General features: G+C 46.9%; 1 protein-coding gene across 1 annotated transcript; it reads left to right on the top strand.

The window, feature by feature from the left end:
- The first annotated feature begins 56,023 nt into the window (after nt 1-56,023).
- LOC138465591 (extracellular calcium-sensing receptor-like) lies at nt 56,024-178,767 on the top strand. Its single transcript, XM_069607224.1, has 6 exons — nt 56,024-56,268; nt 104,310-104,601; nt 136,620-137,444; nt 162,397-162,624; nt 177,634-177,757; nt 177,851-178,767. Exons 1-6 carry the CDS (start codon nt 56,024-56,026, stop codon nt 178,765-178,767), a joined length of 2,631 nt encoding a protein of 876 aa, XP_069463325.1.
- Nucleotides 178,768-288,358: the final 109,591 nt, after the last annotated feature.

Here is a 288,358-nt window from a genome sequence, read left to right as displayed (position 1 = left end):
TCTAAAGGCTGTAGTATCCGTTTAATTGGATTTTATTTTCAATGCTGGGTAGATAAGCTCAGGGAGCAGGGTCAGGATAGAAAGAATGCTGAACAGAGTCTAATTGTTGCAAATGTGTATGTTCTCATGGCCATAAAGTTGCTCACCAGACAGCAGGTGCCTTCCCAGACGATGAACTAATTAATACACAGTGATCGTGAAGGACACAGTAGGATGCACAAGGGGGCTCAGATCAAGCCAATGCCAAAATATAGCATTAGGAGGAGAGCAACAGCACACCCATTCACCACAGGGCCTTTGGATCAGGAATAAAAGTGTGTGATCGAACTAATAGAAGAAATTCAATTATAGCAGCTGTTCATCGTGAGAAGATAATTGGAAGGTTGGGCACAGAGTTGGCACATGCATCAACACAAGAAGTACAGAGCAAGAAAGTGCAGGGGTGAGAAACGAGGGGATCCAATCAGGAGAAGGGGTTTTTGTGTTCCAAGTACTCAAACATAGTTTTGTCCTGGCTTATTTCCACACCTATTATCATCGGTCGGTGAGAGGCAACTGCCTGGATTGTCTCCAACATAGTGGTCCAATTAGCATCAAGCATGTTATCACCTTGCGCAATGAAGGATGCCAAGTTTTGTGGTGTCCAGCAGAGTACAACAAGGTCCAGTATTTTCTAACGTTGCGAAAAGTGAAACCTCCTATTAGATTGTTGAATGCATAGGGTTTTTAAGGGGGGGGGCAATGACGAGCAGCCAATCAACATGTTAGAATAATATCAATTAATGCAATTCTAGAAATTGTTGATTTGCAATTTTCCACCTTAAAAGGTAAAATCCGGAAGGGGCAATTTGAGAAATGGCTTCCAGTTGAGTTCCACAGAGCTGTCTGTTTCTTCTTCCTGTTGTTTTACTTTAATACAACTTGTATTTTTTCTGGCAACTTGTACACTTAATTTTTGACTACTTTTGTATTATTTCTTGGATTATTTGTGGGACCGCATCTTTACATTTGGAGGCACCAGCGAGATTTCCAGTTCCCCTGGCGAGGTTGGGGGCTCCCTGATGCACACCTTGGGGTTGTGACTCTAGCCTCCATACACCAGATCAAATTGACTAAATTAGGAGGTTTTTCAGAGGCCAGATTTCATGAAAGTCTGCCTGACTTCGTGGGCTGACCATGATCTGGGTGGTGGAGGCATTTGAGAGGGAATATTCAGCATCGAGGGGACTCAGGGACTCAGGGGCCCTAAAGCATGTGAGTGTACCAGATAACATAGTGCATGTTTTTGTGTATTATTATATTTGTTAGTAATGTGGATTGAAAGGGATTTCCTCTGTCTGGGGAGAGACAATGCTTTGCAGTATTGTATGAGTTTTGATGAGATATTTAAGGGAGTTCCTCCGTTGGGAGGAATGATGACATCATAAGTAGGATAGAATTGTGTAGTGGTATTGGGAACTCCTCTTAGAAGACAAAACGCAGCACTGTGTAGAGGTAGAATATCAATTTGTTGTTGTTGGCCCAATGTGGGGGGGAGGATATTATTGTTGTAAATAGGAGTGAGTTTTGTTTTGTGTAGGTGGCGTGATTTATGGTTGTAAGAGTATAGTGGATTTGTTGAAGTGCTGTAGGATTGTATTAGACTTGTTAAGGTGGTGTGGGAATAAGTGTGTTGGCGTAAGTGAATAGAGTTTGAGCGGTGTGGGAAGTGGGAATGGTATGTTGGCCTGGAGTGTGAGGTGTGAGTGATTTGGAAACTCTGTTCAAGCATGTATGCAGTAAATTGGCAAAGTATAGAGATAACATAATAAAGTATCAAATAGAGTGGATGCAGGACACGGCAGGAACATTTTTCAAATCGTGACCTGTGAGGGTACCTTTGAACAGGAGACTGTAGAGAACAAGTATTCATATGCATTGCCTCACACAAAGGGAAATAATTGAAGAGTAGACAAAGCATATTCGATGAACATTTTTGAGGAAGAGGAGGAAGCCCCAGCCAAAATGGCAGCTAACAGTAATGACACAGTTATTGTCCTGTCCGCCCCGCCTTTATGTTTTATTCCGGCTACACAACCCACTGCAGGATACACCAACCCGTGTCATGTATCTCCGGCTGAGGATCAAAGGGGGTGACCAAAAAGAAACAGAGGGCTAGTATGACTGCCTCAGTGGGTACCTCTAGTAACATAGTCTATACCTCTACAGCAGTAGACACTGTTAGGAGCACACTACCTTTGGATATCGGGAAGAGCATGTAAAGACAGAAAGAGGACGTATTGAAAGAAGAAGAGGGGGACCTGGTGAGGGCCACGCAGTGATAACACCAGAAAGTTAGACGATTGGAAATATTATGTTTAAATTGGATAGTAAATCCAATTTAGAAGCGGACCTCCCCACTTTAGAGCCAGTGCAGAGTGACTCCGCAGATGACGATTGTAAAGTAGAGGAGGAGGAAGAGGAGGAGGCAGCAGCAAGGGATGGGGTATTTGGAGCGGACAATGGCGATAGGTAAAGGGCGATATATATATATATATATTTTTTTTTTTTTCAATGAAACAACTTTGTGGGGACGTTATGGTTACAAGTAAACCCACCACCACCACCAGCTGGAGGTCCTACACAACGGAAGAAGCACAATCATGCAGAAAACAATCAAGAGGACTTGGAACATGAAGTAGAGGAAATGGCTATCTCTAGCACCCACAAACAATCAGGAGCGGAGGTACTGGTCTCAACTAGGTATAGTGCCTTAAACCTATAAAGTTATTGAGGCACCAGGCCACCAGTCCTAGTGGCAGTGGGATAAGTTAGCAGAGAAACGAAAAAAGTAAAGAGGATCACAGAAGCAGAGTTTTTATACGTTTCCAGAACTTAAGAAAGTCCAGCTCAAAGTCTAAAACGGGCAGGAACACTGTTCCAAAGAAGGGCACCAGCTAAACAGAGAGATCTACCTCCCCTCTCTGTCTGGAGAAGTGTTTCCCAAATAGACAATTGGACTTAAAGAAGCAGAGAGTATTTAGGGAGATAAAGTTGGAAATAGCATGGTCCCAGACCCCAGAAAGTATTGTGAATAATGTAGAGGGTCTTCAATTTTATCCTTACAGCCACCAGAAGCCAGTGTAGAAATTGTAGGGCTGCTGAGATACAATCCTTACCCTTCAGACCAATCATAACTCTTGCAGCCATATTCTAGATTAGCTAATGGGTCGGTACAGTAGAAAGGGGGAGGTTGACGAAGAAGTTGTTACAGTAGTGCAGCCTACAGAAGACCAAGGCTCTCAAAACATTCACCATGTAAGGGAATGTAAAGAAATGCAGAATTCCTGCAAAGAGGTGAAGGTCAAAAGCTCAAAATGGACCTTCTTCAAAGGGTCCAACATGTGAGGAGTGAAGGAAAGAGTGCAGTTAAAGATAACCTTTTAGTTTTTTGGCCTCACAGAATTGTGAGGATATAGATCCCAAGAACAGCGGCCAGAAAATAGGAGGGAAACAGGGCACAAATGTCCCAAAACTGGCATTCAGACAGAGATTGTTAGCAGCACACCATGCCTGGATAGCGGTAGACAATCAGGGATCAGATAAGAAGTAGAGGAACATTTCAAGAAAGTTTGTGTTTTATCACCATAAAACTGCAAATTAGGAAAGAAGGAGCAGAGAAGGCAGGCCATAGGGATGACATACACATGAAAAGAGCCACACCGACAGAATAGAACCCTGGGAGACGCTTCAGGTAGAAAGTGAGGTGGTGCTAGACAACCAGCCCAGTTGCAGCTGGAAAGGGCAGTTAGTCAGGAAAGTGGTCAGTCAGTCCAGTGCCTCATCTGTGATCCCAAAGGTATCATGGAGGCATTCAATAAAGATAGAGTTTTTCACTGTGTCGATGGTGGAAGACAGATCAATAAGCACTATCCTCAATTGTACTACCATCAAAAATACCTTATACACTTCAATTACATAATTACACCATATTACAAATACAGTATACTCCCCTTATACTACATATAATAAATATTCAGTGAAAAAAGTTTGTTAAAGGGACGTTATGGTTAAGTTGCGCTACTAAAAACCTATGAAATTCAGTGAAAGTAGGTTCTTACAGTAATTCCCTTAGAGTCCAGTCACATCATATGAAACATATACATAGGGGAAGACACAAGCTTGAAAGACAGCAATCCTTTTTGTGCATAAAGATAATCAATAAACTTATCAGCACTTTCTGATAGTTCTGTTGTTTTTTTATGGCTGTACTTTCCCTGTATATGGTCATATTTGTATACATTGTACTCACACTACTTTCCTTAGGGTCCAATCACATCAAGTGATACAAATACATAGGGTAAATAGCAGCTTTGAAACAGAAATCATTTATTTGCATGAAAATAGTCAGTTAGGTTATGAATTGTTTCTGCTACTACTTGTGCTTTTTTGCTAACTTCACTTTCCCTGTATATACCCATATTGGTATGTGTTCTTGTCTCTTTGTGTTTTGTCTATAGTAATGCAATTATGTAATACATGGATTTTATTAACTACTTATTACATATTTCACAGTACACAAAAATCTATTAAGAAAACAATTATCATTTCATTATTCAACATATTAACATTACGAATATTATACCTTCATCTTGTACGCTGCACACAATGCTATGTTTCTGCATGAGTAGTTTAGTATACTAGATAGAACCCCATAATAGAATGCTATTTATATCAATGCATTGTTCAATGCACTAATTAGGGTATGATATTTATTGCAATGATCCTTAACACTTATTTCGCAACATTATAATAAGAATCCCTTGTACACATATTTCATGAAAAGTACATACACATGTGATGTCATCAGTGATGTCATCAATGACATTTGTGATGTCATCTTTGATGTTGTGGGTGTTAGTCTTAGCAGTGCATGGTGGTGGCACGAGTTATGGATGCTTAGCTTACCATAACTGGCGAATTTCAAGGGTTTTTCGGTTTTACTTGGAACCATAACGTCCCTTTAACAAAGTTTTTTCACTGAATTTCATAGGTTTTTAGTAGCGCAACCTAACCATAACGTCCCTTTAACAAAGTTTTTTCACTGAATTTCATAGGTTTTTAGTAGTGCAACTTAACAATAATGACTTTGGCCCTCATTACGACCCTGGCGGAAAGTGACTGACCGGACCGCCACAGCGTAAATAGCGTTTCCGCCATTGCACGATGGAGCAAAGTGCGGCCCATTCCGACCCATCGGGCACGAGCACCACGGCATGGCGGAAGTGCAAAGTCCGCGATGGCGGAAATGACCCCAAAACGGCCCACACCGCCGCCGTACGGCGCCCTAGGTGCAATACCGCCACCCATCTTAGCGGACACCGCAGTGAGCGCCAACCGGAAAGTACGGTGACCGTAAATATACGGAAACGGAAGTAAAAACATGGGCCCGGAACGGGAAACAACACGCCGTACACCTATAAAACCACAAAATCCACACAACCACTAAAAACACTACCCTGAGACACATCCCAACCCGTCATCCACCCTAGTGAAACCAAGAAAAATGGGAAAAGTAGCGAAGAAAGCGTGCGACCGCAAGCGGCAGGTCCACTTCTCCCGTGAGTAACTCACCGTGCTTACAGAGACCCTCCAGGAGAATGCCGCCGCCGTCTTCTCCACGCAAATGACCAGGACGGCACTTGCGAACAAGAAGGCCATATGGGCCCTGGTGGCACAGCGGGTAAGTGCAGTGGGGACCGCACTCCGCAACCCACAGCAATGCAGAAAGCGATGGGACGACCTGCGGATACGCGTCTGTAGCATACTTTCTGCCAACCGCAACATTGCCACAGCCACCGGGGGAGGATCGGAATCACCCATCAAGTTGACCCCCTGGGAAGAAATCTGTGCCTCCACCATAGGAATGGAGAGCATAGAGGGAGTCGGAGGGATGGAGAAAGGAGTGCAGACATCCGGAGAATCCGGTAGGTGGCCCAAATAAAACCATGCCAAATCCACAATGTCCAATCATGTGAATCACATGTGTCCACATAGCGCAACAGCAACACATGGCCAGGAGAACGTCCACACACATTGGCCTGATAGCGCACTTTAAAACTCACAATAAATACATAAATAATTAAAAACCCCAAAAACACCCACTACACGTGCAGCAGGCACACCCTAACTGCAGGCTGCCAAACAACTGCACCCTCACTCCACACACAAATGAAAGCACCTCCAAGGCCCCGACCCAAATCACCCTCAGGTACCACCCCAATGCATGTGATACATTGCCATTCCAATTCCCACAGACCCATTAATAACGCTCGCCCTCCTTTACTCCACCACAGGGTCCGATCCAAACGACGAGCTTCAGGACACCCCTACCAGCACACCTGCAAAGAGGGCCAAGACCAACGGCCAAAGACCCTCCACCTCAGCTGCACGCATCAAGACACGGCAGCAGCACAAATCAAGTGGCAGCACAGAGGAGGGAACATCAACAGGCACCCCAGCAGCCAGCATGCCCACAACAGCAGCACCACAGGTCCCCCCAATGGATGCCACAGAAGGCACTGCCTCTGGTGGCAGCAGCACCATAGGTGACACCCCATTAATGGCAGCATGCTCCGACACAGAAGACGGGGATGTCGAAGTCAGATCCATCCATGACCTGTCCCAATCCCCCTGTCTGTTCCATCCCGTACACCATGAGGATACCACGCAGGGGCACCCACAAGACGACGACTGGCCATCCCCTACAAGCCCTGTGGCAGGCCAACATGAGGCGAACAGCCACTCTGTGACACCACCGCAAATGGCCATGGCCCAGCAGAGGCAACAGTCCCTCGATCAGTTAATCGTGCAACAGCAGCAACTGGCCACGCTCCTCAAGGACCATGCCGATGAATGTGGGGGCACTAAGGCAGACATAGAAACATCAACTGAGACACTTAGGGCAGAAATGGAGAGAAGTACAGAGACACTAAGGGCACAAATGGAGAGTAGCACCGAGTGCCTGAGAGTACAAATGGAGAGTAGCACCGAGAGCCTGAGAGTCCAAATGGAGAGAAGCACCGAGAGCCTGAGGGGGGAACTGCATGCGACGTCCAAAGACGTATGTGCCGAACTTGCCGCAGTGCGCCGTGTGCTCACTGAGCTCTCACAAACCCTTAGGGACATGCATGGACGTGAGCAGGCAGAGACATCATCCGTTGCAAGTTCCGTCCAGGGCAGCCCCCAACGTAGATCTGGGAGGAACCTGCGCTCCACAGGCAGGGGTGCCCCTGATACCCGCAGAGGGGGCTTGCAATAGCGACTGCCCACTGACAATGAGCATCTTTGGACACTGGTGTTCGGGGGGGAGGTAGGAGGGTGGAGGGGGTGTGTTGGGCTCACTTGGGTGGCGGGTCGATAGGGTGTTCAACATGATATCACATATGCCATAAACAATGCACGATCAACCAATGAGATGTGTGGACAATGATCTTTGTGTACTAGGCCATCATAGGCGTACAGTCCATATTGTGCATGTACCAGACACACACAGTGCCACAAGTCCCGTGTCCATGTATCAGCCACCAGGCGTGAGTGCTAGAAGCATGCATCAATGAGATGCTGACGAATGTCACGGCCCTCCTGTGCCTCGCAGACTCCTTGAGGTGCTGCTACATCCCCACCCTCATCATGACCATCTTCAGGTGCTTGCAGTTCTGCGTCAGGGGGCATGGGCACATTTCTACGTACGCACATGTTGTGTAGCATGACACATGCCATCACCATCTTTGCAACCTTCTCATGGCGGTACAGGAGTGTCCCGCCAGACCTGCTGAGGCACCGGAAACGAGTCTTCAGTAGGCCGAATGCCTGTTCTATGACTACACGGGTACGTGAGTGGGCATGGTTGTAGTCCTCCTCATGCTGGTCCCGTGGGTTCCGGACTGGTGTGAGGAGCCATCTCTTCAGTGGATATCCGGCATCACCTGTATGTGGACGATAAACGAATTATGTGGAATGCCATTGCTACGTACGCACCCCCCCCCCTTCCTGCCAGGTCATTGCCGCATCACATACCCCACATCATCATGCATGAAATGAGACTCACCGAGTAGCCAGGATCTGTACCCTGCGTGTCGCTCCATGTAGCGTGGTATTGTTGAGTTCCTCAAGACCATAGAATCATGGGTTGATCCAGGGAATCGGGCACAACAATGTGTAATGATCCTGTTGGAGTCACACACCATTTGTACATTCAGAGAATGAAATTGTTTTCGGTTGCGGTACTGGGCCTCCATGGCATGTGGGACGACCAATTCCACATGGGTGCAGTCGATGGCACCAAGGCAACCCGGTATGCCGCCAAGTGCATGGAATCCCACTTTTGTGTTGGTAATTTCCTGCTCCGAGCGTGGTAGAGAGATGTAGTCGTCTGCGTGCTGCAGGAGGGCATCGAGCACTTGCAATAGTGTCCGTGAGAACAGTGGCTGAGAAATGCCATGCAACTGTCCGACTGTGTGCTGGTAGGTGCCTGTGGCCAGGAAGTGGAGTACAGACACCACCTTCAGTAGGGGTGGGATGGCGGTTGGGCTATCTATCATGCTGACAAGGTCAGCCTGTGTCATGTCCACAATGGCGGCTATGGTGTCCCGGTCCAAACGGTAGAGGGTGTGGATCTGCTCATCAGTGAGGTTGAACGGATGTGCTCGGAGGCGTGGGATTGCGGGCTGCCTGCGTGGTGGTAGTGGCTGTGCTGGCGGCCCTTGCTGGCCCTGCCTTGCCCTCCTCCTCCTCCTGCGTCTCCTCCGTGCGGCCGGTTGTAGTTGGTGTTCGTCTTCTTCTTGGAGTTGGAGTACTTGCAGTGCTATCAGGTCCCCCAGGGCCAACATCGCGAGTCCTGCCGGTAGCATTTCAGAGTGGGTGTGGTTGTGGGAGGAGACTGGGTGTGCAATTTATGTGTTTTCAGGCTGTATGGCCTCCACCTGTGGTGATTCATTCCACCTGTGCAAGCTGCTCTCCCCTTTGGCCGAGCACGTCCCGCACACAACGCTGCAATTCGAGGAATGGCATCTTGCTATTACAATCATGTATTTGTACCCGATGGCCGTGTAACATTGGTTGATATGTTCATTCGGCTATGGTCCCATTGTTTCACATACAATCTTTGCAGTCGCGAACAGACTTGTGAAGGGTCAGTGGAACGTAGTACTCGAGTAACGGTGGACCCTCATGCATCACTGTACCGAGTTGCAACGACGGGCGGGGCGTCCCATTTGTGAGTGAAGGCAGTTGCCATTTTCACACACAGCCGCACTAGATGGATTAATTTGTGATTTCAAGCGGCCACAGATGCCTTTTCGACGTGATGTTGCAAATGAGGAATTCGAAGGGCGGCGCTTTCGGTTATCAGCTAGCGGCGAGGAGATGCCCACAGGTCTGACTGCAAATATAACGTTCTATTGTTCAATGTCCTTGGGACAGGGGCCATGGCGAGGATGCAATGATTGATATGAATAGTTTGGGATGCGCAATAGCGAAGTGGACGATGAGGCCGGACGTTCCCAAATACATGTTACTTCACAACACTGGAATTACGGGCTGGGGCACAGTGGATTTTGCAGGCTGCATAACGCACAGACTCAATGGAATTCTCACATGTTATGTGAGTATGGAAACAGGCGTTATCATTACGGGATGAGGGAATGATGAATGGATGCATGGACAGATGATTTGATACGGTGTTTGCCATGTACAGGGCTTCTTGGAATCTGTCCGCCTCCCCTGCGCTATGTGATGCAGGGCTGCCATAGTGGGACCATCGTCTATCTGGCCTTGTTGAGCCCTCCCTGTCTCGACGCGCCTTCAGACACTTGTGTCCATGCACGTTACCAATCCCATCTGATGGATTCTGTTTTCACAGACGCATGCACAGGTACACTCGTTTGTGATGGTGTTTTCACCTCGATATAGATAGTTATGAGTCGCAAGTGGTTTTGGGGTGGTGATGATCCTTTGGAGTGGGCTAGCATGCATATGGCTGTGGATTTAGTGTGATCATTGAAGTGAGTTGTTCGAATGTAGTTCTGATGGCCATTCCATTCTTTTTCTTTTCTTTTGGTTGACAGGTATCTCCTCCCCTTTTGCCACTGCCATCTGTATGCCACTCCTGCAGATGGCTTTTACTCCCGACACCTGCTGCTTCGTGTTAATCAGTGGAGCAGCATTACGATCTTATGGGACGATCGCCAATGGGCCACATGCCCTTACGCAGTACTAGTGGCTCGGAGCAACATTTCGGCCTTTCAGCTGGACTAGTGCCTCCCCATTGGGACGGCCCTGCGGTTCTGTGCGCTTCCATGTTGCCTTTTCGTACGAGAATGTGGCCCTGTGTACCATGAAGGAACAGGGCGTCACACAAGAAGTAGCTGGTCATTTCTTGCGGATGCAGCCCACAATGGTGAAATGTGTTTTGGAGTTCATGGCCTAATGGCTGTATGGGCTTGGTGAATTTGTTGTGCATTAAATTTCTATTCTGATATGGGCCGTGTAGCGTTCTTCTTTGCAAGTGATGTGGCATATTCCTATTTGGGGAGCGATGTATTGTGAGGAGATCTGCATTGGGTTCCAGCTTCGGAGTATAGTTGCGTGGTACTGTGCTGGGCGCGTTTGCCTACGAAGCCCAGTGAGGTCAGGGATGAGGGCTGCCAATATGACTGTTTGAATGATGTCATGCTCAGGGGCGGGGGATTAGGTTTTGTGTAACAGATGCCGGTCAGCCAGGTGGACTGGTGGAATGATGTGATTTTCGGAATATTGCTGGTCACAGGTGCCTGTGTTTGCGTGCGTTTCTTGGTGGGGGACTGAGGTCATGTCCATTGGAATGGCTTCTGTATTCGTGCCATCTGTGCCCTGCAGCTCCCATTGGCCCCTCTTGAGATTCTTTTGTTCGTTGGCATGCATGGGTGACTTGTACATTTCACTGGTTGCATTGTGACTTCATTGCACCTACGGGGAGTTGTACTATGTGGCCAGGGAGCGGTGTACAGGCACTCAGTGGGGCCGTTTACGGTTGATTCGCAATGCCGTACTTCTCACCATGGCGGAATGGTACTTTCCGCCGTGCTTGATGGCGTTAGGTACATGTCCGCTAGGGTCGGAATTCGCGTACCCTTGCGCCATGGTGGTATTTACGGTTTGGCATGGCGCGCGCGCGCGTACTTGGTGCAGTTAGCGTTGGCGTTCACTACGGTGTCGCTAATGGAATCGTACTTTGCGGTGACGGGTCATAGTCGCACCGAGCGCTCTTCGATGGCGGTATTGCATTTCCGCCATCGTTTTTCGATTTCCGCCAGGGTCGTAATGAGGGCCTTTGACTTTATATACATATCATATGGAACTGACTGAATCTCTTCTACTGTACTTGATGTCCGCGAACTCATTTAATGTTCGCGGACATGTTCGAAGAACAGTACCACTACCTAAAAACTCTGGGGGGGTATGTTTGATTGTTATATCATAACATAGGAACTTTTAACAAATTCAAAAAGAAGCATACAAACACATTATATGTACTAATACATAATAAATATAACCCATATATACAACATACTAACCATTAATTTAAATGCACTATGTTCTAAAATGGAATATACCACAAGAAAATAAATTGGCTTCCAACATAATTACCTCACAAACACGACAGAACTGAGAACAAGAGAAGACCCACTGAGTACATAGGACATATCTTACCTGAAATAGTAAGTGTACTTAAATCGACTCATATATTTATAAACTTTCTGTATTAGATAAACAAATATATTATCTTTTTTTTTTTCTCTCACAGAAATTTCTAGTACTCTGGAATGGCTAGAGGAGCATTTCCCACATTAAGAAATGTCACAAGATAGTGAAACTAATCTATAACTATAATATAAACCATTTAATTATTATTATTTTGTATACATTTAACATATATATATTTTTATTTGTACAGAGCATACCAAAATAGAAAATACTTCAGAAAAACCTGTTATGGATAACACTTTTTACAGTATAGAAGAAAAAATGGATTTATTGTTGACTAATTTTAATAATTTGAAAACTTTTGTGGAAGATCATTTTAAACCAAAAACCTCGTACCATTGCCCCACATGTACTTGTCCCTCCTCACCATATCCCAGTCAATTATCCCCAAACCCTCTCCATAACCCAAAACGTTTTGATGAGACTTCCATCCCTTCTTCACCTAATAACAATCATGTTGAAACCCCTAATTCTCCTGTTTTTGTTGCTGTTTCTGCCTCACCTTCTCTGTCATAAATTATTAATATATGTTAAATAAAGTTTAATTTTTATATTGTGTTGTAAATAGTTTCATTTTTGTTTTTTTAAAAACAATGTAGGTGTCCGCAGACAGTGCAGTTGTTCTGAAATGTTCGTAAATAAACAAAAATGGAGGTGTCCTGAAGAACACTATACCTGTCCGTAGTGTTCGCTATCAAGTTTAAACTCTTCTAAGAACACAATTGGTGTCCTGAAATGTTCGTACGTAAACGAAAATGGAGGTGTCCTGAAGAACACTATAACTGTTCGTAGTGTTCGCTAGCAAGTTCAAACTGTTCTAAGAACACACGCGGTGTCCTGAATTGTTCGTAATTAAACGAAAATGGAGGTGTCTTAAAGAACACTATACTTGTCCGTACTGTTCGCTAGCAAGTTGAAAATAATCTAAGAACACAATTGGTGTCCTGAAATGCTCATACATAAACGAAATTGAACGTGTCCTGAAGAACACTATATCTGTCCTTACTGTTTGCTAGCAAGTTTAAACTGTTCTAAGAACACACGCAGTGTCCTGAAATGTTTGTTTTAGGTGCAATGCAATTTTAATTAGTTCAGGTCCCGAACAGTGTCCATAGAACATCAACGCGCATGCGCTAGCCAATCTCTGTGCATTTGGTGTCCTGCAGACATGCGCTTCCTTCGCGGACTTGTTCGCGAACGGATCATATGCCCGCGCCCACGCTGATCGCGTGTTCTGAATGCGGACACTGTTCGGGTCCCCGAACAATTTAAAAGTACATTTTCAATTAATCCATAATATTTTTCAATAAAATCTCACCATGGCACAAGTCCCACATAGTAATCCTGAGTTTCTACATACCTTTTGAAACGTTTTGAACTTTTTTTTATGTTCGATCTGTCCACGGAGAGCGCGCATGCCGCGGACTACGCACAACAACCCCTATAAAAGACCACGCCCTAGAGCTCATTCTTATTGTGTTTCTGGCTTTTCTACAGAGCACAGTGAATTTTGCTGCCAACTGCAGATTTCCAGCACATCTTTGATGGCATCCCTGGCTGCTGAACTGCCACCTGGTGCTGTACCTGCTTCAGCACCACCCTCACCCCCTCCACCACCACCACCTCCCCAAGCGCCTGAAGAGGGGAACAGGAGTGAGGATGCGGAGGAGGAAGAAGAGGATGATGAGATTAAGGTAGAGGAAAACCCTACTACCCGCACTAGGCGTGAGTCTTGGGTGTGGCGGTTATTTACCATTCATGGGAATGTTCCTAAGGCTCGTGCAAACCTTATTACCGGCAATGAGTGCAAAATGATACTCAGTCGCGGGAAGCACGGTAAGTACAGCTTTGGGACCACTACTATGAAGCGACACCTGAGGTCATTTCACTCTGGGGCTATTCGCAGGGTTGTACCTTGCGAAGAAAGTAGCAGGTTGATTTCCTCTACTTCATCCTCTGTTTCTGATCCTGTCACCACAAGGACCACCTCTGTGGGACAGTGTCTTCCTCAAGCTGCCTCACAGGCCATACAGAATGCTGATGACCCTTACCTTTCGAGGGTCACAGTTGTATGTATGTACTGTGACACAGTACTCTGCAGGGGGGAGCGACTTCATAGTGCTTTTGAGGCTATCGTCTCAGAGCACGAGAAGATCTGCTCACTACCCAAATAAAACCCACTCTACATCTTCCTCTCTCAGCTCGCCCTTTCTTATCCCTGTGGTTGGTGCCCCCCCTTTACCTTCCTTTCCCCTCCTCTCCTAGTGTGTCGTGTATAAAAAACCAAAAAAAATACAAAATATCAAAAATCAAAAAAAAAATAAGGCTCTTTTCAGAGCCGCCTTTCACAGTTAAAAAATAGAAGTGAAAATAAATGAAGCAGGGCCCTTGTATTTTTTAGAAGTCCACGGACAGTTCGCGAACATTTAAAAAATTGGGTTGCTACCCCATCACAAACATTGCAATTTTCTCTGGGAGGAAGTGGTGGCTCTGAAAAGAGCCTTTGGGAGGTGTTTGTAAGTCAAAAATTATAAATGCTTAACACCTACTTCAAAATGGATGTTGTAATTCCAAAAAAGGTCGCAATGCATTTTGTACATTTCTCAGAAAAATCTGATTGCCACCATAAGTAAGATGGACTCCATCTTTACGAAAAATGTTTGTACTACGAAACAGAATATTTTCATTGTGAAAAGAAGACATGCCAAAATCTTTTAGAAAGGCACAAACAGCTTTATTTAACATTTATTTAACATTGCGCCTTGCTTTTTCCATTTGTGGACCAAATGAAGAAGAACGAAGCCACATTTGTCTCTGCGCAATCCGTGAAAATATCACTTGAGAATTAGGAAACATGTCCATAACCTTCCCAAGTCCTTCTTTCATAGCAAATTGCAATAAAATTCCAGTCACATGTCCTAAACTGTTCCCTCCACAATGAATTACAATTATGTCTGGATGTTGCTCTGTCTCCAAAGTAGCACAGAGAGGTAGCAAGTCCAATCACTTGATTCCACGTACTCCATGCCAGTGTACTTCCACATGTGGGAATCCAAGATCTACAGCTACTCCACAGCTTTCTGCATGCACCTTCAACTAATATATCCATGAATCTCCAAAATCCATACAATCTTTTTCCTAAAATACACAGACATAGCTATCTGTTGTTCTCTCAGCAAAAACGGTATATGAGAAACTCTCTTCTGGCACAACACACCCACTAAACTTTCCTGACCAATCCCTTTTAGTACTCATTCTCATTTGCATGACTTCTGAACCCAAAAATTCCCGGATGTAACTCCCGATGTCCGCGAACTACCGCCATGTCCGCGGACATATCGTAACATGAACAGCCCTTCTACCATTTCAACTTCACTCTCTCTGCCATTCCCTCATTGGATGTAGCTAAGAAATCACATGACCATGCACCAATCACATTCAAGACCTCTAGATCTAACTGCATCATCATAGATCATCACTGCAAATGTACTGTGAATCTCTCTGAGTACAAGTGTCATATCATTGGCAAGCACCATCTACCAGAAATATTGTACAAGTCTCCAAGATTTCTACTTGCAGCTCCATGCATATCCATATGCATGAACACAAAGTTCAGGTATGCATATTTTCTGTACAGTAGATGAACACATTTTGAAACAGACATTTAGCTTGTGTAATCTGTAAAATGAATTCACTGTATTTTTTTCAATTTCCTAAAATCAACTATCACTTATAAAACTTTATACTATTTACTTTCTTTATACACGCACACTCAAATCATGTTAAACTAAAAATTTTTAAATGAAATATATAGACTACATATATTCAAACAAAATTGCATGCAAGCACAATCTATGTTTAAATCTTTAAAAAAAAATACTTATACAATTTCATATTTTTATGTTTTTATTTATTTATTTACTTAATTACTTTAATTTAGACATGACAATGAGGCGCAATTACCTAGAACAGCTTAGTTACAGAAATAGTGGTATTCACTGGTATATTATAAATTTCACAAGACATAGTAAAGATATTTTTTTTGCTACAGTTAGTCATCCAATACAATTTGTTCATTAAGAACATATCATATGTACTGAACTGATGCAATGTATCTTATGTAAATAAATTAGTTTAATGGTTTTAAAGAAGGCACTGAGGATTTCAATTAAAAAAATCAATATCTAAATTAAAAACAGCGCTATATACAAACAAAGTTACTAATTTGAAGCTTTTACAATTGCAGTGAAGACCAGTCTCCTGAAAAGAAGCAGCCGAATTCGAAGAACAAAGAAGAACTAAGAAGTTACCTGTTAAAAAAGTAAGTAGAATATCACCATAATATTTGTATTATTACTCAAACATACTATAACGTTAATACAAGCTATTTCTGTGCCTAAAAATAGAGATTGTGTACCATTTTGTCAAAAAATCTCCATGTCTTAAACAGCGATTTACAGTCAGAATGGCCCACAAATTCCTATTTTTGGACACACAAATTACCCAACTGAACCGCTACAATGTTCATATTATAGAACAAACAACTGTTTTAATTGTATACATTAGATTTACTATTTGTACTTTTCCACACCACTAGCTTACTTTTTTTTGTCATCTGAACCCCAGTTTAGTAACACATAAATTCAAGAATACCTATTCCTACTAGTTGTAGTTCCCAATGCACAATCACACACCATTACATACATCTTTATCATCTTACTCAAACACTCATGCACACAGCACACATACATTCCAGAACACCCCAACCCATATCTTCTTTATTTTTTTCAACAGATCCTAAAGAATGCCTACCAAAAATCAAGTCCGTAGAAAGCAACGCAAAAGTAGAACAAATGAAAATAAAAGTGTCCAACATAAGCATCCATCTCTAGCAGAATTTGTAAAAAAAAGTTTAAACAAAACAGCTAACACAGTCATTCAGTGAAAAACAAGAAGTGTCAAGTACAAAAACTTTGCCTCCTCTATCAAAATGTAAAACAAACCAAAAACAATTAACAGAAAATCAGCTATCACTACAGATAAAACTACTTCTTCAAATTTTAATATAGTGCAAAGTAAGCATACCAAGAAAAGTATTTTAGCCAAAATGTACCGTCACAAAGTCCTTCAAAATCTTATAAAAACAGGAGAGAAATCAGGTTCAATGCTTAAAACCTATCGTAGGAAATTAATCTTAGAAGTGTTGATGGACAGTGCAATTCTTCTCAAAAGAAAGTTATTTATTTTACTGTTAAACAAAATGAAACCACTAACAAAACTAATAACTAAATAACAAAAAAGACTTCTCAATAAGCGAAATGTCAACAGAAAGAACTTCTTAAGTATCTGCGGAGGTGAATGGAATCACACTACGAGCATAGAACCATATTTTAATGAAGAAGCGTACAAACAAAAGCAAAAAAATACAATTGCCATACATATCAGTGGTCGAGGTTATGAAAAAGTGAATAATACCATAATGGAACAAGAAGTACTCCTTACAAAAATATGCCCTGAAAACTTAGAATTACCCCTCCATTCAACTGAATCAGAACGTCTAGTGTACAAATGGCCATGCACGTCAATGTGTAACATTCCCAAACAATGTTTCAAATCTTTACGCCAATTCCTCAATAAATATGTAAAAAGCAAAGTCAAAATCAAAATTAAATTACTGCAAAATATGGATACCTGTCCAGTGCGCAAGTACACAGGACTACAAGGACATTCATTGGCCTGCGTTACAGGACCTACTTGTAAAACCACTTTCCATGATATCAAAAGGATATCAACACATCATTCAACTATAAGAAATCTAGTCTATAAACTGTACTATGCTAAAAGTCCTGCTTTAGCACTAGCAAAGTTAAATAACATCCTTCTACATGGTACAGCAAAATACCTGCTTGAAGAAATTCACTATATCCAGAAAAAATATTTTGAAATTACAGAATGAAATAGCTTTAAACCAATTAAGCAACAATTCTACACATGGCAACCTTTTGCTAAACACATACAAAAAAGAAATACTAAAATTTAAAAGTACATCAGCTGAAGTACCAAACCATGTATGTGTATGTTGCCGTAGAACTTTTTATAAAAGTAACACAAAAACTGTAGACCTATCATACAAATTAGAAGACAATGAAGATTCTAAATGATTTGAATTAGCTCTCTACCTTGTAGTAGAAAACAAATACGAAATAACTGAGCCCTTAATATTTTGCAGTTACTTCACTACAACACTTGACTATCACAAATAATTTGGAATTATACCCAGTAACAAAACCCCTACAACAACTTTATTTATTTATATGAGAGCATCATAATTCAAACAGTACACCCATTTCAAGCAATAATACGCCTTCAACCAAAAACAGCAAAATTACCTCCCTCTGAATTGGTAAAAGGCATTCGTGGAAAAGTAGTTTATTTACCATTAGATCTAAAAGAAAATGTGCATACTCTAGGAGTGCAACGTCCAATGCAGCAATCTTTCATTATCTTAGTAAATGGAGTACCTACAAAAGACAAAAAAATATGGCAACATCTGGTAGATTTATATAAAGTTAGACAAGCCTTCCAATATCTTAAAGAGAATAATGAATATTACAAAGAAATTAATATTGAAGAAAACTTGAAAGATACAACTGAAATAATTCAAGAAATACAAGAAGCTGGTCAATTTGAGCTACTAGATCCTGCTACAATATCAAATACTTTAGACCATTATACAATTCATCCTTTGCACTGTAATGACACCGTAGAAGATGTACTAGAAACTTACCAAATGCGTCAAACAAAAAGATCGCCAATCAGCATATGGGAAAAAAGTATAGAAGCACGTGCTTTTCCTCTACTCTTTCCTACTGGCAAAGGAGGAAGGTATGATGATAGACCTATTCAAATATCAGCTTCAGAATACCGCTCATTACGGATGTATTCTGAAGATCCCAGATTTAGACAAAATATGTAATACATATTCCACCTACTCTTTGAAAGTGAACTAGCAACTTTATGTTACAGAGTTGCACACATATTAAAATCAGGATCACACTTTCAAAATATGTCAGCTACACAATTATTAGAAAAAGTGCAACAAAAGGATGAGGTTTTACAATCAAATATTACAAATCTATTAGCAAATATGCGTGGTACTAAAGAGTACTGGTTTCGACGTCATGGAGATGTACTTTGTATGATCAGAAACCTTGGCCCACCCACTTGGTTTGTTACATTAAGTTGTGCAAAATATGCATGGGAAGATTTACATGATTTCCTACGCATATCAAATAAAAACAAAACAAACATAGATATACTAACACCTGGAGAACTTTGTTCTTTGGATCCTGTTAATGTTTCAAGATATTATCACCATCGCTTCATTGCTATGCAACATTTTATTTGTAATAAAACTGTTCCTCCCCTTGGAGGAGTGCAACACTTCTTTTGGAGAAAAGAATACCAAGCCAGAGGAGCACCACATATCCACATGTTTTTATGGATTAAAGATGCTCCTAAATTTGGTCAAGACAGTGATGCCACTGTTTTACAGTTTATTGAAAAATATGTCACTTGTGAAATTCCATCAGAAGCCACAAATAGTGATCTTCATGCACAAATTTTACAATTTCAAAGACACAAATGTGGAAAATATTGTCGTCGCAAATACAAAAACGAAGGGAAATACTACACCAAATGCCGATTTGGTTTCCCTAGACCAGTTATAAATACAGGTCAAGTGAACAACCTCATGTCTTCACGTAGACATAGTGTTAAAGGTAAATCACCTAAAAATACATATTACATAAAAAGAAAAGAAGAAGAAAAATATATCAATGATTATAATGCAATCATTGCCCACTTATGGAGTGCAAACATAGATGTGCAGTACATTGAAGACAATTCTACTGCACTTGCACGATATGTCACAGCATACTTAACTAAAGCAGAAAAGACAGAGCTCTAAGACCTCTGGAATGACCTGTCATCAGATAAAACAGTATCTCAGAAATTATACAGCTTGGGCATAAAAATGCCCACCCATAGAGAATGTGGATCATATGAAGCAGCTGATCGTTTAACTGGTACTGCATTCTATGGTAAATCTGAAAATATAGTATGGCTAAGTCTTGGTCCAGCTAAATCTAGAAAAAGAGTTCTAAAATCATATGAAGATATAGAAACAATAGCCAAACATGATCCCAACAGCCAAGACATTTTAAAAAACAATTTATTGGACACATACTACCCAAACAGAAGTAATACTTTGGAAAACATGTGTCTATACCACATATCCCAAAACTACACATACAAAAATAATATGAAAACTGATGAAAAAAAAGGTAAATATAGAGTGACAAACTGTGAAGGCAGCTTAGTTAAACTCACTAAACCAAATTTAATTAATCATATCAAATTGTCATTAAAGACTCCTCAACATAAAGAAGTATATTACATGTCCCTGCTACAACTCTTCAAACCATGGAGAAAAGAAGAACAATTACTAGATAACTATGACTCATATGAGGATGCTTTCAAAGCAAATGAAAGCACCATAACTGATGTAAACTTTACACAGTACAAAACAATGCTACACAATGAACAGCAACACGAAGAAGAACTCCAAGCCCAACTAGATAAGGACACTCCTGACAGTAGTCAACCTTCTGTAACAGGAAGCCAAGAACCACTGGGAGAACCACTAATAATAAATGAGGCAGAATTAGCTATGATAGAAATAGAAAACACCATGTGTCAGTATGAAGATAAAGAAGACTTAACTATACTACAATCAAATCTAAACAATGATAAAAGTAGCATTTTTCAAGAAGTAACAAAACAAATTGCACATGGTGTAAAACATGAAAATAAAGAATGTTCCTGCCATAATTATAAACCTATACTACTGCACGTCAGTGGTGAAGCTGGTTCTGGCAAAACATTCCTAATCAAAATCGTTAGTAAGTTCCTTCAACAATTGACAAACAACAAACTGTCAGCTGATGTCACTGCCCCCACAGGTTTAGCTGCCTACAACATAGGTGGTGTTACATTACAGTGATTACTACTATTACCAGTAGAACACCAGAACAAATTAGACTTTTACAAACTTTCTGCAGAAGCTGCAATGGAATTACGCAGAGTATTGAAACAAATGAAAATGCTACTAATAGATGAAGTGGGCATGGTCTCCAACCTGATGTTAGCTTTGATTCACCTCAGATTACAAGAAGTACTCAAAACAGACTATGAAGAGCTCTTTGCAGGAAAACACATTATTGTTTTTGGAGATCTGCTTCAAATAACACCAGTAAAAGGTGAGCCTATTTTTAAAACATTAGGACACAAACTCTGCCGTAAAACTGTTGGCAGCATTGGAAATGTCAACCTTTGGCAACATTTCCAATACAGAGAATTAACAGAAAACATGCAGCAATCTGCAGATCTCACTTATGCCAACATTTTAAAAAGTATCAGAGTTGGTATACTTTCTAAAGAAGCAGAAGCAATATTGAAAACCCGGCACATTAATGCACTTTATGGCGATAATTCATGTTCTACAGATGTTATGGAACAATTAGCCCACAAAAATGTCAATTGTATGGCCTTAATGCCAACTCTTGCAAGCTGTTTCAAATTCAATGAAATCGTGCTAAGTAAAGAAAGGCAACCAATCATGGAAATTAGCGCCACAGACAAACTAGATGTACATGGTATGACACTACCCATGTGTGACCAAGCCACAACAAGGCTAAATAGTTCAGAAAAATCAATCTCAAACACAGCAGGCTTAGAAAAGATATTAAAATTATCCTTAAATTGCAGAGTAATGCTTAAACGTAACCTTGACGTGGACCAAGGACTAGTCAATGGAGCACTGGGTACAGTTGTTGGCTTTCAAACATACCCAGGCGACAACAAAATTCAGTTTGTCAATATACACTTTGACAAACTTTCAGAAGTAAAAAGGATAGGACGCACAACAGCTAGATTCCTTCTCTTCAAAGATATGTATGTACGCAGAGAACAATTTTCTCTAACACTTGCATACGCAGTCACGATTCATAAATCACAAGGTCTTACCCTAGACAAAGCAATGATAGATATTGGTAACACGGTCTTTAAAGAAGGCATGAGCTATGTAGCACTATCACGCTTACGTACACTTGACGGTATATTTCTAATCAACTTTGATGCAAGTAAAATAAACTCTGATATTCCTTGCATTTTAGAATACAATAGACTTCGATCACTATACACCCCGCACCTAAACACATATTCTGTTCCACAAAAAGTAAAACGTTATAAAAGAAAAATAAATCAAACAGAAATGCAACAGGATGTCACTGCAAATCCTCCAAAGAGAGTAAAAGAAAATAATACTTAATCAAGTACCACAAGCAAAAAAGAATCAATTAGGGAAAGTAAACCAGGTACTTCTTTAAAGAAGGAAGACAAATTCCCAAAAAAGCAGTTAGATACAGAACTACCTGGACCATTTAAATTCTCAAATATAGTTGGTGTAAGTTTCTACGCAAATGTAGCAATGCATATTCTATTTCAATTACCACCAATTGTTGACAACATTTACTTACACAGTACAGACCCATTGTGTTTGCAAATGTTAGTACTTCACAGAAATGCAGCAAATAATCCTGACAACACGTATAGTGTTTATGGAATAAGACAACAATTGGACTACTGTGCTGGAATGGTGAAATTCACTATAAACTCACAGGAAGATCCACAAGAATTTCTAATGTACTTTCTACAAGTACTGGAAAACAAAAACATACCTATGAATGAAATCTTTCAGATTTCATACATGTGGAAACATACATGCACGCTCTGCAACAATGTGACACAAGAAGAAATCCCCAATGAACGCTTCATATGTATATCAATACCAAATTGTGAATCCATTCCATTTCAGCAACTTGTACAAAATGCAAACCATGGTAGATTATGCTCTACCTGCAATTCAGATAATCGCTCCACGTTAGTAATACAAACACATAGTAAATACATAATACTAATGCTTCTACGTTACAATGCAGATGGTACCAAAAACAACTGCAAGCTGACTGGATTCACACATGGTCAAATATCACTTGGTAAGAAAACCTTCACAACAATAGGTATAATCTACCACGCAGGAGCCACAACCAATTCAGGGCACTACACTGCATATATAAAAAAGAAATGTGGATGGTTTGAATGTAATGATAGTACCATTACTCTACAGCAGAGATTACCAGGAAATCTTACAAACGCTTATTTGATGTTCATAAAACCAAAATTTGATAACTAAACTGTATTTAAACCCTAAGTAAACTTGTGTTAAAAAATATAAACTGTTAGAATAGTCCAAAAGCTATCTAACTGCTCAAAGATTCTACAACAACTAATCAGATACATGAATACCACTAAATTAGACCAAAAAATACATAGTTAGAATACGCCAATTGGTATCTAACTGTCCCAAAATGTAACAATATCCAAATAGATAAATCAATACCACTAAAATATATAAAAAAATTAGACAGTTAGAATACGCCAATTGGTATTTAACTGCTCCAAAATTTTATAATATCAAAACAAATAAATAATATGTTACTGCTCCAAAAAAATACAACAAGCCAAAGTATAAAGCATTAGCCAGAAACAACAAGTGAACACTGAAAACAAACAAATAAACTGAAGCATAACAGAAAAAGTTTTTTTTTAATCCAACATAGATTCTTTTTTCTCCCACAGACCCAATTATTTTAGCAACAAATACAGAAACTGAGTAAATTGCACAGTACTCTGATTTGTAATCTACTAAATATGAGGGTCCAAAAAAAAAAAGTATATTGATTATACAATGTAATAAGGCATTACAAAATACTAATACTAACAAAAGTTATAAGCAAATATGAATGTGATATGCTGCGGTGGTTGTTGCCAGGGCATAGAGTCTTGGGTGCATGGCCAAATGGCCATGCACCCAAGACTCTATGCCCTGGCAACAACCACCGCAGCATATCACATCCATAGAGTCAAACATTTCAACTATGGTCTATGGAAACCTTTAATGTCTGCGGACATTATGAGTGTTCTTAAAACACTTTCAACTTGCCAGCGAACAATACGGACAGCGTTTTCAGGACACCCACTACGAACATTTCAGAACAACGCGATAGTTCTTAGAGCACTTTCAACTTGACAACGAACAATACGGACAGTGTCCTCAGAACACCCCCATTTCGTTTATTTTCAAACATTTCAGGACACCATGAGTGTTCTAAGAACACATTCAAATTGACAGAGAACAATACGAACAGCATCTTCAGGACACCCCCTTCGAACATTTCAGAACAACGCGAGAGTTCTTAGAACACATTCAACTTCACAGAGAACAATACGGACAGCGTCCTCAGGACACCCCCATTTTGTTTATTTGCGAACATTTGAGGACACTGCGAGTGTTCTTAGAACACATTCAACGTGCCAGCGAACAATACAGACTACGCCTTCAGGACACCCCCTACGAACATTCCAGGACACCGCGAGTGTTCTTAGAAACGTCTTCAGAACACCACCATCTTGTTTATTTGTGAACATTTTAGGACACTGCGAGTGTTCTTAGAACACATTCAACTTGTCAGCCACAACCCCCATTCATGTTTTAGAACATTTCAGGACACAGCGAGTGTTCGACAACGTCTTCAGAACACCCCCATTTTGTGTATTTGCGAACATTTCAGGACACCGCAAGTGTTCTTAGAACATATTCAACTTGACAACGAACAATACGGACAGCGTCCTCAGGATGCCACCATTTTGTTTATTTGCGAACATTTCAGGACACTGCGAGTGTTCTTAGAACAGTTTCAGTTTGCTTGCGAACAAAACGGACACATATTGAGTCCTCAGAACAACCCCCATTCAGTTTATTTAGAACATTTCAAAACACCCGTGATGTCCGCAGACAAATCGAACACAAAAAGAACGTCTAACAAAAACACAACTTTCATCCTATCTCATACACTCCCACCCTCCCCAAACACTCCTACACACCAACACACTCTCCTAAATACAAATTTTGAACAAAGTTTCACTGCGCTGTCCGCGGACCACCGCGAATCCAAGATGGCGGGCGCTACCGAAAATCTGACGTGCTTCACACTCCATGCCATCCAATCAGGGAACACATTGCACGTCTGCAAACATCACGCAAGCCGATTGGCCAATCAGGACACTGTCCGCGGAGCGAACAGGGAAGTGTGTCCGCGGACCGAACACAGATATCACTAATTTTGTTTTACCTACTTTTGGTCATTTTAAAAAAAACTACTTGACGGATTTTCATCAAATTTGCAAAAGCACGCTTTCAGGACCAAGCCGCTGCTCCTGGTACAAATTTGGTGAAAATCCATCCAGCGGCTTGGGCTGTAGACGCGAGCAAAACATTTTTCCCATTCAGTCTATGGGAAAAAACAAGTTTTGGGACCCCCCTATAACTTTGCCCCCCCCCCTGGACGAATCCTCACCAAACTTTGCAAAAAAATTCAGTGACCCAAATACTTTTTTTGCAAAGTTTGGTGAGGATTCGTCCAGGGAGAGCGAAGTTATAAGCCACCCAAAAAGTGTTCTTCCTATGGAAACACCAACTTAACTGTGGCCATGTAATACACCTATTACTAGAGTGCATGTGGCCAGTTCTTGGAGGCACGGCCTATGGCCATGCCCCCTAGTATCTGGTGACTGGCCACAAACACCACAATACAATTAAACCATATAACAAGTCAGGGACGTCATTTAGGGGTCGCCAGAGGTCTCCCTTGCGACCACTGTGGTCTCCCTTGCGACCTCTAAAAAAATGTGTTTTCTTTTTTTTAATGCAAACTCCTGGCCTGTGGCCAGCACCATGTGGCTCAGTACTTCTGGAGTGGCCTACTTTCTTGTTCAGGCCCCTTAAAAAAAGAAGAAAAAAAAGAACAGGAGTGCCACAAGTCTAACACTTTCAGCACTGACCCTAAATAAGAAAGAATAGGAATACCAAATAATGTGTCTTTCTTGAATTCTATACAATAAATGCTAGACTCATTAAAGGTTTATTTAAGGCCCACTTCAGGGGGTGAGTCACTGATTCCGTCTGTTCTTAAATGCCTCATCTCAGCCTTTCATCCTTGTGAGGTCGATGAAAATGAATACCAACACAGGTTGGGTGTATATTTTTCTATATAAAGCGCTTAAGCGTAAGTTCTATATAATAACACATCATTATCATTTGGTCATGGACGTCTGCTTGCATTCACAGTAATTTGGTAATATGGGCCTAAACACACTGATCTTAACGATACATATGGCGATCCATTCTTGTATGAAATGTACATCACATTATAGTGATATCGTAACCATATTTTTTGTAGTGTACATTTCAATGTGATGTCACTTCCTGTTTTGTCAACGGGTGAAAGGTTGTGTTCCATCGCTTTCCGTGATATCACTTTGGGGTGGGGTCAAATGACATCACTTCCTGTGATGTCATCAGAGGGTCAAGGGTCGTGTGATGTCACTTCCTCTATCACTGGAATTTTAGTTAAATGACATCCCTGTAACAAGTATGTACAATACACCTTTGAATAACAAAACGCACCCAAACCCACCACCTGCCCCCGATCCCAATAACCTCGATGGACACAAAAATTCACAGCACACACACCATCACCTGCACTGCTTTGTTCACCTCTAAAAAGAGCTCTACATCAACTTTTTTCCACTCCCCACCCTTTCCAAGCCCTGTTTCATCCACAATATATTTTCCAGACTTTTTTTCCTCATGCCCCAATAAGTAAATTAGAAAAGGCATTTCTCCTTGCCGAGAGCCAAGCCACTGTCCATACACTAAAGTTATATCACTAATTTTTATACTTACATTTAGACACTTTGGAAAAATAAAACACAAGACAAATGTGCAAAAGCATGTTTTCAGGTCCTTGCTGATACCCCTCGCGCAACTCCACTCCACCATTTCAAGCTGTAGCCACAAGCAGAATATGCTTTCCCATTCAAATCTAGCCCTTCGGCCATGCCGCATGCCCCAGTTAGCAAATCAGAGTACACATTTGTCCTTGCTCAGGGCCAGGACCATTGCACAGTCTCCAAATGTATATCACCATTTTATGTACTTACATTTTAACACTTTAGAAAAAATAAAATACAGGACAAACCATGCTTTGAGGTCCTTGATGATGCTCCTCGCAAATATTTTCTGCAATCTTATCCAGTACTTCGGGCTGTATCCACAAGCAGAATTTTATTTCATATTTCAACCTATACCGATTTCAAAGAACTTTAGCACACAGCTGGTCCATGGTGCCCATGCCCACTTTAACCCCGGTGCCTGTCCCTCATGGTCAAGGCCAGAAGCCAGATTTTCCAGGTCATTGCCTTTGGCCATAACCTGGACAATCTGGCCACTGCCATATCCACAAGCTATACCTCAGTCACTAAAGGTATATAGCTATTTTTTGTACCTACATTATGACACTTTTCAAAAAATAAAACACAGACACATTGGCACGTGTTTGCTACAAATCCGCCCATGTTTATTTTTTCAAGAGTTTCAAAATGTATATGCATAAAATAGTCACAAGTTGGCCTCCACTTAACAAAATCCATTTAGACTTTCCACAAACATTCAAGGTTGGGTCTGTAATGTTTCTGAAAAGATTTGTGCAGATTTGTCAAACGGCTAAGCCATCTAATAATGTTCAAACCCCTGTCTAATTTTTTCCGCTCTTGACAAAACCCCACCAAACTTTGCAAAAACATTAAAATCTGGGTCTAAAATCTTTTTGCAAAGGTTTGTGCAGATTCGTCAAGCACCACCAAATTCTAAGAAATGTGCTCCCTCTTAGCGAAACAGCACCAACCCTTACATAACTATTAGGGGTCAGATCCAGAAGGATGTTGCACATTTTCATGCAGTTTCATTGAGTTGAACCAAAGTTACAAGCCATCCAAAAACTGCTGTTCACCAACTCTGCAATGCTGAAATAGGTATAGGTGCCCCCGAACATCTGAGATTTCCGCCGACATCATAGGGCTGCCCCAGAGAACCGAACTGTTTGTGGACTTTGGAGAGAGCAAAACACCCATTTGTTGGGCTTTTTATAGCCATATCCATCCCATTCTCATCACCCCTCATCTCCCCAAAGATTGTTTCATTAGTTTAACAAGTTCAATGGTGTGTTTGTTCATGTTTTCACCACACTATCTGCGGCCACTGACAACAGCGGATGTCTGCGAAGCCAACATGGCAGCCATTTCAGAAAATATAATGCACCTCATGTTTTTTATTGACCAATCAGCGGGCGAGTCTAATGTGCGCGGACATACGATGGCCCCTGGACCAATCCGAAGCCTTTCCGCGGACTGAACAGGGAACCTAATTTTTGGCCATTTTAAAAATCTACTGGACGTATGTACAGCAAATCTACAAAAGCACATTTTTGAGACCAAGCCACCGATCCTTGTGCAAATTTGGCAAAAATCCATCCAGCGGTTTGGTGGCCTGCAGAAGGGACGCGCACATCTACGGTGACCAGTCCCAAAACACGTATGCTGAGTGGCCTTGCATGTGGCATCTTTGCAAAAATCCTGCCTGCTTTTTGGAGCCAATTACGACCTCAGGGGGAGCCCCAGACCTGTTGTGGATTTCCTGTGAACATAGGCTTTCGGAAGAACATGGATACGTGGGTATACCCTGCAAGCAATAAAAATGTAGGGTTGGGTGTATAGAGCAGTGTGAAGAGGGTGAACACGCAGTGAATGAAAGTGAGGTTTTTTTTGGGTTTGGAGATTGTGCTGATTTTTATGGGAATTTTTCATTAACTTTTTTAAGGATGTTAGGGATAAGGAAAAAGGACCATGGGAGCCCCACTAGTACAGGGGGATGGTGGCAACACAGGCACTGTCTCGACCAGTGCGGGAAATAAATACAAAAGAGAAATATAGGAACTCTGTAAAATTAGAGAGCTTGGGAAGAAGAGTAGTGGTTGTTATTTTAGCTTGTTATTTTAGTTTATTTTGTTGCTGTATTTTAAAGTGTAGGGAGGAGGCCCTGGAGAGGTGGGTGTGACATGTGTGAGCGTATCAGGGGAGCATGCAGGGAATGAATGAAGAAGCTCTAGTGGGGAACATAGGAGGGGGAAAAAGTGAATTGATGTTTTTTTGTGTTATGAAATTCTTGACTGTATTGACTGGTATTAGAGATACAATTAAGGTGTATATGTTTAAGAGATATTGGGTGTATTTCTGTTTAACCTGTGAGACAGCAGTACAAGCATAGCCTTGACACAAGACACTATCCATACACGACCATGAGAATAGACCATATATATAAAGCCTTGCCCCTATACTGTGAGAAAATTAAAAAGTATCACAACCAATGGGTGACTGAGACTAAAGGGGAGAGAATGCCTTATTCATGGCTGGAACAGGGGTCGTTTGACAGACGTGCTCTGGACCATATGTTCACATTCTTGACCGCAAAGTATAAGGGAAAACCATTGGAGAATAGAAGGGAAATATTCAATCTCTGCAGAATGTTTGAAGAAACAGGGGTCCCAACTGGAGAGGGGACAGCATTTGGCAGTGACAAGAAGACAAGTACAGAGGAGACTTGGAAAAAAGGGGAGATGAAAACGGGGATATACCCGTTAGCCATTCGCTGATCAGAAGTGTACACCAACTCGACATATGTGTCAGTGGGCATTATGGTGGCCATCCCACCCCCACTGTATGTCTCACCGCCTGAGGGGACAAGGAATATTTGAGCGACTTCGACGACACAAAAGGAGATGCAGAGGGAGGGGCCGAGCAAGAGCCCCTGACTATACAGAGAGTAGACAGACTACAGGAAAGAAGATTAAGTGGAATATTTGGCAGGATAGCATTGGCACAGAGAAAGGGAAGTGCAATTAAGGGCGGGAAAGGAAAGGTGAAACTGCAAATGCCCCTAATACACAAGGGCGCGGGACGACCACACTACATCACCTGGGCACAAATGGCCAAGAATAATCTCTTTAGGGCACTCCCTCCACTGACAGTGGGGGTGGGAAATGGATTTACGCATTTGAAAAAAAACACAGCAGGGGTACTTTTAGCAATAGGGGACATTAAGAGTTTGTTGGTAGCCCCAGTGGGAGATCAAGCAGAAATGGTGTGGATTAAAGCTGGGTACCCGGGAGTGACACTAAGCAATGATGCCATAATGGCGCATAATTTAAAAAGATCAGAGCACGTGTATGGGATGCGCTGCGACACACGTTTCTAGACACCCCAGATTTACGGTCCACAATGCAATGCACAATGGGAGATGAGGAAGATGCTGCGCAATACATTCTTAGAGTTCAAGAGATGTGGAGAGCAGAAACGGCCAGTGCTTGGGACCAATCAACGTCCCTATTTCATTTTATTGTAAAAAGAGGGCCAAAGAAGTGCATAAGGCTCTACATAAGATAGCGGGGTGGAAGCAAAGGGGGTCCAAAGATTCAAAGCATTATAGTACACCATAGTAGGAGGATCAAAAATCAGGAGAAAGAAACTGTTCGGAGGCGGCAGGCAGTGGAGGCGAAACTGGTTCATAATAAACTCGTGAAAGTAGCGTAAGTATCAACAGGGCCGCCCCCAGAGCAGATCGGAGAGAAGGGGTGCGCCGTCATTGTGACCCAGTTAACGATAGCAGCGGTTTGGGATGATGGCGGAAAAGGACCGTGGGGAGGACCAGCACTTTTCTGGGCCCCAGTTGCAAGGAGGGCAGCAGCGAGGATGAGGTGGGTTCCGAGGACCTAAGGGAGGGGGATTTGGAGGGCCAGGACCAAGGAGTGATGGGCTGGGACAGTGCTAGTCCTGTTTTTGAAGGAATGTCACAGCAGGCAGGGAGGGAATTACAACTACAACCAACAATAGTATGAGTATCCCCACCAAGTTAGCCCCCAAAGGCCCGCTCGTGGAATGTCATCAGTACCATACGACATTCACCAGGCCTACACTCGGTCACCTCCCCAAATCCCTGGCTCGTACCATTCACCACACCAACACCAAACAATGCAGCCACACCAGCCCTGCCCCAACGAGCAGCCTACGGAGAATAGACAGCCTTTTACGACTGCACCCAACGGAGCAGTGGCTCCATATTAAGGAGCAAGGTAGGGGCAAACCCTTTCTTGTTCCCCTAGACAGACACATCCCCTGACTAGGACATCCCACAGAGAGCACTTGTGTGCCCAGCCCTGTCAATGACCATACATCCAGAAGAGGAACCACTGGTGGGGGCAGAGATAGGGAACAAACAATTCATCTTCATGGTGGACTCAGGAGCAGAGACGTCATGCATTAGTGAAGGAAACTTCCCGCTATCAGGAAAAACTCTCAACACAAAGGGATTCTCTCGGGCTGTTTTAACGGTTCCTTACACAAAAAATCTAGACGCCAAAGTGGGAGGGAATGTTGTACGGGCCCCCCTCCTCTATTCGGAGTGTTCTCCTGTCAACTTGCTCAGTAGGGATCTGCTGAGTAAATTGAACATGATAATTTCTTTTAGAGACAGGCGGATTATCTGTGCCACACCTGGCATGTGTTCTCTAAAAGCAATGTTGGTAATACATGCAGTGGCCATTGATGTGGCAGTGAAAGGTATCCCTGTCAACCCTGATATGTTTGTTTATGGCATCAATGTACTCACCTGAGCGATCCCCCAGATTACCAGAAAAGAATACAGGGTACTCGCTGACTTTATTTTTTGACCTGTAGTGCTCCCAGAGGTGGTTGCAGAGACAATCTTTTCTTTAGACCTGGATGGCCTGGTGGTATCTGCAAGACGGATTGTAGTGCTGGGTACTGACCCTCACAGGTGCCAATGGCACACTTTGTTATCCATTCACCCTAATGTGCCCCTACAACAATTATCTGACAAAGAGCTTACCGAGGGTGGTAATAATAATGGAGAAATCATCCTCGAAATTTGAAATAATGGTACAATACAGGAAAGTGCAGAGCCCCTCATGGCTGTTGTTAGTGGGCCATGCCCATTCAATGAGTCAGATTTGCAATACATCCCGATACATGGCCCACAAACCCACATGATGTAGGGATGCTGAATGAAGTGATGCCTGTAAAAATAACTCTAAAACCAGGAGCAGTACTCCCACAGGTAAAACAGTAACCACTGTCCAGAGCGGCAGATAAGGGGATTCAGGAAACACTGCAGGCCCTAGTGCACCAAGAGATAATAGTGTCCGCAACCTCACCATGCAATACGGCAATATACCCCACTAAAAAGGCAAACGCAGGGCAGTTGGAGAATGATTCAGGATTTGCGACCGCTCAATGACATTGTACAGAAAGAGTTTCCACTAGTTCCCAACCCAGCATCCATTTTGTACAGCATCCCCAAGGAGGCTACCCATTTTACTGTGGTCGTTTTGAAGAATGCATTCTTCTCAGTACCTCTCCATCCAGACTCACAGTACCTTACAGCCTTCACCCTTGGTGGGAAATGCTGTGAGCACTGCCATTTGCCCCAGGGGTACTGTGAAAGCCCCAGTATTTTTAACAGAATAATACATGAAGACCTAGTGAACATCCTAGTACCCAGCCTTATAATTAAATACGTAGATAACCTACTGGTCTGCAGCGACAGCGAACAAAGCTGTCCAAGGGACTACATTGCATTACTACAATTGCTAGCAAGAAAAGGGTACAAAGTGGATAAGGCAAAACGTCAATATTGTCAGCTGGAAGTGCTTTTCCTAGGGCAGCTCATTTCCAAAGACAGAAAAAGAATAATTCCTGATAGGGCGGCAACAGTATGTGCCACACCCAAACCTCTCACAGTAATGTTCCTATGCTTGTGCAACTATTGCAGGGCTTGGTTCCTAGACTACGCAGCATACACAGGGCCACTCTTACAAGGCCTTAAGGAGGCCCAAAAGGAGAGCCACAAAATTGAATGGACCCCAGCGATGATAAGCAGTTTCAATGATTTACAAGAAGTAATTTCAAAAGCACCCATCCTTGCAACCCCAGATTACACACAGGAATTTTACATTTTCTCCCACATAAATGGCACCCTCATGACAGCAATACGCACACAGAAGAGCACAATGGGGCATACACCACTAGCATATTACAGTGGCACACTCGATTCTGTCATGCAGGGACAGTTTGCTGCGAACAAGCTCTTTCTGCCACAGCCTTTGCTATTGAAAAGAGCTCCACAATTGTCATGGGTTGCTCAATAACACTGTATGTGGAGCGCTCGCTTTTTGCAATCCTAGACCGCTCCACGTCCACACTCACAACACAAAGAGCCTCGGCATATGAAATCATACTGTCTAGCCCCCACATCCTGCTATGTTACTCACTCAGCCATGCACGGCTGAAGACTTACAGCAGCATGATTGAACATCGTATGAAGGGGAAGACGATGATGTCACCAAAGACAAAGATAGCCCCCTAGAAGAGGAAGAAGTGTTCTTCGTTGACGGGTTAGCATCAATTGATCAGGAAACAGTTCAAAGACATATTGGGGCAGCAGTGGTACACCTAGAAGAGGGAGAATATTAAAAATTGGTAATGAAAAGACTACCCACACCCTATTCAGCAGAGGCAGCTGAACTGGTAGCGCTCATAGAAGCCCTACAGGCCTCTAAAGGGTACTATGTAACCATATATTCAGACTCTGCCTATATCACCACCACAGTGCATGCAGGTCTGTCACGCTGGCGAAGGAAGGGGTTCCGAAGCGCAGGTGGCTAACCAGTGCAGCAAGCTGCCCTGCTCAACACATTGATTTCTGCCCTCACAGAGCCTTCTGTGGTGGCAGTCATCAAATGCGCAGCACATACCCACAACACAGATGAAATCTCACTGGGAAACGCTGCCGCCAATGCAGCAGCAAAGTCTACAGCATACCTTTCTGTACCAACATCAGCAGAATATGTCCTGACCACAGCAAACACCAGGCCAGGCACAGATGCATACACAGCTCTCCCTATCGCACAAATCATTGAACTGCAGCGTAGGGCACCCCCAGAAGTACAGGATTTATGGCTGAAACATGAGTGCATACAATCACCCACAGATCTCTTATGGAGGCAGGAGAGCACAGAGAAGGTTAATGTTAATGTTAATGTTAATGTTATAGGATATCCTACAGGAGCACCTCACAATGATGGTGATACAATGTACAACGTGTCAAGTATTCAGCATATGCATGACACTGCTATTAGTTAACAGTTTGCATTGCCATGGGCCATAATGTGCTTGCAGATCAGACATGTTTCAGGATTTGTTGCTGCATACACATTTGATGGGTATGTTAGTCATATATGATGTTTTTGGTGCCAAAGGGGTGATTTTGTTTAATGGTTGGCATGGTGGTCGTGGTGTCCACCCTCTTCAATGTGTTTCTTTGGGAAACACAAAATGAAATGTCTTTTTAGTTCTAAGGGATGCACACAATTTTGCACTTCCTAGGCTTGTTCTCAGGGTGCTTTTTTGGGCACAGTGGATTGGGTCATTGTCATCATTGAATGGCACCTGGAATTTGGCAGGATTGTGTGCACTCCACAGGAGAAGGATTTTAGGTGAAAAAAGATTGCACACGCTGGATACAGCCTCTCCACATGCCCTTTGCCCAGCCATACGCAAGTGGTGTGCCTGTGGGTGTGGATGGTGTGCCCCCACCATGTCCACCGGGACATCATGCTGTTTAGCAACATTGTGCAGGACACATGATGCCACAATGATCCTTCAGACTACTGGTGGTTCATGTATCAGCACACCACCAGAGTGGTCAACCAAGCGGAAACATTACTTGAAAGTCCGAAGGTGCACTCCACTATGCCCCCAGTTGCAATATGGGCTGTGTTGTACCTTACCTCGGCAGGTGTGTTGAGGTTGCATATGGGCATCATCATGTATGTGCTCAGACGGTAAAGGTGAGAATGGTTGTCATTGTCATTTGTTGGCAGAGTCTATTGGTCTGTGTGCAACAAGCATGCATGTGCATAGCCATTCATACTCACCAATGAGCCATGTGTTGCCATGCTTCCCAGCTTCCAGGGTTCGGTGTAGCTCGGACATCCTGAAGATGTAACAATCATGTGTGCTACCAGGATAGTTGGCATACACTTCAGTAATGATGCCCTTGGCATCACACACACCTGAACATTGATGGAGTGCCAATACGGTTGCGGCAGATGTGTTCTATTGTTCGAAGTGGACATAGAGAAATATGGGTGCAATCAATGGCACATAGCACTTTTGGGACGTGTGCCATCCCATGAAATTCCTGGACCACTGCTTGCCTTTCTGCTGGTGTTCTGGGCATATAAATATGCCGCCATACAGAAGGATGTGTAGTTGCCAATGCCTGGTGTAAGCAGCGAGACTGCGTGGCCTGGGAGATGCCACCTACTATGGCACTGGTCAGCTGGAATGAGCCAGTGGCCAAAAAACACAGCACAGTGAGCACCTTTTGCAAGGGGCTCAGTGCTTGGGAGCACATGGTGGGTGATGCGAGGTAATCTTTCCACTCCGTGACCGGGTCTAGGATGATATGGAGAGGGACCTATACTTGCCATAGACCTGGTCATCAGGCATCCCAAAAAGCTGGTCCTTGGGTGGAAGATCTGGGCCCTGGCCATAGTCCTCCTCCTGCGATGTCACTGGATAATTGCTGCAACAAATGGTGCATTCATCTGGTTGTATCCGTGCGTTTGTTGATCGTGGATGCTTTTTATGCATGTATTAGTGTGCGCGTTGACAATTAGGACTACTATCCTGTGGCATAGGTGTGTCTGGATTTGTGCGTGCTTTTTCACGCGCTGGTGTTCCCTGTTTAATTCCATGAATATGTTTGTTTTGCACGTGTATGGGTGGTCCATTTGTTTGACGATGGTACGTCCTTCGTAATGCACACATTTTCACTTCTTCTTCCTCATTGCACGTGTTCCACCCCCTTTTTAGGTGGCTGTGCAGGCCCGGCCGGCCCTTCTCTTGGTGTCTCGTGCGAGCCGTTCGTCGGGTCGCAGTGATGTGGTGGGCCGACACAGATTCCACGCAAGTCACAGGTTAGCCCTGCGCATTGTGTTTCATGAATCGACTAACGTGGACTTGCGTGCAATTTCGCGTGCAAGTACCCAATTTTCAGCGCAGATTATTCCATGAATCGGACCCTCAATGTTTAAACATACATTGTTAAAACACAGTCTCCTATATTCAACGTGTATACCACTGTGCAGGAAAGATTTTCTTTTGCCCTCTCTGTGGAGTAGTCTTTTTACCGACCAGAGGCTTCTAACAAGTTCTTCCAATGCAGATTTGCAGAAATTTTCTTCCAAGGCGGAACGGACCATCATGAATGGTGCTGAGCAAAAATTCACCAGAATTTGAAATAATGTAGATGTGTGTGTGCTGCCCTTTCGCACTGACTGCCGACCAATGTGTGCCAATGTTGGTAACTAGACGCTATAAGGCAACCAATTATTGATCTCATAAACTCCATCTGGTGTGGCCACTCTGTGCAATTATGAAGGTGGGCATCAGTCAGAGGCATCAGTGGGAAATAAACTAAACTAAGGCTTTAGCCTTTTTTAAACTGACAACAGGCCAAATATGACCACTAGATGGTTTATCAGATTTGAGTGGTGGAAAGAGAGACAAGCGGCTCTGTAATCTTGTGCGGGAATCTAATATTAGCTCAGGGCAATGTGTTCCAGCGTCACTTCAGAGTACCTGATTAAAACTGTATGCAATACAACCAGGGGTGTTGCTAGGTCTGGAAAAGATCCGGGGCTACGCTTATGTCAGAACTGTCGGGACTGGGGGCTAGCTAGCCTTTTGGTTGTAACTCCTGAGATTCTATCCGGGGCTACAACCAAAAGACCATGGGCTATAGCCCTCTTTGTCCCCCCCCCCAGCAACGCCTCTGAATACAACAGTGTTGAGCCAGGTGTTGTGTTGTTGCACTTAAAGGTTCAACTGTGTACATTGGTGCAGAGTCGCATTGATCCCAGGTAGTGTTTCAGAATAAAGCCGGGACCGTGTGTGTGCTCTGTGTGGTTAGAGGTGGTGTCAAGTGATGCAGGTTGAATGGATCAGCAGGAGACGTTCGACAATTGAGCCTGGTTTGAGAAGAACAGTGCTACTGGTTTGGGTCGATGAGTGATGCGATGATGCAGCAAATCGAGTGGAACTGTGAAGCAAGGTCCTGGTGGTTTGATGCTTGGTAATCTGCAGTGGTCTGAAATAATTTGCATGGGAACTGGTGTAATGGAGTAGCATTGGGCTATATATGTGAACAATTCAGTGGCCATGTTTTAATAGGACCAACATAAACATGAAGAAGGGATATACTTCAAAACCACAGTATAACCAATGGCGCAGAAGAATATTACATCACTACTACTATCTGTCATTCTGTCCTTATCCCCGACTGTTGCCACAGGGGTGAGAGACAATAAAAGCTAAAAGCGGACAGATTCACTACCAAAAATGTTGTAACCATACATATGCAGGTATAATAGTGGGTACTCCCAAATTTTTTGTTATCGGGGGGTCAGGTCTGTAAACAGGGAGAGTAAAGGGGAATAGAAACGTAAAAGGCAGACTGACTACCCCTCTCTCAAGGTCTGGCAACACAACAGGTACAGGTGCTGAGAAGCTGGCATATAAATCTACAGCTATTGTCTTACGCGACTCACTTACAAGTCAGCAGACGCCGCTCGAGCAACCTCGCTGCTTCGTTCTTACTAATTTCAAGACACTACGTGTTCAAGTGTCGAAGGAAGCAAGTCCCTCTTGAAATTTGCCCATGAAATGAGATGGAGATAAAGAGATTTGAAGCTCCACCCACTTGCGAAAAGGGTTATAGACTAGGGTAATACAGAAAATACCCTCCATTTCCTTATTTCTTCTCCGTGGTCCACAACTACGTTCTCGGCCACAGATTTGGCTTTTCATATGGAAACAGGGTGAAGACGTTAAGCTCTTACTAAATCATGATTGTCCTGAAGATGGCCCAACACTGACTATTTAGACCACCGTAGACAACGATGGGACTATGGAAAAGGGGCCGAAACATATGTCGACCTATAGAAAATCCAATTGTGTGTTTTCCAATTGTCATACATATTAATAATAACTAATATGTGCTAAGAAAATGTCAATTGCCGAACCCGGATGTCACAGAATGAGTGAATTGGTATGAATGGAATGAGTGAGATATGATAAAGCCTATTAAGTGTATATTTTTCTATGAAATTTTATTTTTAACTATTAAAGAGATTTATTGATATTTGTATTACGGCTTCTGTATACCAACTGTCTCTCTTAAAAGACAATAGCTGTAGATTTATATGCCAGCTTCTCAGCACCTGTACCTGTTGTGTTGCCAGACCTTGAGAGAGGGGTAGTCAGTCTGCCTTTTACGTTTCTATTCCACCATACATATGCATCCACTAGACCTGAAGCACATATGCACACAACATGAAGAAAACACAATAGGTCAAATATGCATTCATACATGAAAAATATCAACATTGGAACCATAAAGACATGAAGAATATTAATATAAGCAACATATAAGCTGAATTCAAAACAAACGATACATGAGGAGAACTCACTGACATAGCAACGCAATAGTGATGGGGAGCCATCTTTTTTAAAATGGACGCCATAGTATGGCTCGGAATTAGCAAGGGCTTCCAATCCTCAGAAAACTCAAAAAGGCTCAATTCACAAAAACACATGCAAACTAGAAGTTCTTGTTGAGCACAAAGGATAGTTCAATGGCAAAACCTCCAAGGTTCAAATGCGAGGAAAGGATTCTCCCGTGGGAGGAGTTTGTTGTCCAGAAAACCAGGTGCGTAGGCTCAGGTATGGCTTATGTTTAAAAATTAAACTGCCCCCATAATGGTAGTTCACCATAATCATGGGTGTGGAAGTGAGGTGTAGAATTAAATGGTGCACCTGTGCTGAAATAACTTTGCTGTCACCCCACCTGTGACATTCTAACCTGTTCTGTGCGACTGGAGAGCTGGTGGTACAGATCATGATACTGAGGTAACATGGCACAGGTGTGAACTATAATTCCGGCATGGACTTTGATGAAAGGTGGGTCTAGGTAGCAGACTTCCCTTTCTGAGAGGGAATTACCAGCATCATTTCATTTTTATCACAATCAAAGAAGCTAGGAGTTCTACATCCTTGGCAAATGGCAACCTTTCACAGTTGCACTTTCTTTTTTGGGTTAAAATGACTTCAGGTGGTTGTGTTCTGTGTAGGTGAGCAGTGATCTTTTCTATTCTACACAACAGTGTGTGTATGTCTCATAGAAATACATATTATGAACTATGTCATGCCACCTGCTTTGCCTGCTTATGGTTGCACCTTGTTTAGTGTGGTAACATGCTGCTGATAACTGTGTGGTGTCTGAAGGTTTGCAATGATAGTTTCCACTCTGCACAACAGTATATCACAACATCTAGCGTGCCACCAGCTAGTGATTGCGCCTTGATTACTGTGGTGGCCTTGATTACGGTGGTGACATGATGCAGGTAACTGTGGTGTGTGAAGGTGAGCAATGATAGTTTCCACTCTGCATTACAGTCCTTGTATTTCCAACAGGAATGCATATCACAACATCTAGCGTGCCACCAGCTAGTGATTGCGCCTTGATTACTGTGGTGGCCTTGATTACTGTGGTGACATGATGCAGGTAACTGTGGTGTGTGAAGGTGAGCAATGATAGTTTCCACTCTGCATTACAGTGCGTGTATTTCCAACAGGAATGCATATCACAACATCTAGCGTGCCACCAGCTAGTGATTGCGCCTTGATTACTGTGGTGGCCTTGATTACGGTGGTGACATGATGCAGGTAATGTTGTGGTGTGTAACACTGAGCAATAATAGTTTCCAATCTGCATTACATTGGGTGTATTTCCAAAAGGCATGTATATCACAACATCTAGCGTGCCACCAGCTAGTGATTGTGCCTTGATTACTGTGGTGGCCTTGATTACGGTGGTGACATGATGCACGTAACTGTGGTGTGTGAAGGTGACCAATGATAGTTTCCACTCTGCATTACAGTGCGTGTATTTCCAACAGGAATGCATATCACAACATCTAGCGTGCCACCAGCTAGTGATTGTGCCTTGATTACTGTGGTGGCCTTGATTACGGTGGTGACATGATGCAGGTAACTGTGGTGTGTGAAGGTGACCAATGATAGTTTCCACTCTGCATTACAGTGCGTGTATTTCCAACAGGAATGCATATCACAACATCTAGCGTGCCACCAGCTAGTGATTGCGCCTTGATTACTGTGGTGGCCTTGATTACTGTGGTGACATGATGCAGGTAACTGTGGTGTGTGAAGGTGACCAATGATAGTTTCCACTCTGCATTACAGTGCGTGTATTTCCAACAGGAATGCATATCACAACATCTAGCGTGCCACCAGCTAGTGATTGTGCCTTGATTACTGTGGTGGCCTTGATTACTGTGCTGACATGCTGCAGGTAGCTGTGTGGTGTGTGAAAGTGAGCAGTGACCTTTCTTTTCATGCACATCACAGCGGGTTTATTTCTCAGAGAAATCATGGCGTGTTGCATGCCACCAGCATAAAAGAATCTCTTTTTTAGGGATGTGCAGTGGTTGTCAGAACCCCTGACCTTGATCTTGGGCATGTGTGAATGCAGATGGGACGCTAGAATGAGTGTATGAATGAGCATTCTCAGTTGCTTTTGACTTTGGAAAAAACAAGGCAATTACAGGAAATGAGCATTAGTATTTTGTTCCACTATAAGTCCCTGGGCCATAAACCTCTTTCCTTGTATTATCTCATACAATTACTTCAACCTCCTGCTCCCTCCACTCCCTAAGCTCCCACTACCTCCAATCCCAAGCCGGCTTGGGAGTGTATAAAGACTCGGCCATATGCACTCACTGCCATCCTCACATAAAGCGGCGTGGACATTGCACACAGAGGCAGCTAGAATTCAACACATACTCCTAGACCAGGAAAGGCAGAACAAGAACACTGCACATGCAAAAAAGACCCCGAGAAGGAGCAGGCTGAGTAGTCACAGGGGCACTCCCATCCAGAAGACATTAGAAGATCTAACACCGAGACAGGGATCAGGGGACAGGGATATCCAAAGGCTATGGTGTTGAGGAGATATTAGAGACCTGCATCCGACTGGGGAACAGGCATGTATTTAATTATTTGTTTAGTTATTTGTGTATTTAGACATGAAGCCCTCGCAGAGCCATTGCCATAGTTAGCTGGAGCAGCGCCTAGAGGATCCTGGATGCATTGGGACTTGCCGTCTATAAAGACAGTAGTGGGTCCTGGATGCAGGGGAGCATTGGCAAGAGGGCAGCAGTTGATCATCAGGATCTGGGTAGACAGTCAAAAGGGATGCCGTGACGTCACGGCCTTTTGGATCCTACCGTAGGATGCTCACTGCGCTCCCAAACAATCCATATCACTCTGTGAATGCCCACTAGCACACAGAGTGCACACTTGGCGGGAGGGAGCGGCTCTGGAGAGGGGGCTCTGGAGAGGGGGCAGTGAGGAGGAACACGGCTGGATTTCGCTACTGGGCGCCTCAGTCTGCTTAGAGCTGCTGGGTTCTGATCTCCCCGCTCCTTCAAACAGTTCCTTCCCTGCAGGATTCAGCACTGGATCATGTTGCAGAAAAAGTTTCACCTCTGCTGTAGGTCAACTGAGCAGGTAAGAGACCACTTGTGAAATCTGGGTGGCCCTGAAGGGCGCAGATTGACGTCACAGCACAGTCAGTTCCGCCTGTGACCCGTCGAAGGTACTGTAGGGAAGTGTGCTTTGATAATTCTGCAGCTGTGTAGAGTGCCAGAAGATGGACAAGCTGCAGGAAGCAAGTCCTAATTAATGGCAGCCTGCTCCAGGTCCCCGATGAACCCCTTCTTATTTGGACCTTCATCGTTATAATCGTTCGGTGAAAGATGGTGTTTCCACCTGCAAGCTGTGATGTTTTTGATCAGCTTCCTCAAGATGCAGCTGTGTGGCCGCATCATGATAATGGATGGAGATCCAGGAATAACATCTGTCACTGTGCGTTCCAAACATACTGCAACTCAGAAGCAAACAATAGAGACGCACCCTGCCCCTGCACCCCAATAATTCCTGTTGCAATTCTAACTTGTTCCCACTTTGTTTAACATATTGGCATGTTCTTCCTTCTTATATCGGGCGTCTCGCTACATGTGTATCTTCTTAGAGCGCTGTGCCTTTTTTGACATTTCTTCTCCCTGATCATGTTTCTTAGTATGTTTGCAGTTTCTATCTCCATCCCCTGTTTCTCCACGCTCAATGTTCTTTTTTTCTACCCCATTTCTTCTGAGTGCAGCACACAAGAGATTGGGAACTGACGAATGTTTTGACGTCTCAGGCGGGTCATGATTCAGCGTGATTTCACCCTATTCCCCAGCCAACAAGACTTCGGGCCGGATCACAAGTGTGTCAGTGGTGTTACAAATCGGGTATTGTGGACCTTCAGCCGTTTTACCACTCCCCAAAGCAATACTATCATGCTAGAATATAGTTGAGGCAATTTGTATCAATCAGCCCGGGGCGGTATTAACCACTGATTCCAGTGGCACAAAAAGCATTGGACAAATGGGGCTTTAGCCCCCCTCCCCAAAAAATGGCGGCTTAATTGACTTTACCTGGCTCACCTATGTGGCTGTCCTCAGGACAGGACACAAAAGGCCCCGCAATTACCAATGTAAATCATTTTACTGCTTGCAACCTCGTTGCTATCCATACATTTTTAGGCAATTGAAATGCTCTTGGTATGTTAGCACTTCCATGTCATGGGAGCGAGTGGAAGGATGGGGGTAGGGGACAGCATCTTGTTCTCACTGCAGTCTTTAGTGCCCAGCCTCCTCCCACAGTCTCTGAAGTTAGCCTGGCCTCAACATTTGAAGGGTTAATCCCACGCCCCCACACTACCACTTCCCTGTCGAACATTTTAGTCTGGCTGCCACGTGACCGAAGTAATGCCCTCTTAGGTCTCCACGTCACCATTCCAATTTGCTACCGCTGCTAACAGAGTACTACTTTGGAGGGCAGCTGTGTGGTACAAATCGGAGGCACAGTGATGTGAGTGTGGTCTCCCTTTTTCCATGCATGTATTATAGAAAAAGATAGGTGACTATATCATCAATGTGTATTGATGCACAACAACGCGAATTGACTCGGAACCTATTTGGGTTGTCAGTCATCTAAAGCAGGGCTGCACACCACCCTTATCCTAGATGTCCATCCCAAACGAGCTCTGAACCAGAGCTTTACAGCACCGGCATCCGAGCTGTGCGTCGTGGTGGCGCACCGAACACAGGGGAGTCACAGCCACGTTAAAACGAATTCCTCGGTGGCAGGCGGGTGTCCCACTGCCAGGGGTGAATGATTTCTGCAGTGGGGACCCGCCTGCTTTAAAGGGGGTAACTCCTCCCCTTTCCATTGTCCCACTTTCGTGGGCTTTCTCCCCCTTTTGCCGCGCTCTTCTCTTCGCGGGCTTCTCCCTTCGCGGGTTTTTCCCGACTTTGCCGCGCTCTGCCTCCCCTCCTCTGAGGAGGGCGCTTTCGGAGCAGGACACCGCCTGGGTTATCGGGGTGCCTCCTCCATTTTGGGTTTCTTCGTCGACACCTGGCAAAAAGATAGGTGACTATATCATCAATGTGTATTGATGCACAACAACGCGAAATGACTCGGAACCTATTTGGGTTGTCAGTCATCTAAAGCAGGGCTGCACACCACCCTTATCCTAGATGTCCATCCCAAACGAGCTCTGAACCAGAGCTTTACAGCACCGGCATCCGAGCTGTGCGTCGTGGTGGCGCACCGAACACAGGGGAGTCACAGCCACGTTCTTGGGATGGCTTAAGGCCTCACCAACGGAGTAAGTTAAAGGCGGAAAGCAGCACTTTACCGTCAAAGGGAGGGGCACTACAGGAAGAGCGTGTGTGAGCAGAGTGTTTAAGTTTAAACCTAATCATTAAGAGGCATCAGCATATTTTAGCACTGGTGGAATTACATAAACAAACTCCAGTGCTAGAATATGTGGGGAAAGTGTTGGATAGTGGCTGAAACAAATATAAAATTGCCCCAGCGCTGTTTGTTTTCCAGGCTCATAAAACAGCGTAACGGCAGAGGATCAGGAGACAGGAGTCTGCCCTGACCATATCAATGTGACCCCCATGACAAAGCTGAAGACTTAACTGCTCATCTCAGGTTTCAGATGGGTCCCATCTCCCAAGGCTTTCTATGCACATCTACACATCCTCTAATTGGGGTGAAAGACAGATCTAATGACCTGAAGGAACGCATAACAGATCTTCCGCCTCACGTTCTCAGAGGATGTTAGGGGTCGACAGCCCAACGGGTTAATGCACCCACTGCAGCTATCTATGTGTAACCTGCAGGCAACACATCCAGTTCCGGGTGAGATACTGGTGCAGATGTACTCGCTCTGCTGGCACCTGCAGTCATCTCACATCACCTCGGGGGAAGGGGCCCTGTTTTATGGCCAGCACATAGGTTATCAACACTGCTCCCTAGTCTTCACTGGACGTGAGCAAAAAGACTGCTCAAGTATGAGGGTTACTGCTGCCACAGTGCACAATACCGAGGCACAGCTGATAGTGGGCCTGCAGGCACTTGGAGCAGCATTGGGCTAGGATGGGTCATTTTAGTGAACGGAGGGGCATTGGCCGAATGGAAGGAACTGAAGGTAAAGGGAGGGTGTTGATAGCATTAAAATTCCCGGGTGACATTCAACATGTAGGGAAGATACATTTGGTCCAAAGCAGGTGACACCCTCCAAATGAGGGTGAATGGACACATATGTCCTTTTCATAATATTTGAAGCGACAAATTGGGTCATACTTATTTTTCTCTTTTAGATGTCTGCACTAAGAGGGCCGTTGTCCTAACAGTTGCACTAAAGCACAAAAAATATATGTATATATATCTATCTATAACTTAGTAAATCAATGGAGCTAATTCCTGACTCAGGTACATTTGGAAGGAAGAAGGGAGGTTTTGATTCTTTTCAAAGGTGATCAGATGTTTGTGTGAGCTCAGATGTTTGTGTGAGTTCAGATGTTTGTGTGAGTTGGGGAGTACCTGGGAGGTAGGTCTAATCTTGTGTAACACCTTGTAAGAGCGACAGGCAGAACGCATGTTGCAGTCAATGGGATTTGCATGTTGCTTGCCTGTTCATACATGATCTTCTGTTCCCATGGTGCCTGATTCGGTCTGCTAATTTCTCGACAAGATGTTGTTTGGGATTTGTAGTGTTTTCATAGTCGGTGCACATTTGTACAAGGAGCGCAACTGTGACCATTACCAAAATCAGCTCTTGCTGGTTAGTTGCTTCCTTAACTAAAGTATTCTAACCTGAGGTTACCTTATTGGCAACATATAGGTAAAGTCGCATAGGTATGGCATAATTTGACGCACATGCGTGTTTCCACCTTTCATTTCCAAAGCAGATGTTTATTTTTTTTTCTCCTTCCTTTAGACAAATATCATGATAATCATGTGGAAATACCTCCCAGGAACTGCATATTTTCTCACAGTAACACTGTCCCCTTCAACCTAAAATTTCATTGAGTTTACATACCGTTTAATCAGTTGGTTACTACACAAAGTGTCTCTTTAAAAAAACATTTTTAATTAGAAAAAATTGCAAGGGTGAATGTTACTTTTTATTTTATTGTATTAAAACATTTAGAAATCAGGACCACAAACGATTAATGGGCACTTAAAAATCAGGACTTAAACCGTTCATATGTGATCGGTTCAGATAACACACTCCATCACCACGGCCTAAGGTGTATATCCAAGACCTATTTGAAAACTCACAAAGCCCAGCTGACAAAGTCTTTCTGAAATAGATTTTTGTAATGTTTTTGAATTTCCTCCAATCCTATCATTTTTCCTGGATGCATATGGTCCTTTCATATTGACATCCTCACCTGCCAGGTAGCCTGAAACCAGTACGTCCTATTTGGAGTATAACACACTTACTGATTGAAATCTATACATCGCGCTTTTATATTGGGATCAGCATAGCAGACCACAAGATAGCCTTTAACTACTTGTTTTTTGGGGGGTATTTTCAGCCCCAAGATACAAGTGAACTGCATATGGCTCAGTTATTTTATTTTATTATTTGTTTATTGCTCACTTGTCAGGTGCTTATACAATTAGCAACAACTGTTTCAAAGCACCCTCAGAGCAACAGGGCGGGGGCAGGGGAAGGTAGACAATGAAATTACAAGAAACATCAATGAATTAATAGTGCAAAACATGCAATGAGAGTAACAGGATGGGGAGACAAACCTACTATGCCTTGTGAGTGTTCAGAACATGCAAGTGCAGGAGGGAGGGGGTAAGGGATAGGTGCTGTGGTGCTCATGGTGAAGTGCTCGGAGTGAAGTGCCAATAGGAGAAGAACGTAAGTGCAACCTCCTGTGGGGAGGGTGAGCCTAAACAAGTGCAGTGATGAGAGATGTGGGGGTTCAGGGCTCCGAGGATACATAAGGGCCCTGCACGTCAGTCAGGCTACTGTATAATTAGCAGTTAGGCCCAAAGGTGCAGTAAAATGAAAAGCAAACTATTGGCTGTAAGGCAAAAGGCCAGAATGTAACTGTCAACTTCCAAACATTCAAAAATTGTCTTCAGGAAAAGAAAAAAGAAATATGTGCCCTGCGTTCGAGTGAGAAGGCCAAATGCCTACATGCCATATTCAACCCCTATGAGACTAATACCCTGAAATACAGCTTTGCACACAACACAGAACTGCTCTCACGAACTCTGTGAATCCTGTAACTTTGATTGACAAGTACGATATCAAAAAGAAAACTCCAGTGCCTGAAGTCATTCCATGAAGGTTACGACTCTGTTAACCTGTTGAAAAATATTGACAACAGCAGCATGAGGACACATGAAGCGAAATGTATTGTATTTAATGTGAGATGTATCTAAATCGAATGTGAAAAGTGCAGCATTCGAAAGCACAATATTATGTTTCTGTTCATAAAAAATGACTAAAGGGTGTGCTTGGACAGACGTAAACCTTCCCCTTTCAGACACTCCTTCACCTCTCCATTTGGTCATGCCTCTTTGTAGATAAGCAGAGCCAGGAAGGGAGCAGAGCTTGGGCCTGAGACAGAGGTGTATTGCAGTGGAATGACCACCACTATGTAAACAAAAATGCAGCCCATGGACCCTGAACTTTCTTGAAATACTCAACATTTAATTCAGTTTGTGGTGGGATCCTGGGCCAGCTGACAATTTAACATGCACCAGGAGACAACATGATCCAAAGGGTTGAAGATGGTTTTATTACAAACTATGGGGGTCATTACAAGGTTGGAGGTAGCCATGGTGCTCTCAGCGCCATGGCTACCCCCTTACCGCATACCGGGCCCGGGTTCCCTGAATGGGGAATTACCGGGCCATTCCAACCTTGGAGGACCTGTTATTTCCCCATTCAGGGAACCCATCCCCATTCCCATTCAAGCCCCCATAGGGCTCAATGGGAATGGGGACCATGCTAACAACGGGCCCGTAAATAACAGGCCTGTTGTTAGCATGCTGGTCCTTTAGCGGCTCCCACTAAGGGCGCCTGGTAAAACCAGCCGCTCTTAGCGGGACCCGCTAAAGGACCTCATAATGTGGCGGTAAGTGTTTAACGGCACCGGCAACCTTACCGGCGCCGTTAATCCCTTACCGCCAACCTCGGAATGAGGCCCAATGTCAATAAAAGACTGGTAACCAGGCCTCTATCCAGGTTCTGGGAAAAGAAATGGTTTATTAATTGAGTGAAAAATATGCATGTAATTAAAAGTATACAATAGGCTTATATGGAGTATCATATTTGCTCCTAAACTGGGGAAGCTTTTGAAAAGCATAGATAGAACCCAATCTGCCGACAGGACTGCCCTCATAATTCAACCATGGGAACCAAAGTTATAAACTAAAATGTGATTACAGCTTCCCAGAGCAAGTTACAGGTCAGAGAGTCAGGAATACTTATTATATATACTTATAGATTATTGAGTCAAATACGTGTCTGTAAAATATCATGATCATTACATTAGTCCCTTCTGTGGAAATCCTGAAAATCTGTCATTCAAGCAGGCAACCACCTGCTGACACCAGACACATGTGATCGGCATGATTAGACCAATTTAGAAACATATGGGTTGTGATCCTTATTGGAAAATTGGAGAAAAGTGTCATGTTGTAGATTTTAAATTCATATGTGAGTCATTCAGAAATTCCATTTCAGATAGGTGGAGCAAGAACCTGGAGACCGGATGACCAACCAGTGGGAAGGGGCTAAGCCTTTTGTAGGGTGGAGCGCATTCGAAGTCCTATTCATTTCATTAGCCCATGAGCTGGCACATCATAATTTAAATATCGTGGGGTGTGACAGGAGGATTTAAAACTAGATGCGCAATGGAGAGCAAGGGAGAACTGAAATTCCCAGGAAGAAAGGTGGCACTGAAATCGGCAGAGAAAAACACGAGCAGGGCTATGGGTGCCATCCAGGACATAACCAGGAGAGTCAGACATCAGGGCGGAGCCTGAGGCCATCCATGACAGATACCAGGAGAGGCAGACACAAGAGTGTGGTGTGTCATTCATCACCAGGTCCCATCGCTTGTCATGTGATGACCCAGGATTTCTGATGACTTCTCCTGCGCACAAACTCACAGAGATTAAAAGTGAGTGCATTACTCCAACGGAACAAAGCACTGGTGGGATATATTGGAATCAACATTTTCTTCCTATATAGACATTAATGGCATGGCTTTACAGAAGACGATCCTAGCATTTCCTTATTACTTATTAAGCCAAATGATGCAGGGGCGATCTCGGGAAAATAAAAATCTCTGATATCTCTGCAATGCTGATATTGATATAGTTGTTAAAGTAATTGTGACTCACCTATTAACTTTTTGCAAACCCCAGAAATCCCCTAATGGGAGTGGTGCAAATTGTTCAACACTACCCGAACCCTGCATTAAAGCAGAAGGCGTTCCCAATCGTACAATGCATCTCTGGGTCTGCGCTGTGCAGATAAGTGCCTTCATGGATAAGCAAAGTGAAAATAACTGATTGAAAACCAGAATCACCAGAATCCACATTGGATGGGAACATTCTCACTGTAAAGCGGCAAAGGAAAGGTTTTCATTATATGCTGAGAGAAGATTTCATTCAAATTTTGTTGTGCTAGAATATTGCTAGAAATTGAAAGTGTGCAGGGATGCCAGAGATAAAGGGCCTGATTCACAATGCATTTTTCAATGGGACTGCACCATTGTAAACCGCTTCTGTGAATCAGGCCCAAAGAGCACTGTGTGTGTCAATTGCTTTTGTTCAACAAAATGGTGCTGTATTTTATTTAAGTTAGGCCATATATCAATTACGTTGTAAAGTACAATTGTCATGTCAGGTTCTAGGGTGCTTTATTAACAGGATGGACAGCCCGGGGGCGGGCAGGACAAAATGGGCTGAGAAGATACTCTGTAAGGGGGGTGAGTCCTGTCCTCAATATAGTTTTGTTGCAATACATTCTTGCAATGCTAATTAAGTACCTTAACTCAAAGCCTAGTCTGACATTTAACAAATTTGTCTCACTGGGCAAAGAACCATCGAACTACTGAGGGTAAACCACACCTGCCGTTTATTATGTAGCTAAAAATGTGTAATGCAAGTACTTAAGGTAAAACAAAAACAGTCATTTTGGAAATGTGCTCAAACATTCAGTGCGAGACCATTATGAGAGGTGCATACAATTAACAACAGCAACAACATAATAGTCTCCGGGTACACTGTTTGATTTGGTATCCGCACAAATGGATGCTGACAGATATTACTTCATACTAGTCAGAACAACATGATTGCAAAGAAAATTGTGTGTTACTAACAAAGCATAACAATTCCACCTAAAGTTTTAAAGGCAACCTATTTTGCAAAGTCAACAAGACATTCTGCGCCAAAATATATGCGCAGAAGACACATGAAATTCAAGCATTTTTCAATGGGACTGCACCATTGTAAACCGCTTCTGTGAATCAGGCCCAAATAGCGCTGTGTGTGTCAATTTCTTTTGTTCAACAAAAGGGTGCTGTATTTTATTTAAGTTAGACCATATATCAATTACATTGTAAAGCACAATTGTCATGTCAGGTTCTAGGGTGCTGCTTTAATTATCTTTGCATTAGGGGTATTCCGTTAGCAACCCCATTATATGAAGTATTCGTTAAACCTGTGTTCCTTTTTCACATGCGACATGGGGGGAATTGAGATGAGGAATGAAAACTGTACATGCTCTTGTGTTTCATATGTTGTGTGATTTGTGGCTCACTTGTTTGCAGTAGATGCACCTCTGCAAGCTAAGCCCCTGGGGCAAGTCCCCAAGCTGGGGAGAAGTCCTCGTCGTCTCTGCAGATTCACATTACAAGGTGCCTCAATAGCACCATCAAGTCCATCTGTCCTCATGGTGCTAAGGAGGCCTTAGGTATTGCTAGGATAATTTCTCCTGATTTTGCTCGTGAGGCCACTTAGGGAGTGCAGTACATTTAAAAGAAAAAGGGTATCTGCTTACAACCTCCACAACTGTCAGGAAGGACACGTGTTGTGCCAGGCAACGTGCGTCTTGATAATAATCATGTATGAATATGAATATTGGGCCTCATTACGACAATTGCGGAATGGGTTAACAGGCGCCGCTAATGGAGGCTGCGCCGTTAACACCATTCTTCAATATTACGAGGTCCCCTTGCGGGACCCGATGTGGACATCTGGTTTTACCAGACGTCCAGAGCGGGACCCGCGAGGGGACCAGGGAGCTAACAGCGGGCCGGTGTTAAGCGGAATCACTTCAACACTACAGCTAAGTCAATGCCTAGTCTGGGATGCTGAGGGAAACCCTTATTGATATATTTTTAGGTCCAGTTCATGTACTCTGGATGACAACCCTTATATTACACTCCTCTCTTAGAATCCCCCTGACCCCACTGAGCCAAGAAGTAAGTCTGAAGTAAGTCTGTTTTGCAAATTTAAAAGGTTTATTTGAGAAATATAACAATATATATCTATCACACTTTTATAATAAATTAATATTGGATATCACACTTAAAGTATGACAATGATCAACAATGGATAATGTTCTACTGGTAAACTGATTTGGTCACTTAGAAGTAGTATAGAGGATGAGGTAGCTGCTTTATGGTTTCAAGGAAATGCAAGGTGGAATAAATGCAGTACAGAAAATAAACTGATATGGTTTCACAAGAGATAATATGTTCACTTTCCCCCTGGTGGCAATTCACCCCCCTATATGCAATGCAAGGAGATGGAAGTAACACACACAGTCTTCAGGAATATAATACGGAATTCAGCCCCCCCCCCAGGTAAGCTTAGAGGAAACAGGTAGAAGTTTGAAACACAGGCCCAAAATGCTTTTAAATGTGATGGCAATGGATGGGAAAATGTGCTAACTGATTTTAATTCCCTCTAGAGATTCAGAGTGAGTGAGATATGCTTGTTGGTATTAGTTCAGGGTCACTTTAGCAATGCTCTATGAGTTATTACCAGGTTGCAAACGGATTTTAACAAAGGAAGGAATGGAGCTGCTATTTTGACAAGTGGAGAAATTGAGCCAAATCGCAAATTACGGTAAAAGTATAAGGAAAGTCGTTTCTAGGCTTGTTGGAAAACTTAGATTCTAAGCTTTCAGAGGAAAGTTAAATCTCGTTCCTAGGAAAAACGGTTCCAGAGATACGGACGATTTAATAAAGGTAGATTTTCGGATTTAAAGTAAAACTCAAATGACAGGTGACAGCTTGCAGCTTTAGAATGACAGATGACAGTTCGCAGCTTTAAAATGACAGATGACACGATTTCTAGGAGGCAGTTCTACTTAGGTTAAAATAGCTTGAATTAGATTATTTTAACTAAGAGATTGGTTCTGCACAGTTCTGCTACATACTCACAATATAAATTTGAACTAGGCCTCGTTACGGATCTGGTCAACACGTCCGGCGGCGGTTCCCTCTGCTTGGCGGGTCGATCAGGCACCGGTTCTGCTCACAGCGATCCGGATCTCTGGTTCTGCTCACAGCGGTCTGGGTCTGGTCTGCGGTTCCGGCAAAAGTTCTTGGCAAAGAATTCAAACAGCTCGCCCTGTTGTTGAATAGTTTGCAAAAGATTTTGAGGCCTGCTGACAAATACTTTTGCTTGCAGTGGGCCTTCTTGGTTCAAAGTTCTGTAGTCTCTGTTTAGCTTGGAAGTCTAAGTGTTGGATCTCTGGATGTGAAGTCGTCGGTCAGCGTGCTCCGCAGCAAATGGAATTGAATGTCCCTACTTGTCCCAGTAACTTTCCATGTCTCTAGCTTAAATACAGTGTCTACAATATTCATAATTAGCAGGGGTTTGCCCCAGAACATGGTACAAATTGGAGTTTGGACTCAAATCGTGAGGGCATTTTCCATACTAAGACTTTCAAGGTTGTACATTCCTGTCATTTGGTTACAATAAGTTATCACTGATTCTATAAAATATATATTTGTTGCAATTCAACTCCCCAAAGTGTTTGGGTCCGCCTCCAGAAGTCTGGGTGGGTCAGTGATCACATGTCTCTCCTTGCTGGCAGAGGGCTGTTGACAGGGAACACTCAAAATTAACATACCCCATTCAACTGAAAGGGGCTAGTGTCTCTCTCCTCCAAGCTGAAGGGGAAACCCCCCTTCCTCTCACTCAGAAGGGCCATGTGATATCCTACCTCTTGTTGTGAGTCTCTGGGGTGTTAAGAGTTCTCAGCCTCTTTGCCTCTGGGAACAGCAGGTGGCTAATATTTTCAATTAACCAACAAGCTTTGAAGTCCCTGCCCCTCTTGCATCTCCTAAATACAGTTTCCCTGTCAGAGTTTAGACCGCTAGCGCCGCCTTGGGGAATTTGTCGGTACTGCATCCATTTTTGAGTTGTCTTGAATTACTGCATTTCAATAGAGTGGTCTTTTGCTTGATAGTCTAGGACCCTTGCTTAACATTGTTTTGATGGCATCCTTACAGTAGAGTGGTGATGTGGAACCCCCCACAAGAAGGTTGTATCTTTGGAGTGGTCTTGTGCCAACTGCACAGTTCTCCTGGATTCTGGCGTGAATGTGGGAGGTCGACAGCTCATCCCCACATCCACACAGTCTATTGATTTAGTTTGTTCTGGGATAGAATAATGGGCGGCGACAGCTCATCCCCACATCTACCCAGTCTAAGGATTCAACATGGGTCAAAACCCTTGACACCGGTCATAATCGGCCCGTTGTTAGCTCCCGCACCGATTCCCATTGAGCCCTATGGGTGCTCAATTGGGAATGGGGAAGGTCCGGGCCCCGGTTCCCTTTAGGAGGAATTTCCAGGCCCTCCAAACTTGGAATGGCCCGGTAATTCCCCATTCAGGGAACCCAGACCCGAATTTGGAGGCAACTAGCAGCCTCCAAAGTTGTAATGCGGCCCATTATCTAATAATTAAAGGAAAATAAATGTATATTCTTTATGCACGCCAGCCTGATTCTTTGCTTCCATATTGTAGAAGGGGTGAGGGATTACTGTGGCATTATATGTTTCAAAGGCAGAGTTTTTCAAGAACCTTGTTTAATTATCAATTCGTGTGGTGCTTCATAGGACACAGGGGGGAGGGGGCAGAAGTTCCAGATTTAGTGATGGTGCATACATATATTCATTATAGTGAAATAAGCACTAACAGACATTTGAGTGACTAAACTGCTTGCAGATTAACATTATCAGTGTAAACCACAGGACAAATGATTGTGCTATTGGTTGCTTTCAGCTTTCTCAATGTTACGTTATGTTTTATTGATTTATGCCATGCACTGCTGCCATTCGCATGGTCTATAGGCGCTCACGTGGCACTGTTAGAAAGTGGGTAGTGTTGGTTAGTGAGGGTGAGAAGGATAGGGTAGAGGTTGTGCTTATTTGATGTTGTGTGCAGAACCAGAAGAAACTGGCACCTGTGCATGTGAGCTTTCTCGGTATGCTTTGTAATTTGCACTGGGCTTGTTTTGTCTGTAGTGGTGGCATCCAGTATCTGAGTTATTTGTTGTCTACAGATATTGGGGTTGTGGCATGATTAGAGTGGGTTGTGTGGTTGACATGTTTTGGTGAGCTGTTTCACTAGCCCTATGGGTGTGTGTATTAGGTGAGAGATTGTGAGGAGTGGCAAAGAGAAGGGGTTTGTTTAGTTGGCCTTTGGTGATCTCTGGCTGTTGAGTCATTTTATTGATGGTTTTGCATTCTGTATTAATGTATGTTTGCTTTGGTCCAGGAGTATGGTTTGTAGCAGCACACATTTATGTTTATCTCCGTGAGTTTAATCTCAATGAAGGTGTAGATTTGTTTAATAGTGTTTGAGGCTTTGTTCCTAATATGTGTTGCAATTTGTGTACCCCAACCCTTTCCCTGGTTGTTACATAAGGAGGATTTACGTATCACAGCTAATGGCACATTTTGCTGAGTTCTTATGCATTGTAGTGTTATGTACATTATTACATGTCTTACTGAAAACATATAAACAAAAAAAGGCAGACAGAATTAAAAGGGTATTTAGAGAGGTATCTGCCACGCTACCACTGAATATAGAGAGGTATCCTCTTTCATAGTGTGTGCTGCCACTGAATATAGACAGGTGTCCTCTTTCATAGTGCGTGATGCCCCTGAATATAGAGAGGTGTGCTCTTTCATAGTATGTGCTGCCACTGAATATAGAGAGGTATCCTCTTTTATAGTATGTGCTGCCACTGAATATAGAGAGGTATCCTCTTTTATAGTGTGTGCTGCCACTGAATATAGAGAGGTATCCTCTTTCATAAGGCCTCATTAGGACCCAGGCGGTAAGGGGTTTACGGCGGCGTAAACAGCGCCGACCCTTACCGCCTGATTCCGAGGTCCCTTAGCGTCATGGAGGTTTTAACACCTGCTTTTAGCAGGTGTTAAAATCCATGGCGCTAAGGGACCTTGTTGTTAATTACGCCACCGTAATTTACGGTGGCGTAATTAACGCCTTCCCCACTCCCATTATGCCCTATGGGGCAAAAATGGGAATGGGGAAGTGTAAAATGGGAAATGGGGATTTACCGCCCCACTCACCTCGGAATGGGGCGGTAAGTCCGCCAACCACCATGGCGTAAACGTAGTTTACGCCATGGTGGTAAAGGTACGACCCAGGCGGTGACTTACCGCCTGGGTCGTAATGAGGCCCATATGTGTGCTGCCACTGAATATAGAGAGGTATCCCCTCTTTCATAGTGTGTGCTGCCACTGAATATAGAGAGGTATCCTTTTTCATAGTGTGTGCTCCACTGAATATAGAGAGGTATCCTCTTTCATGATATGATATGATATGATATGATATGATATGATAGTTTATTTATAAAGCTCCTATGCACAATGTGTTTCAAAGCGTTTAATGTGTGCTGCCACTGCATATAAAGTGGTATTCTCTTTCATAGTGTGTGCTGCCACTGAATATCGAGAGGTATCCTCTGGCATAGTGTGTGCTGCCACTGACTATAGAGAGGTATCCTCTGCCATAGTTTGTACTGTCACTGAGTGCAGGGCTGGAGAAGTCTAAGACTATCAGAGATGAGCATGCCCTCTTTGCCTTTGATTTTCTTTAAGACTTTTTCAAACACAGAAGACTTGGAAATGGTCTGTACCACTGAGGTATAAAAAAAGAAATTGGGTAGTTTTGAAATCAGCAATAATAGACAAGGTTAGTCCTATGCTTAGATCTGCCCGTGTTCATAGAAGAGAGACCAGTGGGACAGAGAGATCATGGGACTTGTCCTTAATCTCATTATTTCTTTTATAATGTCGCACAGGACTAAAAGGCAGGCAGACGAGTTACACATTCGGCCAATGGCCCACATCTCACAGTAAAATAAGGCTTGTATCTGGCTTCCAGAGTCACCTGATATGGTAGTAATAGACTGTTTTCTTCCCCTTCATAGTCCCTGCAAAGGAAGCTCAGGCCTTGCAAATGATGGGTCAACTGTGAAAAGCGCATGATGATTTTCCAAGCCGTCTGGACGATGTCTGCAAGAAAGTTGACCACTCCTTTGGTCTGCCAGGGTGCCATGGTGTATCTGATGTTCTTTCTGATGCCTCGTTCTGCCAACCTGAGCACCGTGCCCGGCTGCCAGCTTCGGAGAGCAGAAGTGAGGGGGCTCACCAGAGATGGTGACATCCTGATTGGTGGGATCTTTCCCATACATGATCCAAGCGTCTACCCACCAAGTACGTTCCGGGAGGAACCTGCCCCAATCACATGTCAGAGGTAAGTAGAGCCAATCCCTTTAGAGTTTGGATTAGATGAAATGGTTGAATTATTGTATGCCGATATTTAAACAAGTGAGTACGACACTATACAAAAGTACACACCTTTGGAGTTGAAATATGTATGTATTCTATTTCTATGACAAAAGATCCGGATATAAAGACATTCCTGTGCCCATATTACTGCAAATATATATTGTTACAATTTTATTTTTTAATTGGTGAAATACCATGCAAAGCAGCACGGGCCCAGATAACTGAATTTGACTGGATGACTCTGTTTTATATATTGTTTAATGTGGAGTGCTGTTACATTGGACTGTGAAACACTGGCAAAGGTGGGTATGGGTAGTAGCATTGCTTGCAAACAGCGCTTCTAGCAAGGATTGCGGTTTTCTGAGTGATAAGTTGTCACTGAATTAGACAAGTGAGTGCTGCTACGGTGGATGACTGAACTGCATGAATACGTGTGAGTAAGAGTGGTCACAGTGGGGGTCGTGCCCCGCCCTTTCACCCAGTATCTCTTCTTAATACTCACCTGTCACTGTGTGAGGCTAATGTCATAGAAAATCAGGGGTATGAGGCTAAGGGCAAAGCTCACCGCGGGGGTGTGGTTCCTGTCGCATCTCTCAGTTTTGCAATGTGTAGGCAGGCTTTGCTGTAATAATCAAAAATATGCAAACACCTTGCACTCAATCTTACAATATCTTTATGGCAGTTTAAGTCTCTTTTAACAAGTGTTAATTAAATGAGTTTCAGGTGCAGAGGAGATGAGAATCAATCCTGCCATATGGGTTGTAAATAGAACAAAACCAGAAAAAAGTTCCCAGTTAGGGACTAACACCCCCACCCGTCCCCCCCCCCCAGCACACTTTTAATTGCTCAATAAGTGAGCCCAACAGTTTAGAGTGGATCTTGGTTCTTTGTACCCAAGTGTTCTAAGAATGTACAAGTTTTGTATGCACTGCTTAAAAATTGTTGCCACTTGTATAGTATCCCAAAAACCTGACGGCAAAGTTTCTTTTTCCCATACCCAAAAATGGGTCTAGGGCTGATATTAATAACTATAGGGCAATATTTTTTTTTTTCGAAATACCTTTTGAAATATATTTGCGCTCTACATTTTGCAACAACATCAATCATGGATCAAACATTATAACACATTGATTATTTTTCAAACTTCATTTAGAAAACTGGTCGGGAACACAGTTGGGTGGAATAATTTTAAAATGCTTAATAGAAGAATTTGATAGGTTAAATAGGTCCCCACTGTATGTCGCCTTCCTGGACTTTAAATCTGTCTTTGACATGGTGGACAGGGGAGGAGTGTTATGGAACAAGCTTCAGACGCTCAATATTCTAGAAGGACTCCTCTAAGGGTAACCTGTGATTTTAACGAAAAATGTTTCAACAAGGTTAGTTTTACTGAAACCAAAATACCGAAAAATACCGAAAATAATTGTAACTATAAAATTATAGGGAGGGGGTAGGAATGGGGAAAAAATGGTATTTTTTCTATATTTTGTTTATGATAAAACTTACCTCGTTAAAAGATTTTTTGTTAAAATAACATAAACCCCCAACTAAGCCTACTAAGGAAGCCTCAATAAAAAATAGGTTTCAGATCTGATTGAACAATGCTAGCCGGGAATATTCCTGTGATTGGAGGAGTTAAAAAGGGTGCATATTGGCGCCAGTCTTGTTTAACCAATATCATTCGGACTTCTCTGCTAGATCAAACCTTACATTTTCCACCTAGGATAGGTCATCTAAGGGTCTAGGTGGTTGGCCTATGCCGATGACTTCATCATGTTGGGTGAAACACCAACTAGGCTAGCGTGAAGTCTGGAAGCAACTTCTATATATGCACAGAAAAATGCTCCCATCTTGAATCAGGAAAAAACTTAAACTTTGATCATACACATTAAGAGATGTAAACCCAAAAGGGGTAAGTGGGTACTCTATGGAGAGGCTGTCAAGGTGACGGAATATTTCATGTGTCTGGGCTTTTACATCAGTACGAATCCGGGTGAACCGTCAAAATTGTATAAAAGCCTAAAATAAAATATAGTTCCGTTGATCTTGAAGGTCAAAAAGTTTGAACGTTGGAAGGGTAAATATTCATGGTTACCCTTGTTATTATTATATCGGATGAAAATAGTCCCCTCACCGATTTATGACTTCGAGGTCAATATTAGGGTGTACTGGAATGTAATCACTAGACTGGAAGATTTCATACTGACATACCTGTGGGCTCTTCCTCAATGTACCTGTTTAAGCAATTGGCGGTACATTCTCTAAGGGTTCATATTATGAAAGGGGTGCTTATGCTTTTTTCCAGGAAGTTTTATGCTGGATTCGATTCTTCCACCCTCTCAGGGGCCCTGAAATACATCATGATTCGCAGCGAGTGATAGATGCTCCAGAATGTTTATCTTGAATGTAGAAATTTTATAAAAACAGTGGATGTTTCTCCCGATTCTCTTGAAGGTTCATGCATTTTTAGGAACGTTATTTTCCAAAAAATAGAACTGTGGGACAGAGATTGTCTTGAAAAGCAAACGTTCACTCTGCGACTTCCTCAAATTGTGGCCAGCACATAAAGAATTGCAGGTTTATTGCAGAAAATGCCCCCGTAAGGAGGTTGCTAGACACTGCATGTGCTTTAGGTTCAACGTATTACCTACTATGGATAGATTGGGTGCAAGAGAACAAGTTACCAGGCAACAAATAAAATTAAGAATCTGTAAAAGGGCTGTATTGAGAGCTCGCGTCAATTGAATGTTGATTCTGAGAAACTGGGTTTTTAGATCATTTCGTTAAAGTTTTTGGCCAACTACCAGGAAAATATTGTGTCAAGGGGCCTCATTAGGACCCTGGCGGAGAGGGTTTTACGCCAGCGTAGTGCATGGCGTACCTCTCCGCCATACTACGAGTTCCCGTAGCGCCATGGCGGCCTTTTCCGGCTGGTTTTACCAGGCGGAGAAAACCATGGCGCTACGGGACCTCGTTGTTAATTACGCCACCGTATTTTACGGTGGCGTAATTAACTCCTTCCCCACTCCCATTATACCCTATGGGGCAAAAATGGGAATGGGGAAGGGTAAAATGGGGAATGGGGATTCACCGCTCCGCCAAGGTCGGAATGGGGCGGTGAATCCGCCAACCCCCATGGCGCTATCGGCGGCTTTCCGCCATGCTTCGCGGTGCATTTAGCACCGCGAAATCCGCCTGGGTCGTAATGAGGCCCAATGACTTTTGTATTTCCTACATATTTTTATAATCATTACTATTTATAATTTCTGGAAGTCCCTAGAAGTGAAATACATCTAATGATGTGGTTAGATTTTTGTTCACACTGATAGTCCTGCATAGGTTTTAGTATTGTCATGATGAATGAGGATGAATGAGGATGATTGAGGCTGATTGAGGATGAATGAGGATGATTGAGGATGAATGAGGATGATTGAGGGTGATTGAGGATGAATGAGGATGATTGAGGATGATTGAGGATGACTGAGGACGATTGAGGATGTTATGGAGTTGGATTTGGGAAATTATGAGGTTTGGAGACTGTATAATCTTTTATTAGGAGGGGAAGATCTGTTTGATGTATAACATGATGTGTTATATGTTTTGTGACATTTGTAAATACAGCAGAAGGTCTGCTTGAAACAAAATTGATAAATAAATAAATTCATACATTATTAAAGGTGTATGTGAATGGCAGTAACCTGGTGTCAGCAGTTGCCCAATAGATGCCCAGATGCCTCTGGGTTAGGTGCTCTTTACAAATGTCAAAATAAATAAATAAAAAATAAATAAATAGTGTTGTGAGTCAGATTCTAAGTCTATTGGCAGTCAGATATGCGCTTGGGCTCAGTTCTGGAATGGCTGCAGTGCTGCAGGTACGTTTTAAGGTGCATTAGCAAAGCTTTGTGGTGCCAGTTCTGGAATATCAACGGTTTTGCAATTACAATTTAAGATGCATCGGCAGAGCAGTGTGTGGGTTTCATGTCTGCAAATTCAGAGGTGTTGCATATTAGTATGTAGGTACGTTGGCAGAGTCCCATGTGAGCCAAACACCATATCTTCATGGCAGATACATGAGGTCTATTGGGTAATACTTCTGGTATACTTGTGGGTGCTGAATGTAATTATTAAGGCACATTGGCAGAGATGCATGTGGGCACCCACTCTAGAATTCCATCAGCATTGCAGGACACATTTAATGTTCATTGGGACAACTATATGAAAGTCTCAATTCTTGATTAGCTTAAAGCTCTAGGTCTGTGCACAGCGGTTTTGGTGCCAGATCTTTGATTGCAGGGGTGTTTTTGGTCAGAGTTTAAATGCATAGGCAAAGCAGGGTTGCAGTTTATGCATTCCAACAGGACGGTGGTATTTAAATCAAGATTCCAAGAGATTATCAAAGCTGTATATGGCACTGCGTGAACACCAGCTTCCTGATTTACAGGGGGGGGGGGGGGTCTATCAAAACCCTGGGAGAGAGCCAATCCTGGAATAGTCTGAACAGCTGCAGGTCACGATTGGGGTGCATTGGCTCTCTGTGGGGTGCTGTAGCGGAAATGCTGATGGTCAGTGCTGCTGTGTACTGGCTAAGGTTTATGGACATCTTCAGTATTCGTGTAGCATGCATATAACTGCAGGGATGGAACTCCAGCAGAGGTGGGTGGGTTAAAGACTGATGTTGCACCCGTTCAGGTCAGTGGATGTTGATGTTCGCATTGAGGGATACAACTCAGTGCCCAAGCATGTTGTTGCTACTCTGTGGGAGAGAGTGTGTTCGTGTTTGGGTGTGATTTGAAAGCAAGTCCCGTAAATGCGCCTAGTCTGCCACATTGCAAATGTTAGATTTGGATAGAGTCGTGAATTAAGCGAGGTCGTGCTTCATCCCTGATTAGCCGCACGGTGCAGAGCATGTATGAGGTACTTTGCAGGGATCTGAAAGGCTGCCTGCTTTGCCAGTTTACCAGCAGGATATGCCTGTCATGCAAAGGTGCTTCTACTTGATTTCTCTCTGCTTGCATCCAGATCTTTGAGGGTCCTGGTGCCCTGGCTAGGAGCAAGGGCTTCAACCTGTAGTACGCCTATTTGCAGGTGACCTGAAGAATAGTTATGAGTTCATAGCCTTGAGCTGATTAGGGGCATTGCGAATTACTTAACAAGCTTACATTTGCATAGATCTTTTTCGGGGAAATTCAACTCTGGGATCAATACTTATTGCAGAAGATTACTTCGTACTGTGGGATGTTTTTATCCATGCATCCAAGCCCTACCTCAAAACTGTGCAGTACTGACATGGAAAACATCATGATGGCCAGAGCTTCCCAGAAAATGCCCAGGGAAATGCATGAAGAATAGGCTGCCACCCATTTTGCCGATGTTATGGGCACAGAAGGGCACTGCCTAAAACCACCATTGGACTACCCACACAGTAGTCTGAAACCATTGGGAATGGCAATGCTGATTGCCAAAAGCAACCTAGAATTGTGGGGAATTCATTTCTTAAATCCCAAAAATGGGTGCAGTACCAGTACTCACCACTATCAGAAAGCCGGCATTTTAAAACCACCAGACTTTGTGTAAAACTGAATAAATGAACCCAGAGCATGCCAAAGAAAGACTTACTGAGAGGTGGATCCAATGTAAAGTTATATTCTGAAGTGACTTGAAGGTTTATAACAAGACTGGCTGAGCTGTGGATTTCATCAGTTTAAGTAAATTTGGACTGAAAGACACTAAAAAACTAAATGTTTAAAAGAAATGAGTGACTACTTTTGAGTGTCACATAGGTTGCAATTGTTTATGGGGCCGATTCATGGAACAAACGTGCGCCGAAAATCTTCGCGCAAGCATGCGCAAGCATGCGCAAGCGGAAAAAAACAGGAAGTCCCTGCGCGTGTTCACCGCGGGATGTGCGCCAAACCCATGCATGGCGCACAAGTCACTGCAACATCGAGAAAGGCGTGCGCGACGCGCACAGTGAAAGCGCACAACCTCAGCGCACACACCAGAAAGTGGGCGGGACATGGGGCGTAACGCGCGGAATGGGGAACAACACGGGAAAATAAGGGCGTAACTGGAGATGTACTGCAGGGAAGCAGACGGAACGCCCACACGCACTCGAACCACACGTATTCATGGAATCGAATAGGGCAAAGCCACGCACAGGCAAAGACACGCACAAGCTGAAACACGGCCGCCACACGAAGGCAGGCGGTAGAGTCCCAGCGCATCAAAAAAGTGGCACGCGGGAAGTCAAATACGCGATTGAGCGGGGTACGTGGATTTCAGGGGTGCGCGAGAAATTCTACACGCGATTGGCCTGGGTACGTGTATTACAGGGGTGCGCGAGAAAATCTACACGCGATTGGTCTGGGTACGTGGATTTCAGGGGTGCGCGAGAAATGCTACACGCGATTGGCCTGGGTACGTCTATTACAGGGGTGCGCGAGAAAATGTACACGCGATTGGGCTGGGTACGTGGATTTCAGGGGTGCGCGAGGAATGCTACACGCGATTGGGCTGGGTACGTGTATTACAGGGGTGCGCAAGAAAATCTACACGCGAATGGGCTGGGTACGTGGATTTCAGGGGTGCGCGAGAAATGCTACACGCGATTGGCCTGGGTACGTGTATTACAGGGGTGCGCGAGAAATCCTACACGCGATTGGGCCTGTGCGAGTGGGGCAGTGTATTACGTGGGTGTGCGGGAAGTTGAAGAGGTGAATTGCCAGTGTGGGTCCTCCCAGGTCTCCCCTCTACCCCCTCCACGACCTCTGCAGGCAGCCCACACCACAGGGGACTAGCCTGCACCCCTGGTCATGTCCCGCAGGCAGCCCATCCACCATGGGCATGCCCCCCAGCCAAGCCACATGTCCCCCTGCACCCCCACCCCCCAGCACTGTGGGGCACCTGCCAGCAGGCCCCCAACCATGTCCCACTCATGTCCCCCTGCACCCCCACCCCCCAGCACTGTGGGGCACCTGCCAGCAGGCCCCCAACCATGTCCCACTCATGTCCCCCTGCACCCCCACCCCCCAGCACTGTGGGGCACCTGCCAGCAGGCCCCCAACCATGTCCCACTCATGTCCCCCTGCACCCCCACCCCCCAGCAGGCCCCCACTCATGTCCCCTTGCACCCCCACCCCCCAGCACTGTGGGGCACCTGCCAGCAGGCCCCCAACCATATCCCCCTGCACCCCCACCCCCCAGCAGGCCCCCACTCATGTCCCCCTGCACCCCCACCCCCCAGCAGGCCCCCACTCATGTCCCCTTGCACCCCCACCCCCCAGCACTGTGGGGCACCTGCCAGCAGGCCCCCAACCATGTCCCACTCATGTCCCCCTGCACCCCCACCCCCCAGCACTGTGGGGCACCTGCCAGCAGGCCCCCAACCATGTCCCACTCATGTCCCCCTGCACCCCCACCCCCCAGCAGGCCCCCACTCATGTCCCCTTGCACCCCCACCCCCCAGCACTGTGGGGCACCTGCCAGCAGGCCCCCAACCATGTCCCACTCATGTCCCCCTGCACCCCCACCCCCCAGCAGGCCTCCACTCATGTCCCCTTGCACCCCCACCCCCCAGCACTGTGGGGCACCTGCCAGCAGGCCCCCAACCATGTCCCACTCATGTCCCCCTGCACCCCCACCCCCCAGCAGGCCCCCACTCATGTCCCCTTGCACCCCCACCCCCCAGCACTGTGGGGCACCTGCCAGCAGGCCCCCAACCATGTCCCACTCATGTCCCCCTGCACCCCCACCCCCCAGCAGGCCCCCACTCATGTCCCCCTGCACCCCCACCCCCCAGCAGGCCCCCACTCATGTCCCCTTGCACCCCCACCCCCCAGCACTGTGGGGCACCTGCCAGCAGGCCCCCAACCATGTCCCACTCATGTCCCCCTGCACCCCCACCCCCCAGCAGGCCCCCACTCATGTCCCCTTGCACCCCCACCCCCCAGCACTGTGGGGCACCTGCCAGCAGGCCCCCAACCATGTCCCACTCATGTCCCCCTGCACCCCCACCCCCCAGCAGGCCCCCACTCATGTCCCCTTGCACCCCCACCCCCCAGCACTGTGGGCCACCTGCCAGCAGGCCCCCAACCATATCCCCCTGCACCCCCACCCCCCAGCAGGCACCCAACCATGTCCCCTTGCACCCCCACCCCCCAGCAGGCCCCCACTCATGTCCCCTTGCACCCCCACCCCCCAGCAGGCCCCCACTCATGTCCCCCTGCACCCCCACCCCCCAGCAGGCCCCCACTCATGTTCCTTTGCACCCCCACCCCCCAGCACTGTGGGGCACCTGCCAGCAGGCCCCCAACCATGTCCCACTCATGTCCCCCTGCACCCCCACCCCCCAGCAGGCCCCCACTCATGTCCCCTTGCACCCCCACCCCCCAGCACTGTGGGGCACCTGCCAGCAGGCCCCCAACCATGTCCCACTCATGTCCCCCTGCACCCCCACCCCCCAGCAGGCCCCCACTCATGTCCCCTTGCACCCCCACCCCCCAGCACTGTGGGGCACCTGCCAGCAGGCCCCCAACCATGTCCCACTCATGTCCCCCTGCACCCCCACCCCCCAGCAGGCCCCACTCATGTCTCCTTGCACCCCCACCCCCCAGCACTGTGGGGCACCTGCCAGCAGGCCCCCAACCATGTCCCACTCATGTCCCCCTGCACCCCCACCCCCCAGCAGGCCCCCACTCATGTCCCCTTGCACCCCCACCCCCCAGCAGGCCCCCACTCATGTCCCCCTGCACCCCCACCCCCCAGCAGGCCCCCACTCATGTCCCCTTGCACCCCCACCCCCCAGCAGGCCCCCACTCATGTCCCCCTGCACCCCCACCCCCCAGCAGGCCCCCACTCATGTCCCCTTGCACCCCCACCCCCCAGCACTGTGGGGCACCTGCCAGCAGGCCCCCAACCATGTCCCCTTGCACCCCCACCCCCCAGCAGGCCCCCACTCATGTCCCCCTGCCCCTAGGTCCGGACGAAACGCAATCATGGCAGTAATGGGCAGCATACCCAGCACAAACACCCAGCCAAGGATTGCATCCACCCACATAGTAGATGCAATTACATGATACAACCCCAATGGCAAGTATGTAAATGAACACATGTCCGTCACACACACATACACAATGGGTGCAAGTGAATGTCAAAACCCATATCATGACATGCATGAAACCAATGAGAAAATACCACAAATGTAAGTAATAAATATATGTATTAAAGATGAAAATGAAGTAAAGAAAAAAAACACACAACAATGGGGATGACAAAACTAGTGGTCCATGTCCGAGAACTAATAGAAAAAATCAAAAAACAAAGGAATCCAAAAACTAATGTAGTCCAAAGCAAAATAATGGGGGGAAAAAATAAGGAAAAACCATTGCCTCATGGTGAACGGAAATATAAATCCAACAAATGTTTTCCAAACATCAAACTATGTACAAGAAGATCCCAGGGTCCATGAGCCCAACACCATAAATAAAACCTACTACTACTAACTAATGAAAAAAATATATACAGAAAAGTGGCCATTGTCCGAGCGGTCCAAAAAAAAATTAAAAAATAAAGGAAACCTAACACTAACTAACTAAAGAACTATATACAATGGCAGCGGGCAAGTCCTGCGGCTCACTCTGTGATGTTGCTGGCCAGGGCATCATCGAACTCCATGTCGATGTCCCGGAGGCGGGACTCTGTCCTGGCCCCGAGGTCTCGCAGGGACAACCCCGTGTCCACCTCAAACTCCCTGCGAGCTTCCTCGAGGCACTCAGTCCGCCTCAACGCCCGACGCATGGAGAACTCCGCCCTGACCATGGTGAGCCGCTCCTCTTCCGCCCGCTGCCGCTCCGCACCTATCCGCTGGACCAACTGCTCCCACACGGAAGACACTGCCATCCCAGGGTTCACCTGCCCTCCGGCCGATGCCTGCCCCTCTGATCTTGATGGCCCCGAGCCATGATGCCTCCCACGTCGAGCCTGCTGCTGCCTCCGACGCCACTGCCTCTGCCAGCACAACGGCATCCAGGCTGATGGAATCCACCGATGCCGTCGTGCACGTGCCCTGCCAGATGATGCCGGCACATCCTCCATCTGCAGGGGGACAGTTGCTGGTGTGTCCACCCCTGCTGGACCTTCGACTCCCGACTGTGGCAGGGATGGGGTCCCCACCGAGCTGGCTGCGTTGGTCGGGGCAGGTCCACAGGGGGCCCTGGTGGCATCTGGGCCGGAAGACGGCATGGAGCACGACTGGCGCATAGCCCCCACAGAGGAGGAGAGGGTCGCCAGAAGGCCACACACATGTAGGAAACCCCCGACCATGGCGGATCCCAAATGGTTCACGTACGCACGGTGCTCTTCGTGATGATGTGCATGCTCCTCCCGGGAAGCATGCACCTCATCACGAATGCCAGCCGTGCGCAACGCGACACCAATCAGGACCCTCTCCACACGGCCAGGGGTCCCCTCGTCCGCAGGTAGAGGAGTGTCAGATGACATGGACATCTCCCCTACCTGCGGACGGGCCTGGGATGGGGCATCCCTGCTGGTGCATGGTGGTGCAGTCACAGTGTCAGGGACAGTGACATGCACAGGCACCTCCACGGCGACCTGTGCTGCCTCCTGCCCCTGGCCCTGGACTGCACCACTTGCACCAGCGGGGATGCCCCCACCAGGCCCCATGTGTGGCTCAGTAGCGGCCTCCTCCCCCTCTGTGGAAACCACCAACCTGGATGTCTCCATGCCGTCTTCCGCCGGTGCAAGCCCCTGTGGGGGCTCACCCACCCCTTCCGCTGCAGCCGTGGCGGCATCCCCGCCGCTCTGCTCCACAGCGCCTTCTCCGCCCTCTTCTTCACTTGCCACTGTGTAGATCGAGACATAGAACACAAGCATCAGGGTACTGTACAATGGTCCCCTAGACAGGAAGCAACAGCAGATGAGTGGCACTGTCATACATCACTCCCATCATGTCCCTCCACAACACATGGGTCAGTGCAGGCAAAACACATACAGTAACAGGCATGGGGCAGGCCATGGACATTGGCATACATGACCAAGGGACTCATGATTCATACAATGTTGGTTTCAAACTCACATGCATCATGGGTCTTTCCATCACATGCACACACCTCACCGTAGTTCCATCCATCTGGCCTCGTGCACCACAGACGCAGTGGATACAAGGATGACTAGGCTGCATCAGTGAATCTGAACATTGTCACAGACATGTGTCATGCATCCATGGCGGTGACAAGTCACAGACACGCAGGTCAGACACACACACATGGACACCATACGTGTACATGGGACCAGCACCCATCCCTCACCCCCACCCATGTCCAGGAACAGAGACTGCCATGCTTCCATGTGTCCATTCCGCACAGAGCCCCCCATGTTGCAATAGAACACATCACTGTACTCACATGCCTGACCATGATGTCCCTGCACACACACATACGTACATGGCCTATGTCACACATACAGGCAGGCATCAGACAACCAGCACACTGCAACATGCCCTGTCTCACACAGCAATGCTTGGCCACTTACCGGCCAACTCCAGATGGGTCTGCCTCCGAAGGATCTGGGCATGGAGCGCTGGGTCTACGCATTCCAGGACCCTCATCTGGATGTCACTCAGGCGTGCCCGGCCCCCCTCCGCGAGGCGCCGGGCCTTATTGAGGGTCCTGGACCTCAAGTCCTCCCAGCGCTTCTTGATGTGCTTGATGTCGCGGGTTGCCACCCCCTCCGCGTTGATGGCAACCACTACATCGTCCCAGATCCTCTCCCGTCCTTCCTTGTTGGCGCGTGGTCTTCCGAAGAGGGCATCATAATGCCCCAGGACATGCTCCACCAGGACACCAACTTCCTTCTCACTGAAGCTGGTGGCCCTCTGCCTCTCTGGCTGGGGGTCGCCACTGGTCTCAGATGGTGCTTGCCCCGACATGGCGACCCCCGAGGCAGGCGTGGGTGGGCAACTGGGTCCTGGGGCTGGGCTGTGGAGCGATGGTATCCCAGTCGGGAGTCTACTGTTCCAGCAGGGGTGGACACAGCAACTGGACCCCTGCAGATGGCTGATGTGCAGGCACCAAATGGCAGGGCACGGTGGCAGCAGGCAGGCAGGCAGCAGCAGATGGCACGTGGGAGGCTGCTCGGGGCACTGGGGGGGCAGTGATTCGGCCTTCTGGGCAGGAGCGTGGTCTTCCGTGTGTATTCGCGTGGCCAGCTTGATACGGAGTGATTTGGCACGTGAAAAATCTGCACGTCAGCGTGTAATTCGAGGAAAGGCCCTTAGCGCGTAAGCGCGTCTGCACGCATACGCATTTTCATTGGACCAAAGGCCCTCAGCGCGTGAGCGCGTCTGTGACGTGACGTGCGAGGGTGTATCCCTCATTGCACGTGATGACAGAACACACGTGGATTTCAACCAATCGCGTGTGAAAGTTCACGGCATCCCGGAACACACGTACCCAGGCCAATCGCGTGTAGAATTACTCGCGCACCCCTGTAATACACGTACCCAGCCCAATCGCGTGTAGAATTTCTCGCGCACCCCTGTAATACACGTACCCAGCACAATCGCGTGTAGAACTTCACGCGCACCCCTGAAATACACGTACCCAGCCCAATCGCGTGTGGAACTACCCGCGCACCCGGAAACACACGTACCCAGGCTAATCGCGTGTGGAAAACTGCACGTCCGCGTGTAATGCGCGTAATCGCGTGAAAAACTGCACGTCCGCATGTGACGTGACGCGCGCGGCGTGCGTTTCCCTCAGCACGGGTTAAAGGTGAGCGGGCCCAGCAGTTCGCTGTACGTGCCTTCCGTGGAGACCGACGTGTGTTGCTGCTTCCAGTTGTTTCGCGCGCCATCTACTTCACAGCTCTCAAGGACGTATCTCTTCTTTTGCCGGGGGTATTGGCTACGCGTGTTTTTCTGCATCGCGCTAGTCAGATGGTGAGTCGCAAACGCTCCTTTTCCCACTGCGGGTGCCCCTGTGTATTGCACCCATTTTCGATGTCATCGTAGCCTGCGTGTCCCACGCGTACGCGTTATTCGTGTTACTGGGTGCCACCGCGTACTGCGGGAGGTTAAATCCACGCACGTAGGCTGCAGGGTTGCGTGCACGGTTTTACTGCAGTTTTGGGGTGCCTGAGCATTGCGTGACCCGTCACCAAATCACCGGGGTCACATACAGCCTTGCAGGTGCAGGGGGGCTGTTAACATCTTGCTTCCCACCCCCTTCACCCCAATTGCCCAGGTCAATTGTGCTGTACACCTCCCATTGGCACCACTCCATCTGTGCCTGCACTATTACATCTGTGCCATGGTTGGGAGGCCACCAAAGGTGAGGGGCGCCTCAGCTGGGCGTACTCCTCGTGGCGGGCGTGGTCGGGGACGTGGCTGTGGTGACCAGGGAGTAGGGGGACTCCAGGGTGTCTAGGGCAGCCACAGAGGGGGAAGAGGCAGGGGTGCGCCACTTGAGCAAAATGTTGTGCCATGTGTTGGTGCAGCCATGCCACCACCCCCTGTGGTTCCGGGGGATGCAGCTCCTGCATCTGGCACTGGCACCCGTATGACCCGGCAGTCCGTTCCATCGACTGCCACGGGCCCAAGGGCAGCGGTAGCTGCAGGTGCAGCTGTGGACACCGCCACCCAGGCTCAGGGTCTGCCAGCGCAGGCTGCGTTGGCACTTGAAGAGCCCTTGGTAGATCTCCAACAGGCCAGGGGGGAAACCATAGGGGCACGCCGGGCTGCTCAGACCAAGACACGTGTCCCTGGGGCAGTCATGTCATCTGCTGCCTCGAACAGCCGGGTGTTGGCAAGTGCAGGGGCAGATGCACCCAACAGCACCCCGGTTGTGAGTCTGCCAACCAGGACCGTTGCGGTCAATGACCCTGCCACAGCTGATGTTGCTGCGCAGGGTCCATTAGTGGGCACCCAGCTGCCACTGACACAAGTCAGGCCTTTGGTCATCCCTCCACCTGCCACTCCCTCGGCTCAATCCACCGAACCCACTGGCCATACTGGTCAGGGCGGCATTAGCCAGCCAGGGTCTGCGCCACTGTTCAAGAGGAGGAAGGTTGCACCTGCAGCACAGGCTGGGACCCCACACACAGCCACGACCTCCTGCACGTCGAGGAAGAAGCCTTTCTGTAAGCAGGAACTGGACTTCCTCGTGGACTACGTGCGGGGACACAGCCGTGACATGCTAGTGGGTGCCAATAGTCAGACTACGGCTGCCCAACGTGACACCCACTGGAAGCATGTTGCGGAACATGTCAGTTCATTCGGCTATGAGGTGCGCACGGCGCAGGAGTGCAAAAAGCGCTGGAATGACATCAAGCGCAGCACTAAGGCTAAGCGTGCCTCAAATTACAACTTGACTCTGGTGACTGGCGGTGGGCCTGCACCAGAGGAGGAAGAACTCACTCCGCATGAGGCTCTCGTTGCGGAGTTCATACCACCAGAATTGGTCGAAGGTGTGGGAGAGATGCTGGACTTTGATGCCCAGTCCAGTGAGTGTTGATGCGTAGTTGTTGAGGACGTGTGTGTTTCACTTGTGGGATGTGTTGTGCATGATTGCTGCTACATGTGACGTGTACATGGTTCTGATGTGTAAGTAATGCAATGCTACCGTCATGCATGTCTCCTCTGCCTGCATGCGGGACTCCATGTGGGCATGCTCCCTTGCCCCTCCTCCGCCACTCTGCACCCCAGTTCCACCTTTGCACTGGTCTGCTACATTCTTGCCAATGTGTAGTTTCTTGTTCATGTGTCCTGTGTAGATGCTAACTTGCAGCTCAGAAACTGCCAGACATATGCCGTGTGGTACAGCCTTAGTACTCGCTGCAGGGTATCCCACTTGTACTGTGCATGGGTCAGATGTCCCGCAGGGACATGAGTGCCCATTCATGCTCCATGTGCATTGCACGCATGCCCCTATGTATCCTTGACTGGATGATCACTGTAATATGAGTCCTTGGTTACATACATTGCCTGCCATATTATCGGCCTCCCCATGTCAACTGTGGCTCAGTCCTGCGTTGCACACATGTTTAGGCTCTGACAATCTGTGTGGCTCACAGGCCTCAGCCTGTTCAATGGCCAATGACTCAGTCCAACTCTTGTCGTGTCTTCTTCACACGTGGCCGGCCTCCGGATCTTCCATCATGTGTCCTGCCCACTGTCCCAGCATCATTTGCAGTGTTGTAATTTGAATCACATTAAGCTGTTGATGCCAGTCAACACTGCTTGTCAATACACAGGTGTATGGGCAGCCTTTTGATACCATGCTAGGCATCCCTGCTTTGGTACTGGGGTGGAGGGGTGCTTGGCTGCTAGACATGGTAAACATTGAATACACAATGCACGTGATGTCTGAATTTGACATTGCACTGCCTTCACATTTCCTGGCACACACCATGGAGTGCTTGTACATGTAGGTAGTGAGTGGCGTACACATTTTCAGCATTGCATAGACCCACTTCGATGCAAACTGCCACCTTTCAACAGGTCTGATCATAGTAGCTAATCAAAGTAGACCCAGCATGCATGCCAGGTCATATGTTGTGTGTCACATGTCTGCCGGATGCCTTTGCTGTCGGTGTGTGTGTGTGTGTTGTGTGCTTCTGACATGTGTAGTGACCTTTTCCTCTCTATTTTTCAGGTGATGACGCAATGGATGCAGAGGATGGTGTTGTCATGCCAGACACAGGGTTGGTAAGACCACATCAACCCGGCACTAGTGGGGGTCGTGGGGTGGTAGGCCACGAAAACCCCCAAGTGCTGCAGTCCATCCTGTCTCTGGCTGCCTATGAGTCCAGCCTTGATGACGACTCTGACGTCCATGTTGAGTTGGATGAGCATCAAGTCCATGTGTCAGGGGTGAGTGATTCTGATGTGGACACTCCTCTGTCTGCGACACCTGCACTGAGGGATCAGACAGTCTTGGTTCCTCCGCCCGTGGTGGATCGGGACGCAGGGTCACCCTCCACACCAGTCACTGATGTGCCTGGGACATCACGTCGACGGGGGCATGTAGTCGTGCAGCCGCAGGCGGTGCCAACACAGCGAGGACCCCCGGTCCTTGGGTCCCGCAGGGGTCAAGCCCGGCAACGCGGTCGCCGCGCGCAACCGCTGTATACTGAGTGGGAGCAAGACATGACTGCCAATTCCGAACGGCAGGGGCCAGCAATGGAGAACATCGCTGACAGCATGGAGCGTGTGGCCCGATCTGTGCTCCCCCCTGCTAGGCAGGTGCTTCTCCAGCAGCAGACGGCACGGTCCACGGCCCGCTCGCTCAGGCTGGGCATGGCGGCCTCAGACAGGGCACGCCAGGCTGAAATGTCGTCTCTGCGTCAAGCAATTGCTGCTCACGCAGAGGCGCACATGGATGCCCTGAGGGAGGAGTATGCCTCCCTCAGATCCACTCTGGGTGTCCTTATGATGTCCCAGAGGCAGCAGGCAGAGGAGAGGTTTGCACAGCTTGAGCGCACCATCTCGGCTGAGCTACAGGCTTGCCAGGAGGTGCAGCGGTTGTCCAGCCAGGCCTTGCAGGAGGAACTCCGTGTTACACGTGCTACCTTGCAAGAGGAAGCACGTGTATCACGTGAGGTTCTGCATGCAGACCTATGTAACATCGCCACACAGAACCAGGCTCACCTGTCCGGCAGACTTGCTGCCGACGAGGGGCAAGCTGCGGCTAGGCGTGGCCAGGCTACTGTGCCACGTCCTCCTTTCCAGGATGAGCCAGACTCGGACGACCAACTATCTCCCACATAGGTCGTGCTGTGCAGGCGTTGAGCCCATGGAGGTATTTTTTTTTGGCTCAGCATCATCGCATGTGGATGTTGAGCAGCACCCTGTACCTCCCCCCTCCTGGGTTCCTCCCCTCCCCCCGGGTCGTATGTGGCCATTTTTGATTTTTATTTTAGTTTAGTTAGTTAAGTTTCTGTTTGATAGTTAGTTTAAATAGGTAATGTAGGTTTTCCATAGTCAGTGTAATTAGTTAATAGTTGAGTTAGTTTAAAATTTGTAGTCTATTGTGCTTTCATGTGACAGTGCGGTGCCTTGTGGTTTTTGAAGGCATCCACTGTCTGTTCCAGCTGGGCCCTTCATGGTTGTCTTGTGTATGTGTTTGCTGCTTGGGTTCCTTGACTCACATATGCCACTCCTGCCTCCCTTATCCATGGGCTCGCAAGGATGGTTCGGTGTTACAGAATTTTACACAAGGGCTTTGGACTGTCATATCTGTGGCATGTCTGGTGCTTTGTGACTTGTGTTGACACCCCTAGTGGGGATGATTTGGGTGTAATTGTCCACTGTTCAGCTTTTGCTAGATGGGGTGTGTCATGATTAATGTGGACATTGATTGCTATGCATTGTGTATTATGTCTCATATCTTTCCTGTACACGTGCCTGTTGCAATTCATGCTGTAGATAGTGTTCCACACTTTGGAAGTCAAAGACGGGCTGATGGTGTGATTTGTGATGTGACTCTCTGACATGGTCAAGTAATGAGATGCCTGATGAGACACACACAGATCACTTTGATGCATTAATCATTTGTTTCATGCACTTTCTGCAGGGGGATGAGGCACCAGAGCACCTTTGGCAGCAGACATGGCCCACTGGACGACGGAATTCCTGACCCGTTTCTTGGTGCCCACATGCACATGTGTGCACGAGCAGAGCCACAGTGACTGCAGACCCACATCCTAGAACTGCTGACATGTTCCAAGGAACTCCTGGCAAGGTGAGCAGCACATGGGGGCCACGACACAGCAAAGCTTGCACCAGGCGACTTGCACATGGGGGCTTAGTCACAGCACTGAGGGTGAGCTTAGACGAATATTGGTGTTGAAGCACACAATGCAGCTCAGATGTGTTTGTGGACTGATGGCTGTTGATAGTAGGGTTGTCTGGGACACATGCAGGGGCAGTGGCACATGCCCTGCGGTACAACAAGGTTCATTGAGGCACTTGTATCAACCATGTAGCCTTCCGAGACATGGAAAGGGGCAGCTCACAGGGACATACAGCAAGGGACATACTTGGGTGCAGTGCATGTCTATTCCACGTACTTCATGATAAATGCACTGCCAACTTTGTTTTGGTCATGGTGGTACGCAACTTGCTCTGTAGTCATGGCTTGCCATATGGGTCTGTCTGCTTACCCAGGGAACATTGCATCTTGTGTGAATTGTGACACATTGGTGTTCCATTTGCCACGCACCCACCAGCGCCTGACTTACTGCATTGACTGTGCATGACCCGTCACAGGGGTGATGTTATATATGGTTACGAAGCATCGAGCACTGATTGTCTGTTTGTAGAGTAGTTTGTTGCTATGGGGCATGTTTTGTGTTGTGTTTTAGTGTAATTGGCACATACAGGTTGTTGACTGTGTCTCTCTTTGCAGCATTGCAGTGCTCCTGTAACCGGCCCTGAGAGTGCGCAGGCAGGAGGCCAGCACTCAAAACCAGAGCTAAGTGTCTTGTTGTTTTCCTTACAAACTGCCCTGCATAGGCTTGCTGTGGAGTGTACTGATGCATGGATGTATGTGTGGTCCGATTTGGTATGTTTTTTTCCCTAATCACCCGTGATCCTATGCAATTATGAAACCTGTGCCCTCTACCCGGTGTTCCTGCTTCCCGTGCCTATCCAAGCAACGTTCCCTGACCCTCTTTCCCCACTGGGGTTGCGGATGCCTGTGTAAGCCCCGAACTTGCAGGCGCCAAAACCCTAGAGGGGGTGGTTGGTTCGTACCACTCCTGAGCCTGGACTACAGAAGGCCATGACAATGATGTCCAAGTTTGTTTGGATTGTGTATGTGTTCATGCAGGTTGTACATATTCGTGCATTCCCTAGTTTCATGTGTCATTCCTCCTCCCCTCACCTGCCACTCATTCCAGTCATCCAGTGTGTCTACACCTGTCCCGACTGCATATCCCTGAACCTCATTCCCCACCATGATCTCAGGGGCCTGTGTGAGTTTGACCTTGCATGGTGTGGGTGGTTGTTTCATGAGACTCCCGCGCCTGTACAGGGGACCTGTAACAGTACACATCCATTCATGGTGCATCATCCTATGTCATGTACCACACATGTCTCACATCCTGTCGTGACATTGTTCTGCTGTGCTACCTTGGTTGTTGCATCATTGTGGTAGTACTTGGCGTTTGTGAGGTACTGCTTCGTCAAGTCATCTACTGGAGGGTGTTTGGGTTCGTTTTCATGCCTTGGATTTTGTGATTTTGGAAATGGTTGTGGATTCTGAGGGTTCAGGCATCTTTTTACACACAAGGTGGGAGATGGACACGAAGGGTAAAGGTGATCCTGTGGCCGGGTGGAAATGAGGGTTGGAGGCTCCATGACCCAGGTGCAGTTGTTCAGTGGGCCATGGTCATTTGCGCGGGAGGGGGGGGTTGTTGTTGATAGTTGCATTGCCCTGCAGTGTGATGGGAACTCTGACATTGTAATGTTGTTGTCCTATGTACATGTTGTGTTCTGCTGATCAATGCCTGTTCATGTGTTGTGTTTTCCTTTCAGGTGCGAGGGGATAGTTGTGGTTTGACATGCTGGGGTGTACACATGGTGGATGTTCACATGTGATGTGTAGGGAACACTGATGGTCACTTGAGTGCACATGCATATGTGGAGTGTATGTCCCTGCAGAACCACACACTTGCACTCGGATGCACTCCATGTACTCCCACCCTTGCATATCCACGTGTACACTGTTTGCCTTCTGGTGCCCACTGTGTCCCGGCAGCACATGTTCTGTGACCGATTATGGTTCCAGTACATGCCTAATTTGATGTTTGATGTAGTCTGTCACTTAGATGTCATGCTCAGGGTGTGCATCACACGCAATGGCTGTTCACTGTGCTGTGCGCTGAGCAGTGTGATGCAGGAGTGGGACACTGCACACATGAGCTGCAGTGTTGATTTTGCAATGCATAATGTGCATATAGACAGGCATTCATTGTGATGTTACGTCTACGACTGTTGCAATGCATTTGGAAACAACTTATTTTGGGTGGGACATTTTGTTGGTCTGTCATTTCATCTGATTCCTGGTCAGGCATCATTGTCCGATGCCACTGTACATTTAGGACATGGCAATGTGTACCTTATCGTTACTGCGTCGGTGTATGGGTATTGCTTGCCATGTCATGTTGATGTTTGGGAGGGTTTGACTGACATGACAGTGATGGCCATGGCCTGTTTTGCAGGTGTGTGTGATGCACACCTTGCATGTCCAGGTCATCCGCTTCTCAGAGCAACTAGCTGGGGGTAGGTTTCTCTCCGCAGCAGGGCCCTCCCCCTGGAACAGACTTCCTGCCTGACTTGAACTTGAGGGGAACCATCTCCAGTTCTGGAAGCACCTCAAGACCTTCCTCTTTGCTTCTGCTTACTCTCTGCCTCTCCCTTGCAGAATTCTTCACTGGAACTGCACAGGAGCTGCTACTGGGACACTCTCACCAACCTCGGTCCCTGGCCCAGCCACTGTCCACTTGCACTGCCACCCTGGCAACCCCTGCACTGCAGTACTGTCTCTCCATCCCTACAGCCTTCCCTTCCCAGCACTTGTCTGCACTTACCTTTGCAGTTGCCACCAGGCGACCTATGTATTATTTTTTTGGCCTACTTCCCCTGTACTGGACTTCCCCCCACCCTTCCCCTTGCACTTTTCCCTTCCCCCTACCCCTGCACTTGCACAATCTCAATGACACCTGGCCTAGTAGTACCGTTCTCTGTGTTCCCTTGTTCCCCCCCCCCCTGCCTCATTGCGCCTTGGAATACTTGTGTATGGCCCATGTCATCTCACATGTTATATGTGTGCATTTTGGTTGCACAGGATAGCTTGTGTTTAAGTAGCTAGGGATGCAGACGATGTGGCACTTCCATGGCAACTATCTCAGGGTGGTAGGGTTGTGACAGTTGACTGTCACTTTGTCATCATCGATTGTCACCTGGTATGTGCCAGGCCTGTGTGCACTCCGCAGGGGTGGGAGTTTAGGTGAAAAATGTGGCCACAAGCTGGGTCCGGGCTTCCTCGCCACGTGCCCTGTCCCCTCCCATGGGCAGCGCCTGTGCCTGTGGTTGGGGATGTGGGGGCACCACCATGTCCACCGGGACGCCCTGCCGTGTTGCAACATTGTGCAGGACACATGCTGCCACAATGATCCTGCACACTACTGGTGGTGCATAGAGTAGTTGCCCACCAGAGCGGTCAAGGGAGCGGAAACGTGACTTGAGCACTCCGAATGTGCGCTCCACTATGCCCCTGGTTGCAATATGGGCAGTGTTGTATCTTACCTGGGGTGGTGTGGTGGGGTTCCGGATTGGCGTCATCATGTGTTTGCTCAGAGGGTAGGCACTGTCCCCTGGGGAGGTGATAATAATTGAGATTATTAGGGTTTGGATATTTGTCTGTGTGTGACTTGCATGCATGTGCAAGGGCATTTGTACTCACCTAAGAGCCATGTGTCGCCATGCTGCCCAGCTTCCAGGGCCCGGCTCAGGGCGGACATTCTGTATATGAAACTGTCATGGGTGGAGCCAGGGTAGTTTGCATAGACAGAGGTGATGATTCCCTTTGCATCGCATACCACCTGTACATTGATGGAATGCCAGTGCTTGCGGTTTCGGTAGATGTGCTCAGTGGCCCTAGGTGGACGTAGGGCCACATGGGTGCAATCTATGGCACCGAGCACTTTGGGGAAGTGTGCCACCCTGTAAACATCCAGGACAACGGCCTGCCTTTCTGCGGGTGTTCTGGGCATGTATATGTGCCTGCGGACTGAGGGGTGCGCTGTCATGATTGCCAGTACCTGGTGTAGGCAGCGTGACTGTGTGGCCTGTGAGACCCCCCCCACTATGGCAGTGGTCCGCTGAAACGACCCAGTGGCCAAAAAATGCAAGACATTAAGCACCTTCTCCAAGGGGCTCAATGCTTGGGAGCAAAGGGTGGGGGATGTGAGGTCATCTTCCCACTCCCTGACCAGGTCTAGGATGATATGGGGTGGAAACCTATACCTGCCGTAGACCTGGTCGTCAGGCATCCCAAAAAGGCTTGTCCGTGGTGCAAAAATGCGTGCCCTGGCTATTCTCCTCCTCCTGCGGTGTCCCACGATCAGTGCAGCAACAAATGGGGCATTCATCGTCGCTGTATATACGCGTTTGTTGTTTGCGCGCACTTTTATGCTGTCCGCGGGAGGCCTCCGTGTGGGCGGACTCGTTGACGCCTGTGCACGTCTTTTGCCGTGCACGTGTTTCCCGTATTCGAGTGTCATCGCGTGTGATTGGAGGGGAGCGAGCGTACACGCGATTGGCCTGGGTACGTGTATTACAGGGGTGCGCGAGAAAATCTACACGCGAATGGGCTGGGTACGTGTATTCCGGGGGTGCGCGTGAAGTTCCACACGCGAATAGCCTGGGCGCGTGTATTTCAGGGGTGCGCGTGAAGTTCCACACGCGATTTCAGCAGGGTACGTGTATTTCAGGGGTGCGCGAGAAATTCTACACGCGATTGGCCCGGGTACGTGTGTTCCGGGGTGCCGTGAACTTTCACACGCGATTGGTTGAAATCCACGTGTGTTCTGTCATCACGTGCAATGAGGGATACACCCTCGCACGTCACGTCACAGACGCGCTCACGCGCTGAGGGCCTTTGGTCCAATGAAAATGCGTATGCGTGCAGACGCGCTTACGCGCTAAGGGCCTTTCCTCGAATTACACGCTGACGTGCAGATTTTTCACGTGCCAAATCACTCCGTATCAAGCTGGCCACGCGAATACACACGGAAGACCACGCTCCTGCCCAGAAGGCCGAATCACTGCCCCCCCAGTGCCCCGAGCAGCCTCCCACGTGCCATCTGCTGCTGCCTGCCTGCCTGCCTGCCTGCTGCCACCGTGCCCTGCCATTTGGTGCCTGCACATCAGCCATCTGCAGGGGTCCAGTTGCTGTGTCCACCCCTGCTGGAACAGTAGACTCCCGACTGGGATACCATCGCTCCACAGCCCAGCCCCAGGACCCAGTTGCCCACCCACGCCTGCCTCGGGGGTCGCCATGTCGGGGCAAGCACCATCTGAGACCAGTGGCGACCCCCAGCCAGAGAGGCAGGGGGCCACCAGCTTCAGTGAGAAGGAAGTTGGTGTCCTGGTGGAGCATGTCCTGGGGCATTATGATGCCCTCTTCGGAAGACCACGCGCCAACAAGGAAGGACGGGAGAGGATCTGGGACGATGTAGTGGTTGCCATCAACGCGGAGGGGGTGGCAACCCGCGACATCAAGCACATCAAGAAGCGCTGGGAGGACTTGAGGTCCAGGACCCTCAATAAGGCCCGGCGCCTCGCGGAGGGGGGCCGGGCACGCCTGAGTGACATCCAGATGAGGGTCCTGGAATGCGTAGACCCAGCGCTCCACGCCCAGATCCTTCGGAGGCAGACCCATCTGGAGTTGGCCGGTAAGTGGCCAAGCATTGCTGTGTGAGACAGGGAATGTTGCAGTGTGCTGGTTGTCTGATACCTGCCTGTATGTGTGACATAGGCCATGTACGTATGTGTGTGTGCAGGGACATCATGGTCAGGCATGTGAGTACAGTGATGTGTTCTATTGCAACATGGGGGGCTCTGTGCGGAATGGACACATGGAAGCATGGCAGTCTCTGTTCCTGGACATGGGTGGGGGTGAGGGATGGGTGCTGGTCCCATGTACACGTATGGTGTCCATGTGTGTGTGTCTGACCTGCGTGTCTGTGACTTGTCACCGCCATGGATGCATGACACATGTCTGTGACAATGTTCAGATTCACTGATGCAGCCTAGTCATCCTTGTATCCACTGCGTCTGTGGTGCACGAGGCCAGATCGATGGAACTACGGTGAGGTGTGTGCATGTGATGGAAAGACCCATGATGCATGTGAGTTTGAAACCAACATTGTATGAATCATGAATCCCTTGGCCATGTATGCCAATGTCCATGGCCTGCCCCATGCCTGTTACTGTATGTGTTTTGCCTGCACTGACCCATGTGTTGTGGAGGGACATGATGGGAGTGATGTATGACAGTGCCACTCATCTGCTGTTGCTTCCTGTCTAGGGGACCATTGTACAGTACCCTGATGCTTGTGTTCTATGTCTCCCTCTACACAGTGGCAAGTGAAGAAGAGGGCGGAGAAGGCGCTGTGGAGCAGAGCGGCGGGGATGCCGCCACGGCTGCAGCGGAAGGGGTGGGTGAGCCCCCACAGGGGCTTGCACCGGCGGAAGACGGCGTGGAGACATCCAGGTTGGTGGTTTCCACAGAGGGGGAGGAGGCCGCTACTGAGCCACACATGGGGCCTGGTGGGGGCATCCCCGCTGGTGCAAGCGGTGCAGTCCAGGGCCAGGGGCAGGAGGCAGCACAGGTCGCCGTGGAGGTGCCTGTGCATGTCACTGTCCCTGACACTGTGACTGCACCACCATGCACCAGCAGGGATGCCCCATCCCAGGCCCGTCCGCAGGTAGGGGAGATGTCCATGTCATCTGACACTCCTCTACCTGCGGACGAGGGGACCCCTGGCCGTGTGGAGAGGGTCCTGATTGGTGTCGCGTTGCGCACGGCTGGCATTCGTGATGAGGTGCATGCTTCCCGGGAGGAGCATGCACATCATCACGAAGAGCACCGTGCGTACGTGAATCATTTGGGAGCCGCCATGGTCGGGGGTTTCCTACATGTGTGTGGCCTTCTGGCGACCCTCTCCTCCTCTGTGGGGGCTATGCGCCAGTCGTGCTCCATGCCGTCTTCCGGCCCAGATGCCACCAGGGCCCCCTGTGGACCTGCCCCGACCAACGCAGCCAGCTCGGTGGGGACCCCATCCCTGCCACAGTCGGGAGTCGAAGGTCCAGCAGGGGTGGACACACCAGCAACTGTCCCCCTGCAGATGGAGGATGTGCCGGCATCATCTGGCAGGGCACGTGCACGACGGCATCGGTGGATTCCATCAGCCTGGATGCCGTCGTGCTGGCAGAGGCAGTGGCGTCGGAGGCAGCAGCAGGCTCGACGTGGGAGGCATCATGGCTCGGGGCCATCAAGATCAGAGGGGCAGGCATCGGCCGGAGGGCAGGTGAACCCTGGGATGGCAGTGTCTTCCGTGTGGGAGCAGTTGGTCCAGCGGATAGGTGCGGAGCGGCAGCGGGCGGAAGAGGAGCGGCTCACCATGGTCAGGGCGGAGTTCTCCATGCGTCGGGCGTTGAGGCGGGCTGAGTGCCTCGAGGAAGCTCGCAGGGAGTTTGAGGTGGACACGGGGTTGTCCCTGCGAGACCTCGGGGCCAGGACAGAGTCCCGCCTCCGGGACATCGACATGGAGTTCGATGATGCCCTGGCCGGCAACATCACAGAGTGAGCCGCAGGACTTGCCCGCTGCCATTGTATATAGTTCTTTAGTTAGTTAGTGTTAGGTTTCCTTTATTTTTTACGTTTTTTTGGACCGCTCGGACAATGGCCACTTTTCTGTATATATTTTTTTCATTAGTTAGTAGTAGTAGGTTTCATTTATGGTGTTGGGCTCATGGACCCTGGGATATTCTTGTACATAGTTTGATGTTTGGAAAACATTTGTTGGATTTATATTTCAGTTCACCATGAGGCAATGGTTTTTCCTTATTTTTTCCCCCCATTATTTTTCTTTGGACTACATTAGTTTTTGGATTCCTTTGTTTTTTGGTTTTTTCTATTAGTTCTCGGACATGGACCATTAGTTTTGTCATCCCCATTGTTGTGTGTTTTATTTCTTTACTTCATTTTCATCTTTAATACATATATTTATAACTTACATTTGTGGTATTTTCTCATTGGTTTCATGCATGTCATGATATGGGTTTTGATATTCACTTGCACCCATTGTGTATGTGTGTGTGACGGACATGTGTTCATTTACATACTTGCCATTGGGGTTGTATCATGTAATTGCATCTACTATGTGGGTGGATGCAATCCTTGGCTGGGTGTTTGTGCTGGGTATGCTGGCCATTACTGCCATGATTGCGTTTCGTCAGGACCTGGGGGCAGGGGGACATGAGTGGGGGCCTGCTGGGGGGTGGGGGTGCAAGGGGACATGAGTGGGACATGGTTGGGGGCCTGCTGGCAGGTGCCCCACAGTGCTGGGGGGTGGGGGTGCAGGGGGACATGAGTGGGACATGGTTGGGGGCCTGCTGGCAGGTGCCCCACAGTGCTGGGGGGTGGGGGTGCAGGGGGACATGAGTGGGGGCCTGCTGGGGGGTGGGGGTGCAGGGGGACATGAGTGGGACATGGTTGGGGGCCTGCTGGCAGGTGCCCCACAGTGCTGGGGGTGGGGGTGCAAGGGGACATGAGTGGGGGCCTGCTGGGGGGTGGGGGTGCAGGGGGACATGAGTGGGACATGGTTGGGGGCCTGCTGGCAGGTGCCCCACAGTGCTGGGGGGTGGGGGTGCAGGGGGACATGAGTGGGACATGGTTGGGGGCCTGCTGGCAGGTGCCCCACAGTGCTGGGGGGTGGGGGTGCAGGGGGACATGAGTGGGGGCCTGCTGGGGGGTGGGGGTGCAAGGGGACATGAGTGGGACATGGTTGGGGGCCTGCTGGCAGGTGCCCCACAGTGCTGGGGGGTGGGGGTGCAAGGGGACATGAGTGGGGGCCAGCTGGGGGGTGGGGGTGCAAGGGGACATGGTTGGGGGCCTGCTGGCAGGTGCCCCACAGTGCTGGGGGGTGGGGGTGCAAGGGGATATGGTTGGGGGCCTGCTGGCAGGTGCCCCACACTGCTGGGGGGTGGGGGTGCAAGGGGACATGAGTGGGGGCCTGCTGGGGGGTGGGGGTGCAAGGGGACATGGTTGGGGGCCTGCTGGCAGGTGCCCCACAGTGCTGGGGGGTGGGGGTGCAGGGGGACATGAGTGGGGGCCTGCTGGGGGGTGGGGGTGCAAGGGGACATGAGTGGGACATGGTTGGGGGCCTGCTGGCAGGTGCCCCACAGTGCTGGGGGGTGGGGGTGCAAGGGGACATGAGTGGGGGCCTGCTGGGGGGTGGGGGTGCAAGGGGACATGGTTGGGGGCCTGCTGGCAGGTGCCCCACAGTGCTGGGGGGTGGGGGTGCAAGGGGATATGGTTGGGGGCCTGCTGGCAGGTGCCCCACAGTGCTGGGGGGTGGGGGTGCAAGGGGACATGAATGGGGGCCTGCTGGGGGGTGGGGGTGCAAGGGGACATGGTTGGGGGCCTGCCGGCAGGTGCCCCACAGTGCTGGGGGGTGGGGGTGCAGGGGGACATGAGTGGGGGCCTGCTGGGGGGTGGGGGTGCTAGGGGACATGAGTGGGGGCCTGCTGGGGGGTGGGGGTGCAAGGGGACATATGGCTTGGCTGGGGGGCATGCCCATGGTGGATGTGCTGCCTGCGGGACATGACCAGGGGTGCAGGGTAGTCCCCTGTGGTGTGGGCTGCCTGCAGAGGCCGTGGAGGGGGTAGAGGGGAGACCTGGGAGGACCCACACTGGCAATTCACCTCTTCAACTTCCCGCACACCCACGTAATACACTGCCCCACTCGCACAGGCCCAATCGCGTGTAGAATTTCTCGCGCACCCCTGAAATCCACGTACCCAGGCCAATCGCGTGTAGAATTTCTCGCGCACCCCTGAAATACACGTACCCTGCTGAAATCGCGTGTAGAATTTCTCGCGCACCCCTGAAATACACGCGCCCAGGCTATTCGCGTGTAGAATTTCTCGCGCACCCCTGAAATACACGCGCCCAGGCTATTCGCGTGTAGAATTTCTCGCGCACCCCTGAAATCCACGTACCCAGGCCAATCGCGTGTAGAATTTCTCGCGCACCCCTGAAATACACGTACCCTGCTGAAATCGCGTGTAGAATTTCTCGCGCACCCCTGAAATACACGCGCCCAGGCTATTCGCGTGTAGAATTTCTCGCGCACCCCTGAAATACACGTACCCTGCTGAAATCGCGTGTGGAACTTCACGCGCACCCCTGAAATACACGCGCCCAGGCTATTCGCGTGTGGAACTTCACGCGAACCCCTGAAATACACGTAGCACGCTCCCCCAGGCCTATCGCGTGAAGAAGTTCACGCGAACCCCTGAAATACATGTAGCACGCTCCCCCAGGCCCGATCGTGTGAATCAGTTCACGCGAACCCCTGAAATACACGTAGCCCGCTCCCCCAGGCCCGATCGCGTGAATAAGTTCACGCGAACCCCTGAAATACACGTAGCCCGCTCCCCCAGGCCCGATCGCGTGAAAAAGTTCACGCGAACCCCTGAAATACATGTAGCACGCTCCCCCAGGCCCGATCGCGTGAAAAAGTTCACGCGAACCCCTGAAATACACGTAGCCCGCTCCCCCAGGCCCGATCGCGTGAATAAGTTCACGCGAACCCCTGAAATACACGTAGCCCGCTCCCCCAGGCCCGATCGCGTAAAAAAGTTCACGCGAACCCCTGAAATACACGTAGCACGCTCCCCCAGGCCCGATCGCGTGAAAAAGTTCACGCGAACCCCTGAAATACACGTAGCCCGCTCCCCCAGGCCCGATCGCGTGAGTGACTTCACGTGAACCCCTGGAATACACGTAGCCCGCTTGCCGTGCTGGTACAGGGTTAGCGCAGCCCTTTGCGCTGGATTGGGGATTTTGATGGCTTTTCCCTGCGCGGAAGGCGTTCTTGGGGGCGCAACTGGCGCTGCTGCAAGGTCGCTTCGCCACTATGCGCCACGGCTGGTTTTGGTGGCTGGAATCCATGAATACGCTGTGCGCGGAAATGGGTTTTGGCGGACGCGGCTGGCGCAGGGATTCGCACGCGCACACTGTGCGCCAGCCGCGTGCGCCACTTGTGCGCTGAATTCTATGAATTACCCCCTAAATGTCATAGTTTAAACTTAGAATCAGCATTCTAGCTGCATATGTAAAAATGGGTAGTTTTTCTTGAATGCAGAAAACTGGGTGACTAAAAGTGACATTAGCTGGGGCCTGGCTTAAGGAACTGGATTCTGTTTGACAACTTCCCCCCAATTGGAGTGAAACTGGATCCACAGCAGTTCTCAGGCCTGGCTGCATTCCAAGGGATATGACACTTCTCTGATTGAATTACCTGGGCTCTGCAGGAAATTGAACAAAGCCCTGTCCTGACTCAGGCAAAGGTTTTATTATGGGGGCCGTAAAAATGGCTTCCTCTTGAACAATGGGCCTTCCAGGGCCCAGGCAGATGGTTTATTGCAGGGACCGTAAAACAGCTTCCTCTTGGCAGAAGCTGGGAGGGGCAGGGCCTCTGAGCCTGGCAGAAACTGGACAAACTGGTTTCTACACCATGTGACTTGGGAAACCACACCCCTTTGGGGCCAGAACATAACTCTAAAAAGATGGATCATTCATAGAGCGGACTTGTGAAAATTGTATAAATGATACCATAATTCTTGTGATTTTTCTGCCCACATTTTAAGAGGTTTTTAGAACCGGTGGTATGATCTGGGGGCAAGCTAGCAGTTAAGAGGGTATTACTTAAAATGTATGCATGTTAAAAATCTGACACTTCATCAAGTAATGTCCATACTCCTTGCGCACATGTGTATAAATTTGGGGTAATGTCCGATATTACGAAACCAGTTAAAAAGTGCAAATGTTGCCATTTCTGAATGCAAGCTCCCAGGAAGAGCAGATTTGGACAGGGTATACCTCCTGTGATATGTGAGGGGTGCATGTAATGTTAAAGAAATGTGTACCTGTGCAAATATGTCTTTTTGAGCAAATATAGATTGTGTGTAAAGTTGACAGGGGTGGGTTCTCTGTACCATAAACAGACCTCATCATGATGACACTTCATTTCATTCCCCCAATCAAGGGGAAGAGGATGAAGTGGCCAATGATAAGTGGAGAGGGGTAGAGCCTAGTGATGCTGCACACACACCCATTTTCAAAACACATAAAAGCAGACAGTGAGGACAGATAGGGACCTTCAAATCCATTTGCTGCGGGACGCTCTGCCGGGAAAATCCATACTTTACCTCCATCAACCTTCAGAGAGCCAACATAGAGACTTCAATCTATCCACCTTCAGAAACCCAGACCAGACCAGCAGAGTAGAGCTGACCCAGACCGCTGTTAGCAGAACCAGAGAGCTGAACCGGAGTCCAGTCCAAAACCTGACCAGATCCGTGGCGAGGCCCCTTCTATTTCTAAATATATTGTGAGTACCCAGCAGAACTGTGTAGAACCAATCTCTTAGTTAAAATAATATAATTCAATCTATTTTAATCTTAGTAGAACTGCCTCCTAACTGTCACCTGTCATTTTCTAGTTGCTAGCTGTCATTTGTCTTTTTGAACTTTAAAATTTCAAATCTGAAAAACGACCTTTACCATATCGCTCATATCTCCGTGACCGTTTGTCCTAGAGACTTGCAGTAACTTTCATCTGGAAGCTGAGATCCTAGGCTGTCCTAGGACCCCAAAACAATAGTGCTCATCCTTGTAGTTCCTCTGTAATCGTTGCAAGAGTGAGCTGGACTAATATTAACTAGATACCACTCACCCTGAACCTCTAGAGGGAATTAAAAGCATTTTAGCATATTTTTCACTTCATTGCCAGCACATGTAAAAGCATTTTGGGCCTGTGTTTCAAACTTCTGTAGTCTAAGCTTGCTGGGGTGAACAGAATTACATTTGATTGCATTTCTGAGAACTGTGTGCTTACCTTCCATTTCCTTGCATTGCATAAAGGGGGGAGGGGATTGCCAGAGAAAAGTGATTACATTGTTTTGTTGAAATCATATTGAGTATTTTCTGTATTGCATTTTCATTCAACCATACATCCATCTGAACTTATATAAAGCATTCTCTACCACATTATTCTTCTGTCCCTATTTACCAGTGTGCTACCTTACCCATTTCATGTCACCTCCTTAGTGATTATAAAGAAGTGTGCTAGTGCCAGACTATCCATTATTGATTACTGCTCAGATTAAGTGTGATATTCAATTATTAATTATTATAAAGTGTGATATATATCTATTGTTTAAATTATCAAATAAACCTTTTAAACTTGCAAAACAGAACTACTTCTTGGCTCAGTGGGGTCAGGGGGATTCCAAGAGAGGGGTGTTATATAGGGGTAGTCATCCAGAACACATGAACTGGACATAAAGATATATCAATAAGGGTTTCCATTCAGTATTCTAGACTAGGCGTTGACTTAGCTGTAGTGTTGAATTGAATCCTCTTACAAATTGGGGGCTCGTGCCGGACGTTTGGGTTAGATCTACCATTTGTGCAGATTAATACAGCGTGCCAGCTGACCAGATACACATATCCGGTCGGATCACCACGCTGTGTTACGCTGTAAAGCACTCCTCAAAGGAACGCTCTAAGGAAAAGGTCTGTTTTGCAAAAATAAAATACAAACTTCTGTAAGTCAGGACAGAGACCAATCTCTAGAATGACGACCTTAGTAGACATGAAAATAGCCAGAGAGCACTTCTTACATAAGTTATTTGTGAGAGGTGAGTGGACTCATCAGGACCAGACGGTCTGGTTGCAAGCAATCGCACCCCAGATCACGGAAACAGGGTCAGATAAATGGAGAGACCAGGGTCCCTTACATGTGGCCCTGAGTGAACTATATATGTCCTCTAAGGCCAAGGATGAGCACAACAAGATTGCCAGGGTAGCGGCATATTTATATTTACATATGGGAGCCATGCAGGACAAATGTGCTGAAGGCCAAGATCTGGCGAGTAGGCAACTGCTGGCATTACAGAAGGCCCAATCTGATCTGGACTCTTCTGAGCAGAGGCTGCAGAGGAGCCAGGAGTCAGAAAATGATAGAAGGCAGTATATTATTAAAATAAAGGAGGACATGGATATACTGCAACAGGAAAAGGCTGACCAGGATACTAGATTTCTGGCCCTGCAGAAGGAGCACCAAGACAGTTTGGACTCCTTACTGCAGAGCCAGAAAAAGCTGGAGCAACAATTAGACTTTAACAGGGCATGCACGGAGCAGGTAGCCACCCTGCAAAGTCATCTAGATAGAGTGAAGGCAGAGAACAACAAGCTGATTTTGAAAGACCTGGATACCCAGGCAGAGTTTGATGAAGAACGCCAGAAAGCTGCTGCCTTTCAAAGGCAGAGGGACGACCTGGCGGCACAAATGCAGGCTCTTAGCCAGGAAAGAGACGCCTTAGGCCAGGAAGTCTGCCATTTAAAAAGAAAAACAGAAGAAAATCACTTGGCCCTCCAGGGGCTGGGTGACCTCCAAAAAGAACGCCAGAACTTGTTAGAACACACCAGGAGGGTGGAGGATGCTCTGGCAAGAAAGGAGCAGGCCAATAGGGACACAGCTCAGGAGGTAACCCTCCTGCAGCAAAGACTGGCCCAGTGCTCCAGGACCAATCAGGAGGCACAGAGAGAGAATGAGGCTCTCTGCCAGCACAATGATAGACTCCAACAACAGGTAGCGATGCAGGAGCGACTGATAGAGTCTAGTAAGGCCTTAACTGAGGAACTGAAGGCGCAGGCTCTTGCATTGCAACAGGGAGCAGGGGCGGATAGAGATGAGGTTTGCTGGGAGAGGGAGACTCATGAGCATAACCTCAGGAGCCCTAGTACCAGAGGCCTGTATCTCTCTCAGTCCCTGGACTCTGCCACCCCCATGTCCCCTGGCGCACATGAGCACCGGGCCACAGGGATGGCAGATTACTATCCAGCCAGAAGCATGGGGCTCATAGGCCAGTACCTCCCAGGAATGGATGGGCGGGCATCCGGGTATGGGCACCCAAGCACAGTGCAATTTGATGTGGAACCGCAGGAGAGTAGGCCCATTAAGGGCATCCTGAAAACCTCTGCCCAGTTAGGTCAGTGGGGGGGGTACCCATCAAATCCTGGCAGCAAGGAGGGATCTGAAGACTCCTCTGAGCGGTACAGGACACAGGAGACCAGGTCCCCACATTCTGCCAGCCATTCCCAGGCTCGCAGAATCCGGGAAAACCTGGAAGAACAGACGGGAACCTCTGGGAGCAGTGCCTCTGAGTCAGAAGATGAATGGACCAGGGTTACCCGGACCAAAAGGGCCAATAAGACAAAAAGGGCCTTGCTTAAGGACCCCTTAAAGCAGATTAAGGCAATCAGGAGCGTCATCACGCCTTATCATAAGAACGCCAAGTATTCTGTTTGGGAGCACTTAGAGTTGTTTGAGCAAATGATGGAGACTTTCCATTTGAAGGACAGCCAAAGCTGTATTCAATATGTAAAGTGGACCTTCTCCCCGGAATACTCCAGTTTCTTTGCGGGGCTGGAGGACCAAAATCATTTAAGATGGTCCACCTATAAGGCGGCCATCTTGAAACATTTTTCTACTCATAGAAATCCTCAAGAGGCTCGCAAGGCAGCCTACAATTTACAATGTGGGGAGGATCAGGCCCCACAAGAATTTGTGCAGGAGTTAAAGCGTGCTTTTGCACAGACCACAAGAAGGGTGCGCACGGATAGCAGAGAATTTGTTAATACTTTCTTCCATGCCTTGCCCAAATACATAATGACCCAGCTCGTGAGAGATTTTCATGAGAAAAGATCGTTAGAATGGGTCATTGAACAAGCCACCCGCATCTACGAGGTGCAGAAACCGGTGGAAAACAAAAACCAGCCCAAAAACCCCAAAACCAACAACACCCCTGCTGCTGCCAAGGTGGCAGAGGTAAAGGTCACCCCCGTTTTAGATTTGGAGATGGGGGGGCCTAAAAACCTACCTGCACCTAATAATGCTAGGCCCAGAAGGTCCTCGGGCCAGTCACAGACAGGGAGCCAGGGAGGCAGCCCCACAAATGGGGTCCCTCGCTCTCCTGATTATGTAAGCCCCCGGTACAAGGGAAACAGACCCATCCTGGGTTATGTGTGGACTCCTCCAGCCCAAGGGGGGGGATTCAGCCAAGCACCTAACCCAGAGAACTTCCCTCCCAACTTCTCACAGGGGGGCAGAAACTCACCAAACCCTGGGCAGAACTTCTTCCCCAGGTATCCACCCAACTTCCAGCCCCAAAATCCTCCACCCTTCTTTCCCCAATTCCCTGAGCCCAGACAACCGAATCCGGGAGAGGGGAGGCCAAGGGTGGAGGGGTATCCAAATCTTCCCAACCAGGGGTACTACCAAAGAAGGGATAGCTACCCTTCCCGGGATCAGCCCAGGGGAGAAAACAGGGCCCCGTATCAGCCTGAGCGGGTTTCCCAGTTAGAGCGCCAGGTTCAAAACATGGCACGGGATCTGGGTCACATACTGAGGGCTCAGCAGAACCCTCAGATTGGCATGCCGGCGCAGAACGCACCCAATTCTGGACCTGGTGCTCCAGAACAATGACGGGGGCAGCACCCCGATAACTCACCGGTTCCCAGGGAGGAGGCACAAGGGGAAGGGGGGTGTAAAGCCTTGGAGGAAGCTTCCTTCCTCACTTGTAAACAGCCCCTGGAAACCCAGGAACCGGAAACAAAATCTCTTGCCCCTGAAAGCCTGCCTCCCAAGGAGCAGAGGGGGGGTAGGAGAAACAAAGGACCCAAACAGACCCACTTTGAGGAGGAGGTACAGATCTTCCAATTTGAGGGAGAGGGATCCTCAGAGGATCCTGGGAAAAGGATCTTCTCCTTCAGAGAGGGGGGAACTCCTCCCAAAGAAAAATGGGTCCCAAGGGATGCCAATCCAGACTGGGGAGAGATGGAGACTGAGCTACCGCCGCCCATCATCTCATCCCAGAACCCACAATACCAAAATCCCCTGGTTCAAACCCATCCTGATGACTGCCTCCAAAAAGGGGGGGGCGGCCCAGGACTGGAGCCAGGGGAACCCACAATGGCTCTGATCTCCAGTTGCCAACTTTTTCTTTCAGATTCCCAAGGCTCTCCACAGAATTCTGCCCAAATCTCTTCGCTAGCGATGTCCAAAACCAGAAAGTTAGCCCACCAGTTGTCCAAAAATGTGCATTATCTGTGCTCCCTTGAGGAGAAGGAGGGAAGATACTATGCCCCGATACAAGTACAGGGGCAGGGTACAATTTTGGCACTGGTGGACACTGGATCTCAAGCTACCCTTCTGTCCAGAAGGGTCTTTGACGAACTGAATGCAGGAAGGGGAGAGAATTACCAAATTCCTCTCACCTCTCTTCCTGGACAACTGCAGAACTTTGACGGGAAGGAAATTCCCGTTGAGGGGACTGCAGACTTGGACATTAAGATCGGGCGACACAAGTTCAAACACCCGGTCATAGTTGTGACTCCAGAGGGCACCCCTTGTTTACTAGGGAATGACCTCCTGAGGAGGTTGTCACCCCTAATAGATTGCGTAAAAAAGGTCCTCTGGACCCAGACTAGCCGAACAGAGTGTCAACCATGTTAGTTTAAACGGCACATGCCACATGGTTGAACAAAAATCTGACCAAGTAGAATTTCACTTCCAGAACAACCAAATTCCAGACGTGACAGTAATAGCAGTAGGACAACAGACTGGTGATGGGGGGTCCTCTCTATTTCTGAAAATCAACCTTCCTTCCAGTCTAAAGTGGTACTCCACGCTGGAAGGAAACACTCTGAGATTCTTTACCAATCCACAATCAGAAACTCTCACTCCTATAGTCCAGAAAGATGTGAAATCAGCTCAGAGCCTGGCTGATATTCAGCAAATTGGAGAGCAGTTGTTCATCCCTGTTCAGTTAAATGATGGGAAGGACTCTGTTCTCGCTCGAGTGTGTGTGAACAACGGTAAGAGCTTCATCAGCGAAGCCATGTTCCGCCAACTCCCAAAAGATCCAGCCATTCCCACCTTCAAACTGATAGACAAATGGGAAATGGACCTGGAAGCACCTAATTCCAAACATCTCCTGCCAAGCAGGTGTATGCTCAAAATCTCCATTGGCAACAAGAGCATAGTCCATAATTGTTGGGTCGTGCGAGGCGTCACTGCCGCCTTTTACTTAGGCAGTGACATTCTCAATCGCTTTGCCATTAGTTTGGACCTAATAAACTTCAAAGCTTGGTCCCAATTAGCGGATAATCCCATGGGCTTTGATGATCCAGAAAAAGCATTTAGGTCAGCTCAATTGCTACCTTATGCAGTTGAAATTCAGATTAAAGAGGAAGTCACCATCCCAGAAAGGACCCAACAATTCTCCCTGGAAGTGAAAGCTAAAAGAGGACAACATTTGAAAAACCCTGATGCTTACATACATCTAAATGCTTCTCTCCAACTGCAAGGGTTAGGGTAAACCCAACTCCATTAGTCAACATAGAACATGACACCATTCCAATAGAGGTGGATAACAGCGACTTAAAGAGTATTACTCTAGCCGCAGGCACCATTATTGGAATGGCGGTTGATGACCGACATTTTTCCATAGATTTAGGTAATGAACTGTTAGGGCCAATCCCCAAGGACTGCTTTGACAGTGACAGTGATGACAATACAACACCAGACAGGATTTTTACCCGGCATGGGGGGAATTTCCTGGTGTACACTTCTTGCCCTTATGGTAAGGAAGATGTGACTTTTGACTTCAGGAGGGATGAGGTGATTTTCCAGGTCCATGAGGGCTGCCTTTCCCACCTGAAGCCTCCAGTCCAAATCAGCACTCTGACCATGGACTTCTTCACCCAGCTGGAGGAGGCCGCTGAAATAGCCAAACCAGAAGTCTTTCCAGGCTTCAGGCAGATGGTGGAAGAGAGAGTCAACCTAGCTGATGCCTGTGTGACTCTGGAACAAAAGCAAAAGTTGAAACAAGTTTTCTTGGATTTCCAAGATCTCTTTGCGGTAGACTCATATGACTGTAGTCGCACTGACATCCACACAACAACAATCCCCACGGACCCTGGCATGACTCCTGTGTTTGTGAAGCAATATCGCTTGCCTCTCGCATCAATGGAGTCCCTTACTGAAATAATTAAGAACCTTGAGTCCCGGGGAATAATCCGTCCAGTCCACAGCACCTTCAATAATCCGGTGCTGGGAATATTAAAGCCAAACGGCCAGTGGAGACTCTGCACTGACCTTAGGGAGCTCAACAAACGGGTCCATACTTCCCGATGGCCTCTGCCCTACATTGACCAAGGGCTGGCCCAGATTCAGGGGTCACAGGTATTCACTACAATAGATCTGACCAATGGATACTGGACCGTGCCGGTCAGTAGGGAGGACCAATACAAACTGGCTTTTACCTTTGGGGGCCAGCAGTACACATGGACCCGGACTCCCTTCGGATACCTTAACTCCGGTAATGAGTTCAATATTTTCCTACATAAGGCCATGCCCGACCTGGGTGCGAGGGGTAACCTGGCTTATGTAGATGATGTCCTCATCAAAAGTTCATCTGTGGAGGAACACATAGCGGAGATCCGTTATGTTCTGACCCAGTTGAGGGCCGCCGGAGCAAAACTTTCCTTTCAGAAAGCACAGTGGTGTCGAACCCGTGTTAATTTCTTGGGGCATGAGATTACTCCTCAGGGTCTCTGTCCCCAAGAAAAGAAAGTGGAAGCACTTCAAAAATTGAAAGACCCCACAACTCTGCGGGAACTAAGGAGCCTCCTTGGACTGACTAATTACAGCAGAAAGTTCATTGAGGGCTACGCAGAGATCACCAGACCCCTGATTCATCTCCTGAAGGGGGGGGTCAAGTGGGAATGGGGTCCAGAACAATCTGAGGCAGTAAAACAACTCAAAAGAAGCCTCTCACAAGCGCCCTGCCTAGCTTACCCTGTCAGAAACAAGGAGTTCTTCCTGGAGACGGGGTTCTCTAATACGTGCTTGACGGCAGTATTATACCAAAAGCATGACAAGGTCAATAAAGTAATCTCCTATGCGAGCAAAACTTTATCCTCTGTGGAGGAAAAATTCAACGATTGTGAGAAGGCACTCCTGGCAACGGTGTGGGAATTGAAGAATTACAGCCCGTTTATCCAGGGGAACACATCATAGTGGAGACTCCACACCAGCCTCTGCAATATCTCCAAAGTGACAGAATCCGGGCGGGAAATGTGAGTAATTCCCGAATTACTTCCTGGATTCTATCAATGCAAGGCTTTCCTGTGGAGGTCAGATATGGCCAAAACAAGAAGAGTCCCCTCGCGCAAGGTCTGGCTGACTTGCATGATTGTGCCAGAGAAAACTGTCTCGAGGACGAAAGTCTAAAAATAAAGGACAACACGGAGGCATACCTTAATTCCCCACACAAAGTCTTTGAAGAGGACAAGTGTGAGGGAATGCCCACTGTCTATGTGGATGGATGCTCTTACCATGTTGACAACAACGGGGAAAAAGAACTGGTGGCCGGCGTAGGGAATGCATGGGTGAATGAGTCCCCAGAACCCTCCGCTGGATACAAAATTGGTCCCCGAAGTAGTCAGGTGACAGAGTTGATGGCTGTGCATCAAGCCATCCTCACCGCTACCCAGCATCAACTCCACGAACTGGTCATAATCACAGATTCGGATTATGTACGGAACGGGTTCGTGGAGCAACTGGTTAATTGGAAAACCAGAGGCATGTTATGTGCTAACAACAAACCCTTGAAACATGGGAAGTTGATCCAAAACATTGATGATCTGGTCACATCGAATGGGATGACCATCTACTGGAAAAAGATCAAGGGTCATTCCAAAGTAGAGGGACCAGACAAAACTGGAAATGACTTAGCTGATCAGCTGGCCAAAACCGGGGCCATCCAAGGGGATCTAATTGAGATTGAGTCCCTGTTGGGGGAAATCCAGGTCACTGCTATCACTAGGTCCCAGACAAATGCTCACAACGACCTTTCAATTGCACAATGGAGTAAGGAGACCCCTGATGCTGATTTGATTACCGCTCAGAAGGGGGATCCAATAATTGGTAAATTTTACCAGCACCTTGAGGACCCTGAGAACTTTCCCCTGACGGATACCGATTACATTGGGAAAGAGGATCTAAGAGTGTTGATGAAATGTCCAAAAATGTTCCGGATCCAAGACGGTTTGTTGGTAAGGAAATCCAAAGCTGGCCACGATCAGTGGGTGGTTCCTACCTCATTCCGAAGCCTGATGTTAAGTCACGCCCATGATGCGGCCACCGCCGGTCATAGGGGGTTTCACACAACATTGGAAATCTTAAGAGAGGTTGCATACTGGCCACACATGGGGCAGGACCTCAACCAATACTTGAAGGGGTGTCTTGTGTGTGCACAATTTCAGCCATCATCCCTCACGCACCGTGCGCCTCTCCAAAAAAGGGGGATGACACTGCCATGGTCAGATTTACAAATCGACTTTGTAGGCCCCGTGATTTGCTCTGCTAGGGGGAATAAGTACATGTTGACTGTGACATGCTTGTTTACCAAGTGGGTGGAATGTCTCCCAGCCCCAAATTGCAAGGCAGAAACTGCGGCTGCCCTGATGATTAACCACATCTTTTCCCGTTTCGGTCTACCTCAAAGGATTGAGTCAGACAGGGGTAGTCACTTCACCAGTGAAGTAATGACAAAGATGTGGGAGATACTGGGGGTCAAAAGGAAGTTGCATATTGCTTACCGGCCAGCTTCTTCTGGGGCAGTAGAGAGATATAACCGAACCATTGTGAGCATATTAAAGAAGTTTGTGGCAGATTCTGGGCCAAGTTGGGATATCCGATTACCTCTGGTCCTAATGGCCATCAGATCTACCCCTTCATCTGCAACCAAAATGTCACCATTCGAGTTGATGACTGGACGCAAGATGGTGCTTCCTCAGCATTTGCTCTACAGGACCCAAGAGCAGACACTGATAAATGCCTCCACAACTCATGAGTATGTGGAGAATTTAAGGAAACACCTTCAACATGCTTTTGCTTATGCTCAGCGGAATCTAGAAAGATCAGCTGATAGCATGAAGACCCACTATGACCTGAAGACTTCCAGGAAGGAATATCAGGTGGGGGACCGGGTCTATCTATACAATTTCCAAAGGAACCAGGCCAAACAGCGAAAATGTTTGCCTACATGGAAGGGACCCTTTGAGATTATAGACAAAATCTCCCCTGTGGCCTACAAGATCCGCATCCCCAAAGGCGGTTTGGCAGAGGGGGAAGACAAGTGGGTCCACATTAACCAGTTGAAGTGTTGCCATCCCAGGCACACTCTGCAACAACTGGAGGAATCCTCTGGAATCCTAGAGGGTGCTGTCTCAGATTAATTCAGTTCTAACTTAAAATATCCTACATATCGCCTATCAAATTTTGAGTTTCTCAATGTGGGTGTTTTCGTTTTTGAATGCAAAAAGAAATGTGCATGTTTATATGTTTTGACGATAAATTTATATGCCACCCCACTATATCAATGGTGGGGAGAAATGTCCATAAATAGGTATTGCCGCTCTTCCTTTGTCGTCCTAGGAGAAAGAAAACCTGGAGACGGACCAAGGAGGATGATCCGGAGACTGGGAGGATGACTCAAGGGGGCCCAGTGTACCGCCCAATACTCCCATCAGGACCGGCGAGGAGAACCGATCGATCCGACCGGATGGAGGAAAAGATGCTGAACTGTGCCATCTATTGGAAGAAGATGAGGAAACATCCCAGGTCTTGCGAGTCCCATCAGTGAAACAGAATGGCCATCGCAAGAGGGGGGCTTGTGGGATATTTTTATCCATGCATCCAAGCCCTACCTCAAAACTGTGCAGTACTGACATGGAAAACATCATGATGGCCAGAGCTTCCCAGAAAAGGTACAGGGAAATGCATGAAGAATAGGCTGCCGCTCATTTTTGCCGATGTTATGGGCACAGAAGGGCACTGCCTAAAACCACCATTGGACTACCCACACAGTAGTCTGAAACCATTGGGAATGGCAATGTTGATTGCCAAAAGCAACCTAGAATTGTGGGGAATTCATTTCTTAAATCCCAAAAATGGGTGCAGTACCAGTACTCACCACTATCAGAAAGCCGGCATTTTAAAACCACCAGACTTTGTGTAAAACTGAATAAATGAACCCAGAGCATGCCAAAGAAAGACTTACTGAGAGGTGGATCCAATGTAAAGTTATATTCTGAAGTGACTTGAAGGTTTATAATAAGACTGGCTGAGCTGTGGATTTCAGCAGTTTAAGTAAATTTGGACTGAAAGACACTAAAAATCTAAATGTTTAAAAGAAATGAGTGACCTACTTTTGAGTGTCACATAGGTTGCAATTGTTTAAATGTCATAGTTTAAACTTAGAATCAGCATTCTAGCTGCATATGTAAAAATGGGTAGTTTTACTTGAATGCAGAAAACTGGGTAACTAAAAGTGACATTAGCTGGGGCCTGGCTTAAGGAACTGGATTCTGTTTGACAACTTCCCCCCAATTGGAGTGAAACTGGATCCACAGCAGTTCTCAGGCCTGGCTGCATTCCAAGGGATATGACACTTCTCTGATTGAATTACCTGGGCTCTGAAGGAAATTGAACAAAGCCCTGTCCTGACTCAGGCAAAGGTTTTATTATGGGGGCCGTAAAAATGGCTTCCTCTTGAACAATGGGCCTTCCAGGGCCCAGGCAGATGGTTTATTGCAGGGACCGTAAAACAGCTTCCTCTTGGCAGAAGCTGGGAGGGGCAGGGCCTCTGAGCCTGGCAGAAACTGGACAAACTGGTTTCTACACCATGTGACTTGGGAAACCACACCCCTTTGGGGCCAGAACATAACTCTAAAAAGATGGATCATTCATAGAGCGGACTTGTGAAAATTTTATAAATGATACCATAATTCTTGTGATTTTTCTGCCCACATTTTAAGAGGTTTTTTGAACCGTTGGTATGATCTGTGGGCAAGCTAGCAGTTAAGAGGGTATTACTTAAAATGTATGCATGTTAAAAATCTGACACTTCATCAAGTAATGTCCATTCTCCTTGCGCAAATGTGTATAAATTTGGGGTAATGTCCGATATTACGAAACCAGTTAAAAAGTGCAAATGTTGCCATTTCTGAATACAAGCTCCCAGGAAGAGCAGATTTGGACAGGGTATACCTCCTGTGATATTTGAGGGGTGCATGTAATTTTAAACAAATGTGTACCTGTGCAAATATGTCTTTTTGAGCAAATATAGATTGTGTGTAAAGTTGACAGGGGTGATTTCTCTGTACCATAAACAGACCTCATCATGATGACACTTCATTTCATTCCCCCAATCAAGGGGAAGAGGATGAAGTGGCCAATGGTAAGTGGAGAGGGGTAGAGCCTAGTGATGCTGCACACACACCCATTTTCAAAACACATAAAAGCAGACAGTGAGGACAGATAGGGACCTTCAAATCCATTTGCTGCGGGACGCTCTGCCGGGAAAATCCATACTTTACCTCCATCAACCTTCAGAGAGCCAACATAGAGACTTCAATCTATCCACCTTCAGAGACCCAGACCAGACCAGCAGAGTAGAGCTGACCCAGACCGCTGTTAGCAGAACCAGAGAGCTGAACCAGAGTCCAGTCCAAAACCTGACCAGATCCGTGGCGAGGCCCATTCTATTTCTAAATATATTGTGAGTACCCAGCAGAACTGTGTAGAACCAATCTCTTAGTTAAAATAATATAATTAAATCTATTTTAATCTAAGTAGAACTGCCTCCTAACTGTCACCTGTCATTTTCTAGTTGCTAGCTGTCATTTGTCTTTTTGAACTTTAAAATTTCAAATCTGAAAAACGACCTTTACCATATCGCTCATATCTCCGTGACCTGAGATCCAAAGCTGTCCTAGGACCCCAAAACGATCGTGCTAGTCCTTGTAGTTCCTCTGTAATCGCGAATTTTACCGCGATTTGCAAATTTCTCCACGTGTGAAAACAGCAGTTTCCCTGCTAAAAATTCGTTTGCCTCGTAAGAACCATCCCTGAATCATTGCAAGAGTGAGCCTGGACTAATATTAACTAGATACCACTCACCCTGAACCTCTAGAGGGAATTAAAAGCATTTTAGCATATTTTTCACTTCATTGCCAGCACATGTAAAAGCATTTTGGGCCTGTGTTTCAAACTTCTGTAGTCTAAGCTTGCTGGGGTGAACTGAATTACATTTGATTGCATTTCTGAGAACTGTGTGCTTTCCTTCCATTTCCTTGCATTGCATATAGGGGGGAGGGGATTGCCAGAGAAAAGTGATTACATTGTTTTGTTGAAATCATATTGAGTATTTTCTGTATTGCATTTTCATTCAACCATACATCCATCTGAACTTATATAAAGCATTCTCTACCACATTATTCTTCTGTCCCTATTTACCAGTGTGCTACCTTATCCATTTCATGTCAACTCCTTAGTGATTATAAAGAAGTGTGCTAGTGCCAGACTATCCATTATTGATTACTGCTCAGATTAAGTGTGATATTCAATTATTAATTATTATAAAGTGTGATATATATCTATTGTTTAAATTATCAAATAAACCTTTTAAACTTGCAAAACAGAACTACTTCTTGGCTCAGTGGGGTCAGGGGGGTTCCAAGAGAGGGGTGTTATATAGGGGTAGTCATCCAGAACGCATGAACTGAACATAAAGATATATCAATAAGGGTTTCCATTCAGTATTCTAGACTAGGCGTTGACTTAGCTGTAGTGTTGAATTGAATCCTCTTACAGTACCCAGAGGTTTCTGTTGAGAAGATCCAATGCATGTAGAAGATAGACTGAAATAGAACCCCAGAACCTTGGGAAACCAATGGAAAATCACTAATTTCCTATAGCGGGCAGACTCAATTACAGGTTTCTCAGTAGGTATACATCTTCCTTTATCAGAATTCCTTTTTTAATTCAAGAAACTTGATCATGCATCGAGTAATGGAACAGTGCAAATACCTTTAAAGTGGACACAATCCTAATAGTCGAAAGGATACTTTTCATGTAATGTGGATTTATCATACCGTTAAAGATATTTTCTCAAAGTCTTTTCTGATCAAAGCAGCCTCTGGTCTTTATTGGCTGTATATGGGAAATATTAATGCGTGAGGTAACTCCCTCAAGATGGAGTTTGGGATCCTGAAATTAATCGTAATGGTTACTGGAATCCAATGGGTGATTTTCTTTGATCATGAAACGAGATCCTATTCCTGAGCACCACAGAACACCGACCGCTGTATTGCATACCTTAAGTTTAGATTAAGACTCACTTCCACTTCTACCAATCACACATAGAGAGTTTGCCCATTCACTCAAGTGTTTCCTAGGTGCAGCTTCCTTTTATCTGTCTGAATAAAGGGGAGGCAGAAGGTGGACCTCTGTTCCTTGATCTGTCTGTTGCAGGAGGTTACTGAAAGTTACTTTGAGAGGTCATAAAAAGTATATATCTGAAAATAAAAATGATCCCAATCTAGGGCTGCTTGAACTGTCAGAGGTGTACCCAGACAATACCAGAGATTTATGGGTAAGTTGTATTTGTTTTGCATGCCTTTACTCTGAACAACATTAGGGCAGTTTTAGGTTTACTAGCTTGTTAAAGAGAATTTTCATTTCTGTGCTAATTCCCTTCAACCTTAGAGACCCCCAGCTCTTTTGCTAGGACTTCGGGCTTCTGGTTGTTTCCTCCTGAGTGAGTGGGACCTTTTTAGCACTCTCTCATGTATTTTTCCTGACTAGGATTTTTGTGTTTTCACTGTTTTATGGAGTCTGACAAACTTCATAGGCATCTATTTTTTGCCGGTGACACACATCACCTTAGGTGCAGTGCCACTAAGAAGTCCCTTGGAGTTCTCTGAATGTTTAATTACATTTTCTTGGGCAAACTACCGTTCCCAAGAATAGTAAGATGATCCATGTCTTACCGTTCTCTTTGTGGGACCAGCACACACCACCCTATGTGGAGTGCTGGGTGGTTACTTAGTTATTCCCTAGCCCACTTCTCATGTGACATTATTTGTTACACTAACATACTTTAAGTGGCTGGTGGCAGTGGTTTACTTTTTACTACCAGCGTGCATTTTTACCGCAGGCTGAATCCTCAGCTGCAGTACAGCACCTATGTGGGACCATTTCCCCAAAATGACCCCTATCTTCTTTTTTCGCCATTTTCTGTTTGGTACTTTCTTCTTCACTTTTACTCTATTAGTTGAAACAGGTTTGAGTCCTTTGTATGTTTTGCCTTTGGAGGGTTTTATTCCTGAAACCCACCAACACTTCAGTGTGTCTGGAAAGGCAGGAAGTGATGGAGGGTCCTGAAACTTCCATGTCCTTTGTCTCTAGGTGTGCCTGAGTGAAACCAGTCCTGATTGGATGGATGGCTGTCCTGCTGTGTGATTGACCCTATAGGCTGTGAATGAATGGGATATCACATAAAAAGACATGATGAGACGCCACCAGCACCCTCCTGGAGCGCAAAAAAGTGGCAGTTGAAGCCCTGCCGCTGTGCTGACCTCATTTTCATATCGTTTGGGAAGACCCGTATGGGGTGTATTCCTCCCTTAGGCTGGTGGGCCAACTAACCTCAAGACAAGCTTCCATTTGACGCAACCCCCGACTTGCTGTGGGATCAAATCATGTTCTCCTTCTGATGCCAGTCCCGTGGCTATTATGAAAAAGATCTCCCCTGACCTTGTAGATGAAATTACAGCTGCTAACAATAACTCATGTCATTCCGGGGCAATTCCGCCTGAGCTAAAAGCTGCGAGAGTGATTCCACTTTTAAAGAAGCCATCACTTGACCCTACTGTTCTTGCTAATTTCTGGCCCATTTCTCTTCTCCCCCTTCTCACTAAACTATTGGAGTCCCTGGTGTCCCCTTTACTTTCTTTGTTCTTGGAATCTTCTCACCTCCTTGACTGCGTAGTCCGGCTTTAGACCTGACAGAGGCACAGAGAGTGTTCTGGTCTCCGTCCAGGACAATATGGCCAGGCTGGTGGACTCAGGTGGTGTGGGTGCCCTGATTTTATTAGATCTATGAGCGGCTTTCGACACTGTCGACCACCCTATCCTGTTGTCCAGTCTTGCCCAGATGGGTATATCTGGTCAGGTACTAGCCTGATTCACCTTGTTCCTGGCGGATCGCACTCAGACTCTCTCTATGCCACATTTTCTATCTGCCCGTGCCATATTAGCTGTGGAGTTCTGCCGGGTTCCTCCTTGTCTCTGATTCTATTCAACATCTACATCTGGGCACTTGTGTGTCTCATCCGCTCCTTCGGCATCAGGTGTTATTCCTATGCTGACGACACTCAGATCCAGATACATTTAGATCTTGATCAGGCTGAGATGTCGTAATGCTTGCGAAGATGCCTGACTGCTGTTGGTAAGTGGGTGAATCCCAATTAGCTCAAGTTGAACAGAGACAAGATGGAGGTCTTGGTGGTGGGGTGTCCTCCTGATCCCTCACTTTGGATTTCTTCTTTCTGGCCTGCCTCTCTTGGTTCCCTCCCCGTTGCTACGGGGAAGGTGAAAAACCTGGGTGTATCCCTATCAGCTTCTTTATCTATGGACAGCCAAGGTGCAGCCGTTTGTCAAGCAGGACACTTTCAGTTGAAGGTTTTGAAAAAAAGTGCTTCCTCTGATTCCCAAGCCTCTTCATCCTCCCGTGGTAGCAGCTTTGATACTATCCGGTTGGACTATTGCAACTCTTTATACTTGGGCCAGCCGAAGGGCCTTATTCAGAGATTACAGTGTCTGCAAAACCTGGCAGCTATAGTGGTAACTGGCTCCCCTTACGGAAGCCATATCTCTCCTGTATTACGATCTCTTCATTGGCTGCCCGTAACTCAACGCATCAGGTTCAAGGCTTTATGTATTGTACACCAGGCTTTACATAATCAGGGTGCTGAGTTCCTCCGGGTTAAGTTTGCGCGTTACTATCCTAGCCGCTAGCTGCATTCTGCAATGGCTGACCTGCTTATCGTGCCCCCCTATTGACGCAAACGGATAGAGGTCGGGCTGTTCCATAGGAGCTGCCTTACTATGGAATGAGCTGCCGCTGCCTATAAAGAAACATTCTAATCATCTTGCTTTTAGAAAAGCGATCAAGACACTCCTCTTTTAGATTGGTTTGGCTCTGACTATCTCCCTCGTTGTGGATGTTTGCCATACTCTCCAGTGCCAAGATGCCTTAGGGTGGTTGTGTGCTTAAGAAACATTCATAACATAACATAACATAACATAACATAACATAACAGTTCCCTCATAGGTTATAATTGTTGACAGTATTATTGGTAGGATAAAAGTCCACTTGACCCCCTTTGGGAGATTGTAATTGTTTTACAAACTATTGAAAGTATGTTCTAAATCTTGTTCTGACCTTTCCTTCCTTAAGCAACTCCATAACTGAATTGGTAACCAAATTAAGTGCAATATTGACCTTTTCTGAAGTCACTCCGTGTGCTGGTGTATGTGTTAGCTTAAGAAAAGTAATTACCAATGTTTATTTTCTTTTAAAAAACTGAATCCAACTTTGATGAAATGTTAGTAGTAGATCATGCTTTTTAAAGAATGCTTATTTAAACCTTGTGTATATTATAAATAAATATTTATATATAACTTCAAGTGGGTAAGTGTTACTTGGATACTTGTACTTACTGATTTCAATCGTACAGCTCTACAGCTCACATTACCCCTCTTAAGATAAGACTGGCTGGTCAGTCGCACTACCAACTTGTGTAGTACAGGCCTATATAAAAAGGTGGGTTACCTAATACCAAGCAAATACATCTTGTGTAGTCCCACACCAGGTGGGTGGGCTGCACTAATTGCTAACTAACAGGTTGGATCCAGTGTTCAGAAGTGTAGCTGTTTCCTTTACTGCTATTTGACCTCTTGGACTATCACTCAATAGAGCTTGACGTTGCCCTTTTAAAAATTGGAATCCAAAGATTGATTGGAATTGTGAGTTTCCAAGCATATTGGAAAATACATCTCTGCCGATTTAAAGGGCTGATGTTTTATGAGGATGTTGGGCCAGTCGCTCAGGATGATTTGAGGTTCTTTATCAAGGTTAGAATCGTGTGGGATTGAGGTATAAGTTAAATGTTATGCCGACGCTTGCTTGAGATCTCTCTTGTGTATGTTGCAGGTTTGTGTACGATTATTATCTGTGGCTCCAGGCGATGGTGTTCGCAGTTGAGGATATCAACAGAAAGTCTGATCTTCTACCCAACGTCACTCTGGGCTTCCATATTTACAACTCCTGCAGGACGATGCGGCCAGTGCTGGAAGGAACCTTATGGATACTCACAGGACAAGGACAGCCCATACTCAACTACCAGTGTTGGGGCAATCGCCCACCTGCCGCCATCATAGGAGATTCACTATCGTCACGCTCAATCATTATGGCGAGGATACTTGGCCTGTACAGATACCCCCAGGTAAGGAGAGATCACGGAAAACTCTTAATGCGAATGGGGGCTCCCCAGAAAGTGGTCAAGTTGCTGGGAAAGGTAGTATATGTTTTGCGGCCAAGAATTACCGGCTCATCAATTGCAGGCCACTAAGACACGTATGTGCATAGTAGCTGTCCCAGGGTACATAACATGCTTCTGAGTCCTTAGAGGAATGTATAAATATATGACAACACTAATTTGAGGGCTGTAGGGTGTGATGAATGAAGATAGACTTGTCTTTAAGAACAATCAGACAGGAAGGTTGAATGATAGTGTCTCCAAATGTTTAATGGGTAATGGTCAGCATTAATTTATATATTTTTAACAAATAGTGGAAAAGTTATTTCATATTGGATGTCAGGAAAAACCTTTTTAAAATCAGTGTATGTTTTGAACGTCACTGTTCTCCTATGTATGGTTCAGACCTAGAAGTGGATTAATAGACTAAGCAAAAGATCCATCAGCTTGACTGTCTGCCCTTGCTAATGAAAGTAATTAAAGTAATTCAGTTTAAGCCCATTTGAAATGTGTGCAGTTCCAGAAAAAAGGACAAATCACGAAAATTAGTGATTTCCATAATTTGCAAATATGATTTGCAGATGTGGAGCGTCACAAATACTTTTAAAATCTTCTGATAGTCTTTTCATTTTCCCTGCGCATGTAAAGAAGTCTCTACCTCGACTCTGTGTAGCAGTTTTGCACTACCACTATTATATTTCTTTTCTGACTTGAAAACACGAAGGCAGACAAACTCCACCTGTCCTTCTTCCTAACTATTCACCTCATTCTTATGTTAATGGAATTAATTTACTCTAAACACCTCGTGGGTAAAAGTAGATTGACTTTCCAAAAATGTAAATAGCTTCCAGATTTGAAGGCTTACAATTTAAGACTACCCTTCTGAGAACATTAACAGAAGCACTGGGCACAGATATGGACCTATCTTGCTTGATTCGCCCTGTTCACACCACCCTCCTCTGCTAGAGACATGTGACGTGCAATTAGGAGTCGGGTGCAGGTCCAACGCCTCTTGTACCTATCTCAGGCAACAAAAATCAAAAGAGGCTTCACTTATACAGACTCTGGTACGGCAACACCACTGCCCCCCTCTAGTACAGTAAGGTGCAGTGATTCAATGGAATGGACCATGGTCCAACTCCGCGATTGCAGAATGGGGTTTTAGCACGTTGGACTATGGGGGTTGAATTTGCAAAGTGATTTTGAGTCTCTTGCAACTATTCATCGTTCAGTCAGCAGCATCGTAGACTGTATGGCTAATTCGATAGGTTTGTTTAGCCAATCATAGCACTCTCTGGCTGATTAGTCAAGGTCGTTCAGACAATCTTCCAAAGATACTTTAGCCCTCTTATGTACCTTTCCTATGTGGGATTGTTTGGGCTGTGAGAAAAGGCGAACCCCGATTAGACTCACACGTGGGGGTGTTTGAAATGGTTAGGTGTGCTCTGAGCAGAGTCTTGAGTATTTTTGATGTCAATTTGTGTGCTCCTTTGTCGTCATATTTGTTAAGTCTGTTGTTAGTTTCCGCCATATAACATGCTTTTGCCCCTTTTCACTTTTTTTTTTAATGCAATTCTATTGCCATCCAAAGATGTTTGTGTACTAGCTACATGCAAGGCCAGCAAGTGTTGCCATGTACTGAAACCACACTGACAGTCACAAACACAGCTTCACCATGTACGTATGGGCTGTCATTTCTTATTCAGTGTTAGGCTATCGTTCACCCGATATTCAGAACTGTGTAGCGCTGCAAGTAGATAGTCCACATAAATATAAGCCCACAGGGATGGAGCATGTGCGCTAAACAAATGTCATATAACAGTAATACATTAAAACAACGTGATAAGACAACTACATTTTCTAACACACACATTAGCAGTTGCTGAAGCCATGACACCTGTATTAGTGTAGGGCATTTTAATTGGGCAGCGTCTAATTCAGGGGAACTTTCAACCCACCCCAAAGTCGCTCACAATTTTCCTTTGATAAAGTTATTTTTTGTGTGTTTTGGGAGCCCCATTTTTAACAGTATTGATTCCCTCAAGCCTCTCTCCCCTTTTGGAACAAGAAACACAGAGAAATAATTGAAACAATTTAAATATCAACCAAGTACGCATCTATGAACTTCCAGTGTCAAATGGTACTACAATGTAAAATGATCAATATACTGGTCCCATCACTTTTCTATGCTACACTTACTTGGACTTTTGTAAACACACACATTACCATATGTATATTTTGTTCACCCTGGGCACCCATGCACTATTGTTTGAAAAATGCATGAGGGTTCAGGTTAAGCTTTTCAAATCAAAACATCCCTGACTCCCTAATTCTCTCTACTACCCCTTTATTAAAAAAAGATGCCACACCCTTATTCAATGAGCATGCCACAATTTCAAACAAGGTTCTAGAAAATTCAATTTGAATAAGTTATTAGATTTCCATGTGTGAATCCCTTGCAAAGGGAAAGCATATGTTTACTAAATTTGTTTACAATTCAGTGGTCTCTCTTTTGTATTATGTATACAAGTGTACCTTTATCCCCTTCAATGGTCAGCTTAAAAGCAATAACATGGGTAGCCAATAATCCCCTTTTCCTTTTGTCTTTAGCAACTCATCATTAATAGCAGTAATATGCATGATGGTGCAAAAATTACTTAAATTATATGATCTTTTATAGGTAAACACACAGTGAGGGAATCTCGCTGTAGACACAACATGGGGCCTAGTATATCATATGTATAATCCCAGAACGACATAAGCTTCTGAAATGGTCCCGAACTTCTCAGGATGAACAGTCAATGTATTAATGTCCACTCCTTAGTAACTAAAAATAAGGGTGGCCAGAGTTTGGTCTATTTCCCTCGATGAGATTGCTCCCCTCAGGATTATTTCTCCTTTATATCATACTTACTGTTAAGGATTTTAAAGATGCGGCACACTCCAGACCAGGACTCGTTCTACTGGCCAGCGATGCAGCAGACAATGAAACGCATCTAAGCTTATTCTATTCAGATTCAATTTTTGAGAAGGCAGCCAACCCGTCTCACACCCCCCTTAAGGTACACCCTGTGTCGCAATGGACCATGAACTAGGCCAGTGCGTAATAATGCAATATTTATTTAATTTTTAATTATGAATACACATCAAACACATTCAATATAGGGCAGCAATCACCAGTGTGGTGATAATTACACAATAAAATGATAGGATACACTTAGTTTAACCTTCTAAAATAAGAGACATAATACACAAATGAATGAAAGCAAGATTACTTTTTGGGTAGTATTTTCAGATTGCACCACAGTTAGGCATTCCCCTGTGACACTCCTTCAAACCCCTTTTAACCAAATGTTGTGTGGGTAGAAAGGAGTAGAAAGGAGTCAGGTAAACTAGACAAACATCGTAATGCAAATCCGACCTACCATCCCTGAATGAAAATCAGTTTAAGCTCCTTTGAAAAATGAGCAAAATGGCACTCAGAATTACTGAATAGTTATTTTACATGTGCGGTTGAACGGATAATGCAAGAATGTGTGTGGCTGTACTAACGAGGCAAGAAAACTTTTAAGCTACAAGTCAATGTACTAGACCAACAGGCATACAGTTTATAAAAATCGACTTTGGAAGGAAAAACATAGTGAAGCAAGAATCACACGTGGCAAAATTGCAATTGCTTCGTTTCAAGGGTTTAAAACAGCAAAACAGCTTGGAAAATGAGCTAAACAGACATAATTGGAAATCTGTTTTAATGCAAGGTACAAAGGCACATTCCAGGTATGATATGAAAGGGAAGGGTGACTCTTGATGGTGACAGTATGGGATTTTTAATGGAGGGGAAAACTCAGAGTTTATAATAAAAGCAGTTACGTAGGCATAATCGGAAAATACCAGGTTCTACCAAGACTATTCTTTTAGTGGCTAGATTATAAAAGAGAGACACTGCCCATGAAAGGTTCATTTTCAATGTTAACCCATTCATGCAGTGTGCCTCTTTATATGAGAATTAATTAATGTATTCCAAATAGGACTAAGGACGTATATAGCAGACTGAAATGATTTGGAAAGAATAGCGCTAACACAATGGGATTAACAAGGATATTCATATAGATGGAATACACAGGGGATTCTGACAATTTTAAGAAATTACTAGGATACTTATAGGATTTCTTATAGGGTTTCTTATTGGGTTGGACAAATTGCAAGGTAACAAAGCAATGGATGCAGCTTGTTGGTTACTGGGGAAGAGGGATGCTCGCATAAGCACTTGAATGGAATAGTTTGGACAGCCAGCAGGGTCTTTGGACAGCGGGACAGAGGTCTGGTCACTGCGCAGGGGTCTGGACCCTGGTTGCCTCACTGAGTCCTCTAGGGACTCAGTGAGGCAACCAGGGTCTGGTCTCAGTAGACAGCGGGGCTCATCAGCTGGGCAAAGCAGGTCTGGTCAATTGGATAATCCCAATTCAAACTGTCAAAATTTTACATTACTGCTTCTTTAGATTACTGAAATAAATGTCTTTATATGAAAAGTCTTTTCAATCATATGGGCCGGCTTTGTGCTAAAAATTGTCCAACCCAATAAGAATAGGGTTTCTTATTGGGTTGGACAAATTGCAAGGTAACAAAGCAATGGATGCAGCTTGTTGGTTACTGGGGAAGAGGGATGCTCGCATAAGCACTTGAATGGAATAGTTTGGACAGCCAGCAGGGTCTTTGGACAGCGGGACAGAGGTCTGGTCACTGCGCAGGGGTCTGGACCCTGGTTGCTTCACTGAGTCCTCTAGGGACTCAGTGAGGCAACCAGGGTCTGGTCTCAGTAGACAGCGGGGCTCATCAGCTGGGCAAAGCAGGTCTGGTCAATTGGATAATCCCAATTCAAACTGTCAAAATTTTACATTACTGCTTCTTTAGATTACTGAAATAAATGTCTTTATATGAAAAGTCTTTTCAATCATATGGGCCGGCTTTGTGCTAAAAATTGGGCAGTCCTTTCAACCCGCAGCCAAATTTCATGCTCTGGTCAGCTTTGCACAGAGGTTGCCTTGACTCACCTTTAATATTAGGCCGTTGAAGCTGAGGAGAGGTGTCAGAGGAATTCACACTTCAGTGACAGGGCTGTCCATTGTCCCAGGCTGCAGCAATGCTGCTCCGTCTGACAAAGTCACCACTTCCCACACCTCTGGGCCTTTCATGTGGCAAAGAAACATTAGAAGTGTTGCCTTTGCAAAGACTAGTTTGACAGAAATTTCGGGGCCTAGCCATGATGTTGAAGTTCTTTTTGTGGGAAAAAATAAACTACACAGAGTACAATTTACTTATATTTTGATAGCTTTTCTTCCAAACATATATAGTTTTGTTTCAGGGAATGTTACAGTATTAGTTCCATTGAGCATGTACAAATGAAACTCACTGCTTTGCAGAGCAGTTCAACATGGGTTCATTTTACTTTGCCTGGTCATTTACAAATGCGATTTTCCTCGCATCTTTATTCTGAACATTTCCATAGCTCTGGTCAATTTCTAATACACAGGAATCTGTTCAGACAAGGGTACTTTAAAACTCACATAAGCAAAGGGAGAGAGAGAGCTTCTTGTGAAGAGTTTTGCCTATGTTACTTTGTTACAAGTGTAAACAATCCCCGTACGGCCTAAAAAACATTTCTCTGCTCTTTCACAGTTTTTACTTGACACTTTCCAGGAGGAATGACCCTCCTTTGATGGTGTTCCTCCTGAAGATAGCTAGGCATGAATGTATTTTACTGGAACAAAACTGTGTAATGTTGAAATGATGGAAATACACCAGCGAGCATTGATTTTAAACACAGAACATGAGCCAGGCTGCTTCTGAATTCTACTTTTTAGTGCACATGAACGAAATACTGCAGCCATTCTCAGGGTGTTCTATGTTTCATATGCGCCCAGCAGAGCCAGCCCAGCCATTACTTTTGGTAACTGCTAAAAATGCAGTTTTGATGCTTGGGATATGTGCTCAGCAGAGCCAGCACAGCCATTACTTTTGGTAACTGCTAAAAACGCAGTTTTAATGCAGGAGATATGTGCTCAGCAGACCCAGTACAGCCATTATTCTTTTAATGCTGAAAATGCAGTTTGGTGGTGCAGGGGAGTTCTGCTGGGCTGGTAAATATACCCCAAAGTACATGTGAATTTCTTTTGGCTGTCTCACAGGCAGGTGGGCACCCTCTTAGTGACTGGTTCCACTCTCCCCCTCTAGGGACTGGTGGGCATCAGTCAGCAAGATGGGGTCAGCCTCCCCCCACAGCCTGTCTGATATGCCTTCCATTGAATAAGGCCTGATTAATTAACTGCTCGTAGGCCTCACGTACAGTTTCCTGTTAATAACCCATTAGTGGCTTCAAAGGAAGATCTATCTCTTATATCTCCTTCCTGATGTTTTCATTTCTCCTTTCACTCCTTCTTCTACACCATCAGTCAGTAATTTAGCCATTGGGCCTCATTACGACCCAGCCGGTAAGGGGTTAACGGCACCGTAAAAGGTGGCAGCACCGTTAAGCCCTTACCACCTAATTACGAGATCCCTTTGCAGGTCCACACCTTACCGGCTGGTTTTACCAGCCGTTAAGGAAGGAACCCGCAAAGGGACCTTCAAGGTAATTACGGTACCGCAATTTGCAGTACCGTAATTATCGCCTTCCCCATTCCCATTGAGCCCTATTGGGGCAAAAATGGGAATGGGGAAGGGCCAATGGTGAATGGGGAATTACCGCCCCCCCAACCTTGGAATGGGGCGGTAATTCCGCCATCCACCATGGCGCAATCGGTAAAATACCAGCATCAACCGTGGCGCTAATAGCGCCATGGTTAACGCCTGGGTTGTAATGAGGCCCATTGAGTCCACATAATCTAGAGGTTTGGAGTTTATAGAGCAGAAATCACACCTAATTTGAGGTGTGTATAATTTCTCTAATCGAATTGGTAAATGTAGGTGTTTGCACAGTGTCCCATTACCTTAAACCAACCCTGTGGTGGTCTTTTGGTATATTCACTAAGTGGGCAGTAACTGCCAAACTAAGTTTCCATCCCATTTAAGGTGATGTCATCTTGGAAAGTTCTGGATTAAAGAATAGCAACTTTCTGAAACAGCATATTCCACACATGTAATCATGTTACCAATAAGGTCATCAGATTTCTCTCCCTGGCACAAATTAAATGATACCATTACACATTTTGGCTTTTAACTCTGCCATACTTTTATGCACAGATGATGTTTCCATCTCAAAACCAATGGTTGCAAAAGCATGGATGCTAGGATATGTGAACTACTCCTGTCCGTCGTTTCTACATGATGAAATTCACATTTTCCTAATTTACATGAAGAAGATAACATCACAAAAATATTGCATGGGTCCATCTAATAGGATATGTCAAGCTGAAAATCTAAAAATAAAAGCTCTCTAGGAGGTGTTCTTTAAAGTTTATAAACAGAAATATGAATCCATGTAATTTCAATAATGCAGTTTTTCTTCCTCTCATCCACTTAGCACAATACATGACAGTCATTGGTTTTTCTGCCAGGTAACAAAACATCAGGCCTCCATGGTGTTAGTTCAGAGCTGGAGTTCTTATGATCCAGAGCCCTGACACCATGGTTAAGTCCTTTGTAATTTAAAGTCTCACAGTCTACATGGCCTGAGAGGAGACATTTAATCTTCCCAGGTGTTTGAAAAATGTTTCAGGAAAGTCCTGATGTTAATAGAGATAGATATGCGTTGTAAATGGGACACATGTTGTTTTATTGTAGGGTTTTGCTTCCTAAGAATCATCCTCAGGCAATCATCAACATTTAAGGTCTGCTCCAAATGACTTTCATTAACTTGAGACAGCAATGCATCCTCCTTCCCAATTTGTTTCTAGGGGCTTGTGGGAAGGAAGGAATACCATATGTCATTCATATTGGTTTCAGTCACACAATGCAGAATTTTGCAGCCATTTTCCTTTTTCCTTTCTTTTGCATTTCCTCAACACACAGCAGTTTTGTACATTGCATTGGCTTATTAAACTCCTATCAATTGTCCACATTTTCAGCATCTGTAGATTTTATAATACTGAGCCTTAATCCTATAATAGGAAAATAAACACAATGGAAGGCAACTGTGTTTTTCTGTCTGTTTCAATGCTGCCCTTCTCATCTTAGAGTGAGTAGTTCTCTGTTTAAAAAAGAACCTGCTCTATTCTTCCATGTAATACAGCAATTCTGTAGTGCCTTATCAAATAATGTCGGACATATATTTATATTTAAAATGGGCGGAATATATTGCACGTTTTACTTGCACTTGTGTTTTTCAGATGCTGTATGCAGGCTGCAGCTCACAATTTTGTTCTTAAACTGCCCTGTTTCTCTCCATTTTTTCTTCAAGGTAAATGTCCCTATAATCCCCTAGCCCCTTGCTATTACACCGTGTCATAGCAAAAGGGGAAAGATAAGAGAGTTGATCTGGACTCCATTCCTTCTGGTTGACTTTGAATGAGTTTTTCTTCAGCCATAGCCTTCCATTTGGGGAATGGTGAGCTTTAATAACTGGATCTTCACCATGCTTCATTTTTTATTGGAAGAACCCTTCACCATTCGTTTAGCAATGGAACAAATTCTCCGGTCAGTGCACTATTGGGAAGGGTAGAAAAGCTGGTTAAATAATACATAGAGAATACAGATTTTTATGAATACAGTGCAGCCTATCATGGAATTTCTAAACTGCATTACATACATTACATTAACTGCACAGTCTCTTGCACTTTAATTTGATTACTTGCCTATTCATTTCCCTGGTTATTCATTTTCCTTTTCTGTTCTACAGATTTTATTCTTCAAAAGTCTCTTCAACCCTAACTTCGGATAGGCTCCTCAATCATTCTAAATGCTGGTCGAGGATGTCTGTGATGAATTGACATCTGGCAAGGGTGTGAAAGCCCTGGCTATTCTGATTAAATTAAGTGATAATGAAATGTGGGTAATTCCATCTTTGAAAGGTAAATCTGCTAATCAGATTCCCTGTCATAAGCGCCATGCCAAAAACATAGTGAGTATTACTTGTTCCCTGCTGCATCAGTATCCTGATTTGCAGATCCTGCTCTACCAGTGGCACAGAGCAGGTTCAGAGTCACAGGTACCCTCTTGAGAGTTGCAGTGACCCCCAACTCTCTGTCGCACAGGGGCTGCCTTTAAAATATGCACTCCTGTTCCAGATTGGAACATTAAACTGTAGATATATGCCATACATGAGTCAGGGTATGGTGGCCAGCATCTTTCAGAATTATCCCAGCCACATTAAATTGATTTTGCACATGTGTCAGCCCTGTGGGTCCAGTTCAGTTGTGGAATGATTATACGTTTTCCTCCCAGACAAGGGCCTCCCCTGTCCACTGACAGCAATGTAGCATTTAGAGATTGCTTCTCATTGTTCCTTTGTATGGGCAGGTAACACCCATACCTCAGGAAAGCCACTCCATAGGACATTATCCTGAGAATAAAAAACAAAAGGCACACCCATTCACAGAGAGCCAGGCCTCACATTGGGTAGTGTATTTCTAAATGCCCTTTTTCTTACAGAGAAGGGATAAGTGCAGAATTAGAGTAGTCAGGGGGACTCTATTCAAAAGTTGGAGACTTCCACCATTTCAAATCCTGTCCCCTTCTTTTCCCCTGGAGCAAAGCTGTTTGGGTGTCACATCAGGGGCCAGATTATCAAAGGTTAGCGTCTTGTTTTCTGTCTGTGCATCCACCTGCAGCACCACTTTCAGAAACCTGCACAAAAGAGCCATGACAGTTCAGGAGGGAAAATGTTGGTGATTTGAATGTTCCAGTGTATCGACGCCTGGAGCTTTTTTGGCACAAACAAGGAGTGCATGTTTTTTTGAAATGCTGAAGGAGAAATTCTCCCATGCAGCCATTATCTTACCCAGTCAGAATGTGCTACATTACACCATAGCAGAGACGGCGCACTGTCTCATGGCATTGTTTTATTTTTCAAACTGCTGTTCATTGTTCGACCCCATTCGCCAGATGAAGCGTGTTGTTTTTTCGGCTCGATATATGAAGTAACACTTCTTTACCTTGCTCAAGTTGATGTCCAAAATGCTAGCTTCTTTGTCACCACTCCTGTGAGTCAATCGACCCAACTCTGGTGTACCCCAAACCTCGACCTTCGAGCTGCTGCATCACACGATTCACCTGCGCATCATCGACCAACTTCGATCCTCCACTGCCGAACCCGACCTCATAACTGCCTGATTCACACAGCTCAAATAGATGCCTCAAGAACGATGCTCCCCCTTCTGTTAAACCCTGACTCTACTCCAATTTTCTGCTGTACCATAGTGACTGCTGTATCTGCAACCTGAGCCGACAACCCGGTTGATGCCGAGAAGCCTGGTTTGATGTTGTCTAACCTCCAAGACGTTTGCAGAGCTATTATTGACCGATAAATGGCCCTTGGTCCGTGTTTGGCCCTAGACTTGGCTCTGTCATTGTAATCCCTTTTGCAACCTCCTTTTTGAACTTTGAACCTCATTACACGTCCGGCGGTAACCGTGCGGGTGCTTCCAGCAGATTGCCGCCGGTTTCGTAACATTTTACCAGCACCTAGCTGACCGGTGCCACCAGGACATTACAAATCCCAGCGGATCGGGAAGAGGGGTGGCAGAAAATGTTAGTCGCCATTCCCATGGAGTCCTATAGGATTCCATGGGAATGGGTTCTCAGAAGCATTGGCACCGTTACTAACAGTGCCGATGCTTCCGTGATGAGTCTGCCTACCAGGGTCACTGCGCCCAGCTTTGGTCAGATATGTCGGGCGCTTTGGTCCTGACAGGCAAACTCATAGTGGGGTGTTCCAGAAACAAGGGTGCTGGTGAGTTTACCGGCACCCTTGTTTCTGGACCGCCACACTCATAATGAGGCCCATTGTCTTTATCTCTGCTGACTCATCACCCAGAGTACTGCATCTATTCTATCTGTGCATATTCAGTGTTTCTTCTACAGCGGTGAGTTTCTGCAGTGTTTTCTGGTTAGTTTTCTAGTTAGTTAGTATTGTACATAGTGTGTCTGATTAATGTATATCTTTTTTTCGAACCTTGATTGGACATTCAAGATCAAAGGGTCCTGCTGGATTGCTCGGCATTGAGGTGCGCTTGAATCACTGCTCGGGACAGGTCAACATTGACAACAGGGATCTTGGATGTTCTGGCTTCAAGGTTCTGTGAGTCTCACTCAATGGGCTTAAGGGACAATGTCAGTCTATTTCCTGGCTCCCAAACATGGAGGAGGCACACACATTCAGGGAACCTGCAGCAGCATGAGATTCTAGGGAAAAGACTGCCTGGCAGAGAGGCAGGTTTATGGCCCAGCAGCATTGTTTACCCCAATGGTCACTTTGGATGGTTAGGGGTCAAAGCTTGCCTCTGCCTTTGGGACACCGGCCTTCACCTTACCACTGGAGGACTTTAGAAAGGACTGCTCTCTCAGCAGGGTCCAACAAAGACTTGATTGATGGGGATGAAGAATTGACTACAGTCCATTATTACAGGAAAGACCATATTAAGATCCACGCATGACATTTTCATTGGATATTCGGACAGTACATCCCACCTTCCTGGAGCTTCCTGTTGAGTCAGGGAATTCAAAGTTTGCGACTCCTTTGAAGCATTGCTGGTTTATTTTCCCCCCAGATAGCCATCCAATACGCATAGTATTAAGACCACTGTGGACAATATGAAGATGAATTAAATGCAAGGGAACCCCCCTAAGAACAACCAAGGTACCCAACTATGATGGAATTTTCTCCCCCAATGTACATCTGCAATGAGAAGGAAGGAACCTCAAGGACGGCTGAGACCATACACTTAGTAAATTTCGATGGGGGATTAAATACTTTGTAAAAACCACAGACTGTAACATCTGGAGGGGGGCAGGCAATGTTTTAAATCAAACAGAGGTATGCCTATATATCTCCCTTGGAGGGTTGGCTCATAGACGTGGTTCGGATGACCCAGCGGACCCCCTGGAAGGCTGCAGAAGGATGAACTTAATTTGCACCTTTAAAGGGCTATCACACAGAAATAATAATTCCAATTAGAGGGCTCTTTTAAATGTTGTATATAATATTGGGGGGTGAGGGGGTCAGTGAAATCTCCGTTAAGAAATGTTCTTTGGTTCAAATTTTATCTGATTGTCTATACTGAGGGGGATGCAATGTCCAGATCGGTTTTAAAAACCGTCATTTGAGGGCATGCATTATTGAATGCAGGGCAGCAATGGCATCAATGGGTATTGAAAACTATCTGGATGCAAAAGTCAAGATCTGCTACCTGCATGATTCAGGGCATGAATCCCTAATACGGAAAAACATGTTTAGGGACTACTGGCACTCCTATGAAGGGTACAAGATTAAGGCAACCTTCAATAAAGCCCCGATATCAAGGACCAAACCAGTTGTAGAACTATGTACGAAACACAAACTGTAGGGCAGGCACCAAAACATACATCACATGATCAGGAAACAGTTTATGGCTGCGTAGCTTTTAGCCCCCTTGTATCTTTAGCCCCGAGTGCTGAAGATCCAGACCCTTCATTACAATTATTATCCTGGAATGTGGCAAGTACTAAGGGGAAGATAGATGATGGGGAATGGTTAACCGTCCTAGGAGCATATGACATGATGTGCCTCCAGGAGACCTGGTGACAGTTCGAGATTATTGTAACAGGATATAATAGCTTTTCCGTCTATGCCGACAAGGGGGTGTGTCAAGGGTTTTACCCATGTTGAATAATTAGACGGGGTAGATGTGGGGATGAGCTGTCGCCGCCCATCATTCTATCCCAGAACAAAACTAAATCAATAGACTGGGTGGATGTGGGGATGAGCTGTTGCCGCCCATCATTCCATCCCAGAACCAGGAAAAACGCGCGGTTGTGCGCACACCAAAATGGTTGTCTAACCTGCCACCCACCAGTGCCAGCATGATGGACCGGAAGCGCCAGGGGTGAAAGGTGGTGTCAAAGGAAAAAATAACAGTGTTGTTAGACCAAAAGTGCCTTAAAATCACCTTTGTTTTCCTGAATGCGAGCTCAAAGTGCCTATTTCGAACATTGCAGGATATTCAAAAATCTTACTGAACACCAGCAGACATCTGGCAGAATGAAGTGTTGTGTGCATACAAAATCTGGGAAGATGAAGAGCCCAAAACAATGTTTATAACAAAACTGGCTGAGCTGTGGATGTCAGCATCTTAATTGAAATTGGATTTAAAACCACTAAAATCGAAATGTTTAAATTAAATGAGTGACCTACTTTTGAGTGTCACATAGTTTGCAACTGTTAAATGTCATGGTTTTTAACTTAGAATCAGCATTCTAGCTGCATGTGTAAACATTGTAAGTTTGATTTAAACTGGGAACAAACAGGACCTTTAGCTGAAGCTTGACTTAAAGAAATTGAATTCTGCCTGACAACTACCCCCGACGGGAGTTGAACTGGCTCAACAACTCTTCCCAGGCCTGGCTGCATCCTGCTGCCCCTGCCAAAAGGAGATGACACCTCTCTGATTGGTTTAGGGGAGGAGCTCCTGGGGAATGCAGGAAGTTGAACAAAGCCCTGTCCTGGACTCAGGCAAATGTTATATTGGGGGGGTCGTAAAATGGCTTCCTCTTGGGAGAAACTGGGAGGGGCAGTGCCTGTGAGAGCCAGCTGAGCTTGGGGGAAGTGGATAAACCAGATATTCCACCATGTGATGTGGGAAGCCACACCCCTTTTTGACCAGGGCATAATTTTAAAAAGATAGATAACTCATAGTGCGGACTGGTCAAAATTATATAAAAAATATCATTATTCTTGGGATTTTTCCGTGCACATTTTAAAAGGCGTTAGGACTCTGTACCATATTCTGAGGCAGAACCCTGCTATTTATTGATATTGCAGACACTGTGTTTAAGCTAGACAAATGAAAATTTACTGGAATGTGTGTAGAAGGGGGGTGTACAGTTGTGTCAAATCTGGAAAGGTTTAAAGGTCGTTATCTGGATGAAAAGGGGCAGAATTCTGTCAAAAGTGAACATGACATCGTACAAAGACAGGGATCGGATGGTTTGGTACTACAGAAAATATGTTAACTGGACCTATAATATTAGAAAAATGATACATAGATAAATGTGTGTTTGGATCAAATATAGATTTGTGGGCAAATTGACCGGGGGGGATCCTCTGACCCATAAACAGACCTCATCATGATGACAATCCATTTCCTTCCCCCAATCATGGGAGAGGGGAGAATTGGGCCAATGACAAGTAGAGAGGGGCAGGCTCAGTTATGCCACGCACACACCCACTTTCTAAAGACATAAAAAGGACCACTGAAAGACAGGCAGGACATTCACTTTCCACTTTCTTTCGGGACGCTTTGCCGGGAGTCTTCAGGCTTCACATCCAGAGATCCAGACTTCAAATCCATCAATCTCCAGAGAGCAGAAATTAACTCCAGAATTTGTAGCATAGAGGCCTGAATCCACAAGCTGAATCCTCTTCAGCAGGCCTCAAAACCAACCCAACTATTCAACAGCCGGGCGAGCTGTTTGAATTTTTTGCCAAGGACTTTTGTGAGAACCTGTAGCAGTATCCAGAAAGCAGTGCTGTATCCGGAACCAGAGAGAACCACACACCAGACCGTTGTGAGCAGAACCAGTGCTTGACAGACCCAGAGAGCAGAGCTGACCCAGATAGCCGGGACTTTAGAACCACCCGCCGGAAGTCCCGTCCAACCTGACCAGACCTTGACGGCTTATTTCAAAAATATAGTGTGAGTACTCACTGTGACAACACCAATCTCTTAGTTTAAAATAATCTAATCCAAACTATTTTAGCCTATTAGAACTGCCTCCTAGAATCGTGTCATTCTGTCATCTTTAAAACTGAAAACTGTCATCTGTCATTCTGAGCTTTAAAATTTAAAATCCGAAAAACTACCTTGACTAAATCGGCCGTATCTCCGGAACCGTTTGTGCTAGGAGCGAAATGTATCTTAAAGCAAAGATTCTAGACTTTCCAACAAACCTAGAACCGACTTGCTACTCCTTATAGGGCCTCCGTAATTACACTTGACGCACGCGATTAAATTTGCCGCGATTTGACATTTTGCACAATTTCAGCCACGTGTAAAAATCAGCAGCTTCTTGCTTTCCTTTGCTAAACTTCGTTTTAACCTGCTTGTTACTCATAGAGCATTGTCAAAGTGAGCCTGAACTAAAATAAACTAGATATCACCCACCATGAACCTCTAGAGGGAATTAAAAGCATTGTTAGCACATTTCTCACTTTGTTGCCATCACATTCAAAGCATTTTGGGCCTGTGTTTCAAAACTCATACCTGTTTTCCTCTAAGCTTGCTAGGGGGGAACTGAATTATATTTGATTGCATTCCTGAGAACTGTGTGTCTTCTTTCCATCTCCTTATATTGCATAAAGGGGGGGAGTGAATTGTCAAGGAAAAGAGTTTACATTGTCTTTTGTTGAAGCCATATCAAGTTATTTTCTGTACTGCATCTCATTCATCATTGCGTTTCCTTGAACCATATAAAGCATTCTTTCCCACCTCATTCTTCTGTTCCTATTCATAAGTAACCAAGAACTGTGCTACTGTAGGATTACCTCTTGCTGATTACTGCTCATATTCACAAGTGTACTATGCATTATCAATTTATTTATAGAAGTGTGATTATATATATATTGTTTAGTTTTTCAAATAAACCTTTTAAATTTGCAAAACAAGCCTACTTCTTGGCTCAGTGGAGTCAAGGGGGATTCTAAGAGAGGGGTGTTATACAAGGGTTCATCATCCAGATTATAACTTGCCATAAAAATACATAAATACGGGCTTCCCTTGGGCATCCCAGACAAGGCACTGACTTAGTGGGATTGCTTGATTGGAATCACTTACAAAGGGGGGGCTCGTGCTGGGAAATTCTGGGTTAGATTTACCACTTGTGCAGCTTAATACAGTGTGGTGCGCTGTAAAGCACTCCTCAAAGGGACGCTCTAAGGAGAAGGTCTGTTTTGCAAAATAAAATACAAACTTCGGTAAGTCAGAAAAGAACTCATATTCCAGAATGACGACCTTGGCAGATATGAAGATAGCTAGGGAGCACCTCTTACATAAACTGTTTGTGAGAGGTGAATGGTCTGAACAGGACCAAAATGTATGGTTACAGGCGATCACACAACAGGTCACTACAACTGGGTCAGATACGTGGAGAGATCAGGGTCCCTTACATGTGGACCTGAGTGAACTATATATGGCCCCTAAGGCCAAGGATGAGCACAACAAGATTGCCAGGGTAGCGGCATATTTATATTTACATATCTGAGCCATGCAGGACAAATGTGCTGAAGGCCAAGAACTGGCAAATAGGCAACAGATGGCGTTAGAAAAGGCCCAATCTGACCTGGACTCTTCTGAGCAGAGGCTGCTCAGGAGCCAGGAGTCAGAAAATGACAGCAGACAGTACATCACTAAAATAAAGGAGGATATGGATACGCTGCAACAGGAAAAGGCTGATCAGGATACCAGATTTCTGGCCTTGCAGAAGGAGTACCAAGAAGGTTTGGACTCCCTACTGCAGAGCCAGAAAAAGCTGGAGCAACAACTGGACTTCAACAGGGCATGCACAGAGTAGGTAGCCACCCTGCAAATTCGATTAAACAGAGAGAAAGAGGAAAGCAATAAATTGATTCTGAAAGACCTGGATACCCAGGCAGAGTTTGATCAGGAGCGCCAGAAAGCTGGTGCCTTCCAAAGGCAAAGGGACGACCTGGCGGCACAGATGCAGACTCTTAGTCAGGAAAGGGACACCTTAGGCCAGGAAGTCTGCCATTTAAAAAGAAAAACTGCAGAAAATCATGTGGCCCTCCAGGGGCTGGGTGACCTCCAAAAAGAGCATCAGAACTTGTTAGAGCACACAGGAGGGTGGAAGAGGCTCTGGCAAGAAAGGAGCAGGCCAGTAGGGATGGGACTCAGGAGGTAACCCTCCTGCAGCAAAGACTTTCCCAGTACTCCAGGACCAATCAGGAGGCACAGAGAGAGAATGAGGCTCTCTGCCAGCACAATGATAGGCTCCAGCAACAGGTAGCGATGCAGGAGAGACTGATAGAGTCTAGTAAGGCCTTAACTGAGGAACTGAAGGCGCAGGCTCTTGCATTGCAACAGGGAGCAGGGGCTGACAGAGATGAAGTTCGCTGGGAAAGGGAAATGCCTGAGCATAACCTCAGGAGCCCTAGTACCGGAGGACTTCATGGACTCTGCCACCACCATGTCCCCTGGCGCACATGAGCACAGGGCCACAGGGATGGCAGATTACTATCCAGCCAAAAGTATGGGGCTCATAGGCCAGTACCACCCAGGAATGGAGGGGCGGGCATCCGGGTATGGGCACCCAAACACAGTGCAATTTAGTGGGGAACCCCAGGAGAGTAGGCCCATTAAGGGCATCCTGAAAACCTCTGCCCAGTTAGGTCAGTGGGGGGGGGTACCCATCAAATCCTGGCAGCAAGGAGGGATCTGAAGAATCCTCTGAGCGTTACAGGACACAGGAGACCAGGTCCCCACATTCTGCCAGCCATTCCCAGGCTCGCAGAATCCAGGAAAACCTGGAAGATCAGCCGGGCACCTCTGGGAGCAGTGCTTCGGAGTCAGAGGATGAATGGACCAGGGTTACCCGAACCAAAAAGGCCAATAAGGCAAAAAAGGGCCTTGCTTAAGGACCCATTGAAACAAATAAAGGCAATAAGGAGTGTCATCACGCCTTATCATAAGAACGCCAAGTATTCTGTTTGGGAACACTTGGAGCTCTATGAGCAAATGATGGAGACATTCCATTTGAAGGACAGCAGTAGCTGCATCCAGTACATCAAATGGACATTCTCCCCAGAATACTCCAGTTTCTTTGCAGGGCTGGAGGACCAAAACCATTCAAGATGGTCAGCATATAGGGCAGCCATCTTGAAACATTTTTCTGTCCATAGAAATCCTTAAGAGGCTCACAAGGCAGCCTACAATTTGCAATGTGGGGAGGATCAGGCCCCACAAGAATGTGTGCAAGAATTGAAGCGTGCCTTTGCGCAGACCACCAGAAGGGTGCGCACGGACAGCAGAGAATTTGTCAATACTATTTTCCATGCCCTGCCCAAATACATCATGACACAGCTAGTGAGAGATTTTCACGAGAAGAGGTCACTAGACTGGGTCATTGAACAGGCTACCCGGATCTATGAGGTGCAGAAGCCCATAGAAAATAAAAGTAATGCGCAGAAAAACCCCAAAACCAACAGCACCCCTGCTGCTGCCAAGGTGGCGGAGGTAAAGGTTGCCCCAGTTTTAGATTTGGAGATGGGGGGCCTAAAAACCTGCCTGCACCAAATAATTCACAGCCCAGAAGGCCCTCGGGCCAGTCACAGACAGGGAGTCGAGGAGGTAGTCCCACAAATGGGGTCCCCCGCTCCCCTGATTATGTAAGGGAAACCGCCGATCCTGGGTTATGTGTGGACTCCTCCAGCCCAAGGGGGGGGTCCAGCCAAGCACCTAACCCAGGGAACTTCCCTCATAACTTCCCCCAGGAGGGCAGAAATTCACCAAATTTCCAGCCCCAAAATCATCCATCCTTCCTTCCCCAATTCCCTGAGCCCAGACAACCTAATCTGGGAGAAGGGAGGCCAAGGGTGGATGGGAACCCAAATCTTCCCAATCCGGGGTATTACCAGAGAAGGGATAGCTAGCCTTCCCGGGATCAGCCGAGGGGAGAAAATAGAGCCCCGTATCAGCCTGAGCGGGTTTCACAACTTGAGCTCCAGGTCCAAAATATGGCACGGGATCTGGGTCACATACTGAGGGCTCAACAGAACCCTCAGATGAGCATGCCACCGCAGAATGCCCCAAACTCTGGGCCTGGTGCTCCAGAACAATGACGGGGGCAGCACCCCGATAACCCACCGGTTCCCCGGGAGGAGGCACAAGGGGAAGGGGGTGTAAAGCCTGGGAGGAAGCATCCTTCCCAACTTGTAAACAGCCCCTGGAAAACCAGGAACCGGAAACAAAATCTCCTACCCCTGGAAGTCTGCCACCCAAAGAGCAAAGAGGAGGTAGGAGAAACAAAGGACCCAAACAGACCCATTTTGTGAAGGAGGTACAGGTCTTCCAATTTGAGGGAGAGGGATCCTCAGAGGACACTGGGAAAAGGATCTTCTCCTTCAGAGATGGGGGAACTCCTCCCAAGGAAAAATGGGTCCCAAGAGATTCCAATCCAGACTGGGTAGATGTGGGGATTGAGCTGTCGCCGCCCATCATTCTATCCAAGAACCAACAAAACCAAAAACCCCTGGTTCAAACCCATCCTGATGATTGCCTCCAAAAAGGCAGGGGCAGCCCAGAACCGGAACCAGGGGAACCTAAAACCGAATCAATAGACCGGGTAGATGTGGGGATTGAGCTGTCGCCGCCCATCATTCTATCCCAGAACCAACAATACCAAAATCCCATGGGTCAAACCCATCCTGATGACTGCCTCCAAAAAGGGGGGGGCAGCCCAGTACCCGAAACCATTTCCAGTTGCCAACTTTTTCTTTCAGATTCCCCAGGCTCTCCACAGAATTCTGCCCAAATCTCTTCTCTCACCATGTCCAAAACCAGAAAGTTAGCCCACTAGTTGTCCAAAAATGTGCACTATCTGTGCCCCCTTGAGGAGAAGGAGGGAAGATATTATGCCCCGGTACAAGTACAGGGGCAGGGTACAATTGTGGCACTGGTGGACACTGGATCCCAAGTTACCCTTCTGTCCAAAAGGACCTTTGATGAACTAAATGCAGGAAGGGGGGAGAATTACCGTATTCCTCTCACCTCTCTTCCTGGACAACTGCAGAACTTTGACAGGAAGGAAATTCCTGTCGAGGGGACTGCAGATTTAGACATCAAAATTGGGCGACACAAGGTGAAACACCCGGTCATAGTAGTGACTCCAGTGAGCACCCCTTGTTTACTAGGGAATGACCTCCTGAGAAGGTTGTCACCCCTAATAGATTGTGTAAACAAGGTCCTCTGGACCCAGACTACCCGACCAATAAAATTAAAACAGAGTGTCAACCATGTTAGTTTAAATGGCACCTGCCACATGGTTGAACAAAAATCTGACCAAGTAGAATTTCACTTCCAGAACAACCAAATTCCAGACGTGACAGTAATAGCAGTAGGACAACAGACAGGTGATGGGGGGTCCTCTCTATTTCTGAAAATCAACCTTCCTTCCTGTTTAAGGTGGTATTCCACACTGGAAGGAAACACTCTGAAATTCTTTACTAATCCACAATCAGAAACTCCCACTCCTATAGTCCAGAAAGATGTGAAATCAGCTCAGAGCCTGGCTGATATTCAGCAATTTGGAGATCAGTTGTTCATCACTGTTCAGTTAAATGTTGGGAAGGACTCTGTTCTCGCTCGAGTGTGTGTGAACAACGGTAAGAGCTTCATCAGCGAAGCCATGTTCCGCCAACTCCCAAAAGATCCAGCCATTCCCACATTCAAACTGATAGACAAATGGGAAATGGACCTGGAAGCACCCAATTCCAAACATCTCCTGCCAAGCAGGTGTATGCTCAAAATCTCCATTGGCAACAAGAGCATAGTCCATAATTGTTGGGTTGTGCGAGACGTCACTGCCGCCTTTTACTTAGGCAGTGACATTCGCAATCACTTTGCCATTAGTTTGGACCTAATAAACTTCAAAGCTTGGTCTCGATTAGCGGATAATCCCATGGGCTTTGATGATCCAGAAAAAGCATTTAGGTCAGCTCAATTGCTACCTTATGCAGTTGAAATTCAGCTTAAAGAGGAAGTCACCATCCCAGAAAGGACCCGAAAATTCTCCCTGGTAGTGAAAGTTAAAAGAGAACAAAAATTGAAAAACCCTGATGCTTATATTCATCTAAATGCTTCTCTCCAACATAAAGGGTTGGGGGTAAACCCAACACCATTAGTCAACATAGACCATGACACCATTCCAATAGAGGTGGATAACAGCGACTTACAGAATATTACTCTAGCCGCAGGCACCATTATTGGACTGGCGGTTGATGACCGACATTTCTCCATTGATTTAGGAACTTAACTGTTAGGACCAATCCACAAGGACTGTTTTGACAGTGACAGTGATGACAATACAACACCAGACAGGATTTTCACCCGGAATGGGGGGAACTTCCTGGTGTACACTTCTTGCCCTTTTGGTAAGGAAAATGTGACTTGTGACTTCAGAGGGGATGAGGTGATTTTCCAGGTCCATGAGGGCCGCCTTTCCCACCTGAAGCCTCCGGTCCAAATCAGCACTCTGACCAGGGACTTCTCCACCCAGCTGGAGGAGGACGCTGAGATAGCAAAACCAGAAGTCTTTCCAGGCTTCAGGCAGATGGTGGAAGAGAGAGTCAACCTAGCTGATGCCTGTGTGACTCTGGAACAGAAGCAAAAGTTGAAACAAGTCTTCTTGGATTTCCAAGATCTCTTTGCGGTAGACTCATATGACTGTGGTCGCACCGACATCCACACAACAACAATTCTCACGGACCCTGGAATGTCTCCAGTGTTTGTGAAGCAATATCGTTTGCCTCTCGCATCCATGGAGTCCCTTACTGAAATAATTAAGTACCTTGAGTCCCAGGGAATAATCCGTCCAGTACACAGCACCTTCAATAATCCAGTGCTGGGAATATTGAAGCCAAACGGCCAGAGGAGACTCTGCGCTGACCTTAGGGAGCTCAACAAATGGGTCCATACTTCCCGATGGCCTCTGCCCTACATTGACCAAGGGCTGGCCCAGATTCAGGGGTCACAGGTATTCACAGCAATAGACCTGACCAATGGATACTGGACCGTGCCTGTCAGTAGGGAGGACCAATACAATCTGGCTTTTACCTTTGGGGGCCAGCAGTACTCATGGACCCGGACTTCCGTCGGATACCTCAACTCCGGCAATGAATTCAACATTTTCCTACATAAGGCCATGCCCGACCTGGGTGCGAGGGGTAACCTGGCTTATGTAGATGATGTCCTCATCAAAAGTTCATCTATGGAAGAACACTTAGTGGCGATCCGTTATGTTCTGACACAGTTGAGGGCCGCCGTAGCAAAACTTTCCTTTCAGAAAGCACAGTGGTGTAGAACCCGTGTTAATTTCTTGGGGCATGAGATTACTCCTCAGGGTCTCTGTCCCCAAGAAAAGAAAGTGGAAGCACTCCAGAAACTGAAGGATCCCACAACTCTGCGGGAACTAAGGAGCCTCCTTAGACTGACTAATTACAGCAGAAAGTTCATTGAAGGCTACGCAGAGATCACTAGACCCCTGATTCATCTCTTGAAGGGGGCGGGTCAAGTGGGAATGTGATCCAGAACAATCCGAGGCAGTAAGACAACTCAAGAGAAGCCTCTCACAAGCGCCTTGCCTAGCTTACCCTGTCAGAAACAAGGAGTTCTTCCTGGAGACAGGGTTCTCTAATACGTGCTTGACGGCAGTATTATACCAAAAGCATGACAAGGTCAATAAAGTAATCTCCTATGCGAGCAAAACTTTATTCTCTGTGGAGGAAAAATTCAACGATTGTGAGAAGGCATTCCTGGCAACGGTGTGGGCATTGAAGAATTACCGCCCGTTTATCCAGGGGGAACACATCATAGTGGAGACTCCACACCAGCCTCTGCAATTTCTCCAAAGTGACAGAATCCGGGCCGGAAATGTGAGTAATTCCCGAATTACTTCCTGGATTCTGTCAATGCAAGGCTTTCCTGTGGAGGTCAGATATGGCCAAAACAAGAAGAGTCCCATCGCGCAAGGTCTGGCTGACTTGCATGATTGTGCCAGAGAAAACTGTCTCGAGGACGAAAGTCTAAAAATCAAGGACAACATGGAGGCATACCTTAATTCCCCACACTAAAGTCTTTGAAGAAGACAAGTGTGAGGGAATTCCCACTGTCTATGTGGATGGATGCTCTTACCATGTTGATAACAACGGGGAGAAAGAACTGGTGGCCGGCGTAGGGAATGCATGGGTGAATGAGTCCCCAGAACCCTCCGCTGGATACAAAATTGGTCCCCGAAGTAGTCAGGTGGCAGAATTGATGGCTGTGCATCAAGCCATCCTCACTGCTGTCCAACATCAACTCCACGAACTGGTCATAATCACAGATTCAGATTTTGTACGGAACGGGTTCGTGGAGCACCTGGTTAACTGGAAAACCAGAGGCATGCTATGTGCTACTAACAAAACCTTGAAACATGGGAAGTTAATTTAAAACATTGATGATCTGGTCACATCGAATGGGATGACCATCTACTGGAAAAAGATCAAGGGTCATTCCAAAGTAGAGGGACCAGACAAAACTGGAAATGACTTAGCTGATCAGCTGGCCAAAACCGGGGCCATCCAAGGGGATCTAATAGAAATAGAGTCCCTGTTGGGGGAAATCCAGGTGACTGCTATCACTAGATCCCAGACAAATGCTCACAATGATCTTTCAACTGCTCAATGGAGTAAGGAGACCCCTGATGCTGATTTGATTACAGCTCAGAAGGGGGATCCAATAATTGGTAAGTTTTACCAACACATTGAGGACCCTGAGAACTTTCCCCTGACGGATACCGATTACATTGGGAAAGAGGACCTAAGAGTGTTGATGAAATGTCCAAAAAGGTTCCGAATCCAAGACGGTTTGTTGGTAAGGAAATCCCAAGCTGGCCATGATCAGTGGGTGGTCCCTACCTCATTCCGAAGCCTGATGTTAAGTCACGCCCATGATGCTGCCACCGTCAGTCATAGGGGGTTTCACACAACACTGGAAATCTTAAGAGAGATTGCATACTGGCCACACATGGGGCAGGACCTCGACCAATACTTGAAGGGGTGTCTTGTGTGTGCACAGTTTCAGCCATCATCCCTCACACACCGTGCGCCTCTCCAAAAGAGGGGGATGACACTGCCATGGTCAGATTTGCAAATCGACTTTGTAGGCCCTGTAATTCGCTCTTCTAGAGGAAACAAGTACATGTTGACCGTCACATGCTTGTTTACCAAGTGGGTGGAATGTCTCCCGGCCCCAAACTGCAAGGCAGAAACAGCAGCTGCCCTGATGATTAACCACATCTTTTCCCGTTTTGGTCTACCTCAAAGGATTGAGTCAGACAGGGGTAGCCACTTCACCAGTGAAGTAATGACAAAGATGTGGGAGATACTGGGGGTTAAAAGGAAGCTACACATTGCTTACAGCCCAACTTCTTCTGGAGCAGTGGAGAGATACAACCGGACAATTGTGAGCATATTAAAAATGTTTGTGGCAGATTCTGGGCCAAGTTGGGATATCCGATTACCTCTGGTCCTAATGGCCATCAGATCTACCCCTTCATCTGCAACTAAAATGTCACCATTTCAGTTGATGACTGGACGCAAGATGGTGCTTCCTCAGCATTTGCTCTACAGGACCCAAGAGCAGACACTGATAAATGCCTCCACAACTCATGAGTATGTGGAGAATTTAAGGAAACACCTCCAACATGCTTTTGCCTATGCTCAGCGGAATCTAGAAAGATCAGCTGAGAGTATGTAAACGCACTATGATTTGAAAACCACCAGGAAGGAATATGATGTGGGAGACCGGGTCTATCTATACAATTTCCAAAGGAACCAGGCCAAACAGCGAAAGTTTTTGCCTACATGGAAGGGACCTTTTGAAATTATAGACAAGATCTCCCCTGTTGCCTACAAAATCTGCATCCCCATAGGTAATTTGGCAGAAGGGGAAGATAAGTGGGTCCATATTAATCAGCTAAAGTGTTGCCATCCCAGGCACACTCTGCAGCAACTGGAGGAGTCCTCTGCAATACCAGAGGGAACCGCTCCAGATTAATTCAGTTGCCATCCTAAAATATCCCATAAAATATTATGATTGGAAAAAAAATGTTTCATGATGATATCTTGTTGTTCAAAATAAGAAATGCTATGATCTATTCTCGTGATTTATAAAATGTATATGTCGCCCCACTATATCAATAGTGGTCAAAAAATGTCTATGAATAGGTATTGCCGCTTTTGCTTTGTCGTCCTAGGAGAAAGAAAATCTGGAGACTGGCCAAGGAGGACGACCGGGGACCGGGAGCAATGATCCGAGGGGCCAGGGGTACCGCCCAATATTCCCATCAGGACCGGCGAGGAGAACCGATCGATCAAACTGGGTGGAGGAAAAGATGCTGAACTGTGCCATCTACAGAATTGGGAGAAGATGATGCAGACATACCAGCTTGTGGATCAAAACATTCTTTGCACCCGACTCCCCCTCAACTCAAATTCAAAGTGCAGTCGGGCAGGGGGGTTTGTCAAGGGTTTTGACCCATGTTGAATTATTAGACGGGGTAGATGTGGCAATGAGCTGTCGCCTCCCATCATTCTATCCGAGAACAAAACTAAATCAATAGACTGGGTGGATGTGGGGATGAGCTGTCGCAGCCCATCATTCCATCCCAGAACCAGGAAAACCGCGCGGTTTTGCTCACACTAAAATGGTTGTCTACCCTGCCACCCACCAGTGCCAGCATGATGGACTGGAAGCGCCAGGGGTGAAAGGTGGTGTCAAAGGAAAAATAACAGTGTTGTTATACCAAAAGCGCCTTAAAATCATCTTTGTTTTCCAGAATGTGAGCTCAAAGTGCCTATTTCGAACATTGCAGGATATTCAAAAATCTTACTGAACACCAGCAGACATCTGGCAGAATGAAGTGTTGTGTGCATACAAAATCTGGGAAGATGAAGAGCCCAAAACAATGTTTATAACAAAACTGGCTGAGCTGTGGATGTCAGCAGCTTAATTAAAATTGGATTTAAAACCACTAAAATCGAAATGTTTAAATTAAATGAGTGACCTACTTTTGAGTGTCACATAGTTTGCAACTGTTAAATGTCATGGTTTTGAACTTAGAATCAGCATTCTAGCTGCATGTGTAAAAATTATAAGTTTGATTTAAACTGGGAACAAACAGGACATTTAGCTGAAGCTTGACTTAAAGAAATTGAATTCTGCCTGACAACTACCCCCGACGGGAGTTGAACTGGCTCAACAACTCTTCCCAGGCCTGGCTGCATCCTGCTTCCCCTGCCAAAAGGAGATGACACCTCTCTGACTGGGTTAGGGGAGGAGCACCTGGGGACTGCAGGAAGTTGAACAAAGCCCTGTCCTGGACTCAGGCAAATGTTATATTGGGGGGGTCGTAAAATGGCTTCCTCTTGGGAGAAACTGGGAGGGGCAGTGCCTGAGAGAGCCAGCTGAGCTTGGGGGAAGTGGATAAACCAGTTATTCCACCATGTGATGTGGGAAGCCACACCCCTTTTTGACCAGGGCATAATTTTAAAAAGATAGATAACTCATAGTGCGGACTGGTTAAAATTATATAAATAATATCATTATTCTTGGGATTTTTCCGTGCACATTTTAAAAGGCGTTAGGACTCTGTACCATATTCTGAGGCAGAACCCTGCTATTTATTGATATTGCAGACACTGTGTTTAAGCTAGACAAATGAAAATTTACTGGAATGTGTGTAGAAGGGGGGTGTACAGTTGTGTCAAATCTGGAAAGGTTTAAAGGTCGTTATCTGGATGAAAAGGGGCAGAATTCTGTCAAAAGTGAACATGACATCGTACAAAGACAGGGATCGGATGGTTTGGTACTACAGAAAATATGTTAACTGGACCTATAATATTAGAAAAATGGTACATAGATAAATGTGTGTTTGGATCAAATATAGATTTGTGGGCAAATTGACCAGGGGAGGATCCTCTGACCCATAAACAGACCTCATCATGATGACAATCCCTTTCCTTCCCCCAATCATGCGAGAGGGGCAGGCTCAGTTATGCCATGCACGCCCCCACTTTCTAAAGACATAAAAAGGACCACTGAAAGACAGGCAGGACATTCACTTTCCACTTTCCACTTTCCACTTTCTTTCGGGACTCTTTGCCGGGAGACTTCAGAATTCACATCCAGAGATCCAGACTTCAAATCCATCAATCTCCAGAGAGCAGAAATTAACTCCAGAATTTGTAGCAGAGAGGCCTGAATCCACAAGCTGAATCCTCTTCAGCAGGCCTCAAAACCAACACAACTATTCAACAGCCGGGCGAGCTGTTTGAATTTTTTGCCAAGAACTTTTGCGAGAACCTGTAGCAGTATCCAGAAAGCAGTGCTGTATCCGGAACCAGAGAGAACCAAAAACCAGACCGTTGTGAGCAGAACCGGTGCTTGACAGACCCAGAGAGAAGAGCTGACCCAGATAGCCGGGACTTCTGAACCACCTCCTGGAAGTCCCGTCCAACCTGACCAGACCTTGACGGCTTATTTCAAAAATATAGTGTGAGTACTCACTGTGCCAAAACCAATCTCTTAGTTTAAAATAATCTAATCCAAACTATTTTAGCCTATTAGAACTGCCTCCTAGAATCGTGTCATTCTGTCATCTTTAAAACTGAAAACTGTCATCTGTCATTCTGAGCTTTAAAATTTCAAATCCGAAAAACTACCTTGACTAAATCGGCCGTATCTCCGGAACCGTTTGTGCTAGGAGCAAAATGTATCTTAAAGCTAAGATTCTAGGCTTTCCTACGAACCTAGAACTGACTTGCTACTCCTTATAGGGCCTCCGTAATTACGCTCGACGCACGCGATTAAATTTGCTGCGATTTGACATTTTGCACAATTTCAGCCACGTGTAAAAATCAGCAGCTTCTGGCTTTCCTTTGCTAAAATTTGTTTTAACCTGCTGGTTACTCATAGAGCATTGCTAAAGTGAGCCTGAACTAATATAAACTTGATATCACCCACCCTGAACCTGTAGAGGGAATTAAAAGCATTTTTAGCACGTTTCTCACTTCGTTGCCATCACATTGAAAGCATTTTGGGCCTGTGTTTCAAAACTCATACCTGTTTTCCTCTAAGCTTGCTAGGGGGGAATTGAACTATATTTGATTGCATTCCTGAGAACTGTGTGTCTTCTTTCCATCTCCTTATATTGCATAAAGGGGGGGAGTGAATTGTCAAGGAAAAGAGTTTACATTGTCTTTTGTTGAAGCCATATCAAGTTATTTTCTGTACTGCATCTCATTCATCATTGTGTTTCCTTGAACCATATAAAGCATTCTTTCCCACCTCATTCTTCTGTTCCTATTCATAAGTAACCAAGAACTGTGCTACTGTAGGATTACCTCTTGCTGATTACTGCTCATATTCACAAGTGTACTATGCATTATCAATTTATTTATAGAAGTGTGATATTTATATATATATATATATTGTTTAATTTTTCAAATAAACCTTTTAAATTTGCAAAACAAGCCTACTTCTTTGCTCAGTGGGGTCAAGGGGGATTCTAAGAGAGGGGTGTTATACAAGGGTTCATCATCCAGATTATAAATTGCCATAAAAATACATAAATAAGGGCTTCCCTTGGGCATCCCAGACAAGGCACTGACTTAGTGGGACTGCTTGATTGGAGTCACTTACAGGTGAGAGGGAGGCCTTCCGGAGGTATTTTGACATTAATAAGAAGTCTACACCACCTTACACCAGAAAGATTAAGCTTGGACACCAAAGATGCCCTGGGGGTTGTTTTGAAAGGTGAGGATGGTCAGGTGGTGGTGCAACTAGTAAATGTTTATCTCCATGCAAAAAAGAGTAAATCTACTGATGATGCCCTAAAGAAACTGGCAGTGGTTATTAGTAACTGTAGGAGTTGCCCCTTCGTAATATGTGTGGGGTATCTTAATGCTAAATTGGGCCCCCAGAGCAAGAGGACCAAGGGAGAGACAGCTATTAGAGGGTATATGCAGCATTCCCCCCAGGATTCTCAATAACCAAGGACCAGATAGTTGGGAGGGGTTGCCCATGACTCCTTTATGTATGATGTCTGTGTCTGATGGAGCTTAATGGCAGATGCAAGGGTGAGATTCTCCCTAGTTGTACTTACAAGCCGGGAGCCAGCTCTTCTATCATAGACTACTGTTTAGTAGATTGTCATCTTTTTCAGAGGATAAGGGATTTTGTGGTAATTAAACGCCCGGATAGTGATCATTTCCCCCTCTCCTTCATGACAAAAATGAATGTAAAGTTAGAATTAAACCCCCACTTTTTACCACCGAAGCCATGCTGTACCACAAGGACACAAGGAAAGCAGAGAAAGCTTTTTCAAGAATATTATTAATCTCTCAGTAATTAGGTCGAATATAGTGTGTTGACTGTTATGGTTACTGTCCATGCGTGGGCTATTTGTATGTGCCAAACTCCTGACAGTTTGACCTGAAGCCCTTACATTACTCCATGGATCCATAATAATATTTGAGGCTGTAAAAAAACCCACAGAGGTGCTGGCTGGCGCATCCAAAGTGAGTCAGGTGCTAAGTCAGCAGCTGGGTTGAATCCTGCCTCATTCATGACTTGTAGGGGGCCCAATCACCATGTCCCCTCCAACATGCTCTCTCACTCCCCCAACAGATGTCCATACAATGTCTGGTCACTGTGAAGAGTAGCCTGCAACTCGAAATTGGAAGCTACTACCCCCTGTACTCCTACACCTACCCTGGACTCGAGGGTGCCATGAGGGGTAGATGCTTCAATAATATGGTTTTACCTGCCTCAGAACTTTGCAAGTCCAAAATATCCCCTGGTTGGGGGCTCATCAGGGGGCACTTCTGACTACGCAGGGCCCACCTAGTCGATTGCTGGCAGGGATCCCTGGTATACATCACTCAAGAAAAAGGATGTTTCATTTGCCCGCACCCTGTCCGACCCAGTTGTTTATTTTTGTGCTTTAGCTTCGCCTTACGTTTTGGCATCCAGCCCGATCTGGGAACACTCGGAACCGGGACAATCCAGAAAAAGCTGTTCCCCAGAAACATGAGCACCCTTAACTGTGTAGTGCAGAAATGGGGGAGTGAGTACTTCAAAATAAACAACCTCTGAGTGTCAAGATAGTACCGAGCTGCAACACGCTGTAAAGAGATGGTATGAGCTAGGATGAGCTTGTCTCTCAAAGCCAACAGCAGGGTGCAGCTTGTACTCACTGAGGTTGCTTGGGAGGGGGCTCCACACTCTTGCCACTCTTGTGTTATCAGCATAACACACCAGACACTGGTTAAATAGGCACTGTGAATCCCTTATTCCATTCAGGGGTTTCCCGCTAGATGTTTAATAGCCAGTAAGCCCGTGGAGCAAAAGCCCCCTTGTAATATATCAGGATACTTCTGTCCTGACCGACAGCCCGACAATGCAGCTTCAACAGTCAGCGACCTCTCCCACAGCGTGTTTGCCCTGGAATTTCACTATCTCCCCTGCGGCCGCTGTAACTCGCTGTCATTTGGCACACAATCAGGTCCAATGATTCTCAGCTACTCCCACACTGCATAGCACAGGCAGAGAGAAAGGTTAAAATGGAGGCGAAGCACAATTGAATAACTCCGCACTCCAAAACACTAAGCACCTCCGCTTAAAGAAAAGGACCCACAGATGTGGTCGCCAAGCCGTCAAAGCTGCACTGATTACAGCTGCTTTGGACAACTCAAAGGCTAGACCTGCCAGTTCACATGAGCCACTTTAGCCTCTTCCACAGACTAACCAAACTAAGTAGTATCTTTTGAATGCTAAGATTTTGGGGAACTTTTCCAGGCCATAGCACCAGTCACAACAGATGTAATTCCACATTTTCACTTTATACTTATGTATCCAGAAGAGGCATCCGGTGTATGATTTTAAAAGCCTTCTTGAGGAAAGGTAGTTCACTGCCCTTAAGTGCAACAGATGCCTCTCACCACTTAGTTTAGTTCTCTTAGTGGAGAGTTTTACTAGTGAATGATTGTGTTAAATGGAAAACAAAAAACTTGCAAAGAAAACATCTGTATTTGAAAACCCATCAAGCATACAAGCCTCTTCACAGGTAAACGTCATAAAATTATGATCCAAACCCTGCATCCCCAAAATTGCAAGCCAAACACTTGCTTGGGTGTGTGTGTTTATCTCAAGCCACCCTAATATTTGGTCAATTTCACAATGCGGAAAGATGTAATCCTTCCGTTAAATTCTTCTCGGGCATTGAGGCCGGGATACCTGACAATGGAATATATTACTTGGGGCTTTAACTTTTGCCAGAGTTTAATCCTCTAATGTTGATGTTAATCATCTGAGAGTTGCTCAAGTGAACTATTTGGCAATGCACCTAAATTATATGTATGGATTTTCAGGTCTGTGGAGATGGGCAGAATTCAGGTTGTATTAGGGATCCCCATTGCAAACGATGTTACTGATTTCCAAGCATTCATAGTTTTATTTAAAAGGGAATTATAGTTGAGAAGTCCTGTTTTATAACATGCTTAGGGCATTTGATAGAGATTAGAGTACGTGCTATGTAGGCTTTCTTTCAGAAAATCACTGGTAAAGAAATAGTCTGGGCGCCAATTAGAGGGTATAAGGATTCCTCAGCTTGTATATTAAAGCAAGAGTTAGGGACCTTTACCTTGCTTTGGGCATCCTTTTATCATGTGCCTTAGCAAAAGATATTGCTACTGATGAGGGAATATTAGAAAACATTCTCATTACACATTATGAAGCAGACTACTTTACAGCTTTAAGGTTACTCGCTAGCAGACCAAGGACAGGACAAGGGTCATGCAGCAAAATGCAATCATATTCCACTAGCATGCAAATCGGCATATTATCATGTTTCATGTGGTTGCATAGCATTGCTTGTAAAGGAGAATTGGGTAGAATTTACCTTGTTTTTAGGCCAGGTGAGCTTCAGAAATGAAGGTACAGCTAGACGTGTATTAGTGATCACTGCATGTCCTAAACCATTGATTCATTCGTAACCATCTGGCTTTTTATTCTCTTCTTTTAAAGGTCAGTTACTCTGCATCAAGTCCTCTCCTGAGTGATCGAATTCAATTCCCTTCCTTCTTCCGAACAGTTCCTAGTGATGACTACCAATCCAATGGGCTGGCTCAACTGGTCATGCACTTTGGATGGCTCTGGGTGGGCCTCCTAGCTGAGGACAGTGACTATGGTCAGCAGGGAATACGTTTAATAAAAGAGGAGCTCATTACGGCCGGAGCATGCATTGCTTTCTCAGAGACAATCATATCAAACAAAGAGGACAAAAATGCTGTACGTATCGCCCAAGTCATCAAGAATTCAACAGCAAATGCCATTGTTGTATTTTCTTTTGACCCTGATTTCGGTGTGGTTCTGGATGAACTTCTGAGACAGAAAGTTTCTGGGAAGATCTGGGTAGCTAGTGAGGCTTGGTCAACATCAATGCTTCTTTCCTCAGAGAAATACTCAGAAATCCTTTCAGGCACCATTGGGTTTGCCACATTCAGGGGTGAGATGCCAGACTTTAAAAGGTATCTCACCAGTGTCCAACCATCAACCTCATTGGGTTTTATCAAAGAGTTCTGGGAAGACGCATTTGGCTGCAAGTTGCTGGACCAAAGAACTACAATGGATGCTCTGCATAATACAAGCAGACTGTGCACTGGGACCGAGAAGTTAGAAAGTCTTCAAATATACCAAAACGATGTCACCAGTTTCACCGTCCCCTACAACATCTACAGAGCAGTTTATGCCATTGCATTGGCGCTACAGGATCTCATTTCCTGCAGGCCGGGCAGTGGTCCCTTCCATCTCGACAACTGTGCAGATATAGAAGATTATCAACCATGGCAGGTAAAATGTGGATTTTGTTTTCTATATAGATGTGTTACTTTTTGTAAGATGAAAAATGGAAAGTATACAACTGCACTACCGTCTCCCCCACTCCTACAATGCCACCCCCAACACGGCATGCAATGACCAATAGAACTGAAGGCCTGGGCGTGGCACCAGAAATGCCTTATTGGGCTTTTGGGATGATATTCTCAGGGCCGCTGACGAGGGAGATTTGAGCATGCTAGTCATGCTCGGCCAATCAACAGCATTTGACACTCTTATCTTGGAAGTGATTTCAATCCAGCACTCCAACTAAGTCAATGCCTAGTATGGGATGTCTAATGGAAACCCTTATTTATATATTTTTATGTCAAAAGTTAGTTTAATTCTGAATGATGTACCCTTATATAACGCCCCTCTCTTTGAATTCCCCCGGTCTCACTGAACCAAGAAATAGATTTGTTTTGCAAATTAAAAGATTTATTTGAAGAATTGAACAATATATAGATTATACTTTTATGAATGTGAATAATATCTGAATATCACACTTATGAATATGAACAATGATCAGCAATGGGTAATATTACAATATCAACAATCTCTTTAATCAGTTAGGAGTAGGAATAGGAAGACTAATCTAGCAGAGAATACTTTGTATGGGTTCAAGGAAATGCAATGAGATGAAAAGAATGCAACACAGAAATAAAACTTGATATGACTTCAATCAAAGGCAATGTGATCACTTGTTCCCCTGTTGTTACTCACTCCGTCCAACATGCAATATGAAGATATGGAATGAGGGCACACAGGTATCAGGAATAACAATCAACAATTAAGTTCAATCCCAATTCCCCCAGCAAGCTCAGAGAGAACAGGTATGATTTTAAACAGGTCAATCGCGTTTAAATGTGGTTTGAATTGAATGGGGAAAATGCTAAAAATGCTTTTAATTCGCTAAATGAGATTCAGAACTAGTGAGAGTTACTTTGGATTGGGTCAGATCAACACTAGCAATGATTATAGAATGATCAGCAGATGGAAAACGAAATTCAGAAGTTGAAAGCAAGAAATAGCTGTTTTTTTACATGGGGTGAAATTAAGCCAAATGCAAAATTGTGGCAACTTTTCAGCATGCAGGAAATGTGATTATGGAAAAGCTATAGGTTTGTTTGAAAGCTGAGGATGTTAGCTTCAAAATGACATTTACATTGTGTTTCTAGGACATACGGTTCAAAAGCTGCAGAGATTTTTGTGAAGGTAGATTTTTCAGAAACAGAGTCAAGATTCAAATTGAAAGATGCGCTTTAAAGATTAGGAACCAAGATGGACTTATACTAAGGAGCTATGAAAGTGCAAGATACCCAATGGGACAACCACCTGAACAGGGCACCTTCCACTCTGATTGCTGTGCGCCAGGACACTTGACTTTCTTCAGAAAATAACAGCGCACAGATGATTATCGCTACAATTATCACAGACTATATAATGAGAAGAATTCAGGATCGACACAAGATTCTATAATGCAGTTCTGGATAGGTTGAAATGGATTGAATATGTTTACTTTAAACTAAGAGATGACTATGGACAGTTCTATACTAAATACTCACTCCTATGGCTTTGGAATGGAATGGGCCCGTCAAAGATCTGGTCAAGGGTTTGGCTGGGATTATCTCACCACCGGAATGGTCTCAGGTACTGGGTTCTGCTCTCAGCAAGGCCCTCTGGTCTGCGCGGCCTCTTGGACTGGATCTGACGGGTTGGTTCTGGGTACAGCCCTGCTCTATGGGTCTGGATCTTGGGTTCTAGCACGGTTCTTGGCCAGTAGCAGCAACTGCTCAGCCAGCCTGTTGGATCAGTTAGGTTAGGCCCCGTGGAAGTTAGGGGTTTGAAGTGGGAGAATGGAAGACCAGGCTCCCGTCCTTCACCTCTCGAGCTTGGCCTAAAGGCTCACGGCCCAAGCACCCGCCACGAGAAGAGTTTGCCCATCTACCAGACGACCAGATACCCTGGTACAGGAACATACGGATGTGTCCATCTGCCTGCACAGCAGCCCGCCCGCCCATGCCGATGCCTGCGGCATGGATCAACTGGACTAAAACTATACGTCGTTAGAGATGCCATGACGACATAGCCAACGGATAGCACACCTGTGCCAACATACACACTGGACACTCCCGCACCAATCTACATGAAGAATATACTCAGTGCTATGACGTAGGCGACAGACATACTCACGGACGTGCATCTTTATTGTTTTTACATAGGCTTTCAGAAATGCAGAAACGCAAGACGCATCATGAACTCATCTAAAGAGCTTGCTTACGCTTCTCCTACACTTAGGTGCCGTAATAAGAATTATAACAAAGACACGATACTGGCCATAAGACAATATGAGACTATAACCTAAAGCACCTACGCACCAAACGAACCACTTATGCACCAGGCCCAAGTAGGCCTCAAACAAGAGCTCCCGTGGACATTAACAAAGCAAGAGTCAAGTTGCTGATCCTGCAGAAAGAGCCGGGTGGAACAACCAGCCAAGGTCGCAATGTTGCAAACCCACATTCCAAGAGCAAAGCATCAAAGGCACGATGTTGCAACCTCGCACTCCGCGCACCAACGTTAAGGTCACACCTGCAACTTAAACCAGACACACAGTGGAAAAGCAATATTAATTGTGCAGAATTCTGCCTCAAACACGGTCCCTCCCCACGTGACCAAGCCGAACCTGACGAGGTGCCAAACCAAGGAGAAAAGAGGCGTCTGGATCCCTCGTTAACGAGACACAGGCAGATACACTTGAAAGGCAATGGACATCTGCAACAGTGGGAGCGGTCAGCCGTCCAGCCATGAATAAATCCTCACATTGTCTGCACGTACCCATAATGAAACATTGTTGCAAATTGCAGGTACACCGAGAGCTGGGAACGGCGGTGGTCCCAGGCTGGGAGGCTCACGGGCGCACCAATCAGAACATGGGGCTCTTATCACTGACGACAGTAATATTAACCAATCCTCAGGAGTCTTCATGTAACAATTCTCATGTATCTAATTGTAGGGACAACCCAGATATATCACCTGACTACCCTTTGTCCACTAACATTGTTCTCTATATGTGTGCTATACTAACCCTACCACTCGAGCAACCAATTAAGAGTGGCAATAGGTTTTTTGTTAACTTTCTGAAGTGACGCAAGTAGCGCGTCATAATACAGTAAAAAGGGCCTGCGAGCCCCACGATTGTGTGTGTCAGGACGGACGCGTACGCTCCTTGACCCATCCCTGCCGTTTTGTCTAATAAACAGCAGAGTCACCTTGCTCCTTGTGTGTGTCTCATACTCTATCTCATCTGGGATATACACGGGAGGAGTTGGGGCCTCCCTGCCTGGAGGTCTGCGGACGGCCCGGCCGACCCCGGCAGAAATTCCCCCCCGACAAGTTGGAGGCACTGCTGAGATCTGTTTAAGATAGACTTTTTATTTTTACTTTTTCCAGGCACTCCCGTTGCGAGGAGGCCCGGCGGCGCAGCCCCCTCTGCCGTTGCCCCCTTCTGAGGACTACAGGACCATCGCGGAGCTGCGAGAAGACCGGACAGCGCAATCCGGATATTGGCCCTCGGGAGCCGGTTGAGAAGTATCCCGCCCGCGGTTGGCGAGTGTCCAGACGTGGTCCAGACGAGGGGAGGTGGCGAGCTGCTTGGAGGGGTGCACGCAGTCGAGCGGCCCTGCATCGAGAGAACTTGGTGAGCATGACACGCACAACAAGCAATGTGAAATTGTGAGGGAGGGGGAGGAAGTAAATAAGGGAGGAGGGAGGTGTTGTACAGATGCACGGCGAAGGTCTAACAACTTAGTGTTGCCAATGGAATGAATGGTAGCGAGACGAGTGCGAGAGCAGTCGGCTACGTTACGCGGAAGAGGGGGGCGGAGCACGAAAACATCACGTGCGGCCGCTCGTAAGACACAGATTGGCCTAAATCGCGACTACGTGTAAGGGTGGGTGTGTGTGGTTTCCTACGATTTGGCATTTATTGATCAATGAGTAGACGAGGATCCCTATTGTTTGAGCAAGAAACTCGATAGGTAGATGACGTTTCCCTGTAGGCGGTGGCTAGTTGCTTAGTTGCCCAATACGGAAGATAATTGGCTGGTTAAGCCCTCCTGTTGAGGGGCGTATCACACGCGAGGCGACGCAGCGTGCGCAGTCCGATTATATTATTGATGTGATTACCTTGTTCCAGGAGTGGCAGGAAGACAGCTGTAGGGTTAGTGGGGGTAGGTCGCAAGTGTATTTTTGAACTTAAAGAACATATGAAGAAGGTACCGGTAGCTCGAAGAAATCGGTGACGTCACCAGTAGGGCTTTAATAGGATATCGCGAGCACGAGGAACTCTGGTTTTGGGAGTAGTGGGGAAGAGAAATATGATAAGGGAGCGGGCACGGAGACAAACGATAAACGAGTGGATCGGGAAAAGGAGAAGGGGAGAGAGGCGTGGCTGCGCACGGAGAACGCCGGCCACGGCAAGTGTAAAAGGGGGAGGAGACGGGGAAACAGGACGACTGTATAAGAGCGTCGTAAAGGGTACGCAGCCGAAGGGGGCTGCGTGCGCTTCGGCCGCAGGGGGCCGTAAGGGAAGGAATATACAAAATAAAATCATACACATATATACATATTTTTTTTTTTTTTTAAATTTGTATTGCATAATCTGTCAAAGGATTGTCGTAAGTCCCCACACTTGAGGGGCCAGGTAAACAATATAAGGAGCGCCACTATGTCACACGGGACAGGGTTGGGAGGGTGGGGGAACACCCTCACTACCCCACTACAACACATATGCACCACACTGCCACCCCATAGGGAGAAATTAATTAAGTACAGCATAGAGTGGACCCAGGGGACGGATAACAAAATGTTAACACCATGGCCGCCTAATGGTAGTTTCGATCCATATGCCCAACATTCACTGCTAAACCATCTGCACAATACATACAAGGGGAAGAAGTTGGCAAACCATGTGGAGGTGTTTAACTTATGGAGGATGTTCCAGGGGTCCCGACCAGGACCAAATGGAATGTTCACTATGGGAGAAACACCGGAAGAAAAGGAGATTAAGAAAGAAGGAGAGGATGGGAAAGAGGGGAGTGAAGGCACAAAGAATACAGGGAACGGAGAAGAGGGAGGAGAAAAGATTAATAAATCAGAAGACATAAAGAAGGAACCAAGCAACAAGATACCCATAACACCGGGAGTGAAAACAGAGGGAGGAGGGTTGTACCCTTTAAGAGAATTAGGAGAAATAGAAGGACAGTTAAGGGCGGCTGAAGGATACTCGAACCCGGCATACAGCCCTCCACCATATGTGACTCATAGGAAGATGCCAGTGGGGGAGGGGAGGATTGGAGAAGAACAGACTGTAGAGATAGGAAATGATGAGTGGGTAGCTGCACAAATATTATTAAAATTACGAGGTTCACTAACTGGAGAAGAGAGGGAGGTAGTAAAGAGAACAGACGAGGATAGTGCAAAAGAGAGTGAAATGAGGGGGGAGGAGCTATTACGGCAAGGGGAAGAGATTTTGGAGGAAAGATTAGCAAAGCTAAGGGATGAGCAGAATGAATTGATCAAACAGCTTGAGAGGGAGGAAAGAGAGAGAGTGAGGAAAAGGAAAGAAGGTAAGAACGAATTGGAAAAATTAAGGGAACGAAATGCGGAGCAAAGAAGAGAAGCTGAAAGGGTAAAAGCAGCAGCAGACAGGGTATCAAGAGTAGTGCTGAGACAGAAGAAGAAGGAAGAAGAAGAAAAGGAAAAGGAAATGGAAATATGGAAGAGGAGGGTACTATCAGAGACATCTAAGAAATACGAAGAGGGGAAAGTAATAGAAAGTATAGTAGAAAGAGAAAGGGTGAAATGGGAAAGGAAGAAGGAGGATGAAAGGATACTGGAACAGATGAGCAACGAAGTAATGGAGGAATTGAAAAGGAAAAGGGAGGAAAATAGTAGGGAGATGGAGGAGAGAAGCGAAGGGGAAAGAGAAGGGAGGAGTAGGGAGAGTGAAAATTGGGGGGATGTATATAGAAGTAAAGAAGTAGCAACAACATCAGCACTAGGGGGGGCAGTCGGTAACAAAGGAAAAGGAGAAAAAGACCTAATAGATTTAGAAACCGTAACAATAAAAGGGAAAAAGGCAGAGTGGGGGGTACCATTTATGAATGATTTTTGTAGTGAGGAGGAAGAGGGAGTAGAGAGGGAAGGAAGGAAGAGTGAAAGGGAAAGCTTAGATAAGCTATACCTCACTCGAACAAACATAGACTCGCCATGGATCAGTAGGAGAAGGGAGGAACTTGAGAGAAGTGAGGAAGGAGTGAAAGGACTAGTGGAAAGACAAACCCATGAAACCACACCATCACCATCTCCATCACGCCCTCCCCCATCACACCCTACATGCTCAACCACTGCACGCTCGCTGCGCAGAATAAAGCTTGCGCCATTCGTGGACGAACTGACACCTTATGCATGTCGGCTTAGAGACCTCCCTAGTCGCAGGCAAGACAGACAAATAAACACGCCCGCATTAAACACAGGAAATGACGATAATAGGGGAAAGGATGGAGAAGGAGGTAGGAGCAGGGGTAATAAGGACGAGATTGCAGAGGTAAAGGAACAGGAAGAAGAGGAGGGGTGTGAGGACTCGATATTATGGAACATAAAGGGTGACACAAGACACAACTTAATGCCATTGTTGGAGAGAGGAGGGGTTAGACCACAGTACGTCCCTTGGAAGCATACGGATAAAGAAAATATAAAATGTAGGCTCCCATCACTAAGTGGGGGTGCGGGTAAGTGGATATATGAAATGGAAAAACACACCGCAGGACAGAAACTAGCAGTAGGAGACGTGAAGGGCCTGTTAATATCAATATTAGGGGATAGAGCGGATGACATTTGGAAGAGAGCGGGATTCCATGGGGTAACAATAACAAACACATCGCATGATGGGGCACCATTTGCAAACTGCAGACATGCGCTATGGCAGGCACTGAGAGTACAGTACCCAGACACATCAGACATAGGAGCAATTACTTCCCGCAAGATGCGTGAGAATGAGGATCCTGTTGATTATATCCAGGATATCCAAGAGAAGTGGCGCATGGAAACTAGAGAACAATGGGACAAAACACCAGCCATATTTTATCATATACTAGTATAAGGGCTCCCAGAAGGGGTTCAGAAACAACTAAAGAAAGTAGTGGGAATGGAAGCAAAATCATGGCCAGAAATACAACTGACTATAGTACATCATTGCAGGACATGGCAAGGAAAAATGAAACAAAAGGAAGAAGACAGGAAGACAGAAGAGGCTAAACTAGTACAGAAAAAACTTACTAAATATACAATGGAAGGGGCACTAATAACTGCGCCCACACCAATGGCCCAAAGCCCCATACAAGTAGTGGCTGCACAAGATCCCGCTCAAATAGCACCTCCACAGACTATAACACAACAAGTCCCGCCACTGCAATTACACGCACCGAACATGGGAGGAGGGTACCCAATCCAAGGAGCTGGGTATTATAGTTATAACAGAGGGAGAGGAGGATTAATGAGAGGGAGAGGATACGGATATAATACCCAACAGCAAGTGGGAGGACTTAGAAATCCCTACCCCACAGGGCAACCAGTATACCAGGATAACACAGGGAGCTTCCCATGGCAAAGCAGGGAACCACCCGTGTGTTGGAGTTGCGGATTATTAGGACACATGTCACGTACGTGTAGGGTCAGGCCAGGTACACCAGCATGGAATGAACAGGCACAACCTAGGACCTCACAAGAACAGCAGGGCATACAACAACAGCAGACGTTACAACAAGGAAGTGACCAACAACAACACTTAACACAACAACAGCCACAACAACAAGTAGCGCTAACACAACAACCCCAAACTCAACAAACGCAATTGGGTAGGGTGACGGTGTTGGGACACAACCCTTACACAGGGAATGGCCAATCATTGTACCCCCAATAGGACAGCCCACAGACGGCCTTGGTGTGTCCCATCCTGTCAGTAACACCTAATAGTGCGGAGGAGCCACGCATAGAGGTAACGATAGGTGACAAAAAATTATCATTCCTTGTTGACACCGGGGCAACCCGGTCTTGCATAAGGGAAGGTAAATTTAAAATGTCAGGCGAAGCCATGAACACCCAAGGATTTTCTGGGGCTAAAGGGTTGGTTCCCTTTACTGATAACGTTCCCTTATCTATTGGAGATTATGATCTGTCGGTTCCACTTCTATATTATAGTGCCTCACCAGTGAATATACTGGGGAGGGACATAATGAACAGGTTGAATAGGACGATCTCCTTTACAGAGGATGGCATAATTTGCTCTACTCCAGGGATTAACATGCTCACAGCACGACAAATTATGCAAGCATACTGTGGACAGACAGCGATTAGGGCGGAGCCAGTAGATGGCGAGCTATTCCAGTATGGAACAGACATGGCATTTGCATGGATGCCGGGGATAGAAGGGAAAATATGGAGAAGGCCAGCAGCATATCTGTTCCGACCAGAAACACCTGTTAATGAACCAGAAGGAAAGGTGTTTGTAATGGACATTGAGAGCATTATTGCAACAGCTGATTATATTGCTGTGCACGCCCAAGATAAAGAAGGGAGAGCATGGAGGGCAGTGATTGCACTAGCAGAAGGATGTAGGCTGACCCAGGTGTCAGATGAGGAGCTGTTTTCAGAAGAAAAGGAGGAAGGTGAAATGGTGTTCATGATGAGTGTAGAAATATGGTTAAGGGTGGCTCACAAACAAGTAGCACAGAAAGTTGCAATGGCACTTGAGGCACCAGCATGCACCCCAGTCCCATTCTTTAAGGAAGATATGTCAAAGGTGCCCAAATCATTATGGACTATTGGCCCTTATGACGTGGGATGCATAAAAAGCATAGGGGGTGTAAGGATAAAATTAAAAAAAGGTGCCATACTACCAAGAGTGAAACAGTACCCACTGTCAAAAGAGGCAGATGAGGGCATATATGAAACCATAACGGCCCTTATAAACAATGGCATATTGGTCCCCTCAGAGTCACCATGTAACACGGCTGTGTACCCAGTGCGCAAGGCTAAAGGGGGGTCTTGGCGCTTCATACAGGACCTCAGGCCCTTGAACAACATAGTGGAAGCAGAGTATCCAGTAACAGCAAACCCGGCCACGATATTATGTGGCATTCCAGCAGAAGCATCACGATTTACAGTGATTGACCTTAAAAATGCTTTTTTCTCAATACCATTACACCCAGACTCACAAGATTTGACAAGCTTCACTTACCGAAATACAAAGTGGAAACATACCAGACTACCACAGGGGTATTGTGAATCACCCTCAATTTTCAATAGAGTAATACAGATGGATTTGGGTAACGTTGAAGTGGAAAGCACAGTGTTACAGTATGTGGATGACATAATAATTTGCAGTACTAACGAAAGTAAATGCAGAGAGGACTCGTTAAAAATGTTGACGATATTGGCTGAAAAAGGGTACAAGGTAGACATGGAAAAGATACAATACTGTCAGGAACAGGTACTTTACATTGGCCAACTGATATCCCAACATGGTAGAAGGATTGCACCACAAAGAGCACAGGCCATTTCCAACACTCCGATGCCACAGACTGTGAGAGAACTGCAGCAATTTCTGGGGCTGTGCAACTACTGTAGAGCATGGGTGTTTGATTACAGTTCATACATAGGACCCCTGCTTGAGGGTTTGAAGGAAGCAAATAAAGGGGAGAAAAAGTTGGGGTGGACTATGGAAATGAGGGAGGCCTTTGACGAATTGAAAGACGCGATATCAACTGCTCCAGTACTGGCATCCCCAGACTATGAGCGACGATTTTTCATATTTTCACATTGCGACTCAGCAGTGATGAAAGCAGTATTGGCCCAAAAAACTAGCATGGGCTATAAACCAGTAGCATTTTACAGCGGCCACTTAGACCCTGTGATGTTGGGTCACTTCCCTTGCGAACAAGGCCTCGCAGCAGCTGCTTTTGCAGTGAAAAAAGCATCAGCAATAACCATGGGGTGTCCAACTACACTGTTTGTAGAGCATGCACTATTTGCAATACTGAATAAACCCAAGTCCACACTAACAACACAGAGGGCATCAGGTTATGAGATCATTTTGTCTAGAGCTGAACTAGCAATTGTTAGATGTAGCACGGTTAACCCTGCAAGGTTCCTAGCAGAAGTAATTGAGGAGGGAGATTACGCCCATGACTGCACCCAAATAACTGAAATTTACTCATGTACTAGAAAAGTTGAAGAAAACGCACTAGAGGGAGGTGAGCTTTTGTTTATTGATGGGTCATCAACTATTGATCAAGGCGATGGGATAAGGAGGACTGGGGCAGCAGTGGTAAAAATGATGGAGGCGCCGGTGTGTGTGGCTATGAAATGTGTACAATTACCACAGCATTACTCTGCTCAAGCCGCGGAACTGGTTGCACTAATATTGGCATTAAAGGAAGGTTTTGACAAACGAGTAACCATATATTCCGACAGTGCATATGTTACATCCACTGTCCACTCAGGGCTATCAAAATGGAGAAGAAGAGGGTTTAGGAGAGCTGATGGCACTCCAGTACAACATGCCCTCTTATTGGCTGAACTAATTGAAGTAATAAACGACCCCCAAGAACTAGCCCTAGTCAAATGTACCGCACACACCAATGGTGAAGACCACGTCTCAAAAGGGAACGCAGCAGCAGACGCACATGCGAAATATGCTGCATACTTTGGTGAGATATGGAACCCCACAAACTCACAGAGAGGGAGAGGGAGAGGAATGGCTAGGGAAATGTTGATAAGAGAAGGGTATACCCATCTCCCAGCCACACAGATTATGGAGCTACAAGCGGCTGCACCAATGGCCGAAAAAGAAATATGGGTAAAAAGAGGATGTACAATGTCACCAACCGACGCACCATGGCGCAAGGGTGGCACTGGAAAAGTTGTAATACCATTGGCACTTTTAAACACCGCCCTGAGCCAATTACATCACCCAGCCCATACAGGCAAGGAAATAATTGCAGCGCGAATTAGAGAAGACTGGTTCTGTCCCGAGTTAAATTCTCATGTGTCGAATTTTATCAGCAATTGTCTCACATGTCAACAGTTTACGGCCGGTCATACCCTAAAGGTGATAAGAGGTACCATACCCCGGCCAGAGGGACCTTTTCGGCATCTCCATATTGACTATGTTGATATGATCAACATATGTCAAGGTAATAGGTATATGATTGTAGTAGTATGCCCATTTTCTAGGTGGATTGAAGCAGGGCCCTGTTCACACCCAGATGCATTTAGAGCAGCCAAATTCCTAGTAAGGGAGGTCTTCCCCAGGTGGGGAGTGTGCGAGGTTTTAAGATCAGACAATGGCCCGCATTTCGCAAACGAAATGTTCCAGCATATCACATCCCTATTGAGCATAAAACACAAATTTGCATGTGCATACCACCCACAGGCTAATAGTGTATGTGAACGCCTGAATGGCCTATTGAAGGAGGCAATTGCAAAAATACAACAAACAACAAAGAAAAGCTGGTTGTATTGCCTTCCATTAGCCCTATTTGAACTAAGGAATAGGCCAGGGTCCGACCACCACCTCACCCCTCACGAGGTGGTTACTGGACGTCAAATGCGCCTTCCCCTAACGCCAACGTCAAGGGCATTCACTGACCACGAAAGTTCAGCAAGTGTGTTAGGTGATGAAATGTATCAATATGTGTCTTCTTTGATTACTAGTGTTGTGTTTGTGTCTCAACAGCTCGAGCGCACAAGGGGCGGGTCTACCAGCAACCAAGAAGAAGGCGCCAGTACAGAATTGGAAAAGGAGAACTTGTGCAAACTTGCCAAATGTGACCACGTGCTACTCCGCAATTTCAATAGGAAATGGAACGATAGGAGGTTCACTGGCCCCCATCTGGTAGAGGACGTATCAACAAGAGCAGTAAAACTGAAGGACAAGCGTGCCTGGAATCACCTACATGATGTAAAGATCTACAAACTGCAGACCCGCCCCAGCGCCAACGACAGGTCCATTGGAAGAACAGCAACAACATCCCTGACAGCGGAAGGAAGTTCTACCACAGACAACGACCCAATTGTTCCCTTACCATGTCACTATCCAGCTTCCCCGGAGACAATAACTAACGAAGAAAGGGGTGATCCCCATACTGCCCACCCCATGGTCACACGCTCAAAGAGTAAAAATACTTCCGCCATCTGAGCCCAAAACCCCGGCCCATTGACCCCCAAGTATAGTTATAACTGAACTGGAAGACATTGCCTGCACAAATACACATGTAAACACGTGAATGTTCTCTTTTTTCTCTCGCACATACAGGAACTGCGTATTATTGTATTGTTAAGAAAATATCTGAATAACAAGTTCACTGCCCAGGCGTAGATGGTACTCCCAGACGATGACTACCCAGAAGACTACCCAGAAGAATTGTCACACCAATTTGTATACGAAATAAAAAGGCCAACATACCTAAAAAAGAGAAGGGTACGTGTCTACTACACAGAATTCCTCTTGGCCATAGAATATTCCATGCCCCACCTCCGCCAATACTTGCCGGTCCTAAGAGACAGATCGCTTAGAGTAGCGTGGGAACAGCTCTTCGCCTGGGCACTGAATGACTATTTGATAGGGAGAGCATAAAGGAAACAAAAAACTAACATTAAATAACAAGCATTTTTGAGAATTTTTAGGCGGGCAACTTTAACGTCGCAAGAATACGCTGCCAGGACTGCAGCAAGGTAAGAGCAAAATGCCGGTGAGATTAGCATATGTAACAAAAGTAATAGGGATTTTGATGATCACCGGGTTCTTGGCTGCCTCTGTATGGCAATACAGCTATGCTATTGATTTTATTGCTGCACCCAAACCTAATATACCCCCGTCCCCTGCTGCAACAGGTGTTACGTCAGGTGATAGTAGTAACATTGCACCCAAGCAAGATAGAGTTAAACGCAACACATACTCAGACAATAAAGGTATTGATAATTATATACAAGATTCAGCACACGTCACAAACAACATATGGTACCAACACATGACCCGCATTGGTAAGCAGACAACTGAGGACAGCTGCTACGTTTGCTCATTAATACCATACGCCATGAGTGCTTCACGAACATTTGTTGCCACAGAAATAGATGAAAAGACAGCACAGTGCATAATATACTTGGCACTGTTCCAAACGAAAGGAAGATTTCAAGGGACAGTAGTGCACATGACATGGAAAACACGAGACTCATACCCATATGAAAACAACTTCCTCAAGACCTATTTGAGTTACCACAAGAGCAGTTTACATGCTGAGGCATTCAGATACATAACAAGTGGCCCCGCAAAAGGAGAAACAAAGAAAGTAACACTGCAGTATCTACCATGTGATTGGTACGCCAATGAAGTTCCGGGTAAACAAGGATGCTGGGAGAGGCCGCTGGTGACGATAACAGGAAAGGTGTATCTGGACAACAGCTGGGAGATAGGAGTGATTGGCAGCAACATGGTAACAAAGGAAACTATCTCAACTATCGAGGCACACAATCACCGATGTTGGACGACGTGGATCAAGTATGTACCAATGCTCACGTGGGTAGAAACAGATGAAGACCCAATAACAATACTACCGTTGACTGCGCCCAAGGTATGCTACCAGCATAAAGGTGAGGTGGACGTAGGATATAACACCAACTGTGCAAGTGTGATGGAGTTACCTGAGGGGGGAGCAGGAACAGCAGTAATAATGGACCATTATTGGGCTTGTGGAGAAAAGGCATACCATACCCTGCCTCCCCTGTGGAATGGTGTATGCACGATGGTGCACGTCAATGTACCATCACTAGTGGTACCTAAGAAGCATGTCAATGTGGCGAACTTTCCCAAAATGGATGAAGGGGACAAAAGAAAAAAGAGGTCTGCACCACTTCAGGAGGAGCAAGGGAACAGGACCAACAGCAATGATACTGTCCTAAATAGAAGAAAAAGACAAGGAGAGCCACTAACAGGAAATTACCTGTGGGGAAGGTCGGAAACGGCACTAACCTCAATACCGCCAGAACACAGACTATTCAGCAGAGCAGCAATGTTCTTTTCCTCAATAATACATCCGGGACTGCAGGCTTACGCAAACGCAAAATGGCTCCAAATAACTAGATGGGAACTAATGATGACCATCAATTCTACAGTAAATGGGTTCAAGGCAATAAAAGAGGAGCTGCGAGCTATAAGGATGGTAGCACTACAGAACAGATATGTATTGGACCTTCTCACAGCAATGGAAGGAGGAGTTTGTGCAAAGATAGGACAATCATGCTGCACGTTCATACCTGCCAACGATGCTGACAATGGTACATTGACTGAAGCAGTTTCACAATTGGCCCAGATGCACTCCAAAATGATGGATGAAAGTAACGGTGTAAACAAGGATAAGAGCTGGTTCTCACTATTATGGTCATGGATGCCATCCTGGCTGTCAGATGGACTAAAAATAATAGTGGGGTGTACTATTTTGGCTGGAGCTACGCTGATCATAATTAGATTTTGGAAGGCCCGGAAGGCACGTACCACTGACGAGTTGCTCGAAATGGTGGGAATGCACCCCTTGATGCCAGCAGATGACGGCCAACATACAGGTGTGATAATACAGGAGAGGGAGAAGCTGCGCACCCAAATCATCACCAACCATCTAGACCCACCATCAGTGAAGATCGAGAACCCAAGAAACCCCAGGAGCTACATAGGGAAATGGGTATACTGTACTCCTGGAGGAACCTGTGAATATATGTATTGGTCGTTCGAAGATCATGTGAACCATTATGGACATCTAGGAGGAATAACTAAGATATGGCGAGTAAGAGGAGATAACGAGAAGGATATGTTTGTGGTCGACAAGTCGACCAGAGGGGGGACTGAAGTGGGAGAATGGAAGACCAGGCTCCCGTCCTTCACCTCTCGAGCTTGGCCTAAAGGCTCACGGCCCAAGCACCCGCCACGAGAAGAGTTTGCCCATCTACCAGACGACCAGATACCCTGGTACAGGAACATACGGATGTGTCCATCTGCCTGCACAGCAGCCCGCCCCGCCTGCGGCATGGATCAACTGGACTAAAACTATACGTCGTTAGAGATGCCATGACGACATAGCCAACGGATAGCACACCTGTGCCAACATACACACTGGACACTCCCGCACCAGGTGTGATAATACAGGAGAGGGAGAAGCTGCGCACCCAAATCATCACCAACCATCTAGACCCACCATCAGTGAAGATCGAGAACCCAAGAAACCCCAGGAGCTACATAGGGAAATGGGTATACTGTACTCCTGGAGGAACCTGTGAATATATGTATTGGTCGTTCGAAGATCATGTGAACCATTATGGACATCTAGGAGGAATAACTAAGATATGGCGAGTAAGAGGAGATCACGAGAAGGATATGTTTGTGGTCGACAAGTCGACCAGAGGGGGGACTGAAGTGGGAGAATGGAAGACCAGGCTCCCGTCCTTCACCTCTCGAGCTTGGCCTAAAGGCTCACGGCCCAAGCACCCGCCACGAGAAGAGTTTGCCCATCTACCAGACGACCAGATACCCTGGTACAGGAACATACGGATGTGTCCATCTGCCTGCACAGCAGCCCGCCCCGCCCATGCCGATGCCTGCGGCGTGGATCAACTGGACTAAAACTATACGTCGTTAGAGATGCCATGACGACATAGCCAACGGATAGCACACCTGTGCCAACATACACACTGGACACTCCCGCACCAATCTACATGAAGAATATACTCAGTGCTATGACGTAGGCGACAGACATACTCACGGACGTGCATCTTTATTGTTTTTACATAGGCTTTCAGAAATGCAGAAACGCAAGACGCATCATGAACTCATCTAAAGAGCTTGCTTACGCTTCTCCTACACTTAGGTGCCGTAATAAGAATTATAACAAAGACACGATACTGGCCATAAGACAATATGAGACTATAACCTAAAGCACCTACGCACCAAACGAACCACTTATGCACCAGGCCCAAGTAGGCCTCAAACAAGAGCTCCCGTGGACATTAACAAAGCAAGAGTCAAGTTGCTGATCCTGCAGAAAGAGCCGGGTGGAACAACCAGCCAAGGTCGCAATGTTGCAAACCCACATTCCAAGAGCAAAGCATCAAAGGCACGATGTTGCAACCTCGCACTCCGCGCACCAACGTTAAGGTCACACCTGCAACTTAAACCAGACACACAGTGGAAAAGCAATATTAATTGTGCAGAATTCTGCCTCAAACACGGTCCCTCCCCACGTGACCAAGCCGAACCTGACGAGGTGCCAAACCAAGGAGAAAAGAGGCGTCTGGATCCCTCGTTAACGAGACACAGGCAGATACACTTGAAAGGCAATGGACATCTGCAACAGTGGGAGCGGTCAGCCGTCCAGCCATGAATAAATCCTCACATTGTCTGCACGTACCCATAATGAAACATTGTTGCAAATTGCAGGTACACCGAGAGCTGGGAACGGCGGTGGTCCCAGGCTGGGAGGCTCACGGGCGCACCAATCAGAACATGGGGCTCTTATCACTGACGACAGTAATATTAACCAATCCTCAGGAGTCTTCATGTAACAATTCTCATGTATCTAATTGTAGGGACAATCCAGATATATCACCTGACTACCCTTTGTCCACTAACATTGTTCTCTATATGTGTGCTATACTAACCCTACCACTCGAGCAACCAATTAAGAGTGGCGATAGGTTTTTTGTTAACTTTCTGAAGTGACGCAAGTAGCGCGTCATAATACAGTAAAAAGGGCCTGCGAGCCCCACGATTGTGTGTGTCAGGACGGACGCGTACGCTCCTTGACCCATCCCTGCCGTTTTGTCTAATAAACAGCAGAGTCACCTTGCTCCTTGTGTGTGTCTCATACTCTATCTCATCTGGGATATACACGGGAGGAGTTGGGGCCTCCCTGCCTGGAGGTCTGCGGACGGCCCGGCCGACCCCGGCAGAAATTCCCCCCCGACAGGTTAATCAGGTTTGCAAGATTTGTAAAGGCCTGCTGAAAAGGGTTCAGCTTTTTGGATTAGGCCTCTACTTCAAAGTTCTAGAGTCTGGTTCCAGAGTCTGGATCTGGAGTCTGGTTCTTCCGGCAGGGTGCTTCGCCAGGGGATCAGTTGATGAGTGAGAAAGTTTGTGTCTGTGGGTCCTCAACAGTCCCTATTTATGCATTTTCAAAAGTGGGTGGGGAGGCTGATTGTCTATGCCCAACCCTCTAAGGATCTGATAGGTCAGAGAATTCCCTATCCAATGATTTGAGAAGGGAACAGTGTGTCATCATGTGTCAGAGTGATGCTGCCATTTACAATGTAGAGAAGAACCTCCCCTTTGCTTTTACTTAAAAAATCTATTTTTCCCCAAAAATATATGTCCCACATGCACAACTTGTTCATAAGACATATTTACATGATAGATTAATTAATTAAATTAGATCTCCTTCCATCACACAACACTCTATTTACGATCCACTGATCAAAATTATCTAAACGTTCCTCTTTCCTGCTTCGTGCATCATGATCTTCAATCATCGGCTCACAGATATGGAATTCATTGTACGTAGATCTTCGGAAGATAGATTCCCGGTCCCTATTCCGGAAGAAGCTAAAAACCCATTTGTTTCAATGATCTCTACCGTATATATTACTTCTACCCTCTCATGTCCTATTTTAACATCTGTGCCTTAATGCAGTTTCTGCCTGGTTTATTATGGATATGTGCACACATTCATAAAAATCAAAAATCAGATCAATAAAGAGCCAATAGAATTATAGATGCTAGCTATCAACTACAAATATATATTCCAATATAGGTTTAAGAGTCACATCTGATAGCCGAGTCATAAGCTTCTGTTTTCTTTCATGTCACTCAGATCTCTAACTTGGAATACACACCATAGCTGAATGATACCCATTTCTTTTTTGTATATGACCCCAGTGCATACCATTTTCTAGCCTGCACTGCCCCTTTCGACCAGCATTGCAGGTGACTTCCATCTATGGAATATATGTAAATGTCTAGGGTTTCATTTGTTTTGTAGAGCAACGTCCCTGATTTAATACCACCCACATAGACAATCCCATGCTAAAATATGGGACAAGAATCAGCTGTTTTCTTTTTAATCTGAATATTCTGTTTTATTTAAATGAAAGCAAATGACAAATGAAAGCTGTTCCCCTAACTTTAAATGCTGTGGAAGACGTACAGAATATTCCATATTAATACAGGCAGTGTATCTACAGACATGAAGTACACCCTTGCTACTATTATATCACCAATGATTATATTCACAATGCACACAAACCTCCATGCATATGAAAGGAAATCTAAATAACTATTCTAGAGAAAGAGAATACATCTTCCCAGATAAAATAGAAATTGTCATTGAATATAGAAGTAAGAAAACAAAAAAAGTTCTTAAAATGAACTTTGTAACAAGATAATTGACCCTGAAACCTTCGACAATTGTCGGAAATTATTAAAGTGTGGAAGGGAGGTATAAAGCAACTACATAAAACAAACAGAATTCCAGATCGCCTCGCTTATCATCTCTGCAACTCATTATTGAATAAAGAGCTGACAGAGAAAATTGACATATCCCTGTTGTGATGTCATGGCAGTGGATTATAAATCCCATAAGCCTCTGCTATGATGTCACATAAGAGGAGATAGCATTCAGAAAGACATATATTGGCTACTAGCTTCATATGGAAGGCAACACAACAAAATAAGCATTAGACAGAATAGCTAGAAGTGTTCTTAATCCATTCAATCATGTAAAAGGAATTAGAGTTTTATAATATTAGTCCCTACAAGGATCATGAATATCCATCAGTGAGGACAACCTTTGAGGTTGAGAACACAGGAATTCTGCTGAAGGACAATGGGCCTCAATACACGTTAGGCGGTAAGGGTTTACCTGTACCGGTAAGGGCACTGGTACCGGTAAACCCTTACCGCCTTACTACGAGTTCCCTTTGCAGGACCCGACCTTAGCGGCTGGTTTTACAAAGCAAAGTTACCTCGGTGCTAATTACGGTACCGCAATTTGCAGTACCGTAATTAGCTACTTCCCCATTCCCATTATGCCCTATGGGAATGGGAAAGTGCCTTGGTGAATGGGGAATTACCGCTCCCGCTCACCTTGGAGTAGGGCGGTATTTCCGCCATCCACCAAGGCGGACACGGTAAAATACCGGCGGCAACCATGGTGCTAATAGCGCCATGGTTACCGCCTACCGTGTAATGAGGCCCAATGTTTGCAATCACATGAGAAAAACATAGGAATTTCATTGCAGACATGTACTTTGACAATTAAGACCATAAAAACAGTATTTGAAACTGAGAGTAGGTTTAGGAAATGATGATCATTACAGAGTAAAAAACAGGGACATGAAATACTGAAACAAAGAAATAGTTAACTGCAATTGAACATATTTAGCACCTGATTTATACAAACATTACTCAATTGGAAAACTCCATTGTAAAATGCTTCATAAGTCAGCCCTTAGGGGGTCATTACACGTTGCCGGTATTCTGGCCGTAATTGTGCAAGAATACCGGCAAACGCAATTACTGTTACTGGCACATGTCAGCCAGTAATCCCTGCAGATTACAAGTGCCGGTATTCATGGTAAATCCCCATTACATGGATTCACATAGGGCTTCGTGGGAGGATTTTGCCACAATTACCAGTAGTACAAGGGTAGGGGTCAGATTTACCTGCAGCTTTTAGCTGCAGGTAAATCATGTATCTATACCGACCAACTTTTCACTGGCCGGTCCGGTAAAAGTGCTGGTAAACATGATTACCAGCACTTTTACCATGTACTGGGAAACTTATAATGAGCACCTTTGTCTCTTAATGGTAATCCATACAGCAATAATTAGTGCCTGTGATACAGGTAAAAGCAGGAATGCAGCGATACTTCGAAGTTCAGATATGTATATATTTAATGTATTTCTGCAATGGTGGAATTTATGCCCAGGCGAAAATAGCAGTGCGCGGGTCCAACGATTCTTTGATATTGGCCTTGATGTATTCTTCAATACCAGAACAATAAAATAAAAAAATAAAAAATCCTCTCTCCACTAGGCATGATCTCACGGGCCAGAGTAAGGACAGGTGATTGTTGTTAGAAATTCAACCAATAACCATAGAAAGGAACATAATTTTCTTGTCCTAAGATCAGAACTGATTCATTAACCCCAATATTAGGATCCCTGCATTTTTATAAAGAGACCCAGTACCAAACTCTCTAGAGACGCATGGTGAGAGTGACATCAATTCTAAAAACAGGCAGCATTGAACATACCTTCTGTTTTAACCATGATCGATTTAGCTCATGCAGTATCTTTTGTGGATACTGTACCATTAGAGCTTGAAATAATTCATAACACCAGATGCATTTCCACATATTTTGACCTCAACTGAAAAAGGTGAGGTTAACATATTTCGATCCAATTCCTCTACTTCATGAAACATGGCAGCTGTAAACTAGCAAATCTCCTTCAACTGTGGGCGAGGAGCATGCGGGAGGCTGGCAGGAAGGTGACAGGAATGTGGGCATCCTCGGTTTGTGCATGGGATCACTCACCCTGCCCTGCATTTTCTCTCCATGTGATATGTTGGGTGTCTTGGCCCACGTTCAAGTTATTATGCTGCAACACTTGGTGCTGTGGGCTTAGGAAATCCAAGAGGGCGGAAAAGCCCACATTTGCGCCAGAATCCTGGAGAACCGCGCAGTTTTGCGCACAACAAAGTGGTCCCCTGACCTGCCACCCACCAGTGCAAGCATGATGGGCCAGGGGTGCCATGAGTGGAATGTGTGCCAAAGGAAAAACAGCAGTGCCTCTTAGCTTAAAAGCGCTTTAAAATCACAGTTGTTTCCCTGAATGCAAGCTAAAAATGCCTATTTTAAACATCACAAGATATTCAAAAATCTCAATGAACACCAGCAGACATTTGGCAGAATGTATTCTTGTGTGCATACAAAATCTGGAAAGATGAAAAGCCCAAAACAATGTTTATAACAAAACTGGCTGAGCTGTGGATATCAGCAGCTTAAGTTAAATGGACAGAAAGCCACTAAAATCGAAATGTTTAAAATAAATGAGTGACCTACTTTTGAGTGTAACATAGGTTGCAACTGTTAAATGTCATAGTTTTGAACTTAGAATCAGCATTCTAGCTGCATGTGCAAAAATTGTGAGTTTGATTTGAATGAAGAACAAAAGTGACATTTAGCTGAAGCCTGGCTTAATGAAACTGGATTCTGCCTGACAATTGCCCCCGACAGGAGAGGGAATTCAGCAGCTGTGTTCCCAGGCCTGGCTGCATCCTGCTGCCCCTGCCAAAAGGAGGTGACACCTCTCTGATTGAATTAGGGGAGTGGCACTTGGGGACTACAGGAAACTAAACAAAGCACTGTCCCTGGCTCAGGCAAATGTTATATTGGGGGGGTCGTAAAATGGCCTGTGAGAGCAAGCTGAGCTTGGGGGAAGTGGATAAACCAGAAATTCCACCATGTGCTTTGGAAAACCACACCCCTTTGGGGCCAGAGCACGATTTTAAAAAGATGGATAATTCATAGTGCGGACTTGTAAAAATTATATAAATAACATCATCATTCTTGTGATTTTTCTGTGCACATTTTAAGAGGTGTTAGGACCCTGTGGTATGTTCTTGGGGATAGTAGCAGAAAAAAAGGTTGTTACTCCAAATGTATGCATGTTAAAAATCTGACACTTTATCGTCTGAAACCCATATACCTGGTGCACATTTGTGTAAAATCTGGAAAGGTTTAGAGGTCATTATCTAGATGAAAAGGGGAGAATTCTGTCATAAGTAGACACAACATCGTACAAAGACAGGGATCGGATGGTTTGGTGCTACAGAAAATATGTTAAGTGGACCTATAATATTAGAAAAATGGTACATCGATAAATATGTATTTGGGACAGAAATAGATTTGTGTGCAATTTGACAAGGGGAGGTTCCTCTGACCATAAAACCTACAGCATCACTCTGACACTCCATTTCCTTCCCCCAATCAAGGGAGAGAGGAAAGCTTGGCCAATGATAAGTGAGAGGGGCAGGCTCACCTAGGCCCAGGCACACACCCATTTTCAAAACACATAAAAGGAACATTGAAACCCAGGTAGAGACATTCACTTTCCACTTTCTTGCGGGACGCTTTGCCGGGAGACTCCAGACTTCAAATCCAGAACTCCAGGGATCCAGAACTTTACTTCAGAACTTGTAGCAGAGAGGCTAACCCACAAGCTGAGTTCTCTTCAGCAGGCCTCAAAAATCATTTGCAAACTATTTAACCGCCGGGCTGTGTGGTTTGCTGCTTGCTAAGAATCCACTTGATCCAGACCCACAGAACCAGAGACCGCTGTATCCGGAACCGCTAGCAGAACCGATAACAGAACCGGAGACCCAGAGACCAGATCGCTGTGAAGAACCGCTAGCAGAAGTCCAGCCAATCCTGACCCGATCGGTGACGAAGTCGCATTCCTGTCCAAAATCTAGTGTGAGTACCCAGCTAGCACTGTGCCAAAACCAATCTCTTAGTTTAAAATAATCTAATCCAAACTATTTTAGCCTATTAGAACTGCCTCCTAGAATCGTGTCATTCTGTCATCTTTAAAACTGAAAACTGTTATCTGTCATTCTGAGCTTTAAAATGTAAAATCCGAAAAAATACCTTTACTAAATCGGCTGTATCTCCGGAACCATTTGTGTGAGGGAGTTTTAACTGTCATCTTAAAGCTAAGATTCTAAGTTTTCCAACGAGCCTAGAACCGACTTCCTACTCCTCATACTCCCTCTGTAATTGCGCTCGACGCGCGCGACTAAATTTGTCGTGATTTGACATTTTGCTTAATTTCAGCCACGTGTAAAAAGATTTGTCCTTGCTTGCCTTTGCTGAAATTCCTTTGCAACCTGACAATCATTCATAGAGCATTGCTAAAGTGATCCTGAACTAATACAAAGTAGCTGTCACCCACCCGGAACCTCTAGAGGGAATTAAAATCATTTTAGCATATTTCTCACTTCTTTGCATACCACATCAAAGTATATTGCCTGTGTTTAAAACTCCTACATGTTTTCCTCTAAGCTTGCTAGGGGGGAACTGAATTATATTTGATTGCATTCCTGAGAACTGTGTGCTTTCCTTCCACTCTTTACCTTGCATAAAGGGGGGGGGGGTGAATTGTCAAAGAAAAGTGATTACATTGTCTTTTGTTGAAGTCATATCAAGTTTATTTCCTTTAGTGCATTTTCATTTATCATTGCATTGTACTTGAAGCCATAAAAGCATTCCCAGCTACTTTATCCTCTCTGTATCACTTCTGTAACATTATCCATTGTTGATCACTATCATCCTCACAAATGTGCTATCAAATATTAATTTACTTTAAAAGTGTGATAGATATATATTGTTTAATTTTCAAATAAACCTTTTAATTTGCAAAACAAACCTACTTCTTGGCTCAATGGGGTCAGGGGGATTCTAAGAGAGGGGTGTTATATAAGGGTTGTCATCCAGAGTAAACAAGCTGGACATACAAATATATCAATAAGGGTTTCCTTCAGCATCCCAGACTAGGCATTGACTTAGCTGTAGTGTTGAATTGAAGTCGCTTACAGATATGGGAGTAATAACCTTCTTAAGGTTGTGTCAGGAACCCCAAACATCTGTTACTTCAGAAATAGTGTATGTAGTGGTTCTGAAATACTGCAAGACCCACCAGGACACCACATGCAGTAACGGTAATTAAATCATACAATCTCATCTAAAGGATTACCACAAAAGCAAAAATGACCCTCTAAATTCAAAATAAGTCATTCAAACCCCTAACTCTTAAATGTCTGTCATATCATACTGATATCATCAAATAATGAAAGGTGTACACATGACCAACTGGCCAGATCTCAGTAGTGGGATGTAGGCAGTTAGAGGAAACATCAAAATATCTTGTTATGGTAATGCAATGAAGTCAGTAGCTGTTTACAGGCTGTAGGATACTTGAAGAATTAAAACCTTGTTCTCCATTATACCAATAAACCAGTGTCCTTGGGAGCACATGCTGATTCCGGGAGCATACAGAATAAAGTATGCTGCACGGGCAGATACTCAGAAGCAGAGTGTTACTGTATGTCAATGTTTCACACAGTTAGATACTAACACTAATTGCAGGCAGATTGAAATTGCTTGTAAAATGGCAACTGTTCTCAGACAGTATGGAGGCCCTCAAACATGAAACAATCCCGTAAAACGCCCACAAGAGCCTCGGAATTGAATGCAGTGAATGATGGAAGTGTAGGCAGGAACCCAAAACAGCAAACTAATGATAGAAATGGCATTTCCCATTTACATCTAGGAGTGGAAGAGCATAGGGCCAAAGAAGTAAATAATCACCACACACTTGTGTTAATGCCTAGCAATAAGGCCCCGAGCATGCTTGTTGTGTACATGAAGTGGTTGTATGATTTAATATATATAATGTAATATCTTCTTTTGCCAACAAGGACATAGCAGAGCTTTTTCTCTCCTGATATTGCTATGGTGGCCAATACATGGCTTATCAATATTGCATGTAGAGGAGAATCGACTGGATCATTGTGGATCTTTAACTATGTCCAACCAAGCAAGCATGCTCTGGGCTAGCATGAAGCTGTGGTCATTAAAGCCATGATTTCTTTTTGCCTGACGCTGGCATGTCTGAACAATTATAGCTTTGAAGGCCATAACCGCTTCTACAACGAATACATGGGAGTCTCCTAAAATCTCTGAAAATGTTCTCTTCTTGCAGCTTCTTCATTACGTCAAAAATATTCGCCTTCAGAAAAGAATTGGCACGCAGACCTTCTTTGATAAGCGTGGGAATCCCCCGGCCAAGTATGATGTTGTGAACTGGCAGCACAGTTCCCAGGGAACCTTCAGGCACGTGAAAGTGGGCGAGTATGACTCCAGCGCTCCACTGGGGGCTCCCCTTACTATCAACACAAGCGCCATCTTGTGGACTGCAGGGGAAAAAAGGGTAGGTTTGTGCTACAAGGTGAGATGACATAAATGTTGCTGGTATGTATTACTCAGTGGAAGGATTTCAGATTTGTCATGAAGACAGTGAGACGTGAAATGTGCTGCCTTGGTCTTGAAAACCTAGTTTAATACCCTCCATCAAAAATATGTGGACTATCCTTACATCTGTAACATGGCCTGTAACACACCTCCTTCCTAACTGACTGTTCGTCCGAAATCATTGAGGACACCTTATCCTCACAAACTTCCTTCTCCACCTGTGTAGTCCCAGAGGGCTCAAGCCTCTCCCCCTGGCTCTTCACCAATTATCTTGCACATTTGGCACTCCTAACTTCCACCTTTTCTCCCAACTTTCAATGTTATGCAGATGACACACAACTCTTCTTCAAACCTCCCTCTCATCCTCTTCTTACTTCCTCCATCATTCCTGACTGCCTATCTGCCATCCAGTCCGAGTGTGCCTCCAATGATCTCTGCCTCAATGCCAGCAAGACTGAGATCCTTACCTTTGGGACCCCTTCTTCCTCTTTTTTCCTCTCACTCTGGTGTTCCTTTTTCTGAAGCAAAAAACCTTGGAGTCATCTTCGACTCCTCTCTCTCCTTCCTCCCTCACACTCAGGACATTGCCAATAAGTCCCACTTTCAAATCTTCTGAAATGAATTCTCACTTGTCTCACTTTCCCCCAGGAGCCCAATGTTACACGAGCCCTGGTTCTCTCTAGACTTGACTACTGAAATATCCTTCTCCTGAATTTACCTTCTTCCATTTTACGACCCCTCCAGCTAAACCAGAACAGAGCAGCAAAACTTACCCTTGGCAGCACTGATTAAATTCAAATCCCTCTGCATCATCCACAAGGTTGTCTGAGGCGTGGGGCCACGTTATTGCAACTTTCTCTTACCAAATACTCTCCCTCCAGACCTGTGTGGTCCTCTGGCACCAACTCTCTGTGTGTAAAGCATTTTGCTAAACAGCGGGCCGGAGGCCAATCACTTTCTTCAGCTGGCTTCGTCTTATGGAACCCCCTTCCAATTCGTCTTGATCAGGACTTCCTCAAATTCTGGAAGCTGCTCAAGACTTTCCTCTTCACCTCCTCTTTCCCTAATTGTCTCCTCTGCTAATCTCACAGTCACTGTGATTGGTGGCCAGGACCCTTATGTATCCTTCAGGGGACCTGTCCTCCCATTCCCAATCGCCTCAGCCTCTCTCTAGCTTGCAGCATTTGCCGTTGCACCCACCGGCCTCAATCCTGTAGGCTTGCACTTTCTACACAATGTTACCCCAGGTCTCATAGCACTTATCATATTATGCACTTCATCTGCTGCTCTCCCACACGCACAGACTTTCCAGCACTTACCCCCCACTTCCCATGTTCTCGCTGCGCTTATACGTTCTGAATACTCACAAGACATGGCAGGCTTGTCTTCATATTTCACTGTACTCTTTATTTTCAATCCCATGTTCCCTCCCTGTTGCCCTGTGGGCACTTTGAAACAGAATTGACTTACTGTATAAGCACCTAACAAATGCATAATACATCAAATCAAATCAGCTCTGGCATGCAAACTCATGGCTAAAGAACGTCCCATCCAGAGCAGACCAGCAACTTTACGTCACAGATAAATATAATTTCTCTGCAGAGCTGACCAATAAGCAACATCCTACCTCCATTATGGATTCATGGAGGTGGTACAGCAGAAGTAGGCATGCATACAGGAATGGGAGTTATACAGCACCAACCTAGCTAGAAATCAATAGACTAATGTACAAAAGATGCGGGCTCGGAGAGAGGAGGGCAAGGAAAGCTGAGAAAGGGTAAAGGGGCAGGATATGCATGGTATGCTACCACTGGGCAGTGAGGCAAGACAGGGGCCCTCATTACCACCCTGGCGTTGGACCATGGTGCTAATAGCACCATAGTCCATGCTGGTAACTTACCGACTCTGCCATGGCGGAATGGGGAATTACTGCCCCATTCCGAGGTTGGCGGGGCAGTAATTCCCCATGCCGCCATGGCCCTTACCCATTCCCATTTTTGCCCCATAGGGCTCAATGGGAATGGGGAAGGCGCTAAGTACGGTGCCGCAAATTGCGGCACCGTACTTAGCACCAAGGTCCCTTTGCGGGTTGGTTTTTAACGCCTGCAAAAAGCAGGCGTTAAAGTCTCCAACCCGCAAAGGTACCTCGTAATCAGGCGTTAGCGTTAAGGGTTTAATGGCGCCGCCACCTTTTACGGCGCCGTTAACCCCTTAATGCCTGAGTTGTAATGAGGGCCAGGGTCTTTGAAGAGCAGTGTCTTCAATTATGTTTGAAGTGAAGCGTAGATGGGAAAAGTCTGGTAGCATAGAAGAAGGCTTGTCTGTCTATGCCTACTTTGTATACCGTCCTTTTGCCAATGGTTGTTTTTTCAATGGGTGTTTTGCTAAAACAAATCCATTGAAAAAACGAATCGAAATGTATATGGGGTGGGTAAGGGTATACAATGGTTAGGGGGTTGGGGATGTGGTAACAAATTAGGGAAAGGGGCGATTTTGGAGGAGGCCCCCAAATTTAAAAAAAATACATTTCGATGTATTTTTGTTGAAAAATCCACATAAAAAACGAACGTCAGTAAAATGACATAGAACCTCCTATTTGCCCTGCAAAACCCTCCAAAGGGGTAGGCTTTCTGACAGGTTGGATGGAAGATAATCTTTAATTTTCTTGTATGCCAAGCCTGCCCTTTTGAGGTTGATGCGCCTTGTATCAAGTTAATCAGGTTGTCAGAGCTGGGTCGGGAGCTTTGGGGTGCGTCTCCTACAGGGCTCATTTTAGATCCCATTGCACCCACCCAATTATCAGAACTTACTATTAAAAGAGTGCACTTCATGCATGTGAGTGTGTGTTCCATGAAATTGCAAGTGGTCCAGCAATGGCTTGCAAAAAAGTGAAATATTAAAGTAAGGTTCATTTTAGGTAAAACAATTTTTTAAAAGTCAGCTGTAAATAATTGTTCACACAGGATGCACACATGCTTAGATTGGTTTACATTAGTTCAGGGGTCTGCTGCATGTGGCGCGCCTGATGTAGACTACCACTCACATGGTCCATTACCTTTGACTATGCTGGCACAGGCTGATGTGAGTTGTAGTCCAAAATATCTGGAGAACCAAAGATTTTAGACTACCACTCCCATGATCCGTCACCTTTGACTATGGCCTCCTGCGCTGCTTTGAGTTGTAGCCCAAAATATCTGGAGTACCAAAGGTTGCAGAATCCTGCATTAGTTCATCAAATGTAGCATTATTACATTTAACCTTCTTCTTAAGTAAACAAAAAAAGAAAGCTAAAGTCAGTGAAAATATTAACTACGCCTTTGCTCGATTTAATGATCTCAAAAACAGGAACATTGTAAAAGTATTTCACACTGAAAAAAAGTGCAAAGAAATGTGCACTGGATTGTATAAAACAGGCACTGCAACTGTTGTCATGCAACATTAGCTCCGCTGCCCATTTTTCAAGTGATGCCATAACCTGGGTACAATCCTTCCTAGCAAACCGGACAATGAGAGTCTTCTCCCCCTTAGCAGCTGCTGATCCCACACAAGTTTCCTGCGGTGTCCTTTTAGCATCATGTGTATCCCCTACGATGTACAACATCTTTAGTAAACCTCTGTTCGAGATGCAACCACGCAGATGACACTCAGATCCTCATACCCCTTTCGGGCAACTTCTTGGAAGACACGGCTTTAGTAAACAAGATATATCTCCTCATTCAGGCATGGATGGCATCTCACGCCCTCTGCCTGAATGACGACAAAACGGAGTTACTGATCCTTGGCTCAGAGATGCCGATCAAAAAACTTGACCCGAACTATGCCTCATTTAAGATTGACAACAATGTCATCAAAGTGATGCCTGCAGTCAAAACCCTTGGGGTCTATCTCGACTCAGCGCTCACCTTTAAGAAACAAACAAATTCCTTAGCATCTTCCACTGCATATACTTGCAAACTGATCTGAGCATGTAGACCATTCCTAACTGAGACTAGATGCATCACACTAGCCAACGCACTCATCATATCCAGGCTGGATTACTGTAATGCTCTATTTGCAGGATCTAACAAGTACATTCTTGATAAACTCCAAACACTCCAAAATAACGCTATTAGAGTAGCTCTAAATATTCCTAATAGAGCTCATATCTCCACCTCCAGAAAAAATATCCATTGGCTAAAAATTAAAGACAGGATTGCCCTCAAAACCCTCTCTCTCACCTCCAAATGTCTCAACAACATAACTCCCCCCTACCTGGTAAACAGAGTCAACAAGAGAATCTCAAAAAGTCCCACAAGAATGACTAATGCTTACACCTTAGTAGTGCCCAGTTACAAAAAGAGCACAGCTGGCGGTTCCAGCTTTCCGGTCATAGCTACACAAATTTGGAACAGACTCCCTCTAGATCTCAGAAGGGACCAACCTTACCCTAGCTACAGGCGGAAGGTCCTTACCTGGATATGATCCAATGACATTTAGCTCGACCTCCTCCCCTTACTAGGACCCATTGCTTTGCCACCTGCACCAGAGACCACTGATGTTTGTAACTATGTCAACTAGTTTCTGTTCAACTAGCTGTAACTCTATCTTGGTACTCAGTTCCGTACATGTACTTTGCTTCTAATTGAACTGCATAACTGTAATTTCCTGTAACCAAGTTCTCAAGTATCCTTGTAATGTCGGCGCCCAGCTACACTTTGGGTTTGGTTTTGCGCTATACCAAATAAACAAACAAACAAACAAAGAAACAGTAAGCATGTGACTGGTAGGGTTGCAGTTTCACTGGGCCAAATGCAATGAGGGGGGCCACTTCACAAGACAGGGGCCAAGCCTAAAACCTAGTTATAACATTAAGGGGAAATCTGAAACATTTAACCTCAAAACCCCTTCTTCTTTTTTTGTTTTACTAATGCCTCCAATAGGACAGGTCTGCAAACTTTGGCTCTACAGATGTTTTGGACTACCACTCCCATCATCGCTCGCCAACGAAGCCAATGCCGATGGAATATGGGAGTCAATGTCCCAAACATCTTGAAATCCTCATGTTGCAGACCACTACCCTAGGAGAAGGGAACACATGGGTGGACCCCCCTTTGCGCCCAACACACAATGATTGATTGGTCCTGTCCTGGGATGATGCTCGGTAGGCTCATCTATTAATATAGGTCATTATTGTTTTACTAATCCTGTCTTTCATTTATAAATAAAGTCAGTAGATCTGTCTTGGTGATCCATTCAGGTGGCCTTCTTTAAAGCACAGGCATGCAGACATCACAAATGAATGAGGGAGGTGCCTACAAGGCACTGCTAAGAGTGCTGCAGTTGGGTCCATCCCCCACACTTAAACCCTCCACATGCACAACTGGATGATGTAACTCTTGGCATGGTTTTGCCTCATCGCCTGATGCCTATCACTGGTGAGCTCTGCAGTTTGTTCAGGATCGGCCATGGAGGACACATCAATTCTTTAATGCCTTGCCTTCCATGCCATAGTTTCCAGATGATGGATCCTGGCTTGCCAAAGCCTTGTGAGATGACTTCACGACACCAATGGAATAGGTCTGCATCAGATGAACAGAAAGAGGTTGTCATTGTAAGGGAAAAAAGCAGTAAACAGATGTCATCAGTGTCTACATATATTGGATACAGAGAACTCTGCTCCAAACTTTCCACGCATTAGCTAACAATGGAGATAGCAAGGGAGTGAGAGTTAGCCATCTCTCCAGATTATGTCCCCTCATTCTTGTTTCTAGTTAGAAAAGATTAGGATTGAGAGAAAAAAACATATTATTTATGTGTTATTATTGTTAATAATATTATTGTATTTATTGAGCGTGGGCCTAGCTTCGAGAAGTAAAGCAGCACTTTACAGTACAGATGCATATCGGAGCACTTTTCAGAGGTAACAACAGAACAGATATATAGCAGGGGTGGGTTATATAGGAGCACAGAGGAGGGGTACAGCTCTACCGGGTGGCAGTGAGAAGAAGGGCAGAAGGTGTCTAGTGAGCCAGGTGCTGCAAGGGGCGATGTGATGGCCTATCTATTGAGGGGGAGATTTTTCTTGAAGAGGCAGGTCTTGAGTTCTTTTCTGAATTGTAGAAGCTTAGTGGCGAGTCTGATGGTGACGGAGAGGAGGATCCATAGTTGTAGGCAGAGAAGGCATGTTGTCTGGTCCTTTCCTTTTTGTAGTGGCAAATTTGAAGTCTGCACATGTCCTGGCTTCTGGTGGTGTTAGCAAAACAGAAAGGTGATGGCTGGAAGGTTTTGAATTAATCATAACCACGGGCAAACCTCTGGGCAACCCTCCAGACCACCGTTTTTCAGTCTGCCAAACCTTTACAGAAGGGGAAAAACCATATGCAAATCAGGCTTGGTCCTACCCCAAAAGGGGCAGTCCAGCCCGAACTGCTAGGTCACATCCCTTCTGCACGAGACCACATGCATCCCCAGACATGTTTCAGCCTTGTTGGGCGTCATCAGTGAGGAGTAGCTTGGGTCTCTAGGCCCGGCAGACTCGGGACCCACGTCTGGGCATACCCGTCCCATTCGGGGTGACTTTAGCAAAACAGAAAGGCGATGGCTTCTGGTGGTGTGCTGTCCACCGGTGATGGTGAGTTTTCCTGCAAGGTAGCTGGGTGACTTGAGGGCGACTGCCCTATAGATGATGCAACAAGACATGAAGGTGATTCGTCTGTACAGTGGGAGTCAGTGAAGGTTGATGAGGGCCGGGGTGATGTGGTTGTATCTGTGTAGACCCTTGATGAGTTGTGAGGCCACGTGTAGGGAACTTTAACAGGGGCACAACGGAGGACGACAGGCGGCCTTTGAGGAGTGCATTACCCACATCCAGGTGGGATAGGACCAGTGCTTGAACTGTCTGGAGGGAGAAAGGGTTTAGCTATGTGCGTCTTGAAGGAGAGGTGTTTGTTGATGTGGAACCCAAGGGCCTTGGCAGAGGAGGTGAGCTCAGATGTAAAGCCCTCAGAGTTCTTAGTTGATAGCTAGGTCTGTATGTCTGGGTGTTCAGTGTTGTTGGTGAGGAGTAGGAAATCAATCTTGGAGGGTTGTGCTTCAAGTATGAACTGGATATCCAAGATTAGATTAGCATGAAGTAGGTTTTGAGCCTATGGATGTCCTTGACGGAGCGACTCCATGTAGACTACTCAATCCGGAAGATGCCTACTTTCACATCTCTGCACACCATAGATTCCTGTAGTTTGCCATGCAGGAGTGCCAAAACCAGTTTCTCTGAGTTAAAGTCTGTTCCATAAGCGTTCTCATAGGTATACTTTTTGATCCTCTAGTGGGCCATCTTCACTTGGAAGGCTATATACTCCAACGATACATGGATGACAGGCAAATATACACTGCTACTCCCTTGTCCAGTCATGGGTGGGCACGTCATGCGTCTCCCACATTCTCCCAAGATGCAAGCATTTACTGAATCTGAGAAAGTCCCCCCTTGGAACCAGTAACAGCTGGAGTGCATTGGGGCCCAGTTTTGTACAATGATGGGGAAAGTGTTCCTGCCTAGTAGATTGCCTAGCTATAGAATCAACTTAGATTTAAGATTATCCTTGGATGTATGCTTGAGCGGTGTATGCAGATGTATATTTGTGCAGTGTATTCTCGTTTCTCCGGTTCAGCATATAGTCAGGTGTCAGGCTTATTTTCTGTCTCATTCCTCTTTCACCTACGAGAGACGACACCTCATATGGTGATGAACCTGACATGTCAATCTATTTGAACATCCTACTATCTCTAAAAACCTGTTCATCTTAGTGGCATGGTTATGATTCTAAGATGTACAGGTTTTTAGGGTAAGTAGACTGTTCAAGGGGATTGATGACTCTGGATGTGCCATTAAGAGTCCCTTTGTCTATTGACCTGATTTACCACAGATCTGGCAAGTACAACAGATATAGCTTTAGTTCCATGTAGGCTTGACTAGGCAGCCTCTACAATATCTTATATCTCACATGTGGCCCAGTGGCACTATGGCCGGTGGGCACCTGCCTCAGGGTCACTATAGACATTCAATCCTTCTCATTAAAGTCCACAGATTCTTCTTTAAAATCGCAAAGGGACGTCTGCACAATCCCTAGGTAGGGCAACTCTATTTTCCTTTTTGCAATTCTTTTACTAGAACTCCATCTAAATAAAAAAAAGCTATCTTGCATCTCAGGTCCATCCCAAGGGTTGTACATGTAAGTCTCATATGTGGCCTCAGGCTCCACTCTCACAAGTGTAGAACTGTTCACATTTCCTGGTCATTACTGCTAGGTGGGAAGATCACCCTGTGCTCTGACATGGTCTTTTGTCAGCTGATTACAATCCTCAGAAAGGAACATAGAGTCTGATTGGATGGGAGCTAGAACCTAGTAATACATCTTTGGTTTGAAGAACCTCTGAGTTCGAAATAGTAGATTGTGGGTTAGAAGCCACCCCCATCACCCACTCTACAAATTGGCGAGTATCGTGGAGCATCTTTATTAAGAACTATGGACCTCAGGATAGAAAGCTAGAGTGGCAATCTGAATTCATAAACTCTTACGATTGATTCATGAATTCTTCCAACACGTTCACAGCTGTCCCATCACCCTTCTCTACTGCAGCTGCCATTGCTTTTACCATGGCCAAGAATGTTGTCCCTTTATCGCCTTTAGGACACATGTCACTGAGATGAACTCTTTGATGTGGGGCTCTTTTGGTGAATAATGATGACACTTCCTAGTTATTGGTGGTCCTTATTTTATTGTTATAGTATTTTATTGAGCATTTGTAAGGTGCTTTATACAACAGAATTGTGTTTCAAAGCACCACAAGGCTAAACGGGAAGATAACAGGGGAAATAAGAACAATGGCAAAAATAGTAAATATACAGTCGTGGTCCTACTAGGCCTTGTGGTATTCGGACATGCAAGTGTACTGAGGAGAAGTACAGGGGATGGGGAAGGAAAGAGGAGGGAAGTGAAGTGCTAAGGGGAGCCAAGGAGGAGGATCTCAGGCTAAGTGCTAGTGCTTTTCAAGAAATCTCTGTCATACGTGGTTATTCCAGGGACCAACCGACTGATCTGTAACTGCAGCAAGCAGATAGGGATCAGTAACTTGAGTGTTGGAAAAATGTTGGCTCAAAAACCTAAGACAAACATCCAAAATGAACACCAAGAAAGGATGTTAAAAACAATACATTTTATGAGGTCCACCTTATTGCCATTGTGACTTGTCATTTTTCCAGTAACAGATTTGTCACTAAATCGCCCATGCTTTCTCTTATATCCTTTAAGTTCTTGGTCATTGTATTTTTATATTTTCTAAAATGTGCCTCTCTCATCTTTGTGTACTCATTTTGATTACTTTCATGCATGGCCAACATTTGATTCACTACTTTTCAATGACAGAAGCCTCAGTGAGCAAACTGCATTCTCTTCCTTACTCTTCTATCTTACTCCATAGCATAGGAATTGAAAAATCTATGGGTGATTGGGCAGAAGGTTGGATGTGTTCCATTATCTGCTGGTGGTGGTCTGCTTGTGGTGCCTACTTTAAAAAATAAAAAACTGTCCTTATTTTACTGAAAAGCCTTTTGTTCACCTTCTCCACATGGTCAGCTGCCAGCTTCCAAAACTTTATCTGGAGTTTGTCTCGCTCAAGAAAATCAAAGGTAGACTACTCCACCAGATCGGTTGTATCCAGTTTAGGTCTAAATGCGGGATTGGAGGTTGCCTTCAATATCTCATAGTGTCTCAATTGTGTCATTCCTTCTTAAGGAACCTGAGCATACTTCTGTCAGTACTACTTCTAGAATAAGCTCTCATTCTTGATCAGCTTGCCCATACTGATATTCTTCATCTAGCATACATGGTAGTGCCTTGATTATGTGACTTGCTTTGCCTCCTGCCTGCCGTGCTCCCTTCCATCCACTGTTTTCACATCTCCAATCTGATATTTAGTGGGCTCATGCAGCCAGCCTTCAGCAGTCCCGGGAAAGACTTGGTCATGTGGCCAGCTCAGCTCCCTGTCTGCCTCACCACTTCCATTAACTGTTAAACCCAACAAATTAGCAAACCACCCTGACCTAGAGAAACTAACAATTGGAGCTGTCAGCTAAGGGCAAGTCAAAGGACATCACCCACCTAAGCAAGATTACCACTTCTTCTCCTGTCCTGGTAAAACATCACAATATGTCTACAACAGTCAGACGTACTTCCAACACTCACAAAGGCAAGGGAACACAGCACCTCAAATCCACTTAACCTCTAAACCATTTCATAGATAACACCTAGATCCCACTGATCTCCAAACAACCTCCACTGAACCACATTTCTTTCCACCTAATGCTCGTTAACGCTCAGTAATAAAGCCTTCTAATCACCGGCATCACAAACATCATCAACACATAAGAGTTCAACAGTTCAACACTATCTTTATTATTAACACATGGTTCTCGTCTACCTCCTTCCATGTGCTAAACATCTTCATCCCATTTAGGTATACATTTCAATAAGCCAACCACGAGGGGAAACGTAGGAGAAGGCCTTGCAGTCATCGGCCTATATGACTGGTCTAGTACTTTCTGAAACTGTGTAGAAAATTACTCCATGGGTCTCCTCACATGCCACTTCCTGATTTTGTAAAGACAGAGCACCACCTTCCACCTTATCTATCTCCCACCTACCAGGTGTGGGACATTTTATGAAGAGTTCACCAACCTCATCACATCAGCATCCATAAACATCTTCCTTGAGGACCTCTTATTAGCAGGTACAAATGCTACTAATCATATTGGGTAGTAGGTATACTCTCTACTTTCACCAAAATGCCAGGGGTAGCGGAAGTGACATCACGCGACCCTTGACCCCCTATGACATCACAGCAAGTGATGTAATTTGACCCCACCCCGAAATGATATCGCGGGAAGCGATGGAACACGACCTTTCACCTGTTGACAAAACAGGAAGTGGCATCACATAGCATTGTACACTACGAAAAATAGGGTTACGATATCACTATAATGTGATGTACATTTCATACAAGAATGGATTGCCATATGTATCGTTAAAATCAGTGTGTATACGCCCATATTATCAAATTTCTGTGAATGCAAGCAGACGTCCATGAACAAATGATAGTGATGTATTATATAGCACTTACGCTTAAGCGCTTTATATAGAAAAAATATACACCCAATATCACCCAACCTTTGTTGGTACTCATTTATCGACCTCAGAAGGATAAAAGGCTGAGTTGAGGCATTTTAGAACAGACTAAATCAGTGACTCACCCCCTCAAGTGTGCCTGAAATAAACCTTTAATAAGTCTAGCAATTATTGTATAACATTCCAGAAAGACACATTATTTGGTATTCCTATTCTTTCTTATTTAGGGTCAGTGCTGAAAGTGTTAGACTTGTGGCACTCCTGTTCTTATTTTTCTCCTTGTTTTAAGGGGCCTGAACAAGAAAGCCAGCCACTCCAGAAGTAAAGAGCCACATGGTGCTGACCACAGCCCAGGAGCTTGCAATGAAAAAAAAAATAATATCGCTCTCTGCCTCTTACAAATAGTGATTGACATGCTCAATCAAGGCTTAATTCCAAGCATTGAAAATATTGGAATGATTCATCCGATGACCTTGCCAACTATCGGCCAACCACTAGCCTTCCAATAATCGGTAAAATCATTGTGAAAGCAGTGTGAAACAAATTCTTAATTGAATCAACCAACACGGCATACCCTGTGACTATTATGTGGGATTCAGACCCAGATACAGCTTGGTGACCACTACGATCCAGGTCATTGAGACTCTCCAGGTGCCTGACTCCTGGATGTCTTTGCTGCATTGAACACAGTGTTCAATGCCACATTAATCAGACTGCTCACACAGAGGATGAGGCTCACAGGCACAGTCCTCATATGATTACCAGCAGAATCAGACAAGGTATAATTTTCAATCTCTATATGGAGCTGCTGTGGTCACTTCTCACCAACCCAAACATCTAACTTCACCAATATGTGAAGGATGAACAGTTATTCGTCAAAGCAAGCTATGCTCAACTCATCTCACACATCTGCATGTGCCTTGCGCTTGGATGGCAAGAACCTCCCTATATCTCAATCCCGCAAAAGCTGAACTTGCCCTACTATGCAATACAGCTAAACAGGAGACCATTTCAGATAGGCCGAATGATGTGTAATTTGCTGGGATGCCTCCTCAGCTGACCACACATAAGTAATCACTATTCCCTATGATCAACAACCTCTTTATAGCAACAGAGTACCAAAACAATCCAGAATGACACGTGTCAACTATCACTCCTTCAGAAGATAGAATCCTCCCATCAGAGAACTTCAGAACCACAGTCCAACCCTTATTTAGTCTGCACATTCCTCCTTTCCGGCAACCTGGCCACACACCTAGCATCTCTAAGGACTGTTGCACCTGTCACTGCACACCTGATTGCAGGATCAAAGAAATGTGTGCAGTTCTTACCCATCTTAAGAGAACTGCACTAGCTACCTACCACATCCAGAACCTTCTACAAGATTGCCTGCTTCACACACAGGACCACAAGGACACACGCCTATATTGCCTCAAAACCCAACAGCTCACTTGGAATTTTCATCTACAGGAGTAAGATCATCTCAAGGCTCAAGAAAAAACGGTCACTCACTGAAAAAACGAAGAATAAAAATATTCTTGATAGATAACAACCTGCTGGAACACTGTCCCAGATGCAATTAGGATGGTCACAATGCTTTTGCAGTTGAGGAAGGACATAAAAACCCTGCCCTTAAAGGAGTACATAGGTAACACCTAGTAGATTCGGCCCACCTTCCAGTAATAACCACCACTTTGGGCTAGGCCTCCTACCTCCATAGCCTGAACTTGTCTCTTCTGGAGCCGTTTTGCACATTTGTTGTAACCCTCAACCACCATTGAACAGCACCCCATTGCTCACTAAGTGTGCATTGCATAAGCTCAGATGCAAATGTATCTTTAAGACTTTTAAACAGCCCCTTCAATGTTTAGTATTGTTTTCATAATTTTGTTCTATATTTACTACACACGAGAATATGTAGGATTTGATCCATGCTGAGTGTTATCTGAGCTCTTATAGCAGATATTGGGCCTCATTCCGAGGCTGGCGCTATCCATGGAGTAAATAGCACCATGGTAAGCAACCATGGAGCTATTTACTCCATGGAAATCCGGCATGGTGAATGGAGTAATTACCGGTCCATTCCAAGGTTGGAGGGACCGGTAATTCCCCATTCACCATACCGGTTCCCCATCCCCATTCCTGCCCCCATAGGGCTCAATGGGAATGGGGAAGGAGTAAATTACGGCACCGTAAATTACGGTTGCCATTAACGGTGAGCGTTAACCCTTACCGCCAGCCTCGGAATGAGGCCCATTCACTGGTACTGCCATATGTCTACAGTTTCCAATCGCATACTTCTGATTGTGTATTAAATGTATCACATAAAGGAAGGAAATGGCACCTTAGTGTGCCCTGACCCCCTATTGTTGGAGGTGATTAATATTAGGGACAAGCTCTCAGGAAGCAAGTGAAGAGGACAAGTTACAGGAAAGCGCACTTATTTTGATTAACTAATTAAATGCACACATGTATTTTATTAATGCTTAATATGCATGTAAATGAACACAGAAGGTCCAATGTCCCTTCATCAATGTGTTTGTCTCATCACATTCCATTTACTAGGATTCTTATAGAGCTAATAGGAATGTTCCACTGTCAGCATGAAGTGATGGGTTCCGCCTTGGGATGCTAGACAACTCTGCTCAACTTTGAGTTATGGCTGCAGTACAATAGGGAATAGTGGGCCTACTGTTCAGCAAGGTATTATGCAAAATGTTCTGCATTTCAACGCTGAGCGTTTACGCAGTGAAATAGGCACAACAACATGCTCAGCAAGAGATGATGCTAATCATGGACCGGTTAATGCTGAACGAATGTGGAGGGTACGTAGTCAGCATTTCTAGGTGTTGTTCCCCTCTGCGGTACGTTTCACACTGTTCTCCTATGAGAATGCAAAGTCCAGCATGATTTCTTAGCATTCAGGAAGAGTCTGACTTCCTATAATAGCTCATAGTCAGAGTGCCTCATGTTGCTTGTACCTTGCCTTTGGGAATATGTTTGTTGTATGCAACCAATTTCTCAAACATAAAGTTCTGGCTAGAGTAAGGGTGATTCCTGTTCTGCATGTGCTTGATCTTCTCAGATGTTGGTAATTGCTTCAGGTGGAGCTTCAAAGGAGCAGCTAGAGGCTATAGCAGGGTGTACACTAAAGAAGAGGTACATCTCGAACTACACCATTCTGGCAGCAGACATCTCTGCTTGTGGAGAGGTGCAGGAGAACTCCAGCAACAGTGCCACAGGTGTATGAGGGACTCATTACAAGACAGGTGGGACTCATCAGAAAACATACAGCCAAGTATGGTGGTATAGTCCTTGGTTTAAGTCTTCTTCTCCTGTGGTCCTAAGATATGTCAGCTGCTGGTTTGTGGTGGATCATGGGTAGCGAGGTAACGGTTATTGCCCATTCCCCATTGGGTCCATTGGACCCAATGGGGCATTGGCTGCTATTAATATCGACGCATATTTTTCCGGTGCTAATAGTGCCAAAAATGCCTAGTCCACCTGCGCATTTACATCCAGCTCTGAGTTGGAGGTAAATGTGGCCATAAGTTCGGCAGTAACAGCATTACCGCCGCATTTAAGGGTTACCGCCCAAACCGTGATCAGGCCCTATGCAAGGTTATGCATAGGGAAAAACAGGTGTATGAGAACAGTGACCCTGCTTTAGAGGTAAAGCTCATGATATTTATACACATAATACCCTCAGTCTGGTGTGTATCTCTCTAGTGAACCTTTTCTTTTGCAAGAATTGATCATCAGCCTCAGAGAGCAAAGACCATGAATGACGTGTGCTTATTTGTTTGCAGGTACCTCCCTCTGTGTGTAGTCCCAGCTGTCCATCTGGCTTTAGGAAAGCATCTATGGATGGAGAACCCATATGCTGCTTCAAATGTGTTCGCTGTTCGCATGGGGAGATTTCCAATCAAACTAGTGAGTTAATGAGAAACACTGACACTCATACAAAATATACATCTTAAAGATGAGGATGGTGCGCTTAAGAACATATGTTGATTTCTCTTTTAGATTCCATTGATTGCTTGGTGTGTCCCTGGGATCAATGGCCTAATGAAAACCAAGACATATGCATCCCAAAGACTACAGAGTACCTCAGCTATGAAGAGCCCCTAGGAGTTGCCTTGACAACAATCTGTGTTTTCTCCTCATTGATTCCTGTTGCAATTCTAGGGCTCTTCAATCATTACAAAAACACTGTAATTGTCAAAGCAAACAACCGCTCTCTCAGCTACCTCCTGCTTCTTTCCCTCACCTTGTGCTTTCTCTGCTCTTTGGCATTCATTGGTTATCCCACTTTTGAGAAATGCCTCCTTCGCCAGGCATCCTTTGGCATCACTTTTGCTCTTTGTGTCTCTTGCATCCTGGCTAAAACCATAATGGTGGTCATTGCTTTCAATGCCACCAAGCCCAACAGTAATTTTAGGCAGTGGGTGGGGCCCCAGTTGTCTTATATGATCATCAGTGTCTGTACCATCATTCAAGTTCTTCTATGTATCACTTGGTTAAGTCGCTTTCCTCCATTCTCAATATACAACATCCACACGAAACCTGGGGTGATAATATTTGAGTGTAATGAGGGGTCGGCCATTGCTTTCTGGTGCATGCTGGGATATCTTGGATTTCTGGCCACCATCAGTTTCATAGTGGCCTTCTTGGCCAGGAAACTTCCTGACAGCTTTAATGAGGCCAAGTTCATCACCTTCAGCATGCTCGCCTTCCTCAGTGTGTGGGTCTCGTTTATTCCAGCATACCTGAGCACTAAAGGAAAGTATATGGTGGCCATGGAAGTCTTTGCAATCTTGTGTTCAAGTTCTGCCCTTGTTCTATGTATATTTTCTCCCAAATGTTACATAATCCTTCTAAGACCAGAGTTGAACACAAAGGAACATCTGCTAGGCAGAGGAGCAGGACACAGAAGCAGGTGAAACTGTCAAGTGATTCAGACTGTTCATGTTGATGAAACCACTCCCTTATTGATGCAGACATGAAATTAGAATCTCCAGAACAGGATAAAGAAACTTACTTTGGATTTTATGAACAAATTAGTGAAAAGTTTGGGCCGTGAGATATGCTACTTTGATTCAACCCTATGTATGTGCCTTGGAATGCTCAGGGCTTTGGTCCATGGGATACTTACACAGCCTAATTCTTTGTTGCATGTGCACATCCACTGCGCCATGATAACCTCTGGTTAAAATGTAAATGAAATCCCAGGCACAGTATTTTAGTAAACCGGCTGTAAATCTGCTTAATTATCACAATAATTGATATAGTTGTTTACTGTTACTGCCACTTGGCCCTCTGGGATTACCACAGCATTACAGGTGGTGCTAGGGCTGTGTGTATCCCCGTTTTCAGAGTCCATGGGGATATTGGTGGAATTGCAGCAAGCATGATCCTGGAATTAAATCCTCCACTTCAAAGTCAAACTTGTAGTTTGGTGGTTTGGTAAAAAGAGTAGTAGGGCCATTACCTCCAAATAAAGTGGAGGTAACAGAAATACCACCGGTTTGTTCCCACTGTATACCTATTTTTGGGGACAGTGAATTTGCAATGAGTGTTCTCTGGCACTGAAACACTAGTGCAACTTGAATGTTTAAATTTAAATACATTGAACTGAGGTAATCTTTTGGATAAACACTTAAGTCAGATAGTATTTGTTTGACTAACACTTGAGAGTCAAGGAAGAGCTATAGGGCCCAAACTCAATATCCTTGATACTACCTCAGGATGAAACTCCAAAATGCATTTTTCTCATCTCACCTGAAACCCTAACCTACATTCTCATCTCTCACATTTGTCATTGGCATTTTCTTAACAGCAAAACAAAGGAGGTGATGGCTGGAAGGCTGAGAATTAATCTTAACCTCTGGCATTGCTTTGGTCAACCCTCCAGACAACCGTTTCTTGCCTGCTAAGCATTTACAAAAGGGGAAAGATCATGTGCAAATCAGGCTTGGTTCCACCCTAAAAGTGCAGTCCAGCCCAAACTGCGTGGTTACATTGCTTCTGCATGAGACCACAAACATTCCCAGACATTCTTAACAACTACAATTGTTGATGACCCAGTACATTATCGTCCCTGCCCACTCTCTTGGCCTTTAACTGCATTTTAGGTTATGTATTCTAATCTCAGATTTTAAATGTTAGAGGTATTTTACCTAAGACTCCTGACATGTGTTTTCAGCTACCTGTAACTGGCAACCTATTGGAGGAAATTTTCGCTTTAAATAGAAGTAGTGCAGAATATTCTAGGCACTTATCTACTGCACATCTCCACTGGTGACTCCACATTCTCAACATTCTGTGGGAGAGGTCACAGTCTACTCTCCTTATCAGCTGCAAAACCATTGTCTTCAACCTGCGGCACTCCAGATTTATTCAGAGTACAGGTCTCATGATCCCTCACCCTCGACTATGCTGGCAAGGGAACATGTGAGATGTTTGTGTAATCACTTAGCAAGGTAGGTTGTTACCAAGCTTTGTTGTTCATCCTGAAAAGATTACCCTAAGTGCGCCCAATCTTAGGAGCTGGCCCATCACCTCTGAAGAGCGGTGGTTCGGTTTTCACCTATAACTGGCAAAAGGTTAAGATTTAAGAAATAGTTTTCTGTGAAGTGGCAGACACCTCTATCATTAATTGTTCCAGAATGGTACATCTGTAGACATTCCTAATTGCTCCAAACTGATCTAAAGATGGATCCTTCACATTTGGGAACTTCTACAACTGTTGAGAATTGAACTGATAATGGTAAAAGGCTCAAGAAAGATATTGAGTTCTTATCCTAATCAAACATTATATTAGCTTTTAGATCGCTTATTAACCAAGTTCTGTGCATATCCATTGGATTTGGTCTCCCTCACAGAGGAAGTGCTGTGGCTGTAATTGCCCATTTCTTGCCGAACTGTCTACATCTAATGCTACCAAAGATGAATGTGTTTACATTAATAAATCTATAGGCAAAAGATAGCGGGCACAGGTGCGTCTTCTACTGGCAATGTGGAGACTCTATAGAGCAATCAGTTCCTCTGTGAATATTCAGCAGTCTAAAGTACTTTCTAAAGTGAGATACTAAGAGACTCTTGTGTGATATTTACATTATCTAGATAATTGAAGGGCATGTATTTAGATTCCTTAATCTACAATCAATAGAACAACACATTTTATAGGTGATTACCAATCTTCTGGTTTCCTACGGCGAAAAAAGAGTCTACCTCACTGAGGAAGCCAGATTGTGTTTGTGTCTAGTGCATTACATTCCTGTAGACTCTACATTCCTTTATAGGATGTTTTTGTTTCAAAGTTTGCCCATTTGAAGGGATATTCATGAGATCTACCTTATCAATTAAGTCTGGTATCACCAATCCTACATATTTCGCTCTATGCTTCCCTTGGAGTGCCTACTTTCCATAGCTCTCATAATGCCTTCTTCATCAGGTCTGAATGACTGTATCATTAAGGAAGGTGACCTGAGGTCATGTAAATGTAGTAGAACTGATCAGTGCCCTTTTGTATATTGCAAATGTACACATATGCAGATGAAGATGGACTGCTTCCATCAGTGGGATAACCATCACTATCCCAACTACCTTGGTGACGATTTATGGGGCTCATTTGAGGATGAGGATAAATCCTCCTTATAGTCAGGTCTGTTGAGGGGTATTACTGCTTGGAGGTGGGCAAGGTCTAAAAACACCAGCAAAAGATGACAAATAACGGTGACTCTGGAATTTAGGAGATCATCCTAGTCTATTGCAAGAATTGTAGAGAAAACTAATTTCCCTGAGGCAGGATACTTTTTGACCTCAATCAGATAAAAATACATTTTGTCCTTGCAAGTCTTCTTGACCATTTCATCCAGTTGAGCCCAAATAGTTTCTTCCCGGAGAATGGTCATACAGTTGAGCCCAAATAGTTTCTTGCCCAAGAATGGCATTGGCTTAAAAATGTTGCTTTGATTAGCATCAGTGTTTCAGCTAAATATTATTTCTGGGTGTAAAGGCTGTATTGAAGTATATATTGTCTCAGACATAAGAAAGAACCAACCGTTTCCGACTTTCCAGTCTTCTTCTTCCTTCTGCCCTGACGACTTGATCAGTCTGTTCAGTTTCTCTTCTCTTATGCAAGTATTTTGCTCCATAAGTGCATGTATACATTTTCACAGCCGAAGCACACTGCATGAAGAAACCTTATATGCTAGAAGGCAATTATTCACTCATACACACTCAGCCAGGCTATAAAATGGCCTCTTTATTCACCGAAAAAAAATACAGAAATGAATAAATGCACAAGAATAATGATAAACTAAATGCATACAAATAGTTTAGATAAAATACTTCACCATTGACAGAGGTTTAAAGCACATCCTCATCTCGCCAGAACTTCACTGGAAAGCACCCAATGAGGCAGGCAGAGAGATATTAGCATCAACAGGCCAGTAAGTAGTGTGTCCACTCTTCCAAATAAGTTTTTCCTTTCTAGCTGCGTGGGGGCCCCCCTTTTTTATACCATTTCAAATGCATGATGGCATTTTCTAGAACTTTCTGGCTTTTTCCAAGTTGGCAGTTCCCACGGGCCGCGGCTGGAGTGACTCGTGACAACCATAAGAGGCAAAACACTTCCCTTTCTCATGTAGGGTCTCAGAGTCACCATCAGAGAGCCGGAGCAGTAGCTCCCCTCTCACTACGGCGCTGCAATCCTAGCATACTTCCTCGTATTTGTCTACCAGCCTGGAGGTAAGCCTCGTGGCTTTTGCAACCCACGCCAATAATACGGCGGTTGCCTTACTTTATTTTCTACATATTGAAGTGATAACCTTTAATTCCATTTCTGTCAAGCCGACAACTGAAGCCGTACCCTCTGTGTCAGATCCCAAGCTACCGAATGCCTGCTTCTAACCCACACAACCAAGATAAAGTACGGTGTGTCGCACCCCCCCCCTGCAAGAGCTTGACTGCCTCTTAAGGTTCCCACCACCCACCCGCATAAGCGGCTGCTAACCTGTCCATTCTCCCCGGCGGCAGCGGTCTTCGCGTAACTCAAATTTGCCCTCGCTCACCAAGCCATATTCGGAAACCTGGCAACTTAACTGTGGTGTTTGTACAACCTCCGTTCTGATTAACATGCCCCTCCAAGCCATACAGAATTTATCTCCTCGCAGCACCGCCATACCTACATGACTATTCTCTCTGTAAACTGCACTGCACTGCTTTAGCGCTGTTTAGCACCGTACTGAACAGCGCTTACGTCCGATGCATGGTATTATTCTGATCAATGTGGCCCTATATTGATCCCATTTTTTTGGCTATGCACCGATCTAGCCCACTACAATCATGGCATCAATGGCCATTGTCTTAGATCAGACCGTCATTGCTGAAAATAAACTAAAAACGCATATATCGCTCTAACCTTACGACCCAAAGCAAACCAGCCCACTGCATCATATGTGAACCAGCAGCCTTTTGCATTATATACAAACTAGCATATTGCATCATATGTGAACCAGCCTTGTGCACTATATATGACCTAGCTTATTGCATCACATGGGAACTAGCCTCTGCATTATGTATGTGCTAGCCTACTGCATCATAGCTGAACAAGCCTTTTACATTAGATGTGAACTAGCCTATCCCATCATATGGAACTAGCCTCTTCATTATATATGTACTAGCCTATTGCATCATACGTCAACCAGCCTTCTACATCATATGCAAACTAGCCTATTGCAACATATATGAACCAGCCTTCTGCATTGTATATGAACTAGCCTACTGCATCATTTGGGAATTAGCCTCTGCATTATATATGTACTAGCCTACTGCATCATATGTCAATACCTAGTGGAAATCGCCTATGTGCAATCCGACATCCAAAAGGGCACAACATGTACACCCCAATTCTAACTCTGCTAACAGTATTAGGTCTCTCAGGAGCTGGCCACTGGAACTCTCTACCTTCATACCTTGCAAACAGGTACCACCCCCACTTAAACATGATCCCAACTAAAGACCTTGCGTCGATGATCAGAGCCACTCCCTTCCTACCCTCGTTAAGCTTCGACACACTGAAGGCCTTAACCAGGCCCGCTACATTACTGCACAAATTATACGTTGACACCACAGACCACAATAAGTCCCCCTCACTCAACACCCTTGTGGTTAACCCACCTACTAATGAGCATGGCTGAACTCCCTCAACTCTCACCTTGGCCACACCCACTAAAGCCCCATGACACATCAACAACGGAAACCATAGACTCCGCTCTAGACTACCAACCCACAACCTACCACTAGTCAAAATCAATTACAACAAACCCATTCCATCCACCAAACCAAACCTCCTGACGGGGATCTCACCCACAAATAAATGATCAGATACCCAAAATAGTATATTCAGCCCTCACTCCCAAGCCCATACCGCACCAATGACCAGTCATCACTGCCCCTCCATGACCCGCAACAAAATACTTTGCAACAGATTTGGGAAATCCTACGAAACTTCTTCTGTGCCTCTGCCAACTAACATTTGTCCACCACACTCTTCCAAATCCAAACCCGAATCCACGAAGAAGACCAGACCAGCCATGGTCACTTCCTGCCCATAACAACATCCCTAATACCAGATTAGGCGCCCTGATCAATGCCAGATCCTTAGTCGCCCATGCTGTTGATATCGCCAACCTCATCAAAGATAAGAATCTGGACTTCCTCGCCATAACCGAGACATGGTTACATGCAGTATCCGGTCCTTCCCTCCTTCTAGCGACTCCTAATAATTACACGGTCCTTAGAACAGACAGAGACTAAGCAAGAGGAGGTGGCATTCATAGCCAAAACCACACTGGGTCTTAGAATTGCTGCACACATCCTTACCAAGTCATGCAAAATGGTGACAGTAAAACTCCCTCTTCCAAATTCCAGAACCATAACAATCCATATAATCTACAGACAACCCGGACCGCTAGGCTCCTTTGAGGGAGAAATGAATGCACTCATGTCCACCAACACGAAGCCTAACTCTCAAATTCTTATGCTAGGTAACCTTAATTTAGTCTTTAACAACTGCGCTGACACCCAGGCCTCCTCCACACTAGTGGAATTCGGCCTCACTCAAAGAGTCCTTCTCCCTACTCACAATAAAGGCTGAATCCTTGATTGGATAGCAGATATTAATTGCACTGCAACCATCACCTCCATCGAGCCTCAACCTTGGACAGATCACTCTCTCCTCATATTTGAACTTCAAGATCACACCCCTCCCAACACTGACCACCTCATTTCCCCCTCCATACCCACCAGGAATAAAAAGAACATTACTGCAGACAAACTTCTACCCTTCCTCTAACCACTACTTGAACCGCTGCCCACCTCCTCCAACCCCTCGGACCGGGTGGACCTCTACAACGCAACCTTGACTAAAGCATTAGACAAAATTGCCCCCCTATAAATGAGCAAAAGCAAACCCAAAGCACATCTTAACTCATGGTATGCACCGGAACTGAAAGTCGTAAGAAACGAATAAAGAAAATGTGAAACGTCCTGGAGAAATAACCCCTCACAAGTCAATAAAGACATCTTGTTTAAAATCTCCACAAAGAGGACATTTTGTCTGCTAAATGAGAAACTTACAACAACAGGATTGAAAATACTAGTTCAAGCTCCAGAGCTATTCACTATCTTAAGAGAGCTTGAATCTCCTATCCCCTCGACCGATAACTGAATCAAAGAAAAGATCTGGTGCACCAAAATTCAAAACGCCTTAACCAACAAAATCTCTCTGCTTCAAAAGAAAATAGAAGCTAAAAAACAGTCGCTGGCGCCTCAGCAGACTGCGACTAAACCTATGACTATCTTGCTTCTATCTCTTGCTTCTGCTGGATCTGTCAGCCGCCTTTTATCTGGTAGATCACTAAAGGTGCCCAGATACAAAGCAAAAAGAGTGGGAGGTAGCAGCTGCCCAGCGTTGGCTGCCCAAGTTTGGAACTCCCACCCCCAACACTATGTACTGAAACCCTTCCACAAATTCAGAAAAGATACTAAACTCTGGCTGATCTCCAAATTATACCAGCATAGACATTACCCCCTCCTACACCCACTTGTATATACCCTCCCTTGCAACCACTCTACCGCAGCATGCTGCAATGGTATGAAGATACCTTATCTCTAGTTTAAGTGTGGCACTGCGCCATTACCACACGCTCTGTATATAATGGGACATTGGTGCTACGTCGGTTATGTGCAAACTGCATATTTGTATGTAGCAACTGTATTTTGTGTAAACTTCAGCTTTGGCCTTGACACTTATATTGTATGTACTATCTACACTGTAACCACAAACTTGCATATTCTTGTAATGCACCCAGATACCTCAGGATGGGGTGCGCAATATAAATAATATACAATTCAGTGGGCCACATTACACGGACGGCGGTAACCATGGCGCTATTAGCGCCATGGTTGCTGCCGGTATTTTACCGATTCCGCCTTGGTGAATGGGGGAATTACCACCCCATTCCAAGGTTGGTGGGGCAGCAATTCTTCATTCACCAAGGCTCTTCCCCATTAGGAATAGCCATAGGGCTCAATGGGAATGGGGAAGGAGCAAATAACGGTATTAGCGGTACCGTTATTTGCCCTGAAGTCCCTCAGCGGGTCCCTTCCTTAACGTGTGGTCTGACCTCGTAGTATGGCGCTATGGGATTACCGGCACCGGTGCCCTTACCGGTGCCGTTAATCCCTTAGTGCCATCTGTGTAATGAGGCCCAAAGTAACAGTGAAAACAGCTACATGAATTTTCTTCAGCTTTGCACAATTCCCACGCAACGTTATCTAGTTCCAGCTGGCACCTTCTTCAAAACAGTCCTTGAAGCAATGCAGAAGCAAGAAAACATGTTTGCCAGTGGAAGAATACAAACCACATTCCGAATTCACATCAAATGCAGCTTTCAGTGAGGCCTGGAGAAAATGTGCGACTTTCACTGAGGCCAGGAGCAAATGTCCCTTATGACTTTGGGAGTGCCCACAATGCACTGCACTGCTGGTGCCATGGTTTACAAGCATTACTGCAAGTCAAAGAAGATTGCCTATTTATTAATAGGGTTGTGGAAGCTATGGCGAGTGAAACCGACTCACGCCTGCCATTAGAACTCAAATTCTGGACACATCATGTGAATTTTTGCATCTTATTTTAGTGAAAGCTCTGGAACCTTTACTTTCCTAAATGTTTTGGAATACAACTACCACCAGGCCAAGTCAGTGTGGGATTATAGGTATCATAGTCTACACAATCTGAAGATTCCCATCTTGACCTTATCTTTTCTGCTCCTTCCTCCACCAACACTACTATTACCGCTCATCTCATCACTGATCTGATCTCTCTTTCACCCTCTCTTGCACCATGCTCCTCCCTCTGTGTCCCCACTTACCTTCTCTGCCGCGATCTATGTGCATTTGATCCTTCTTTGTTCTTCCTTCTCTCAATATTTTCTCTTCTCTTTCCTCTGGTGATGCCTCTACTTCTCTCGACACATCCGTTTTTTCCACCCTTAACTCTTTTCACTTTTTTTGATTCTCTCCTTCCCTCAACCTTGGCTTGCTCCTGCTCCTTCCTCCCTGTGCACTCCTCTTCATAGAGCTGAATGACAATGGAAAATGTCTCACCCATCCTCTGATCTTGCCGCTCCCTGCTCTCTTCAATCATCAATCATCCTCCAAACTTTTTTTTGACTGCTTACAAATGCTTCTCTAATCTTATGCATTCTCTTTCCCATCAGCCAACTCATACAAAACCTTCTCTCTCCTCATTACTTCCCATTTCTCCTCCTGTTTTCTCTTACTACTTTACCTCCAAACTTGCCACTCTTCACTCTTCCTTCTCTCCCACTACCCCCCTCTTCTACCTCCACTACTTCTTTCTATTATTCATTTTCTTCTTTGTCTCCACAACTGCCTCACCCCCCCAATCCTCTCCATCTTCTCAGACCCCTCTTGTGTACCATCACCTTATCTCCCATATTATCTCCCTTCTCAACATATCTCTTTCAATTCTTCTTTCCCATCCTCCTTCAAGCTTGCCCTAATTATACCCATGCTAATAAAAGCTTCCAACCCTTCCTGTCAATTTAGCTTTTCATCACTGGTTTAATTTTTTCTCAGATTGAATAATGTGCGGCCCTTCTCCTTGGCATTCCTAATTTGCCAACTTAACTCTCTTCACTCGGTTTCTAATTCAGCTATCTGTCTCTTATTCTCACTTTCCACAAACACCTCTATCACTCTCTCTTTACACTTCATTTCTCTTCTACCTTTTGATGCACTTTTTTTCATGTTCTTACTATCATCTATAAGTGCACCCGTAATCTTGCTCCACTCTATCTTTCCTCCCTTTTTCCCTATATTCTCCCTCTATCTCTCAACATTCCCAAGATCATTTCCTACTTACTGTTCCCCGACCTCCCTTTGCTTCATCCCGTGTTTTCTTTTTCTCTCATCTTGCTCGGAAGGATTACAATGCTCTCCCCTTTTCTGCCTGCTCCTCATTGTCTCTTTGCATCTTACACACCCAACTAAAATCTCATCTTTGTTCCTCGCTAATAACTTATGTTATTTATGTTTTTATATTTAGATTAATTTGTCATTCAAATGTTAACTTTGTAACATTCTTTATCATGTCCTGTGTTTTGGCAAACATGTGAATTAAATGCAAATACATATAAATAAAATAAAAGTGCTAGTTGTACTTCTGGGTAAACATGATCACACCACCATGGTCTCTATAGTGATATATTAAAAATAATATCTGTAGGTAGGATGGGCCCAGGTGGAGCTATCAGATAGGTATCCACCAATTGAGTAACTAACCTCTAAAAATTCTATATGTAGCTCAGCCTACTAACCAACCTTAACTTGTGGTAGGTTTTGTAAACTGATCATGTAATGTGATGACATTGATGAACCAATATGTATCAAAACCAGCTTGTAATCATTACAGAGTTGAGAGTTATGAGATGTAATGTTTGTATGCTCCTCTCTCGTGGTTGTGTTGTATGAATAAAACTAGGTTTTTGATTTGCATCCGAGTCCTCCATCATTGAGAATTTTTTCAGAGAGATTGTGTGATCCTCGGTACCCCCTTAACATTATAGCGTGGCAGTTATCACACTGTAGTTACTGTGTGTAACTAGTTCCATATGAAACCCTCAAATTGAATTGCTAATAACTTTTGATTTGCAGGACGGGTTTGACTGATATTTTTCAAACAAAAACCCAGAGTAAAAATAATGAGGTAAATCCATTAAAACATGAAAAAGTTAATAAGAATTTTGCCATAGAGAAAAAGTCCACATTTCTTTAAAGGATAGGGCAGAAACCGTCGGTCTGAATTGGACCAAATAAGAAACAACTTGGTCATGAAGCATTGACTCGATTTCCAGGAGTGGTCTGAGGTTATTCTATTAATATTTGATGATTTGACATGGAGGGAGTGCCCCGTCTCCCAAATTAATAGCTACATCTCCCATGGTGCTTTGCAGCAGAGAGACTTTTCAGAAATGAAAAATTGCCATTTTATTTTTATTTTTTGCTCGATGCAAGAGATAACCACGGTTAGCCGAAAACAAAATGTTTTCAAAAACGTATGTAGAGTTATAAAATGTATTGAAATGTGTTAGAGAAGTGGCAGGGATGGGAGAAGGACATCATGTGAAATTGGGGAGTCTGTGATGGAGCAGATAATGAGATACGATCGAAGCAATTTTTCAATAACCACGGCTATATTACAATTTTTCAATAATGCGCTTATTTCAATGCAGTTATCACGGTAAATGTGTAAAATGGAAGTGCGTCAGAGGAAAGATCAAGTGAATAGTATCAGGCAGTGCTGTGATTATTAGGAGGAGTGGGGTGGGGTGGGGTGGATTTGGGGAGGATGTCTTTGTGCAATGGGAGACATTTCAGGTGTTCAAATGATAAAAAGTGCACCTGTGCTGTTTCCGTCAAATAACTGCGTTCATGAAATTGTGGATTTTTGTAAAACCACGGTTATTGGAAATTGCATGTATACATAGGGTTCTAGTGACATATACTGTATAAAATGGATGATCTATGGTTTATCAATCCATTTATACACTCTGTGCATTCCTAGTCAAACCTTTGAGGGTGGAAGGAGGAGGGGGGAACTTTGATGGGAAGAACATTAGGGTTGGATAATGTAAGGGGTACAAAATTGAATGTTTTTGTGTAATTGTTTCTTTTGTTTTTTGTTACAAAACGAGGGGAAAAAGAAAAGCCTAGCAGTGGTAGTTCTGTTGGTGGTTTGCAATGTTAACTGCCTACTCGTCTCGGGGTGGCACCTCCCATGTTAATCCTGTTGTGGCACAGGAGGCATAAAATCATGCACTCGCTTAGGCTTACCGCTGGCCGGGTGACAGCAGGCTGGGCCACAGGTGGAATGGCTGCTGTCCTGCTTGTGGATGGCATTGCTTCAGTGGCCCGGATGTTGCTGGAGAAGATGTGGCCAGAGCGGATGGTGGTGCAGTTGAGGAGGTGGATGCAGCAATGATGACCTGTCAGTTTGATTGGGGTCTGTGGACCTTGACCTTCTGAATTTGGTGGGTGTGCTGGTAGGGCTCATCGACTTCATCCCAGTGCACCCAGACAAGGTGTTGAAAAAGGGTTGATGTGCCCAGGCTCTGGGATTGGACATTGGACAGCCCTCTTTGCAGCGTGTTTCTGAAGATGGTACAGTGGAACGATTCCACCTCCTTCAGACTGTGGTGCTCCGGCACCAGGAAATCCCTCCAGCTATCTGACGCAATAATGATCCTCTTAGCCTTCTTACAGTGGGAGGGTGAGGTTGACATCTTTCTCTTCCAGACAGACAATGACCTGTTGAAAAGACTAGACAAAAGGACAATGCCACCTAAAGAAAACAAAAAAAAAAAAAAAAATCTACAGTAAAGAATAGACAATACAGACAGATGACAAGACAAAAGAGAGAGGTTTAAGAATAAGGGAAGGTAAAAAAGGGATAGGAAAAATAGGAGCTGTTTGATTGAAATTTGCTTTTGCAGGTGGGGTCGAAAGGTGTAGTAATCTGGCTTACAGAGCAGCTGTGTGTGATGTCATGCTCTTCTGGGTGACAGTTAGTGAGAGAGCAAGCTGTGAGCTGAGAAAATGGGTGTGGGGTTGAGCCCGGTGTTTCCCTTGTGAACGTGTGTCATCTGTGTCCCCTACCATCCCCGTGTCTTGTTGATGGAGTACATGACAAGGACAATAAAGACCCTTAGAACTTACCTTGAGTACTGGAGGTCTAGTACAAAAGGATCTCTACCAAAGACAAAAGCAATGAAAGAATCAGACAAAGCTCCTGTTGGTGTGGTGTGAAAACCACAGATATGATACGGACCACTCAGGAGCCATGTGCTGGAGCCGCAGGAGGTGTCATTGTGTTCATGCGATGTGCATGGTTTCGTAGCCGTGGTAACGGATAATACACATTTGAAAAAAAAAAAGGTTTATAGAGCAGGATGTCTGCTGTTCTCACAGTGTGAATGGACTAGATTGATTGTGGTGTGGCCTACGGCTGTTGTATTGCTGAAGGCAATTTAAAGCTTTGTCACAAAAGGGCTGTTTAGCAGCGGGAATACCATGTTCACATGCAATCTTGTTTTCAGTAACCACGGCAATAGCACGTGTGGTCCAATAGCGGCAAAGCCACAGGGATCTCACCTGCAAGTGGGAATGCGTCTTTCATAGACGTCGTAACAGGCTGAGGAAACCCCCCATAAAAGCTAAAACAATTGAAAAATCTTCCTTTAAACGATTTAAATGAGTTGTCAATGTCTGATTGTGGTGTGCCCTGGGGCTGTTTGTTTCGAAAATGTCATTTTAAATTTGTTCCAGATTGAAAATTTAGTTGCGGTTATAACCAGCCCACCGTAGCCGCGGTTATGGGTTAAACAATGGACGTCATGTATTTCGGTTGGCTTCAATTTCCGTGGCTATAACTGCCTGAGTGTAGCTGGGCAGATCTCACTGGCCAATCGGAATGCTCCTTTCATAGCCACAGTAACATGCCATGGAAACACAAAAAATAGCAGAAAAAAACGGGAAATTCTTCTTTTCAATGATTTAAATGAGTTGCCAGTGTTTGATTGTGTTGTGGTCTGGAGTTGTTTGTTTGGCAAGTGTCACTGTAAACTGTGTTTCAGATCGGCAGTAAAGCCGCGGTAATACCATGCCTACCATAGCCACGATTATGAGTCATCCAACAGGATGTCGTATATTATTGTCAGGCTTCGATTTCCATGGCTATAACGGCTCGAGTGTAGTCACAAAAATCTCACCAGCCAATCGGAACGCACCTTTCATATCTGCGTATTGGGCCGTGGAAACCCCCAAAAAAACAGAAAACAACAGGAAAAACATAATGTTAACAATTTAAATGAGTTGGAGATGTTTGATTGTGGTGTGACGTGGGGTTGTTTGTTTGGCAAGTGTCATTTTATTTATTTATTGTGTGTACCGAAGCTTTCATACAAAACATAAAACTATTAAAATAAAGCAGTACATTTCCATAACATTACATTTCATAGGAAATCAAAGCTAGTTAAAAGACTTAACAAATTCATGCAGTCGATTCATAGGAGAAAGCAGGCAAAACTGTTCTAAACATTAGATTACAGTACTAAAACCAAGCAGCAGTATTTCCAGAAATTCTAAAATTGCTATTAGCAATGAAATTTCACTGGTGTTTAAAATCTGCACCCATAGGTGGAGAGACACGTTCACTGGGCCATTATGTGAATTCCATCCTTTGGCACTGAACTAGGATGGTGTAACACCTTTCGCCAGCAATTTGCTTGAAGTTTAGACCATGGTATATCCCCCATTGTGGTCTCAGCACCAAAAATGTACTTAGGGACCACTTTCTGTCTGTACAGCTTAACCATTGGTAGGACTGAAAACCTTCTAAATCTGTGGTCGAACTGCATCAACTGGGAGGCAGATGCCAAAAATAGTGTTCTCCTCTCCCGATACAGGGACAATTTCGATTTAGCTGAATAAATAAAACTACCCAGGTACTTGAACTCATTTACCACCTCCAAGACTTTAGAAGAAATACTCAATTTAAAGGATTTCCATTTGGATTTGCCTGCATTCATGATCAACGCTTTTGACTTTGAAGTATTAATATTGAGCTCCAGGCTAAGCAGGTACTCCTTAATATGGTCTAGAGCCTGTTGCAGGCCAATTGGGGTAAGATCGAAGATGATGGTATTGTCTGCATAGTTCAAATACTGGATTATCGTGTTTCCCAAATGTGGAGGGTAAGTACATTTTTGGCCCCAACAAGAACCCATATTCTTGATGTAGAAATTAAACAAAAAGGGGGCCAGAACACAACCTTGGCGGAGTTCCTGATTTGTATTATTCAATTTTGAACAGGACCCCTGAGCATCAAGTGTGACCCTCATTTTAGTCTCTTTATGCAGGGCCACCAAGATGCCAATCAGCGGGACTGGGCAACCACAGTTGAAAAGCTGTTCCCACAAAATTGCCTGTTTTACACAATCAAAAGCCTTGCTCACGTCTAAAAAGACAAGATATGATATTATTTGGCATTTATAACACTCCTGTACACAAGTGTTTTTAGATTCAAAAAGACACTGAGGGGGAAACAAAGGGAGGACCAAACAACGATCTTACAAGGCCTTGTGTCATTCTGACTGCTCAAGTGCAGGGAAGAGGGAGGGGAGAATTGTCACTGGGGGAGTGGAAATGAGAAGTACAGATAACTCAATAAGTGCAGCCAGCGGGTGGCTCATAAGTGCAGAGAGAATGGACTGTAGGGTTGCAGGTACAGACCCTTAAGTGCTGGGGGAGCCTCGAGGCAGTGCAAGGGCAACTGGACAATGCAGGATCCTGGCCCCGAGTTCATAGGGTAGCCAGATGACCAGAACATGGGGCAGTCAGGGACATCAGCAGGGGAGAGCAAGACAGAAGGCGGAAGCAAAAAGGAAGATTTGAGTTGCTTCCGTAGCCGGAGGTGGTCCTGCTCAAGTTTGAGAGAGGCAGGGAGGCTGTTCCAGAGGGAGGCACCAGCCAAGGAGAGAGATATGCAACAACTCTCTGCTTGGATAAGCTTCTGACCCTCAGAGAGTTGGAGGTGGATGAGCGAAGATACAAGGACTTGTTGTGCAACCTTACTTGGTTTTGCAACAGCAAGACCACAAAAGAATTTAGGCCTGTGCCCACTCCCTTCTTGAATCCTGACTGGTAGGGATCCAAGTTGGCAGATTTCAGGGCTCAAATATGGAGCTTGTATAGCAACATTTTGCAAACATTTTATTTAATGCATCCAACAGTGAGATCAGTCTATAATTCAGGGGGGAGAACTTGCACCCCTTAAAGACCAAAACCACTGTTGCCAGCTTCCAAGAGAGTGGAATCTTTTTCAGAGTAAGAATATTAATGAACAATGCTGAGAGGATTTTTGCAGAAAGGACTAAATCCGATTTTAGTGTCATTACTGACAAGCTGTCTGGCCAGGGCGAATTTGATTTTTTACTCTGATTTATCAAAATTATTATATCCTCCAGATCCCAATTTAAAGAGCCACACCAGTTATGACGATCAAGGTAAAAAATGGTACCCACTTTCCCAACATTATACAACTCTTCAACGTTTTGCACTGATCTTATATTCTTATGTAAAGCCTTTTTACGATTCAGAAGCTCAAGATCAAGAGCTTGTTTGTGCGTAAGTGATCGGCCCATTTTAGCCAATGTTCTTGTAGACATTAGCCCCCCCAACATAGAGCGGACAGTGGGCGCACAATCTAAAGGATCACATAATAGCTTTTTTTTTTTTTTTGATTACTCGTATACTTTAACTTAATCAGGTTCTTAAAAGATGTAGCCATTCCATAGCAACATCTGAGGCTGTGATTTCTAGAATTATTTGTGACCTTCAGATTAGACACAGACAGGGATCTAAGGGTCACTATTAGAGCCATGTATGTCACCACAGAGTGATTACTTGCAGTTGACTCAACAATCTCCAAGGGACCACCTTTCGGTTAAAGGTCCAACGAAACAAAGATATAGCCCAGGGTCGATCTCCACTGGCCATTGTGCCAAGGAATGGTAGGTGGAACATCTCCCTGGGTTATAGCACTGCGAGAAATGAATTCCGAAGCGGCCTCTTCATGCAGTATCTGGAAGCCATTTGACCTCCTTTTATTTGAAACCATCATTCTATCAGGGTTTAAGTACCACTCATTTTTCAGGCATTCTGAATTAAAATCACCAACTACAATGGTGGATGCTCCTTCTTTGGGAGCTTCACCAAGCATTAGAGATGAAAAATCTGCAAAAATGTCGTCTAAAACCACACTGCTTGGATTAAAATACATATTAAAGAGTAAACATTTTCGCTGTAAATACACCTGTTGCTCAAACCATGATAATAATGTCACCAGCATATCGGGTCTTCCGGTTTCAATGTGGGTCACGCTCATGCGCTGATTGCGCTTCACAGTGGTTAGCAGCCCCCCATATGGGCTGCCCTTTAATCCGTGTATCGCGCGGGTAGCATAAACTACATATCCGTCCATTAGGGGTATATCCAACATAAGTGTTTCTTGAAAACAAATAATAGTATAAAATCCCAACATTTTGTCACTTTTAATTATGTTTGCAAACCCTCTTGAGCTCCAACTGAAGATTTGGTTTTGAGATACTCATGCTTCCTGGTTGCTGTACTCAGATCTTCTATGTAGGGAGTTCACAATCCTAGGCCAGTCATACACAACCTCTCTTTTATTTAATTGTTTTTAATTCCCATTTCACCCAGCATTGGGGCCTCCCCTCATTTGAGAGCCTTATCATCAGATGTTAGCTAATTTGTCCTAGACTGCTCTTTCCCCAGGTCCCACATTGAGCGAGCAGTGGAGTTCCCTCTCCAAATTTTCAAAGGTTTCGTAGCCAAGAGCTAACAGAGCATAGCCTCCGGCCAGAATTGCATTCTTTATTATCTGTGATTGTGGACAAGCTTTGACCAAGTCTAGACAGTGATCATACACAAAGTCAACCAAACGAATATCACTTCAAAGAGCTGACCCAACAAAACGGAATTGGACTTCCCCTCCTCCTTTTCTTTCACCCTCTTTTTAATTTCCTCTACATCCCTCTGGCTGTGGACTCCCCCTGTTAGTTTTATTACCATTTGCTTGTGGGATATCTCGGGCCAAAGCATTTCTCTCCTGGTGATCATTCTGTTTATGCATCGTTCTCTTTTCTGACAGGGTCCTAAATATTGGAAAGATCTCTTGAGGGTCTGCCCACTGTTAAAAGGGACTGCAGTTGGATGTAGGGCACTCTGCAACTGGGGGGCAGGGAGAGGGTTGATAAGTTTAGGACTTTTTCCCTTACCCACTTTTACCCAACTTGTCTCTTCATCTACTTCACCAGAACCAACATCTGGGAAATCATTTGCCCCTATGTACCTCAAACTTGGGGACTTACTCTGCCACTGCGAGTGACATACACTGTGTAATAATGTCCTGGCCTTTGGGCTGGCGGCCCCTTTAATAGCTCACCTTGATTGCTGATTGAATTGCCATCTACTACTACTGGGGGCCTTCCCATTTTCATTAACAGGGGTTGATTACCAACTGTTTTGTCTACTTTTATTCTTATTTGGCATAACAATTGACTAGATCCCTAATTGTGTTACCTATGTGGGGCTTTACAGTTCTTAGATTTTTTCTGATGTTTCCCCATTTTATTTTCCCTCTCTGGTAGTAGGATTGATGACTGGGCCAGGGTGGGTATCTCTATCATACAACTGTGTAGGGGTGATTCAGAAGCTCTGTTCTCTACCAAGGCCCTCGAACCCAAAATGTTACTGAGGGAAATACATCTATTAGCTCCATGATCACTGCTGGTACAGGTAAAGCCATAAGGATGGATAGTTTACTCGGCAGGGGGGCTGCCAACCAGTCAATACATTTCAGGGGAGTGGAGCACACACCCACTGCATCAGATTTGATTTCCTTATGGCCTCTTTGCCCCTCCAATCATGGAGATACCCCAACCCGCATTTCGTCATTTTTCTGAGTCATTGTGATAGCTGTAATGAAACCCTCAATGAAGTTTATCTTCAAACACATTTCTTTAAGCATCATTCATACCTCCCTTATTTCAAAGTTTAGGGTATCATACTCTCAATCCATTGTATCGAGGACACTGACCAAAACTGGGAATGATAACTCGTTTACAAGTGGTATCTCTTGGTCCCCTTCCAGAAATTACCTCTCCTGTGATGTACCCCTCTCTGGGTGACCCAGGTTCTCTTTGTTGTGGATTGCCGCCACTCACATCAACCACATTTATACCCACTAAGCCCTCAACCTTCAAAGGGAAAAACATAGAGGGTAATTCATAGAATTTCGCAGAAAAGTGTCGCAAGCGGCTGGCGCAGAGTGTCCGCGTGCGATTGACTGCGCCAGGCACGTGCGCTAAAACCGATTTCCGCGCACAGCGTATTCATGGATTTTAGGCTCCCAAACCAGCCGTGGCGCAGAGAATCGCAGCGACCCTGCAGCAGCGCCTGTTACGCCCCCAAGAACGCCCTCGCGCAAGGAAAAGCCATCAAAATCGCTAAATCATCGCAAAGGGCTGCGCTAACCCTGGACCAGTTCACCGGGCTGGCAAACAGCAAACGCCAAGCGGGGAACGTGTATTTCAGGGGTGCGCGGGAAGTTCCACACGCGATTGGCCCAGTGCGAGCAAGGTATGTGTATTTCAGAGGTGCGCGGGAAGTTCCACACGCGATCGGGCCTGGGGGAGCGGGCTACGTGTATTTCAGGGGTTCGCGTGAAGTTTCTCACGCGATCGGGCCTGGGGGAGCGGGCTACGTGTATTTCAGGGGTTCGCATGAAGTTTCTCACGCGATCGGGCCTGGGGGAGCGGACTTCGTGTATTACAGGGGTTCGCGTGAAGTTTCTCACGCGATCGGGCCTGGGGGAGCGGGCTACGTGTATTTCAGGGGTTCACGTGAAGTTTCTCACGCGATCGGGCCTGGGGGAGCGGGCTACGTGTATTACAGGGGTTCGCGTGAAGTTTCTCACGCGATCGGGCCTGGGGGAGCGGGCTACGTGTATTTCAGGGGTTCGCGTGAAGTTTCTCACGCGATCGGGCCTGGGGGAGCGGGCTACGTGTATTTCAGGGGTTCGCCTGAAGTTTCTCACGCGATCGGGCCTGGGGGAGCGGGCTACGTGTATTTCAGGGGTTCGCGTGAAGTTTCTCACGCGATCGGGCCTGGGGGAGCGGGCTACGTGTATTTCAGGGGTTCGCGTGAACTTTCTCACGCGATCGGGCCGGGGGAGCGGGCTACATGTATTTCAGGGGTTCGCGTGAAGTCTCTCACGTGATTGGCCCCGTGCAAGCAGGGTACGTGTATTCCAGGGGTGCGCGGGAAGTTCCACACGCGATTTCAGCAGGGTATGTGTATTCCAGGGGTGCGCGGGAAGTTCCACACGCGATTTCTGCAGGGTATGTGTATTTCAGGGGTTCTGGGGAGTACTACACGTGAATTGGCCGTGTGGGTCCTCCCAGGTGTATGCTCCACAACCTCCACGGCCCCTGCAGGCAGCCCGCACCACGGGGCACTACCCTGCACCCCTGCTCATGTCCCGCAGGCAGCCCATCCACCATGGGCATGCCCCCCAGCCAACCCACATGTCACCTTGCACTACTGATCAACAATGCATGTCTCCCACCACCCCCACCCCCCAGCAGTGCAGGGGCAGCCTCCACCAGGCCCCCACTCATGTCTCGCACCACCCCCACCCCCCAGCCACCAGGGGCACCCTCCACCAGGCCCCCACTCATGTCTCCCACCAACCCCACCCCCCAGCAGTGCAGGGGCACCCTCCACCAGGCCCCCACTCATGTCTCCCACCACCCCACCCCCAAGCAGTGCAGGGGCACCCTCCACCAGGCCCCCACTCATGTCTCCCACCACCCCCACCCCCCAGCCACCAGGGGCACCCTCCACCAGGCTCCCACTCATGTCCCCCTGCACCCCCACCCCCCAGCAGTGCATGGGCACCCTCCACCAGGCCCCCACTCATGTCTCCCACCACCCCCACCCCCCAGCCACCAGGGGCACCCTCCACCAGGCCCCCACTCATGTCTCCCACCACCCCCACCCCCCAGCCACCAGGGGCATCCTCCACCAGGCCCCCAATCATGTCTCCCACCACCCCCACCCCCCAGCATCCAGGGTCACCCTCCACCAGGCCCCCACTCATGTCCCCCTGCACCCCCACCCCCCAGCAGTGCAGGTTCACCCTCCACCAGGCCCCCACTCATGTCTCCCACCACCCCACCCCCAAGCAGTGCAGGGGCACCCTCCACCAGGCCCCCAATCATGTCTCCCACCACCCCCACCCCCCAGCATCCAGGGTCACCCTCCACCAGGCCCACACTCATGTCCCCCTGCACCCCCACCCCCAGCAGTGCAGGGGCACCCTCCACCAGGCCCCCACTCATGTCTCCCACCACCCCCACCCCCCAGCCACCAGGGGCACCCTCCACCAGGCCCCCACTCATGTCTCCCACCACCCCCACCCCCCAGCCACCAGGGGCACCCTCCACCAGGCCCCCACTCATGTCCCCCTGCACCCCCACCCCCCAGCAGTGCATGGGCACCCTCCACCAGGCCCCCACTCATGTCTCCCACCACCCCCACCCCCCAGCCACCAGGGGCACCCTCCACCAGGCCCCCACTCATGTCTCCCACCACCCCCACCCCCCAGCCACCAGGGGCATCCTCCACCAGGCCCCCAATCATGTCTCCCACCACCCCCACCCCCCAGCATCCAGGGTCACCCTCCACCAGGCCCCCACTCATGTCCCCCTGCACCCCCACCCCCCAGCAGTGCAGGGGCACCCTCCACTAGGCCCCCACTCATGTCTCCCACCACCCCCACCCCCCAGCCACCAGGGGCACCCTCCACCAGGCCCCCACTCATGTCTCCCACCACCCCCACCCCCCGGCCACCAGGGGCACCCTCCACCAGGCCCCCACTCATGTCCCCCTGCACCCCCACCCCCCAGCAGTGCATGGGCACCCTCCGCCAGGCCCCCACTCATGTCTCCCACCACCCCCACCCCCCAGCCACCAGGGGCACCCTCCACCAGGCCCCCACTCATGTCCCCCTGCACCCCCACCCCCCAGCAGTGCATGGGCACCCTCCACCAGGCCCCCACTCATGTCTCCCACCACCCCCACCCCCCAGCCACCAGGGGCATCCTCCACCAGGCCCCCAATCATGTCTCCCACCACCCCCCACCGCCCTGCCACCATGGGCCGCCCCCACCAGGTCCTCACAATCCCCAATCATGTGCGTAATGGTCAGCCTCCACAGCCAAAAAGCCCTACCAAGTAACCCATTCACCCACATGGAAATGGAAATCACATGTTACACCCCCAATGTTCATGAAGCTAATGAAGCCATGTCCGTCACACACAATGGTTGCAATTGAATGGGAAAACACACAACATGACATGCATGAAACCAATGAGATGATACCACACAGTGAAGTATGCAAACAAAATTGTATTGAAAAAAAATAAGAATGCTAAAGAAAGAAAACTAACTACAATGTGAATGAGAAAAAAGTAAGCTGCATGTCCGTATGAAAAAATGAAACTTGAAATCCAAACAGAAAAAAATGTTGTCCAAAGTCAAATGTAAAAAAATATCCATGCAATAAAGAACTATGTACAAAAATAACAAGGGTCCATGAGCCCAACTGAACAAAGGAAACCTACTAAAAAATCTACCTAAAAATCAACTATATACAAAAAGTGGAGCAGTGTCCGTCGACTCCAAATCATAATACGAAAGAAAGGAAACCTAAAACTAAAGAACTATATACAAAGGCGGCGGGCAAGTCCAGCGGCTCACTCTGTGGTGTCCCGGGCCAGGGCATCATCGAACTCCTGTTCGATGTCCCGGAGGCGGTCCAGTTCCATGGCCCGGAGGGTCCGCAGGGACGACGCTGTGTCCTCCTCCAACCCGCTGCGGATTGCCTCGAGGCACTCGGCCCGCCTCAGGGCCCTCCGCATGGAGTTCTCCGCCCTGACCATTGTGAGCCGCGCCTATTCCGCCTGCCGCCGCTCCGCACCTATGGCGTGGCCCAACCGCTGCCACACGGAAGACACTCTCTGTCCTGGGTCCCCCTGCCCTCCGGCCGATGCCTGCCCCTCCGATGTCGAAAGCCCCGAGCCTTCATGGCTCCCACCATGTTGCTGCTGCTGCTGCTCTGCCTCTGCCCGTGCACTGCCTCCTGCTGCCTGCACATCCTCCGCCGGCTGGGGTGCACTTGTTGATGTGGCCACCCCTGCTGGACCACCGACTCCCGACTGTGGCAGGGATGCCTCCTCCACCAGCCTGGCCGCACCGTCAGAGGCAGCTCCACAGGGCACCCAGGTGACTGATGGGTGGGAAGATGGCACAGAGGACGACTGGCGCGTAGGGGGTCCAGTTGAGGAGGGGGTCGGAGCAAGCCCCATCAGACGGAGGAATCCGGCCTGGGTGACCTGTCCCAGCAGGCTGACGTGGTCAACGAGCCATTCGAGATGACGTGCAGTCTCTCCATGAAAAGACTGCAGGTCACCTCGCATGGCCCGTTGACGCAACGCCACACCAGCCAGGACAGGCTCAACCCGGACCTGGATAGCCACGTCCGCAGGCAGAGGAAGGCCAGTTGACGTCAGCTCATCCCCTGCCTGGAAACGGGTCTGGACGTAGGCATCCCTGCTGGTGCAAGATGATGCAGGGACAGGATCGGGGACAGGATTGCACACAGGCACCTCCGCGGCGGCCTGTGCTGCCTCCTGTCCCTGGTCCTGGACTGCACCACTAGCACCAGTGGGATCCCCACCTCCAGACCCCGTCTCTGGTGCTTGCACGGCCTCCTCCTCCACCAGACCCCCCACCAACCTGGATGACTCCGTGCCATCTTCCCCTGTTGGGCCCTGTGGGGTCCCAGCTGCCCCTTCTGCTGCCGAGGAGTCCAACTCCAACCTCCGCCTCTTGGACCTCCCCCCGGCAGCTGCAGCCTGGGACGCGGCACCGGACTCCTCACTCCCCGACGAGATGACAACACAGGAGGGGAGCCGGGCCTTGCGTCTCCGGCTGGCGGTCGGATCCCCGCCGCTGTGCTCCACAGCACCTTCTCCGCCCTCTTCATCAGTTGACGCTGCACACAGGGAGAAACAAAACACAGGCATCAGGGCACTGTACAATGGACACATACACACATGACAGTTGCACATGAGTGGCATTGGCAAACCTCAGACATGTCATCACAATCCCCAACACACATGTCATTGCAACTCGCACACATGAGCCATACCACAGCCATATCGCAACTGCCACCACCATCCATACACATACAACAGCATGAGCAGCCAAAGGTGACCCAGACATCACATGCAACACAGGAAGTGCACCACACATGTACACACACCACCACACTTGCATGCATGTGTACACCTCAGACGGGCATCCATGTCACATCTGCCAATCAGGCTTACACATACCGCAGTCACATGCATCCATGTTGCATCACTGTTGCACCCTTGTCAAATACACACACATCCACATGTACACAGTGCTCATACATGCAGCCCAATACAACATACATGCGTGACATCACGGACATGTCTACTTACATACACATACATACAAACATGTGTGCACGCACAACTGCATTTGCCATGCAAGCCTACACACACAAGCACCATCCATGTCTCACACATTACAGCCCTCGCAAGTGTCAGCCCCACGGCCATGTACACCCCCACCCATACTCGACCCCATACAAACAGATGTGCAACCTGCACAATACCGAATAATCACCACACGTACTGCTCACAATCAGGATGCATGTACACTCACCGCTCGACTCCAGACGGGTCTGCTTCTCCAGGACCTGGACGTGGAGCGCTGGGGATATGCGTTCCAGGACCCCCATCTGTTCTTCCGACAAGTGGCCCCGGCGCCCCTTTGCATCCGCTGCCTTACAGAGGCGCCGGGCCTTGTTCAGGGTCCTGGACCTGAAGTCCTCCCAGCGCTTCCTGACATGTTGTAAGTCCCGGACTGCCACCCCCTCCGCGTTGATGGCAGTCACAATGTCAGTCCAGATCCGAGTCCGTCCTTCCTTGTCGGCGCGGGAACTTCCGAAGAGGGCATCATACTGCCCCAGGACTTGCTCCACCAGGACACCAACTTCGGTGGCACTGAAGCTGGTGCCCCTCTGCCTCTCTGGCCGGGGGTTGTCAGTGGTCACAGATGGTGTTTGCCCCGACATGACAACCCCAGAGGCAGGAGTGGGTGGGCAACTGGGTCCTGGGGCTGGGCTGTGGAGCGATGGAATTCCAGTCGGGAGTCTTCGGTACCAGCAGGGGTGGTCACAGCAACAGCACCCCTGGCTGATGTGCAGGCAGCAAATGGCAGTGCACGTGGGCAGCAGGCAGTCAGGCAGCAGCAGATGGTAGGTGGGAGCGTGCTCGGGGCTCTGGGGGGCAGTAGTTCGGCCATCTGGGCAGGAGCGTGGTCTTCCGTGTGCTTACGCGTGGCCAGCTTGGTACGGAGTGATTTGGCACGTGAAAATCCTGCACGTCAGCGTGAAAATCGAGGAAAGGCCCTTAGTCAGCACGCATACGCGATTCTATTGGACCAAAGGCCCTCAGGGCGTAAGCGCGTCTGTGACGTGACCCGCACGGGTGTTTCCCACACAGCACGTGATGACAGAGCACACGTGGAAAGACTGCACGTCAGGGTCTCATCGCATGTGATTGGTGGAAATGGCCGTACACGCAGAAGTGACAAAGCGTGTAATAGGAGGAAATGTCCCTACACGCAGAAGTGACAAAGCGTGTAATTGGAGGAAATGTCCCTACACGCAGAAGTGACAAAGCGTGTAATTGGAGGAAATGTCTCTACACGCAGAAGTGACAAAGCGTGTAATTGGAGGAAATGTCCCTACACGCAGAAGTGACAAAGCGTGTAATTGGAGGAAATGTCCGTACACGCAGAAGTGACAAAGCGTGTAATTGGTGGAAATGGCCCTAGCGCGTACACGCAGCGTAAGTGACGCTGGACGTGTGGGCCTGTATAAAAGGTACGCGTAGAACACCACTTCCTTGCACGTGCTTTTCGTGGAGAGCGAGTGGGTGAATTCTGTACTTCTTGTCGTTTCACACGCGATTTACTTCATGGCGTTTCAAGTTCGTATTCCCTGTTACCTCTGACAGATTTTTCTCTTCTTTCGCTTTTACTGGTTTACCTGGGCCTGTTCCCTCAAACAGTGTTCCCTTCTACTGTTGTCCTGTCTCCTCAGACAGCGTACAAATCTTCTTTTGGCGGGGGTGTTGCCAACCAAACGTGCTCCTTTTACACGCTCGTTTACCAGGCAGACGGTGAGTCACGCACGTATCTAACATCTGTGCTTGCCCCGTGTGTAGCCTACCCCTTCAGAGGTCATTCTAGGCTGCGTGTGACACGCATACGTTCATTCTTGTGTTTCTGGGTGCCACAGCGTAGTGCAGGTTTTTCTTTCTGCACACGTGGTCTAGGAGGGGTTGCGTGCACGTCATCTCCCTTTTTTGGGCCTCCTGTGCGTTGCGTGACCCGTCATCTTTCCCCAGGGGTTACATTCAGCCTTGCTAGAGCACTAGGGTACAATTACCATCTGGTACCCAACCCCTTTGACCCCCAATTGCCCAGGACAATAGTCTACATCCACTCCCATACGCACATTAACATCAGTGCCATGGCTGGGAGGCGAGGATTCCGTAAGGGTGGCAAAGGTGGAAGAGCCACAAGTGGTGGCCGTGGTGGATCCGGTAGGGGACGTGGTCGTAACTTGCAGGGTGAGCCTGTCCCCCCATGTGTGGAGGACCAGTCACGGGCACCCATAATCCCCCCCTCCCCCCCTCCCATTGAGGCTGATGTGGCTGACACCATCCATGCTCAGCCCTTGTTGGACCAGCCCATTGTGGCACCAGACCTGGCTGACTCCATGGCTGACTTCCAGGTCAGCAGGGCTACGACACGTGCGCTGGTGCACGTTGATGCCATCATGCCACGTGGATCTGGGGCAGCAAGGTCATCTGCTGCACCAAGGAGGCAGGGCGGAGAGGCTGCAGGGGCAGCTGCGGCTCCATCCACCCCAGCCCTCACACACCCAGCCAGGACAGTGTCGGTCCTAGTCCATGCTGCTGACATTCCCCCTGACACCATCACACTAGAGCCAATGCCTGCACCAACTCCCATGCTGAGTGTGCAATCCCACACTCCTGATACAGAGTCCACCAGGGCTCCTGCCCCTAGTGTCCAGAGCGGCGCAGGACACTCAGGATCACCACCACCTTCCAAGCGGAAGAGGAAGAGTGCTCGTCCGGCACAGGCTGATGCCCCAGACACGGCTACACAGTCCGGCCCGTCCAGGAAGCCCAGCTTCACGGATGACGAACTGAATGCACTTGTCGAGTATGTGTCCGGACATGACAACGAGATGGTCATTGTTGCAGGATCCAAGACCACACCTGCACAACGCCAGGCACACTGGCAGACCGTTGCGGACATCGTAAGTGCCCTTGGAATTGTGAGGCGCACAGCCAATGATTGCTATAAGCGCTGGAATGACCTAAAGCGCAGGGCAAAGAGTAAGCTGGCCTCAAGTCATGCCGCAACTCTAGTGACTGGAGGTGGGTCTCCAGTAGTAGACATGGAACTCACTCCACATGAGTCAGTCGCTGGGACCTACGTCACGGAGGAACAGATCCAAGGCGTGGGAGATCTGGCTGATTACGAGGCATTGTCCGGTGAGTGCACATGCATGTGTGTGTCATCCATGTGCATGGTGTGTGTGTGAGGGCTTCTGTTTGTGTGCCAGGTGAGAGTGTGTGCGCCTGAGTCGTATGGGTCAGCCATGTGCTTCATGCAATCCTTCCTGCGCAGCTGCATTTGGCCATAGCAGTATCCCTTCTGCCAACAGTAGACATCTAGCCCAACTGCACGCCAGTTGCCCTTGAAGTGTCACCTTGCCACAACATATTTGCTTATTTTTCACTGTTCATTCAGTCAGTTTGTTTGCATTCCACCACTTTCACCAGGCATGTCGCTGTCCACTAGTCACATGTCTGACATGGGTATGGTAAAGTGGAGTGACTTTGTTACCTGGATATCATTTGTACACACATGTCCCTGTGCAATTGGACCATTTCAGACTGGCAGCTCCAGGTGAAAAATCTGACCTGTTAGAATTAGAAAAGCAATTACATGCGGGAACTGGACTGAATGAATAGGTGCTGCCCTCCTCTCCATCTTCACTCAATTGCAATGGTACATGCCATCTGTGTGATGGCATGTGTGTTTCACCTGGCAATCACAGGCCAATGTGTGATGCCACTGCCAGGCAGCATGCAGAAAATGTGTTCATCTTCCATCTTGGTGTCATCAGTGTGTGCCTTTTGCCTGCACTTCATACGCAGTGAGGGTGCATGCATGGGAGGGTTTTAGTCATGTGGGACATGTGTCAATCAAGTACTGGTTCTCTTGCTTCTCAGCCCTCATTGTGTGCCATGGTGCTAATGCATGTTTCCATTTCTTTGTTTTCATGTCTTTGCAGGGGAAGACGCACCTGATACTGCTGGGGTTGTGGAGATGGTGCAGACCCAGGAGGGGTCCGTGGGCCGACCAACCACCAGTGAGGGACGTGGTGTGGTGGTGGGGGAGAACCCACAAGTGCTGCAGGTCGTGCTCTCAAGGGGTGTCTCTGGCTGCACCTCCCCCGAGCGGTACTCCGGTGTTGATTCGGATGAGACCTACGTGCCATCGCAGGTGAGTGTTCCAGGGAGGGATTCTGTTCTGTCTCACCCACCTGCACCAGGGTCAGGACCCTCCATGGGGATGTCAGTGTTGGCAGCTACGCCTTCGGTGGTTACGGATGCAGGGTCACACTCCGCGACATCTGATACTGTTCCTGGGCCAGCAGATCAGAGGGGGAATGCAGTCCTGCAGCCTCAGGCAGTGCCGGCACAGCAAGGCGCAGTTCGCCTTGCCCCAGACAGGTGTGGTGCCCGCCGACGTGGTGGCCGTACGCCACCCGGCAATACCGCATGGGAGCAATCCATTTACGGTATGGCAACCCAACAGGCTGCATCATCCGAGATGATGGCTCAGGCCATGGATAGGGTGGCCACTTCCATTGTCCCCCCAGAAAGGCTGATGGAGCGACTAGAGCAGGCAACCGACTCCATCTGCCAGTCACACAGGGAGGACATGTTGGGGTCCAACAGGGACAGGCGGGCGGCACTGGCGACTCTGCAGGAGGCCATCTCCATTGAGTCCCAGGGCCACAGGGAAGCCCTGAGGCAGGAGCTCCTTCACCTCAGGACGACTCTTGTTGAGCTTGAGGCTTCAACACACCAAAGGACAGGTGAACAATCTCAGGCTGACATGGTATTCCCGGTTCATTCTCCAGACATTCAGGATCAGTGTCAGGTTGAGTCATCATTGATTGTCAGATGGAATGTGCCAGGGCAGTGTGCACTCCACAGGGGTGTGATTTCTATGTGAAGTAATTAGCCACTAGCTGTGTACGGGCTGCCTCCCCCGTGCCCTTTCCCCTCCCATGCGCAGCGGCTGTGCATTTGGTTGGGGATGTGGGGCCACCACCATGTCCACGGCCAGGCCCCGGTGTGTTGTAACGTTGTGCAGGACACATGCTGCCACTATGATCCTGCACACTACTGGGGGCGCGTATAACAGCTGCCCGCCAGAACGGTCAAGGGAGCGAAAGCGTGACTTTAGCACTCCGAATGTGCGCTCCACTATGCCCCTGGTTGTAATGTGGGCTGTGTTATATCTTACCTGGGGTGGCGTGGTGGGGTTCCGAATTGGCGTCATCATGTGGGGGCTGAGAGGGTAGGCACTGTCCCCTGTGGAGGTGGTGATTGGTATCATTGGTGGGGTTGTGACCTTGCTCAGTATCCAACATGCATGCATGTGCAGTGGCATACATACTCACCAAGTAGCCATGTATCGCCATGCCGCCCAGCTTCTAGGTCCCGGCTTAGGGTGGACATTCGGTAAATGAAGCTGTCGTGGGTGGAGCCGGGACAGTTGGCATATACTGAGGTGATGATTCCCTTGGCATTACATGCTACCTACACGTTGATGGAATGCCAGTGCTTGCGGTTCCTATAGATGTGCTCAGATGCCCTGGGGGGACGTAGAGCCACATGGGTGCAGTCGATGGCACTTAGCACTTTGGGGAATTGTGCCACATCGTAAAAATCCAGGGCGGCAGCATGCCTTTCTGCAGGTGTTCTGGGCAGGTATAGGTGCCTGCGGACTGATGGGCGTGAGTGTAGGCAGCGTGACTGGGTGGCCTGTGACACCCCACCCACTATGGCACTTGTCCGCTGAAATGATCCAGTGGCTAAGAAGTGCAGTACATTGAGGACCTTCTCCAGGGGGCTGAGTGCTTGGGAGCACAGGGTGGGTGATGTGAGGTCATCCTCCCACTCACTCACCAGGTCCAGTATGATGTGTGGTGGAAACCTGTACCTCCCATACACCTGGTCATCAGGCATCCCGAAAAGGCTGGTTCTGGTTCTGGGTGTGAATATTCTGGCCCTGACTATCCTCCTCCTCCTCCTTTGGTAGGCCACTGCCACTGCTGCTAGGAACTGTATGTTCATCCTGCCGTCTGAGCTTGTTATTGTTAAAGTCCGCAAATTTATGCTTTGCGCGTGTTCTAGGCGAGCGTGTGACCCGCGCACCCCTGGAATCCAGTTCCCAGTCCAATAGCGTGTGGAAATTCACACGCACCACGGGATACAGCGTGTGACCCGCGCACCCCTGGAATCCAGTTCCCAGTCCAATAGCGTGTGGAAATTCACACGCACCACGGGATACAGGTTCGCTGACGTACTTGCGTGTGTAAGTGCCCGCGCACCCATTAAATACACGTACATAGGCCAATCGCGTGTACGCGCACTTTTGTCCAATTACACGCGATGACACTCTGACGTGCAGTATCTCCACGTGTGCCCCGTCATCACGTGCTGAGTGGGGAACACCCGTGCGGGTCACGTCACAGACGCGCTTACGCGCTGAGGGACTCTGGTCCAATAGAATCGCGTATGCGTGCTGACGCGCTTATGCGCTAAGGGCCTTTCCTCGGATTTCACGCTGACGTGCAGGATTTTCACGTGCCAAATCACTCCGTATCAAGCTGGCCACGCGAAAACACACGGAAGCCCACGCTCCTGCCCAGAAGGCCGAGTTACTGCCCCCCAGTACCCCGAGCAGCCTCCCACGTGCCATCTGCTGCTGCCTGCCTGCCTGCCTGCCTGCTTCCACCGTGCCCTGCCATTTGGTGCCTGCACATCAGCCATCTGCAGGGGTCCAGTTGCTGTGTCCACCCCTGCTGGAACTGAAGACTCCCGACTGGGATTACATCGCTCCACAGCCCAGCCCCAGGACCCAGTTGCCCACCCACACCTGCCTCTGGGGTTGCCATGTCGGGCACTTCCACATCTGGCACCAGTGGCAACCCCAGGCCAGAGGGGCAGAGGGGCACCAGCTTCACTGTCACCGAAGTTGGTGTCCTGGTGGAGCATGTCCTGGGGCAGTATGATGCCCTCTTTGGATCGTCCCGCGCCAGCAAGGAAGGACGGCAGAGGATCTGGGCCGACTGTGTGGTTGCCATCAACGCGGAGGGGGTGGCAACCCGCGACGTCCTGAAGATCAAGAAGCGCTGGGAGGACTTGAGGTCCAGGACCCTTGTGAAGGCCCGGCGCCTCGTGGAGGGGGGCCGGGGCCGCATGAGTTCCATCCAGATGAGGGTCCTGGAACGCGTACGCCCAGCGCTCCACGCCCAGATCCTTGAGAGGGAGGCCCGTCTGGAGTTGAGCGGTAAGTGTCCATGCATTACTGTGTGAGACAGGGCATGTTGCGGTGTGCTGGTTCTATGATACTTGCCTGTATGTGTGCCATAGGCCATGTATGCATGTATGTGTGCAGGGACATCATGGTAATGCATGTGCGACCAGTGATGTGTGATGCACATGGTTGTTGCATGTGTTGAAATGCTGCATGGGGAGCCATATGCAGATTTTGAACATGAGAGCATGCCAGTCTCTGTACATGGACATGGGTGGGGGTGAGGGATGGGTGCTGATGCCAGGTACATATATGGTAGCCATGTCTGTGTGCCTGACCTGCGTGTCTGTGACTTGTGCATGCCATGGATGCATGACACATGTGTGTGACAATGCACAGATTCAGTAAAGCAGCCAAATTACCCTTGTATCCGCTGTGTTTGGTGTGTTTGGGGCCAGATGGATGTGACTGAGGTGAAGTGTGTGCATGTGATGGGCATGAGCCATGATGCATGTGAGTTACATATCATTGAATGTTTCAAGAGTCCATTGGACATGCATGAAAATGTCCATGGCATGCACCATGCCTGTTACTGTGTGTGTTTTGCCTGGACTGACCCATGTGTTGTGGAGGGACATGATGGAAGTGTACTTTGACAGTGGTGCTCATCTGCTATTGCTTCCTGTCTAGGGGACCATTGTACAGTGCCCTGATGCTTGTGTTCTTTGTCTCCCTCTACGCAGCGGCTAGTGAAGAAGAGGGCGGAGACGGCGCTGTGGAGCAAGGCGGCGGGGATGCCCCACGGCTGCAGCGGAAGGGGTGGGTGAGCCCCCACAGGGGCCTGCTACGGTGGGAGACGGTGAGGAGCCATCCAGGTTGGTGGTTTGCACAGAGGAGGAGGAGGCCGCCACTGGGGCACACATGGGGCCTGATGGGGGCATCCCTGCTGGTGCAAGTGGTGCAGTCCAGGGCCAGGGGCAGGAGGCAGCACAGGTCACCGTGGAGGGGCCTGTGCATGTCGCTGTCCCTGACCCTGTGAGTGCACCACCATGCACCAGCAGGGATGCCCCGTCCCAGGCCTGTCCGCAGGTAGAGGGGATGTCCATGTCACCTGACTCCCCTCCACCTGCGGACGTGGGAACCCCTGGCCGTGCGGAGAAGGTCCTGATTGGGGTCGCGATGCGCACGGCTGTGATTCATGATGCCGTGCGTGCTTCCCGGGAGGAGCACGCACGTCATCACGAAGTGCACCGTGCCGACGTGGCCCAATTGGGATCGGCCATGTTCGGGGGTTTCCTGCATGTGTTGGCCAATGTGGCGGCCCTCTCCTCCTCTGTGCAGGCTATCCACCAGTCGTTCTCCTTGCCGTCTTCCAGCCCAGATGCCACCAGGGCCCCCTGTGGACCTGCCCCGACCAATGCAGCCAGCTCGGTGGGGATCCCATCCCTGCCACAGTCGGGAGTCAGAGATCCAGCAGGGGTGGACACCAGAGCAACTGGACCCCAGCAGATGGAGGATGTGACGGCATCATCGGGCAGGGCACGTGCACGACGGCGTCGGTGGTTTCCATCAGCCTGGATGCCGTTGTGCTGGCACAGGCAGTTGCGTCGGAGGCAGCAGCAGGCTCAACGTGGGAGGCATCATGGCTCGGGGCCATCAACATCAGGGGTGCAGGCATCGGCCGGAGGGCAGGAGAACCCTGGAATGGGAGTGGCTTCCGTGTGGGAGCGGTTGTGCCAGCGGATAGGTGCGGAGCGGCAGCGGGCAGAGGAGGAAAGGCTCACGATGGTCAGGGCGGAGGACTCCATGCGGAGGGCGCTGAGGCGGGCTGAGTGCCTCGAAGGTCTTCGCAGGGAGTTTGAGCTGGACACTGCATTATCCCTGCGGGACCTCAGGGCCAGGGAACATGCCCGCCTCCAAGCCATTGACCAGGAGTTCGATGATGCCCTGGCCCATGACAACAACCAGTGAGCCGTCCGAATAGCCCGCTGCCTTTGTATATAGTTGTATAGTTAGGGTTAGGTTTCCTTTGTTTTTTTGATTTTTCTTTTGGTTGCGATTGGACAATGCACCACTTTTTTGTATATAGTTCAGTATTTAGTTAGTAGTCATAGTTAGGTTTAATTTGGTTGGGCTCATGGACCCAGGATGATCTTCTTCATGGTTCTTCATTGGCTTATTTTAATTTTTCAGATTAATTTCTTGGACATTCATCTTGTTTTGTTTGATTTGCTTTGTGTTTTTTTCTTATTTCATTTCCATTCTACTTGCTGTTCAATACATATTATTTTTTTAATCTTCAATGTGTCGTATCATCTCATTGCTTTCAGGCATGTCATGTTGGGTGTTTTGTCATTCACTTGCAGCCATTGTGTGTGACAGACATGTGTTCAGTTGCATTATTTAAATTGGGGTTGTAACATGTAATTGCCTTTGATATGTGGGTGGGTGTGATAGTTGGTTGGGCCTTTTGGCAGGGGAGGATGGGCATTACGGACATGATTGGGGAATGTTGGGACCCAGGTGCAGGGGGGCATGGATTGGACATGGGTGGGGGCCTGCTGGCAGGTGCCCCACAGTGCTGGGGGGGTGGGGGTGGTGGGAGACATGAGTGGGGGCCTGGTGGAGGGTGACCCTGCACTGCTGGGGTGTGGGGGTGGTGGGAGACATGAGTGGGGGCCTGGTGGAGGGTGCCCCTGGTGGCTGGGGGGTGGGGGTGGTGGGTGACATGAGTGGGGGCCTGGTGGAGGGTGACCCTGCACTGCTGGGGTGTGGGGGTGGTGGGAGACATGAGTGGGGGCCTGGTGGAGGGTGCCCCTGGTGGCTGGGGTGAGGGGGTGGTGGGAGACATGAGTGGGGGCCTGGTGGAGGGTGCCCCTGCACTGCTGGGGTGTGGGGGTGGTGGGTGACATGAGTGGGGGCCTGGTGGAGGGTGACCCTGCACTGCTGGGGTGTGGGGGTGGTGGGAGACATGAGTGGGGGCCTGGTGGAGGGTGACCCTGCACTGCTGGGGTGTGGGGGTGGTGTGAGACATGAGTGGGGGCCTGGTGGAGGGTGACCCTGCACTGCTGGGGTGTGGGGGTGGTGGGTGACATGAGTGGGGGCCTGGTGGAGGGTGACCCTGGTGGCTGGGGTGTGGGGGTGATGGGAGACATGTGTGGGGGCCTGGTGGAGGCTGCCCCTGCACTGCTGGGGTGTGGGGGTGGTGGGAGACATGAGTGGGGGCCTGGTGGAGGGTGACCCTGCACTGCTGGGGTGTGGGGGTGGTGGGAGACATGAGTGGGGGCCTGGTGGAGGGTGACCCTGCACTGCTGGGGTGTGGGGGTGGTGGGAGACATGAGTCGGGGCCTGGTGGAGGGTGCCCCTGCACTGCTGGGGTGTGGGGGTGGTGGGTGACATGAGTGGTGGCCTGGTGGAGGTTGCCCCTGGTGGCTGGGGGGTGGGGGTGGTGGGAGACATGAGTGGGGGCCTGGTGGAGGGTGCCCCTGGTGGCTGGGGGGTGGGGGTGGTGGGAGACATGAGTGGGGGCCTGGTGGAGGGTGCCCCTGCACTGCTGGGGTGTGGGGGTGGTGGGTGACATGAGTGGGGGCCTGGTGGAGGGTGCCCCTGCACTGCTGGGGTGTGGGGGTGATGGGTGACATGAGTGGGGGCCTGGTGGAGGGTGCCCCTGGTGGCTGGGGGGTGGGGGTGGTGGGAGACATGAGTGGGGGCCTGGTGGAGGGTGCCCTTGGTGGCTGGGGGGTGGGGGTGGTGGGAGACATGAGTTGGACATGGGTGGGGGCCTGCTGGCAGGTGCCCCACAGTGCTGGGGGGTGGGGGTGGTGGGGGACATGAGTTGGACATGGGTGGGGGCCTGCTGGCAGGTGCCCCACAGTGCTGGGGGGTGGGGGTGCAAGGGGACATGAGTTGGTGGTCATTAGTTCAAGGAGACATGTGCCTTTGCTGGGGGGCATGCCCATGGTGGGTGGGCTGCCTGCGGGACATGACCAGGGATGCAGGGTAGTCCCCTGTGGTGTGGGCTGCCTGCAGGGGCCGTGGAGGGTGTACAGGGTACACCTGGGAGGACCCACACTGTCAAATCACATGTGGAACTTCCCGCGCACCCCTGAAATACACGCGCCCAGGCTATTCACGTGTGGAACTTCCCGCGCACCCCTGAAATACACGCGCCCAGGCTATTCGCGTGTGGAACTTCCCGCGCACCCCTGAAATACACGCGCCCAGGCTATTCGCGTGTGGAACTTCCCGCGCACCCCTGGAATACACGCGCCCCCAGGCTATTCGCGTGTGGAACGTCCCGCGCACCCCTGAAATACACGCGCCCAGCCTATTCGCGTGTGGAACTTCCCGCGCACCCCTGAAATACACGCGCCCAGGCTATTCGCGTGTGGAACTTCCCGCGCACCCCTGAAATACACGCGCCCAGGCTATTCGCGTGTGGAACTTCCCGCGCACCCCTGAAATACACGCGCCCAGGCTATTCGCGTGTGGAACTTCCCGCGCACCCCTGGAATACACGCGCCCCCAGGCTATTCGCGTGTGGAACTTCCCGCGCACCCCTGAAATACACGCGCCCAGGCTATTCGCATGTGGAACTTCACGCGCACCCCTGAAATACACGCGCCCAGGCTATTCGCGTGTGGAACTTCCCGCGCACCCCTGGAATACACGCGCCCCCAGGCTATTTGCGTGTGGAACTTCCCGCGCACCCCTGAAATACACGCGCCCAGCCTATTCGCGTGTGGAACTTCCCGCGCACCCCTGAAATACACGCGGCCAGGCTATTCGCGTGTGGAACTTCCCGCGCACCCCTGAAATACACGCGCCCAGGCTATTCGCGTGTGGAACTTCCTGCGCACCCCTGAAATACACGCGCCCAGGCTATTCGCGTGTGGAACTTCCCGCGCACCCCTGGAATACACGCGCACCCAGGCTATTCGCGTGTGGAACTTCCCGCGCACCCCTGAAAAACACGCGCCCAGCCTATTCGCGTGTGGAACTTCCCGCGCACCCCTGAAATACACGCGCCCAGGCTATTCGCGTGTGGAACTTCCCGCGCACCCCTGGAATACACGCGCCCCCAGGCCCGATCGCGTGAGGAACTTCACGCGAACCCCTGTAATACACGTAGCCCGCTACCCCAGGCCCGATCGCGTGAGGAACTTCACGCGAACCCCTGTAATACATGTAGCCCGCTCCCCCAGGCCCGATCGCGTGTGAAACTTCACGCGAACCCCTGATATACACGTAGCCCGCTCCCCCAGGCCCGATCACGTGAGGAACTTCACGCGAACCCCTGTAATACACGTAGCCCGCTCCCCCAGGCCCGATCGCGTGTGAAACTTCACGCGAACCCCTGATATACACGTAGCATGCTCCCCCAGGCCCGATCGCGTGAGGAACTTCACGCGAACCCCTGTAATACACGTAGCCCGCTCCACCAGACCCGATCGCGTGTGAAACTTCACGCGAACCCCTGAAATACACGTAGCCCGCTCCCCCAGGCCCGATCTCGTGAATAACTTCACGCGAACCCCTGTGATGCACGTACCCTGCTGAAATCGCGTGTTAGACTTCCCGCGCACCCCGGTATACACGCACACGTATTTTTTGTCAGCGGGTGTCCGTGTTTGTGGGTACCCCTTTGCACGTCATTTTTCCTGGAGGGCCACAGTATGGGACATTCATCATGGCAGTATATAGGTGCTATTTGTTGGCGCACCTTTTGGCGCACATTTCTTACAGCCGCAGAGACGCTACCGCCTGCTTTCTTGTGGCGGTCGTGTTTGTGCCTGTGCGCTGGTTTGAGCCTGCGCTTTTTTGCCCTATTCTATTCCATGAATACGTGTTGTAGGCGAGCGTGTGGGCGTTCCGCGCACTTGTGCCCTGTACTTCCCCCGTGACGCCCACGTTTTGGCAAGTTGTTCCCCATTCCGAGTGTTACGCCCGTGTTCCACCTACTTTTGTTGCGTGCGCCGCGCTATGTGCGAATTTCGCTGTGGCCTGTGCGATTTTCGCTGTGACCTGGCACACGCTGTTAGATGGCCTGTGCGCCAACGTGCGCCGCGCACTTTTTTATCGCACATCCGCTGGTTTTCTCGCGCACGGCCTTCCATGAATCGACGTGCGCTGCTTTTCGTGCGATTTTCGCAATTGCACTGCGATTTTCGCTATTCCACTGCGATTCGCACGTTTTTGACCACTTGCGCCGCGCTAATTATTCCATGAATCGGCCTGATAGTTTTCTCAACGGTGAGCACACTACATCACATTGGGGGAGAGAGTCAACTGGACGGTGTAGTGTAATTTTCATCAGACAATCTTCCTCAGCCAGTGTATCAGGTAGAGTCCATTGGTTTGACTTAAAATCCAGTGAAAGACGGACTCACTTTCCTAATTCATGTGAAATCACTGGAGCTAAGATAGAAAAATCATACACCAAGTCTATTTCAGACGGAATGACTATTTGTTGAGGTATTTCATCACTCTTATGCATCACACTATCAATTCCATCATGAACTTTAAGAGGCTTGCTGACTAATAATTATTTTGATGATTGTTGGGCAGGGGGAGTATTGTTAGTCCCATGACTTACTTCTACCTTGTTGCAATCAAACCTTTTCAACCCACGGGGGGATTCAGTTGCACCCCTTTCTGTGTTTGGAGAACACACAACAGACGCACTGCCTCCCACTGTCTCCACATCAGCATTTTGAGGCTCATTTTGCTCAGGGGGACACCAGATAGTGCAGCCTCTGCCAATACACACTAGGCTGAAGACAGTTCAATTGGTTGATTGGAGTCAAGTGATTCCAGCTGTTGATTCATCTTGCTTCTCAGGAGGGCTACCATCATGTGTATACATTCATCGCCAGGCTTGGAATTTGGCACCTTCTACTCCATTTGCTGAAAATGTAGCAAAGGGGGGCTCAAACATGTATGAGCCTACAGGCACCTCGGCGGGTGCAGAGCTTACTTAACAATCCAGGCAAAGAGCCGTACTGATACAAGATGTTCAAGATTATGTTTTTCGGTTTCGGTAAGTAGCTCAAAGGCTATTTGCCGCAGACCCTTTACCCCACCCTATTCAATAAGCAATTGAGCAGTGTAGCCAAACTGCTTTAGTGTCTATAGGGCCACTCCAACATCCAGTGCAGGTTCCAAGATTTCGATAGGCCTTATTCCAAGTGAAATCCCAGGCTGCTCACACACCCACTCTCTGTATATTGTGCAGATCAAGCCATGGGGTGACAAGACGCCTCATCTTAATATTATCAAAGTTGAAATAATATTACATTTCCAATCATTGCACCTCTTACCTTAGAAGTGAAGAAATGGCAGCCTCTCTGGCGTCTCTCCCAAGTGTCAAGGTACAGTAAGCGCAGGTTTCTGAGGGTCCTAGAAAGCTAACTCTACACAAACATTGGAGCCTCCTTACCCCCACTCTAACCATCGCTGAACACAATAAACACAGCAAACTTTGCGTCGCTTCGCAATGATGTGGGTGCTTTTAAAATCCTGATTTAAAGTGGTAGCCTCACGCAGTCTCAAGGTGAAATATAGGAGAGAAAAAATGAACATCCAGCTGAGTGTGTGTTCAGGAAGACCCTGAACACTTAGCAGACTTCTTTCTTTCATATCAGCAGGGTAGCAGCAATCATTCCACGCCTACCATAGCCATGGTTGTGAGTCGGCGAACAGGAGGAATTTCTAATTTTGCAAATGGAAATAAACCAACAGTGATGTGGAAGATATAGACCAAGTGTGTGAAAAGCATTGGCTAACAAAATGTTTCTAGTTTTACAATATCACTTTAGACAGAGTGTTTGGAGAAAGAGGTATGTGTTCATGGTGTGGACATATATTGTTGACTGGGATCACAGGATATTTTCTTTTTGCCAAAAGAAAATTAATAAACCATTTAAGAGAAGAGCACAGAGAAATGTTGTTAGCTTTTTTTATTTCTTTGAGAGAATGGAGTCGTGGAATTGGAGAAGGAGAGGGGTTCTCTGAATAAAATACCATTATCTGGCTATAATTTTGATATGAACCACAACGGCTCCTTTAAGAGCCACATATAGAATGTATTTATTCACATTAAAAATGTAGTGTGAGTGTTATGTTTTTTTTTGTAGTCACAGAATAATTGCGGTTATGCAGTAATAGTAAAAAAAAACAATGTGCTTGTATGTTTATTTGTGTAATAGGTAGTCCTAAAAAGGACTGTTTTTGGGTAGACTGCTTGTCAGATTGCTATTAGCCCAACCTGCATGCAAGCCAAATCTAAGATTGTGACAAAATTGGCGTGCACCCAGGACTGCAGACGACCAATGGAGGTAGCCTGAACTAGGCTCTCCTGTGGTCAGTAATACATACATGTCAAGGTGACCTTTGGGTATGAACAGTAATTGGATGCTATGCAGCCAGGCTTTGCTCGCTCACGGTCCTATGATCTTAGTGCAGGAACACTGCAACAAGCATCCTTCACACGAAATTGGAAAGGGCGAGTCTGTACTCCATGTCCTGCTACTCTGCCCTAAATAGAGAGACCTTAGAGTAATGTACTTAAAACCAATTTTCAAACTAGAGGGCATTCGAGGGACAGATTAAGCCATGGATCTACGCAGGAAATGTGATGACATCAACCTGGTGGTTTATGTGGCTAAATACCTACACAGGGCATGGTTGATGATGCTGAGCTTGATTAAGGGGCCGATTCATGGACCAAAGGTGTGCCGAAAATCTTGGCGCAAGCGTGAAAAAACAGGTGCACGGGCACGCGTGCGATTCATGGAAGTGCGATTCATGGAAGTCCCTGCATGTGTTTCCCTCTGGATGTGCACCAAACCTGTGCGTGGTGCACACGGCGCACACGTCATTGCAACATCCTGAACGCTGTGCGTGACGCGCACAGGGAAAGTGCACAACGTCGGCGCACACACCAAAAAGGGGGCGGGACACGGGGCATAACACGCAGAATGGGGAACAACGCGTGAAAAAGAAGGCGTAACTGGGGAAGTACTGCAGGGAAATACACAGAACGTCCACACGCACGTAAACAACACGTATTCATGGAATCGAATACGGGAAACCTGCGCACGCTAAAAGACGGGCATAGGCGTCAACAAGTCCGCCACACGAAGGCAGGCGGAAGCATCCCGCGCACAGTATAAAAGAGCGTGCAAACAACAAACACGTATATCCAGCTACGATAAATGCCCCATTTGTCGCAGCACTGATTGTGGGACACCGCAGGAGGAGGAGAATAGCCAGGGCCTGCATTTTTTTTTTCCCGGACTAGCCTTTTTGGGATGCCTGACGACCAGGTCAATGGCAGGTATAGGTTTCCACCCGGTATCACCCTAGACCTGGTCAGGGAGTGGGAAGATGACCTTATGTCCCCTACCCTGTGCTCCCAAGCATTGAGCCCATTGGAGAAGGGGCTCAATGTCCTGCATTCTTTGGCCACTGGGTCATTACAACTGCCAACACCTGCAGAAAGGCAGGCCGTGGTCCAGGACTTTTACAGGTGGCACACTTCCCCAAAGTGCTCGGTGCCATAGATTGCCCCCATGTGGCTCTACGTCCACCTAGGGCCACTAAGCACATCTATCGAAACCGCAAGCACTGGCATTCCATCAGTCGTATGCGATGCAAAGGGAATCATCACCTCTATCTATGCAAACTACCCTGGCTCTACCCATGGCAGTTTCATATACAGAATGTCTGCCCTGACCCGGGCCCTGGAAGCTTGGCAGCATGGCGACACATGGCTCATAGGTGAGTACAAATGCTTGTGCACATGCATGCATGTCACACACAGACAAATACACAAACCCCAATAATCACAACCATTATCACCTCCCCAGGGGACAGTGCCTACCCTCTGAGCAACCACATGATGACACCAATCCAGAACCCCACCACACCACCCCAGGTAAGATGCAATGCTGCCCATATTGCAACCAGGGGCATAGTGGAGCACACATTCGTAGTGCTCAAGTCACGCTTGCGCTCCCTTGACCGCTCTGGTGGCCAGCTACTGTATGCATCCCCAGTAGTGTTCAGTATCATTGTGGCAGCATGTGTCCTGCACAATGTTGCAACACAGCGGGACGTACCAGTGGACATGGTGGTGCCCCCACAACCCCAAAAACAGGCACATGCGCTGCCCATGGAAGGGGAAAGGCCACGTGGCGAGGCAGCCCGGACCCAGCTTGTGGCCACATTTTTCACCTAAACTCCCACCCTTGCAGAGTGCACACAGGCCACACCGGTCTGGCACATACCAGGTGACAATCGATGATGACAAGAGACAGTCAGCTGTCACAACCTTACCACCCGGAGAATGTTGCCACAGAAGTGCTACATTGTATGTATCCCTAGCTACTTAAACATAACCAATCCTGCGTGACCAAAAGGAACACATCAAAGGTGTGTATCACACCCCCCGCAAAACATGCCATGACAATCCCTGGTATGTCACCCAAACCCTCCCAACCCACATCACCCTTCTCTGCCACACCATGACACAGCATGCAATAGCAAAAGCCCAACACATGACCAATAAGATATGAAGTGACATGTTATAATTGAAAACTGGCCCGAGACAATGATGACTGACATGGAATCAGATGAAATGACTGACCAACAACCTCCCACACATACAAAGTCAGACACAAATGCTTTCCACCAGTTGTAGCATGAACACAACACTGAATGCCTGTTCACATGCACATTGGGCATGGCAAAATCCCTACTCCCGAACCCGTGTGCTGTGTGTGTCTCCTGCAACACTCTGCTCAGCACACAGCACAGTGAGTAGCCATTGTGTTGCAGATACACCTTGAGCATCACATGAAAAGGACAAATCAAATAAATAACTAAATGACGCATGTACAGGATACCCAAATGGTAATAGATCATGCGCTGCAGGGGCACAGTGGGCCTGAGAAGGTAATCTGTGTACACCTGTGGCCATGGAAGGGTGGTCGTACGTGTGGTGGATCATTGTGCAACTGTGTGTGTCATTAGACACATGCACTCAATATATGCATGTGAAATCAAGTGACCCTCAGTGTCCTGTACACATCACATGTGAACATTGCCCATGTGAACACCCCAGCATGTCAAACCACACCAATCCCCTGACACCTGAAAAGTAAAGACAACTTATTATTTAACACAGGAACAGGCATTGACCAGCAGAACACATCATGTACATAGTACCCCACAATTACAATGTCAGAGTGCCCAAAACACTGTAGCCCAAGCCAACTGTCCAACAACAAAAAGCCCTCCCTCATTTACACATCACTGTGACCTTCTGAACAACTGTGCTGGGGTATGTAGCCTTCTTCCTTCAAGTCTACCTGGCTACAGGATGACCCTACCCCTTGGTCTCCATGTTCCAGCTTGCATGTAAATAGGGTCCAGCCCCCTCAGCGGCCACCTTGACTGGTAAAAATACCAAATCGCAGAGAACTCCAAGGAGCCAAACCCCCAAACCAGGGAAAAAGCCTGTAGGCACCAAAAAACCCTGGAAGAGTCTCCAGTAGATGACTTGAAGTAGCATGAAATGTCAAAGCACATGTATAAGCACAATGACAGAACAACCAAGGTAGCACAGTTGAACAATGGTCCAACAGGATGGGTACCATTTACGGTACATAACATACAATGAGGATGCAACAACTGATGGGTATTGTCACAGCTCCGGTGTCCAGGCGCAGGAGTGGCACTAACCAACCACCCCCTCCGTGGTCTGGGCGCCTGCAAGATCAAACTTACACAGGCCTCTGAGACCCCGGTGGGGAAGGAGGGTCAGGGATATGTTGTTTGGACAGGCATTGGTATGCAGGATAACCGGAAAGAGGGGCAGGAGAGGGGAGTTGGATTGGCAAGGGAAAGTAGTCAAAATACAAAAAACTACTATTCACAATAACACATACTCAATCAGAGAAAGCATGTTAATCATGCACATTGTACCAAATGAGTCAAATGCAAGCCAAAGAGAGACTTATCTCTGCGGTGAGTGCTGGCCTCCTGCCTGCACACTCTCAGGTCTGGTAACAGGAGCAGTTCAATGCTGCAAAGAGAGTGTGAGTTACTAATCTGAATGTGTGTTAACAACAGACACACACAACACCATCCATGCCCCAAAGTAAGTGACTTCTCCCCAAACAAACACTCCTGTCTGCTGCGTTGTACCCATACGTTAGCTTGGCCCACTCATGGTTCATACACTGTCAATGCAGTAAGGCAGGCGCATGTGGGCGCGTGGGAAATGGAAGACCAATGCGTCAAAAATCACACATGATACAATGCTCCCTGGGTGAGCTGCTACACGCATATAGCGAGGTGCAACTTCAGTACAAGTTGTGTTCTGGCAGCCGCGGATTTCAATAGGTAGTGCACATGGCAATGTGCACATGCAAATGATATGCACTACACACAAGTCTGTGCCTCGCTGGGTGTCCCTGTATGCTGGATCAGTTTCTGACTAGGAACGCTACTGCCCTAATAACTCTGCTTCAATGGAGCAGGGGGTACTCGAGGATATGTTCGATGGCCCCTGTGTGTGCCCCTGCCAACTTGTAAAGCCACTTGGCATTTGGCCCTCAACGCATGTTAGCTTTACTGTGCGCTTCTCCAACAATGCCTGGCAAAGCTCCCCAGCACTAGTGCCAATTAGCATGCATGTGCAAGTGGCCTGGTGGAAGGTTGGCTTCGGTGTGGGCCCTTGTGCTGCTCACCTTGCCTGGAGCTCCTGGAAACACGTCTGCTTCTGTCGGACGTCTGAGGACAAGCCCTGTGCTTCGGCTTGTGCACACATGAACATGGTCACACGACCGAACGTGGCCAGTTATCAGGAATACTCGTCCCTGTGTCTGCTGCCAAAGGTAGTGTGGAGGCTCATTTTCCTGCAGAAAGGGCATAAAAGATATTAATAAGGCTGGAAAGTTCCCTGTGTGTGTGTCTTCATGCTGGTTGTCACTGGGCCAGGTTACAGACCTACATCCAAACTCCTCCCACCATCAGTGTGACTTTGACAGGCCAAGGGTGCAGGCTACGGTCTACAGCATGAAGAGTATCAAGCACATATACAGGCAAGAAAATAACATACATCACAATCCACATCAATTAATGGAGACATCAATCACGTACTCACCCAAATTGATTACAGACATGGGATGGATAAAACGCTACCAATCCCCACTAGTGGTGTTAACAAAAGTAGTACAGCAGCAGACAGGCCACAGTTAAGACGAAAGTCGAAAGCCCTTGTGTAAATATTTGTTACACTGAACCATCCTAGCGAGACCATGGATAAGGAAAGCAGGAGTGGCCTATGTGAGTCAGGACCCCAAGCTGCAAACACATACACGAGACAAGCTTGAAGGGCCCAGCTGGAACAGACAGTGGATGCTTTCAAAAGCCACAAAGCACCACACCATCACATGAATGCACAATAGACAAACAATATGAAACTATATTAACTAATTAAACTAACAATGAAAAACCTACATAACCTAATTAAAATAACTATCAAATAGTTAATATTAACTAACTAAACTAAAATCAGGGTGCACCCTGTACCTCCCCCCGATCTGGGGGGAGGTACAGGGTGCACCTCAACACCCGCATGCGATGATGTTGAGACAAAAAAAAAACTCCTGCGCGCGTCACATCACTTACGCACTTAGGCCATTTCCTTGGATTACACACATTAACACACGGACGTGCTGGTTTTTCACATGCTGAATTACTGTGCACCCGTCACGAGGGAAACGCCTGCGCGCGTAATGTCACAGACGCGCTTACGTGCTAAGGGCCTTTCCTCAAATTACACGCTGACGTGCAGTTTTTTCACGTGCCAAATCATTCCGTATCAAGCTGGCCACGCGACAACACACGGAAGACCACGCTCCTACCTAGAAGGCCATATTTCTGCCCCCCAGAACCCCGAGCCCGCGCCCACCTGCCATCTGCAGCTGCCTGCCTGCTGGCCAGGTGCCCTGCCATTTGGTGCCTGCACGTCAGCCATCTGCAGAGGTCCAGCTGCTGTGACCACCCCTGCTGGAACAGAAGACTCCCGACTGCTGTACCATCGCTACACAGCCCAGCTCCAGGACCCAGTTGCCCACCCACACCTGCCTCGGGGGTTGCCATGTCGGGGGAAACACCATCAAACACCACTGGCAACCCCCAGCTAGAGAGGCAGAGGGCTACCAGCTTCAGTGCCAAAGAAGTTGATATCCTGGTGGAGCAAGTCCTGGTAAATTATGATGCCCTCTTCGGAAGACCACGCGCCGACAATGAAGGATGGAGGAGGATCTGGACGGACATCTTGGCTGCCATCAACGCCATCAACGCGGAGGGGGGTTCCACCTTCATGTAAATCCACGGTGTACATGTGCGTGTGTGTGTATTTGACATGTGTGCCACTGTGATACACCATGGATGCATGTGACACCGACATATAGGAGGCTGATTGGCAGATGTGACATAGTTGCCGATGATTTCACTGTGACTGGTGTCAGAGATTTACAGATACATGTATGTCTGGTGGCGTGTGTGCATGTGTTTGGCACTCCCCGTGTTGCATGTGATGTCAGGCTAACCTCCGGATGCTCATGCTGTTGTATGTGTATAGATGCTGCTGCCTGCTGCAACAGTCCTGTTAACTTGCGCATGTGTGTGGGTTCAAATGATGTGTGTTGGGGAGTGTGATGCCATCTGTGAAGTTTGACACTGCCACTCATGTGCAAATGTCATGTCTGTATCGGACCACTGTAAAGTCCCCTGAGGCCTGTGTTTTGTCTCTCCCTGTCTGCAGCATCAACTGATGAAGAGGGCGGAGATGGTGCTGTGGAGCAAAGTGGCAGGGATCCCACCGCCAGTCAGAAACGCAAGGCCCAGCTCCCCTCCCAGGTTGTCATCTCTTCGGGGAGTGAGGAGTCTGGTGCCGCGTCCGCGGCCGCAGCTGCCGAGGGAGGTCCAAGAGGGGGAGGTCGGAGGTGGACTCCTCGGCAGCAGAAGGGGCAGCTGAGCCCTCACAGGGGGCTATGGAGGTAGATGGCACGGAGTCATCCAGGTTGGTGGAGAGTTTGGTTGAGGAGGAGGCAGTGGAAGACCCACGCACGGGGCCTGGAGGGGGGGATTCCACTGGTGGTAGTGGTGCAGTCCAGGGGCAGGGACAGGAGGCTGAACAGGCCACCGTGGAGGTGCCTGTGTGTAATCCTGTTCCCGATCCTGTGACTGCATCATCCCGTACCAACAGGGATGCCTACGCCCAGACCCGTTCTCAGGAAGGGGATCCACTAACAACAACTGGCCTTCCTCTCCCTGCAGACGTGGCAATCCGTGACCGGGTTGAGCCTGTCCTATCTGGGATGGCGTTGCGTCAACGTGGCATGCGGGATGACTTGCAGAGTTCTCATGAGGAGAATGCAAGTCATTTTCCATGCCCCATTGACAGCGTCAACCTACTAGGACAGGTCACCAGCACTGGATTCCTCCGTATGCTAGGTCTTGACCCTACCCCCTCCTTAACTGAACCCCCTATGCGCCAGTCATCCTCTGTGCCATCTACCTGCCCAAAAGTCAGCGGGCAACCCCTCTGGAGCTGCCCCTGAGCCAGCTGCAAGGCTGGTGGAGGACACATTCCTGCCACAGTCAGGAGTCGGAGGTCCGGCAGGGGTGGCCACCCAAACAACTGGACCCGAGCAGGAGGAGGGCATGCAGGCATCACAAAGCAGGGCACATGCACGGCAGCAGCAGGCTCAAGGTGGGACCGATGATGGCTCGGGGCCATCAACATCAGAGGGGCAGGCATCGGCCATAGGGCAGGAGGTCCCTGGATTGGGAGTGTCTTCGGTGTGGCAGCACTTGGGCCAGGCAATAGATGCGGAGCGGCGGCGGACGGAAGAGGCACGGCTCACTATGGTCAGGGCAGAGAACTCCATGCGCAGGGCGCTGAGGCGGGCTGAGTACCTCGAGGGAATTTGCAGGGATTTGGAGGTGAACATGGCATTATCCCTGCGAGACCTGGGGGGGGCAGTGAACAGGCCCGCCTCCAGGACGTTGAACGGGATTTCGATGATGCCCTGGCTTGCCCGCCGCCATTGTATATAGTTCATTAGTGTTAAGTTTCCTTTCTATTTTTCTTTCATTTGGGGCGCATGGACTATGCCCCACATTTTTGTATATAGTTATTTATTAGGTAGGCTTTTTGGTAGATTTCATTTATATAGTTGGGCTCATGGACCCTGGATTTGTACATTGTAAATAGTTCTGGACTGGATTTTACTTCATTGTTTTTTTTCCCCATGGAGCAATGGTTTTGTCTTATTTTTTTCTTTTTTGATTTGTTTTGACGGATAGACACTTTGGACCATGTGCTTTTGGATTGATTTGGATTCTGCTTTCACACATTTCTATTTTATATTTTGGACATGCAGGTTTGTCTTTATTATTTCCATTATTGTGTGTTTCATTTCATTCCCTTGCTTTTGTGTTTAATACATTTTTATTTCATACTTTAATGTGTGGTATTCTCTCTTTGGTTTCACACATGTCACGATGTGTGTTTTCTCAATCACTTGCACCCATTGTGTGTGTGTGTGTGACGGAAATGTGTTGATGTGCATACTTGCCATTGGGATGTATCATGTGATGGGGATTTCAGTGTGGGGTGGATGTAATACTTGGTTGTGTGTTTGGACTGGGGTGGCATGGGGTGTGATTTGGGTGGCCATAAGGCCCATGATTGTGGATCGTGATGACGTGTTGGGGGAACATGAGTCAGAGCCTGCTGGCAGGTACCTGTCACTGCTGGGTGGGTGAGTGGGTGGACGGACATGAGTCGGGGCCAGTTGGCAGGTGCCTGTCACTGCTGGGTGGGTGAGTGGGTGGGGGGGCATTAGTCGGGGCCTGCTGGCAGGTGGCTGTCACTGCTGGGTGGGTGAGTGGGTGGGGGGACATGAGCCGGGGCCTGCTGGCAGGTGCCTGTTACTGCTGGGTGGGTGAGTGGGGGGGCATGATTCGGGGCCTGCTGGCAGGTGCCTGTCACTACTGGGTGGGTGAGTGGGTGGGGGGACATGAGTCGGGGCCTTCTGGCAGGTGCCTGTCACTGCTGAGTGGGTGAGTGGGTGGGGGGACATGAGTCAGGGCCTGCTAGCAGGTGCCTGTCACTGCTGGGTGGGTGGGGGTGCAGGGGGACATGAGTCGAGGCCTGCTGGCAGGTGCCTGTCACTGCTGGGTGGGTGGGGGTGCAGGGGGACATGAGTCGGGGCCTGCTGGCAGGTGCCTGTCACTGCTGGGTGGGTTGGGGTGCAGGGGGAGATGTGTCGGTGCTCACTTGTGCATGGTGACATGTGGGATGGCTGGGGGACATGGCCAGGGTGGATGGGCTGCCTGCGGGGCATGGCCAGGGGTGCAGGGTAGTCCCCTGTGTTTTGGGCTGCCTGCAGGACCTGGGGAGGGGTGAGAGGGCAAACCTGGGATGACACACACTACCTATTTGCATTGGGGCACCCCAGGAATACACGTACCCCGCTCGCACAAGGCCTGTCGCGTGTAAGACTTCCCGCGCACCCCCAGGATACACGTACCCCGCTCGCACAAGGCTTGTCTCGTGTAAGACTTCCTGCGCACCCCCAAGATACGAGTACCTCGCTCGCACAAGGCCTATCGCGTGTACAACACTCCGTGCACCCCTGAAATACACGTTCCCCGCTGGCCCAAGGCTTATCAAGTGTAAAACTTCCCGCGCACCCCCAGGATCCACGTACCCTGCTCACACAAGGCCTATCGCGTGTGCAACAGCCCGCGCACACCCGAAATACACGTACCCCGCTCGCACAATGCCTAAGGCGTGTAAAACTTCCCGTGAACCCCCAGGATACACGTACCCCGCTTGCACTTGGCCTATCAGGTGTAAGACTTCCCGTGCACCCCCAGAATACACGTACCTCGCTCAGACAAGGCATATCGCGTGAGCAACATCCGGCGCACCCCCAAAATACTGGTACCCTGCTCACACAAGGCCTATCGCGTGTAAGACTTCCCACGCACCCCCAGGATACATGTACCCTGCTTGCACAATGCCTTTCATGTGTAAGACTTCCTGCGCACCTCCAGAATACACGTAAACCGCTCGCACAACGCCTATCGCGTGTAAGCCTTCCCACGCACCCCCAGGATACACGTACCCCACTCGCACAAGGCCTATCACGTGTAAGACTTCCCACGCACCCCAGAATACACGTACCCCGCTCGCACAAGTTTATCGCGTGTAAGACTCCCTGCGCACCCCCAGGATACACGCACCACACTCGCACAAGGCCTATCGCGTGTAAGACTTCCCGTGCACCCCCAGAATACACGTAACCCGCTCGCACAAGGCTATCGCGTGTAAGACTTCCCGCGCACCCCCAGGATACACGCACCCCGCTCGCACAAGGCCTCTCACGTGTGCAACACCCCGCGCACCCCCGAAATACACGTACCATGCTCGCACAAGGCCTATCGCGTGTAAGACTTCACGCGCACCCCCAGGATACACGTACCCCACTCGCACAAGGCTTATCGCGTGTAAGACTTCGCGCGCACCCCCAGAATACACGTACCCCGCTCGCACAAGGCCTATCGCATGTAAGACTTCCCGCGCACGCCCAGGCTACACGTACCCCATTCGCACAAGACCTAATGTGATACACGTACCCGCTTACACAAGGCCTATCGCGTCAAAGACTTTCCACGCACACCCAGAATCCACATACCCCACTCGCACAAGGCTTATCGTGTGTAAGACTTCCTGCGCACCCCCAGGATACACATACCCTGCTCGCACAAGGCCTATTGCGTGTAAGACTTCCCGCCCACCCCCAGAATACACGTACCCCTCTCACACAAGGCCTATCGCGTGTAAAACTTCCTGCGCACCCCCAAGATACATGTACCCTGCTCGCACAAGGCCTATCGCGTGTGATACTTCCCGCGCACCCCCTAAATACACGCAGGCACCCCATCCAACCTGGGCATGCCCCACACACAGCCCACGCCACAGGGGGGGTGCTTTTTCTATGCTATTTACCTGGCGCGAGCGGGGTACATGTATTCAGAGGGGTGCGCAGGGAGTTTTACAAGTGTTTTCACTGCCACAGGAGGCGTACGTGTAATCTGGGGCGTGCACGGGAAGTATTACATGCGTTTTCGTGGTTGGGGGGCTGTATGCTGGTCCACTGGCCTTTGCGACATGTACTGGATTTGTGTGCTGTTCATGGCGCACGGGGCAGGGTTGTGGGCATAACTGGCACTGCTGCAGGGTCGCTGTGCCACTCTGCGCCACGGCTGGTTATGGATGTTGAAATCCATGAATACGCTGTGCGCTGAAATTGATTTTGGCGCACGTGGCTGGCGCAGACTGCCGCACGCGCACACTGTGCGCCAGCCGCGTGCACCACTTGTGCGCCGAATTCTATGAATTACCCCCTTAATCTTTTTAAGTGTTTTAAAACGGGATGATTTGTTTAATTAGCCTGTGGTTTTTAACACAGATGCAATTCAAAATTATTTTATATGTGTGATTTTAAATGTTGATACGCTTCTGCATGTACTGTATTCTGCTTTGATGGCACAACTGCTGAATAAAGCTAAGCAGATGACATAGTGAAACTCATAGCCCTCGGTGTTGCTCATGTTCTTACTTCTCTCTTGACAGTGCCACTTTTTTCATCATTCTACAGGCCAGCTACAGTTATCCATATCCTTAAGAATCTTGGCCTAGGTCATAACTGTCTTGCCAAATGTCATCCTGTCTCTCTTCTACTCACTTTTACAAAATCCTAGAGCGTGTATTTTTCAAATGACTCACTGTGTTCCCTGACACACACAACCTTCAGAATCCCCTTAAATCTGTCTTTCGACCTCTGCACTCCTGAATACCAGCAACTACATTTCTTCCATTCCTTATGCTTACCTTTCATCTATTTTTATTCTTCTGAACCTGTCTGCTACTTTCAATACCATGAACTATTCTGACCAGCTTTTAACACTAACTCTCCTAGGCATCAGAGATAAGGCTGTCACTTGGTTTACTTCATACCTGGCCCCCAGACACTTCCAGGTGTCCTGGTACAGCCTGCCCTCCCAAGTCAACCTCTGTATGTTGGTGTTCCCCAAAGTTCGGTCCTTGGTCTACTTTTCTTCACTCTTTATATCCCTCCTCTTGGCACCTTGATCTTCTGCTATGGCTTCTCCTATCAACTCTTTGCTCATGACACACAGAACTTCTTCTCACCTTCCTTATCTGATGAGCTATGGTAAAAATGGTCTAACTCTCTCTGTGCCATCATATACTGGATGGCATCTCACTCATCCCTGCTCAGCTCCACTAAGACTAAAGTTCTCTACTTCCTGTACAAATAGGATATCCCTTCAACTCCCCTTCTTCTATTCTTCTCTCCTGACTACCTTCCGTACTCTGCTTCTGCTCACAACCTTGGTGTCGTCTTCGACCCATCTCACAACTGTTTGTTCTCCCAATCTGCCACTGCCGCCAGATTTCATCTCCTTATCATCAGAAAAATAAGATATCTTGTTCTCTTCAACACTGCTAAGCACGTAATCTCCTCTTTACTTTTTTCTCAAGCTGACTACTGTGTCAGTATATTCTATTGCCTTCACAACTATGCTTTTCACCTCTTAACAAAGTCCAAAGTAAGTTGCTCTCCATACACTCTTCAATCTTCACTGATTCACCTCCACCTCCCATGCCCATCGTCAGTTAGGCTGGTTATCTAAGAGTTAGAGGGCAAAGTATAAACAAATTCTTATCATCTTCAAAACTATACACAGACTGACCCCACCATACATAGAAGCCCATCTCAATCCCTACTCTCCCTGTGGCTCCCCACAATCAACCTTAGCTCACTTTTCGTGCCCTTGAGCTCTCTCTCGTGTCTACTATGTTCTCTGAAGTGTTCTCCCTCTCTGCACTCTCTCACTCTATCTCTATGTAACGCCAACATCCTAGCCCCTCACCTGTCTGAAGAACCACTTGCAGCTGCTTTTATGCCACCACATATCCATGTTCTCCTCTCCCCACCGCTATGTGACAACCTCACTGCACTTATCCCTCACCCCTTCATCCTAAAACGTGACACTCCATCCACTATCCCGTTCCTATATCATGGTCTACTTTCCGTGTCCCTGGTTCATGTTTCTACCTTCATTGCATCATCTGGTTATATATCCACAACCTCTCCCCCATTGTTAAGGACACTGGTACTCCGCTCTGTAGATATGATATTTTTTTTTTTTTTTTTTTTTTATTTATTTGAACTTTACTCGGTAAAAACCAAGTTTTGTCAAAATTGACAGTAGTAGAAAGTACAGATGTTCCTTGAGTACAATAACAATTACAATAACAATGGCCACTAGCCACCCGCCTACTGCTGTGGCGGACCATCTTGGAGGTCTAGTCGTCTAATTTGGTCAAACACCCGGTCTATGAGTTTAGCAAAGGCTTGCGACCATTTGTTGTTTTCGCCGGCAATCAGTCTGTTCCACAACTCGTCTGTTTGGAATATCCATAGGTTCTCATCAAGGGCAGGGAGATATAGGTTTCTTGAATCCTTCATGTTGACGCATTCCATCACCAAGTGTTTCAATGTTTCTATGGAGTCAAGCTTCTTGCATAGTCTACAACGTTTATCCCCTCCGCCTCTTCTGATGGCACTAATCTCTCTGGTTGGGAGGAGGTTGAGTCTTGCTCTCATTATCAAAATTCTCAATCCTTTATTAGGGAACTTGGCGCAGTATTGTAATGGTTTATTTGCCTTATTGCAGGAGGGCGGGAGATGGTTTAACAGTTTGTTCCCGGTGGCATTTTCTATGGTCGTGATCCAGTCCAGGTTTTCTAGTTTCTTTTTAATTTTGTCGGGGTTTTCTTTTAGTTCTTTTTCTGAACATAGAATTTTAGCCAGATCGTCCTTTCTCCATTTTACCCAGTTTTTCACGGCCGTGCACTTCCCAGTTGCGATTTCCTCACCTATGGAGGCCAGAATGGGTGGTCCCTCGGCCATGATGATTTTTCGATATAGGCTCATCGCTCTTTGGTCCACCATAGCCGCCAAGGAAAGCAGCCCTAAGTCTCTCCTGATCGCCGGCATGGAGGTGGATTTTGGGAGCCCTAGTACTGTTTTCCATACATATCCTTCCAATTTGGCCCAAATCGTCCTTTGGAGGTATAATGAGGTCTCTGCTCCATAGATTAATGTTGGCACTACCTTGGCTTTGTAGAAAGTTAACGCCGGAAGAAGGGAGAATTTGCCGTATTTACGGTCAATCGCTCTGGTTTGGGCTGTGAGCCGTTTGACTTTCTCCCATAGTTGGTTTTGTAGGCTCTTATCCGTTTGTGAGTTATCCAGATCGATCCCTAGGTATTTGAAAGACTGTACAATTTCCAATTTGGTTTTTTCAAGGAAAATATTTAACTTGGCTGGTCCTTTATTGATCACTTTCTCCATTACCATGATTTTACTCTTTGTCTTGTTAATTGCCAAGTGGTTTTTCTCGATGTACTTTTCCAGGATCTGTAATTTTCTTTGCAATCCTACTTTGGTCTGGTCGATGAGGATAACATCGTCAGCGTACAATAAGCGCGGAATCTCCATTTTCCCTATCTTCGGGGGAAAAGCCCGAATGTTCGCTTCAGCTTCTTTGTAGTCCCCTAGGAAAGATATGAACAGGGCAGGGGCTAACGGACATCCCTGTTTAACCCCTCGTTCCACCAATATTTCTCCTGAGAGTGCGCCTTGATGATTCAATTTTACACGCATTTTTGTATCCATGTTTAAAGCCTTCATGGGTTCCAAGATATTTGCTGGACACTTCCAGGCATGAAGCTTTGCCCATAACGTGGGCCTGTCGACCATATCAAAGGCCTTTGAGAGATCGACAAAAGCCAAGTAGACCTTCGGGGCTCCTTCTTTAATTCTCGCTTTGAGAATGTTTAATGCCATTAAGTTGATGGAGGTTGAGCCCTTTTTTTGAAAACCTGATTGTAGTGGGTCTTTAGCCGGACTTTTTTTCTCCCAATCCCGAAAATGGTCTAGCAGGCGGGAGGCATATAATTTGCCCAGGATGTCCAATAGAGCTATCGGCCTGTAGCTTGCTGGTTCTTGCCTTGGGCCCTTTTTATAGATTGGGACAATCACCGCCCTTAGCCAAGATTCTGGCAGCATCTTTGAGCTGGCGCATTGGGCGAATATTTTGCTGATCCACTTAGCCCATTCCGCCGGAGAAGCTTTGAGATCTACATTTGTTAGCCCATCCGGTCCCGGAGCTCTTGAGGTTTTCAGGTTCCGTATGGCGATTTCGATCTCTTCTGTATTGGACAGGTCCACCCATGGTGTATCAAGGTCCGATGGCAAATCTTTCCTGCTGCCAGGAAGACCCTCAAATTCGGTCGTAAAATACTGCACCCACCTTTCTTCTGCTACAGCATTTGCTGTAATGGTCCTTTGATCTGCTTTCTTGTTTTTTAAGAGGGACCAGAATTCACTAGCATTTTTTGTTGCTAGTTTAGACATCATCTCCTCTGCGTCTCTTTGATATTGCCCTGCTCTCTGCTGTCTGAGCCAGTTTTTGTATTTTCGTTGTTCAAGACCCCAGCTCTTCCAATCATCTATGTTATTGGATTTCTTTGCTGTTCTTAGTAATCTGCGGACCACTTTTCTTTTGATCACTAGGTCTTTATCGTACTGGTGGGCCGTGACAGTACTTCCCTTTTTCTTTTTTGCACCTTTGGATTGGTAGGCTACTAACAAGGGCAAGTAGTTTGGACGTTGGTTAAAGGCCGACTTGGGGTCCGCGCCCTCTTTCTGATCCCACGCTCGGTTGATTTTGTCGATGTCTTGTGCCTTTAATCGAAGGCGGGTTTGCTGTGCATTGACCTCAGTCGCCCAGTCATAGGTGTTTAGTTGCTTCATGGACGTCTGCCATGAACATTTCAATAGGTTATGATCACTGTTGACAGTTTGTTGCACCTTGAAACTTGTCAGATCCCTGATGAGGCCGTTGGACACAAAAATGTGGTCTAAGGTTGCTTTAGAGTCATTTCGTTCCCATGTTGGAAAATTCGTTTGATTGGGGAACAGCGTGGCCACATTTTGAATATTTCTCGAGCTCAAAATTTTATTCCAGGCTTTCCCTCTCTTCACCGTGGGATCGGCTGGGCCCCGGAAATTCGTGGGGCACTTTATGTTCGCCCTGGGTTCAATGCATATCGCATTGAAATCCCCGCAAATTATCAGTTCGATTTGGTCGAATTTTTCGTAGAGCTGGTCAATCTGCGCACTCAGGTTTTCACAGAAGGCTTTCGTGGATGAGCGCTGAGGATTCCAATAGCAATTGATAATTGCCACCGTTTTTTTTCGGGTGATTTCCGCCTTTGGGTTATTTTCCTCCTGTGTGGTTAAGGTTACGAGTGTTTCATAGGACTGTCTCCACAGCGTTGGTTCTGTGAGGCCTGAGCCCGATTTTATCGCTGTCAGCAAACCAGATGATGGTCTTCCCATCAGGCCTTTAACTGCCGGTGCAATCACCACGGAGAACCCATCTAGGGCAGGTTGTTCCATTAGCCAGGTTTCCTGCAGGCATAAGATATCAAACTGGCTGAGGTCAACGTCTCCTGGGGTCGTGAGGTGCCTGTGACCTCTCGTATTCCAGGATCCGAGTGTGATAGTGTCCTTACCGGGGAGCTCGCTTTTTCTTTCTTTGCAGTTCTCCTTGGAGCGAACCGCCCCTGGTCGTTGCTATTTCTCCTGGTTTTTCTTCCAGGCTGTTGTTAGCCATTTCCATGGACCCATTGGTAGTTTTTCGATGTTCTTCCCTTTTTCTTTGGGACTGCCCCGGGCCGTCCTCCTCTGATGTCGTTGGTCTTGGTCGGGTTTGCCAGGGGGGCCCCTTCTCCTTTGATCATCTCTGTGACTTATTGGCGACAGCCTTAGCTGCTCTTGCTTGTCTTTCCTGCTATAGTATCGTGGTGACTTTATATCCTCCCTCTCCCCTACTTCGGATCCACGCCTTTCGCCCTTCATTTTGCACTCATGGCTATGGTGTGCTTGTCTCTGTTGTGGGTAGGTGTATCGATTATCTCGATATAATTCTTCTGTTCTTGATCTAAAATGGTACTGTGGTTTGTGCCTCTCCACCCTTCCCTCGTCCCAGTTTTGGTTGCCCATTCTGTTCTTTAGTTCCGTCAGGCGAAGACCCATATGCTCCAGTTCTTGATATACCGAGTCGTTGAGGCCTTTGATGGCCGTATCTTTCAGGTGGAGATACGCTTTCGCCCTCTTCTCCCTGTGATAGGGTTCCACCAGCACTAGATCTTTCGTTGAGATGTTTTCCAAAATTTTTACTTTCTTTGTGATTTGGAGGACAGTCGGCCTGTTTAAGATGGTAAATTTTCTATCTGGAACCATTTGTTCAAGTTTAAATATTCTAATCTCTTTGCGAGCATTTCTTTTCTTGTCCAGATCCTCTTTGGGTAGACCGTCTTTACGTGGACTGACCCGCCAGTCTTTTCTTTCCTTCGTTAGTGGGGATGAGGGTGATGTAGTTCTAATTTTCTTGTCTCCATGATGAGAAGAGTCCTCCGTTAATCTTTGTGCTGAGTTGTTTTTTGAATTGTGCTCATCCGATCTACTTTGTCCCTCTAACTCTTTATTGATTGGTAGGGTTGGGGATGTTTTACCTCCTAAGACGTCGTCGTTTATTATTTTTTTTATTATTTCCCGCGGTTCATCCGTTGCCTCCAAAATCTCAACGACCTCGGTGTCTGAGTAGGTGGATATATTCATTAGGTCCACACAGTTTAAGAAATCCTCCACTGTTTTCGGAGATTTGGGCTGGTTAACTTCCTGATGAATTTTGATTTGTGTTACCCCCTCTTCAACTACCGCCCTCTGGGCTGGGGCAGGTCTTTGGTTCGCGGGGTTCTTGCGGTTGATTCTAGTTTCCCTTGGAATCCTTGCTGGTAATTCAATCTTCTGAGGCATCTGTCGCTGGTTCTCTTCTCTTTTACCTTGCTTTAAAACAAGCAGAGTGTTCTCTTTTTTCTGAGGGCGAGACCCCTCTTCAATTCCTGTGGCCCCCCTTGCCGGCAATTTTACTTGCCCACCGTTGTTCCACTTTTCCAACTTTTCGATTTTCTTTTCCAGGGCTTCAATTTTTTTTTTCCCACAGCAACCTGTGAGTGGGTTGCACCTGCGGTGACCCTGGATCTGGAAGTCCTGGTGGTGCTTGGCCTAGCTGGAGGGCCATAGACCCCATTTTTCCAACGGCATCTGGTTTAGTTGCCCAAAGATTGTGTTGCATGAGCATCTTTTCACTGGTTTCTAAGAAAAGAGTTTCCATGTGAGTCAATTTATCCATCATATTAGATAAAATTGCCGTATTGTCTTGAACATTTCCCTTGATCGTCTCGTATAACTTACAGAATGGCGCTAAAACGACAGTCATTGCAGACATGATAGCAATCATGTCAGGTTTTTTGTTGGATGGTTCGTTCTGTAATGACACTGCAATCTCACTAAGTCTTCGTTGTTTCGGTGGAGTAGGCATTTTATCAGATCTTCGCATTTGGACTACTGAATCAAAGGTGGCTCTTTCTTCGGGTGATCCTTGGTCTCGGGCAGTGATTCTCCCTGTGCTGGGGGAGCCGCCACCCTTCCCAGCCCTGTCTATGTTCAATTTGGGAAGCGCCTTTATCCTTCCCGGCGAGACCTTTTGATGGACGCTGCCTGGATGGGGTTTCGGCCACGCCCCAGACTCTTCTTCGTTCTTGTTGGTCTGTGAAATTTGGTACATCGTCCTATCGGACTCTTGCCGTTCTTCTTCCTCCTCATCCTCCATCTCTATCTCCTCTGTAACTGTAGTTCCTACGTCGCAGAGGCTTTCCCTTTGAATGATCTCGGGGGCTCTCATGAGCTGACCTTGTGGATCTCTTATCCTACCCTCGGCGACCTCAGATTCTTTGGTTTTTGCAACTTCCTTGGGTAAATTGCATATTGTCTTGTTTGGCATTTCACTCAATGGTCTGTTTGGCGAGCTTATTTTTTTTGATACTCCACTAGGTGGCTCTGTATTGTCTTGTTTTTGAACCGACTGGGGTTCAGTTACGAGTTCCAGCATCTCCGCATCTGAAATTTCGGTATCGACGCTCCGTTTTCTTTTTTGTTGTTGAATAAAGAAGGATTTGAGCGAACGGAACGCCAGGTGGTTGGGAAGCCCTTTTGGGATTGGGGCTCCTCTATTAGGGCCTTTAGTTGGAATTTGTACCACCGGTCCCGTCAAGTTTCTAGGTCTCATGGATACTCTCTTCATTGCTCCTTGGGATCTCACTGCAAATGGAATAGACGTTTTATTTCTTTTCTTCTTTGAGACCCCCGTTCCCGCCTTCGCTTGTTCTCCGTCCGTTTCTTTATTGGAGTCGTCTGGTTCTCGTTCTGTAGAGTCCTCACTGTCCGAGGCTGCTGCTTCTAGGTCAGACTCAGTCTCCGGGTCCGGACCTGGCCCTTTATCTCCGGGGGATTTTGCCCGGCACGGCCTCTTTCGCCTTGTCTGTTCTTCGTCTCGACCATTGAATTCTGCCTCCTCGGTGGGTTTGTGGAGCAACACCTTGGTTTGAAGTGGGGTAGATGCCTGATCATCTTTCTTCCTTTCGTTAATTCTCTTCGTGGTCATTTTATCTTGTTCCCTTTTGGGATTTGGGCTAGCTCCAAGCGACGAGTAATGTGGTGAGAGTTTTCTTTGGTCCATTGCCACCGTGATCTCATTTAATTTTTGTGTATCTGCTGATTCTTTTCCTTTCCCTCGCCCTCCTGTAGATATGACGCAATTTAGCGCCGCACTCCTCCGGGCTTCTGGGTTTGTGGCTGGTCTCTTAGGAGGCTGCTTTTGCCTCGCGTTCTTTGTCCGTTCTTTCTCCGGGTTTACATTCCCCGTTGCCTCTTTCACCTCTATCACTTCAACAGTGTGGTGGGTATTATCTGGCGGTTCCGAGCCTATCTCCGAATCCCGCCACCGGGCCCCGCTACTCCCTTCGTCCATTGGGATAGCGCTCTTCGATCCTGCACCTAGGTGGTTGGTGGTTGCATTGCGTGGACCCGAAGGAGGTCCACCTCTCTGTTGGTCCACGATTACGTGCACCCTGTCATCAAATTGTTGGTCCTCCCCTGAACAGTCCAGGTCCAGGGGCCAGGGCTCTACCCGTGTCTGCCCTTGTGATGCGGTCCTTTGCGAGTCTGTCGGGCTGAGTGGGCCGACCACTGGGTCGTGGGGCTCGGGTGCGGGCTCTTCGATTTTGTCGGGAGTAAATTCCCCCGAAACATCTGAGGTCTGTCTGAAAGTTTTACTGAACGGAGTTTCTGGCGGCCTCAAACATAGCGGGGACGGGGACGTGGGCGGTCTATGAGCCGAGTCCGACTCGCTTCTTCTTCTCTCCGGGCAAGTCTCTATCCCCCGCCCGGGCTTTGCTGTCATTGCCGGGTGTCGTACTTTCGGGGTAGGTTTAACAACTCTCGAGTCGAGGGTACCAAATGGGGGACGTACCTCGGGTTCCATTCGGGAGCGGCTCCGCGTCCGCAGCGGACTGCCGCAGACTGGCTCACACCTCGGCCTCACAGCTCCGCTTCACCGCTCCGCTTCACCGCTCCGCAATGTCGGGTAGAGGAAGTAGCACCTTCCGGACACAACGATGTGGACAGACTGCCGCAGACTGGCTCACACCTCGGCCTCACAGCTCCGCTTCACCGCTCCGCTTCACCGCTCCGCAATGTCGGGTAGAGGAAGTAGCACCTTCCGGACACAACGATGTGGACAGACTGCCGCAGACTGGCTCACACCTCGGCCTCACAGCTCCGCTTCACCGCTCCGCTTCACCGCTCCGCAATGTCGGGTAGAGGAAGTAGCACCTTCCGGACACAACGATGTGGACAGACTGCCGCAGACTGGCTCACACCTCGATATTCTATTTCTATCACACTCAGACACACGTGTAAAAATGTTGTGTATGCATTTCTGTGTCGAAAAGGCTTTGTTTTCCCTGTAATATTCACGAAATAAATACAATCAAATACATACATTAGCAAGGGAGAAAGCAATTGCCCAGAGAGTGAGCTTTGCACCAGCTAAAAGATTTGCAGCACAAGGCAGAGTGAGATTGCGTACATATAGAAAAAAGTACTACGACATACAGTAACTGCTGCACAAGAAAATGGAATGATCAAATACGCTGTCAATGGTGGCATCTTTCATAGTAGAAAAAGAAAGGCAAACATTCCAGTACACTAAATGATTAACTAACCCAGGAGATTAGAAAACTCTTCCATAGGAAAACACATTGGGGTGGACCACAGAAAGAATGAGTGGTAAAAGAGAGAGAGAATGGTCCGGATAGTCGCCACTGTGCAAGACAAAGGAGTGGGAGCAGAAAGCATAGTTAGAATGGTTACTAATAGAGAAAACACTAGGCTAGCTGCTGCACAGGAAAATGCACTTATCAGACACTGTGTAAATCTCAACATCTTTAATAGCAGAAAAAGAGAAAAAAATACCTGTATACTAAATCATAAACTAACCCAAGGAGTCAGCGAACTCTGGACAACACAGAGCATTGGGTCACAGAAGAACGGATTTGCAAGAGATTACAATGGACCATGTACTGAGCACGGGGTATGAAAAAGGGTGGGACCATATAGCAGAGCGAGAAAGCACTACACAATACAGTCCTGGCTGCACACGAAAATGAACAGATCAAATAGTATTTAAATGGCGTCATCTTTCATAGTAGAAAAAGAAAACCAAAACATTTCAGTATACTAAATAATGAACTAACCTGGGGCTTCTGGGTAGTCTTTCATAGGAAAACACAAAAGCACAAAGCAGTGTACCACAGAAGGACTGATTTGTGCGTGTGTGTGTGTGTGTGAGAGAGCGGGGGGTGGGGGGAGAGATAGAGAGCAAATACATCATTACACTTCTTTAAAAAAATACTGTTTTTAAATAAATGCAGTATAAAAACAGTAATTAACATTGCTCTCCTTTAACACGGAAAACACACATTTTGTTCATGTTGTCAATGTACTGGTACCCTTCCTTTAAAGGTAACAATGCACACCACAGAAATCTCTTCAAAGGTATTGATATGATGGGTGAGATTGTTAGGCAGAATTATTTGCAGTACCCTTTGAGCAGTACAATTTCACCTTTGGTACAAGCCCGTACTATATAGTAAAGTGGTAGCGATGGCTGAGCAGCAAGACTTATCTCAAGAGTAAGTGAGCAGTATCAAATAGTTACACAAAGGTCAGCAATTACTATGATTCAAACAAACACTGTCTCAAGGTTTCTCAGTAAAAGAATATACATTTATTTACACATCAGTTGTATAACATCTCACTAAAGTAAAGCAGTTGAAAAATCACGTTACTAATACACCACACCACTCCCAATAGATTCTGGACAAGTTAGACTCAAAATGAAGTAAGAGCAAAAAGGCACTCCAGCAATTTAAAAAGGGAGGGAAAGACAAAGATAGGCTAAATTGAAGCAGCACCAACAGGTAAGAAAGCAGGGCAATCTAGAAAGAGGAACTACAGTGAAGGAATCAAATCACAAAGGCTTAGGGCCAAAGTCAATAGGACAAAAGTATTTTGCTCAAGATCACACAGTTCAGCGTAGTTCGCAGTTAAGCCTTTGCCAAGAGCTCCGGACGAAGTTGGACGGTAGAAAAGTTAGTTTAAAGAGAAGAGAAGGACAAGCCTTTGGATTGGCGAAAAGTTTCACACACCTTCACTGCGGCTGGACGAAACGAACAACTGGATTGGCACAGTACCTTTAAATGGAGAAGAAGGTGTAGCTGAGGCGGACGTTCCTTGCAGTTCCTGCAGGCTCACGGTTCCTGAAGCGACTGTCGGACTGACATGAAGTCGGAAGACTGGAGGGTCCTGCACTGCCCAGGGAAGAAACCAGCAGCAGAGCAAAGCAACAAATAAAAGGTGCGCTCCTTAATACCCAAGCAGGGTCCGACCTTCCTGGCTATCCGGTTCACTGTAGCTCTGTACAGCAATTTCGACCAGAGGAGAGAGTCCTGGCTTGCAGTTTGGGTGAACTGGTTGGTCCCACCAGCTCAGGGGAAGAAGTTCCTGAAGGATACTATCTGTCATTGGAGACTGAAGATTCGGACCTGCAGCAGGGCTTCACCGGGCAGTTCAGTCATTGTAGGGGTCTTCTTCTGGCAGCTCCTCGTTGGTTCTTTCGTTCCACTGGTGACTCTGCCTTTCCAATCTAAGAGACTTGAATTTTATGCAGTTTTCCCCCATTCACACAGCCTGACTGTCAATCACACAGCAGGGTGGCTGTCCCGCGGGGACAGTCACCTAGCCAATCAAACAGGAGTGCGACTTGGGTTACCAAGGGAATCCATGGCAGGGGTCCTAAAACCCCTCCCTGACATCCTGCCTACCTAGACTTTCAGGCACCTAAGAAGGGCTTCTGTGGAGAAGTCCGCAAAAAGACGGTGAACAAAGGAACCAAACCTGGTTATTTAACAATACCAAGGTGATTTAAGATAACCGCGATAGGAAAAATAGGGTAGTTACCACGGCCACCAGCCAAGTCTTGATGAAAAGGGAGTGAAACAATGCTCCAAGAGAAACAGACAAAAAGGGATACGTATTAACCCTTTCCAGCACTCTATGTAAGATAGGGTGTACTAGGTCTGTGGACTTTAAAAGACTAATACATGTTCTGGGAGACAGTAGTCAGTCCCAGAAAATGGAGTCTGAGTTGGGAAGTCTAAAAGACAACCCTGTGTCACTGCACTGAAGCTGCTGTGTACGACACAGTAAAATATGATGCCTATGGAGTATGTGAGGCTCCACACTCTATGAACACAAGAATGTTAAATAGCACAGAGAAAAACACATCCAAGAGTGAAAAAGGTTCACACTCTTACCAGGTGAAAAAAAAAAAATCCTAGAAATCCAGCAAAGCTGCTGAGAGACACAGTAGGGAAGATAAATTAGCCATTCTGGAGAATTCTCTCTAACAGAGATATCGGTGAATAGAGGTTTGTAAAAGTAGGCTTGTTTCATCGTAACATTCTGCCAACACCAAATCTGTGTCCTGCCTAGAAAAAGTGTACATCCATTTTAAGTGTTCCGAATGATACTGTACATTGTATACACACCATTACTAGCTCCTTCCTTTTTAGGAATACTCTGCTGCATCTCTAAAACAATGCAATTTATATCAATCAATATGATCGCATTATAGTGGGTGAAAACAACGACTCAGATCAGAAAGATCTCACATTTGGTCACTGATCAATCTGTGAGACGTACGCATATTAGAGCCGTAAAGAATAAATATTGCAATTGGAAGAAGAGATACTTCATGTTTGTAACCAACTCACAATAAGCATAATGTTAAATATCTATGGCATACTTTCTATAATAAAGGTATTTTCTCTGAGAGAGCTTTCATAAATACAATTTCTGCGGAAGAATGGGAAAGGTTTTTTCTTGCAGAACTGTAAGGCTTGCTCCTGTGTCTATAGTTCATGCAGCGGTGAGAGTAGATTTGATTCTAATAATTAAGAACTTGAAACAATCCAGAGCATCAGGTTCTTATGGGGTTTGCAACATGGTCATGCGTGCCAACCCTGAGTTGTAGGCCGATATTCTATCAACACTCTTTGAAAGTATTGTGCACACAGCTTATATCCCTCCTTTTTGACTACATTATATATTATTCCTGTCTTTAAAAGCATCAATAGTGATGATCCAAGAAATGATCATCCATTGTCTATCTTGGATGGATCTAGCAAAAAATATTCCACCTGCATTTTAAGAAATATTGAGAAATTGATCATTTAGGGGAATATTTTAAGCCAATACCAGACTGGCTTTGTGTGGGGGTTGTCATGCACACATAATATCATTATTGTGAACTCCCTCATTCGGGAAGCAGGGCTTCATGCCTCTTCTTTCTACATGCTACTCATCGATATTGCAGCTGCATTCAATACCATTGACTGTGTAACACTGTGGGCTAAGTTGAAGAATATGGGTATGCCCGACCACCTGTTGCATGAATGTCAATTGTTGTATGAAGATGCTATGACACTAGATGCGGTTGAACAGTTCAGGGGAGTTGTCTGCCCTGATAAATAAGAGGTGTAAAGCAGGGCAGCGTCCTTGCCCCTGTTCTGTTCACACTCTTCTTGGAGTTGTTGGTAGTTGCCTCAGTGGTGTCCATAATTTCACTCCGAAATTAGGCCAGGAATGTACCCTTATTTAGCCTCTGCTGATGACTTTCCAATTTGTCAATCTACTTACATCGGTATTAGTAGAAGTGCTTCTGGATTGGTTGCCTATGCAAAAGCAAATAATCTCCATTTCAACTTTGAAAAATAAAAAGTCCTGAGATTTGCAATAAGTAAAGGAAAAATCATAGACGTATTTACCCCAGAGGGAACTGTGTACTCTCATCCATTCTATCGTTATCTGAGCTTTGAGGTGACCAGCGATAACAAAGAATAGAGTTTGTTCAAAAAGCAAGATGCTAGAGCTGTCTCCATAATGATTTAATTGCAAAACTTTGTAACTTTTAAAGTGGGATACAACTTAGCTTGTGTAGTGACAATATATTGGCAAAAGTTGCTATCGAGCATTAGTACTCAAGGGTACCAGTGATAATCCCCCACTCTGAGCCACCTCACAGCTGGAGGCTGCCATCTTTCCTCACCGGGGAACATGGTAAGTGTGGTCTTCCCTCAATCCCCTATGTCCTTCCCCCTTGCACAAAATTCCCTCCCTGCACCCCCCACTCCCACTCCCGCTTACCTTCTTTTTAGTCCATATCGGTAGCAGACGCGCTGGGAACACTTCTGTCCCCAGCGTGTCCACTCCGGATCTCTGACAGCTCATCATGTAAAGGAAGAAGGGACTACATCCAGTCTCTTCTCTTCCTTTCCATGGTGCCCATTTTCTTTGTTTACTTTTTTAAATGGTCGCCATGGAAAGAGAGAAGGTACTATGTGTAGTCCCTTCTCCTGTTTCCATGGCAGTAATTTTTTGTATTACTTTTTTCAATGGCCGCCATGCAAAGGAACAATGGACTTTCTTTTCCCTTTGCTGGTGGCCGTTTTTTGCCATTTTATTTTCTGTTCCGAAATGCCAGAGCATTTCGGAACGGAACAAAAATGCTTTTAATACTTTGGTCTTTCGGGCCGGGGTACCAAGAGTAATAAGCAGGGGGAGCATTACCACTTGAGGTAATGCCCCGGGGTCATGCTTCACTCTGGCCTGTAACCGTGGGCCCCGGGCATTACCTGAAGTGGTAATGCCCCCCTGCTTGGGTCTTATTGCTTAATTGGTTATGCTCTGGAATGTTCCAAAATGTATTCTGCTGATTGGGCTGATGTCATGGTCATGAAGTCAAGGGCACAGGCATGCAGGGGTCGCATGCACAGGATTCCTGGGTGGACACTGTCCTGGCGCCTTTGGCGCCAGGCTCATGAACAAAAGTTAACAAGAACATCCATTTAACACCAAAAAGCTTTCATTATGGACATAGCACTTCAGATGCATTCATCTTGAACATTCCATCCATTAAGCAGGATGCATTAACCTTGAAAATTTCATCCATTAAGCAGCCCCAAATGTATTCTAGGGTGTGGCTGCTAATGGATTGCCTTCATACGTGCTCACTCTCTAGGAGTGGCAGGGTGTTGCTGGTAAGCCGGCCCTAATGGGCATGCCTACGATCTCAGCTATCTAAGCTGCCCTGATCCTCAAGAAAGACGCTTTGCGTTGTTCTGCACTTGCAAGCAGCGTAACGCTCACCGTCGCCTGAGGTCAGACTTACCTTTCAAGATCCTGCTTCCTGGACATCCTGCTTCCTTCAAGCATACTTACCAACTGGGGGAAGATATTCTTACCTGTACATCTCTTCGGCGAACCAAGTATTCATCTTTACACTTTCCAGAACACTAAAATCTTCGTCTTGGCACCACAGCACGACACGCTCCATCGTCGACAGAAGCGCCTGCAAGGAAAAACAGAAGACAAGGTTAGACATCGAAAAAACAGTGAGCTTAAGGTTGTGCTTCGCCATATTTTGCGCTTTTCCTTAAACCATCACTTACCTGCTGTCGAACATTGCGATAGCATCCATCTTTCATCCGGCCGCATCTCGTGTCTCACAGCTGCATTGAGGCTGCATTTCCATCTAAGGGAAGAAAACAGAAGAGAGACATTATTGTGGGCATAAATAGGAGCAACATATAAAGACATTAAACAGAACGAACTGCATCACAGAGCTCAAGAAAGACTTACCAATCATAAGGAGAAGCATAGTCGCAGCTGGACTGGACTAATCCTTATCAGGGATCAGTGAAAGAACTAGATCTCATTCGACTCGCCCCTGCCAGAAATAGCAGGACGGAGAGCTTATCTTCCATAATTCAGAGGTGAGCTTTATGTGAAGGCGTATGCTCACAGAAACCGTACTTTTGGGGTGAAGGGTTCGAGAGGTACAACAATCACAGATTGGTGCACTCACACACTGTTATCTCCACGCAGGACCAGTATCACCAGGTACCACCACTCACAGCTTTTCTACTGAGGGAGAGGCCTGAAGGGGGTGATTCAAGTTCAGGGAGGGCTGCAACTGTGCCCCAACGCCACTGCAGAGACCAGGTGAGCGTAACAGCTGATTGTTTCAAGGGCTACATTTGGCAAGATATATAGGGACTATCTAAAGCAACTCCAAAACAAGTGATACGTATTGAACTTGGCATATCCTCACTGAGTACCATAATTAGTATTGATTGAGGTAATATCTACTTCAAAATCAGATATGCAAAGGGGAATTCTATTCCTAAATACCTCAGGGATGAACTATCTAATGGAGTTTGCCCGACATAATCTGATTTTGAAAAGTTGAATATGACGTTTTTTGAGCTAATTGCATGGTCTCCGGATTGGGGAGAGAATGTAGGTGTCCAATCGGAGTTATGGGTTTTGGCCAATAATCATGACCCTGTGGGTCGTTTAATATCTTTAAATGATTATGTTGGCCTACACTTTAAATCTTGTTGCCCACAGAAATATGTCTCGCAGTTCCCATGCCTTAAGCTTTGTAGGATATTTATGAAGATCAGACTAAATAAACACCCGGTATTGGACATTACGGGTGCCTGGGTGGGCATGCCTAAGGAGGGGCAGACTTTCCATCTCTGCAAATAAGTGATCTATTTTGGAGGATTGGTATCTCTGGCTGCAGCATTTCAAGGACTATTGCCTTTTCATGTGTGTGGGTAGCCATTGAAAAAGAACTGACATCAGCAAATATTTGCTGTATGGTTCGAAATTCTTCACTAATGAATTGTTTGATGAATGTGCTCTTCATTTTTATAAATGAAGTGGGGTATTTCATGAATTGAGAAAGTGATGAATGTTCATCTTTTAATGTTTGTGGTTTTATTTTACATATTGTCATTGTTTGTATGTATTGTCCATTTATTCTGTATTTCTGCGTAGTTTTAATGAACTATAACACAAATAACATTTTTAAAATAAATCTCTACAGTAACACATATAACCCTGTTATAGTTTGCACATATTTATTATCATTTACTGAACACTTTCATAGCCATTACCTTAGTTCTATGCAAGCAAATTGAAAGTGCAAGGCAGTACTTGACTGGCCAAAGACAGATTACAATGAAAAGAAAGTCTTAAATTCACAATGTTGCAAAATGACCAAAAGATTCACTGTCAATCATTACAAATGAGAAAGTACTGTTTTCCAAAAGGTCTGCCATGACAAACTATTTGTTTAGAATATGCAAATACAGTAAAGACACAATGACCAGCCAAACATAAACAGGGTCCCAGTGCCATTATTTGTATTCCCATGCAAACACAATATACATAGAAAGTATCATTCACTTCAGTTCTGTGTCAGAGTAAATATATGATGACCCTAGGTAAAACTGTGTGCCTTTTGGGCGACTCACAAACTTTTTTTGTTTGATGATGTATTGTAGATGTTAAGATTGGGCATTGATCAGAATGTTAAAATTAATTGGTTCGCATTAGAGATGGAATAGAGAAAGGTTTTACAAAAAAACCTTCCTATGAGAAACAGGAAACAGTCAGATACCATACTCATTCATGGCAGAGGTAGTGAATGATTACCCCACATTTGGGGTATGTCTTGTAAACAAAGATTGGACAACAACGATCGAATTGTTATCTCACATCACAGAGAGACAAAAATGGGAGTGGACAATCAAAATCAATTTTAAAATTGAGAAATCACTAGGAAATGTTAATAGGGTAGTCTTGTTTGACAGCAACAACACACGTCATTGGATATGCACTAACACCATAAAATGTTATGTTTCCAATTTTATAGACATGATTGAGTTAATTTAACCTCTGATAGCAATGCAATCTTCCATGAGCACATTCTGTCAATTTTGCAATGCTTTTAAGACTGAACACAGCAGACCCAAAGAGACCTTTTAAGGACTACTAATTGCATATATAAAACACCATTTTAATGTGTTTTGTTCTTTAACTTTCCATCTTTCCACACAGGATTTACACAGCAATCTTGAACGGGTACCAAAGCAGATTTGGAAGATTTGTATATGATTAAATATACTTCATTGATGGTTCTTAAAAGAACCCTTAAGTTTTTTTTATTTTTTATTACATTGACATATTGGTCCTCATTACGACCCTGGCGGAAAGTGACTGACCTGACCGCCATAGCGTAAATAGCGTTTCCGCCATCGCACGACGGAGCAAAGTGCGGCCAATTCCGACCCATCGGGCACGAGCACTACGCCATGGCGGAAGTGCAAAGTCCGCAATGGCGGAAATGTCCCCAAAACGCCCCTCACCGCTGTCGTACGGCGCCCTAGGTGCAATTCCGCCACCCATCTTAGCGGTCACCGTAATGAGCGGCAACCGGAAAGTACGGTGACCGTAAACATACGGAAACGGAAGTAAAAACATGGGCCCGGAACGGGAAACAGCACGCCGTACACCTATAAAATCAGAATTCCCACACAACCATTAAAAATACTACCCTGAGACACATCCCAACCCGTCATCCACCCCAGTGAAAGCAATAGAAATGGGAAAAGTAGCGAAAAAAGCGTGCGACCGCAAGCGGCAGGTCCACTTCTCCCATGAGGAACTCACCGTGCTTACAGAGACCCTCCAGGAGAATGCTGCCGTCGTCTTCTCCACGCAAATGACCAGGACGGCACTTGCGAACAAGAAGGCCATATGGGCCCTGGTGGCACAGCGGGTAAGTGCGGTGGGGACCGCACCCCGCAACCCACAGCAATGCAGAAAGCGATGGGACGACCTGCGGATATGCGTACGGAGCATACTATCCGCCAATCGCAACATTGCCACAGCTACCGGGGGAGGATCGGAATCACCCATCAAGTTGACCCCCTGGGAAGAAATCTGTGCCTCCACCATTGGAATGGAGAGTATAGAGGGAGTCGGAGGGATGGAGAAAGGAGTGCAGACATCCGAAGAATCCGGTAGGTGGGCCAACTAATACAATGCCAAATCCACAATGTCCAATCATGTGAAGTACCATGTGTCCACATAGTGCAACAGTAACACATGTCCAGGAGAACGTCCACATACATTGGCCTGACAGCGCACTTTAAAACTCACATTAAATACATAAATAATTAAAAACCCTAAAAACACCCTCTACACGTGCAGCAGGCACACCCTAACTGCAGGCTGCAAAACAACTGCATCCTCAATCCACACAAAAATGAAACCACCTCCAAGGCCCCGACCCAAATCACCCTCAGGTACCACCCCAATGCATGTGATACATTGCCATTCCAATTTCAACAGACCCATTAATAACGCTCGCCCTCCTTTACTCCACCACAGGGTCCGATTCAAACAACGAGCTCCAGGACACCCCTACCAGCACACCTTCAAAGAGGGCCAAGACCAACGGCCAAAGACCCTCCACCTCAGCTGCACGCATCAAGACACGGCAGCAGCACAAATCAAGTGGCAGCACACAGGAGGGAACATCAACAGGCACCCCAGCAGCCAGCATGCCCACAACAGCACCACCACAGGTCCCCCCAATGGATGCCACAGAAGGCACTGCCTCTGGTGGCAGCAGCACCATAGGTGACACTCCATTAATGGCAGCATGCTCCGACACAGAAGACGGGGATGTCGAAGTAAGATCCATCCATGACCTGTCTCAATCCCCCTGTTTGTTTCATCCCGTACACCATGAGGATACCACGCAGGGGCACCCACAAGACGACGACTGGCCATCCCCCACAAGCCCTGTGGCAAGGCAACATGAGGTGACCAGCCCCTCTGTGACACCACCGCAAATGGCCATGGCACAGCAGAGGCAACAGTCCCTCGACCAGGTGATCGTGCAACAGCAGCAACTGGCCACGCTCCTCAAGGACCATGCTGATGAATGTGGGGGTACTAAGGCAGCCATAGAAACAGCAACTGAGACGCTTAGGGCAGAAATGGAGAGAAGCACCGAGAGCCTGAGAGTACAAATGGAGAGAAGCACCGAGAGCCTGAGGGGGGAACTGCATGCGACGTCCAAAGACGTATGTGCTGAACTTGCCGCTGTGCGCCGTGTGCTCACTGAGCTCTCACAAACCCTTAGGGACATGCATGGACGTGAGCAGGCAGAGACATCATCCGTTGCAAGTTCCGTCCAGGGCAGCCCCCAACGTAGATCTGGGAGGAACCTGCGCTCCACAGGCAGGGGTGCCCCTGATACCCGGAGAGGGGGCTTGCAATAGCGTCTGCCCACTGACAATGAGCATCTTTGGACACTGGTGTTCGGGGGGGAGGTAGGAAGGTGGAGGGGGGGTGTTGGGCTCACTTGGGTGGCGGGTCGATGGGGTGTGTAACATAATTTCACATATGCTATAAACATTGCACAATCATCCAATGAGATGTGTGGACATTGATCTTTGTGTACGAGGCCTTTATAGGCGTACAGTCCATATTGTGCATGTTCCAGACACACACAGTGCCACAAGTCCCGTGTCCATGTATCAGCCACCAGGCGTGAGTGCTAGAAGCATGAATCTATGAGAATCTGACGAATGTCACGGCCCTCCTGTGCCTCGCGGACTCCTTGAGGTGCTGCCACATCCCCACCCTCATCATGACCATCTTCAGGTGCTTGCAGTTCTGCGTCAGGGGGCATGGGCACATTTCTACGTACGCACATGTTGTGTAGCATGACACATGCCATGACCATCTTTGCCACCTTCACATGGCGGTACAGGAGTGCCCCGCCAGACCTGCTGAGGCAGCGGAAACGAGTCTTCAGTAGGCCGAATGCCTGTTCTATGACTACACGGGTACGTGAGTGGGCATGGTTGTAGTCCTCCTCATGCTGGTTCTGTGGGTTCCGGAGTGGTGTAAGGAGCCATCTCTTCAGTGGATACCCGGCATCACCTGTATGTGGACAATAAAGGATGTTTGTGGAATGACATTGCTACGTACGCACCCCCCCCCTTCCTGCCAGGTCATTGCCGCATCACATACCCCACATTATCATGCATGAAATGAGACTCACCGAGTAGCCAGGATCTGTTCCCTGCGTGTCGCTCCATGTAGCGTGGTATTGTAGAGTTCCTCAAGACCATAGAATCATGGGTTGATCCAGGAAATCGGGCACAACAATGTGTAATGATCCTGTTGGAGTCACACACCATTTGTACATTAAGAGAATGAAATTGTTTTCGGTTGCGGTACTGGGCCTCCATGGCATGTGGGACGACCAATTCCACATGGGTGCAGTCGATGGCACCAATGCAACCCGGTATGCCGCCAAGTGCATGGAATCCCACTTTTGTGTTCGTAATTTCCTGCTCCGAGCGTGGTAGAGAGATGTAGTCGTCTGCGTGCTTCAGGAGGGCATCGAGCACTTGCAATAGTGTCCGTGAGAACAGTGGCTGTGAAATGCCATGCAACTGTCCGACTGTGTGCTGGTAGGTGCCTGTGGCCAGGAAGTGGAGTACAGACACCACCTTCAGTAGGGGTGGGATGGCGGTTGGGCTATCTATCATGCTGACAAGGTCAGCCTGTGTCATGTCCACAATGGCGGTTATGGTGTCCCGGTCCAAACGGTAGAGGGTGTGGATCTGCTCATCAGTGAGGTTGAACGGATGAGCTCGGAGGCGTAGGATTGCGGGCTGCCTGCGTGGTGGTAGTGGCTGTGCTGGTGGGCCTTGATGGCCCTGCCTTGCCCTCCTCCTCCTCCTGCGTCTCCTCTGTGCGGCCGGTTGTTGTAGTAGTTGGTGTTCGTCTTCTTCTTGAAGTTGGAGTACTTGCAGTGCTATCAGGTCCCCCAGGGCCAACATCGCTAGTCCTGCCGGTAGCATTTTGGAGTGGGTGTGGTTGTGGGAGGGGGTTGGGTGTGCAATTTATGTGTTTTCAGGCTGTATAGCCTCCACCTGTGGTGATTCATTCCACCTGTGCCAGCTGCAATCCCCTTTGGGCGAGCACCGTACCGAGGTTCACCGACGGGCGGGGCGTCCCATTTGTGAGTGAAGCCAGTTGCCATTTTCACACACTGCCGCACTACATGGATGATTTTGTGATTTCAAGCGGTCACAGATGCCTTTTCGACGTGATGTTGCAAATGTGGAATTCGAAGGACAGCGCTTTCGGTTTTCAGCTAGCGGCGAGGAGACGCCCACAGGTCTGACTGCAAATATAACGTTCTATTGTTTAATGTCCTTGGGACAGGGGCCATGGCGAGAATGCTATGATTGATATGAATAGTATGGGATGCGCAATAGCGTAGTGGACAAAAAGGCAGGACGTTCCCAAATACATGTTACTTCACAACACTAGAATTCCGGGCTGGAGAACAGTGGATTTTGCAGACTGCATTACGCACAGACTCCATGGAAGTTTCGAATGTGATGTGAGTAAATAATCAGGCGTTTTCATACCGGGATGAGGGAATGATGTATGGATGCATGGATGCATGGACAGATGATTTGATGGAGAGTTTGCCATGTACAGGGCTTTTTGGAATCTATCCACCTCCCCTGCGCTATGTCATGCAGAGCTGCCATAGTGGGACCATCGTCTTTCTGCCCTTGTTGAACCCTCCCTGTCTCGACGCCCCTTCAGGCACTTGTGTCTATGCACGTTACTAATCCCATCTAATGGATTCTGTCTTCACAGACGCATGCACACAAACACTCGTTTGTAATGGTGTTTTCACCTCGATTTTTATGGTTGTGATTCGCAAGTGATTTTTGGGTGGGTATAATCCTTTTGAGTGGGCTAGCATGCATATGGCTGTAGATTTAGTGTGATCATTGAAGTGAGTTATACAAATGTAGTTCTGATGGCCATACTATTCTTTTTCATTTCATTTGGGTGACAGGTATCTCCTCCCCTTTTGCCGCTGCCATCTGTACGCCACTCCTGCAGATGGCTTTTACTCCCGACACCTGCTGCTTCGTGTCAATCAGTGGAGCACCATTACGATCTTATGGGACGATCGCCAATGGGCCACATGCCCTTACGCAGTGCTAGTGGCTAGGAGCAACATATCGTCCTTTCTGCTGGACTAGTGCCTACCTAATGGGACGGCCCTGCGGTTCTAGGCGCTTCCGTGTTGCCTTTTTGGACGTGAATGTAGCCCCTGTGTACCATGATGGAACAGGGCGTCACACAAGCAGAAGCTGGTCATTTATTGCGGATGCAGCCCACAATACTTGAATGTATTTTGGAGTCATGACCTAATGGCTGTATGGCCCTTGGTGGTTTTGTGGTGCAGTAAATTTCTATTCTGTTTTTGTTTGTCTCATTTTTCTGCTCATGTTGCTGTACTTGGACCTTCACATGCCTGTGCTGCATCAGTGCGGCAATGGTGCCATGGCAGATATGGATGCCCACTCACAAGGCACTTGGAGCCCCTGGATTCATTTGTTCGTTGGCATGCATGGGTGACTTGTACATTTCACTGGTTGCATTGTGTGACTTCATTGCACCTACGAGGAGTTGTGCAATGTGGCCAGGGAGTGGTGTACAGGCACTCAGTAGGGCCGTTTACGGTTGATTCGCGATGCCGTACTTCTCACCATGGCGGAATGGTACTTTCCGCCATGCTTGATGGCGTTAGGTACATGTCCGCTAGGGTCGGAATTCGCGTACCGTTGCGCCATGGTGGTAATTACGGTTTGGCATGGCGCGCGTGCGCGTACTTGGTGCAGTTAGCGTTGGCGTTCACTACGGTGTCGCTAATGGCATCGTACTTTACGGTGACGGGTCATAATCGCACCGAGCGCTATTCGATGGCGGTATTGCATTTCCGCCATCGTTTTTCGATTTCCGCCAGGGTCGTAATGAGGGCCACGGTGTTTTTTCTATATTTGGACAGACAATCCTCTTCAGCAATTTTTTGCTGGAACATTTGTGAGAATATAAATACAACTTCAAATGTTCTCTGTTGTCCTTCTTCAAATGCCACCACCCCATCTAAAGTAATATTAGGATGCCAAAGCACTCTGGACAGAAAATGTCTTCCAGACACTCTTCCTTGATATGCTACATCACTACTAATAACCCATATCTATAAAAGATAGCAATATATCACACACTTCAGAAAACTCACATTCATTATCAAATGAAAGAGCATTGATGACTGTACGATCATCTGGTTACTCTCGACCTCACCATCCAAGAAGGTGAAGAAATCCATGAAGGCTGCAGATGTCGGGAGGAACTTGGTGCTGCCAGAGCACCAGTGCCTGAAGGCGGTGGAAGTGGTCCAGATCACCTTTGCCGGAAAGGTAGTGCAACATGTGCTAGCCACAGTAGTGGCTCAGAGCTTGGGTACATTATCCATAGCACAATATCTAATCCATGTACACTGGAATGAAGTGGATGAGTGTGACCACAATTGCAAACACAACAGAAGAGTACAGAATGCCGGCCTCAAGAAGCATATCTAATATTTAATTTATATACCATTTTTGACAAAACAAAACTCCAAAATACATAGGCCCTCATTACGACCCTGGCGGAAAGTGACTGACCTGACCGCCATAGCGTAAATAGCGTTTCCGCCATCGCACGACGGAGCAAAGTGCGGCCAATTCCGACCCATCGGGCACGAGCACTACGCCATGGCGGAAGTGCAAAGTCCGCGATGGCGGAAATGTCCCCAAAACGCCCCTCACCGCTGTCGTACGGCGCCCTAGGTGCAATTCCGCCACCCATTTTAGCGGTCACCGTAATGAGCGGCAACCGGAAAGTACGGTGACCGTAAACATACGGAAACGGAAGTAAAAACATGGGCCCGGAACGGGAAACAGCACGCCGTACACCTATAAAATCAGAATTCCCACACAACCATTAAAAATACTACCCTGAGACACATCCCAACCCGTCATCCACCCCAGTGAAAGCAATAGAAATGGGAAAAGTAGCGAAAAAAGCGTGCGACCGCAAGCAGCAGGTCCACTTCTCCCGTGAGGAACTCACCGTGCTTACAGAGACCCTCCAGGAGAATGCTGCCGTCGTCTTCTCCACGCAAATGACCAGGACGGCACTTGCGAACAAGAAGGCCATATGGGCCCTGGTGGCACAGCGGGTAAGTGCGGTGGGGACCGCACCCCGCAACCCACAGCAATGCAGAAAGCGATGGGACGACCTGCGGATACGCGTACGGAGCATACTATCCGCCAATCGCAACATTGCCACAGCTACCGGGGGAGGATCGGAATCACCCATCAAGTTGACCCCCTGGGAAGAAATCTGTGCCTCCACCATTGGAATGGAGAGTATAGAGGGAGTCGGAGGGATGGAGAAAGGAGTGCAGACAGCCGAAGAATCCGGTAGGTGGGCCAACTAATACAATGCCAAATCCACAATGTCCAATCATGTGAAGTACCATGTGTCCACATAGTGCAACAGTAACACATGTCCAGGAGAACGTCCACATACATTGGCCTGACAGCGCACTTTAAAACTCACATTAAATACATAAATAATTAAAAACCCTAAAAACACCCTCTACACGTGCAGCAGGCACACCCTAACTGCAGGCTGCAAAACAACTGCATCCTCAATCCACACAAAAATGAAACCACCTCCAAGGCCCCGACCCAAATCACCCTCAGGTACCACCCCAATGCATGTGATACATTGCCATTCCAATTTCAACAGACCCATTAATAACGCTCGCCCTCCTTTACTCCACCACAGGGTCCGATTCAAACGACGAGCTCCAGGACACCCCTACCAGCACACCTGCAAAGAGGGCCAAGACCAACGGCCAAAGACCCTCCACCTCAGCTGCACGCATCAAGACACGGCAGCAGCACAAATCAAGTGGCAGCACACAGGAGGGAACATCAACAGGCACCCCAGCAGCCAGCATGCCCACAACAGCACCACCACAGGTCCCCCCAATGGATGCCACAGAAGGCACTGCCTCTGGTGGCAGCAGCACCATAGGTGACACTCCATTAATGGCAGCATGCTCCGACACAGAAGACGGGGATGTCGAAGTAAGATCCATCCATGACCTGTCTCAATCCCCCTGTTTGTTTCATCCCGTACACCATGAGGATACCACGCAGGGGCACCCACAAGACGACGACTGGCCATCCCCCACAAGCCCTGTGGCAAGGCAACATGAGGTGACCAGCCCCTCTGTGACACCACCGCAAATGGCCATGGCACAGCAGAGGCAACAGTCCCTCGACCAGGTGATCGTGCAACAGCAGCAACTGGCCACGCTCCTCAAGGACCATGCTGATGAATGTGGGGGTACTAAGGCAGCCATAGAAACAGCAACTGAGACGCTTAGGGCAGAAATGGAGAGAAGCACCGAGAGCCTGAGAGTACAAATGGAGAGAAGCACCGAGAGCCTGAGGGGGGAACTGCATGCGACGTCCAAAGACGTATGTGCTGAACTTGCCGCTGTGCGCCGTGTGCTCACTGAGCTCTCACAAACCCTTAGGGACATGCATGGACGTGAGCAGGCAGAGACATCATCCGTTGCAAGTTCCGTCCAGGGCAGCCCCCAACGTAGATCTGGGAGGAACCTGCGCTCCACAGGCAGGGGTGCCCCTGATACCCGGAGAGGGGGCTTGCAATAGCGTCTGCCCACTGACAATGAGCATCTTTGGACACTGGTGTTCGGGGGGGAGGTAGGAGGGTGGAGGGGGGGTGTTGGGCTCACTTGGGTGGCGGGTCGATGGGGTGTGTAACATAATTTCACATATGCTATAAACATTGCACAATCATCCAATGAGATGTGTGGACATTGATCTTTGTGTACGAGGCCTTTATAGGCGTACAGTCCATATTGTGCATGTTCCAGACACACACAGTGCCACAAGTCCCGTGTCCATGTATCAGCCACCAGGCGTGAGTGCTAGAAGCATGAATCTATGAGAATCTGACGAATGTCACGGCCCTCCTGTGCCTCGCGGACTCCTTGAGGTGCTGCCACATCCCCACCCTCATCATGACCATCTTCAGGTGCTTGCAGTTCTGCGTCAGGGGGCATGGGCACATTTCTACGTACGCACATGTTGTGTAGCATGACACATGCCATGACCATCTTTGCCACCTTCACATGGCGGTACAGGAGTGCCCCGCCAGACCTGCTGAGGCAGCGGAAACGAGTCTTCAGTAGGCCGAATGCCTGTTCTATGACTACACGGGTACGTGAGTGGGCATGGTTGTAGTCCTCCTCATGCTGGTTCTGTGGGTTCCGGAGTGGTGTAAGGAGCCATCTCTTCAGTGGATACCCGGCATCACCTGTATGTGGACAATAAAGGATGTTTGTGGAATGACATTGCTACGTACGCATCCCCCCCCTTCCTGCCAGGTCATTGCCGCATCACATACCCCACATTATCATGCATGAAATGAGACTCACCGAGTAGCCAGGATCTGTTCCCTGCGTGTCGCTCCATGTAGCGTGGTATTGTAGAGTTCCTCAAGACCATAGAATCATGGGTTGATCCAGGAAATCGGGCACAACAATGTGTAATGATCCTGTTGGAGTCACACACCATTTGTACATTAAGAGAATGAAATTGTTTTCGGTTGCGGTACTGGGCCTCCATGGCATGTGGGACGACCAATTCCACATGGGTGCAGTCGATGGCACCAATGCAACCCGGTATGCCGCCAAGTGCATGGAATCCCACTTTTGTGTTCGTAATTTCCTGCTCCGAGCGTGGTAGAGAGATGTAGTCTGCGTGCTTCAGGAGGGCATCGAGCACTTGCAATAGTGTCCGTGAGAACAGTGGCTGTGAAATGCCATGCAACTGTCCGACTGTGTGCTGGTAGGTGCCTGTGGCCAGGAAGTGGAGTACAGACACCACCTTCAGTAGGGGTGGGATGGCGGTTGGGCTATCTATCATGCTGACAAGGTCAGCCTGTGTCATGTCCACAATGGCGGTTATGGTGTCCCGGTCCAAACGGTAGAGGGTGTGGATCTGCTCATCAGTGAGGTTGAACGGATGAGCTCGGAGGCGTGGGATTGCGGGCTGCCTGCGTGGTGGTAGTGGCTGTGCTGGTGGGCCTTGCTGGCCCTGCCTTGCCCTCCTCCTCCTCCTGCGTCTCCTCTGTGCGGCCGGTTGTTGTAGTAGTTGGTGTTCGTCTTCTTCTTGAAGTTGGAGTACTTGCAGTGCTATCAGGTCCCCCAGGGCCAACATCGCTAGTCCTGCCGGTAGCATTTTGGAGTGGGTGTGGTTGTGGGAGGGGGTTGGGTGTGCAATTTATGTGTTTTCAGGCTGTATAGCCTCCACCTGTGGTGATTCATTCCACCTGTGCCAGCTGCAATCCCCTTTGGGCGAGCACCGTACCGAGGTTCACCGACGGGCGGGGCGTCCCATTTGTGAGTGAAGCCAGTTGCCATTTTCACACACTGCCGCACTACATGGATGATTTTGTGATTTCAAGCGGTCACAGATGCCTTTTCGACGTGATGTTGCAAATGTGGAATTCGAAGGACAGCGCTTTCGGTTTTCAGCTAGCGGCGAGGAGACGCCCACAGGTCTGACTGCAAATATAACGTTCTATTGTTTAATGTCCTTGGGACAGGGGCCATGGCGAGAATGCTATGATTGATATGAATAGTATGGGATGCGCAATAGCGTAGTGGACAAAAAGGCAGGACGTTCCCAAATACATGTTACTTCACAACACTAGAATTCCGGGCTGGAGAACAGTGGATTTTGCAGACTGCATTACGCACAGACTCCATGGAAGTTTCGAATGTGATGTGAGTAAATAATCAGGCGTTTTCATACCGGGATGAGGGAATGATGTATGGATGCATGGATGCATGGACAGATGATTTGATGGAGAGTTTGCCATGTACAGGGCTTTTTGGAATCTATCCACCTCCCCTGCGCTATGTCATGCAGAGCTGCCATAGTGGGACCATCGTCTTTCTGCCCTTGTTGAACCCTCCCTGTCTCGACGCCCCTTCAGGCACTTGTGTCTATGCACGTTACTAATCCCATCTAATGGATTCTGTCTTCACAGACGCATGCACACAAACACTCGTTTGTAATGGTGTTTTCACCTCGATTTTTATGGTTGTGATTCGCAAGTGATTTTTGGGTGGGTATAATCCTTTTGAGTGGGCTAGCATGCATATGGCTGTAGATTTAGTGTGATCATTGAAGTGAGTTATACAAATGTAGTTCTGATGGCCATACTATTCTTTTTCATTTCATTTGGGTGACAGGTATCTCCTCCCCTTTTGCCGCTGCCATCTGTACGCCACTCCTGCAGATGGCTTTTACTCCCGACACCTGCTGCTTCGTGTCAATCAGTGGAGCACCATTACGATCTTATGGGACGATCGCCAATGGGCCACATGCCCTTACGCAGTGCTAGTGGCTAGGAGCAACATATCGTCCTTTCTGCTGGACTAGTGCCTACCTAATGGGACGGCCCTGCGGTTCTAGGCGCTTCCGTGTTGCCTTTTTGGACGTGAATGTAGCCCCTGTGTACCATGATGGAACAGGGCGTCACACAAGCAGAAGCTGGTCATTTATTGCGGATGCAGCCCACAATACTGGAATGTATTTTGGAGTCATGACCTAATGGCTGTATGGCCCTTGGTGGTTTTGTGGTGCAGTAAATTTCTATTCTGTTTTTGTTTGTCTCATTTTTCTGCTCATGTTGCTGTACTTGGACCTTCACATGCCTGTGCTGCATCAGTGCGGCAATGGTGCCATGGCAGATATGGATGCCCACTCACAAGGCACTTGGAGCCCCTGGATTCATTTGTTCGTTGGCATGCATGGGTGACTTGTACATTTCACTGGTTGCATTGTGTGACTTCATTGCACCTACGAGGAGTTGTGCAATGTGGCCAGGGAGTGGTGTACAGGCACTCAGTAGGGCCGTTTACGGTTGATTCGCGATGCCGTACTTCTCACCATGGCGGAATGGTACTTTCCGCCATGCTTGATGGCGTTAGGTACATGTCCGCTAGGGTCGGAATTCGCGTACCGTTGCGCCATGGTGGTAATTACGGTTTGGCATGGCGCGCGTGCGCGTACTTGGTGCAGTTAGCGTTGGCGTTCACTACGGTGTCGCTAATGGCATCGTACTTTACGGTGACGGGTCATAATCGCACCGAGCGCTATTCGATGGCGGTATTGCATTTCCGCCATCGTTTTTCGATTTCCGCCAGGGTCGTAATGAGGGCCATAGACTCTGGTATGATATATTTGTCTAGTTGTGGAGAGGAGAGGAAAGAAAGAAAAAAGTAGAAAAGCATGAATTCCTCTTCATGCAGTGTTGGCACAGTGGGGGCGGGGGCGAGCATTCTAAATAATACAGGGTTCAAGGTTAATATATTGGACTATTAGGTGGGCCCAGTTTTTATTCTTGAGAGGTGTCTTTGGCAGTCTGGTTTTGCACTTCCTTGTACATGTGTGAGCCACTTCTGAGAGCCATGAGGTGTGTCTAGCAGAGCCTCATCACGAGTCTGGCGGTAACGCTTACATGCAGCGGTAGCGCTATTACCGCCGCATTTAAGGGTCCGCCAGATCATGGCTTTGGCAGATTTCCCCCCAGCTCTGAGCTGGGGGGAAATCTGCTGCAAAATTGCAAATTGTAGGCGCGATTACTGCCAGACACATTGAGCCCAATGGGGAATGAGGAATTCCCGAATGGGCCCAATGGGGAATGGGCAATAACCCTTCCGCCAAACCTGTGATCCGGCGCTAATCGCACCGGGGGGTTTGGCGGTAGGACTATTAGCGACGGCGCTAATAGCGCCGGCGTTACCGCCCAACTCGTGATGAGGCCATAGGTCTGATTCTGCTGCCACCAACAAACAATGTGACACTTTGCCAGAAGTGCTGTCGAGCTGGCCTCTCTTATGATTTTCTCATCTGTACTTTGGTCAACAGCCATTGTAAGTGGTAAACTATATTCTCTCAGTCTTTTTGCTGACGGTTTTTCTTGCATTCCTTGAAGGTGCTCAGTAGGTCTTCACATGGGTTGTGGGATAATGGTATTAGGGTGGAGCAGTTACCTTCAGTAACAGTTGTCACCAGGGTTTCCCCTAGGAATGGCTTGATTCTGGGTGGGCTTGGGAGTCTCTCCTTTCCTGTTTCCCCCTGTTTTCACATTGTTAGGTTGTCTTTTACACTCCTTTCAGTGCTTACACTCCTTTCAGTGCTTATCAAGGGGGAACATGATGTGTCCTCGTGTGTTTGCCTATCAAACGGGGCTGCAAGGCAGGTGTGAGCAGTGAGGCTGGCATTTCATCTTTGAGGTTCTGTTTAAATTGGAATCATTCCCATCTGTCCTTCATGGGTTTCAACTGTTGTTGTTCTTTCAGTGTTGGGGGTTGCCCTGTATGCAGAGGAGATATCTATTAGTTCTTGATCTAGGGATTCAAGGAACACTTTTAGTTTTTCTGGATCTCAGCATTCTGTGGTATTGCCATCTTTTGTAATGATCAATTTTACTGGGTCTAGCAGCCCATATCTGAGGTCTTGTTTTTTGAGAGCTAGTCACAAAATCAGGAAATGTTGCTGGTTCTCAAGAGTGTGCATGGAATACTAGTTATGTAGATCCTTTGATCAATGTATACAAATTGGTTGCGTTTTCTGACTAGTTGGAGTATTACCCTTGGATGTTTGAGCCACAGGAGGTACACAATGACAGGAGGCACCACTGATTGTGTTGTGAGATGGCTCAGCCTGATTCTGTGCTCTCTCTTCCAGTCATTGCTTGAGAAAGGCAGCAGGGTATTTCCCTGCGGTTCTCTATGGACATCGAGCAGGCAAATGTTGTCTTGTCTGCTCTGGTTTTCCAGATAACTGCTGGTCTCTTTCAGATATACTATTTGTATCTGCATGTTTTTTAGTCCTCATACTCTGTTTTCAACCATTCTTAATCTTTCCTCGACATCCATCCATCGGCCAGCATGTTGCTTGAGGTCCTCTGAAAGGGATAGGAGCACTGTGTGGGTTGCTGTTGTGGATACGTCAATGGAGTCAACTGTAGCATTTGGTGGAGGAGTTTGGAGCGAGTGTTAGATATGCATAGCACTTCATTCCCACTGGCTAGGCCACTGCCTTCCGTACTTCTTACTGCTGCTGTCTTGGCTGCCTATTCCAGTTCTTTTTCTCGCTCAGTGCCCAGTTTGGAGGCTGTTTGGATAAGAATTGTGGCACAGCGTTCCTGTGTTCACTCGAGTTCCTCGTATTATGTGTCAACACATTGCTGATGTGAGCCAGTGCAACTTTAGGGCTCTTTTTCTCTTTGCCCACCTATTGCCCTCCTAATGTACCAGGCAAGCAAACAGGAATGGACCACTATTGGACTTGTGGTTCAAAAGCATATATGAAATTGCCCCCATATTGGGGAGGCCTATGTTCCATAATACAATGAAGTACCCCAGCTCTGGTGATACTCCAGAGTGATATACACATTGGTGACTTCTCCCAAATGAACGCATATTTGAGACAAAAGAGATCCCTTTTCCTCGAACGCAGTTATAGGGATAAATACTTCTTGACAAAATCGAAAAGCCCTATAAGGACATACCAGATGAGCAAAAGTTGTTTAGCAAAACAGCAAAGATTTTCAGATCCCTCTTTCACCCATGATTGCAGGCAGCTCTGAATGAAAAACGGCTGCAAGTAAAAAAAAACAGTTTGCTCAAATTCAAAGACAATTGAATACAAAAACAATATATTAAGTTGGGAAAACCAACATAAATTCATATATTAAGTTTTAATGTTAATTGATATAAATAAAAGAACTCAGGAAATGGTATCTTTCTAGCAGTTTCAATATGCATACAAGTACAGGAAACCTTCCATCAGGTTACAGTCACTTGCTTGAACAATCAAACTGCAGTATAAAAAAGTGAATCAACATTCTCAAAGCACCACGCAGTTAAACAAAAGAGTGTCCAGTCCTAGTGATGTAAAACGCTGGCACTTCACATTTGCAGACGCGGTTCGGATCCAATATACCTGTTCAAGGATTGCTATACTGCATTTTCAAAATTAATTCAATTTCCTAAAACCTAAAAACCTAAAAAGCGCGACAGCCCATTACTTAATTCTAAATCGCCAATTACAACCAACTAATAAAATAAGGTCCTCTCAAACACTAACCTCTCTGATGAAGTTCCCATCATACAGATACAAACCAAAAATGTAGGGCAAGTGAGTCTAATCATCCTTTAAGGAACATAATAAGAGCTTACTTATTAGTTTCAGATTTCCAAAAAGATAGGAATACACTCACCCACATCTGGATGTCATGCTGCACATGTGCACTCTAGATACATGCTTCTGTGTACACGCTCAAATAAATCTATACAAAACAATATACACAAGGATAAGACTTTCCACCACATCTTTAATCATTTAGTGCTTCCCATCTTTAGAGCAGTGCCTGGAAACTTTCCAGGAAATGGCCAAACTAGAGGAGGTGTCTCATTGATGCTGATGGGTGGAGAGATCATATGGGCTATTTATGGAGATATAAGCAAAGGGGGACTGAAGGAAAAATGCCTTAAAAGGAAGAGGAGAAGTAAAGAAAGGGGTGGATGCCGACAGAAAGAGGGAGAAGAAGGAAGTTCAAGGGAGAAGGAGAGAATTCAAGGGACTCAGGGACTGGTGGCTGACTGGCTGTGTGTGTACTGAAACTAAAGCCGGAGTCTGGATGAATGTGGGGGCAGGCCTGCACTGCGAAAGCCCGAGCCACCAACTTTGTGGGAGAAAGACAGCCATTCCGACCGAAGGCATTTACCATGCAAGCTGAATCCTCTCTCTCTGGGCTCGGTGAGCGGTGAGAATTACTCAAAACAATAAAGATGAATACAATAGGTGAATGGGACAAGCCCTGGTCAGAGATGGGTGGCGTTAATCTGTTTTCAACTCCTTCTACATCTTCACCGTGATCTCTGCAGGTTTTCTTCAGGCCAGTATGAACATGCAACATTTGCATCCTCTATTTTCTGCAGTTGACTACCTCAAACAAAGAGTTTCTACAAAATGCATTCTGCTGTCTGCCACATACACTGCAGTTCAGCTTCAGCTTTCACATTTTCTGCATTTATTTATAAACTCACATCACTGTGTGAATGGTGCCTTTTCACCCACAGCCTGCAGTGTGGATGTATGAGCAATCCCATTTTATTAATAATAGGTTGGTTTGTTAAGATTAATGGTTAACAGTTGGTAATTAGTAGTTAGTCAGGTTAATTGTTAGCCCCTATACTACACTACCATGCTATGCTATGCTAAATCCCAATCCCTTCCTTAATTTTGTATGGTTCTTATCAGTGTCTTGCATCAGCCCCAAATTACATCTAAGCTACACACTTAGGCTGCAACACCAGCATCATGTGTACACTGGCATACACCTTATATAGGAGTCTGAGGGGCTGCTAGAATTCTTGCATGGTTGAAATTAACACTACTTATTCCTACATTTATGTGATAGAAGTGACCTAGAGATATACAAATGCAAAACATAATATAAGCAAAGCATAAGCTTAAATGCAACACAAACAATACATGCATATAGTTTACTAACATAGAAACGCAACAGTAATAGGAAGCCATCTTTTCCAAAATGGAAGTCAGCACAGGCCTATGTGCAGATCCAAAATGGGGCAAGGTGAGAGTGGAAGCCTGAAGATAGATAGGGCACCTATTGCTAGACACTCAGTCAGCAGCATGATATACATAAGAAGGATGACAGGAAACAATCCAGGTACCTGCAACCCCAACCACAGTGGTGTTCATGATCAGGGAGATAGTAGCAGATTATGATTGTAGAATAGGACCCAGAAAATGGCTCAATTCAGTCTGGCAGTGGTCATAGAAAAGAGATTCAAGAGAATACAAAGCCAATAGTCGAGAGTTCGTCAACGCAAACTCAAGTGAGCTTGTCCAAGATTTGGAGAAGCTTTGGAGCAGAGACCCAGAGGTTCTACTGGGTGCTGAAATGCCACACCAATTTCAATACAGTGCATCTGTCCATGTTTGTGGCACCTAAGCCCAGGCCTTAATACTCCATTCTCAGTTGTGCACATGTGCATATTTAGGATCTGTGGTGAAGTCAAAAGAATTTCCAGGACCCCATAGCACATTTGCAGACATACTGTGCTTGCAGAGGCCTCAGTGATGATGCCCTAGTATTATAGCATTGTAGTGACTATCTCCTTCCTTGATGAACTTTGCTGTGGCCCAAACCACCACTGAAGAATAAGAAGGTGAAGCTTTCACCTGCTTGTCCTCTGCTCTAATAGCACCAGTATGCTAAGAACATCAAATAGCACCAGGTGAGAACATCAAATAGCACCAGGTGAGGCTCAGCCAGATGAGAAAGGCCACCACAACGACTAAGCATCTGGGCAGAAAGAGGAGGAGGAAGATGTAGTCTAATGTCGTGGGCCGAGGACTGTGAACTGGAAAGGTTGAAGGAGGTGGTCAAGGCTAGGAGTAGACATAAGAGGCATAGAAATTATTCTGATCAGAACCAGAAAGTGAGAAAGTAGGCCTCTGAGCCATAGAGCAAGCCATATGGAGGTCCTAATCATGCTTATGTGAGACACCCCCACCTTCTGATCACACTTGCTTCCACCCACATCGGATTACGGACAGAATTCCCCCAGGTGAATGCGAGAAAGAGCAAATGAGCACAGGGCCTTGGGGAGGATGCAATGGCTGTCCCAGCTCTAACGTGGCCTTCACATGTGAGTGCCGTTTATCCTTCCCCAACTTGGTAAAGTGGAATGTGGCACAATGAGGGAATGTTGGTATGCTCCAGGAGGCCATGTGTCTGTTCTAGCATGCCCTCTGCACCCAAAGCTTTAATCGTCTTATTCAGTATGTCCCAGCATGCTCTGCACCAAGAAAGCAGGAAACAGAAGTGAGGAGCAGAAGTCTCATAATAAAGTCTGTGGGATGGTTTTACCCATGCATCCAAGCCCTACAATAAAACTGTGCAGTACTGGCATGGAAAACATCATGATGGCCAGAACTCCCCAGAGAGTGCACAGGGAAAACATGAAGAATAGGCTGCCACCCATTTTTGCCTATGTTGTGAGCACAGGAGGGCACTGCCTAAAACCACCAGTGGGCTACACACACAGTAGCCTGAAACCATTGGGAATGGCAATGCTAATTGCAAAAAAAGCAACTCAGAACTGTGGGGAATTCATTTTCTTAATCCCAAAAATGGTTGCATTACCAGTACTCACCACTATCAGAAAGCCGGTGTTTTAAAACCACCAGACTTTTGTGTAAAACTGAACAAATGAAACAAAACCAGACCAAGGAAAGACTTGCTAAGAGGTGGATACAATGTAAAGCTATATTCTGAAATGACTTGAAGGAAGTAATTATTTAATGTATAGGTAAAAATTGTCAGTTTGATTTGAATGTAGAAATCTGGGAACAAAAAGTGTCATTTAGCTGAAACCTGCCTTAATGAAACTGGATTCTGCTTGACATCTACCCCCGACAGGAGTTGACACTGGATCAACAGCTGTGTTCCCTGCCAGGCCTGGCTGCATCCTGAGGTCACATGGCCCTGTTGATTGAAAGGGGAGTGGAGGCTGGGGACTACAGGGAGTTGAACAAAGGCCTGTCCTGGACTCAGGCAAATGTTATATTGGGGGGCCATAAAGTGTCTTCCTCTTAGGGGAAACTGAGAGGGGCAGTGCCTCTGCTAGCAGCTGAGCTTGGGGGAAGTGGATAAACCAGTTATTCCACCCTGTGATGTGGGAAGCCACACCCCTTTTTGACCAGGGCATAATTTTAAAAAGATAGATAACTCATAGTGCAGACTTGTCAGAATTATATAAGTAATATCATTATTTTTGTGATTTTTCTGTGAACATTTTGAGAGGCGTTAGGACCCTGTGGTGTATTCTGGGGGGTTGCTAGCGGAAAATAGGGTCTCACTCCAAATGTCTGCATGTTAAAAATCTGACACTTCATCAATTAATGTCCATACTCCTTGCGCACATGTGTGTAATTTTGGGTAAATGTCCGATATTGCAAAACCAGTTAAAAAGCGCAAAATGTTGTCATTTTGGAATGCAAGCCCCCAGGAAGATCAGAAGCGGACAAGCATGGACCATAAGGAATATATAATGTGCACATCTAATATCAACAAATTGTATATCTGGGAAGGATGTATTTGAATCAAATATAGATTTGTGGGCAAACTGACCAGGGGAGGATCCTCTGACCCATAAACAGACTTCATCACTCTGACTCACATTTCCTTCCCCCCCAATCAAGGGAGAGAGGAGGAATTGGCCAATGATAAGTGAGAGGGGCAGGTTTAGTTATGACCAACGCACACACCCACTTTCCAAAACACATAAAAAGAGACTGCTGGGACAGGTAGAGACATTCAATTCCATTTGCTGCGGAGCATGCTGACCGACGACTTCACATCCAGAGATCCAGACTTCAAATCCATCAATCTCCAAAGACCAGAACTTTACTTCAGAACTTAAAGCAAGGGCCTAAACCCACAAACTGAGAACTCTTCTCAGCAGGCCTCAGCAACCTTAAAATCATTTGCAAAATATTCCACAGCCGGGCGAGCTGTTTGAATTCTTTTGCCAAGAACAATTGCCAGAGACCAGACCAGAGATCCAGAGTGACCCAGACCGCTGTGAGCAGAACCAGAGAGCTGACCCAGATCACTGTGAAGTGCCGAGACCAGAACCGGAGTCCAGTCCAAAACCTGACCAGATCCGTGGCGAGGCCTATTTCAAATTTATATTGTGAGTACCTAACAGAACTGTGCAGAACCAATCTCTTAGTTAAAATAATCTAATCCAAACTATTTTAACCTAAGTAGAACTGCCTCCTAGAAATCGTGTCATCTGTCATTTTTTAAAGCTGCACAACTCTCACCTGTCGATTCTGCAGCTGCAAGCTGTCATCTGTCATTTTGAGTTTTACTTTAAATCCGAAAATCTACCTTTATTAAATCGTCCGTATCTCTTGAACCGTTTGGGCTAGGAACTTGGTTTAACTTTCCTTATAATGGCTTATAATCTCAGCTTTCCAACGAACCTAGAACCGACTTGCTACTCCTTACACTTTTGCCGTATTCACGATTCACGCACTCGCGAATTTTGCCGCGATTTGGCCTGATTTCTTTACCTGTAAAAAGATAGCAGCTTTTTGCTTTCCTCTGCTAAAAATTTGTTTGTCTCTTAATAACTCATAGAGCATTGCTAAAGTGAGCCTGAAATAATACCAGCACGCATCTCCCACTCACCCTGAATCTCTAGAGGGAATTAAAATCAGTTGGCACATTTTCCCATCCATTGCCATCACATTTAAAAGCATTTTGGGCCTGTGTTTCAAACTCCTACCTGTTTCCTCTAAGCTTGCTGGGGGGGAACTGAATTTCGTATTGTATTTGATTGCATTCCTGAGACCTGTGTGTGTTACTTCCATCTCCTTCCATTTCTTACATTGCATAGGGGAGGGGAGTAAATTGCCAGAGAAAAAGTGATTATCTTATCTTTTGCTAAAATCATATCAAGTATTTCTGTACTGCATTTTATTCCTCATTGCTTTTCCCTTGAAATCATAAAAGTATTTTTGCTACTTTATCCATCCTATACTAACTCCTCATTGATTATAAAGAAGTGTGCTAGTGTCAGATTACCCATTGTTGATAAACATTATATTTATAAGGGCGATATCGATTATTAATTTATTATAAAAGCGTGGTATCTATATTTTGTTTTATTTCTCAAATAAACCTTTTAAACTTGCAAAACAGAACTACTTCTTGGCTCAGTGGGATCAGGTGGATTCTAAGAGAGGGGTGTTATATAGGGGTAGTCATCCAGAACTCATGAACTGGACATAAAGATATATCAATAAGGGTTTCCATTCAGTATCCCAGACTAGGCATTGACTTAGCTGTAGTGTTGAATTGAATCCTCTTACAAATTGGGGGCTCGTAGCCGGGGATTCCGGATTAGGTCTATCACTTGTGCAGATTAATACAGTGTGCTAACTGACAAGATACATACATTCGGTCGGATCACCACGCTGTGTTACGCTGTAAAGCACTCCTCAAAGGAACGCTCTAAGGAAACGGTCTGTTTTGCAAAAATAAAATACAAACTTCTGTAAGTCAGGATGAACTCAAATTCCAGAATGACGACACTGGTAGACATCAAAATAGCCAGAGAGCACTTCTTACATAAGCTATTTGTGAGAGGTGAGTGGACTCATCAGGACCAAACGGTCTGGTTGCAGGCAATCGCGCAACAGGTCACTGAAACGGGGTCAGATGAATGGGGAGATCAGGGTCCCCTACATGTGGCCCTGAGTGAACTATATATGGCCCCTAAAGCCAAAGATGAACATAATAAGATTGCCAGGATAGCGGCATATTTGTATCTATATATGGGAGCCATACAGGACAAATGTGCTGAAGGCCAAGATCTGGCAAATAGGCAACAGATGGCGTTAGAGAAGACCCAATCTGATCTGGACTCTTCTGAGCAGAGGCTGCTCAGGAGCCAGGAGTCAGAAAAGGACAGCAGACAGTACAACACTAAAATAAAGGAGGATATGGATGTGCTGCAACAGGAATAGGCGAACCAGGATACCAGATTTCTGGCCTTGCAGAAGGAGTACCAAGAAGGTTTGGACTCCCTACTGCAGAGCCAGAAAAAGCTGGAGCAACAATTAGATTTCAATAGGGCATGTGCCGAGCAGGTAGTCACCCTGCAAAGCCACCTAGTAGGGAGAACGCAGAGAGCAATAAACTGATTTTGAAAGACCTGGATACCCAGGCAGAGTTTGACCAGGAGCGCCAGAAAGCTGGTGCCTTCCAAAGGCAAAGGGACGAACTGGCAGCACAGATGCAGGCTCTTAGTCAGGAAAGGGATACCTTAGGCCAGGAAGTTTGCCACTTAAAAAGGAAAATGGAAGAAAATCACCTGGCCCTGCAGGGACTGGGTGACCTCCAAAAAGAACACCAGAACTTGTTAGAGAACACCAGGAGGGTGGAGGATGCTCTGGCAAGAAAGGAGCAGACCAATAGGGACACAGCTCAGGAGGTAACCCTCCTGCAGCAGAGACTGGCCCAGTACTCCAGGACCAATCAGGAGGCACAGAGAGAAAATAAGGCTCTCTGTCAGCACAATGATAGGCTCCAGCAACAGGTAGCGATGCAGGAGAGACTGATAGAGTCTAGTAAGGCCTTAACTGAGGAACTGAAAGCGCAGGCTCTTGCATTGCAACAGGAAGCAGGGCGGATAGAGATGAGGTTCGCTGGGAAAGAGAAACTCCTGAGCATAACCTCAGGAGCCCTGGTACCAGAGGCCTTCATCTCTCCCAGTCCCTGGACTCTGCCATCCACATGTCCCCTCGCGCACATGAGCCCAGGGCCACGGAGACGGCAGATTAGTATCCAGCTAGAAGTATGGGGCTCATAGGCCAGTACCTCCCAGGAATGGATGGGCGGGCATCCGGGTATGGGCACCCAAGCACAGTGCAATTTAGTGGGGAACCCCAGGAGAGTAGGCCCATTAAGGGGATCCTGAAAACCTCTTCCCAGTTAGGTCAGTGGGGGGGGTACCCATCAAATCCTGGCAGCAAGGAGGGATCTGAAGACTCCTCTGAGCATTACAGGACACAGGAGACCAGGTCCCCACATTCTGCCAGCCATTCCCAGGCTCGCAGAATCCGGGAAAACCTGGAAGATCTGGGCACCTCTGGGAGCAGCGCTTCTGAGTCGGAGGATGAATGGACCAGGGTTACCCAAACCAAAAAGGCCAATAAGGCAAAAAGGGGCTTGCTTAAGGACCCATTGAAACAAATAAAGGCAATAAGGAGTGTCATCACGCCTTATCATAAGAACGCCAAGTATTCTGTTTGGGAACACTTGGAGCTCTATGAGCAAATGATGAAGACTTTCCATTTGAAGGACAGCCAAAGCTGTATTCAATATGTAAAGTGGACCTTCTCACCAGAATACTCCAGTTTCTTTGCGGGGCTGGAGGATCAAAACCATTCAAGGTGGTCCACATACAGGGCGGCCATCTTGAAACATTTTTCTGTGCACAGAAATCCTCAAGAGGCTCGCAAGGCAGCCTACAATTTGCAATGTGGGGAGGATCAGGCCCCACAAGAGTTTGTGCAAGAATTAAAGTGTGCTTCTGCGCAGACCACCAGAAGGGTAGGCACGGATAGCAGAGAATTTATCAATACGTTTTTCCATGCCTTACCCAAATACATAATGACCCAGCTCGTGAGAGATTTTCATGAGAAAAGATCTTTAGACTGGGTCATTGAACAGGCTACCCGGATCTATGAGGTGCAGAAGCCTATCGAAAATAAAAATAACGCGCCGAAAAACCCCAAAACCAACAGCACCCCTGCTGCTGCCAAGGTGGCAGAGGTAAAGGTTGCCCACGTTTTAGATTTGGAGTTGGGGGGGCCTAAAAACCTGCCTGCACCAAATAATTCACAGCCCAGAAGGCCCTCGGGCCAGTCACAGACAGGGAGTCGAGGAGGTAGTCCCACAAATGGGGTCCCCCGCTCCCCTGACTATGTAAGTCCCCGCTACAAGGGAAACCGACCAATCCTGGGTTATGTGTGGACTCCTCCAGCCCAAGGGGGGGGATCCAGCCAAGCACCTAACCCAGGGAACTTCCCTCCCAGCTTCCCACCGGAGGGCAGAAATTCTCCAAATCCTGGGCAGAACTTTTTCCCCAGGTATCCACCCAATTTCCAGCCCCAAAATCATCCATCCTTCTTTCCCCAATTCCCTGAGCCCAGACAACCTAATCCGGGAGAGGGGAGGCCAAGGGTGGAGGGGTACAAAAATCTTCCCAACCAGGGGTACTACCAGAGAAGGGATAGCTACCCTTCCCGTGATCAGCCCAGGGGAGAAAATAGAGCCCCGTATCAGCCTGAGCGGGTTTCACAACTTGAGCGCCAGGTCCAAAATATGGCACGAGATCTGGGTCACATACTGAGGGCTCAACAGAACCCTCAGATGAGCATGCTACCACAGAATGCCCCAACCTCTGGACCTGGTGCGCCAGAACAATGACGGGGGCAGCACCCCGATAACCCACCGGTTCCCAGGGAGGAGGCACAAGTGGAAGGGGTGTGTAAAGCCTTGGAGGAAGCTTCCTTCCCAACTTGTAAACAGCCCCTGGAAAACCAGGAACCGGAAACAAAATCTCCTACCCCTGAAAGTCTGCCACCCAAGGAGCAGAGAGGAGGTAGGAGAAACAAAGTACCCAAACAGACCCAGTTTGTGGAGGAGGTACAGATCTTCCAATTTGAGGGAGAGGGATCCGCAGAGGATCCTGGGGAAAGGATCTTCTCCTTTAGAGATGGGGGAACTCCTCCCAAGGAAAATGCCAATTCAGACTGGGGAGATGTGGAGACTGAGCTACCGCCGCCCATCATCTCATCCCAGAACCGACAATACCAAAATCCCAAGGGTCAAACCCATCCTGGTGACTGCCTCCGAAAAGGGGGGGGTGGCCCAGAACCGCAACCAGGGGAACCCTCAATGGCTCTGATCTCCAGTTGCCAACTTTTTCTTTCAGATTCCCAAGGCTCTCCACAGAATTCTGCCCAAATCTCTTCGCTAGCAATGTCCAAAACCAGAAAGTTAGCCCACCAGTTGTCCAAAAATGTGCATTATCTGTGCCCCCTTGAGGAGAAGGAGGGAAGATACTATGCCCCGGTACAAGTACAGGGGCAGGGTACAATTTTGGCACTGGTGGACACTGGATCCCAAGCTAGCCTTCTGTCCAAAAGGGCCTTTGAGGAACTAAATGCAGGAAGGGGGAAGCATTACCAAATTCCTCTCACCTCTCTTCCTGGACAACTGCAGAACTTTGACGGGAAGGAAATTCCCATTAAGGGGACTGCAGACTTGGACATTAAAATTGGGCGACACAAGGTGAAACACCCGGTCATAGTAGTGACTCCAGAGGGCACCCCTTGTTTACTAGGGAACGACCTCCTGAGAAGGTTGTCACCCCTAATAGATTGTGTAAACAAGGTCCTTTGGACCCAGACTAGCCGACCCATAAAATTAAAACAGAGTGTCAACCATGTTAGTTTAAACGGCACCTGCCACATGGTTGAACAAAAATCTGACCAAGTAGAATTTCACTTCCAGAACAACCAAACTCCAGACGTGACAGTAATAGCAGTAGGACAACAGACTGGTGATGGGGGGCCCTCTCTATTTCTGAAAATCAACCTTCCTTCCAGTTTAAGGTGGTATTCCACACTGGAAGGAAACTCTCTGAAATTCTTCACCAATCCACAATCAGAAACTCCCACTCCTATAGTCCAGAAAGATGTGAAATCAGCTCAGAGCCTGGCTGATATTCAGCAAATTGGAGAGCAGTTGTTCATCCCTGTTCAGTTAAATGATGGGAAGGACTCTGTTCTCGCTCGAGTGTGTGTGAACAACGGTAAGAGCTTCATCAGCGAAGCCATGTTCCGCCAACTCCCAAAAGATCCAGCCATTCCCACATTCAAACTGATAGACAAATGGGAAATGGACCTGGAAGCACCTAATTCCAAACATCTCCAGCCAAGCAGGTGTATGCTCAAAATCTCCATTGGCAACAAGAGCATAGTCCATAATTGTTGGGTCGTGCGAGACGTCACTGCCGCCTTTTACTTAGGCAGTGACATTCTCAATCGCTTTGCCATTAGTTTGGACCTAATAAACTTCAAAGCTTGGTCCCGATTAGCGGTTAATCCCATGGGCTTTGATGATCCAGAAAAAGCATGTAGGTTAGCTCAATTGCTACCTTATGCAGTTGAAAGTCAGTTCAAAGAGGAAGTCACCATCCCAGAAAGGACCCGACAATTCTCCCTGGAAGTGAAAGTTAAAAGAGGACAAAAATTGCAAAACCCTGATGCTTATATACATCTAATTGCTTCTCTCCAACAGCAAGGGTTGGGGGTAAACCCAACTCCATTAGTCAACATAGAACATGACACCATTCCAATAGAGGTGGATAACAGTGACTTAAAGAGTATTACTCTAGCCGCAGGCACCATTATTGGAATGGCGGTTGATGACCGACATTTCTCCATTGATCTAGGAAATGAACTGTTAGGACCAATCCCCAAGGACTGTTTTGACAGTGACAGTGATGACAAAACAACACCAGACAGGATCTTCACCCGGCATGGGGGGAACTTCCTGGTGTACACTTCTTGCCCTTACGGTAAGGAAGATGTGACTTGTGACTTCAGGAGGGATGAGGTGATTTTCCAGGTCCATGAGGGCTGCCTTTCCCTTCGGAAGCCTCCAGTCCAAATCAGCACTCTGACCAGGGACTTCTCCACCCAGCTGGAGGAGGCCGCTGAGATAGCCAAACCAGAAGTCTTTCCAGGCTTCAGGCAGATGGTGGAAGAGTCAACCTAGCTGATGCCTGTGTGACTCTGGAACAGAAGCAAAAGTTGAAACAAGTTTTCTTGGATTTCCAAGATCTCTTTGCGGTAGACTCATATGATTTTGGTCGCCCCGACATCCACACAACAACAATTCCCACGGACCCTGGAATGACTCCAGAGTTTGTGAAGCAATATCGTTTGCCTCTCGCATCCATGGAGTCCCTTACTGAAATAATTAAGAACCTTGAGTCCCGGGGAATAATCCGTCCAGTCCACAGCACTTTCAATAATCCGGTGCTGGGAATATTGAAGCCAAACGGCCAGTGGAGACTCTGCGCCGACCTTAGGGAGCTCAACAAAGGGGTCCATACTTCCCGATGGCCTCTGCCCTACATTGAGCAAGGGCTGGCCCAGATTCAGGGGTCACAGGTATTCACAGCAATAGACCTGACCAATGGATACTGAACCGTGCCTGTCAGTAGGGAGGACCAATACAAACTGGCTTTTACCTTTGGGGGCCAGCAGTACACATGGACCCGGACTCCCTTCGGATACCTCAACTCCGGCAATGAATTCAACATTTTCCTACATAAGGCCATGCCCGACCTGGGTGCGAGGGGTAACCTGGCTTATGTAGATGATGTCCTCTTTAAAAGTTCATCTGTGGAGGAACACATAGCGGAGATCCGTTATGTTCTGACACAGTTGAGGGCCGCCGGAGCAAAACTTTCCTTTCAGAAAGCACAGTGGTGTAGAACCCGTGTTAATTTCTTGGGGCATGAGATTACTCCTCAGGGTCTCTGTCCCCAAGAAAAGAAAGTGGAAGCACTTCAGAAACTGAAGGATCCCACAACTTTGCGGGAATTAAGGAGCCTCCTTGGACTGACTAATTACAGCAGAAAGTTCATTGAAGGCTACGCAGAGATCACTAGACCCCTGATTCATCTCTTGAAGGGGGGGTCAAGTGGGAATGGGGTCCAGAACAAGCCGAGGCAGTAAGACAACTCAAGAGAAGCCTCTCAAAAGCGCCTTGCCTGGCTTACCCAGTCAGAAACAAGGAGTTCTTCCTGGAGACAGGGTTCTCTAATACGTACTTGACGGCAGTATTATACCAAAAGCATGACAAGGTCAATAAAGTAATCTCCTATGCGAGCAAAACATTATCCTCTGTGGAGGAAAAATTCAACGATTGTGAGAAGGCACTCCTGGCAACGGTGTGGGCATTGAAGAATTACCGCCCGTTTATCCAGGGGGAACACATCATAGTGGAGACTCCACACCAGCCTCTGCAATATCTCAAAAGTGACAGAATCCGGGCCGGAAATGTGAGTAATTCCCGAATTACTTCCTGGATTCTGTCAATGCAAGGCTTTCCTGTGGAGGTCAGATATGGCCAAAACAAGAAGAGTCCCCTCGCGCAAGGTCTGGCTGACTTGCATGATTGTGCCAGAGAAAACTGTCTCGAGGACGAAAGTCTAAAAATCAAGGACAACATGGAGGCATACCTTAATTCCCCACACAAAGTCTTTGAAGAAGACAAGTGTGAGGGAATGCCCACTGTCTATATGGATGGATGCTCGTACCATGTTGACGACAACGGGGAGAAAGAACTGGTGGCCGGCGTAGGGAATGCATGGGTGAATGAGTCACCAGAACCCTCCGCTGGATACAAAATTGGTCCCCGAAGTAGTCAGGTGGCAGAATTGATGGCTGTGCATCAGGCCATCCTCACTGCTGTCCAGCATCAACTCCATGAACTGGTCATAATCACAGATTCGGATTATGTACGGAACGGGTTCGTGGAGCACCTGGTCAACTGGAAAACCAGAGGCATGTTATGCGCTAATAACAAAGCCCTGAAACATGGGAAGTTAATCCAAAATATTGATGATCTGGTCACATCGAATGGGATGACCATCTACTGGAAAAAGATCAAGGGTCATTCCAAAGTAGAGGGACCAGACAAAACTGGAAATGACTTAGCTGATCAGCTGGCAAAAACGAGGGCCATCCAAGGGGATCTAATAGAAATAGAGTCCCTGTTGGGGGAAATCCAGGTCACTGCTATCACTAGGTCCCCGACAAATGCTCACAATGATCTTTCAACTGCACAATGGAGTAAGGAGACCCCTGATGCTGATTTAATTACAGCTCATAAGGGAGATCCAATTATTGGTAAGTTTTACCAACACCTTGAGGACCCTGAGAACTTTACCCTGACGGATACCGATTACATTGGGAAAGAGGACCTAAGAGTGTTGATAAAATGTTCAAAAATGTTCCGAATCCAAGACGGTTTGTTGGTAAGGAAATCCCAAGCTGGCCATGATCAGTGGGTGGTTCCTACCTCATTCCGAAGCCTGATGTTAAGTCACGCCCATGATGCGGCCACCGCCGGTCATAGGGGGTTTCACACAACACTGGAAATCTTAAGAGAGGTTGCATACTGGCCACACATGGGGCAGGACCTCAACCAATACTTGAAGGGGTGTCTTGTGTATCAACAATTTCAGCCATCATCCCTCACACACCGTGCGCCTCTCCAAAAGAGGGGGATGACACTGCCATGGTCAGATTTGCAAATCGACTTTGTAGGCCCTGTGATTCGCTCGTCTAGAGGAAACAAGTACATGTTGACCGTTACATGCTTGTTTACCAAGTGGGTGGAATGTCTCCCAGCCCCAAACTGCAAGGCAGAAACAGCAGCTGCCCTGATGATTAACACATCTTTTCCCGTTTTGGTCTACCTCAAAGGATTGAGTCAGACAGGGGTAGCCACTTCACCAGTGAAGTAATGACAAAGATGTGGGACATACTGGGGGTCAAAAGAAAGCTACATATTGCTTACCGGCCAGCTTCTTCTGAAGCAGTGGAGAGATATAACCGAACCATTGTGAGCATCGTAAAAAAGTTTGTGGCAGATTCTGGGCCAAGTTGGGATATCCGATTACCTCTGGTCCTAATGGCCATCAGATCTACCCCTTCATCTGCAACCAAAATGTCACCATTTGAGTTGATGACTGGACGCAAGGTGGTGCTTCCCCAGCATTTGCTCTACAGAACCCAAGAGCAAACGTTGATAAATGCCTCCACAACTCATGAGTATGTCGAGAATTTAAGGAAACACCTTCAGCATGCTTTTGCCTATGCTCAGCGGAATCTAGAAAGATCAGCCGAGAGCATGAAGACCCACTATGATTTTAAAACTACCCAAAAGGAATATAAGGTGGCTGCTCGGGTCTATCTATACAATTTCCAACGAACCAGGCCAAACAGCGAAAATGTTTGCCTACATTTAAGGGACCCTTTGAAATTATAGACAAGATCTCCCCTGTCGCCTATAAGATCTGCATCCCCAAAGGCAGTCTGGCGGAAGGGGAAGACAAGTGGGTACATATAAATCAGCTAAAGTGTTGCCATCCCAGGCACACTCTGCAACAACTGGAGGAATCCACTGGAATCCCAGAGGGGGCCGCTCCAGAATAATTCAGTTCCAACCATAAAATATCCCACATATAGTCTCTAAAATATTATACTCTTGTAAGCCACTGTCTTTGAATGATAACTTGTATCTCAAAAGTAAAATGTTAGGTATGTTAAAGTATAAAAATGTATATGTCTGCCACACCATTAGTAGTGATGGAAAAATGTCTACGAATAGGTATTGCCGCTTTTCCTTTGTCATCCTAGGAGAAAGAAAACCTGGAGACTGGCCAAGGAGGACGATCCGGAGACCGGGAGCAGAGACACAAGGGGCCCGGGGTACCGCCCAATCCTCCCATCAGGACCAGCAAGGAGAACTGATTGATCGACTGGAGGGAGGAAAAGATGCTGAACTGTGCCACCTATGGAATTGGAAGAAGAGGAGGCGAACATCCCAGAACTTGCGAGTTCCATCAGTGAAAGGACAGAATGGCCATCGCAAGAGGGGGGCTTGTGGGATGTTTTTACCCATGCATCCAAGCCCTACAATAAAACTGTGCAGTACTGGCATGGAAAACATCATGATGGCCAGAACTCCCCAGAGAGTGCACAGGGAAAACATGAAGAATAGGCTGCCACCCATTTTTACCTATGTTGTGAGCACAGGAAGGCACTGCCTAAAACCACCAGTTGGCTACACACACAGTAGCCTGAAACCATTGGGAATGGCAATGCTGATTGCCAAAAAAGCAACTCAGAACTGTGGAGAATCCATTTTCTTAATCCCAAAAATGGTTGCATTACCAGTACTCACCACTATCAGAAAGCCAGCGTTTTAAAACCACCAGACTTTTGTGTAAAACTGAACCAATGAAACAAAAGCAGACCAAGGAAAGACTTGCTAAGAGGTGGATACAATGTAAAACTATATTCTGAAATGACTTGAAGGAAGTAATTATTTAATGTATAGGTAAAAATTGTCAGTTTGATTTGAATGTAGAAAACTGGGAACAAAAAGTGACATTTAGCTGAAACCTGGCTTAATGAAACTGGATTCTGCCTGACAACTACCTCCGACAGGAGTTGAAACTGGATCAACAGCTGTGTTCCCTGCCAGGCCTGGCTGCATCCTGAGGTCACATGGCCCTGTTGATTGAAAGGGGAGTGGCAGCTGGGGACTACAGGGAGTTGAACAAAGGCCTGTCCTGGTCTCAGGCAAATGTTATATTGGAGGGCCGTAAAGTGGCTTCCTCTTAGGGGAAACTGGGAGGCGCAGTGCTTCTGCTAGCAGCTGAGCTTGGGGGAAGTGGATAAACCAGTTATTCCACACTGTGATGTGGGAAGCCACACCCCTTTTTGACCAGGGCATAATTTTAAAAAGATAGATAACTGATAGTGCGGACTTGTCAGAATTATATAAGTAATATCATTATTTTTGTGGTTTTTCTGTGAACATTTTGAGAGGCGTTAGGACCCTGTGGTGTATTCTGGGGGGTTGCTAGCGGAAAATAGGGTCTCACTCCAAATGTCTGCATGTTAAAAATCTGACACTTCATCAATTAATGTCCATACTCCTTGCGCACATATGTGTAATTTTGGGTAAATGTCCGATATTGCAAAACCAGTTAAAAAGCGCAAAATGTTGTCATTTTGGAATGCAAGCCCCCAGGAATATCAGAGGTGGACAAGCATGGACCATAAGGAATATATAATGTGCACATCTAATTTCAACAAATTGTATATCTGGGAAGGATGTATTTGAATCAAATATAGATTTGTGGGCAAACTGACCAGGGGAGGATCCTCTGACCCATAAACAGACTTCATCACTCTGACTCACATTTCCTTCCCCCAATCAAGGGAGAGAGGAGGAATTGGCCAATGATAAGTGAGAGGGGCAGGTTTAGTTATGACCAACGCACACACCCACTTTCCAAAACACATAAAAAGAGACTGCTGGGACAGGTAGAGACATTCAATTCCATTTGCTGCGGAGCATGCTGACCGACGACTTCACATCCAGAGATCCAGACTTCAAATCCATCAATCTCCAAAGACCAGAACTTTACTTCAGAACTTAAAGCAAGGGCCTAAACCCACAAACTGAGAACTCTTCTCAGCAGGCCTCAGCAACCTTAAAATCATTTGCAAAATATTCCACAGCCGGGCGAGCTGTTTGAATTCTTTTGCCAAGAACAATTGCCAGAGACCAGACCAGAGATCCAGAGTGACCCAGACCGCTGTGAGCAGAACCAGAGAGCTGACCCAGATCACTGTGAAGTGCCGAGACCAGAACCGGAGTCCAGTCCAAAACCTGACCAGATCCGTGGCGAGGCCTATTTCAAATTTATATTGTGAGTACCTAACAGAACTGTGCAGAACCAATCTCTTAGTTAAAATAATCTAATCCAAACTATTTTAACCTAAGTAGAACTGCCTCCTAGAAATCGTGTCATCTGTCATTTTTTAAAGCTGCACAACTGTCACCTGTCAATTCTGCAGCTGCAAGCTGTCATCTGTCATTTTGAGTTTTACTTTAAATCCGAAAATCTACCTTTATTAAATCGTCCGTATCTCTTGAACCGTTTGGGCTAGGAACTTGGTTTAACTTTCCTTATAATGGCTTATAATCTCAGCTTTCCAACGAACCTAGAACCGACTTGCTACTCCTTATACTTTTGCCGTATTCACGATTCACGCACTCGCGAATTTTGCCGCGATTTGCGATTTGGCCTGATTTCTTTACCTGTAAAAAGATAGCAGCTTTTTGCTTTCCTCTGCTAAAAATGTGTTTGTCTCTTAATAACTCATAGAGCATTGCTAAAGTGAGCCTGAAATAATACCAGCACGCATCTCCCACTCACCCTGAATCTCTAGAGGGAATTAAAATCAGTTGGCACATTTTCCCATCCATTGCCATCACATTTAAAAGCATTTTGGGCCTGTGTTTCAAACTCCTACCTGTTTCCTCTAAGCTTGCTGGGGGGGAACTGAATTTCGTATTGTATTTGATTGCATTCCTGAGACCTGTGTGTGTTACTTCCATCTCCTTCCATTTCTTACATTGCATAGGGGAGGGGAGTGAATTGCCAGAGAAAAAGTGATTATCTTATCTTTTGCTAAAATCATATCAAGTATTTCTGTACTGCATTTTATTCCTCATTGCTTTTCCCTTGAAATCATAAAAGTATTTTTGCTACTTTATCCATCCTATACTAACTCCTCATTGATTATAAAGAAGTGTGCTAGTGTCAGATTACCCATTGTTGATTAACATTATATTTATAAGGGCGATATCGATTATTAATTTATTATAAAAGCGTGGTATCTATATTTTGTTTTATTTCTCAAATAAACCTTTTAAACTTGCAAAACAGAACTACTTCTTGGCTCAGTGGGATCAGGGGGATTCTAAGAGAGGGGTGTTATATAGGGGTAGTCATCCAGAACTCATGAACTGGACATAAAGATATATCAATAAGGGTTTCCATTCAGTATCCCAGACTAGGCATTGACTTAGCTGTAGTGTTGAATTGAATCCTCTTACAAATTGGGGGCTCGTAGCCGGGGATTCCGGATTAGGTCTATCACTTGTGCAGATTAATACAGTGTGCTAACTGACAAGATACATACATTCGGTCGGATCACCACGCTGTGTTACGCTGTAAAGCACTCCTCAAAGGAACGCTCTAAGGAAACGGTCTGTTTTGCAAAAATAAAATACAAACTTCTGTAAGTCAGGATGAACTCAAATTCCAGAATGACGACACTGGTAGACATCAAAATAGCCAGAGAGCACTTCTTACATAAGCTATTTGTGAGAGGTGAGTGGACTCATCAGGACCAAACGGTCTGGTTGCAGGCAATCGCGCAACAGGTCACTGAAACGGGGTCAGATAAATGGGGAGATCAGGGTCCCCTACATGTGGCCCTGAGTGAACTATATATGGCCCCTAAAGCCAAAGATGAACATAATAAGATTGCCAGGATAGCGGCATATTTGTATCTATATATGGGAGCCATACAGGACAAATGTGCTGAAGGCCAAGATCTGGCAAATAGGCAACAGATGGCGTTAGAGAAGACCCAATCTGATCTGGACTCTTCTGAGCAGAGGCTGCTCAGGAGCCAGGAGTCAGAAAAGGACAGCAGACAGTACAACACTAAAATAAAGGAGGATATGGATGTGCTGCAACAGGAATAGGCGGACCAGGATACCAGATTTCTGGCCTTGCAGAAGGAGTACCAAGAAGGTTTGGACTCCCTACTGCAGAGCCAGAAAAAGCTGGAGCAACAATTAGATTTCAATAGGGCATGTGCCGAGCAGGTAGTCACCCTGCAAAGCCACCTAGTAGGGAGAATGCAGAGAGCAATAAACTGATTTTGAAAGACCTGGATACCCAGGCAGAGTTTGACCAGGAGCGCCAGAAAGCTGGTGCCTTCCAAAGGCAAACGGACGACCTGGCAGCACAGATGCAGGCTCTTAGTCAGGAAAGGGATACCTTAGGCCAGGAAGTTTGCCACTTAAAAAGGAAAATGGAAGAAAATCACCTGGCCCTGCAGGGACTGGGTGACCTCCAAAAAGAACACCAGAACTTGTTAGAGCACACCAGGAGGGTGGAGGATACTCTGGCAAGAAAGGAGCAGACCAATAGGGACACAGCTCAGGAGGTAACCCTCCTGCAGCAGAGACTGGCCCAGTACTCCAGGACCAATCAGGAGGCACAGAGAGAAAATAAGGCTCTCTGTCAGCACAATGATAGGCTCCAGCAACAGGTAGCGATGCAGGAGAGACTGATAGAGTCTAGTAAGGCCTTAACTGAGGAACTGAAAGCGCAGGCTCTTGCATTGCAACAGGAAGCAGGGCGGATAGAGATGAGGTTCGCTGGGAAAGAGAAACTCCTGAGCATAACCTCAGGAGCCCTGGTACCAGAGGCCTTCATCTCTCCCAGTCCCTGGACTCTGCCATCCACATGTCCCCTCGCGCACATGAGCCCAGGGCCACGGAGACGGCAGATTAGTATCCAGCTAGAAGTATGGGGCTCATAGGCCAGTACCTCCCAGGAATGGATGGGCGGGCATCCGGGTATGGGCACCCAAGCACAGTGCAATTTAGTGGGGAACCCCAGGAGAGTAGGCCCATTAAGGGGATCCTGAAAACCTCTTCCCAGTTAGGTCAGTGGGGGGGGTACCCATCAAATCCTGGCAGCAAGGAGGGATCTGAAGACTCCTCTAAGCATTACAGGACACAGGAGACCAGGTCCCCACATTCTGCCAGCCATTCCCAGGCTCGCAGAATCCGGGAAAACCTGGAAGATCTGGGCACCTCTGGGAGCAGCGCTTCTGAGTCGGAGGATGAATGGACCAGGGTTACCCAAACCAAAAAGGCCAATAAGGCAAAAAGGGGCTTGCTTAAGGACCCATTGAAACAAATAAAGGCAATAAGGAGTGTCATCACGCCTTATCATAAGAACGGCAAGTATTCTGTTTGGGAACACTTGGAGCTCTATGAACAAATGATGGAGACTTTCCATTTGAAGGACAGCCAAAGCTGTATTCAATATGTAAAGTGGACCTTCTCACCAGAATACTCCAGTTTCTTTGCGGGGCTGGAGGATCAAAACCATTCAAGGTGGTCCACATACAGGGCGGCCATCTTGAAACATTTTTCTGTGCACAGAAATCCTCAAGAGGCTCGCAAGGCAGCCTACAATTTGCAATGTGGGGAGGATCAGGCCCCACAAGAGTTTGTGCAAGAATTAAAGCGTGCTTCTGCGCAGACCACCAGAAGGGTAGGCACGGATAGCAGAGAATTTATCAATACGTTTTTCCATGCCTTACCCAAATACATAATGACCCAGCTCGTGAGAGATTTTCATGAGAAAAGATCTTTAGACTGGGTCATTGAACAGGCTACCCGGATCTATGAGGTGCAGAAGCCTATCGAAAATAAAAATAACGCGCCGAAAAACCCCAAAACCAACAGCACCCCTGCTGCTGCCAAGGTGGCAGAGGTAAAGGTTGCCCACGTTTTAGATTTGGAGTTGGGGGGGCCTAAAAACCTGCCTGCACCAAATAATTCACAGCCCAGAAGGCCCTTGGGCCAGTCACAGACAGGGAGTCGAGGAGGTAGTCCCACAAATGGGGTCCCCCGCTCCCCTGACTATGTAAGTCCCTGCTACAAGGGAAACCGACCAATCCTGGGTTATGTGTGGACTCCTCCAGCCCAAGGGGGGGGATCCAGCCAAGCACCTAACCCAGGGAACTTCCCTCCCAGCTTCCCACCGGAGGGCAGAAATTCTCCAAATCCTGGGCAGAACTTTTTCCCCAGGTATCCACCCAATTTCCAGCCCCAAAATCATCCATCCTTCTTTCCCCAATTCCCTGAGCCCAGACAACCTAATCCGGGAGAGGGGAGGCCAAGGGTGGAGGGGTACAAAAATCTTCCCAACCAGGGGTACTACCAGAGAAGGGATAGCTACCCTTCCCGTGATCAGCCCAGGGGAGAAAATAGAGCCCCGTATCAGCCTGAGCGGGTTTCACAACTTGAGCGCCAGGTCCAAAATATGGCACGAGATCTGGGTCACATACTGAGGGCTCAACAGAACCCTCAGATGAGCATGCTACCACAGAATGCCCCAACCTCTGGACCTGGTGCGCCAGAACAATGACGGGGGCAGCACCCCGATAACCCACCGGTTCCCAGGGAGGAGGCACAAGTGGAAGGGGTGTGTAAAGCCTTGGAGGAAGCTTCCTTCCCAACTTGTAAACAGCCCCTGGAAAACCAGGAACCGGAAACAAAATCTCCTACCCCTGAAAGTCTGCCACCCAAGGAGCAGAGAGGAGGTAGGAGAAACAAAGTACCCAAACAGACCCAGTTTGTGGAGGAGGTACAGATCTTCCAATTTGAGGGAGAGGGATCCGCAGAGGATCCTGGGGAAAGGATCTTCTCCTTTAGAGATGGGGGAACTCCTCCCAAGGAAAATGCCAATTCAGACTGGGGAGATGTGGAGACTGAGCTACCGCCGCCCATCATCTCATCCCAGAACCGACAATACCAAAATCCCAAGGGTCAAACCCATCCTGGTGACTGCCTCCGAAAAGGGGGGGGTGGCCCAGAACCGCAACCAGGGGAACCCTCAATGGCTCTGATCTCCAGTTGCCAACTTTTTCTTTCAGATTCCTAAGGCTCTCCACAGAATTCTGCCCAAATCTCTTCGCTAGCAATGTCCAAAACCAGAAAGTTAGCCCACCAGTTGTCCAAAAATGTGCATTATCTGTGCCCCCTTGAGGAGAAGGAGGGAAGATACTATGCCCCGGTACAAGTACAGGGGCAGGGTACAATTTTGGCACTGGTGGACACTGGATCCCAAGCTAGCCTTCTGTCCAAAAGGGCCTTTGAGGAACTAAATGCAGGAAGGGGGAAGCATTACCAAATTCCTCTCACCTCTCTTCCTGGACAACTGCTGAACTTTGACGGGAAGGAAATTCCCATTAAGGGGACTGCAGACTTGGACATTAAAATTGGGCGACACAAGGTGAAACACCCGGTCATAGTAGTGACTCCAGAGGGCACCCCTTGTTTACTAGGGAATGACCTCCTGAGAAGGTTGTCACCCCTAATAGATTGCGTAAACAAGGTCCTTTGGACCCAGACTAGCCGACCCATAAAATTAAAACAGAGTGTCAACCATGTTAGTTTAAACGGCACCTGCCACATGGTTGAACAAAAATCTGACCAAGTAGAATTTCACTTCCAGAACAACCAAACTCCAGACGTGACAGTAATAGCAGTAGGACAACAGACTGGTGATGGGGGGCCCTCTCTATTTCTGAAAATCAACCTTCCTTCCAGTTTAAGGTGGTATTCCACACTGGAAGGAAACTCTCTGAAATTCTTCACCAATCCACAATCAGAAACTCCCACTCCTATAGTCCAGAAAGATGTGAAATCAGCTCAGAGCCTGGCTGATATTCAGCAAATTGGAGAGCAGTTGTTCATCCCTGTTCAGTTAAATGATGGGAAGGACTCTGTTCTCGCTCGAGTGTGTGTGAACAACGGTAAGAGCTTCATCAGCGAAGCCATGTTCCGCCAACTCCCAAAAGATCCAGCCATTCCCACATTCAAACTGATAGACAAATGGGAAATGGACCTGGAAGCACCTAATTCCAAACATCTCCAGCCAAGCAGGTGTATGCTCAAAATCTCCATTGGCAACAAGAGCATAGTCCATAATTGTTGGGTCGTGCGAGACGTCACTGCCGCCTTTTACTTAGGCAGTGACATTCTCAATCGCTTTGCCATTAGTTTGGACCTAATAAACTTCAAAGCTTGGTCCCGATTAGCGGTTAATCCCATGGGCTTTGATGATCCAGAAAAAACATGTAGGTTAGCTCAATTGCTACCTTATGCAGTTGAAAGTCAGATCAAAGAGGAAGTCACCATCCCAGAAAGGACCCGACAATTCTCCCTGGAAGTGAAAGTTAAAAGAGGACAAAAATTGCAAAACCCTGATGCTTATATACATCTAATTGCTTCTCTCCAACAGCAAGGGTTGGGGGTAAACCCAACTCCATTAGTCAACATAGAACATGACACCATTCCAATAGAGGTGGATAACAGTGACTTAAAGAGTATTACTCTAGCCGCAGGCACCATTATTGGAATGGCGGTTGATGACCGACATTTCTCCATTGATCTAGGAAATGAACTGTTAGGACCAATCCCCAAGGACTGTTTTGACAGTGACAGTGATGACAAAACAACACCAGACAGGATCTTCACCCGGCATGGGGGGAACTTCCTGGTGTACACTTCTTGCCCTTACGGTAAGGAAGATGTGACTTGTGACTTCAGGAGGGATGAGGTGATTTTCCAGGTCCATGAGGGCTGCCTTTCCCTTCGGAAGCCTCCAGTCCAAATCAGCACTCTGACCAGGGACTTCTCCACCCAGCTGGAGGAGGCCGCTGAGATAGCCAAACCAGAAGTCTTTCCAGGCTTCAGGCAGATGGTGGAAGAGTCAACCTAGCTGATGACTGTGTGACTCTGGAACAGAAGCAAAAGTTGAAACAAGTTTTCTTGGATTTCCAAGATCTCTTTGCGGTAGACTCATATGATTTTGGTCGCCCCGACATCCACACAACAACAATTCCCACGGACCCTGGAATGACTCCAGTGTTTGTGAAGCAATATCGTTTGCCTCTCGCATCCATGGAGTCCCTTACTGAAATAATTAAGAACCTTGAGTCCCGGGGAATAATCCGTCCAGTCCACAGCACTTTCAATAATCCGGTGCTGGGAATATTGAAGCCAAACGGCCAGTGGAGACTCTGCGCCGACCTTAGGGAGCTCAACAAAGGGGTCCATACTTCCCGATGGCCTCTGCCCTACATTGAGCAAGGGCTGGCCCAGATTCAGGGGTCACAGGTATTTACAGCAATAGACCTGACCAATGGATACTGAACCGTGCCTGTCAGTAGGGATGACCAATACAAACTGGCTTTTACCTTTGGGGGCCAGCAGTACACATGGACCCGGACTCCCTTCGGATACCTCAACTCCGGCAATGAATTCAACATTTTCCTACATAAGGCCATGCCCGACCTGGGTGCGAGGGGTAACCTGGCTTATGTAGATGATGTCCTCCTTAAAAGTTCATCTGTGGAGGAACACATAGCGGAGATCCGTTATGTTCTGACACAGTTGAGGGCCGCCGGAGCAAAACTTTCCTTTCAGAAAGCACAGTGGTGTAGAACCCGTGTTAATTTCTTGGGGCATGAGATTACTCCTCAGGGTCTCTGTCCCCAAGAAAAGAAAGTGGAAGCACTTCAGAAACTGAAGGATCCCACAACTTTGCGGGAATTAAGGAGCCTCCTTGGACTGACTAATTACAGCAGAAAGTTCATTGAAGGCTACGCAGAGATCACTAGACCCCTGATTCATCTCTTGAAGGGGGGGTCAAGTGGGAATGGGGTCCAGAACAAGCTGAGGCAGTAAGACAACTCAAGAGAAGCCTCTCAAAAGCGCCTTGCCTAGCTTACCCTGTCAGAAACTAGGAGTTCTTCCTGGAGACAGGGTTCTCTAATACGTGCTTGACGGCAGTATTATACCAAAAGCATGACAAGGTCAATAAAGTAATCTCCTATGCGAGCAAAACTTTATCCTCTGTGGAGGAAAAATTCAACGATTGTGAGAAGGCACTCCTGGCAACGGTATGGGCATTGAAGAATTACCGCCCGTTTATCCAGGGGGAACACATCATAGTGGAGACTCCACACCAGCCTCTGCAATATCTCAAAAGTGACAGAATCCGGGCCGGAAATGTGAGTAATTCCCGAATTACTTCCTGGATTCTGTCAATGCAAGGCTTTCCTGTGGAGGTCAGATATGGCCAAAACAAGAAGAGTCCCCTCGCGCAAGGTCTGGCTGACTTGCATGATTGTGCCAGAGAAAACTGTCTCGAGGACAAAAGTCTAAAAATCAAGGACAACATGGAGGCATACCTTAATTCCCCACACAAAGTCTTTGAAGAAGACAAGTGTGAGGGAATGCCCACTGTCTATATGGATGGATGCTCGTACCATGTTGACGACAACGGGGAGAAAGAACTGGTGGCCGGCGTAGGGAATGCATGGGTGAATGAGTCACCAGAACCCTCCGCTGGATACAAAATTGGTCCCCGAAGTAGTCAGGTGGCAGAATTGATGGCTGTGCATCAGGCCATCCTCACTGCTGTCCAGCATCAACTCCATGAACTGGTCATAATCACAGATTCGGATTATGTACGGAACGGGTTCGTGGAGCACCCGGTCAACTGGAAAACCAGAGGCATGTTATGCGCTAATAACAAAGCCCTGAAACATGGGAAGTTAATCCAAAATATTGATGATCTGGTCACATCGAATGGGATGACCATCTACTGGAAAAAGATCAAGGGTCATTCCAAAGTAGAGGGACCAGACAAAACTGGAAATGACTTAGCTGATCAGCTGGCAAAAACGAGGGCCATCCAAGGGGATCTAATAGAAATAGAGTCCCTGTTGGGGGAATCCAGGT

This window comes from Ambystoma mexicanum, chromosome 1p (assembly GCF_040938575.1).
Source record: "Ambystoma mexicanum isolate Mex_15411 chromosome 1p, UKY_AmexF1_1, whole genome shotgun sequence".
Lineage (NCBI taxonomy): Eukaryota > Metazoa > Chordata > Amphibia > Caudata > Ambystomatidae > Ambystoma > Ambystoma mexicanum.
This window is presented reverse-complemented; position numbering and strand designations above follow the sequence as displayed.

Coding starts and splice junctions, on each gene's coding strand:
- LOC138465591 (XM_069607224.1), top strand. CDS start 56,024: ATGTCTGCAAGAAAGTTGACCACTCCTTTGGTCTGCCAGGGTGCCATG. Junction 137,445..162,396: donor AAGATTATCAACCATGGCAG/GTAAAATGTGGA, acceptor CTCTTCTTGCAG/CTTCTTCATTACGTCAAAAA. Junction 162,625..177,633: donor GGACTGCAGGGGAAAAAAGG/GTAGGTTTGTGC, acceptor ATTTGTTTGCAG/GTACCTCCCTCTGTGTGTAG.